Raw genomic sequence first — 250,328 nt, 5'->3', positions numbered from 1 at the left:
GTACGGGAGGGGGGGCAGAAGGAGGCCAATCTGGCTAAAGAGCATCTTATGCTGTGTGGGTGTTCACTGGACGCTCCGCAGTGCTGTGCTGCATCAGACCAAGAGTCCAAAGGTCAGAGTAGTCACAGGAAGTTGACGTGCTGCATGGAGATCCAGACGGACTTACAGGTCCAGACCAGACTGCTGGTCATTCAGGCGGGCATAGCTGGGGAAGCAGTAACAACAAGTAGTTGTGTCCAGGCTGGGGGGGGGGGTGTCTCTCCTCAGTCAGTGGACCATGAAGCACCTGTCCTACAGTCTGTGGACTTGGTTCAGGTGCATGTAACTGTCTGTGAAGGTGTTGCAGGTGGGTCATACGGTGGTCATGAGTTTTAATGAGCCCGACCGGAAGCGGAGGATCTTCTTCTTCAAGTTGCGAGAGGCTTTAATCCTTTCCTGCCCAGCGGCCCCAGCCCCAGCGGCCCCTGACGGCCCCCTTCCCCTGCAGACTGCGCCCGCCCCGCCCCCAGCTCCCCCTCCCCCACTCTCCTCGGTGTCGCTGCCGGTGGTCGTGCTCTCCACGTACTCTTCCTCACTGGACTCGCTGTCTCCGAAGCAGTTTGTGGTGTAGTTAGACCTCTCGTCTTCACTGGTGTCCACGATGGTGGAGTGAAAGAGTGACGCACACTCGGCCGAATACTCGGAGTCACTTCCTGCAGTGTAAGAATATGGACTTGAGGAGGGGGGGCACACTGTGGACCCGCTCACAGGCTCCTTTCTGTGCCGCAGCTGGACCCGCCTGAAGGCCTCCTCATACAGAGCCTCCGGGGGCGCACGCAGCCGGCAGTATTCACTGCGCTTGTACTTTGGTTTGGCAATGACCACGACCTGATCACGTCCATGGTGATGGTGGTGATGGTGGTTTCCATGGTGATAACACTTAAACACACCTGGCCGCATGCTGCCTAGTCCTGACGCCTGTCTGTCCAGGACTCTGCCCTCTGGGATGGAGGCAGGGGGGCGTTTCATCCTGGAGGAGACACTTCTTCTGGACACCCTAATGTGAGTGGAGCTCCCATCCTCCGGCAGGCGGGACTTTTTAGACCTGAGGTGGGATTTAACCCCTCTCTTCCCTGATGAGGGCTCTTTGTTACACGTGTGCTTCACATTCCTGCTGCCACCTATGCAGCCGCTAGTGCAGCGCTGCTGGGTGGAGATAAACCGTCTGTGGACCATGTGACTGCCTCCTCTGTCATCCTGGCTCTGCTTGGAGGACCTCTGGCGGTCCAGCTCCAGCACCACCCTGCAGCTTTCCTCTGCTTGGAGTGACCTGTGGTTGTTCTTGGTCTCCGCTGGGTTGGATGCTTCCAGGTGCAGCTCCTGGTCTGGAGGACAGCATGGCTTGTTGGTGTCCATGGGGGAAGAGTTAGCTTTGGGACTGCTCAGTTCCCTGAAGTCTCTCGGCAGCAGAGCTATGTGAGGAAGAAGCCCTTTGCTCCTCTTCCTCAGGAGACTGTCATTGTACTTGTTTATAGATCCATGAGGAGAGCTGCAGTCACCTCCACCTGGAAAAACATTCTGGATCTCCTGCTCCTCCCCTTTACCCTCCAAAGACCTCTGCCTCTGAGCAGACGGTATGGCAACACCTTCCACTGATGTGCCTCCAGCCGGTGGGGAGGGTTTGAGTTCAGACCCCCTCACTAAACCAGGACCAGGCCCGGACAGCTGCCGAGCACACAGACTGGCCTGCCTCAGTATGCTCTTAGATGGTTCTGTGCTGATACTGGTCCTGGGTCTGCCGGTCCTGACAGGCTGGGCCCTGCGCTGCAGCAGACTGTAGATGTAGCTGTCCAGTCGCTTGTATGAAGTAGTTTGGGTGGAGGACAGGGCCGGCCAGGAGGAGCTCTGAGGAACAACAGAAACAGGAGGAGAGGAGGTTTCTGGTGTTCCCGCCTCATCTCTGCCCTGACCTCCATAACCCTGTAAGAGGGCAGGGCTTTGGACTACCGGGGCGTGCAGCGGGCTTGGGAAGTGGTACGTTTCACTGCCATTCCAAGTCACCAGGTCACAGAGGTACTTGGAGCGGGTATCACTGGAAGCCACCAGAGAGGCAGCATCCACCGTGGGCGGGTAGAGAGCTGAGAGCGAGCGGTGGATCGTCCCCGAGAAAGAGGAGTCATCACAAAGTCCTCCAACAAGTCCGTCACACTCCAAACAGTCGGCCGGACCATCTGAGACAGAGAGAAGTCAACGTGAGTAAGCAGACACAGCTGGACCAGCTGCTGGCTTTCATTATGTCAACAGCTGACAGGAAGTTCTGCCGGGCCGCTGAGTGCAGTAATGACTCTCTGGAAAATTCTTTTCAGCATGAAACATTAACCCTCCACATCCCAAATCCACCGAGTACCACAACAAATGTGGACTTTAAAAAGGGAATTTAAATGTCTTCAGCAGCAGGAGGGACAAAAAACTACAAACAACAGACGGAGCTTTAAGGCCTAACCCTCCCTCGGAGGTGTCCCTGCGGACAGGAGTCTACACAACAGAAGACCAGTGGCATCAAAGAGGGGGAGCACTACACAGACTGGGGGACATACTTGAGGACGGGAGGCGTCCATCGGCGTCGGCTGTTGTGCAAAAACACTCACTGAAGACGGAGTTGGACGAGTTAGAGAGCGAGGCAGACGCAGCGTCACTCAGTTCGTAGAAACCTAACAGGAAGAGGAGGTTAGGAGGGGCTGTGTGATGTCACCAGGCCCACAAACAGAAGCTGAGAGCGAACACTGAACACACTCAGCCGTCATACGCTGAAAGGTCAGGTCAGGTCATTTACAGATTCTATAAACCTTGAAATGATGCATGCATTTCTTCAGCTCTTCACTGTCTGCAGGGTCTGGATCTGTCTAAACTCTCTGAAGCTGTCGGCTCTTTGCATCTTCCAGGGTCTACCTACCTGAGCTCGGTCTGCTGTCCGCCTCTGGCTGGTCATGTGACGGCTCCGTGTCCAGTCGCAGGTCATTGATCTGTCGGTCCAGCTCCTGTAGCTGACTGATGAGTCCGGCGTCCCGCATCCTCAGACAGCTCTGACGGAGACAAAGAGACGTTAAAAACAATGGCAGCCGTTTCATGGAGGCGTCAGGAGATCACAGACAGAAGCTGGACGAGCCGCTGCTCTGACCGGACCAGTTATTGCTGATTATTGATCCCTGATTAAAGGATGAAAGCAACTTTTGTAACAGGACACAGGCTGAGCCGGCCCCTCCCCCTCAGAGGAAAACATGCGGGTTATGCAGGTCATGTGCTGCATTCCTGTGACTGAGCTGCTGCTGCTGAGCCCACCAGAACAGCTGAGCAGCACTCGACAGTGATAACGGATCTGTTGTCAGGTCAGTGAAGCCTTCACAGTCACAAAGTCACACAACCTGTGTGTGTGAGGGCATTTGGAGACACTGAATGTCCTCACAAAGATAGCCATACAAGTGTGTGTGTGTGTGTGTGTGTAGCAGCTGCAGGTCAGGAAGGAGTTGCGTGTTACTCCTGCAGTTGTTTGTCCTGTCAATCAGCTGCCTGCTGCCACACCCACTGCTGAGCCTCTGCAGGAAGTGATGTCACAGTCTGTGGACTCCCACTCATCCAGGTCACAGTCATGTCCTAGAGTTTAAACGAGGCGGCTGGACTCGAGTCCAGGTTGATTTAGACTCTTGGACGTCACAGTTGACACTTTGGGCCCGGACATGTCGGGCTGAAGCGGCCTCTGAACTCTGTCTGAGTCCATGATTGCTCACTCAGCGTGACGTTTGAGGCGTGCAGCTGATCAATGACCCGGGTTCTAACACTCTGTCTGAGCATGGACAGCAGGCTGGTCCACATCACACACTGCTGTGTGGAGACACATTCTAACCCCACCTGGACCTGATAAACCATCAATAATCAGCATCATTGATCATCTAATTGACAAGTTTTGTAGACAGAGTTGAGTCTGCTGAAGCCCCCCGTTTCCATGGTGACCAGGTATTGATTAACATTTTGGATTTAAAACAACCTGCTCTGATGGCCGATCACCATGTTGTCAATGTCTGCCTCCAGGTCCCCCCACATGACCTCTGACCTCAGGTGTGAGGTCATGTGACTGCCAGGACCTACCAGCTGTTTCCTGAGCAGCAGGATGTTCTCCTCCAGGAGCTTCTCCTCTCTGCGCTCCTCTCTGCGTTCCAGCGCGGCCCGGACCAGCACCTCCTGCCGCTGCCGCAGGAGCTCCAGCTCGCTGAGCCCGGACACAGCGGCACCCAGCCGCTCCCGGACAGAGCGGCTCCGCTCCGCCGCATCCCCCGCTCCGTCCCGCCTGGGGGCTCCAGGCAGCAGCATCTCCCCGGCAGACTCTGCGCTGACCTGCGGCATCCCCGTGCTTCAGAGGGATCGGAGCGTCCGGGTCCAGTCACAGAGGGGGTTCTGCTCAGCTCCCGGAATCAACCGGTGGTTTAGCGGCCCCCCCTCAGTCCGTCACGTGAATGTCCCGGAGCCTAACGCCGCGCGTGTCACGGTGAATTCCGCCGAGAAGCTCCGTAAAGAGAGGCAGAGCCGCGGAGCACCCAGCAGCAGCCGCTCCGCCTGACGCTCCGGCCACACTGACGCAGCCTCACGGCGAGCCCGCTGACGTCAGCAGCAAAAAGCACCGGCGCTTCCGGTCACCTCCTTCACAATAAAACGTGCCCAGAGCGTTAAGATCGAGTTGAATGTTCGACAGGTTGAAAATGACCCGGATGGTCTTCGGCTTTTTATCGTGATAAATATATATATATACGGTATGAGCTCATGTTCACATATATATATATATATATATATGTGAACATGAGCTCATACCGTCAGTGAGGTCGACAAACCTCCGTGTGACAGGTCTGAACACGAAGCGCTCACTTGCTCAGGGTCACGTTTTAACCCATCGGCCTCCTCCGGGCTCACACGTGAAGCCGATGTGCTAAAAACTGCAGTTCACCCCGCAGCCGCTAGGGGCGGGCTCCAGTCAGTCCCAGTGCACCTGCAGGCTAAAATGTCTTTACATTAGCAGAAACCAACAGGGGACTCCATGGGAGCTCCGTCCAGCGTCTGCAGTGGTTTGAAGCTCAGTGCTGGGACAGAACGGAGCCCACCGGACTCCTGCAGACAGGAAGAGCTGATTCCAATAAACATTTAATTCTTATTTTGAAAAGAAAACTCCTACAACTTCCTGCCAGATTGTGTCAATGAGTGGGGGCTTGATGCTCCCCCGTCAGACCCGCCCCCTCTCTGAGGTTCCTCAAGTCAGCATAAACCTCATAATGGGAAACAAGGGAAACAACAGGATGGAACTTTTCCACCATGTCATCATTTATTTACCAAAAAGACAAAGAAACATTTGTTCAGTACTAAGTGCCCCCTTCACTGCTTCTACAGGATCTAGGCGAGCTGCAGCAGGTGCTGGTCACCAGAAAACTTGTCAACAAGCACATGGGAGCAGGACTGAGGTTCACGTCTGAACAAAGCGGCACCTGTGGGACAACGTGCTGTGGACGGAGTGGAGGCGTTTGGTCTCAATGCTCACCATCATGAAACGAGCACCTCATACACACTGATGGTTTGGACTTGTTCTGCAGACACAGGACCTGGATACCCTGCAGTCACTGAGTGGACCATGAAGTCCTCTGATACCAGAGTGTTCTAGAGACAAATGTGAGGACATCGACATCAGAATGGCTGAAAAATGAAGAATCAAGGTTGTGGACTGCACTAGTCCAAACCCAGACCTCAACCCAATTTAAATACTGTGGAGGGACATTGTGGTGCGGTTAAAGAACGGACCAAAGGTCCAGGTCTACAACAAAAACTAAACAGAGGGGCTTGATGAAGATTCTCAGTCCTCCAGGTCATCATGCGTAGAGCAGGTTAACCGCATCTGGACTGTAGAGTTTTCTTGAAGCAGCTTCATCAGTTCTAAGCGCTGCTGCTCAGGCTCCGGGTTTCTGTAAAGATAAGATAAGATAAGATAAAACTTTATTAATCCCGAAGGAAATTCTTGTGCCAGAGGTATCAAGTTACATTAAATGCAGTTAAGTACAGAGTATAAGTATAAGTGTCACTATAATCCAAAAAGAGTACAGTACGCAGTATGAGCACAATATATGATACATGGATACAATATGGAGATGTAAGGTGCTAAGTGAACATAATATAGGAATGACAGTGATGCCTGACATGATTATCTAGCGCTTCTCCCTACAGAAAGGGGAGGAGTTATACAGTCTGATGGCCACTGGCAGGAAGGACCTCCTGTGGCGTTCTGTGCTGCTCCTCGTAGTCTCAGTCCACCGCTGAATGTGCTCCTGTAGGACAGCAGTGTGTCGTGCAGGGGGTGAGACGTGTTGTTACGAATACTGAGGAGTACCAGAGCACCAGAAACTATTTTCATTCTTGAAGATGTACAAATAAAACTACAATCAACATGAGGAACCAGCCACTGTGCTCATCGTGCACAGCACAGTGAGGACTGAGACATGTCCCCGGTGGTGAAGGGGCTGAGGACCAAATGTCAGGTGAGAAACTTCAAACTGATCACAGCTGGACCAGAAGCTGTGGAGGAAGAGGCAAGGCTTTACCAGGGACACACAGAACATACCTGTGGACACAGCTCCAGAGCTGCAGGAGAAGAGGAGCAGAGAGGAGGCCAAGCTCCAGAGACGTGAGACAGACACTGGACAGAAGACGGACACTGAAGACAATGAAGATGATGAAGTATTAATAAGAGCTTTTTCTTCCGACCCCCGAGACACGAACAAACAGCCTCCATCAAATCTTTAATGCACACAACTGTGTGTCCAGACCAGGACCAGAACCAGGTCAGACTCACAAACACACAAAACAACAACAACAAGCACTGCCAGAAACCAGACTGAAGACATTTCAGACCAGTCAGCCACACACACACACACACACACACTCTGCGGCTTCATTTAATCTTCCATCTGAGAGCATGGACCCTCACACACACACACACCCTCAGAGAGCCGATCAATCCATTTGATCACTGCACACTGAGCCGTCCTCGTGGCACCATGGAGCCTTCCGCCCGGCCTGTGTGTGTCCGGCGTCTCCTGCTGCTTCACTGAGCACATTTCCTGCTCATCCTCTTATCAGCAGCGCTCTGTCTGTTTTCACTGTGTGTGTGTTCAGTGTGTTATTTTAGGCTGAGTGTGTCTCTGCCTAACTAAACAGCTTCAGTGTGTGCTGGTGTCAGCGCTCTGTGGTTGTCTGTGTCCTGTCCAGTGTCAGTCCTGATGGGGACAGGAGCTTCTCCCTCCATGAGTCCTCACATTTATATCTCTGTGGGGCTCTGCTGCTGCGGCGGATGTGTCCAATCAGAGCAGAGGATGCTGGGAAGTGGCTCCTGGGACTAAAACGCAACAGCACATTTATTTATTTATTCATTTATTTTAACTGGTGTATGAATGTAAATAAAAACAGCTGAGCAGAGGTCAGAGGTCGCAGTCAGAAAACATCAGAGTTGAAGCAGTCTGTGTCTCCAGATGCAGCAAGCTCCATCACCTCCCCCTGGGACGGCAGGTGAACCTCCATCCTCCTGGTTCCTCCCTGCTCCTCCACCTCCTCGGCTGCAGAGACAAACATCATCAGACCCTTTTATCCTCACACACAGTTCTGGGTCAAGTCAACGCAACACAATGGAACCACCATGAAAACACACACTGACGTCCACACACAGACACACACACACCGCTCTCTGACCTTAATGACTCACCGTCACTAACACAGACCAACATCACACCAGCAGCCTGACTGGACAGACACACACACACACACACAGACACACACACACACTCTCTGCTAGGATGTGTGGATAGGTTGTATACACACACTGCCTTGCTTGTTTATCTCCATACATTGATACCATGGTCTGTCTGTCTGTCTGCATTCTTCTTATCTTCATCACAAAAATCACTTTGTGTGTCTGTGTTGACCACTGTGGGCTCGTTGTGTATTATGAGAACACATGTGTAACTTTGTGAGGCTGCACTGAGTCGTTCATATGTGGCGGTGTGGTCGTGGCAGCGCTGTGTGGACCAGCTGAATGTTTACTGTGAGCTGATTTACATCCCAACTCTCTGGAGGACGTTTGGATGTGAAAGGAGGCAGTGTGAGCTGCCGAGGGAGGACGCAGGCGGAGACACTGAGACGCTGTGAGTCTGTCCTTCACACAGCTAACGTTCTGTTCCTAAAAAAGACCGACTGCTGTTCCCCCGCCTCATCACGCAAGCGCCTGAATCAGTGACGACAAAACATAGGACGACAAATACCAACGGTCACACAGCCCCAGACAACATCACCATGTATGGAAACACACACAGACACACAACTGCTGCAGAGCTCCCAGGAAAAAGTGACAGACAGTGGAGACAGGACGCCCTCTACTGGTCACATATTGTAAGTGGTTGTAGTTGCAGGTGTGGCTGTAGTATAGTCACAGTCAGTGTGTCTTGTGTGTCTGTGGTACTTCCTGGTGAAAACAGCCTGAACACACTCAGACACACACACACAGTATGTTTATGACTGTATAATATGAATACTGTTGAGGTTAAAGCTTGGGAGTGTGTGTGTCTCACCTGTCCTGCCATGTGTGTGTGTCGGATCTGCAGGAGACACAGTGTAATGTCAGAATGATCATTTTAACAATTTCCCTGCAGGATTAAAAATCTGAACATATATTGTATCTCTCTATTAGAAATGATGTTTATTTCTGTTAATAGAGATTTATGTTTAGTATGCGGTCTGTATCTGTCTGTCTGTATCTGTCTGTCTGTCTGTCTGTCTGTCTCTGTCTGTCTGTATCTGTCTGTCTCTGTCTGTCTGTATCTGTCTGTCTGTCTGTATCTGTCTGTTTGTCTGTATCTGTCTGTATCTGTCAGTCTGTATCTGTCTGTCTGTCTGTGTCTGTCTGTCTGTCTGTGTCTGTCTGTCTGTATCTGTCTGTCTGTCTGTCTGTCTGTATCTGTCTGTATCTGTCTGTCTGTATCTGTCTGTCTGTCTGTATCTGTCTGTCTGTCTCCCTCTGTCTGTCTGTATCTGTCTGTATCTGTCTGTCTGTATCTGTCTGTATGTCTGTCTGTATCTGTCTGTCTGTCTGTATCTGTCTGTCTGTCTCCCTCTGTCTGTCTGTATCTGTCTGCCTGTCTGTATGTCTGTCTGTCTGTCTGTCTGTCTGTCTGTGTCTGTCTGTCTGTCTCTGTCTGTCTCTGTCTGTATCTGTCTGTATGTCTGCCTGTCTGTCTGTCTGTATCTGTCTGTCTGTCTGTATCTGTCTGTCTGTATCTGTCTGTCTGTCTGTATCTGTCTGTCTGTCTGTATCTGTCTGTATCTGTCTGTCTGTCTGTATCTGTATGTCTGTCTGTCTGTCTGTATCTGTCTGTCTGTCTGTCTGTATCTGTCTGTCTGTCTGTATCTGTCTGTCTGTCTCTCTCTGTCTGTCTGTATCTGTCTGCCTGTCTGTCTGTCTGTCTGTGTCTGTCTGTCTGTCTGTCTGTCTGTATGTATCTGTCTGTCTGTCTGTCTGTCTCTCTCTGTCTGTCTGTCTGTCTCTGTCTGTATCTGTCTGTCTGTCTGTCTGTCTGTCTGTATGTATGTCTGTCTGTATCTGTCTGTCTGTCTGTATGTATCTGTCTGTCTGTCTCTCTCTGTCTGTATCTGTCTGTATGTCTGCCTGTCTGTCTGTATCTGTCTGTCTGTCTCTGTCTGTCTGTCTGTATCTGTCTGTCTGTCTGTATCTGTCTGTCTGTATCTGTCTGTCTGTATCTGTCTGTCTGTATCTGTCTGTCTGTCTGTCTCTCTCTGTCTGTCTGTATCTGTCTGTCTGTATCTGTCTGCCTCTGTCTGTCTGTCTGTCTGTCTGTCTGTATGTATGTCTGTCTGTATCTGTCTGTCTGTCTGTCTGTCTCTGTCTGTATCTGTCTGTCTGTCTGTCTGTATCTGTCTGTCTGTCTGTCTGTATCTGTCTGTCTGTCTGTATCTGTCTGTCTGTATCTGTCTGTCTGTCTGTCTGTCTGTCTGTATCTGTCTGTCTGTCTCTGTCTGTCTGTCTGTATCTGTCTGCCTGTCTGTCTGTCTGTCTGTCTCTCTCTGTCTGTCTGTCTGTCTCTGTCTGTATCTGTCTGTATGTCTGCCTGTCTGTCTGTATCTGTCTGTCTGTCTCTGTCTGTCTGTCTGTATCTGTCTGTCTGTCTGTCTGTCTGTCTGTATGTCTGTCTGTCTCTGTCTGTATCTGTCTGTCTGTCTGTCTGTCTGTCTGTATGTCTGTCTGTCTCTGTCTGTCTGTCTGTATGTCTGTCTCTGTCTGTATCTGTCTGTCTGTCTGTATCTGTCTGTCTGTCTGTATGTCTGTCTGTCTCTGTCTGTCTGTCTGTATGTCTGTCTCTGTCTGTATCTGTCTGTCTGTCTGTATGTCTGTCTCTGTCTGTATCTGTCTGTCTGTCTGTCTCTGTGTCTGTCTGTATCTGTCTGTCTGTCTGTCTGTCTGTGTCTGTCTGTATCTGTCTGTCTGTCTGTATCTGTCTGTCTGTCTGTATCTGTCTGTCTCTGTCTGTCTGTGTACACAGACTGAGTGTGTGAGTGTCAATGGTTCTGTCAGCGATCTGCTACCTGCACATCGACTGATCTGTCCAGGTGACACTGTGGTCTGGAGATGGTCTGGTACCTCCCCCACGCTCACCTCCTTCTCCTCCTCCCTCCCCCAGGAGCCCTGAGGACATTGCAACCCAGATGGTCAAAAAGCCGTGAAACAGATCAATAAATAAACAACATGAACAAATAAGTCTGTGTGAATGCGCAGAAATAGCAGCTCAAGCTTCTGTTCATCCAGCCAATCAGAAAAAAGCACATTAACATGTGTGTGGATCAAAGAGGCTGAACATCCACACTCTAAGCTCCAGGCGTACCTACAATCCTCTGACCGGTCACATTTTGTTCTGCTCTTATTTTACAGGTCCTGTTTTTGGTTCACTCTGGTGCATGCTGTCATGTACTGTGTAATATTTGCAGTGCCTAGGCGTCCATCTTTCCTGTTCATTACTTTAGCTGGCAGTGACACACCGGTTACCACATGCCACATGTCACCTTGTGTGGCTGGACACACATGGAGCTGTGTGTATCCACATAATGTGAGCTCACCTCTGGCCTCCTTTCTCTGAGTGTGGCTCCCTGCTCCACCCTGGTATGAAGGAGGTTGTGACCTTTGACCTGTCCTTCACTTGGGGGGTCAAGGTCCTGCAGGTGGGATAGCACACGACAAAACATTATTCCTGCTGCTGATGCTACAGTGACAGAGGACAGATGTTTGTCAGTGTGTGGGATGAACCTCACCATGTCCTGCAGCTCCTGCAGCGAGCTGGAGAAGCTGCACACCGTCGCCTCCTCTGAGACACAGACACACACAGCAGTCAGCTGACTGAGACTTTCACATGGAACAGTGAGAGGCCTGCTCTGCATTCTGAGCTTGGCATCAAATCTGCATAATTCTGGCTGGAGCTGGTTGCACAGGAATTGGATCAGTGTAAAAATGGGGATGGTGGTGGTGGTACCTGTCATGGCTGCCAGCTGGTTGACACTGATGAGCAGTTCTCCCTCTGAAATCGGTCTCAGTGCGGTTTCGGTTCCTGCTGTCACTGCACTGCTGCTGCTGCTGCTGCTGCTGCTGCTGGTGGAGTCCTCTGAGGAGATGCAGGGGGATGCTGGTCTGGGTTCAGGTGGAGGAGGCGGAGAGGGAGGAGATACAGGGGAGGCCAGAGGAGGCTCCTCCTGTGCTACTGACATCACCCTGCAGGAGACACGAGTGAGTCTTTTTACTCACGTCACATGAAAGAGCTCCATCATCACTGTGTGTCTGTGTGTACATACAGCAGCTGATGGTGTGTGTCTGTGTCTGTGTGTACATACAGCAGCTGATGGTGTGTGTCTGTGTGTACATACAGCAGCTGATGGTGTGTGTCTGTGTGTCTGTGTGTACATACAGCAGCTGATGGTGTGTGTCTGTGTGTGTGTGTGTGTGTACATACAGCAGCTGATGGTGTGTGTCTGTGTGTGTACATACAGCAGCTGATGGTGTGTGTCTGTGTGTGTGTGTGTGTGTGTACATACAGCAGCTGATGGTGTGTCTGTGTGTGTACATACAGCAGCTGATGGTGTGTGTCTGTGTGTGTGTGTGTACATACAGCAGCTGATGGTGTGTGTGTGTGTGTACATACAGCAGCTGATATGTGTGTCTGTGTCTGTGTGTGTGTGTGTACATACAGCAGCTGATGGTGTGTGTCTGTGTGTGTGTCTGTGTGTGTACATACAGCAGCTGATGGTGTGTGTCTGTGTGTGTGTCTGTGTGTACATACAGCAGCTGATGGTGTGTGTCTGTGTGTGTACATACAGCAGCTGATGGTGTGTGTCTGTGTGTGTACATACAGCAGCTGATGGTGTGTGTCTGTGTGTGTACATACAGCAGCTGATGGTGTGTGTCTGTGTCTGTGTGTGTACATACAGCAGCTGATGGTGTGTGTGTGTCTGTGTGTGTACATACAGCAGCTGATGGTGTGTGTCTGTGTGTGTACATACAGCAGCTGATGGTGTGTGTCTGTGTGTGTACATACAGCAGCTGATGGTGTGTGTCTGTGTGTGTACATACAGCAGCTGATGGTGTGTGTCTGTGTGTGTACATACAGCAGCTGATGGTGTGTGTCTGTGTGTGTGTCTGTGTGTGTACATACAGCGGCTGATGGTGTGTGTCTGTGTGTGTACATACAGCGGCTGATGGTGTGTGTCTGTGTGTGTACATACAGCGGCTGATGGTGTGTGTCTGTGTGTGTACATACAGCAGCTGATGGTGTGTGTCTGTGTGCGCCTCTGGTCGCTCCTCCTCTGGTCGCTCCTCCTCCAATGGCAGCTCAGCGTTGTCCCAGTTGTTGGTGGGGGGGGGTTGATGGGGAGCAGGTGGACTTCCTGCAGAGACGGGCTCTGGGCTGGGGGTGGGCGTGGCTACAATATGTGAGGTCACAATTAGCCAGAGATACTATATTACTCTGATTATATAACAGAGAGTTTATGATATTAAGTAATCAGATTACAGCAGTATGCTACAGTAAAGTACACATCAGTAACACACTGTTCTACTCTAACGTAATGCTTAATGCTAACCTGGCATTGTGATTGGCTGTGGCTCCTCGTTCAGTGGGCTGGTTGGTTCAGATGGAGGGGGTGTGATTATTGGTGTGGCCTCTCTGCTGGGAGGAGCTAGGCTGGGGGGCGGGGTGGGTACTGGTGTGGAGACCCGTGTGGCCTGGAACAGAGCCAGCAGTTAGCCAGGTGACACAAGAGGGGGGCCGCAGGCTAAGACTTTACCTCCTGGTTTCTATACCTCTTGATATGCTGCTGGTTCTAGTGCTGCTGGTTCTGGTGCTGCTGGTTCTGGTGCTGCTGGTTCTGCTGCTGCTGGTTCTGGTGCTGCTGGTTCTGGTGCTGCTGGTTCTGGTGCTGCTGGTTCTGCTGCTGCTGGTTCAAGTCCTTCTTCTGGTTCAGTGTCTCGTGTGTCTCTCTGACCGAGCATCAGCGTGATGGTCTCAGTCAGAACCTCGTTAACCAGCTCCCTGATTAACTCAGAGTCCACTGACAGACTGGAGTCCACAAACAGCTGCAGACCTCCACCACCTGCTGCCTCCACTGCACACACAGCATAGTCACAGAGAGAAGGAGGAGCAGGAGCAGAGGAGCGGTGGAGGACAGAGATGAGAAGCTTGTCCACTTACCGATGTCTGAGGTGACGCTGCGCTCCTCGAGCTGCGATTGGTCAGAGGAGTGATTCTGGGCAGGGTCAGGTGGTGGGGGGCGGTGTATGTCTGAGATCATCTGTGCCATGAGCTGCTGCTCCACCCTGAAGGGAAACAGACCGAAGTAGAACAGAGCTACACCAGGTTGTCAGATCCAGCCCAGTCCAGATTCTCACCATTCCACCAGCCGGTTCTCCAGGACGCTCCGCTGGTTGAGACGCAGGACGGGATCCTGGGCGGGAAGGGCACAAGGTGCCTGTGGAGGGAAGAGTGGGCCCTGGTACAGGACAGGAGGAGGAGATGGACCTCCATCCAACTCCACAGCCTCCTCACCCGGCACACTGGTCTCCTCCTGAGGACATAAGACAGAGAGTGATCAGTGCCGTTCACCAGCAGGAGCACCTGGAGACTCCCTGAAGACAACCTGAGGACGAGGAGGACGAGGAGGAGAGAGGAATGTTACCTGGACAACATCAACAGCTGAGAGGACGTCAGTTCCAGGAAGGATGTTCTCTTCCTCCTCCACCCCTTTCTCACTCTCCATGTTGATGATGTCAACAGTGTGGGGAGGAGGTGGAGCAGATGGAGGAGGAGCTGGCATCGGAGCTGGTGGAGTCACTGCTGCTTCATCTGCATCCAGCTGCTGCCTCTGTCAACGCAAAGAGATGTCAGTGCTCTCTCCACCCGAAATCGGTTCTTGCCATTAGTTGCCATGGTTACAGCATCAGACGTGGAGGACAGGTGCAGCTTACCTGTTGCCCAGATGCTCCATCATCCTCTGTAACTGGAGGCACTTCAGGTAGTAAAACCACTTCCTGAAGCAGCCCAGCCCTGGAGGAAGAATCCATCCTGGGAGGACCCAGAGGAATCGCCACAGAAACAGGACGGGTGGTGGTTAAGTGGGCGGGACCACCCGAGCTGAAAAGGTGCTGAGGTGGTCCAGATGAGATGCTGGTCTGAGTCTTACAGGACTTCAGCTTTACACCTGTACACAGACGGACCGATCAGAAGCTCTGATAGTTTGATGACGGACACCACAGCCGAACATTCTCTGACCTTGGACGCTCTCTACAAGTCGGGGGCGGGGCTTCCTGCTCAGGGGCGAGGCAGGTGAGCTGAAGTGAAGGTACGGACTCTTCTTCAGGGTCCGCCTCAGACCTTCGTACGGGGCTCTGCCATACAGGTGGGTCAGGTATGACTCTCCTTCCACCACCACCTGCTTGCTGTCTGTCAGTCTACCGGCCACTCCGTCAGGCTCCGCCTCCTGCAGCTACACAGAGGAAGGACTGCCTGAATGTGACCGATCAGATCCATCAAATCAATCACTGTGTGAGACTCTGGCCTGACCAGTCTGTGCGCAGCTGTAGGTCCTCTGCTCCCTCTCCCTGCCCTCGCCCCGGTTCCTGCTCCTCTGGGCCTGCTCATTGGTTTGCCCCTTCTTATTTGGGTGGAGCTCACCCCAGCTGCGTGTTGTGATGTCACCACAGCGTCCGCGGCGTCCTGTGAGGACATCTCAGCCTGAGAAGGATGGGGAGGACAGTGGTGAGTACACGGCTTACAGTCTATCCAGGTGTGGGGTCAGCTGGAGCTCACCTTGATGTCTCTGGCTAACGTGTTGATCCAGGCGTCCACTGTCTTCTTGATGCGGACCTCCTGAGTGCAGTCCCTGCAGAGGACACGGCACTGACAGTGAATGATGTGAGACTCAGTCTCCAGTGAAGCCAGTTTGTGTTTTAATGTTTTTTTTCCTGGACACATGACTCGTCCTGTCAGGGTGCACACTACAGTTCACCTCTGATAAACAGCACAGTGATCGTAACCCTAAAAATTAATAATTCAATTACCACTGAGTCTTTACTGACTGACCTCGTCAATAAGAGCTGTGTAAGCTAACCATCAACAGGTTTAAAGCAATTTATTACTTAACCAAAAGGTCAGCTTACCCATTAGCCTTACCAACATGTTAGCATAGAAAGAGCCACTCTAAGTGCATTAGCATTAGCTAGGGCTAAAGACTACCTGTTAGTAGCCAGTGCTTCCAGCTGGCAGTGTAGGACCCCTCCGGTCTCAGCTCTCAGCAGAGTCTCCAAATTCTCCTCCAGCAGTTTCTTCTGCCTTCGAACATGGCGGAGAACCTGACCTGCCTCCTCCAACATGGATGGGACCACAGGCCTTCTCTGGACCAGTACAGACTGGGACTGCTGGGTCTGGTTTTGGTGGGACTGGGAGAGGTTTTGTTGAGAGTGGGAATGTTGGAATGGGAAGTGCTTTTGTTGGTGCTGGGTCTGTTGGTTCCTGGTTTGACTTGACTGGTTCTGTTGGTGCTGGGTCTGTTGGTGCCTGGTTTGACTTGACTGGTTCTGTTGGTGCTGGTTCTGTTGGTGCCTGGTTTGACTTGACTGGTTCTGTTGGAGACATTCAGAGACATTCACCCTCAGCACAGACTGTGGGTCTGTGGGCCTGAGCTGTCTCCCAGGTCAACCATGGCCCGTGTTTTGTTGTGTGCTCACCTTCACCTCAGGGTTCATCCCTCCCATCTCCATCAGCAGCTCACTGGCTCTGGTCTCCAGCCTGTCACTGGCACCTCTGAGAATCCGGCCATCCCTGAATCAACCAAAAAACCCCAAAGAGACAGTTGAACAACATGAAACAGGATCCACCTGTGATGTTTATCAGAGCCACTAGAGGTCAGCAGAGTGCTGTGAGACTCTGCACTGGCGGCTCAGAAAACCTGCACACAGCTTTCACTTGGTGACATGATCTGTGCAGGCATCGTTCCACAAGGTATGAATAAAACTGTTCTTAACATCCATCCATCTTCTGAACCCGCTTGTCCTACAGGGTCATGGGGGGGGGGGGGGTCTAAACATTACATCATCAGAAGCCCCTCAACGACAGTCACCCTGTGGGCCACTAAGTGAACTGCAGTCAGCTTCCTGTTGTCTCCAGCTATTAGCAGCAGTTTGTCTGCATTAGCAAGTAAGTCAGCATCACTAAGACCAGTCAGCAGCAGTCCAAGGCTGCAGAGGAAGGTCAGTCTGTGGGGGGGGCAGAGACAGAGAGGGGAGAGAGGGGGGAGAGAGAGAGAGACAGAGAGGGGAGAGAGGGGGGAGAGAGAGAGAGACAGAGAGGGGAGAGAGGGGGTGAGAGAGAGAGGGACAGAGAGGGGAGAGAGGGAGGAGAGAGAGAGAGACAGAGAGGGGAGAGAGGGGGGGAGAGAGAGAGACAGAGAGGGGAGAGAGGGGGGAGAGAGAGAGAGGAGAGAGGGGGGAGAGAGAGAGACAGAGAGGGGAGAGAGGGGGGAGAGAGAGAGAGACAGAGAGGGGAGAGAGGGAGGAGAGAGAGAGAGGAGAGAGGGGGGGAGAGAGAGAGACAGAGAGGGGAGAGAGGGGGGGAGAGAGAGAGAGACAGAGAGGGGAGAGAGGGGGTGAGAGAGAGAGGGACAGAGAGGGGAGAGAGGGAGGAGAGAGAGAGAGGAGAGAGGGGGGAGAGAGAGAGACAGAGAGGGGAGAGAGGGGGTGAGAGAGAGACAGAGAGGGGAGAGAGGGGGGAGAGAAGACAGAGAAAGAGAGAGAGAGACAGAGAGGAAGGAGAGAGGAGGGAGAGAGAGAGAGAGACAGGACAGAGGGGGGGAGAAGACAGAGAAAGAGAGAGAGAGACAGAGAGGAGGAGAGAGAGAGGAGGGAGAGAGAGAGACAGGAGAGACGGGGGGGGGGGGGGGGGGGGGGGGGGGACGGAGAGAGAGGAAAAAGTGTGTGTGTGTTTAGATGATGGGTGTGAATAAAATGGCCGCCATCGTCACCTCCCAGCCAGGTCAGAGTCACAGCTGGATAAATCTCTGGTTGTGTAGTTACTCAGCTGATCTAAACAGAGCAGCTGCCAGACAAATAAGGACACACACCATGTCACACCATCGCTGCTCTCGTCTCATCATTCATCAACGCTCCAGCTAAAGACACGAGGTGGAATCAACCTCCACAACCAATCAGATCTGCAGAATCTGAGCACATCCTGTTCCATGCTTATTGTAAATGCTGGTGTGTGTGTGTAGCTCCTGCTTTGTCATTTAGTAGCTCCTGCAGAGTGTCTGCCGCCACTGTTGCTAAGCAACACCTCAGTGGGTTCCCATGGTGATAGTGAGCAGGTACGTAGATGGAGGAGTGAAGCTTCACAGCCCTGAGAGGAGGGGGTTAAATAAACCTCCTCTCTTCACCTGAGGTCACAAACAGACAACCTGCCACCTCGACTCTCTGTCTTTGTTCCAGTCGCACATTCCTGATACATTGTGTTCAGCTGGGAGGTAACCATGGCAACAGTGGAAGAGGATGTGCAGACAAAAAAAACAGATAAAGCTGCATCACAAACAACAAACACGAATGTTGCACGTGGACAAGCTGAGCTACACATGCATCCGGATGTCAGCTAAGAATCTGGTGTGCCATCTGATTCCAAACACACACATTCAAAAATTACAAGAATGCATGTAGGCACAGGAACTGCTAACAGCCCGACACACTGCAGCGTTTCAGGACTCATTCCTGCCGCCCTGAGGAGAACAGTTGACTGGGAACAGAATCAACTCAGCAGCACCTGACTCCTGCATCACTCCCCAAATAATCCAAATATGGGCGTGGCTGCTTCAGCTCCGCCTCTTTGCCTTCACTTCTGTGTTAAAATGTTACACTGAGGATCAAACTGCCAGCAGCGAAGAGGAGGTGAAGCAGGTCTAAGACTTCACTGCATCACAGATAAATATCTCCCACACAGTGACCAACCAGGACCCAGCAGAGAAGAACCGACGCCTGCTGCAGGACCAGTCAGACGACAGGAGACAAGCGTCACACTGTCTGAGCAGCAGCTTTGGTTTGTGCAGATCTGAGCAACAGCACACCTGGACTCAGTGTGAGTGTGGACAGTGATGTTAAGGTGCCCTTGGCTCAGTGCAGCAGCTTGTTGTGTGCATGCTAATGTGCAGAATCACACTGAAGTGTGAGGACACTGTGTTGGCCTGGATAGGATTGTTCTGTTGGCTGTAGCCTTTAAAGCAGCAGATACTGCTTGATGTTCATTAGTCTTATGCCAACACATCGCATGATTGTTACGCTGCCACATCTCAAGGCCACCAGGGGGAGCTCACACTGCTCATCTCAATATTATCTGGTTACCGTTCAATAAAGGTTTTTTAAACAAGATGACGGGGCTGTTGACATGTCTGTCTGCAAAAATACCAAACGTTTTGAACAGTGTCTTCTACACAGCCACAGAAATCACACAGGAACTACAGCAGGGGGCGCTGGCGACCCTGAGTAACAAGGTACCCTGGAGGTCAAGTGTCAGAGCCGACAGCTTCAGTTCAAACTAATTCCACACAGATAAAACGACACCCGGAGCTAAAGCTCAGCAGAACAACGACAGAACATGAAGTCACTGAGGCACATCACGAATCATCATTTTCATTTCAGGATTCAGAGCCGAGGCCAATAAACAACAAACACGGAGAAGCTGAAGAAAAACAAAGTCTTTATTTTGTAAAAAAAAAAAAAAACCTAAAAAAAAATTCATCATCATCAATAAAAACATACAAAAACAATCTATCTCCATAAAAAATGTAAAAACGCTGTTGTGTATAATGTGATTATGACGTCTGTGAACACATCACATCATTGTCACCTCCACGACAACACAAACACCTACAAACATGTTAAACTGTGCGTCTCCACGGTAACCACCCCATCAGGAAGCCACTCAGAGAATATATTCAGCATTTTCATATTTCAGTCTGTTCAGGATGCAACATTTACAACAAAGCTTACAGTGAAGTTAATCTAACTGTAATGATCAATAACTGTGAGAACCCTCAATAAACATGAGGTTATTGATCCATTAGAGATCAGCTGTGCCTAACCAGTGACTGACAGACTGTTCAGTCATCGCTGTACGCAGACAGTCACATTCTTCACTTTTAATTCTAACCACACACAGTTCATTTCATAGAATCAGCTGATTTGTGACATTTGTTCTTATAAATGACGTCACGCTGAGAATCTCCTCAGAAACATTTCACCGACAAACTAACCCTCAAACACTTCAGCTCACTTTACAATAGACATACTGAGGAGACACTAAGATCATGGTCTGCTTGTTATTAAAGGAAGCTGTTCACTTTGGAATGGAAGACAGCCTGAAGTTACCGACGATCAATGACATCACACGTCTCCTTCATTCTGACCGCGGCCGAATATATATAATGTGAAATCAGAACAAGACACTGATTAACACTGACAGGTGTCAGGTGCCAGGACTTTCTGAAGGAGTGACTCTCGTTACAGTAAAAGGAGTTTATGAAGGAAGATCTTTCATCTTTAGACCTCAGTGAACACGATTCACCTGATCCTGACCTGTGGTTTTTACACAGCAGGACATCAGTTTGAAGAGTTTCAAAATGAAATCACTCACAGCGTCCTCATCCTTAACCCTGTAAAGACAGGCTGCTCCTCATCCTTTGTCTTGACTGTGCTACATTGACACGGGCTGCAGTTACGTTCAGCAGATCCATCCTGATGGGAAATTACTTTGAACATTTGAAGGACTGATCCGGAATTTTAAATGATGGTTATCACTCCTTCACGGTCCAAATATCACCTTAAAAGACTTTTACATGAAAAATGGCTGAAGACGTTAAAAATGATTTCCTATCACACGTTTCACCTTTAAATGTTTTCAAATGTATTCAGTCATAATCTGACAGGACAGAACCAGCAGACCGACTGTTCACATCGTCTTTAGTCTCTTCCTCCTCAGGGGTCTCTCTCCTTTTTTACCTTCACATCTCCAGCCAGGATGGTGGCGATCTCTCCCTGCATGAACGCCCAGGGCACGTTGGAGCCAACCAGTGGGCACTTCTCCCCGCTGGGGCAGTATACCTCCCCTGAAGCGCCCTGGGACTTGATGCTTTCTCTGGAGCAGGGGAAGCAAAATTTGTGATTGGAGACGGAGGGACACTGGACAAAATGTGTGTCCTCCAAGCGTTCATGGCAGATCGTGCAGCACAAGGGCCCACTGTTAGCCATCGGCGAGTCGGGCACATTCTGCGTGTGCACCTGGTCCATACCTCCCGCAGACTGCGACGGCACGGACAAGCCAAGGTCTCCATTGCGGGAGGATAGGCGTCTCTGGCTGGAGAGGGAGGCGGGGGACACCGGACTGCTGCTGTTGTGTCTGGAGGAAGTGGTGGAGTGTACAGAGTCTCTGTCCTTACTGGGAGAGTGCGCATTCCCAATGGTGTCTGCGACTGACATGAGCGCAGTCATCGGCGACTGTCCATTCTGCGAAGGAGTGGCAGACTCTGGGGGTGTGGCATGGCCAGAAGGCAGGTTGAGCGGAGGCCCACTGAAGGAGCCCACAGCCATGGAGAGTTTGAGGGCTTCGGTCTGGCTGTTGATCCACTGCTGCCTCTGCTGCTCCTCCGTCAGCTTCAGGCCACCCTCCCCAGAATCCGGCTCCGGGGACGCTTTCCTCTTCCTCACTCCAGGTTTGGAGCTGCTGTTCCCGCTGCCTAAAGCTGAGGAGCGGCCAGGGGGCAGCAGGGTGGTGGGTAGTAGTGGGTAGCTGCCATCAATATAGGGCTGTGGCAGCATGTCTGCTCCCAGACCCTCCTTAAAAAAGCGCAAAGATTCCGGCAATAAATCCCCTAGCAGACGCCAGTCCCCAGAACCATGCTTCTTCTCATACTCCAGATATTTGAACCCAGAGGACAAACCCCTGCTGAAGTCCTTCATGCAGTCCTGGTACATCTGCTTGGCCACTCCTGACGCGCTGGAGAACACATTCCCGGATCCGCTCGGGTACTCGATGAATATCTTCAGCTCGTAGTCCATGCCGGGTTTAGACACTGCGTCAAAGGCGAACACCCTACCAATCAGCCCGTGGTCCTTCTTGAAGCGGACGTCGAATGGGGTGCAGCTAGACAGAGTGACCAGTGTGTCCCGCACTGTTTTCGGTTTGCTTGTCCACTCCTCCTGCCGGTTCCGGAGGCTCTCGCTCAGCTCGGCCAGAACCTCTGCGTTCCTCTGCTTCTCTTTCAGTTCACGCTCCTGGTCTGTGCTGGACACAGAGGCGGGGCGCTTTCCGCCTGGTTCAGACATCCCCATCTGGCTGGCCGTAGAGCCACTGCCCATATTCTGATGGGGGGCTCTGCCTGCCAGGCCATGTGCAGCCGGTCCATTCAGCAAGGTCTGAGGCAGCAGGTTTGGTGGCACATTCATCTGTCCCGCGGTTGACACAAGCCCTGTGTGACTCCTGCCCCGTGAGTTTGGGCTCTGTCGGTTCAGCTCAGGTGGTCCATCGTCCAGTTTGAACCCGTTGACTCCACCGAGTCCATTGGGCAGCCTGCTGCTGCTGCTGCTAGGCCCACTGTAGTCAAACCGAGCCCGGTTGTCTGTTCCGTGCGAATACCGGTCTAAACCAGGCTGCTGAGACTTTCCTGGTCCGTCTGCCTGATGGTGGTTCAGCTGTCCTGAATCTTTCCCAGTCAGTAACAACACCTGGCTTTTTGCCACCGCTGGTTGTGGAGGTGGTGGCGGAGGTCCACCTGCGGGAGATCTTCCCTCCTGGAAGCCATGTGCCCGCTTCAGGTGTCGGGCGGTCTCAATTACAAACTCAATCCTGTCCGCACCCTCGTAATTGACGCATCCCCGACAAACAGGTTCCGTAAAGTCCCAGATCATGGCCCAGGGCATGCGGGGCAGGTCGCACAGATAACAAGACTGTCTGCGGGATGAGGAGACCTGCGGGGAGGACATCTTCCCCTCTCTGCCTCCTGCACGGAGCTGCTTTCACCAGAGAATTCAGGACGGACGGACAGGCTGCAGTGTCTCCGCTCAGGTTATTGTTCCTCCTCTGCTGCTGCTGCTGATGCTGAAGCTCAGCGTTGTGCTGCAGAGACAGAGGCTGTGAAGGAGGAGGAGGCAGTCTGCGTTTCCCCTGCATACATCACTCCCAGGGAAGCTGAGGAATGCCACGTGGTAGAGTAAGTGACATCACTACCCCTCCTCCTGCAGATTCCAACCACATCATGCCACTTGTTGCCCTCCTCCTCCTCATGAGGAGCAAACAGCAGCTCCAGGTTATCAAATTATATAAATATCATCAATCTATATGTCCTGAAGGACCTAATTAATGTTCTAAAAATGTTTCCTCAGTATTACTCCTGTGAATAACACTGTCATGGTTTAAATAATGAAACACAATAACACACAGTGTGTTGCTGCACAGATTTCTGTGTTGCTAGGCAGTTTTCTCCCACCCCCTTCCCTCCCCCTCTGTGGGTACACTGATGCATCATGGGAAAATGTAAAGTCTATGTTACCAACCAAAACCTTCAGGCAAGGCTTTAGTGTCGGCTGTTTGGATCAGCGCCAGCTGCACACACACACACACACTCTGCTAGAGAGATGCCTGTGTTGCTATGGAAACATGCCTAGCAACTGCACTGCGAGGAGGAAGCTCCTGAATGCATGATGAGCTGCAGCCTTGTTCACCCCCACACTGCTCAGCTCACACTCTCTATGAATGATTATGCAAATTACAGCACACACACAGCAGCGTTCAGTCCAGACCGTCTGCTCCACATCTCCAGCGCTCAGTCTGGATCACATTTAGTCTGATAGGGAACCAATCAGCTACCTCCAGCGCTGAGGCAGGATGTGTCACTTTATGAAATTTTGCCTAATTAAAGGCACGAGCTGAGGTGCTGACTTACAGGACGAGCTTCCTGCTCCCACCTAACCCTGACTATAGGCGGCCTCAGACCCTGCCAACATGGCGGCAGTGACGTCACGGCAGGTTTGATGGAAGGAACGTTACAGCGGGCGGTGTTGTGGTCTGACCTAATGGTGACTATTTTAGCTCTCAGTCCACCTCACCTGCTTTGCTTTGGCCATGGGTCACGGCAGCACGTTTCCATGGCAACTGGACTGGTTTCCATGGTGTTTGCTGAGAAACTCTGCTGCTGGCTGCTTCCTGTCAGAGTAAAAGCATTAGATTAGATTCAAGTTTATGTAATTACACGTGTGCAGGTGCAACGCAACAAAATGCAGTTTGACATCTAACAGGAAGTGCAATAAGTAAATGATACTGCTGAGTTTACCACACACATAATCCGATGGCTGTGCTACAGACATCACACACAGTGGGAAGTACTGTATGAACATACTATACAGATGTATATCCAACATAGGCGGAGACTATGAACGTAATTTACAAATGGATATAAATAAATGTTATATTAACTTATAAATCACCAGTGCAATGGTTCACCACATGATACGCAGTAAGCTACCTACGTTAACAGTGATGTGAGCAGAACTAGTGCAGAAATTCAGTCTAGTGTGTCAGTCAGTATAAGACTTGTGTGAGTAAACACAGAGCAGGTCAGTGGGGCGAGGATTTGTAGCGGTGTGGAGGGCGGCAGAGGTTAACAAGGGGCAGAGTTCAGTAAGGAGACGGCACTGGAGGAAAGGTTGATCCTCAGGCAGACGACAGGAGGGCAAACTGTGTCCATGGTGTCTGTGCACCATGCAGCCAGGTGCTGTACCTCCGCCGTCCATGAAGTGGATCCATGGACGGCCTGCAGCTGTGGGTGAAGAGGTGATAGAGGACTGGGCTCAGCACACTGCCCTGTGGTACACCTGTATGTGTGTGTGTGCAGGGGGGGGGGTCTGTGTTGACTGTAAAAGGTGCTGTGTGAATTGAATTGTGAGCACAGAGTGCAGCACTGTGGAGATTTCATGCTCTGTACTCCTATGGGAAAATTGATGCGGGTCCAGTGTGGGTGGGAAACATGTGATGATGCAGAGAAGAAAGGTTCTTCCCACTGTTACATGTGACGCACACACACGTCTGCTGCACATCATCACAGCAATCTGCAGAGAGAGGGAGGCTGCTGCCACCTGCTGGTTGCAGACATTTAAAACCCTCTCGGCTCCAGGTGTGTTTCTTTGTCCTGCTCCTCCACACAAACCGCACATTCATGGCTACAAACGAGTGACCTCAGTCCGCATGGCGACGAGCGTAGGTGTATCCATAAAGGTATTTTTATTGTTGGTTTTGTTTCTGTGTTTACACCACACCGCCACCGCTTTTCGGGATTAATTGTGTGTATGCTTGCGTTTGTTTACCTGTATGTGTCAGGTGTGTGGCCTGCAGGCGGCCTGGTTGACCTGAAGCTGTGAGGTCAGAGGCTGTGGGGGCGTGGCCTCCTACTGTCTTGAGGTTTGACTCCAGGAGCTGGCTCTGTTTAGATGGAAGGAGAGGAAATGAGCTCCCAGCAGGCAGTGAGGACGCCCCTAATCCACTGAGTGTTTACCTGCAGCTGTAGCTGTCGGCTCTGCAGCGTCTTCATCTGCTGCAGCGCCTGGTTCCACCCTCTGATGACAAGCAGGAAGAAGTTAGATACCAGTGCATGAAATCCTCACAGTGCCGTAGTATGTAAGGTTGTTTTAGCGGGTCCAGCTGCGCGGCTCCATCGGGTGTCCTTTGTGTGTCCAGTTGTTCATGTGTGTTATGTGTGTGTACCTGTCAGCTTCCAGCAGCTTCTGAACTCCGTCTGCCAGCCGAGACACTCGAGCCTCCATGTCTGATGGAGCCTGAACACACACCTGCAAACACAAACAGTTTCCATGGTAACCCTCTGAACTGTGTCAGCCCGTCCTGCTGAGGGGACCGCAGGTTCACCTTGATGACAGCAGCAGCAGCAGGTGTGTTGCTGGTTTCTCCCTGGTGCCCAGAAACCAGTGCTGGCCCTGTCTGGACCAGCGCCACATCAGATGCATCCTGGGAGCTCAGACCAGGAGGGTCCTGGCATTTCACAGAGGCCTGAAGTGGGTCAAACAGTTGTACAGGGACTTCCCTTCTGTGGGGGGCACTGTGGGACCTGAGCACAGAAGCAGGGATGAGACAGGATCTGAATACCAAGGCTGAACTAATCATCTGTGGTAGATTAGTTCACAGCCATCTGGGGACACTGGGTGCTGATTGCTTTTATTATAACATCTATGTACTGTTTATGAAAAACATTTGTGAACCTAACAAGACCAAAGTATGACATTCTGACACTAATGTTGTAAAAGAAATCCCTGCTGATCCCTGAGTGGAACTCTACAGCTCCCTCTGTGTGACGACAGGCTCCAGAGAAGCTCACCGTTGTTTTAGAGCTGCCAGCACGGCTCCTCGACCTCCAGCAGTGAAGCGTGACGTCAGCAGCTCGTGCCCTGAGCGTGCAGATGGAAGCAGAGGTGTGGTCAGCTCACAGTGCAACTCGACCAGCTGAAGACTAGTTCATGAACACTTACAATCAATCTTCTGACAAAAAGAGTCTGTGTAGACACAATCATTTAAACCTTCATACAAACCAACACTTCAGCTGTGTGTAGTTCTAGAGTAAGTGACTTTATAATAAAAGACAAAAGTGTGGCTCTTATATTTTGTTAACTTTTCAAGGCTGAACCATGCAGTGTGGAGGGTCGCTGACACACCAGGCTGTCCCTGGAGAACAGGTTTATTCAACTTGCACTTGCCCGCTAGCTAAGCATCATGTTAACAGTACACGTTGTTAACTGACCACTAGAAAGGGAACAGCTGTAAGACCCAGATCTCAGCCCCACATGTCAGCAGATCTGAAAGCTGCAGCTTGAAGAAAGCGTTCCAGTCTGACTGAAGCCGTCTGCCACAGGAGCCACGCCACAGGAGCCACAGGAGCCACAGGAGGCCACGCCACAGGAGCCACAGGAGGCCACGCCACAGGAGCCACAGGAGGCCACGCCACAGGAGCCACAGGAGCCACAGGAGGCCACGCCACAGGAGCCACAGGAGGCCACGCCACAGGAGCCACACACAGGAGCAGATTACAAGCTGCTTCCAAACATGTCCAACTGACAGGTGGGCCAATACTCCAACTGTAGGCTGATCAGACTTATCAATAAGTCTGATAAGTCTGATCAGCCTCAAAAGTCTGATCAGACTTATCGATAAGCCGCTGAGGCTGATCAGACTTATCGATAAGCCGCTGAGGCTGATCAGACTTATCGATAAGTCTGATAAGTCTGATCAGACTTATCGATAAGCCGCTGAGGCTGATCAGACTTTTGATTCTGTCAGACTATGTGTTTTGTGTGATTCCATCTATCTTGAGGTGACACATTTACATTTAAAGAATAACACTGGCTCAGAACAGAATCAACCTGTTCTCAGGTCAGTGGTAAAGAGCTCTTCATCCTCTGTTCACCTCAGCAGCTCAGTCTAAGGACTTTGTTTGAGTCTAATCCCTGAGGCTGAAACTCTTCCTGTCAGGAGTCCGGATGAAGGATCTCTTACCGGGCTCACAGTCCGCTGCTTCCCGGCGTGGAGGACCGGCTTTCTGTGGCGCCCGCTGCAGCCCATCCCGATGAGGCTGGACCCGGGGAGGGCTGTGCAGCTTCTGGACGGTGATCTGGACCGGCCCGGACCCCTCTTCGGCTCCGTGCCTCTGGACGCGTGTGGAGCGGATTAAAACGTCCCCGGTGTCCGAGCTGCAGGAGGACCGAACCGGACCGGAGGGCTGAGCCATGTTCACCGTGGACATACTCAGGCTTTAAAATAAGTTGTTTTGTTGGCCGTCAGAAAGCCGTTAGCCTGCAGCTAACCTCAGCTAGCCGCTTTTAAAATTCCCGCTCCGCCATCTTGGCTGAAAACAGAGCGAACAAACGTCTAAAACCACAAAAGACCAGAGCAACTGTTGCTGACAACAAACCCTGAACTTCCGCCTCCTCCTCCTCCTCCTCCTCCTCTTCTTCTTCTTCTTCTCCTTCTCCTCCTTCTTCTTCTTCTCCTCCTCCTTCTGGGAGCTGCTGCCCTCTAGTGTTCAGAGTGACGCTGGGCGAACATTAACTCCAGCTCCTGTAGGGGGCGCTCTGGATGAACAGCAGTGCCTGGTCAGGTCCAGTATTGATCATGTATCAGAGCTGAATGTAAACAGCCTGATGTCCTCTGGTCTCTCTGACAGCTGAAGCTGAGTTAGCCCATACACACTAGCATGCTGCTAACGGCTGCTGATTGGTCAGGCAGACAGCACCTCTTTAACCCTTTCTGGTCAGTAAGGTGTGTAACTAGTCTAAACTCTAGTGTGGAGTCTGCTGTAGGCCTGCACTGTGGGGACAGTCCTGCCCTCTCCAGCCCCCTCTGGGTCCCTGTGAAGAGCCTAGAGACAGCTCTGATTGTACATGAGCTGTAGAAATGTAATCTGACTTGACCTGTGGGACAGAAGTTCTCCTGGAAGAGTTCTCTGTGTGTTACCATGACAACAACACCCCCCTGATGGTGGCGACCTCTGACTTCCTGTCATTCTTCACACACTTCCACCAGGATACAGGAAGAGTCCGAGCTGCTTCAACAACAATCAGCCTGTGTGTGTGTCTGTGTGTGTGTGTAACTGAATTTACAGCAAACGCTGCTCTGTGATTGGCTGTTGGGGTTAGAGCCTCCTGGAACCTCCGAACTACCAGGTAAACAAATAACGATGAGATTATAATGAAGACTGTGACAACAACACTTTCTGTCTTTCATCACACAGACTGGACTGTAGAGCTTTCTTCAAGAAGTGTGTGTGTGAGTGTGTGAGAGAGAGTGTGTGTGTGTGTGTGTGTCTGTCTGTGAGTGTGTGTGTGTGTGTCTGTCTGTGAGTGTGTGTGTGTGTGTCTGTGTGAGTGTGACTGTGTGTGAGTGTGTGTGTGTGTGAGTGTGTGTGTGTGAGTGTGTGTGAGTGTGTGTGTGTGAGTGTGTGTGTGTCTGTCTGTGTGTGTGTGTGTGTCTGTCTGTGTGTGTGTGAGAGTGTGTGTGAGAGTGTGTGTGTCTGTCTGTGAGTGTGTGTGAGTGTGTGTGTGTGTGTGAGTGTGTGTGTGAGTGTGTGTGAGTGTGTGTCTGTGTGTGTCTGTGTGAGTGTGTGTGTGTGTGAGTGTGTGTGTGTGTGTGTGAGAGTTCTGGTCCCTGCTGCTCTACAGGAACTCATGCAGCCTCTGTTTAATCCTGAACCTGTAGAATCCAGACTGAGATTTGGAGCCTCCCATGATGACAGCATTTCTCCTGAGGAAAGGAGCGAGCTGTATCAAGACACAACACACTTCCTGTGCTGCAGGCGGAGGAGGTGGAGCTGCGGTGGTGAGGGTGAGGCTGGCCTCAGTCTTTCAGCAGAGCTGCTGAGTGTTGTAGTAGGAGCCGAGGAGACGAGCCACAGACGGTAAGAAAGACGCTGGTAACTTCAGAACTGATCGATTGTGTTTCTGGTTATTGATCAGGTCTTTTTAGAGAGGGACGCAGAATGATTAGTGGCAGATTGGATACTGATGCCTTTAAATCGGATCCATCCGTTCACTCCACCACTTTTTGTTTTGGCAGAGTGATGTCATCACCACAGGGGGCAGGGCTAACAAAGATGCAGGTGCGACCGTGCTGCTGTTGGACTTTCACTTGGTTTGTCCTCTTCCTGCTAAGAAATGTCTCCGCTCAAGTGTCCTCAATGCCACGATACACCCTCCATCGCACCAACGCCACCTTCGCCGAGGCCGTTCAGAGCTGCTCTCCTGGCGTCCTCACCACCATTGCCACTGAACAGGAAGTCAGTGAAATTCTCAAGCTTGTGTCCAATCCAGCACCACTTCAGGGCGAGTCCACCTTCTGGGTTGGGCTGAAGAAGGAGAAGCATACGTGTGTACTGCCTTTGAAGCCCCTGAGAGGGTTCACATGGACGGAGAACGGACATCAGGAGTCACAGGTGAGCCGATGGGCGGAGGAGCCCACCCCCACCTGCACAGCGGTCCGATGTGCAGCCTTGAAGGTGCAGTTTGATGGGGCGATGGTGCCCAGGTGGGGTCTTATTCCTGTCCTGTGCAGAAGGAGGTACCAGTTCATCTGCAAACAGAAGAACGAACAGATGGAAACACTGCCTGAGGATGGGCAGACCATCAAACCTGCGACCCCAGAACCAGAACAGGCAACACCTGAATCCACACCTGTGTTGTTCGAACCATCTGAACCAGCTGCACCTGAAATTAGACCCACAACATCCGAGCCTAGACCAGCTGCACCAGAGCCTGAGCTGGAACCCAACCCTTCAGACTCATGCCAGCATCCCAGCATCCCCAGTGTTCGCTCCCTGACCCTGGACCCTGACAACAGCAGCCAAATCCGGGTGGAGTGCTGGTCCCCCATCTGGCTGGACCTGTTCTGCTCAGGACACCCTGCCACGTGGCGTATGCTGGACGGTTCCCTGGCCAACATCAGTACCATCTGCCAGCAGTGTGAGGCCGGCTTCCAGAAAGATGCGTCTGGACACTGTGTGGACATCGACGAGTGCAGCGGCGCAGGCGGCGCCTCCTGCAGGCACACCTGCCTGAACACCCCGGGCTCCTACAGGTGTGTCTGCTACAATGACACGCTCTGTGAGGACACAGCGACAGCGAGGCCCGATGAGGCTTCGCTGTCGGCCATCTTGATCCCAGTGGTGGTGGCTGTGGCAGCTCTGGTGGTGCTGGTGTTGGTTGTTGCGGTGACGGTGAAGTGCTGTCTGATGAGGCGGTCAAAGAGGCGCGCCGTGGAGACAGCAGAAAGGGTGGCGCTGAAGAGCAAAGACAGCAAAGATTCCTGTGAAACAGCCAATGAAAGGGCCACATGAGGTGAGCTGTGATGTCACCAGTGACATCATACACAACATATGACCTTCAAAAAGACAGTTTCCACCCTGAGCTCGGTCTGACAGGCAGCAGCAAACTGTGTCATTCAGAAAAACACAGCTTCAGTGTCTCGATGTGTTAAAGACTCCAGAACTGAACGTTTATGTCGTATGATTTACAGAAGTGATCAGCATCAGAACTGTCAATGCTGTTTTCAGTGTTTATATCTTCACACTCAGAGTTCAGAGAATGTATTTAAATCAGTCTGAGCTGTTGAATGTAACCGAACAGCTGACTGAGCTGTTGAATCTACAGAAACTGTATTAAAGCTGGAGTTCTTCATTAAAGGCTGAGATGTTTATCAATGGTCATTTTCTCTAAAGTGTGTGGACAAATGTTCACAGTGATGTCTGTTCAGCTGTCCACAGACTTCTGGAGATATTTCATTCAGTCTTGTGGTCAACAGTGTACTTTATAAAGACAGTAAATGCTGAAGTTCTTCAATGTTTAACAGTATTGTGGTTGAATCTAAATCATCTGTCCACTTACCAGAAGGGGCTTCTACAGGAAGTAGTCATTGTGTGTTTACAAACTGGTTTTCCTGTTTCCTGAAGAACTGCAATGTGCAGGCAGGAAATGATCCCCCACCCCGCACCCCACAGGTCATGTGACTGATGAAGCCGCCTGATCCACAGTGACATCACATTATCTGGATCTGCACAGTGCATATCATGGCAGACAGCAAATTCCTGATAAACTCAACAATTACAAACTGAAGAGGAGACTCTGGAATGCAGTGAACACAGACGAGTGAGGACACACCTGTCTCCCTCTGCTTCTCTCTGACACACAGCCTGTCCTCTCCATGTCCTCCACCTGCAGGGAGAATCCGTGTGGAGGTAAGAGCAGAAACCTGCAACTGTAGTGAGCACTGGTTCACTGTTCACACACCAGGGGGCGCCCATTTCACTTAGCCCATCGATTGAAACAGCCAGATTTCTACACTTTGAAATAAAACTTTATTTTACAAACAGTGGGCGTCATCATGTAGCTGCTGTGACGTCACTCAGTGCCTCCAGCAGCTGGAAGTAGTTATACTTGATGTCATACTCCATGTCGTACCAAAAATTCACTGCAAGAAGAAAAACAGACATTTGTTTTGTGCAGCTAGTCGTCATTTTCAGTACTGATGTCTCATTTGGTATTCAAAGGACGACACCCTAAATGTGGTGCGTTCAGGCGTCTGCGACAGTGGCATGGTGCGTTCAGCTGTCTGTGACCGTGACATGTTGCATTCAGGTGTCTGTGACAGTGTCATGGTGCGTTCAGGTGTCTCTAACAGTGGCATGGTGCGTTCAGCTGTCTGTGACCGTGACATGTTGCATTCAGGTGTCTGTGACAGTGTCATGGTGCGTTCAGGTGTCTGTGACAGTGTCATGGTGCGTTCAGGTGTCTGTGACAGTGTCATGGTACGTTCAGGTGTCTCTAACAGTGGCATGGTGCGTTCAGGTGTCTGTTACAGTGTCATGGTGTGTTCAGGAGTCTGACAGTGGCATGGTGTGTTCAGGTGTCTGTGACAGTGTCATGGTGCGTTCAGGTGTCTGTGACAGTGTCATGGTGCGTTCAGGTGTCTGTGACAGTGACATGGTGCGTTCAGGTGTCTGTGACAGTGTCATGGTGCGTTCAGGTGTCTGTGACAGTGTCATGGTGCGTTCAGCTGTCTGTGACAGTGACATGTTGCATTCAGGTGTCTGTGACAGTGGCATGGTGCGTTCAGGTGTCTGTGACAGGTACCTGCGGTGCAGCCATGTGACTGCCGCACATGGTGGAACCACAGGGACGGCAGGAACAGCATCTCTCCGGCCTTTACGGTGCAGCGGAGCGGCCGAGCCTGTTGGTACTGTGGATACCGCTCTAGGTCTGGGTCCAGAGGGTCCAGGGGGATCCATGGCACCTGAGGAAGGGTCAGAGGTCAGCATGCGGTGTTTTAAAGACAGCGCTAAGATTACCCAGCAGACGCTAAACACACCTTCTCTGAATCGCTCAAATCGACAACGTCAAAGTCGCCATCGTCCCGCTGGCGGTAAACAGCTGGCTGGTACCACCCTGACAGAGACCGTTACTGTAGTTACAGGGAGATGCTGAGGATACATTGTGGTTGCTATGGTTACAGACAGTACCATATGGGATGAAGGGTCGGTCCGTGGGCGGCAGGAGGATGAAGTGTTTCTCTCCGGAGACGACACAGTACAGATTCTCATAGTGATCTTTGTGCACTGGAAGTAAACACACAACATTCTGAGCGCACACATGAACACACAGCAGCCATCACATGGAGCACAGCTTACTGGAGGTGACGGCGTTTTGGTCTCCGAGCCAAAAGTTGACAGCGTCTGGTAACTTCCCTAAACACAGAGACGACATTTTCTGTTTCATGAGTCTTGTTCCTTCAACATGACACAGTGTGAAACATGTTTTAATTTCAATAAGCTGCCACGTCTCTGCTGTTATTTACTGTGTGTTCGCTCCAGCTCAACGACAACCCAACCAACATGTCACCAAGTCCTGAGCCCGCCCTGACCGCTCTGGAGCCTGGAAGCCTCAGTCTGTCGCCCTGGTTGCGGTCTCTCTGCTCCGAGGTCTGAGCATGCTCGTTCAGTGAACTCACCCAGTGCGGAACTCATCCAGGGGACGTGAGGCTGCAGGTCGTCGGTGAGCTCAGGCAGCTCCTGCAGCAGGTTGGAGCACTGCTTCTGAATGTAGAAGACTCCTCCCACCTCCACCTGCAACGACGAGCTTCATCAGGCCAGCAGCATGCCTGACACTTGTCTCACAGTCTCACCTGTCTCTGGGGGGGTCTCATGTGTCTCACCTTTCCCTCAATGATGTCCAGCACAGAGGAGAAGCTCATCTGTCGCTCCTCGGGCATCACAAACCGATCACCGCTGACAGCGTCTGCGTAGCCGTTAGGAGTCACTGCTACGCTGATGACCTTTGACCCCACTTTCTCCCTGAAGACAGGACAGCATGTCACATCCTGTGGCTGAGAGGAAGGAGCAGAGTGCAGGCCTGTGTTTATAGGTGGGTCACCTCAGGTACTGGGGAGTCCACCTGGACAGAGCCGGCCAATGGTTGAAGGCGTTGCGGATGATGCAGGGCTTGTTCGGACCAATCCAGTCACGGTAGAACTGCAGCGGGTCAGGTGGTTCATCCAAGTATGGCACAGATTGGCTCAGATACAGATCTGAAAAGTGATCAGTGATCGATGAGGCTGATTAACAGAGTACTTGGTATGCCTCGCTGGCTGCAGCGTGTGCAGCGACCTAACAGCTGGTGTCTGCTCCGGACCATGTTCACGGACTGAGTTACCATGGTGACCCGGTTGAGCTACCTTCTCTTCTACCACTACGACCACAGATGGACCTCTGAGATCGACGCATACTCCTGCAGCAAGCGGGCCATACCAAGTCCGGCAGAACTACTACAGGGGGCATCACATGTCTCCTCACCGCGAGCCTCCACCGAGAACTCCGCCACGCGTCTCCTCACAGACTCCATTTTGTTTCTCCGTCGTCGAACGGATCGATCTAATGACTGATTGATTTATTGGCGTTAATGGCAGATCAATAACTGACATCCATGAGACCGATCACTTCTTCGAAGACGTCGTGCCCCTGTTCGGAACACCGCCATGCCGCCTTGTTTACATCAGGCACGCAGGCGCACAACAAAGGTTCTATGAAACGCATAAGATTAAAGTGAGAGCAGGTTTCCCCCTGCAGGAGGGAGGATGAACTGCAGCTCTGAGCCACCTGCAGCGACTAACAAAAACTACAATTAAATAAACTACCACTACTACTACTACTACTACTACTACTACTACTAATAATAATAATAATAATAATAATAATAAGTAATTATTATTATTATAGAAGAAGAGCTTCAGGGAGTCACCGGCAGCTTTGTCCTCCTGAGCAGCCTCTGAGTATTTGATTGGACACAGCTGTGCAGCCACCTGCAGGTTCAGGTCCTGGTCCCTGGTCACATGGCACTGGACCCATGGATGAGTCAGCGTTGGAGCGTTACTTTGATGACTCCATTGCGAATGTGAGTGCAGACTGTGAGGTGTTCTTTGTGTGAGCTGGAGGCTGTGATGGAGGCTCAGCAAGCAGACAGGTTTCAGTGAAGCCTGGTTGGGTTTGTCGGTCCTTCTGCGGTCGCTTTGTGTCCCTCTCTAGTTGTGTCTGTCTTAATGTGGTTGTTGACAGGATAAAAATAAAACGCCACAGCATCATTTTATCGTAAGAAGCAGATGAAAATCCTGAAAATTAGCCAGTCTGTTTTTTGTGCAGGACGCCAGCTATCTGTTGGGGGAGGGGCTAGATCTCCCAAGCCCCGCCCCCTCCGTGCAGGACAGCTCCTTCCTGCCAGTGAAGTCTGGAGAGAGCGGAGACCTGGGCGATGATCTCGACCTGAGCTTCCTGCCTGATGAGCTGAGTGGTCAGGACGAACCGAGTCATGGTGGGTGGGGGTCTGTGTGTAGGTGCATGAAGACAAACCCACCAACCACTAAAACCACCGCATGTCCCGGGCTGTTTTATTTCAGACAGTCAGACTGCAGTTCTGGATGTTTCTCAGGACAGCGGTGTCGGCTTGGACCACGACTCCCAGGATGCCCCAGCAGCTGAGCCCCACCAGGGGGTGTCCATGACAGGGCTGCTGGGTGCTTCCCCCTTCTGTCCTATGACCCCAATGACCCCGATGACCCCGATGACCCCTGTGACTGAGCGATCAGGAATCATCCCACAGCTGCAGTGAGTCCCTGACAGTCCTGCTCTCACAGAACGCACAGTGCACACGTCCCAGAACAACATGAGCCGCGTAGCTAAGGAACCAGAGGAACCTGAGACCTCCTTGTTTTGTGTGCAGGAACATCGTCTCCACTGTGAACCTGGGCTGTCCCCTGGATCTGAAGTTCATCGCTCTGCAAGCCAGAAATGCAGAGTACAACCCAAAGGTACGGAGACTCCACCTCACCCATCGGTGCAGTTTGTTGTGTGTGAACCTCGTGTGTCGTTTCAGCGCTTTGCAGCCGTCATCATGAGGATTCGCGAGCCACGGACAACAGCTCTGATCTTCAGCTCAGGGAAGATGGTCTGTACGGGAGCCAAGAGGTCAGAGGCTGAGCCACGATGCTCACAGTTCACCTGACGTCATGCTGTGTGTTGACCTCTCTGTGTCTGAGCGTGTGCAGTGAGGAGCAGTCGAGGCTGGCAGCCCGGAAATATGCCCGTGTGGTTCAGAAACTGGGCTTCCCCGCCCGGTTCTTGGACTTTAAGATCCAGAACATGGTAGCCAGCTGTGACGTCTGTTTCCCCATCAGACTGGAGGGACTGGTCCTGACCCACCAGCAGTTCAGCAGGTAACACACACACACACACATTCATTACCCACTAAGGGCATTTGTTTCACATGAGGAAGGTTCTTAGTTTTAGTTCCTTTCATCCTCGAGGGGGCGCTGTTGTTTCCATTGTGCTAAAGTTCCACAAAGTGTAGAACACAATAAAAACAGTCCTGATGTTCTCATCATGGACCCGGTCTGTGGGTGGAGCCTCTGCTCCACCAGGGAGCAGCAGGAAGTAGAAGCTGAGCTGATGTAAACACAGCAGCCGCCACGGCGAGTCTGTCAGCACCGAACCAGACGGGCCAGCTGGACAGAGGCGTCCAGAACTCTGTCTCTGAGACCATGTCTGTGTGAGGACAAAGACCGGACAGAAGACATTTATTCAGGCCGGGGACATCAGAGCGCAGGACGGAGCGGCCGGGGACATCCTGGTGCAGCAGTTTATATTTAAACATTTTCAACCTTTCTAAGAGTCATTACAGATGTTTCTGTTTTAAAATGAGATGATTTAAGTTGAATGCTTCATGTTCCTGTCATGTCAGATGAATGTTAACCCTCCTCTTCCCTGCAGTTATGAACCTGAGTTGTTTCCAGGCCTCATCTACCGGATGGTGAAGCCTCGCATCGTGCTGCTCATCTTTGTGTCCGGGAAGGTCGTGCTGACAGGTAACCACAGGTCATGCTTTGTTAGAGGGGTCGCTGCAGAGAACAACAACGCCTTTAAGAGAAGTCATTTCAAAGTGTGTTGAATTCCAGGAGCTAAAGAACGAGCTGAAATCTACGAAGCGTTTGAGAACATCTATCCGATCCTGAAGGGCTTCAGGAAGCAGTGAGGACTCTGACAGCACTTTCTGTTGAAAACCTGATTTCATATTTACTGCTTTATGTTGTCGTGCAGAGTCAAAGCTCAGAGAATAAAGACGTTTAAACACTGCAGAGCGGAGACCTTTTCTTTAAAGACAGCAGCCACAGTCTGTCAGCACCACAGGGCAGTGAGTCTGGGTCAGTCCTGACTGTGACACCTGTGTGTTCTATATGATATAAGATATAATAATATATATAATAATATAATAAACACAGGAACTCACGGACTCTTCCAGGGACGTCTGCTTTCAGCCCCTGCTGCTCATTTCCGGGTTTGAAGACTTGACCAAAGGCTACAGCTTTGTTTTGTGTCGCTGACTCCGCCCACGCTGCCTACGTCATTACATAAACAAACCCGTCACGTTCAAAGTGAACCGGAAGTGGCGGAGTCGTCTCCTCTTCGAAGCATCAACACAAAAACAAGCAGCTGTCACTCAGACGGAAACATGTCGGCCGATCCACCGAGGACGTAACCGACCGGAGCCCCGCCGGAGCCCCGCCGGAAGCCGCGAGGAGCGCACAGCCCGCCGCTGGATCCCCCGTCTCGGCTGTTAGCATTAGCATAGCTTAGCTCTGCTCTCTGTCCCCTCCATGGCGTCCTCAGCGGGACTCCCGCTGCTCGGCCCGGACCGTGCCGCCTCCTCCTCGGGCTCTCTCCTCGGGAGCAAGCCACCTCTCCGTCCTCATCACCCCCACCCGGCCCACTCCACCCCCGGCTGTGTGATGGTGGAATCCGTGGACGACGCGGAGGGTCTGTACGTGGCGGTGGAGCGGTGCCCCCTGTGCAGCACCTCCCGCCGCAGGCTCATCTGCGCCCGGTGCGTCCAGGCCGGAGACTTCGTGTACTTCGACGGGAGAAACGCAGAACGGTAAGGCTGCAGTGTGTGTGTGTGTGTGTGTGTGTGTGTGTGTGTGTGTGTGTGTGTCCTCTAAGACTTCATTCACAGATGTGGACGTTTTACTTTGACCGTGACGTCTCATAACGTCACATATGTTGTTGTTCTGAACGTGAAGGTTCTGTAGAGCTCGGAGGACCAGCAGCGTCACTAATAATAAAGTCCTTCTGTGAAACACGTCATTATCAGAGGGGGGCCGAGCTGCTGACTCTAGTGTTATATCGGCTAACACCTTTAGCCTGTTAGCTCCCCCTGCTGAGTCAGTGTGTTCACCTGGTTCTGAGTTAGCCGCGCGGCTAGCTGCCTGTTACCGTTGCACAACATGTGAAACCCAAAAATAACTTTTGCACAGCAGGAACTTTGTGGAACAGCAGACATGTACGTGCTGTGCTGTCTGGCGCCGCGCAGTGGACATGAAGTGAACTGCAGTTTGTGAGGGCCCTCAGCAGTTCTGGTGCTTTGTGTGGGTTTGTGACACGCCTGTGGTCCGGTCGGTGTACTGATGAGAGCTTCACCTCTCTGCAGATACTCTGAGAAGATGGAGCGACTGAAGCAGCTGCAGGAGGAGAAGGAGCAGCTGCAGCAGAGGTAACAGCAGCGCGTTCACACGGCAAACCTTCCAGTTTCTGTTAATGCTCTCAGTGTTTGTCCTCCTGTGTCCTCACAGTGTTCTTGCAGCCATGGACAGGAAGCTGCAGGCAGATGAGATTGTGAGTAGAAAACAAAGTGAACAGATGAAGTGTGTGACGGTGAACTGACGAGCTGCTCTCTGTGCTCAGAAATGGAAGATCATGTCCTGTAAGATGAAGATCGAGCAGCTGAAAGAGGCGGTCGCTTGGGGCGACGAAGAGGTGAAGAGTGGTGAGTGTGTCTGTGAAACTCCTCGTCCATTATGGCAGCAGATTATCGGTCCGTTCTCAGCACCTCTGTCTCCTCCTGCGGCTGCAGATAAGGAGCTGCTCCTGCGCTCTCAGGAGGAGGTTCAGCGACTGCAGCGCAGAGCCGGACGCCACCAGGAGAAACGGGACAAGATCGAGCGTCACAACTGGCGTCTGGGCGAGCTGCTGGAGAGACGCAGCCGGGAGCTGCAGAGCAGACTGGGCCAGCTGGCGGCTCAGAGGCGAAAACACATCCTGGAGCTGACCACGCACATCTTCCCCACGCAGGAGGAGAAGCAGGGGAGCAGGTCTGAACTCAGAACCCGGCCTGCAGCCCGGTATCACTGTTAAACACTGCTCACAGTCAGCCCTGTGCACCCAGACCAGGATCACATGATCAGTCAGTGGCAACACAGAGTTTGAAACAATCATGGCTGCAAGCAGAGAACTATAGAGAATAACATGGAAATACAGAAATCAGCAGACCCTTCCTGAGTGTTTGTCATGTGACTGCAGAACACATCAGATTAACGCAAAGATCAAAACCCAAATGAAAGCTAGCGTAGCCGTCATGCTAAAGATAATCAGAGTTCAGCTAGCAGCAGGCACAGAACGAGGCTCCATGACAGACTCCTCGGTGTGTTTCTCAGCTGGAGGTGAGACTCCCACCAGGGTTACAGAAACCGGCCCTGACGCTGAGCCCCTGTCTTTGTCCTTCAGAGATCCTGTGGATGTGGTGGCAGAGTGTGACCCCGTGCTAACCTCCAGCACGGTGAGCGAGCTGGCCGAGGCCCGGAGGACCACCTACCTGTCAGGGCGCTGGATCTGGGACGACCAGAACGGGGAGACGAGCATCAGCATCACAGGACCTCCTGTCGCTCTGCCCAGCAATGGAGACTGCTCTGCCTACTACAGCTGGGTGGAGGAGAAGAGCACCAATCAGGGTCCAGGTGAGGATGGGGGTGGGGGTGGGGAGCTCGCACAGTGGACATAGTAAAGCTGGATCCATACTCCGCGAGACAAAGACATTTTCCCCCCCTGCAGACGTTACGCCCACAAAATGACGTCATTTTTTGTCTCTGACCGCCCGCTGATCCGCACTTTTGTGCACAGGGTCCGGGCCGAACTTTGTCTTTCAAGGCTGTGCGGCAACCATGCTGTGATTGGTCGGAATTTATTGTGGGCGTGATGAAAGTGGAGAAGCGCAAGAGCCTCTCCAGGTATATAGGTAGGTGTATAAACAGCGCTGATTCAACAGATTTAGATAAGACTATACTGGTTTGCATGATGAGCAATAAAAGAAAGAAAGAAAGGCAAGTCAAGGTGATTTGTCACCAATAACTCCAGACAGCCGTTCACACATACCAGATGGTGACTGTTATTACCATTCTATATACTCCTACATACCCGGGCATAACAGGCTCGTTAACAATGTCTGTATATCTTTGCTATTGTTACTTTTAATGTCGCATCTTCACAGCTCATCACCGGACAGTTTGAAGTATCGCAGGCACGTTGGAACACAGTAGATGTGCAAATGTGGTCATAAAGGCACAAACACTGAATCTTTGCTATTGTTACTTTTAATGTCGCATTTTCACAACTCATCGCCGGACATCTCACGCTGTTGCAGGCACCCTCTCTGTATAATGCCCTCTTGCCATGGCACAAGTCCTTGTGGTGTGTTAAAAAACTCAGTAAAGTCTTTCCTTATAGTTTAGTGGGCGGGCCGTATGAGGAGTTCTGCACACACGCGTCTCGTGGAGTATGGTACCTCAGTGCGGAAAAGACCTTTTTTTTGTATCTCTTACCACCCGTGGAGCGCGTTCTCCGCTCTTTGTCTCGCGGAGTATGGATCCAGCTTTATGCAGAGTCGGTGCTTATCTCACCCTGTCTGACCTCTGACCTCCTGCTGCTGCAGAGCTGGACCACATTAACCCGGCTCACACCATCAGCGCCGCCCTCTGCTACGCTACGCAGCTCGTCACCATCCTGTCCCACATCCTGGATGTCAACCTGCCCAAGAAGCTCTGCAACAGGTAGTGCAGGACTGCAGAGCACCCGAACACATGGTGGAGGCCTGTGGTTCTTATTGATAGGAGTAATGATGAGAGCATTATTTGGCAGCATGATGGCACGCAGGTTACACAAATATAAAAACATTTATTTACCTGACAAACATCCAGCTCATCGTGTCGCAGCAGCACCACATCGTTTGTTGATGCTGTTTTGTGTCCTGCAGCGAGTTCTGTGGAGAGAACCTGAGCCGGTACCGCTTCACCAGAGCTCTGAGCAAACTGAACACCAACATCCTTCACCTCTGCTTCTCACAGGTGTGCAGGGCGCACACACACACACACACTCACACACACGTACATACACACGTATACTCACACACACACACACACACACACACGTACATACACACGTATACTCACACACATACACACGCACACACATACATACACACGTATGCATTTTCCCCTTGTGGAACTAATAAAGGTTTCTTAATACTCACACACACACACACAAGCATCCATACACATGTACATACACATTTATACACACGCACACATGTACACATACACATGCACATACACACGTACGCACACACACATGTATACTCACACACACAAGCATCCATACACACACAAGCGTACATGCACACACACACACACACACAAGTACATACACACGTATACACACACACACATGTACACATACACACACACCACACCACAGTGCTCACACGTGTGTTTTCTCTGTTCAGCATGTGGACAGTGAGAAGCTCCACCCTCATCACACCCTGAGGAACATCATGTTTCTAGTCGCCCCCGATAACGACAACCTGGGCAGGTGAGCCACACACACACACGTGAGGAGAAGGAAGCTCGGTGTGAACCTACTGTACCACACACACATGCTAAATGTTGCACCAGCAGCACCCCCTACTGCTCATCTAGAGGTGCTGGTCTGGCTCTGGGTGATTTTGTCTGATTACAAGTCACACCTGGTTTGAAAACAAATCAATAACTTTGATCAGTGCTCAGTGATAATCCACAGGACTGTTGCCCGACATGTTTACACCCTCTAAAGGTTAAAGTGACCTAAGGCCACTTTGAGTGACAGGTGGCTGCTGCTCGTCCTCGTGCTTGGATCAAACTGGACATAGGTGTGACATCCACCTGATGGTTTGTCTGTTCAGGACGGGCCCGTTCGAGGTCAGCGCTGACCTGGAGGAATCCATGGAGTTTGTGGAGCCAGAGGCTGCAGGGCCGGCGGAGGAGAGCGGGGACGAGGCTGTAACGGATGAGGAGACGGACCTGGGGACAGACTGGGAGACGGTGCCCAGTCCACGCTTCTGTGACATACCCTCACAGGTAGAGATGGCCTTACTGTCCTAAAGACAGAAAGTGATGCTCATAAACAGTCCGCTGTAACCTCTCCCCTGTTCCTTTCATGCAGTCCATGGATCTTTCCCAGAGTGCACTGCAGGTGTCTCAGCCTTCAGCCAACACTGGAGGAATGATCTCCTCAGCTGCTGCCTCCGTCACCTCCTGGTTCAGAGCGTACACGGGCCAGCGCTGATCCAGACGTGGACAGGTACCAGCAGATGATCAGACTGAAGACACTTCCTGTCCTGGATGTCCTCACAGCTGCTGCAAAGGGAACTTTCTGCTTTTCATCCTGTTTTCTTTTCGATTGCGCCGAGGAGGATAACGGCACAGACAAACACTGGTTACCATGGTGACGACAAACCCTGTTTACAGCAAATCAGAAACCAGAGACTCCTTAGTTGTGTGTGCGTGTGTTCAAAGCGATGTTGGAGTGAAGTCAGCAGAAACCTTTTTCATTTAAAATAAAATCAGCTTTTCAACTGAACGTGATTTATTTACTCTACACATCAAGTCAAACCTCCTCACATACAGTGTGATGCCAGGTCGATGCTGTGGAGCTGACAGAAAGCACTTATTCACAGTGCTGTTCAACAGCTAGCTAGCTATCCATCCTATCATGTTTTCAAGCTATGGATAAGCTAGCTGTACAATAAAAACAGTGAGCTAACTAACTTAGCGTTCCATTCAGCCTGTTAGCTTGTTGTCAGCTAACAAGCGTCACTGTTTCAGATGATGAGGAAGCTCTGTGATAGTAATGATAATAAAGGTGTTATAAACAGAAGGTCCAGCGATCAGTGAGGTGTTTTTCAGCAGGAGGCGTGCACGTGAGCATGCATGTGACCGACTGAGCAGCTTTGTTATGAGTGTGAGCTGCAGATTAGCATGTTAGCTATGTGTGGTATGCAATCTGATCCCCTTGATGAAAGCAGCGCTGTCAGCGCCCCCTACAGGCTTATCTGTGCATTACATACAGAGCATCAGAGGAACAGCTGTGTCCATGTCCACCTGCACAGGGCAGCCATTTTGTCCTCATTCTAATCAACAACAAACCACACATCATTTGTCCTTGCAGAGGCTGTCAAACATCAACAATCCGTGATGTAAGCACAAGTCACCATCAGGAGGCGCCGCCGAGGGAGGAAACGTGTGCTCCCCGCCCGCAGGATTAGTGTGTCTAAGCTGCTGGCCTGGCTTAGCAGTAGGTTTTGGTTCCAGGATGCGGTCTGCTGTTCTGGTGCTGCTGCTGCTCTGCTGCTCCGTCAGTAAGGGTTGGTCGGAGGCTTCTGTCCCCACACAGGATTACTCTGGGACGGGTACAGGTGTCCCTCCAGGGCTTCCCATCCTCTGGGATGAACTGCGGGGTCTGAAGGACCTGGTCCTGAGCCTGAAGGCGGAGGAGGTGGGGCGCCGCCAGGTGCTGCGGAGCATGGAGAGCCAGCTGCGAGACAGAGAGGTGGAGGCAGAGCAGCAGAGGAGAAGCACGGGCGGAGTGCAGGAGGAGCTGAGGAGGAGGCTGGAGGACCTGGAGGAGCAGAGCACAGGTCAGAACTTTCTCGATCAGATTTCCTGTAGAAGAGCCTCCCTCTGAGCAGCAGCGCCCCCTGCTGCTGGGCTCCATGAAACTAGAGTCTGATTTATGAACTAATCAGCTCCTGGTTCTGCTCCTGGTTCTGCTCCTGGTTCACTCCTGATAAGCTGCTGTGTGCTTTGCCTCTCAGCCCGAGCTGCTGAAGTGTCAGAGCTTCGGTCCAGACAGAACCTAAGCGAGAGCTTGGTGGTGGACCTGAAGAAGAGGAACTCAGGTGAGACAGTGACCAGTAACAAGCTGTAGTTGGATGACTCTGTGGTTAAGTGTGTGTGTGTGTGCAGCTCTGGCGGCGGAGCTTCCATTCCTTCAGACAAGACTGAGGGCCAGCGAAAGCACAGTGGAACAGCTGAGGAGGAAGAGTGCAGGTCATCATCATCAGTGTTCTAACCACATGAATGCAGTGTGTGTGTGTGTGTGTGTGTCCAGTGTGTATCACAGTGTTTCCTACTTCTTAGTGTTGGCAGCTCGACTGTGTAACACTGAGAGTCTGATGGAGGAGCTGAGGAGACAGAGCTCAGGTCAGGTTTTACTGGTCTCTGCTAATGCTAAAGCTAACAGTACAGGTTTAGTGACCTGACAGAATTATGCAACCTGCATCTTTCCCAGAGCTTCCAGCCTCCAACAGTTCACTGATCACGGAGGTGTCGGAGAATCGACTGAAGATTGAAGGTAACAATCAATCACAGCCTTCTGTTGTAATGATCAATATTCACAGGTGACCTTCATTTAGTCAGAGAGTCTGGATTAGTAATGAAGCTGCCGACAGGCCTCAGGACCTTTCTGCTGCTGAAGGTCTCAGAGATGCGAACTCACCTGCTAACACTGATAAAACGAGCCAGGACATTCAGGGTAACACAAATATAACAAGGGGCAAATCAATAAGGAACTGAACCGGGCTGTACCAAGCTGTACCACAGAAGATTGACTGTCTGTTGGAGCCAGCCCCCAGAGGCCGCAGCGGGAACTGCGGTTCTCGGTTCTCAGCGACCAGCCAGGTTCCACCAGGACCTCCAGGACCTTCCTGTCACAGAGAGCAGGACTAAAACCAGACCGAGTTTAGATTAAACCAGATTCAAAGTTCACTTCAAACTATATCATCATGCTAACACTCAGTGAGGCCTGCAGGTACAGACAAGTGACCACAGGGGGCGCTGTAACAAAGAGCTTCAGAGAGGAGGGGAGCAGCTGGTGACGTTCTCAGAATGTTAGCTTACACAAACAGCTGAATGTGTGTGTGTGTGTGTGTGTGTTCAGCACTCCAGGACAAACTGAACACGTCCAGAGACAAACAGCAGCTCAGCCCCATTCTCGGTAAACCAGCCAACTCCAACTGTTTCCAATAACCACTGATTGATCAATATGATTGAATCCATTGATGATCAGACTGGATTATCTGCAGATCAAGTCTCTGAGCTCGGAAACAAACTGGAGTCCAGTCAGCTGCAGCTGGACGAGCTGAGCAGAAGCTCTGCAGGTCAGTCACATGATCAGGGTGGTCACATGATCAGAGGAGGTGTGACAGGTGTGTGCGTGCTCTCTGCAGGTCAGACGGGTCGACTGTTCTCGGTGGAGAATCGACTGAAGGAGGCTGAGCGACAGGTTGAGGAGCTGACGACTGCACGAGCAGGTCAGCCTGACGTACTGATCACTTTAAAGGATCCATCTCGCTCCTGTTGGTGCTGAATCTCTTTTTTCACACCTGATTCCAGCCGAGTCAGCTGAGCTTTCAGCACTGACTGAAAGATTGAATGAAACTGAACGTGGACTGGACGAGCTGCAGACACGAGCTGTAGGTGAGTCCTCAGACAGCGGCTCAGTCCTGATCACATGTTCATGGATCTTTAACCCCGTCAATCACAGCTGGAAACACTGAGCTGGTTGTCAGTAAGCCGTTGATCGTCTCTCCTCCCAGCTGTCAGCAGTTTGTCATCTTGGGAGGACGACCTGTCAGCTGTGAAGAGCCACCTGCTGCAGATGGGCAGCACCAGCACAGGTACTAATATAGACCTAAAGTATGTCTGACCCTGGTACAAATAAAACCAGGTGACACCAAGTCAAGGTGACAACAGGGAGGATCAGGATCAGGTGCAGAGGACCCAGCAGGCCTCCCTGAGGAGCTCCTAGCTAACTGTTAGCTCTCTGTGCAGAGCTGCTGAGCAGACTGAGAGTCAGCCAGAAGCAGCTGGAGGACCTGCAGAGACAGCTCAACCTGACTGACAGCCAGCAGGGCAGACTGAACACAGGTACATCCATCAACACACAGACTGTTAACCCTTTGTTAGACTGACTCTTCAGTCTGAAGGTGCACAGGACCCAGCGGGCCTCCCTGAGGAGCTCCTAGCTAACTGTTAGCTCTCTGTGCAGAGCTGCTGAGCAGACTGAGAGTCAGTGAGAAGCAGCTGGAGGACCTGCAGACAAGAAGCTCAGGTAACTCATGAAGGCTTCAGTCTGATGGATGTTTAAATAAACTCTCTGGCTGCTGATTGGCTGGAGCCAGCAGGAAGAGCCAGTCAGTCAGGACTGAGAACAGGAGGCTGTGTGTGTTTGCAGTGCTTGGAGCAGAGCTGTCGATGGTGACCGTCAGACTGAATGTGACCGAGGAACATCTGGATGAGCTGAGGACACACAACTCAGGTGTTGCCTTTAAGACCATCATGTAAACCCGAGCGCTGCTGCTGCTTCAAATGTTTGACTGCATGTAGTCTTCATGTTTTCAGTCAGAGCTGCAGAGCTGCTGTCTCTTTCAGACACACTGATGGCAGCACAGAGACACACTGCAGGTAACTGACCGTCTGTGCCCAGCCTGCTGTGTGTGAGCTGTGTTCAGTATGTCTATCATCTGTCCTCAGACCTGCAGGACAGACTGACGGCTGCAGTGGAAGAGCTGAAGACCGACAGTGAAGGTGCACACTCTGACCACACTGGGCACACTCAGGTCTCATCATGTTCTGTCTTCTGCAGCTTCAGATCTGAACCTCTGACTCTGTTTTCAGTTCAGTCTGATCAGCTGTCCTCGATGGAATCCAGACTGGCAGATGGACAAGACTCCACTGCAGGTGGACTGATGTTTACCTTTAAGGTCTCCATGGAAACATGTTAGCTGTATGTCTTCGTGAGTGGAATACATACTGTTCTCTGTGCAGAGCTGCTGAGCAGACTGAGAGTCAGCCAGAAGCAGCTGGAGGACCTGCAGAGACAGCTCAACCTGACTGACAGCCTGCAGGGCAGACTGAACACAGGTACATCCATCAACACACAGACTGTTAACCCTTTGTTAGACTGACTCTTCAGTCTGAAGGTGCAGAGGACCCAGCAGGCCTCCTTGAGGAGCTCCTAGCTAACTGTTAGCTCTCTGTGCAGAGCTGCTGAGCAGACTGAGAGTCAATGAGAAGCAGCTGGAGGACCTGCAGACAAGAAGCTCAGGTAACACATGAAGGCTTCAGTCTGATGTTTAATGAGTTAATTTCTGACACACAAACCAAGTGACAGAGAGTCACAGTGACAACAGGGAGGGTCAGTCTGTGAGTGCTGACTGAAAGTGAAGAAGACCCACAAAGGCTCTCTGAGGAACTCCTCCATCAGCTTTGTTGTGTGAGTTACTTAGAAATGAGGCTTTTTGGAGAAGCTGCTGAGACCCTGATCTGATTCATCATCAGCGTAAAACATAACGGTGCTTGTGGGAGTGTCCGCTTTTATCTAACAGACGTTTGTTTCTTCCTCTGATTCCTCTGAATATCTGACGGCTGTTTCAGATCAAACCTCCAATCTGATGAGCCTGCAGAGACAGCTCAACCTGACTGACAGCCAGCAGGGCAGACTGAACACAGGTACATCCATCAACACACAGACTGTTAACCCTTTGTTAGACTGACTCTTCAGTCTGAAGGTGCAGAGGACCCAGCAGGCCTCCTTGAGGAGCTCCTAGCTAACTGTTAGCTCTCTGTGCAGAGCTGCTGAGCAGACTGAGAGTCAGTGAGAAGCAGCTGGAGGACCTGCAGACAGGAAGCTCAGGTAACTCATGAAGGCTTCAGTCTGATGGATGTTTAAATAAACTCTCTGGCTGCTGATTGGCTGGAGCCAGCAGGAAGAGCCAGTCAGTCAGGACTGAGAACAGGAGGCTGTGTGTGTTTGCAGTGCTTGGAGCAGAGCTGTCGATGGTGACCGTCAGACTGAATGTGACCGAGGAACATCTGGATGAGCTGAGGACACACAACTCAGGTGGTGCCTTTAAGACCATCATGTAAACCCGAGCGCTGCTGCTGCTTCAAATGTTTGACTGCATGTAGTCTTCATGTTTTCAGTCAGAGCTGCAGAGCTGCTGTCTCTTTCAGACACACTGATGGCAGCACAGAGACACACTGCAGGTAACTGACCGTCTGTGCCCAGCCTGCTGTGTGTGAGCTGTGTTCAGTATGTCTATCATCTGTCCTCAGACCTGCAGGACAGACTGACGGCTGCAGTGGAAGAGCTGAAGACCGACAGTGAAGGTGCACACTCTGACCACACTGGGCACACTCAGGTCTCATCATGTTCTGTCTTCTGCAGCTTCAGATCTGAACCTCTGACTCTGTTTTCAGTTCAGTCTGATCAGCTGTCCTCGATGGAATCCAGACTGGCAGATGGACAAGACTCCACTGCAGGTGGACTGATGTTTACCTTTAAGGTCTCCATGGAAACATGTTAGCTGTATGTCTTCGTGAGTGGAATACATACTGTTCTCTGTGCAGAGCTGCTGAGCAGACTGAGAGTCAGCCAGAAGCAGCTGGAGGACCTGCAGAGACAGCTCAACCTGACTGACAGCCTGCAGGGCAGACTGAACACAGGTACATCCATCAACACACAGACTGTTAACCCTTTGTTAGACTGACTCTTCAGTCTGAAGGTGCAGAGGACCCAGCAGGCCTCCCTGAGGAGCTCCTAGCTAACTGTTAGCTCTCTGTGCAGAGCTGCTGAGCAGACTGAGAGTCAGTGAGAAGCAGCTGGAGGACCTGCAGACAAGAAGCTCAGGTAACACATGAAGGCTTCAGTCTGATGTTTAATGAGTTAATTTCTGACACACAAACCAAGTGACAGAGAGTCACAGTGACAACAGGGAGGGTCAGTCTGTGAGTGCTGACTGAAAGTGAAGAAGACCCACAAAGGCTCTCTGAGGAACTCCTCCATCAGCTTTGTTGTGTGAGTTACTTAGAAATGAGGCTTTTTGGAGAAGCTGCTGAGACCCTGATCTGATTCATCATCAGCGTAAAACATAACGGTGCTTGTGGGAGTGTCCGCTTTTATCTAACAGACGTTTGTTTCTTCCTCTGATTCCTCTGAATATCTGACGGCTGTTTCAGATCAAACCTCCAATCTGATGAGCCTGCAGAGACAGCTCAACCTGACTGACAGCCTGCAGGGCAGACTGAACACAGGTACATCCATCAACACACAGACTGTTAACCCTTTGTTAGACTGACTCTTCAGTCTGAAGGTGCAGAGGACCCAGCAGGCCTCCTTGAGGAGCTCCTAGCTAACTGTTAGCTCTCTGTGCAGAGCTGCTGAGCAGACTGAGAGTCAGTGAGAAGCAGCTGGAGGACCTGCAGACAGGAAGCTCAGGTAACTCATGAAGGCTTCAGTCTGATGGATGTTTAAATAAACTCTCTGGCTGCTGATTGGCTGGAGCCAGCAGGAAGAGCCAGTCAGAGTCAGGACTGAGAACAGGAGGCTGTGTGTGTTTGCAGTGCTTGGAGCAGAGCTGTCGATGGTGACCGTCAGACTGAATGTGACCGAGGAACATCTGGATGAGCTGAGGACACACAACTCAGGTGGTGCCTTTAAGACCATCATGTAAACCCGAGCGCTGCTGCTGCTGCTTCAAATGTTTGACTGCATGTAGTCTTCATGTTTTCAGTCAGAGCTGCAGAGCTGCTGTCTCTTTCAGACACACTGATGGCAGCACAGAGACACACTGCAGGTAACTGACCGTCTGTGCCCAGCCTGCTGTGTGTGAGCTGTGTTCAGTATGTCTATCATCTGTCCTCAGACCTGCAGGACAGACTGACGGCTGCAGTGGAAGAGCTGAAGACCGACAGTGAAGGTGCACACTCTGACCACACTGGGCACACTCAGGTCTCATCATGTTCTGTCTTCTGCAGCTTCAGATCTGAACCTCTGACTCTGTTTTCAGTTCAGTCTGATCAGCTGTCCTCGATGGAATCCAGACTGGCAGATGGACAAGACTCCACTGCAGGTGGACTGATGTTTACCTTTAAGGTCTCCATGGAAACATGTTAGCTGTATGTCTTCGTGAGTGGAATACATACTGTTCTCTGTGCAGAGCTGCTGAGCAGACTGAGAGTCAGCCAGAAGCAGCTGGAGGACCTGCAGAGACAGCTCAACCTGACTGACAGCCTGCAGGGCAGACTGACAGCTGCAGTGGAAGAGCTCAAGACCGACAGCGGAGGTACATGCTCGGCACACACTCAGGTCTCATTCTTTCTTAGAATTACAAACCGGTTTCTTCCAGATGACCTGAAGGTGGCATTCTCAGCTGGTCTGACCGACTCTGGATCAGTCGGACCATTTGATCAAGAAACAACACTGATCTTCTCCAAAACCATCACCAACATCGGCCGTGCCTACAACCAGACTGCAGGTACCCAGTCACTCCTCCTGCTCTTCCTCAAACCACAAACCTGTTCTTTTAGTACCAACGTTCATTATTCACCACTTTCTGATGGCGCTTGAATAAATCAGAGTTAAAATCCTCCAGAAACAAAGCCAGCAGGGCGCCATGATGGAGTCACTGTGAGCAGCAGTCACATGACCAACACTCAGAGAGTCTCTGTCTGACCTGCAGCTGATCTCTGTCTGAATACCTGAGTGATTCTGCACACACACACACTGACTGCTCTCTGCCTGCAGACAGGATGGAGCTGACCAATGAGAAGACACTGACTGGTCATGTGACAGAGCAGGGTTCAGATGTGACCTCCTTCCACTCACCTTGTTCCTGTTGAGCATCAGTTGTTGGATGGATCAGAAGTTTTTGCTGGACTGTCCCTTTAAGGCTCTGTGTTCTTCCTCAGGTGTGTTCACAGCTCCGGTCAGAGGTGTTTACTTCTTCAGCTTTACAGCTGCAGACTACCTGAAAGGTTACATGGGCCTGTACCTGTACAAGAACAACCAACCAATCATCTTTAACCTGGACCTGAATGACCATGGCGGCTACACCTCCATGTCCAACGCCGTGGCTCTGCAGCTGGAGGAGGGCGACCGGGTCCGCCTTAGTCTGCCGGCTAGCTACCGGCTCTATGACGACTCCCGAAACTTTAGCATCTTCTCCGGCTTCCTGCTGTTCCAGCTCTGACGGGAGCATTCAGAGTCAGGATCAGGATATGAGTGAGACCTCCTCGGGGCGGAGCACAGAGGCTGGACTGACGCTTCCTGTGAGGATGTAAATCACAACAACCTTCAACCAGAATCAGCTCAGTCTGAGCTCATCACACAAGCCTTTCACAGAACTATCATCATAACCTGTCATTTAGCTGTAAATGTTTGTACCTGAGCTGCTGTAACAAGGAACACATGTGTAAGCTGAAGTCTGAAACTTTTATTAAATGTGAGAAAAACTCTGTTTGAAGCCAAAAGTGTGACGGTCATCAAAAGATAATAAATACAAACTGTGTTAGCTCAAAGAACATGTACATCAGAGTGTCTTCAGGAAGCCTCCTATTGCTCTCTACAGCAGTAATCAATAACATGATTGATCCCTCAGAGCTGCCATCTGCTCCTTCTGGGGACGGGAAGGTCACAAAGTGACGAGGGGAAAAAGTCTTTAAAAAAATGACCTCAAAAAATGAGTCAACACTTCGATTCACACGAGGAAGATTGTTGCATAAAAACAAACTCAGAATGGCTTCAGATCCTTCATCAGTGAGGAGGAGGAGGTGCAAACAAAACAAGAGGAGAGGAAGATGACGAAGAGGAGAATGAAATGATCCCTTCAATGGACAGCCTGCAGGAGGAGGAGGAGCAGACATGAAGAGGAGCAGCGTCATGCAGTGTGGTTGAGCCTCCTGTTGACAGCCTGCAGGAGCAGCAGAGAGTACTCCTCCAGCAGAGCCGCCGTCTTCACCTCCCCCGCTCCTCCCAGCATGCTTGGCATGCAGAGTGGCAGGGTGTCCAGCTCTGCCCTCATGGCCTGGAAGGCCTCTGATAGGAGGAGAGACATCTGACGCTGGTCGGAGGCGGAGTCATCAGTGGAGGAGCCGCTCACCTGGAGGAGGAGGAGCACATGAGATCCAGGAACATCGTGATGTCATGCAGAGCAGCAGAACCGACAACAGACACTGGGCGGCACAGACTCACCTTCCTGTACAGGTGTGTGGCTCTTTTAAAGCAACTCTGCAGCTCATTGGTCAGAGCCCTGCAGGTCTCCACACTGATTGGCTGGTCTGGAGAGAGAGAAGCAGCAGGTAAGACCGGGTCCAAAATCACAGGCTCACTTCCTGCGCCCTGTATGAGGTGGTCCACGCAGGGCTCGGTGGAAACCATCTCCCTCCAACATGTTGTGTCGCATAAATAAAACGCGCTGCTCTCTGCCAGCTAAACCAGTGACATCATATCATCAAATACAGGTTTTCTCAGGTGACAACAACTGATGAACAAACCTAACTGCTGGTGGTTCTGTCTGTAGAACATCACCATGCTCCTCATCTCCTCACCGGGCTGCTGCTTACCTTCCACACAGCACATGATGGTACATGACGACTGTTCCTGATGCATTGTGGGACACACTGAGGGCACTACAGAGGGTCTAAACATTCTCACTACACATTCAAAGGGACATGTAGGAAGTAGGGCTGATTTTAGACACAGCCTGTGTGTGTGTGTGTGTGTCTCTGTGTGTGTGTGTGTGTCTCTGTGTGTGTGTGTGTGTCTGTGTGTGTGTGTATCTGTGTGTGTATCTGTGTGTGTGTGTGTATCTGTGTGTGTGTGTGTGTGTCTGTGTGTGTGTGTCTCTGTGTGTGTGTGTCTGTGTGTGTCTGTGTGTGTGTGTGTGTGTGTGAGAGAGACATGGAGAAAGAAAAGACACAAAAAAACAGAGGAGTGAAACATCTCACCCGTTGTGGAGAGGGAAGGAGGGGGAGGAGGAACAGAGCCAGACAGATGACAGGATGAAGGGATGAAGAAGAGGAGGAAGAGGATGAGTCCAAACCTGCGTCGTCTGTCTGCTCTGCACTGCCATCTGCAGGACTCTGAGATTCCTCCTCCTGTTGAGCGGAACTCAGGGGGGGGACAGAGACCGGAGGAGGCCGCACTGACGAGGAGGAAGCAGGCTTGGAGGAAGGAGAGAAGGAGGCGAGGGAGGGCTTGTCAGGGAGTGATCTGCTGCCACCGCTGTGGACTCGGGCCTGGAGGTTGCGAGGAGGGAGGGCCGCCTGGTTGCCATGGTTACCCAGATACGAAGACGAGGAGGAGACGACAACGGGCACCACAGCAGCGTGGGGCGGCGTGGCCAGAGCCGCGTTAGAAGGCACCACAGCGACGATAGGAGGCGGAGTTTCTTTGACCTGAGAGGCGGGGTTTCCCGCTGAGGACAGTGATGTCACTGCAGGGTCCTCACTGGGGTCGTTGAGGCCATCACACATGGACACGGAGCGGGAGATCTTGGCCATGGAGCTGGCAGTGGGGCTCATGTAGGAGCGCAGAGCTGATGGGGTCAGAGAGGAGGAGGAAGACTTCCTTGGCGTGGCAGCAGCTGTTTCCTGCTGGGGGGATCTAGGGGAGGCGGGGCTGGGTTTCTGAAGGGCGGGTCCTGTGGTTGGGGGCCGCCTGGGAGAGGAAGGGAGGGTGGTGGGACGCTGAGGGGGGGGGAGCAGCTGAGGAGGGACCTCTCTGCCAGGACAAGAGGGGTCCCCTGCTGGAAAGACAAACAGGAAGTGTTTAGAGGTTCAGCTGCAGGCGGGTCTACAGTCAGGCTGGAGTGTTACCTGGGTCCGACAGCAGGCTGTGCACAGACTGAGCCTTCCGAAGTCCAGAGGAGGAGCCTAGGTGGGAGGCAGCAGCCCGGGCCGTTGGGCCTAGAGTCCTTCGGGACTCCACTGAGGTTTGGACCTTCTTCCGCAGTGGGGAGGGTCGGTGGGCCTGTTGGGCCGAGGAGGGGTCCTCTTGGGGCTGGATAAGGTCCTGAGACGGCTTGCCCTGATTGGTCCCATTGTGAGGCTGCACTTGGTCCTGAAGTAAGGAGAGCTGGTCCTGGGTCTGTTTCTGGGGTTGGTCCTGGTTCCATGACACCCTCCTGTCTTGGTCTCTGGTCTGGCTCTCATCCATCAGAGGTCGGACCTCAGAGACTAAAGGACGAGCCTTTCCCTCGATGGGGGTCCGAGATAGAAGAGGACACACAGTCCGGCTGAGGAGGACAGCAACGTTTAAACACAGGTGCTGAGCAGCTGGTTCCATTCATCATAATGTTATTGATCATGGGGTTATTGATCATGGGGTTATTGATTATGGGGTTATTGATCATGGAGTTATTGGTCATGGAGTTATTGGTCATGGGGTTATTGATTATGGGGTTATTGGTCATGGGGTTATTGGTCATGGGGTTATTGATCATGGGGTTATTGATCATGGAGTTATTGGTCATGGGGTTATTGGTCATAACGTTATTGGTCATGGAGTTATTGATTATGGGGTTATTGATCATGGGGTTATTGATAGGGATTGATCAGTGAACTGGTGTCTCACCTTCCAACTGAGGTCTGGGACAGAAACCTGGAGGAGATGCTGAGACTCTCGGTGGAGCTGTGAGATGCTCTGCTTGGACTTCCTGCCAACACAAAGTTCACACTTCAGTTAGGTGCAGATTACAGCTTCCAAACTCCACGAGGACAGAGACATCTATTCGTGTCCCCGAGGCGACAAGAACAACAGACCGAACAGCTCTGACAGTTTGACCGATAAAAAAGTTCTGCCTGGACCATGTGTGGAGAACAAGCTGTGAGAGCTTCTCTGTTCTCCTGCAGTAAGGAACAAGCTTCAATCCTCACCACAACACAGAGGGGCAAATGCAGAGTTAATGTGTTGGCTGTTGTGTTACTCATTGTGTCGGCTGTTGTGTTACTCATTGTGTCGGCTGTTGTGTTACTCATTGTGTCGGCTGTTGTGTTACTCATTGTGTCGGCTGTTGTGTTACTCATTGTGTTGCTCGTTGTGACGCTCATTGTGTTGCCGGTCATGTTCCAGTGTGAGACCTGCCGTGTACCTGAGGCAGAGCGGTCTGCCAGTGTCACAAAGTGCTCCTTAAGGAAAGCCTCCTGGTCTGGAGTCTGAGGGACGGGTTGAGACGCTCTGACCTCTGCACTTCCTTGGCCTGCTTCCTCCTCCTCCTCCTCCTCTTCCTCCTCCAGCTCAGAGGAGTTGCCGTCCACACTGTGAGGCTCAGTGGGTTCTGTGGGACACAGAATACAAAGTGAGACTAGGTACAGACAGATCAGGGTCAGCCTTCAGGTCCCCTGTCTCACCGTCTCTGGTGGGTCTGTCTGGACTGGACAGTCTGGAGCTGAATCCCAGGGAGCAGCCGCTGTCTGGACTGGGTTTGTCTTGTCGTCCTCCCACAGCAGCAGGATGCACCTCTGTTACCTGGAACTCACTGAGGGGGCGGGGCACACATCAGAATCAGGTTCAGATGGGGGGGGGTCATGTTAGGACAGGAAGCAGTCTTACCTTTCTGCCAGACTCACTCTGTCCTCCCATTGGTCCGGATACAGCACCTGATCCTCCCTGCCTGAGCTTTGATTGGAAAGCAGGATAAAGTCTGGTCTCTGATTGGTCCTCGCCTCATCATCCCCCTGAAAGGACAGAAACGTGTGTGTGTGTGTCTGTGTAACTCCCTCTCTGTGCTACATAAAGCTGACTGAGTGTGTTCTTACCCAGGCTGTGGTCACCTGCAGGCTCATAGTACTCCCCAGCTCCCGATTGGTCCTGTGAAGCCCCGCCTCCACAGCCTGCCCTCCCCTGGTCGGGCTAACATGAAGTGGGTGTGTCTCCACCTGTAGGAGGATACAGTGATGAATACTACATCCACCTGCTGTCTAAAGCGTGCTCTGTGTCCGTCAGCATGCTGACCTCCTCCTGCTCCGCCTGATGCTCCTCCTGTCTGCCCGGGCAGTATGAGTCCAGGAGTCTCAGATCCAACATGGACTTTACCATCAGGACGCCGTCAGCGCCGCCCGTCCTCCTGGACCACCTGCGGCGAGGGAGTCGACTCTCCGACGCCTCCTGAGAAGTCATAAAGAAAAGCCTGTGATTAACCTGCCTGATGTTTTCAAGTAGACGACGCAGTAACGGTTTGTTTCTGACCTTCCTGCCATCTTTGCTGTGCACATCATCAGGCGCCTCTGAGGGAGACGAGCAGAAAGACGCCATGAATGATGAATCAGCTGCTCCTGATCACAGTCAGCAGCTGAGCTGATCAATGATCAATACAGCAGCAAAGTATCATCAACAGAGGAGCTAACATGTAACCATGGCAACAGACCTGTCTCCTCCTCCAGACTTCCTGCTGTGGGGACATAAGGACAACCAAGCTCCTCTTCCTCCTCTTCCTCTTTGTCACTGTCAGATGACATGGTGACAACACGAGGAGACACCGCCTCCCTGACCGCACGCACGCACAGACACACACACACAGAGACACACACAGACACAGACATACACACACAGACACACACACACACACACACGGACACACACAGACACAGACACACACAGACACAGACACACACAGACACACACAGACACAGACACACCCAGGCACACAGAGACACACACAGACACACACAGACACACACAGACACACACACACAGAGACACAGACACAGAGACACACACACACACACACACAGACACACAGACACACAGACACACACACACACACAGACACACACACACACACAGAGACACACACAGACACACAGAGACACACAGACACACAGAGACACACACAGACACATCATTGTGTTTGTTGTCATTATTGTGGATTCTCAGATTGTTGCTGACACTCACCTGAACTTCACAGCTCTCTGCTGAGGTGCATTCTGGGAGTGTGGAGTGCTGCTGGAGGGCTGGAGTTCAACAAGTCGCTGCCTCATCCTGATGGTCAACTCTGGACTGAGACGCCACACAAAGATGCAGCTGTGCACACACAGACACACACACAGTGTTCAGTGTGGACAATGATGAAGAACATGGCGCTCTGACCTGCAGTGAGGCGTACCTGTCACCTGACGCAGTGATCAGGTGTCTGCAGTCACTGCTGAACTTCACCCCCGTCACAATCTCTGCAACACAAACAGGAGTCAATACACAACAATAACAATAAACACAAACCAACAACACAGTCGGCAGCAGACTGACCGGAGTGTCCGAACATGGTGGCCACACACTCTCCAGAGTAAAGGTCAAAGATGCTGATGTTCTTGTCAGAGCAGGAGGTGGCGATATAGAGCCCTGACGGGTCGATCTGCACCTGGAGGAGGAGCCAGAAATAGGAGGAGGGGCCAGGGGAGGGGCCAGGTGGAGGAGAAGGAGCCAGGGGAGGGGCCAGGAGGAGGAGGAGGGGCCAGTTAACACCTGTCCTGATGGAAACATCACTATAGCAAACAGACGAACCTTGATGAGCGTTCCATCCTCGCCCTGAGAGCCTTTGTACATCTTCTTCTGTTTACCGTTGCTGATGTTAAAGATCCTGAGGGGCAAACAGCCAATCAGACGGGAGCACAGTGATTACTGGTCCATCCAGTGTGTGTGTCTGTGTGTGTATGTTACCTGATGCTGCGGTCCTGACAGCCCACTGCTGCGTACTTCCTGGTGGGTTCGACGTCCATGTCATACAGAGTAGTCTTCCTGACGACATGATGTGTACGAGTGAACTCCAACCCCTCCCCCACCTGAGGAAAAGGATGTGATGTCATCAGCATAAATCCTTTAATCCCACGTCTGTTTCTGCCAGACCTCTCCGAACACGACCAAATCCATTTGATGAAACTCACCTGCTGGGCAGTGCGGAAGTATACGCTCTTGTCAGCTCCACAGCTGATCATCCTGACCTTCCCCTCGTTGGCTGATGGACAGAAGAAGGTCAGAGGTTAAACCCTGACAGTGGTCACAGTTCAGAGGGTTAAAGGTGGTCGGAGTCACTGACCAGCAAATCTGACAGCAGTAATGGAGGACGAGTGTTCATCCAGAGTCTGAACCAGACTATAGTCTCTGCCCGCATCCAGGACGTGGATCAACCGGTCCCGGCTGGCCGTGGCTAATAACTGGAGACCTGAGAGGGGAAGAGACGGTATCCATGACACAAAGTCTGCGTGTGTTTGTGCATTCCTCCCTTTGTGTTCTTGTTTCCTGCTCGACACAAATGTTCTGTTTCTACAGTTAATCTGAGAGAGTGAGACATTTACTGCCTGATCCATGTGTGAGCTCTGCCAGGACCCGAGGACCTTTCTGCCCTGCCAGGACTTTTCTGCCCTGCCCTGCCCTGCCAGGACCTTTCTGCCCTGCCAGGACCTTCCTGCCCTGCCCTGCCCTGCCCTGTAAGGACCTTCCTGCCCTGCCCTGTAAGGACCTTCCTGCCCTGCCAGGACCTTCCTGCCCTGCCAGGACCATTCTGCCCTGCCCTGCCCTGTAAGGACCTTCCTGCCCTGCCAGGACCTTTCTGCGGTGAATACTGGTGGAAGACGGTGTCTGATCTCCTATTGGCTGAGCCACATGTGCCAAACCCATCGCTTCACCCTCAGACGCAGAAGTAAACATTGGAACAGGAATATTTTCTCTGGTCATTTTTCTTTGGTCCTACGAGTTTGATCAGCAGTGTGTGTTTGTTTACGTTGTGTACACATGGTGTGTTTCTTACCTGTATCTGGTTTGGAAAACTCAAGGCAGAGAATCTCAGAGTCATGAGCCTGAACGTTGAGGATCTCCTCCATGCTGCTCAGATCATGGATCCTAAAAACACACACACACAGACACAGACACACACAGACACACAGACACACACAGACACACACACAGACACACACACACACAGACACACACAGACACACACACACACACACACACACACACAGACACACACAGACACACACACACAGACACACACACACACACACACACACAGACACACAGACACACACACACACACAGACACACACACACAGACACACACAGACACACACACACAGACACACACACACACACACAGACACACACACCCAGACACACACACACACAGACACACACACACAGACACACACACACACAGACACACACACACACAGACACACACACACAGACACACACACACAGACACACACACACACAGACACACACACACAGACACACACACACAGACACACACACACACACACACACAGACACACACACACACAGACAGACACACACACACAGACACACCCAGACACACACACACACACACACAGACACACACACACAGACAGACACACACACACACACACAGACACACACAGACACACCCAGACACACACACACACACAGACACACACACACACACAGACACACACACAGCGTCAGTCTGACTGATCCATTCCTTATCACACCCAGCTGGGCCCCTTCACCTCACCTCAGGACTCCCAGCCGGTCACCAGAGGCCAGGTGCTGTCCGTTAGGACTGACTCGCAGGGTCCTAATGCCAGCCCGGCTCTGGTCTGCCTGCTGACCCTCTGACCCTGATGAGCCTGCCTTCTCTGTGTTGCCGACAGCGACGCTGTCAGCGTCCAGGAGGCTGGTTATGTTGTCGTCCACATAAATGACCTTCTGTAGGTCCTGAGCGATCAAAGGTCAGACATTAAAAATGAAGGTATTTTTATAGGAGGCGCTGTTGAGCCCTGAGTCACATAAACACAGGTAGCTGTGTGTGGGTGTGTGTCCTACGTGGCTCAGAATGTTCCTGTGGAGGGCACCGTGTCCCTCGATGTTCCACAGTCGGATGGTGTTGTCTGACGAGCAGGACAGGAAAGAACCTGGGGGTGGACGCACACCGCCTTCTCCCTCTGGGTAAACCTGCAGCACAAAAAGGAGGAGTGATTTCAAGTGTGTGTGTGTGTGTGTGTGTGTTAACACACTCACCTCCAGGCTCCACACACAGGACGAGTGGTAGAGGGCGGAGTAAAGTTTTCCTGCCCTGCGGGGGTCACGGAGATCGCGGACGTCCCACACATAAACACTGTGGTCATTGTAGACACATGACAGCCAGCGGTTGGTGGGATCATAGGTCACCGCCACAGTGTCCGGGTAACGAGACTCCGCCCTGCAGGAGAACAGCTGACTAAGAAAGGGGAAGAGGAGAGTTTGATGTGAAAAATCAACAAACAGAACAGTCTCCATGTGAGGGAGGATGCAGGCTGACGTTTTGGACTACTGGACAGGTGGGTTACCTAGCGTCCACCATGCTGGCAATATCAACACCCAGACAGTGTGGGCGGGGCAGAGTGCACAGGAAGTGCAGGTTTACAGGACTGAAGGCTCGAACCGTTCCATCAGAACAACCACAGAAGATGAAGTCGTCTGTGACCGACAGACAGGTGGCCTGAGACGTCTGAGGACACACAGGTGGACAGAGAGACAGACATCAGGAAGTAGAACCTTTCACCTTCATTCACAAGAACCACCCAGGCTAGGCTAACATGTTAGCACAGGCAGCAGCTACATGCTAACAGCATGCTCTGACGCTGCAGTCATTGAACCTGTGAGATACTGTTACAGTGGAGGTGAGCGATGGTGCGTTCAGGGTCATCTGTGAGGCTGGAGATGTGTGTGTGGGATGATTCATCCAATCAGGTGGAGAACTGACTATGAATGAGAGCAGCATGTGAAACAAACCAATGAGGGTGAGTGGAAGGAAGTGGGCGTGTCTGAACAGTGGCAGCGCTGAGCGCGGGAGGACTGTCATCGGATGAGGGATGAAATGTTAGCGTGTTTACACCCGACAGGTGCGTCCAGGTGAGACGAGGACTTACAGAGGCAGAGTCGACTCTCTGCTCAGGAAGCAGAGGAGGAAGCAGAGGAAGTTCACATTAGAGGCTGAAGGCAGCAGGTTGTAAAGAACAGTCTGTGTGCTGTGTGTTAGCATGATGACGCGGTTAGCTTTGAACACTAGCGTCACGTTACGCTGACCTAGCCAAAGCTAGCTTTGTTCCAGGTTGTTCCAGGTGAAGGTCGGAGTGTCACAGCAGATGGAACTGTTACTCACCCGCAGCTCCACCCACTTGTCCAGGAGCCGGCGGTCATTGAACTCACACAGCAGGCCAGAGGATGTGATGCAGAAGGTGGAGGAGGCCTGCTGGCCCCGCCCACACGCCACATCGCTGAAGAAATTGTTCCTGAGCTCTCCCAGCAGCCCTGAACGCCCCAGCAGGGGCACGGTGGCGTTTACCTGGAGACAAAGACGACCAATCAGTGCATGTTCTCATCAACAGCTGACCAGCATGCGAGCAACGGACGGGCTGCTGTGTAAACCTTGGAGGTCTTGGCGTGGTCCAGGTACCAGAACTTGACGTGTCGGTTGCCAGCAGTGACGAAGTAGGAGCTGTCGTCGGAGAAGGAGACGGCCGTCACTTTGCTTGACACCTTGTTGGCAGCAACAACGACGTTTTTCTGAAGAAGAAACAACACGTCAGCACGTTTCCCGGCAGGCGGCGCCCGATGTGTGCAGCCGGCACCCGACGCGTGCAGCCGGCCGTTACCTTCCAGTTCCACACGTTGACCATCATGTCGTGTTGGTAGCCCACGCTCACAATGTATTTGCCATTTGGGGAAAACGCCACGCAGGAGACTCCATATTTATGCTCCTGTAGCTCAGACACCTGAAGACGCTCCGCCACCTCCCAGACCCGAACCGCCGGCATGTGGCCGCTCTGAGGAGGGAGGACAAACAGCTGTTACCCAGGTGCCACCGCAGCAGCCAACAGCCACAAACACTCACTCACCTCACCGGTGACCACATATTTCCCATCTGGAGAGAACGCCAGCGTGGTGATGGCCTTCCTGAAAACACAGACAACAGGAGGTCAAAGCAAGGCGGAGCAGCGGGGAGGCGCTCTGATCGGCAGGTTTTACCTGGAGCTGTTAAAGATGTGGTACTGTTTGTTCTTACGAGGGTTCAGCAGGACCACGACACACCTGCAGAGACAGGAAGCAGCCAAAGAATCTCACAAAAGCCTCCGCCTGCAGTCACATGACCAGCAAAACCATTAAAGCACACAGTGAAACTGACACCAACACACACACAAACACACACACACAGACATAACAACACACACAGACAAACACAGGGAGCCGCACAAGCTCACACATACTCATACAGGCAATACAATCATCAGGTTATTGATCCATCACATAAATCATCGCAGACCAGAGGCAGACGGTTTGGGCCAAGCACAAAGCCGTTTATGCTAAGCTAAGCTAAGCTAGGCTAAGCTAAGCTAAGCTAGGCTAAGCTAGGCTAAGCTAAGCTAGGCTATGCGTATCCTGACTGCAGTGCGACAGACTTCTTCTTTAATCAGCTGCAGACCCACTCTGAACATTTTACAGATGGATGGACATGTTCATGTAGGTCAGCACGCACACACACAGACACACACAGACAGACACAGACAGACACACACACACACACACACAAACACAGACACACACAGACAGACACACACACAAACACACACACACACACACACACACACACGGGTGTAATGGTTGAACTGATCAGGATTTAGTTTGTCCCTAAAAGGAAGGCAGGTCCTCACAACACCGTAAATCACACGTGTGTGTGTCTGTGTGTGTCTGTGTGTGTGTGTGTGCAGATAAAGACTCTGCTGCTGACTGTTCGTCTGTAAGCTGCTGAATCAGCAGCCAATTATATTCTTCCTCACCGACACACACAGCTGAGCTTCTACATTAGTGAGGACCCACGCTGACCTGACTTCAAAACTCCTCCAGAAATAAAGCACCAGACTCAGTCCAAACATGAAGTCCTGTCCTCCTCAGCAGGACGCCATGATGGAGTCACTGTGAGCAGCAGTCACATGACCAACACTCAGAGAGTCTCTGTCTGACCTGCAGCTTCCTGCAGCTGATCTCTGTCTGAATACCTGAGTGATTCTGCACACACTCTGACACAGGACGGAGTGTGTGTGTCTGTGTGTGTGTGTGTCTATGAACACAACATAACTTTGTGTGTTATATTATTTTCTCCATGTCTCTACACACATGACTACCCCGCCCCTCCCCCACCAGTTGATCCACTGACCCACTTCACTTCACGTCAGCATTTCTTAGCATCAGACTGATGCTGCATCTGAACACAGACTGACCAATCAGCTGCTCCCAGCCTGCAGCTGATTGGTCAGAGTTTGGATTCCAGTTGGGGGGGGGGCACCCTCACACATTCTCTGCCATCCCACCAGATTCATCAACAATATCCACTGAGTGTGTGTGTGTGTGTCCTGACAGCTGACAAAGAGACTGAAGTCCAGGCGCCTGCAGCAGATAACATTCAGTTTCCCCATGTGGGATCAATAAAGTACATCTATCTGTGCCCTGAGCTTTAATGGAGCCCAGCCGAGGACACGTCTGTCCATGGACTGCACAGAGAACTTTCTAGAAGCACCAACACCTTCTGATAAGCTCCTGAAACTCTGACAGCCGCAGAGAGAGCTCTAAAGATCCAGAGGCCTCTGTGAACACCTTACAGACCTCAGCCCACAGCGACCCCTGCAGGACACCTGCAGAAACACTCCACAGGCCTGTGACTCATCAGGAACCATCCCCAGACCAACCCACACAGATCCCACCGTAACCTCCAGGACCCCTCTGAGGAACCCAGCTTTAAAACACAGCTGGAGACCTCAGAGCCTCTCATGATCGGGACCTCTTTCAGGGAAGTCCCTGAGGCCGTGGTACCGCTTCATATTCTGCCTAAACTCAACTATTTGAGTGTTTCTGCCTCACACTGCGCTTCACCTGCTTTCACCAACAGTCATTTCATTGATCCTCAAACAGTTCAAGACCTTTAAGGTCGAACACACTTTTCTGTCTGCACTTCCAGACACTTCCACTTCTTTTCCATTCTCAGCTGGCAGCAGCGGCTCAGTGGTAGAGCAGGGTTGTCCAATAATCGGAAGGTTGGCGGTTCTAGTCATTGTTGTGTGTCCTTGGGCAAGGCACTTTACCCACATCGCCTCCAGTGCATTCACTGTCTGAATGAATCGGTGGTGGTCGGAGAGGCCGTACGCACACCTTAGCAGCCACGTCTCCGCCCCCCTGGGGAGCTGTGGCTACATCTGTAGCTCACCACTGCCACTGTGTGAATGTGGCGTGAATGAATAATGCATCTGTAAACTTAAGGAGTACTAAGGGAGTACAGACGCCCTCCGAACTCTCTGGAACCCTGTCCAGTCAGCAGAGAGCTGAGGCCGAGCGCGGCTGCTGCCACTTTGAACACATGATGCCTTTAATCTGATAATCTGATCAGCTCGTTAGCCTCCACAGCCGAGAGGCGCAGCGACGGTCTGCTGCTGACATTCCAGACTTTAATCTGTTTCTATGTCCAACCAGCTCCTGAGTATAAACACCTCCACCAACACATCGACTCCTTTCAGCCTTTGTTCTTCACCAACACTTCGACAGTGGGCTGTGTTTACGTCGCAGCTTTGACTGGTTAACTCCTTCCTCTCATTTAAACTCTCATAAGAGCTTTGTTAGATGTTCAAGCATCAACCCCTCCACTCATGGGGCTTCAGTGTGTAGGCTGATGTGGATCTAATAACCTCACAGTGTTCATCTGATCCTCACCCAGCAGGATACGCCACGAGTCCAGTCCGGTGGTCGCAGGCCAGCGCTCGGTTTCCTGGAGCTGTGATACCCAGAACCTTCTCCAAGGTTACCTGGAAGGCAAAGGTCAGAGGTCATGTGAGGGGGGGTCTCCTCCATCATTTCAGACATTTGTCACCAACATCATTACACCAACCAATCAGACGGCCGTGTGGCCAGGTCTGCATTCCCATTGGTGGGCTGGATGCTAACTGAGGGACAGACAGGCTGTGTCTTCACTTTTGTCTCAGCTTCTTTCTGATCTGAGACACTGGAGGAGCTCTAGCTGCTACACACAACATCACTGCATGCACACACACACTCACACACACACTTACTTCACAGGCCATGGTGTTTAATTGTCTCCTGAAGTATCTGGACAGCCGGTCCAGCTGTAAAACACACTGAGCTGCTTGGCAGTGTTGAGCTTGCTGCTAAGCTAACAGCACACAGTCTGCCCTGTGTGTGTGTGTGTGTGTGTGTGTGTGTGTGTGCGCCCACATGACTTTCCCTCCCTCTGCACCTCTTCATGTTTTCACTGCTTTTCCCTCTGAGCTGTGAACAGCGTTCAAACTTAAACCCATCCAGATGAATCATGAGCTGTTTGTGTTCACAGACTGACTGCAGACCTGCTGACTCACCCAGTCTGTCCTCTCAGGAGCGTCCCTGGAAAAATACCTCCTGCAAGGCTAACATGCTAACATGCTAACATGTCCTCGACCATGAAAAACCTGTTTACAGTGAAGCTTACATTGTAGGGCTGAACAACTGAATGAAGTCACATGGAAACATGTGGCTGTGATCGCATCACGGCTCCACAGCAGGACTGAATCCTGAATCCTGTCCTGTGTCCACAGCAGGACTGAATCCTGAATCCTGTCCTGTGTCCACAGCAGGACTGAATCCTGAATCCTGTCCTGTGTCCACAGCAGGACTGAATCCTGAATCCTGTCCTGTGTCCACAGCAGGACTGAATCCTGAATCCTGTCCTGTGTCCACAGCAGGACTGAATCCTGTCCTGTGTCCACAGCAGGACAGGATTCAGTCTGGTTTTCATGCACCAAACAGGAGGCTGTCCACTTGTGCACATGCCTTCAGTTTTATGTGTTACAAAGTCAGTAAATACAACACTACAAAATGAGGACACACTTTAAAGAAGACGTGTTTACAGAGTTAGGACATGTCCTCTATGTCAGAACTAAAGGGGATGTCCTTACAACAGCAGTCAAACAGGCAGGATCCATGTGGGACACAAAGCATTGTGGGAGCTGTGCAGACAAACAGATGAGAACCCTGCAGGGACAAACAGACCGGACAGACCTGACTAACAGGAAGTCCTGCAGGAGACGTCCGCCCCGACTGTGTACCTAACCCTGGTTAATGTTAGTGTGAGCAGACGATGTGTTAATGATCTGCACACACAGTTTGACATAGAGTCCGAGGGGACTGACTCACTTCTGGGGTCAGCCTCCAGTGGACACCGGAGGAACTGCCATTTGTGAAACCGAGGCTGCTGATTGGATCAGTCAGCTCAGAGTGGTCAGCAGCATGTTACAATGAACAGGTGTCCTCCAGGGGACAGCTGTGTCTCTGCAGGTATGAGGACATGTGGCAGCTTTAAAGCCTTCTACGGCTCAGGTCAATCAGCCCGCAGACGGACACCACTGCAGTGTGTGCGCGCGCGTACCTTGCCGCTGAGGTCGCGCTTGTGCCGCGCGGCGGCGCTCCGCCTCAGCTTGATGGACGGGGAGCGCAGCAGGTTCTTGATGCGGCTGCGGATCGTTCCGCTTCCATCCGCGGCCATCGCGCCGTTAGCAGCCGGCTAGCTGCGTTTCTCAGCGGCTGCAGCCTTTCTCTGTGGCCCGCTCCTCCACCACCGCCGCAGCTGCTGTCATTCTGTCCGCCCCGGACGGCTCCGCTGTTCCGGTTCTGCTTCTGATTCTGAGCGGTTCCGGCTCGCTGCTGCTCAGCATCTTATTCTTCCGCCGCAGCGAGGAACGGGGAGACGCTGCGGCTCCAACACGACAGGATCGAACTGAGCCGGGCGACGGTCCGACAGCGTCAAGGCCGCATGCGGCAGGGACACCATCACTTCCGGTGGGGCTTTTCAGAATAACATAACCCTCGATCCACGTCCACGAATATTCCTCATAACAAAAACAAAACATGGCAGCTGCTCATTAAAACCTCTCCACCCACACAGCCAGCAGAGGAGCTCCAACCTCACCCACCTGCCTGTTAACAGGAGTTCCGATCAGCCAATCAATCCGTAGTTCCACCCGGACACGTCACGTTTACAGGCAGCACGTGTTTCCTGTTTGTGTTGTTACGACGTGAAGTTTTCAGGTGTCCTCTGATTCTGACGTCAGAATTCCCGCGGTCTCCACTCCATACTTTTATTTTGATGTTGAACGGTCACTTCCGGCGTGGTGCCAGAAGCCCCTCGGTTTGACGCGCACCCAGCGGCAGAAAACAGGAACTGCAGCGTTTCAGATTTTATTTTGACAGGTTAGGCGTCATTAACCCTCACAGCTGATTTATAAGTCAGGCTCTCAGGTCCTACTCAAACTTTTTCTTTTTTACTTTGAACATATACAAAAATACAAATATCAAAAAGAAAAGAGACCCACTGCTTTTACTGTGAAACACCAACACACTTCCTGCTGAACTTCAGATCCTGACATGATGCCAAACTCAGAATAAAGTTGTAACAGTTGGAGCAGAATCACAGATTGTATTTGAAAAACAGAAAAACTACAAGAGTTCTTAGACAAAGCGTTCATTTTCAAATTCCTTCCACATGATGGGTTATCTTGTTATGTTGCTGAACAGTCTGAACAGTTCTGGACTGCATTCCCCTCCAGGATCAGACACGCTTCCTGTACAGGTCCGACTCCTCTTTGTGTTCCACTCGCGGCACTCTGAACACAAAAGATGACATTTGTTTGATTTTCCTGGAAACATGAATGAAATTATTGCAGGTGATCGTCATGTCTCCTGATGGGACGGTTTCACCATGGCGACAGATGACACTACTGTTCCCTCAAATGTTTCAACATTCTGGAACTCCTGAACAACAAAGCAGCTACAGGACGTCGCTGCGGTTACATGTCACTTCCTCCAGTTGGCGATTAAACAGAAAAATATGAGAAAATAAATAATCAGTCATCTGATTGGTCACCAGGAAACTGCAGCAACAGCTGAAACCAATCAGAGCGAGTTCCTGTCTGTCCACATAAGCTGCTGTGACATCATGCGATCATCAGCTGGGGGGGTTTCCTCTCAGACCCAGAGGAACCAGCCTCGGCATCGGTCTCCAGGGTAGGACCCCCTCATTGCTCCGCTCCTCCTCCCCATCTACTGCTGCTCTGTCACTGCCGGTAGGGTTGGCCCTTTTAGCTCCGCCCACCTTCATCTGCAGAAGAGGGGGAGGGGCCAGGACTCCTTCTTTAGAGGTGCTGGTGTGTTCACCCTGCACTCCTGTCTGTGTCGTCTCTGAATGGCAGTTTATCCCCACCCCCTCTGTCTCAGTTGCATCAGTGTAGTGCTGCTTGACCACAGGGGTTTGGGTGTGTCCCTGATCCTCAGCTCCACCCGGTTCAGCCTCAGATGATGGTTTTATTGGTGATGGAGACGCCGCTGTGGTTGGTGGGACACCGGTCTGCTGGCTGAGGAACACGATCTCATTGAGGAGTGACGTCAGGGTCTCATTCTCTGAGTCGCCCCTGGGCTCAGGCCTTGAAGGCCCCACCTCTTTTACCTCTGACATACACCTGGCACCTTGACCCGTCCGCGGCTGGTCCTGGTCTGTGATCCGGTCTGATCCAGCAGCTGGGGCCCAATGAGGGTCTGGAGGCGCTGCTGGCTGAGATTGTGTTTGTTTTGTGTGTTGTTGTGTATTTTCTGGCTGAACCGGGGGCAGCACATTGACGTTTGGGGCTGTCGAGAAAAACATTGATGATCAGCTGATGAACAAAGTGAAATGATTTATCAATAACCTACCGGCTGTTTGACGGGTAACTAACCAGGTTAGTCAGTTAGATTGCATGAGTGATTAGTCAGTTAGCTCACTAGTTAGCAGGTGTACTTCTTACCAGTTACAGGACCTGTGAGATGGATCTGTGTACTGGTCAGACTGGAAATGTTCAGGGTGACTGAGGCCACACCTGCATACAGGAAAGAACGGGTCTTACTTTCAAAATAAAAGCAGAGTGAAGTGAAGAGTACTGGGCAGCAGAGACTGGTTCGAACCTGACATGGGACTGGTCTGCAGCACTGTCTGTCCTGCCAGCAGCGGGCTCAGGGTCAGGACGGGCTGAACTGGCAATGCTCCCCCGACTAGAGACAGAATCTCAGCTGGAACTACCAGAGACGACTGTCCACCTGGACAGAGACAAAAGGAAGACTTCAGCCTGGGTGTAGACGTGTTGTTTTAGAGGACAGCTCGCCGCACAGTCTCAGTCTGACCTTCTACTGAAGGCACAGCTGGATTCTTCCTGCGAGACAGGATGTTAGGAATAGTCCTCAGCTTCTGCCTCACTGCACTGTAGGACACAGCAGGAGGATTCAGGACGGGCTTTGACACCCCATTTGTCTGGACAGGTGTGGGAGTGGGAGGAGCTTTTTGAGGCGACACAGATGATGTCATCAGAATGTGGTCGTCAGCGGCCTTCACCGTCTCATGCTGAAAGTTTGGACAAAAAAGTGTGTTTTTACAGTGTGTGTGTCTACAGTGTGTGTGTCTGCAGTGTGTTTTTACAGTGTGTGTGTCTGCAGTGTGTTTTTACAGTGTGTGTGTCTGCAGTGTGTTTTTACAGTGTGTGTGTCTGCAGTGTGTTTTTACAGTGTGTGTGTGTGTTACAGTGTGTGTGTCTGCAGTGTGTTTTTACAGTGTGTGTTTTTACAGTGTGTGTGGCTGCAGTGTGTTTTTACAGTGTGTATGTTTACAGTGTGTGTGTCTACAGTGTGTTTTTACAGTGTGTGTGTGTGTCTGCAGTGTTTTTACAGTGTGTGTGTCTGCAGTGTGTTTTTACAGTGTGTGTGTTTACAGTGTGTTTTTACAGTGTGTGTGTTTACAGTGTGTTTTTACAGTGTGTGTGTCTGCAGTGTGTTTTTACAGTGTGTGTGTTTACAGTGTCTCTGCAGTGTGTTTTTACAGTGTGTGTCTGCAGTGTGTTTTTACAGTGTGTGTGTCTACAGTGTGTGTGTCTGCAGTGTGTTTTTACAGTGTGTGTGTCTGCAGTGTGTTTTTACAGTGTGTGTGTCTGCAGTGTGTTTTTACAGTGTGTGTTTTTACAGTGTGTGTGGCTGCAGTGTGTTTTTACAGTGTGTATGTTTACAGTGTGTGTGTCTACAGTGTGTTTTTACAGTGTGTGTGTGTGTCTGCAGTGTTTTTACAGTGTGTGTGTCTGCAGTGTGTTTTTACAGTGTGTGTGTTTACAGTGTGTTTTTACAGTGTGTGTGTTTACAGTGTGTCTCTGCAGTGTGTTTTTACAGTGTGTGTCTGCAGTGTGTTTTTACAGTGTGTGTGTTTACAGTGTGTCTCTGCAGTGTGTTTTTACAGTGTGTGTGTTTACAGTGTGTCTCTGCAGTGTGTTTTTACAGTGTGTGTCTGCAGTGTGTTTTTACAGTGTGTGTGTTTACAGTGTGTGTTTACAGTGTGTCTCTGCAGTGTGTTTTTACAGTGTGTGTGTTTACAGTGTGTGTTTTTACAGTGTGTGTGTTTACAGTGTGTGTGTTTACAGTGTGTCTCTGCAGTGTGTTTTTACAGTGTGTCTCTACAGTGTGTTTTTACAGTGTGTGTGTTTACAGTGTGTGTGTCTACAGTGTGTTTTTACAGTGTGTGTGTCTGCAGTGTGTTTTTACAGTGTGTGTGTTTACAGTGTGTCTCTGCAGTGTGTTTTTACAGTGTGTCTCTGCAGTGTGTTTTTACAGTGTGTGTGTTTACAGCGTGACCAGTAGAGTCGTACCTCTTCTGACAGCAGCGCCCCAGCAGTCTCCTTCACTCTGAAAAACATCGGACAACATGTGTGAGTGTTTGTTAATACACACAGAGACCGTTTAAACTTGGCATCATCACACACAGAAGCTGTGACAACATGGAGCCGGAACTTTGTGATGGTCCCTGAATGCATCATATGCACATGACTGAGTTAAAGATACTAAAAAGGGTTTGCACCAACAAGATTCTGCAAAACATTTTTCTGCACATACTGATTCAAGTTGATTTTTATCCTCGTCCCTTCCGGCCTCCTCAGTCGACTGCTCTCCTCCTCCATCTCCGCAGCCACAGCCTGACCCTCATCCTCCACCTGACACACACACAGAGAGGTCTCAGAGGAGGAGCGTTTGTTTCTTAGAATTTATACACTTAGCAGTCAGCACACCCCTCATAAAGATTATTCCATACTCCACGAGAACAGAGAAATTTGTTCTGGTCCCCGAGGTGGCAAGAGCAAGAACAAAGTTCTCCACACTGACACGGGGCTGTTCAGACTCTGATTCTGACCTCGTTATAAGGTAAAATCTGATGTGGCGACGTCACATTCGTGCTTCCTGTGATGACCTTGAGCTCCTCAGATGACCCCCCCGGCTCCTCCTCACTCAGGTCTTCTGTTAGACATCAAAAACACGGTCAGTCAGTCTGACTCCGCCTTCGGTACAAACGAACAAATCGCAGCCTTTATCTGCTCAGACACACTAAGACCTGCAGGGGGAGCCAGAGTGGACAGGTATTCATCCCTTTTCTTTCTCAGTCTGCTCTTCTTCTTCTTTAGGTTTACCTCCATCCTCCTCAGCTCCTGGATCGTTCGCTGCGCCTGGAACAAAATCAACATTTACTTTCACATCTCACACACACACTCACACAAAGCTGCTGCCTCGCCGGCTGGGCCTGACCTTCATCAGCGTGTGAATCTTAGACATCCTGTTCGTCAGCCCCAGCTGCTGCCTCAGACCATCAAATCGTTTCCGCATCTTACCGCGCCGCAGTCGCTCCTTCACGTTGTGATTGTCGCGCTGCAGAAACGGGTTAATCATGATTCACAGAATGTTCTGACTGACTGGCTCCGCCTGTGATGGAGGACTTACTAGATTATTTAGCAGTTGTTCTTCCTCGTCGTCGTCCGATTCTACATCTGAGGAGTTGTCCGTGTCGCTGCTTGACGTCAGCACCACCACATCCCTCTGCAGCGTGTCATCATCCACACAGATGATGTCCAGGTCTACTGGATCACTGGCCAGCTCAGCTGTGGGATTGCTGTTGGGTGCAGGTGTGACCTCTGAAACTGCATGAGGGGGCGGTGGGGGGATGGTCTGGGGTTTCTGTTGGACTAATGCCCCTCCAGGACCGAGCAGCATTGGAGACACCTTCACAGGTTTCACCCCCAGCTCAGCACCCAGACTTGTGGGCAGCTTGACAGAGGCAGCCTTTACTGGGGCTGTGGGGGAGGGCTGGGTGAGGGTGACGGAGCGTGGAGGTGTTAGTACCTTGACTGGGGGCTGGGTGGGGGCTTTTGTACAGGTGACAATGACTGGTTCCTTGCCAGGGGCAGGAGGCAGGATTTTGAAGGTGCAGGTTGTCTTCTGAGGCAGGATCAGGGTGGAGGAGGGGGTCGCTTTGGTTGGAGGTGTTGTTTGTCGTTTAATGACAGAGACAGGTGGAGCCTGAGTAGATACAACAGAGAGGACAGAGGGGGAGGATGGACCTGGGGGGATACAGAGGGGGAGGAGAAGGTCAGACACTCCAACATAAAAAGAAAGAATGAGACTGGGGGGCTAGAACGTACCTCTGCCTGCAGGTGGGTGTGGGTTGACCGATCTCAGCTGGCTGATGGGAATCAGTTGCACCAGTTTTCCATCTGATCTGCGATAATACTGGACACCTGTCGCCATCTGGACTGGCTGCAGGACCATGGGGGAACTGGAGGTGGGGAGGCAGGAAGGGTGGGACAAAACCACAGGAAATGTCCTGTGAGCTCCAAGGACCGCTGTTACCGGAGACACTGAGTCTACAGACAACAACGGAGAGGTTTAGGATAAGAGTCTCTGATGCATGAACCAAGGGCCAGAAAATAGAAGACTCACCCTTAGAGGACAGTGTGGGTGGGGCCGTGGCAGTCATGGAGGCAACGGTGGCATGGAGGCCTGCAGAGAAAGCAGACGAGATGGCCTGAGTAGTTGGTGCTGAACTCTGAGGAGGTTTAGAGGAGAGCGGACAGGGTGAAGGAGAAGCTTGCTTCCCCCTGCTGGAGAGCACCCGGCCAGTCAGGTAGGCTGCCAGGCGGTTAGCTGGGTGGAGTGCCCCCATCTTTCCAAGCTGAATCTTCGCCAGAGGATAGAGCTTCCCATTCACCTGCAGGGAAACATGAGAGTCTCTGTGAGTGTGCTGAAAGCAGCTGAAGTGCAACCACTGCTGTAAAAATACACTTTAACTAAAGCATTAGTAAGAATGACTCCGAGTAACTAATAATTATAAGTAAAAGTAACTGAAGTGGTAAATGTGTATTTTTTGTGGCGTACAAAGAGCTGTGCCTTCTGTCGGATTAGATCAAATTTTATTAATCCTGGAATTCTGTGTTGTGGAGATGAACTGTTGAATGTAAGTGTGAGATCAGTATCAGCAGCAGTTCCACAACCCACTGATCCCACTGGGGAAGACCAGGAAGTGCAGCTCAACGCTGAGAAGACCTACAGTCTCCACCATACACGGTGTCCCTACCTGAATCAGGTCCCCGGTTCCTCCTGGCTGTTTCCTATTGGCCGAGAGAAAGCCGGCCGGGGAGATTCCGGTGAGGAAAGGCAGGGCCATGGTGGTGACCATGGTCTTTCCGCCCCTCTCTGTTCCAGCATTATCCACACAGTCCTCCGCCTCATCAATGTCACTTTCCTCCACCTCCCGCTGCCAATCCTCCGGTGGCTCTGCCTCCTCAGTGGGCTCCTCCCGCCTGTCCTCAGGAGGCCCCGCCTCCTCCGTCCGTTCCTCCAGCTTGTCCTCAGGAGGCCCTGCCTCCTTTGTCCGTTCCTCCTGCCTATACTCTGGTAGCTCCGCCTCCCTGCCCTCCAGCCTTGTGTTTCCAGTCTGAGGCGTCTGCAGAATTCAGTAGGTTTAAATACAGTGAAGACAAACCGACAGGTAAACAGATTCTCATGCTGCCCACCTGTATGCGCTGTGCTGCTGGATCCATCTCACTCTGGATCTCCAGTGCTGCTGGCTTTTCCTGCAGTGTTTTAGGTCTGGAGACACGGACCTTGTACTGGATGCATCGATCTGTACCACTTCCCTCCACAGTCTGACTGATGGGACTGATGAGATACTTCCTGATCCAGAACGGCTGGCCCAGCTGGTCCTGGGCCATCGCCTCACACAGCCTCTTCAGAGCGTGATTCCGGTCCGTATCACTTTCCCACTTACAGTCAGCCCGGATGACAAGACGCTTTGATGGCTTCGGGGTTGGCTCTGCTGCAGGATCAGAGGGAGGAGTCTGGACTGGCTCACCTGCTGAGGGTGCAGGAAAGACGGTCATCAAACAGGGAAGAAAAAAACCCCAGAGCAGAGGGAGGCTGATGTGTTGAAAAGCCCACCTGTTGGAGCTCTGGAGGTCTTAGACTTGATTCCCTGGAGGAGCTTGCGTCTCTGTTTCTGAGGAGTCCGGTCAGCGGGTTTAACCTTCTTGTTGTGCAGCCTCAGTCCTGTGTAAGCTCGGACTCTGGCACAGCTGCTGTGGTTCTCTCTGACCTGGAAGCCATTGAAGACACTAAACTTTAACTACACAGCTCTTACCATGCTCATAAATACTTATTTCAAAATCTTACCTTGGCACGGAACTTGGAGCTGGCTGTGGGGATGTAGACCAACTCTGGATCATAGTCTTTACTGTCCCTCTTCCACAGAGTCCGGATCCGTTCAGCGGGCTGGGAAACACTGTCGGCCTCCTTTAGGACTAGTTCAGCACAGTGACAGAGCAGAGGTTTTTGTTTCATTTATTGGACTAAGGGTAAATGAACTTTGCTTCTGGTCTCTGACTTACTGTATGCCATCTTCATCCTCCTCCTCCTCTTTCTCTTCCTGCTATTCCCATGGTGGGAGGGCGGGCTAGAGTCAGACCCGTCCAGGTTCTTGAGGAGGACCACCTTCTGCTTGAGGCAGCTACAGCCAAACATGCAGGTGGTGCGGCCGCAGTGGCTGGAGCGGAGACAATGGGACAGGCTGGAGCAAATGCAGCCCAGCCTACAGAACTCATTCAAACAGCGAGGTGGCTGTCTCCGGACCAGCTGGATGGGGTCTGTTGGATTCTCCCTCACAAAACCCTGAGAAAGGAAAGGGGGGATAGAAGGAGGGAGTTACTGGGACAGTTTCGCTAGGTGTCAATAAACAATGACTACTTTTAAAACCACAAACATAACTCAGTGTTCACACAGCCAGAACATGTGAGCACAGTCACATGACCAGCATTCAGTATCTGGATGACTCTCACCGTCAGAGTGAAGAGGGACGTCAGGGCAACGACGGCCCGATCCTCAGTGATTCTAGTCCGGTACTGGCCCTCCCACACTGTGGCATCCTCCAGGTCCCTTTGTCTAATCAGTGTCTGGGGCACTGGAGACCTGCAGGTGCCCTCGTGCTGAACACCATCTGGCACCAGCTCAGAGTCTGACTCCAGGGGAGCTAGGTCCTGCATCAGATCCTTTGGGAGGGCTGTGGACCTGGAGAGACTGAGAGTCTGGGAGATGGTCCTGGGTTTGAGTTTCCTTCTGTTGTTGAGGGTTGGGGTTGGTATATGTGCTGCGGCTGATGTGGGATCCGCTGCAGCCTGTTTGGTTTTAGCTTGACTGGGTTCAGAACCCAGAGCAGCTGCATCTTCTGCTCCGGGTTTGTTCTGTTTGTGTCTTTTCTGCTTCCTGTCTGCCTTCCTGCAGGTTTTAGTCTCCTTGAGTCTCTTAGAAGGCGGGACAAACCCAGATATGAGGTCTGAGGTGAGGGAGGTGGTGGTTCGTTTATTCAGAATGTGGTCCAGGGTCCGAACGTAGCTGGTGCTCCGCGTTGGCAGCTCATAGACTGGCGGCTCCACGGGTGGCTGGGAGAAGCTGGCAGCTCGTTCATTAATCACCTTTCCCTCATTTTCCAGATACTCATCCAGCATGTCGCTGCAGAATGCTGACAGGTTCTTCTTCTGCAGGTCTGAGCTGGGACCAGCTGCAGGATGCAACACAAACACCGGCAGTTTTAATTAAATACACTTTGAAGGAAAATGTCACCCATGCACTTATATCCAGTCAGTAGCAACCAAATGTTAACAAAACACATCCGTAGAACCAAGAGCTCTGAATTCAGATCTAACGTCAGCCTGTTCCCTATGTGAGCTTTGAGCCAAGAGTTAAGATGCTGTGAGCTTAGCTTTAGAAGACAGAAGACGGAAACATCAACAGACACAAACCCTGTAAATTACCTTCAGGTCTGCAGGCTGCGGTGGTGGGAGGAGCCTCTGACGGAGAGAATTTCTCTCTCCAGCCTTTAATCTGAGTCACATCTGTAGTTTTCCCTGTCCTGGAAACAAACGCAGCAGAAACATCTGGAAATAAAAGAAAACAGAACTGTTGAGGGCTGACGTCCGTTTCTTGGGCTGAAACACTCTAGTTGTAACTAAATCAGCAGCCAGCTGTAAACATTCTGCAGGTCAAGATGCTCACTCTGAGGTGGCAGCTCCTCCGTCACCAACCCAGGACAGCCTCCAGGAGTGGGGATGGGCAGACGGACTCCCAGGTACTGCAAGTCAATGGCCAGAGTTGGATCCAGCAGGGTCATCTTTAGGCCGACTGTAATCATGAGACGATGGAAGGTTACCTTAGAGTCAGAGGCTAAGTCCTGTTAGCTTCTCAGAATCAGGTGAGACATACCTTCCTGCAGCACAGGGTGAATGACCTGCCTGTGCTTCATCAGCTTTAAGTCTTTCAGCAGAATCCTCTGGAAAGCAGCGATGGTCTCCTCCACACTCTCTGCTGAAGGCTGGATCATGTTTCCATTTGTCTGGTCTACAAAACAACAGAAAACTGTAAAAAACGGACAACACCGAAACCAAGAGATGTTACACTTAGCTTCTAGATCCTAGTCAGCTTTTTTGTCATAATCAGTCTCGGTTCTAATTGGCATTAGGCAGTAGTTCTCATTAGTTTAGAGTTAGGTGACAGGTACTTCCATAATCAGAGTTTGCTTCCAGCTCTGACTGAGGATCACCCAGTGTTAGAGCTTGTAGGTCTAATGGTTAGCTAGCGCTTGTTTAGCTAGCTCCAAGTCAGCTTTGGGACCTATCCCCTTAGACTTACATTTTAATTCTCATCAGGTTAAAATTAGCTTCCTATTTGACCAACTTGGATCAGATGGAACCATTTTTCAGTAAAAAACGATACTCATACTGAGATACTGTTACCGTTATCAGGCGTGCTGTTATCTGGTTGACCTTCCAGAGCCGCCTGAGGCTGAGGGAGCGGCTCCTCAGAGGAATCTGTAACGTGGAGTTTGAGGGCCTCCTGAAACAGGAGTTTGTGATTTAGTCCCCATGTCTCATCATTGTTACTCTCTGCTTCATTCATGAGCTTTAAACAGGACAACTGGACTCATTAGAACTCTTTGCAGCTCTTTAGCTGCCTGAACCCTTAGTCCCATTTAAGGCACATAACACTCCAATAAACCTGAAAATAAAGCTTGTGGTTTACCACCAGGTGTTTGACCCTTTGGTCTGCAAGAACTTTCCCGAAGCTTCTGTGGAGCACTTGTTTACTCGTGGTTCACCTGAAAGGAGCCAGACTCTAAAGCCAGATTTACACTAGAAGCATTACAAAAGCGCTGCGCAATGTCGCACCAGCCACTGTGATACACTGTAATTTGAGTTAATCAGAGGATTCACACAGGACGTGTTGCAGACGTCCAGTCAGGCACCAGAACACCAAAGAGTTTCCGGTAGATTTTCAAAATAAAACATAAAGGACTGTACGTGTGTTGATGGAGGAATCCGAGGTTTCAGTGACTGCTCTGTAACCCGGCCTGATACATGCAGAGAGGACATTACCATCAGGTCAACAGTTGATTACTGCAGGAGTTTGTGAATCTGACGGGAGCTTGTAACATGAAGCATGGATGCACTTAAGGCTGTTCCATACTCCACGAGAACAGAGAACAGAGAACTCGCTCCACGGGTGGTAAGAGTAAAAAAAAAGTTTGTTTCGGCACGGAGGTTCCATACTCCGCGAGATGTGTGTGTGCAGAACTCCTCATACGGCCCTCCTACGCAGCGCACGTCACACACAAAAGGTTGTCAATGCAGTTGTGTTGTAAATTGTGAGCACAGTCGTGGTCACCTGGCCTAACGAGCTGATAATGTTCAGGGAAGAGGACGCACAGCTGACAATAGATAGAAGATCGGTGCAGCTGACTGCAGCAGACCTCTGGTCTGTGTGAGTTTACCACTGTAATGCCGTGATCAATACTGGGATTAGTTTTATCGCCACCTTGTGGACAGACTCTCTCCTCTGTGCGCCGTGTTTCTCCTTCCAGGAGCTGTTTGCCAGCTGCTCATCTAAACTGTCCATCGTCGCTGTGCTTCCTCCTTCTGTCTGTGTGTTCTGCAGCTGAAGAAGCTCTTGCGCTTCTCCACATTCATCACGCCCACAATAAATTCAGACCAATCACAGCATGGTTGACGCACAGCCTTGAGAGAAAAAGTTCTGCCCGGGACATGTGTCCGAGATCGCACAACGGGCAGCCCGAGAGAAAAATGACGTCATTTTGTGGGCGTAACGTCGAGGGGGGGGGGGTGTTCTCTGTTCTCGTGGAGTATGGATCCAGCTTAAGCTTCAAAAACACTTCAGAAATGTGCCTGGTTTCTTTTTACCTTTGATGTGAATGAGATAAATAACTGCTCCTCCACCTCCTCCAGGTTTGGCTGCATACTTCTGTAGGTGGTGTCATCCATCTTCTGATCCACATCCATCTTCCGCCGCCGTGGCTTTTTACGCTTGCAGGCTTTGCTGGCTGGGATTAGCTGTACCTGCTGAGAGACCTCATTTGCTTCTACTGTAGCTGGAGGTGGTAACGCGACAGCTACGTCCGTGTTTGAAAACTCCACGCCCATGCCGAGGTCATCATCAGTGGAGAAAAAATGCACAAGGTCAGCAATTGAAGGTGTGGGTGACAGGCCGTCTCCGTCTAAAGAAGAGAAGGTTGGAGACAGAGACAGCTGAAGGGCAAGGGGTGAAAGTTCTGCTGGAAAAGGCAGGGACTGTTCAGTGTCTTGAAATGAAGGAGGTGGGCCAGGTGGATGTGCTGATGTAGGAGTGTTAAGACTCTGTGGTTCAGGCTGGGGGGGAGTATGGGAAGGCAACAGAGGTTGTGACGTTAAATTAAGATTCTGCAGTGTGGGCTGAAAAGGTGTGTATGAAGTGTCTATGTAAGGCTCAGCAGGAGGTAACACTGTATGCCATTTAAAGACAGATGAGTCTTTGCTGTGCAGGAGGTCTTCAGCATGTTCTGCACCGCTGGCTGCTTCAGAGCGGGAGGAATCAAGTTCTAAAGTCAATGAGGCCGGCAGTGCAGGTAAAGGTTCTGGAGAACTTGCAGGTGATGGAGGTTCAAAACTTAAAGAGGAAATATCTGGGTCAGTGAGCAATGACTTTAAGGTGGCAGAGTCTGAAGGTAGTGTGGAAGACTTGGTTGGTGTTTGTGGGGAGTGTGGGGCAGGTAACACTGTGCTGAGGGGTGGGGACAAACTGCAAGATGCAGCAGAGGTAGAACATTTGGAGAAAAGTGTGAACGTAGATGTTCCAAAGGGAAAAAATGGCCGATCTGACTGTGATAACACTGCTGTTCCCTCTGGGACTGCTGGTTCCCCACTTAAACTTTCAGTAACAGAGGCCATGTGATCATCAGGTCTTGGTACCAATAGATCTGTAGCAGCATCTGGACAGGTTTGATCAGTTTGACCAGTAACATTCAAAAACACTTCATCTGGAGTAAGATTTGCTCTGGAAGGTCCAGAGGCCTGGGTGTCAGGCCCAGCATTGGGATCCTTTAAGGGTGCACTGGTAGTGTGGTCAGAAGGCAGACCCTCTGAGGTGTGCGATTCAGCCAGAGGTTCTGCAGAGGGTGCAGGGGGAGAAGAGCCGGGTTTGCTTTTGCTTTTTTTAAATTTTGAAGAATGCTGCTTCAAAAACAAAGCGAGTGCTGGCAGAGGCAGGCGAACTGGCTGCTTGTGCTGCTTTACCTCTGACGGTGCATCTGGACTATGCTGGTAGTCCTTGGAGGAGTTTGGAGACCCAGCAGCAACAACATCTTTCTGAACATTGTCCTTACAGTTTAGTGGAGTCAAACCATGCCTGCCTGCCTTAGCTTTACTCTTTGTACCAGTTCCACTTCTCCTTGTTTTGACAGAGAGACTCTCTTTGTGAACAGCATCCGGTACTTTGCCATTGAAAGTGACAGTCTTAGTGTTTGTTTGGTCCGTTCTGACAGAACTGCTGTGATTGAGGCCAAGCTGCTCCAGGTTGCATCTCTGCAGTGAAACATGAGCCTCACGAATCAGTTCAGAGAACAACTTCTGAGCTGGAGGCGTACTGCTGGGGAGGGAACCAAACATGAAGATCTCATTATGGTCTCATTTTAAGTCACAATATGTTGCACATTTACACTGATGGCGGCTCTGGTGACCTTGTAGGGAACAAAGTTATAGTTATGGCAACAATGTCAACTGTACACCAACATTAAACAACCTTAGAGCATCTGGCTAATGTTTCTTGCTGCAGTTAAAACTGTTTCTAACAGAACGCAGGTCGAGACTTTGAGTTCTTGTTGTTAAATATCACTAAATGAGACTCCAGTAAAAACCATCCGGAGTAGGTTCTCCTGGCTCAGGAGGTGACGTGATAAATCAATAATATCCCATGACTCGATCAGCAGCCTAAAACCCTGACTCTTTTTCTTCCTTTGTGTTGTCCACAGTTTTACTAACCTCTCTCTGGACTGTTCTGCTCAGAAGGTCCGGTGTCTGAACATAATCTTTGCTGCTTTTACACCTAGTCTCTACAGCAACTACTACTAACCTGGTTTTACTTTGAAATGGAAAAAGTAACCAAAGGAAACTCTTACCGTGAACTCTCCCCGGGATCCATGGTAGCTGATCGGTCTTTGTTTGCACTGACAGTTTTCTCGGGGTCTTCGGGTGCTGAAGGTTTTTCCGCTGACTTTAAGCTTTTAGGTTTATGGTTTGCCAGCAAAGACTTCAAGCTCTGCTTCACAGGACACTGCTCAGTGGTGTCTTTGTTCAGCTCTCTACCTCTACCAGAGCTTCCTTTTAGATTGAGGCCCAACAAACTGGACCCATCTTCTTTCAGGCCTTTAGCAAACGGGTTGTAGTGGACTTTTAGCTGAGAAAACCGTGCGTTCTGGTAAGTAGTAACAGCCATAAACTCAGTCTGGGGAAAAGTAAACGTGAAAACATGGGGGCCATTCAGCTTTATGTCTTTAGCAGCTTTGTCCGTCTGGACCACATGCAGACGCGGTAAGTATCTGTGCATTGGATGCAGAACAGCGTTCCCCTCTTGGTCAGAGATGTTGTTTGTGAGCTTCAGTCTGTAAAAGGACACTGGGCTCTGCATCCAGTGTTGACCTGCTGCTGGAGACTCTGGGTGAGCGAACGGTCGACTCTTTCTATGAGACTCCGCTTTTCCTGCAACTTGCCAGCTCTTGCCTGTCCACTTGTAATGACTGTTGTCTACAGGCTGAATGTCCATGAGCAAAAAGTACTTCCTGGATGGCTGCAGGCCAGAGATGCGAAATCGGCAGTAGGGGAACATCCTGCAGCCTTGTTTCGTCAGAATCATTTCAGTTCTGCATCTGTAGAACTCGTTCCACATGCTGGTGTTGTCCAGTGTCACTCTGATGCCTTTACAGATGGAGTCAGGCGACGGGTTGTCTGACTGAGCGTTAGAACTGGGAGTCTGCTTTAGCCCACCAGTCCTCCCGATGGCCACCTTGGTCGGGTATATGTTGGGTTTATCCTCCTCACTGGTCACAGAGGTGCTTTGCTTCATCCTGCCTTCACTTGCCTTTCCTTTTCTGGAAACGGCTATGCCTGCAGGTGGACGGTCAGGGACAGTTGCCCCTCCCTGATGGGTCACCATGCCTCTCTGCTTCTTTTTAGAAGCCATCAACAGGTCCCACGAGGATCCCACTTTTTATACATCAGCGCGTTTCCTGCAAAACAAGAACCAAAAAATGTCAGCACCAACATGGCTGACACATCCTACTGCTGTTCGTCCGTCTGCTGCTATGTAAAGCATTAGATAGAGAACTTTACTGATCCTCAGGGGACAATTCAGGTATCCAGGAGCAGCATTACAACAGACAACAGAGCATGCATAAAAAGTACAGACATAGGTAACGTGTACAGAATAAACAGAGGAAATAACCCGCATTTCCCTGAGGGACCTTCCCAAAGGGATTAATCAAGTATATTCTATTCTATAAATAAATGGAAATGATAAGGAAGCAGGTGTGACACCTCACAGGTTCGTTTGTTGCATACTCCACAAAAAACAGATGATTTGTTTGTGTTCTCGAGGTGACAAGAACAAAAACAAAGTTCATTTCGGCACTGACTTTTCATACTTCACGAGAAACGGCACACACACCGGTTTTGAAGACGTTTCGCTGCTGAACATCAGCCGAAACAGCCATCTAGGTGAACATGTTTGAAGAGGAGGAGGAGGAGGAAGATGTTGCTACTAGTTGGTATTTTGCTCGATTGCCCAAATATCTGTTTTCATGAATGAGGGATGATAACGAGCTGGTAATGTTCAGAGAGGTGGGCGTGTACCTGCTTGTAGCACGATAACAGACAGTACTGTTTGACCTGTGTGAATTCTGCACACCTGAAGAAGCTTTTCTGCTTCTCCACATTGACCACGCCCACTCTGAAATTCTGACCGATCACACAATAGTTCTTGGACACGACAAACGAAAACAGTTCTGCCCAGAGGACGTGTGGAGAACAAGCTGAGAGCTCTGGGAGCCAGAACCAGTTTCCCTGTTCTCGTGGAGTAAGTAACTTTTAAACTTTATCCTCTTACAAGTCTGCCCAAACAAACTTTTACTTTAAACTGTTTTAAGTAAGGCGTTAGACAAGACGCCCACATGGGACGTTAGTTTGGACACAAACTAGACTGGACAGGTGACAACAGCTTTGCAGGGAGGCTGCATAAAACAAATACCACGGCTGACTAACATACGACTTTCTGCCGTTTGTTATAACCAGACACTTTACTTCCTGCATCTGTGTCACATGCTCTTCTGCTCTGCTCCACCCCATTAGCAGAGGCTGCTGAGTCCATGGATTCCAAGAAGACTTTAGCAGAAATAAACATGTAGCGTTAGCAAACATCCTAGCTAGCTCATTCCTGTAATGCCAAGTATAAATGCTAGCTGTGCAAATACCGCTAATGTCCTAACTAGCCTATAATGTAGCTCATACATTCCTACAGAAACACAGTAAAGTAACTGAGGTTAATATTCACACAAACACTTGAAGTTCTTTGTCCTGCCTACTTAGAGACAGATAAACAGGACAATTTCATGCCATTAGCTTAAATGTTCCAACGTCAGAATGTTGTGGCTCTTTGGTGTTACAGCACGATGTTCAGCTAACAACCTAAATGCTTCTGTTAGCACCAAAGTCCAGGGCAGCTCCAAGTAGCCGAACCTTTGGTCCCACACAACAGCAGACTTGGTCAGAAGAAGCAGGAACTTTCACAGGAGTGGAGCAGCCGCCATTATGTTAGCTACAAAGCCCACTGTTTCAGGTTTAGTGACAGTTCGCCTCGGTGGTTGTTTAGCTAACAGCTTGCTTCCCGGCAGAACCTTCACCTGAGCGGACAGGTGAGCTTTGTGCGTGGGCCCGTGGATCTCAGAACAGCTGCTAGCTAACAGCAGGCCTGACAGTCATGGCTGCCCCCCAGCACCAAACCTCTGCATCCACCTTCTACGGCCACGTGCTGCGGCATCGGCGCGCGCATTACCTTCTCTCTGCCCGAACACACCGACTGGTTCGACGGAGCGACGCTGATCCGAGGGGTTCGGTCCGTTTTGTCGGTCGGACAGCCATCGACACGGTGGATGTTTTCTGAGGGGGAAACAGCATGCGGCGCCTTCTCTGTCACGTCACCGCCCGCCCGTCCTCCCACGGTACTGCGCAGCCTCGGACGCCATCTTGCTGCCGCCACCTTGTTCAAACTCGTGGCGTTCGGCTCGGAGTCCACCGACACCGGGGGATCTGCAGCGTGTGGCTGCAGAAGAAGAGCTGTGGGCGCCTTCGGATGTCCGCGTTTCCCCCTTTGCCTGCCGGGAAGTGAATCGGCTCCGACACGGAGGACGGACGCGCCGGGTTCGGTCACACCGAGGGTCGGCTGCTGTGTCGGTTCTCAGAACCGGACAGAATTTAAACATCGAATCTGATAGAATTCAGTTTCCAGACTGTTCACACAACTGACGGTAAAAGAGGGCAGCGACGGTGAAGGTCGTGTGTGTGTGTGTGTGTGTGTGTGTACTGAATCAGCCGCCATGTTCGGTGTCTGGAAGTGTTCGGCTGACGCCATGTTTTTTCGAGCCGAACAGAGCTAGGGCTCGCGCGCGCTGCTGGTGGAGCTTCACGTTTTGACCTGATCTCGAACCATCTGTGACAGAACGCGTGACGTCGCCAGCTGCTGCGGGATCATTCACGTGAAGAATACACGCACAACGTTCGATCAGTGCTGCGTGTGCGCGCGCTCTGTGTGTGCTTGAGCAGGTAACGTCAGGTTTAGACATCAGCACGGTAACAGATTCATTCCTCACGCAGCCAAAAATAAACACAAAGCGTCACAATGACGTCACCAATTTCCTCTAACCATGAGTGTCCGGTCAGCCGCCTACCTGCTTCAGAGGGGTTTCATCATGAGTGAACAGCCTGGATGTACCAGAGTATGTTGACTACATCTCATTTATGTAGTACAGTCTTTGTGATTCAGTGGTGATTGGTCCCCTTATGTATGAGAGAAGGCTTTGGACCTCCTGTCCCACAGGGGGCAGTCTGGAGAATGTCCAGAATGAGTGGGGGTCTCATGGAGCCCAAACATTCTAATTTTCATTTGCATTTAAATTTTAATGTTTTTTTAAATCTATAACTATCAGTGACATCACCAGGAGCCACTTCCCAGCATCCTCCACTCTGATTGGACACATCCGCCAGCAGCAGCAGCAGAGCCCCTATAGAGATATAAATGTGAGGACTCATGGAGGGAGGAGCTCCTGTCCCCATCAGTCCAATCTGAGCTGACCAATCAGCAGCCGTTAGCAGCATGCTAGTGTTTGATGGGCTAAATCAGCTTCAGCTGTCAGAGAGACCAAAGCACATCAGTCTGTTTACATTCTGGATCTGACCGGTCACTGCTGTTCATTCAGAGCGCCCCCTACAGGAGCTGTGGACAGGTTCGTTAGCAGGAAGTGGACACCTACAGGTTTCATGTCTGAAGGTAAACCCAGCAGTTAGCTTCTTAGCTGACACTAATGTAACAGCCCTCGCTGCATCCTTCCTGCTTCCACAGAGAATTCAGGTTATGAATGTCGGCTGAGGGCAGGAGACAGACACGAACTGTCCAGGATGGAAGTCTGATGATCAATAAGTCTGGATTGGTAGCAGTGATAAAATGCCTGCCATTACCTCTGTGGCTCGACCGGTTTTTATCCCAAGATGTTCCTCTGTCAGTTAAATCAGGTGACATGGGTCTATGGATCTGAGTGATCAATACATTTTGAAAGAATTATCTTCATGTATTTCAAGCACTTGATGTGTGTGTGGGGTGGGATCAGGACACAGAGAAGAGCAGTGAGACTTTATTTGTTGGAGGTCAGAACATCAGCAGGACTCCATCAGACGCACCAGCCTCCACACTGTGACATCATCAATGACATCATCTATGACATCTTATTCAGGTTAATAAAAATGCCCATTTAACTCCTCCAGGGCCCCAGAGGCCCCCTGCTCCAGTGTGCGTTAGGTGTGTGTGTGTGTGTGTCTGTGTGCGCACGCAGGCCAGAGCAGGTCAACATTACACCAACTCATTCTTATATCTAAGAACACCTGCAGGGCTGCAGCTGATCAATCGATTGGCTCTTTCAGACAGTGAGAACCAGTTTACATTAAAACCACGAGTAGCCAATAAAAAAGCAGCTAATCATTGATTAGTCTGAATACTTTGACTCACACTGAGACAGATGCTCAGCTACAGCACATCTAAACATAGAAATTACAATTTAATCTGATCAATAAAAATATAAAGAACCACCCAAAATATGAATGACTATTTGTCTAATCAATAAAAACAGATCAATGTACATATCCAAAAGTATGTGGACAGCTCAATGTTTCAGGCATCAAACCAGACGCTGCAGGGGTTTCTCACAAATCTACCCTAGGAGTATTGATTAGTATCAGAACATCGATCAGTATCAGTCTGTCCAGGAGGAGGCACGGTGAAGTGGTTTCTCAGCTCTTCAAAATAAAAGCAGTTTAAAAGGACACTTGGGTACAAACAGCTCTCAGGCTTATCAATGATCAGTCCATTAGTCCATCTACAGGGAACTTATCAGAAGCTGTTCAAAAATGAATAAAACCTCAGAGGCGACGAGGTGTCTGCGGTTAGTTTGTTTTGTCACAGTGCAACATGTTTAAGAGAAATTACAATAGTTGATCAATAATATCATCTAACAGATCGATAGTGTAACGGATCAATCGTCTAACGGATCATTCGTCTTACAGCTGCGTCTCGTCGCAGCATGTGGTGCCGGTGCAGCGGTGGAGGTCCTGATTGTGTGAAGGAGTCCGTGTGGCTGGCTCCGCCCACCTGCTGCTCCATCAGCAGGCGGCGCTCAGGTCCAATCAGGTGAGGGGAGCACTGTAAGTGGTTAGTTTTTCTCAGACATTAATTACCACATCATCCTCTTCATCCCTGATGTCCTGTAACCTGTCCATTGACTCCCTCCTGCCCCTCGCCGGCCCCTCCCCTGCCGCCTCCTCGGGGCCCCCTGATTGGCTGATGATGTACCTGTAGTCTCCTCCAATGGCGAGCGCAGCCGCAGAGCCCACCATCAGCCAGTCCTTTTCCTCGTCCTCAGCCTGCTGCTGCCACGGGACGCCCCAGCTGCAGGCCACTGCTTCCTCTGGCCCTGCGGCCAGAGCTCCGCCCACTTCTCCAGCCCTGCCCAGCTCCCCCTCGCCCCCTTCCAGATTGACATATAGTAGCGGCTCCTTCTGTGGTGGAGCAGGGGACAGGCTGAGGCACAGCGCCTCCAGCTGGCCGACCAGCTGCTGGAAACTGGGACGACATTTAGGGACGGGACTCCAGCAGCTGTGCATAATCTCATATCTGAAAGACAGGAAGTTAGACATGCATTCACCGCCGCCACTGCCACGAGGCGCCACCACATGACCACTCCCGCGGGCACATGACCACTCCCGCGGGCACATGACCACCCACACAGTGTCCCTGCAGTCTTTGTCCTGTTCAGACTTACATGTCATCTCTGCAGTCTGCGGGCTTTTTTAGTCGCTCTCCTTTAATCAGGAACTCGTAGATCTCGGAGTTTTCCACTCCGGGGTACGGAGTCTGACCTCGAGTCATGATCTCCCACATCGTCACACCAAACGCCCACTAACAACCACACAAACACACACATGAGCCACATTACTGTGGAGCAGCTGGTGCTGACAGGGTGGCTGTAAGATAATTAAAAGATCCAGACCTGTGTGTGTGTGTGTGTGTCTGTGTGTGTGTGTGTGTGTACCACGTCGCTTTGTGTGGTGTAAACATTGTCAGCCAGGCTCTCCAGAGCGATCCACTTGACGGGCAGTTTGGAGACGGAGCCCTGTCGGTAGTAATCTCCGCTGTAGATCTTCTTGGAGAGACCAAAGTCCGCCACACACACCGTCATGTTCTCGTTCAGCCTGAATCACACACAGACACACACACACACCTGTTTAACACTGCAGACAGGGATCTCAGAGGAGCTGTGTGTGACTGGTGGACTGACATGCAGTTGCGGGCGGCGAGGTCTCTGTGGATGATGTTCCTGCTGCTCAGATACTCCATCCCCTGAGAAATGTCCAACATGAACTGGAGCAGCATGTGCACGGACAGGTCCTGAGGAGAGAGGTCAGCTTTACTCATCACACCACACACAGGACCGTTCCACAATGAACACAAAGGAGGCCTTCTTACAAACGGCTGCTCTCCCAGTCTGGACAGTAGCAGGAAGGTGTGCAGGTCTCCGTGCTTCATGAACGGCAGCACCACCATTGGGACTGGTAGCCTCTGTCCAGGACGCCGGTGAAGACTCACTCCTATTGGACAGAACAGCCCGTCAGTCTAACCAGCTGACCTCTGACACCAGGTTAATGTGTGTGTATGTGTGTGTGTCACCAATGAGCTGGATGACGTTGGGATGGTGGAAGTCCTTCATGTAGGCCGCCTCTTTCAGACACTGCTCAATGTCACCTGACGAGGTGATGTCAGCTGCAGGAGGTCACACACACTCATCAATAACATATCAATGTGCAGTGATATAACAACTTAATCTCCCTACAGGGATTAATACACTTCAGATTATTTCAACCTTATGTATAATAACCCTTCTGTGTCTCACACTTCGACTGCTTTCAGGAGGACTACAACTCACATTTCAGCACTTTAACCGCCACCTTTTGGACGGACGAGTCCTCCGTCTTCAGGAAGGCCTCACGCACCGATCCGAACTCACCTGCACAGGTAAATATGGGAACATGTTATTCATCTGTTTCTGATGTGTACCGATGGTCTGACACTGTGAGACTGTGAGCCCTGTGCTTGGTCTGGCAGGCTGCTCAGGTGTTTGATGTTAACACAGTGAGTCAGGTGACCTCCTGACATTCAAAGTGCTGACTTAACACATTGTTGTGTTTTGTACACAGGCAGAGCCACACCACCACTAACCTGCAGGTGCTGCTAGGCTAATGTTAGCCACGTTAGCTCAGGCTCAGTTCCTTTTCATTAAATAACATGAAGGGCAGATTCAGTCACTGTACAGAGTACACCTTCACACACACACAAGTTGTGGGTTAATAAAGTTCAGTGTTTTGCTACAAACACATTCTGATGTAAGACTAATACTGGGCTGACGCTAATGCTAGGCTAAAGCTAGGTCAAGGTAAGAATTTCTTACCTCACGCCATACACATTCATTCAGTGTGTGAAATGCTAGGTTGAAGCTAAGTGAAGTCTGTTTATTGTTGCGTTACCTTTCCCCAGCATGTGTCCCAGCGTCAGCAGCCTCTCTGGGATCAGGACATCCTGCAGTTTGCTCTTCAGCTCGTCATTGATCCCGAGACTGTCCACTGGGAAGAGACACATGAAGAATGTCTGTGAAGGATTAATTAGACAAACTGCTGCACATTCAGCTGTGATAAGAACAGCACTCGGACTCACGGGTGGACTCCTGCAGGTCAGCAGCGTTTCTGCTGAACGACCGAGCAGCTGTGAAGGAGACGGAGCTCTCAGGACAGGGACTCTTGAAGGCTGAGCTGAGGACAGAGACAGCAGCAGCTTACAGAGACAGTCAGAGATGTGCCAGCCTTAACAAGCAGACTTTCCACCTCCTACCCAAACTGCATCTCTTTCCCACGGCGCTGAGCAACAACTGTTAGCAGCAGGCCGAGCACAGTGGCCCCCAGCAAGCCGAGCAGCACGCCAACCCATATGTGGCTCCGCTGGACCTGCAGCTGCACTGAGGGACCAGCAGGGAGGAGACAATCAGCTCATCAGCTCACCAGCAATCAATACATTTATATTAAAGGTTCCATAACCCGAATGAATGATCTGAGGGGTTTTTGCTAATGTGGCTTATGACTAAACTAGTCACTAATCTGTTGACTAGTTAAGGGGGGGGGGTGTTTCTCTGCTCTCGTGGAGTATGGATCCAGCTTTACACTGTTAGCTTGTTGATTTATTGGAACTGCCATTATCCACTCTGGTTAAGCTAAGCTCAGCCAGCTGTGTGCAGCTATGAGTGTTAGCTTCATGATCTAACAGTGTCATCATGACAACAGTCTGATCACAGTGTGATGATGAGCCTACGGTTTCTCACATGCATGACAAACAGAACACACAGACAGCAGCTGCAGTTCACCAAGTGGCCACAGGGGGTCAAACGTAAACACCAGGCATTTCCACAGATGTGTGTACTGGACCTAACACTCCCCCTACCTGCAGCTGGCAGCACCAGCACCGGGGGGCTCCAGGGTCCGCAGCCCACTGAGGTGCAGGCCGACACCTGGAAGGAGGCATTGAAGAAGCGGCCTCCTCCAGACAGCTGGGCCGAGTTGTCTTTGAACAGTAGTGGCTCCTGCAGATGTTGGCACAGAGTTAATCCTCCTCCATGGAGGCTTCAGCTGCTTTCAGCTGTGCATGTCTCACCTGAGCCTCTCCTCCCAAAGTCCACTGCACCTTGTAGGCCAACAGTTTCCCCTGAAGCTCCTCCTCCTGCAGCTTCGCCCAGCTCAAAGACAGCTGCTGCTCTGACAGGTCAAAGGTCAGGTTCCTCGGGGCGGTGTAGGGCACTGTGGGAAGGATCATACAGTCACAGTGACTTACAGTGAAACAACAACGCCCCCTGCTGTCTGGGCGCAGTGTCCGCTGCTGTGTGCCCTGTTGCTGTGGGAGCCGCTTCCTGTCTGCAGGCCCTCAGTCTGAATGTGGGTCACTGTGGTGATCTCAGCCAGCACCCTGAAATCTCAGTGTTGCCAGCGTCCCTGCAGATGGCGCTACAGGCACTGCTGCAGTCCTTTTATGGGGATTAAGGCCACAAACAAAAGCTGATTGTACGGAGAGAACTGGAATCTACTGGACCAGAGCCAGCTGGCCCAACACACACACACAGCCTGCAACCAGCAGCTCCTCTGTTTACTGCTGAAACACTCCGAGGTCCACCTGCTGCTCTAAGTACCAATCAGAGTGAAGTACTGCTGATGATGTCATGATGAACCACTTTCAACTCAACATTTAAAGGTGTCAACAACACTGATCATGTGATTGCACTGCTGCTAACAACAGACCATGTCACTGACCTTCATGATGGCAGCTAGCTTAACATGCTAGTTTAGTCCTTACAACACGCAGCTAACAGAACTGGACAGACAGGAGAATTTAAAGTGCTCATATTTCCCCCTCACAGAGACAACAACACTCTACAGATCTACAGCTAACTGCTATGAGCTAGCCTTTAAAGATGACTTTGTGCTCCTGCTGCTGGTTGGATGGATCCAGTCTAAATGGAGGATGATGGGAAGCGGCTTGTGATTTATCTTAAACTTTTAAAGAAGTAAACACTCTTATTACAAAACTACATCTGTCAGTTGAAAACAGAGAGCTGGCGCCCTGTACCTGACTCAGGCGTGTGGAAATGCAGCCAGGAGGAGAAAGGAGACGCCCCCACCTCGTTCACGCAGGAGACTCTGGCGCTGTAGTTGGAGTGACTCCTCAAACCTGACAGCACCAGGAGGTAAGGTGGAACCTGGACCTCCTTCTGTGGCAGGTCCCACCTCCGAACAGACCGCCTCGACACCTGAGAAGGAGGAGAAGACAGTCTGCAAGCTGCTCACGTGTGTGTGCCCGTGTGTGTGCGTGTTACCTGTACAATGCAGGTGGACAGCTCAGAGTGGCCTGTGAATCCTGGTTTCCATGACAACGTGACATTGTTGTCCACCATGCTCAGGACCTGCATACTGACTGGGGCAGCTGGCAGCACTGAAACCGAGACAGTACTTCATCAAGCCCCACTCCTTGGGGGTCTCCTCCAGTCACAGCTCAGCTCACACCCTGGACTCACCTTTCAGCAGAACAGTTCCAGTCCTGGAGACAGAAATCCCTCTGGTGTTCTTTGCTTCGCAATAAAACTTAACACTGTTGTTCACACCTGCACACACACAGATGAGTTTGTCATAAGACACCTGGTGCATTGTGGGTCATGTAGGCTGTAGCTCTGAGGCTGAAACAGCAGGTTATCAGTTCACTGTATCCTTCCTTTCCCATGATGCACCTGATGAGAGGAGAGGGCTAACCTGACACGTGGAGGATGGAGGGCGATGGTCTGGGATCTCCCTCCTGAACTCCTCCCAGCCACCACAGCACCTCCACGGGCTCAGGGGGGCCCACAGCTGCGCAGGTCAGGTTGAAGGGAGTGTTGGCGAACGTTGCCACATCCCGAGGCTCCTGCACAAAGTGAGGGACGCCTGCAGGAGAAAAGAGGAGGTGCTGAAGGAGCATTACATGTAATCTGCTACAAGGAGAAGAGAAAGAGCAGAAGGGAGACAGGAGGAGACTGTCCAGGAGTCCCAGACAGGTGTGTTCAGGGTTCTCACCTTCCACTGTGATCCAGGCTCTCTCAGAGGAGAACGTCAGACCGTGAAACTCCACCTCACACCAGTACTGACCTGCATCCTGTTGCTGCACCGACCTTACACTGGAACGAGAACACACAACATCAGAACCAGAACAAAAGATAACAGCAGCTCAGCCTCTGTTTACCGCTGAGCTGCTGACCATCAAACAGAAACTCCACCAACAACACGGCCTGCACCACACTTGATGTTTTTAACCATTTAACAACAACTGAGTGGTGATGTGAGCTGCAGTTCCAGCAGTGGCCCCTAGAGGCTGGTTCCCGCAGTGAGTCGTTCCCCACAGACCTACGTGTTAAAACCACACAGCAGCAACAGACATGGTGAGACATGGTGAGACTCTGGCACACACAGACATCCCGGCTCCACCTCCCTCAGACCGAGCGGTAAACAATCAGTAACATGGGTTCATTTAGTAAGAGACCAAACTTCAAGCTGCTGAAGTCGACAGTGATCCTCACAAGAAGACAAGATCAAAGAGGTGTGGTTAGCGGGCAGGATGGATAATAACTAACTTGTCACAGCACTTCTCCAGCTAATATCAATGATATAAACTTCGATTATGTCAGGGATATAATACTGCTCAACGAAATAAAGGGAACACTAAAAGAACACATCCTGGATCTCCATGAGTGGAATACGATGACCTCCCTACAATCCCTGGACATGCTCCTGATGAGGAGGTGGATGTTCTCCTGAGGGGATCTCCTCCAGACCTGGACTAAAGCATAAGTCAGCTCCTGGTGTGTCTCCTGGTGGACCGGCCTGTCTCCTGGTGGACCGGCCTGTCTCCTGGTGGACCGGCCTGTCTCCTGGTACCTCTTCCATGCTCTGGACACTGTGCTGACCTACTTGCCACAGAACTCATTGATGTGCCATCCTGGATGAGCTGCACTACCTGAGCAGCTTCTGTGGTTGTAGACACCGCCTCATGCTCTCCTAATGCTGAGAGCACTGACAAAATGCAGAAGTGATCAAACATCAGGCAGAAAGGATGAGAGCAGAGAACTGGTCTGTGGTCAGCACCTGCAGAACCTCTCCTCTATAGGGCACCTGCTGTCTGTTCCATTTGACCAACAGCAGCTGGAACTGATCCACAGTCAGTGTTGATCCTACCTGGACAGGCTGGGTTCACAGCAGTGGGACTGACTTGGAGTCATCGTGTTGTTGAAGTGTTCCCTTTATGTTCTGAGCAGTGTGTAGATTTATCCAACAATGCTCAGCTACACGGTGACCTGGTGTCAAGTTGTTAGCTAGCTAACCTAGCGACCCAAATCAGCCAGGTGGTAGTGAGAGCATAGCCGCAAGCTAAGGTAGCTGTAACTATAACTTTATACATACATGATTATAATGACAGATCCGTCGACCAAGCCACGGTCTGAACCCAAACATCACACACAGGGTGATTGATTGATTGATCAAACCTGTGTGAGGTCTCCCAGTGCTGTTCTCCCAGCGTGAGAAACACCTGGTCAGTGCTGTACAGCTTCTCGCCATCCTTCATCCAGGTGATGTCCGGCTCAGCCACGCCCTCCACCGCACAGCCCAGCCTCACCTCGTTCCCCTGAGACACCGTCTGATTGGACGGATGCTTGGTGAACACCACACCTACAGGAAGAGGAGTCAGAGTAGGCCAGCAGGTGACGTCACTTCCCACCAACGATGACATCAGTGTGCACAGCAATGAGGTCACTGAAGGTCCACAATACACCTGGACCTCTGACTGACCTCTGTAGGCTTCCGTAGTTTGGATGTATGTGATCAGTGTGTGTGTGTGTCATGACTACCTGACCCTACCTGAACTTACCTGAACCTACCTGACCCTACCTGAACTTACCTGAACCTACCTGACCCTACCTGAACTTACCTGACCCTACCTGAACTTACCTGACCCTACCTGAACTTACCTGAACCTACCTGACCCTACCTGAACTTACCTGAACCTACCTGACCCTACCTGAACCTACCTGACCCTACCTGAACTTACCTGAACCTACCTGACCCTACCTGAACTTACCTGAACCTACCTGACCCTACCTGAACTTACCTGACTGCCTTCAGCCTAAACCTACAAAACAATTGGCGCGTGTCTTCCGGCCGGTCTGTGCTGACTGAGGCTCGTGCTGGTTTGTTTAGGTGACACGAGCCCCGTGATGGAATCTGCATCAACACGAACCAGCCAGCAGCCCGGACCAATGAGGTCTGCGGGTGTTCCTGCTGCTGGCTGGCTGCGGGTCATGAGACACGCCGCGTGTTATCAGCTGTGGACTTTTCACCGCCTGTAGCCTCGTTAGCCTCCCGAGCTAACCGCTGGAATCCGCTCGGTCCCACTCACCGTTCCCGCAGCTCCCCGCCGGGGTCTGCAGCCACAGCACACAAATCCACAGCAGCAGCTTCATGGTCTCATCGTATCCGTCCGAGGCCTTTAAAACCGAACCTCACACGAACCGGGTCAGCTCGGCTCGGCTCGGTCTCCCACTCTGTCACTGCAGCTTCATGTCCCAGCGGACAAACAGGATTTCAAACAGAGCAGAGGGGGGAGGAGGGAGGACCCCGACACAAACAGAAGAAGTGATGAAGAGGAGCACGGCTCTTCACACACACGCGTAAACACAGAGCCGACCGGAAGCACCTTCAAAATAAAGGTTTTGGGTGGTTTTATTTTGAAGGTTTTATGTTCGTGCTTACATGTGTGAGGACTTAGGGCGCATGACCGCCGCCTGCTGGCGTTACAAACAAACAGCACCTCATCAGTTTGTGAACTTTTGTTTATCAGAGTTGTGTTAATGTAGCTGTGCGGGTCAGGTGGTTTCATTCGGTGCTCTGAGGTCCAGACTCTGCAGGTTTGTGTTGGTCCTGCTGAGTTCTGAAGGACCTGAAGGGGACATGATGTTTCTGACCAGGAACACCACACAGAGCGAGTCCAGAACCAAGAGATGTTCTAACAGCAGTTCAGGAACATCAACAAATAAATAAATCAACAGTGTTAAGATGAGTCAACGACAGAAACACAAGGAGGCCGAACTGACAAGTAGCATCTCAGCTAGCTCGGGTTAGCATATCCACAGCTGCAGCTTGGTCATAGTTCAGCTGCTGAAATTCTATTTAAAAAACATTAACGGAAAAAGAGCAGCACCTTACACAAACCTGCTAAATGCTAACTAGCCTAGCGTAGCAGAGCAGCATTGCTGACTGTATTTAAGATGACTGCAGTCCATTCTCTACAAGCTTCAGTATACGTGGTGGTCAATAATCAATAATCAGTTTGGAGGATACTTGGTTTACATGCTAAATAACATTAGACTGTCTTCATTTAAAAGTGGCTGATTAGTTTGATTACTCGAGCAGTAATGTTTCTGTCCATCGCTGACTGACAGAAAACAGCAAAACTTCTTCTTCTGTGGTGTTAAATCCTGTTTGTGTCTCTTCCTGTGTCCACTAGGACGTGTCTGTCTTAGCTGCCAGGCTTTCAGCGGCAGAAGAAGCTGACCCCACCTCCAGGTGGCGTGCCGAGGTCTGGACTCATGAAGGACAGTCTTCAGGTGAACTTCTTCTTGGTGGCGGTAAAGCGCTCCATGTACTGAGGAGGAATAACAGGGACCATTAAGACCAGTAAGACCAGCAGAGAGCTCATGTTCATACACAGGAAGTGGTTCTGACCTTTTCATATCCCTCCAGCTCTCTGAGCTTCTTGACTTCGAACAGGTTTCCCTCCACGGAGAACAGAGACACCTGGGACTCAGTCAGGATGGACACTGGGATGGAGGACAGCTCCAGACAGTTCTCCTCCAGACGAAGGACCTTCAGACGGGGACAACGAGAGACTTCCGCCGACACCACAGAGATCTGGACCGGAAGGAGGGAACCGGGTCACTGCAGCGTACATAAGCACCTGGTCCTGATGACCTGGTTCTGAGTGAGGTTCTGTTGTACCTGTCTTCATAACCTGATTCTAACTGACCTGGTTCTGGTTAAGGTTGATCTCGATGGCTTGCAGCTCAGACACCTCTGCAGGGACACTTTGGATCTTGTTGCGGGACAAGTCCAGCAGGTCTAACTGCCTCAGCGTTCCTAGTCCGGAAGGGAACTCTGAAATCTGGTTCCCCGCCAGGCTGAGGGTCCGCAGGGCTTTGATCTGGCTCAGAGTCGGGGGAAGCTGCTGTATCTGGTTCCCGTTCAGGCTCAGGGTCTCCAGCTTCTTCAACTTGCCAATCTCACTGGGAAGTCCAGCTGAGGACAGAATCACAAGAGTTCACAGGTCAGGGGGGTTCACACGTCACAGTCTGCAGGTCCGGATCAAACACTCACTCAGCCTGTTGGAGTTCAGTGTTAAACTCTTAAGCTGCAGGAAGTTTCCAATGGCGGCAGGAAGAACCTCGATCTTGTTCCCGGACAGGTCCACTGTCCTCAGGTTGGCTGTGAGTCTCTGCAGCTCCTCTGGGAACTGAAACAGACAGGGACATGTCACAGATGGGCCATCGTCACGTCAGTGTCTGAAGTTATGGACGATCATGGTCACAGCAGCTTCAGCCACAGACTCCTGCTGCCCCGCCGCTCTGAGGACTGGTACAGGAAGTCCTTCCTGCCGTCCGCCATCAGTCTATAACTCCTCTGTGACTGTCAGAGCTGAGCTCACTAAGTAAAGCGTCATATCAGCTGCACTTCAAACTCCTCAGTTACATTACCTGTGTCTGTGTATGTGTGTGACTGGACGCCTCACCTCCTGCAGGCCTTTCCCCGTCAGCTGGAACACTCCCGTCTTCTGGGAGGTTTCCAGGTGGGACTTGAGCGCGCTGTTCCCCATCCTCCAGCAGGTACGAGGCGCCCGCCTGTCTGAGCTCACCGTCCTCTACAGCACAGCCCCGCTCATGTCCACACAGGCTGCTGAGTATTAATCAGAGTTAATGAGCTCATGTTTCAGCACGGTCAGAGCTGCCTGATTATTTTCATAAAACATAATAAACATGTGACATCTTTTCATCTTGATCTTACACAGCGTGTAAATAAAAACAGCTCAGTAATTATCTTTGGGGATTTTCATCTTTCATGTGTTTACAGATGGTAAATGTCATCGATTAGCTCCAAACCATGCCTTACTTGGTAAACTTATTAGTTCATTAAACATATTCAATCTTTTTTTAGGCATTTATTAGGTTATTAAGTCGCTATTTTGATATTTAAGACACTAAGGTGTAGAGAAATGAGCTCACAGCTGATACATAATGAAGCAACAGGCGGACGCGGCTAACACCGTTAGCATGTTAGTTACATGCTACAACATGTTAGTTACATGTTACAACATGTTAGTTACATGTTACAACATGTTAGTAACATGTTACAGTGACGATGTAACGTGAAAAATATCGCGGTCCCACTAACAGCAGCTTTAGCTTCATGGAGTCTAATCTTCAACGTAAAGCTCCGTTAGCACAGTGGCGTTAGCCTGTTAGCAGCAGCTTCACCTACAGGAAGAGAGGCAGGTTACGTACTTACGTACAATACACGACGTGCGGCGCCTTTAACCTGAGGCTGTGGTGATTAAAGTCAGATCAAAGGTGTGAAACAAACACGAATTTAAGAAGAAAATGTAAACACCCTGTTACTAATACACGCTGGACGGCTCTCTGACGTCAGCCCCGACAGCCAATGGCAGTAGCCAGGAGCTTACGTCACCCGTGTGGACTCTGCAGAAAACCAACATCCTGCAACAAACGCGGACTGTTGTGTGTCTGGTTTTGTCTTCACACACCTCTCAGGTTATTGTGTTGTTGTACTTCATACTTTATTAGATCGAAGTGACGCTGTCCGCGCGGGAGGCTGCAGTTCTTCTTCTGTCCTGAGGGGGCGCCGATGCAGTGATATGGTTTCGTAGAAGAAGAGCGGAGAGGAAAACAAACCAGAGCGCGCGCGGACTCTTCCACCCACACGGGACAAAGGAACCGTTCAGAACCGTAAGTGATCGAAACGGGCCTTTCCACAATAATACACTTAGTGTGGACTTTTCCCGCGCAGTCTCTGACGTTAAATCCCATCAGAGTGGTTCAGGTTCACGTTGCGTGGGGCTCCGGCTGGACCCGGACTGTTTGTCTTCACTTCGGCCTGTCTGTGTTTCAGATGCACCAGTGGGATCTGTCTCCGTTCACGGTGACTCCAGCCGCCAGACTGCTGTCCAGGTGTGTCTCTGTGGGAGCAGTGTCTCAGGTTAATGTCATCATATTTATGAATGGGCCGCACACGTGCAGGCTGAGGTTTATATGCACTCAGAGCACGCTGAAGGTTTAATGAATAAAGTAATGAAAGTTTAACGGTGTCCACTCAGTCCTGTCTCCTGCTGTCCTCAGGAGGAGTTAGACTCCGCCTCCTCCGGCCCCAGCCCCGCCTTCTCCTGTCACCTGCAAGAGGCTGAACAGCACATCAGGATGCAGCGACAGCTGCACGAGGTTAGAACTGCTGATCACAGTTATTGATTATCATCTTATGCTCAACAAATGTCAAACAACAACATATGTAATGGTCTCTCCCAGCATCAGACACTGGGTGCAGCAGACTTCCTGTAGTTGTAGGACGTCCTCTTCAGTACAGAGATATCTGATCTCTTCATGTCTTCTGTTGGTGCAGCTGCAGCTGCAGTTGGAGCTGCTGAGGGTTGACGAGCTGAGCGCTGACGTCACACACAGTTTCCACCTTGGTGAGTTTGAGCCTGTCCCACCCACTCTGTGCCCCTTTTGATGTTTACTTGAGTTTTGTCAGCCGACAGGAAGGCCTGACAGCGTTAATGAACTGAATGTTCCACAGGAGGCCATCTTTGATCTTAGTCCCCACATTTCTTCTAAAGTTCCTGATTTTTCTTTTTTCTGCAGCTCAGAGGTTACAGGTCCTGCAGAGGTTTGGTGGACATTTGAAGGACATCCTGAGAGACCATAAGAATCTGAGGCAGAGACTGATGAAGCCGCTGGACTGCAGCAGCTTGCCTGTCCAGGCTCACCTGCACAGGTACCAGGCATCTCTATGGCAACCCTCTCTGTGGCAGCGCAGCGGGACGGTGTGTGTCCTAAAGCACTGTGCTGTGTTTCAGGTGTGTTGTGGAATCCACCAAGCTGATGATGGCCTTCATAGAAACTCTGGAGGAGAAGCTGAGCTCCGCCCACATCCGGGACTCTGCCACAGACCGCCTCAAGCTGCTGGTCAGTCACATGACCTAAGTGTAACCAGTAAGCAGACTGACCAGCTCATGAATTAACCGATGTATCCCTCTCTCTGTCAGAGTACCTCCCATGCTCAGCTGCTGGCTCAGGCAGCAGAGATGGAGACTGTGTGCAGTCAGGTGCTGCAGTGGAAGACAGTCGGCAGTGCAGCCGAGTGACCTCTGACCCCTGACCTTCAGTGGAGGGTGGGGTGGACCCTGCACACAAAGCTCAGAGATCAACTAGCCGGTCACCACACCACCTGCACAGCAGCATGAAGTGGTGATGAGTCAGCCATCTTTGAATGAGATGTTTACAGACTCTTTTAAATGAAACACGGTGATAATAAAATCAGATTTTGTAGCAGATGGCTGTCCTCGTTTCCCAGACATTAACCTGAAGCTCCACTTGTTTTTGTGGACTTCAGAGAACACTGATCCTGTTGGCTGATGACAGCTACCCTTGAATTTAACTGTAACATGAGTGTATAATCACAGGAAGCTCCCTGACCACAGGATGGCCTGAGTGTTATCACCTGAAAACTGTTTACTGACCTGGCATCCCAGGTGCTCCATGCCTGCTCAGAAATATTAACAGGTTGGATTTAAAGAAAGATCAGGGAAAATAAAAAGTGAAAAACTGGAATGCAGTGAGCAGTAAATGTAACAGCATTAAATATCATTCAATATGGATATAATGAGTCAGACAGTGTGTTGGACCTGATCTCAGAGGGAGGAGTTCAGGTCGATGGTCACAGGGAGGAGGGACCTCCTGTGGCTCAGAGCTGCATGTTGGAGGGTCAGTCTGATGAAGGTCCTCCTGCTCCTCAGCAGCACGTGGTGGAGAGGATGGAGGCTGTTCTCCAGGATCCCTGCAGCTCAGACAGCATCCTTCTGCCTGACCCTGCTGTCAGGGAGTCCAGCTCCACCCCCACAACACCACCGGCCCTTCTGATGAGTAAAGAATCAATAATGATGAGTGATAAACCACTTGAGATGAATTATGCTTATGTGTGTTGTAGATTATGATTAGAACTGTAAATTATAGTATAGATTAATGAAGATGTGAAGTTATATAGGAGTGATTGGGTTTTTATTTATTGTTCTTCACCCTCTTTCTTCTTCTTCTGTACGTTTTTTGGCGCAGCGTATCTTCAGCATACATTGACTGATTTCAGGTTTTTTTCAAAAAATTATAGTTTTTCAAATATTAAGCATTTTTAACATGGGAGTCTGGAGGAGCCTTCAAAACCACCTTCAACTTTGACAAATCCCAAACAATCCATGAACCAAAATACACACCGCAATTCATTTTATTCACCACTAGATGTCCTACTCGAGCACTGTGTCGTTGAAGCCTCGAGTAATGAACCTGTTTCTTGAATCAGGTGTCGAAGCTTCAACAAAGCCTCGAAAACCCATCACTAGGGACAGAGAGAGCTGATACAGTTCATAAACATTCAGGTTGTCATGGATACAGGCAGGCAGGGCTGTTACCATGGTGACAGGCTGACACACAAGAAGCATACAAAGCAGCCATATTTTCAGACTTTAAGCATTGTATCTGTCGTATTGATCATCCTTCAGCTGTATACTACTTTTCCACATTCAAAGCACACAGCCTGAGCTTCTGATAGTCTGATGGGTTTATTCCAGCCTCAGACCTTTCATATGGTTTATTCACAGGCTGTTCTTTAAGGTCATGACTTCATGACTTCATACTGTTCGTGTCTTTCTCTTTCATATCTTCATAATTTTACAACATTTTCTACTTTTCAAAATAAGAGCTTCATCTTTCTAAATTCTTAACTGTGTTTCAGCAAATTAAATTCAGATTTCAGATTCTCCAGCAATTGATCCTTCACATCAGCATTCAAAGCTTCAGCTGCAGCAATCAAACTTGCATTTTCTTCATGAAATTATTTCCAGTTTAATTAGAATTTGTAGTGAACTTTCAGAATTATTTTGGGTAGAATTGAAGCGCTGGTTGTCACTCCGGGCCAGAAGGTGGCAGCAGTGCGCCTGATGCTGTTCTGTAGAGAAAGAGAAGAAGAAGCCGCTCGTGTTTCCGGTTGAGTCTGCATTAGATGACGTTTCTCTGTCGGAGTTTCGTTGTTGCTGCTGCGCTTTGATCCAACTCACCGACACTCGGTAAGTCTTGAGCTCCTCTCCCCGGTTAACCGTCACTGAGCGCGGTAAAGTCTTTGCTGAACCTTATTCTGTGGCTTCGACGCGCTGACAGGCTCCCAGCTAACGGCTAACGACACGGCCGGATCGGCTAACGGCTAATCCCCCAACTCTGTGTGAACGGCAGCAGCTAGCTGCTAACAGTTAGCATGGAGAAACGCTGTAAACAGCTGACATGTTAGCGCAGCAGAAACTGATTAGACACACGACCAATCAGTCTGATTACCGAAAATAAAAACACCCGTACATACGAGTTCATGTAATGTGTTTATACTAATTAAACTCACAACATCTAACTTTACAGAAACTTGTCTTTAGGTTTAGTCTTCAAAATCCTGATAATATCACTCACATTGAAACATCGGTGTGAGTTTATCCTTATTGCCACCTCCAGGTCAGTCTTCCACAGATGATAGATGGAGTGTTTCTGTGATTAGAAGCCACTGTTGTTATGAAGAGGAGGAGGAGCTGCATGAAGGATCTGACTGAAACATGTCACATGATGAAGCTGCAGTTAAAATGGTCTCATACAGACACCGTGATGTCAGGCAGCAGTGAGACCATTTTAAACCAGTGACACTGTGTTGATGTGAAGGTATCGGTCTGTGTTGGCTGGGTGGATGCCTGTCATGCAGCTCAGAGGTAGAAACCCTCCACCAGAATAAGTCCCAGTCGGTCTGGTGGCCCTTTGTCTGAGAGCATCTGAGATCCACCGTGGTTCTGATTGATCTCTCTTCTGTACAGAACGTGGGTGGCTGCCTCCTTCACCTGTCAGCTGACCCTGATCAGGCTACGTTGGGGGGTTTCCCTCCAAAACACTCACTCACACACACAGTAAGTGATGCAACATGTTGCACTGACTGATGCTGTGACACCATTATTTTCAGTAGTCATCCAAGTGGGTAGTTGATAATCTGATCATTGTCTGTGATTCAAATCTTTGTTTTTTTTCCCTAGGATTAAGTCAGACCGGCATCATGGTGCTCGCCGATCTGGGGAGGAAGATCACCTCTGCACTGAGGTCACTCAGCAATGCCACCATCATCAATGAAGAGGTAACATGTTAACAGCTGCCACAGATGTCTGCAGTTACAGGAGGTTAACCAGGTGTGTCTTTCGCTCAGGTGTTGAATGCCATGTTGAAGGAGGTGTGCGCGGCGCTGCTGGAGGCTGACGTCAACATCAAGCTGGTCAAACAGCTGAGAGAGAACGTCAAGTGAGTCTGATGCCGCTCGGTCCCTAAGCAGCGGTTCTGGTCTAACTCTGAAGCAGCTTTGGTCCAGTTCAGCAGCGACCCTGATGTTTTCTTTTTCGTCCCTGCAGGTCTGCTATTGATCTGGAGGAGATGGCCTCAGGTCTGAACAAGAGGCGGATGATCCAGCATGCCGTCTTCAAGGAGCTCGTCAAGGTCAGACCACCAGGCGGTTTAGGTGTCTTGTGTATGGCTGACATGTTCTTAAACAACATGTCTGAACTCTGTTCCAGCTGGTGGACCCTGGTGTGAAGGCCTGGACTCCGACCAAAGGAAAGAACAATGTCATCATGTTTGTTGGTCTGCAGGGCAGCGGCAAGACAACAACCTGCTCTAAGGTGACTCACACACCTGAGACATATCCCCTGTGCATTAACCCCCTGCTGCCTGGTCTGACTTTGGCTGCTGTGTTCTCTGCAGCTGGCCTATTATTACCAGAGGAAAGGATGGAAGACCTGCCTCATCTGTGCTGACACATTCAGAGCAGGTGAGCCGCGCTTCAGCTGCTTTCATTCACCTCACACATCCTTCTACCTACCTGCTCCCACACTGTGATAACCCTCGGCTTGTCTCTCTCTCAGGTGCCTTCGATCAGCTGAAACAAAATGCAACCAAAGCCAGAATCCCTTTCTACGGCAGGTGAGTCCTCCCACAGGCGGTGGGCAGGTGGCACCCTGCTGTGCTCTGTGTTCTGGTGTCGTCACCTGACTGCTGGCCTGTGTGTTGTTTTTAGTTACACAGAGATGGATCCAGTAGTGATTGCCTCTGAGGGCGTGGAGAAGTTCAAAGCAGAGAACTTTGAGATCATCATTGTGGACACCAGCGGGCGTCACAAACAGGAAGACTCGCTGTTTGAAGAGATGCTGCAGGTGTCCAACGCTGTGGTGAGTACATGAACCTCTGCAGGTCCTTTGTCCTGGACTCAAGTGTGTGAAGTGCAGGGCCAGGGGAGTTAGTGCTGCTTTGCTAATATTCTGCCTCTGTTTCCGTAGCAACCAGACAATATTGTGTACGTGATGGACGCATCGATTGGTCAGGCCTGTGAGTCTCAAGCTAAAGCCTTTAAAGACAAAGTGGATGTAGCGTCTGTGATCGTCACCAAACTGGATGGACATGCCAAAGGAGGAGGAGCTCTGAGCGCGTAAGCAAACATCTTCGACTGCATGGTGACAATGATGATGACAAGATGTTCTACCAGTCTGTGGTGGCTGGTACACTTTTTATGCTGTAGTCTGCTGGGGGGGGAGTACAGCCCGCCTGATACAGCACACGTGCTTTCCTTCTCAAAGGGATTAATAATGTATATTCTATTAATGCATGTTTAACTTCTTCTGCTGATGCCTCCTCTCAGTGTGGCGGCCACCAGAAGTCCCATCATCTTTATTGGTACAGGCGAACACATCGATGACTTTGAGCCATTCAAGACTCAGCCGTTCATCAGCAAACTCCTCGGTAATCACTTGCACTGTTTGCATTGTGCTGGAGACCAGCACACACACACAACCACACTGCACATGTGGTTGAATCGTAGACTTCACTGAGTAACATTCTGTGGAAACCCACAGGGATGGGCGACATCGAGGGCCTGATCGACAGAGTGAACGAGCTGAAGCTTGATGACAATGAGGAGCTGATTGACAAACTGAAACATGGTGAGAACACACATAGACCCACAGAGCATGCAGTGCATTGTGGGTATATTGACTGACATGCAACCTCTGGCCTGCAGGTCAGTTCACCCTCAGAGACATGTACGAGCAGTTCCAGAACATCATGAAGATGGGTCCCTTCGGACAGATCATGGTAAGCTCAGCACCTGAGTCTCAAAAAAACATTTCAGCTGCTGGACTTACAAGGACTGTGTGTGTGTGTGTGTGTCTGTCCAGGGTATGATACCAGGCTTTGGCACAGACTTCATGAGTAAAGGAAATGAACAGGAATCAATGGCCAGACTGAAGAAACTGATGACCATCATGGACAGCATGAATGACCAGGGTAACACACACACACACACACACACACACACATAGAAAGGTATGTTTCAAAGACCAACAGAACCTCCTCTGGTCCCCACAGAGCTGGACAGTAAAGATGGAGCTAAGCTGTTCAGTAAGCAGCCCAACAGGATCCAGAGGGTGGCCCGGGGATCAGGCGTCGCCACCAGGGACGTCCAGGAGCTGCTGACTCAGTACACCAAGTTCGCCCAGATGGTCAAAAAGATGGGAGGCATCAAAGGACTGTTCAAAGGTAACAGGAGAGGACGGGGTGAGGCTGAGGAGGACTGAGCAGGAGTGAAAAGTTCTAATGGTTTTGTGGTTCTTTCAGGAGGAGACATGTCCAAGAACGTGAACCCGTCTCAGATGGCCAAACTGAACCAGCAGATGGCCAAAATGATGGACCCTAGAGTCCTGCACCACATGGGTAAGAGCCGTCACTGCCAGTCCACTGTTCGTCTGTGTGTGTGAATGACCTGTGTACTAATGGGTGCATGTTTCAGGCGGCATGGCGGGACTTCAGTCGATGATGCGTCAGTTTCAGCAGGGCGCTGCTGGCAACATGAAAGGCATGATGGGATTCAACAACATGTGACCGCAGACCAGTCGGCTGCCTTAAAACAAAAGAAACTCTTAAAGCCCCACATCCTGACAGGTGGGGAAGGCCGAGCGTAGCAACCTGTCTGCTGCAGCTTTTCACTGAAAACAAAAAAGATTTGTGCTTTTAGAAAAACACCAGAAGAAGAAACTGAAGGTTTAAAGGAGCAGCGGCACATTTTAGAGGTTCTTCTTCACTGTTTTCTTCAGGAGGAGGAAGGACGGATGTTTTTGGGCCTTGTTAATTTAAATGTGTTCAAGATGTTTGTGTAAACTCAAAACAGAGCAGAGTCAGTCCTGACTGGGTGAGCTCACACCACGTGATGATGATGATGATGATGATGATATTAGTAAATGACAGTATTTTTGTCATTTAATAAACATTTTTATTACAACATGTAAACCTGTTGTGTGTTTATTTCTCTGCCTTTCACAAAGTCAAACATGTATAGATTTATTCTGTGTAAATAAAACAGGAAATTTATTTTTATTGAAACATACAGTCATAGAACAGAAGGCTGGAAGGTTCGGCTGTGTATTTACATTTGTCAGAAACATTTTCCCAGTATAATAAATGTATTGTTATGGGTTTCATAATCATCCCAAATATCACAGCTTCTTTGGTTCAGGAGGAGAGGTTCTGTTTGTTTTTGTTTCATCCTTTGAGAATTGCTGTAGATTGAGATCCTCTTTGATAAATGAAGCTTTAGTCCTTTGACAGAAATGTTCTGAATCATGACATTCACCTCTTAAGTGACATGATCATATTGTTTTCAGTCATATAATCCAAACTTTGAGCAAACATTTCAAAAAGTAAAATATTCCCAGAACTGTCCAATAAATGCATAACAGACCATATCCCCTTCACTAGCCAGGAAAAATAAAAAATACATGATAAATATTTACAGTTCCATAATGAACGGGGACTAATAATCATTATTTATTTGACAGTCGTATTGGAAGCGCCTGAATTTCATCCACTGATATTTGACATGTTTTCAGTAGAAAACAGCGTCAGAGTGAGACCTCGGGCCGTCTGCGACTGTGAGTCAGGAATGTGGTTCCTGATTATCGCTCGGAGTGGGACCTCTGCGTGTTTGGCCCGTCTGTGTCTTGACGTGGCGCCGGCCAGCCACCATATTGTTTTGCTTCGTTGTCAGCGGAGAGCAGCAGCAGCGGCTTCAGGGCGGTGAGTCTCTGGTTTACCTTCCCTCTCGGACTTAGCTGGACCTGGCAGCCGCCCTGCTCCACCTGGGCTCCGTCAGGTCGCCTGTCTGTGCGTCCTGTAGCTGCCACCTGTGTGACATAGCTGACGCGGCTGCCCGGTTAGCCGCTGTTAGCCTTTAGCTGTGACGTTACCTGAACCCTCATCACTCGCTGACGGTAAATGTGTTTATTTGGCGTCTGAGCTTCAGGTGTGATGACGACACTGTTGGTGTTACACAGGTGTCCACTGACGTCACGCTTTAGTCTCGCAGTGGACTCTAAAAACGGGGAGTTCAGTTTAGACGTGTTTACACGGTCAGAGGTTACAGAGCTTCCATACAAACTATCTAATGTTCCCAGGCGAACTCTCAGCTACGGACAGAAGTGAGGAAACGTTTGGGTCATGCTGCACAGAATCCCCGCAGAGGCACACCGAGTATTCACTAACCACGCTGTAGTATCAGTGCTGTAGTATAGTCAGTCAGTGCTGTAGTATAGTCAGCCCTGTTCTATAGTCAGTCAGTGCTGTAGTATAGTCAGCCCTGTTCTATAGTCAGTCAGTGCTGTAGTATAGTCAGTCCGTACTGTAGTATAGTCAGTCAGTGCTGTAGTATAGTCAGTGCTGTAGTATTGTCAATGCTGTAGTATAGTCACTGTGGTGGTATGTTCAGTACTCTGATGCTGCCTCCCCCCTCCAGCCTAAAGCCATCAGTGTGACCCCGCCTCCTGCCTCCCTGCATTGCCATGGCAACCTTCTCAGAGTACATCGCTCAGAACGAGGAGCGTGATGGCGTTCGCTTCAGCTGGAACGTGTGGCCATCCAGCCGGTTGGAGGCGACTCGGATGGTGGTGCCGGTAGCAGCTCTCTTCACCCCCTTGAAAGAGAGAACAGACCTGCCCCCGATCCAGTATGAACCAGTTCTCTGCAGCCGTGCCACCTGCCGTGCTGTCCTCAACCCGCTGTGGTACGTATCACAGCTCTCACCTGCCTGTCTCTTGTCTGTCTCTCTCTCACCTGTCTCTCTGTCTCTCACCTGTCTCTCTGTCTCTCACTCACCTGTCTGTCTCTCTCTCTCGCTCACCTGTCGGCCTCTGTCTTCAGTCAGGTGGACTACAGAGCCAAGCTGTGGGCCTGTAACTTCTGCTACCAGAGGAACCAGGTGATTGCAGTGTGTCCTGCACCTGTCTGACAGGTGGCTCAGAGCAGAGACGCTGACACTCTCCTGTTTTCTGTCTCAGTTTCCTCCGTCCTATGCTGGGATCTCTGAGGTGAACCAACCCGCTGAGCTCCTGCCTCAGTTCTCCACCATCGAGTATGTGGTTCAGGTGAGACTGTCAGGCAGGCACAGGGAGGGGGACGGGTAAGAGCAGGCACACCTGATGTGTGACCCAGTCTGGTCTCTGTCCACAGCGGGGCCCTCAGATGCCGCTGGTCTTCCTGTACGTGGTGGACACCTGCATGGAGGACGAGGACCTGCAGGCTCTCAAGGAGTCTCTGCAGATGTCCCTGTCTCTGCTGCCCCCCACCGCTCTGGTGGGACTCATCACCTTTGGACGTATGGTCCAGGTGCATGAGCTGGGCTGTGAAGGGATCTCCAAGAGCTATGTCTTCAGAGGGACCAAAGACCTGAATGCCAAGCAGCTCCAGGTAGATATCAATGGTGGTGCCTCGAATCTGGGCGAGGGACAGCTAATGGCGGTAATGACTTCTGAATGTATGGTGGTTCCTGCAGGAGATGCTCGGGCTGTCCAAACCGGCAGCCACTCAGGCTCGAGGTTCGCAGCCAACTCAGCAGCCTCTGTCCAACAGGTAAGGTCTGAGTCCACATGAGGTGTGTTACCGTGCTCTGGGCTGTGAATGCAGCCTTCCTCAGTGCGCCTTGTGCTTCAGGTTTCTGCAGCCGGTGCAGAAGATCGACATGAACCTGACCGATCTGCTGGGGGAGCTGCAGCGTGACCCCTGGCCTGTCACCCAGGGCAAGAGGCCACTGAGGTCGTTGGGCGTTGCCATGTCTATTGCTGTGGGCCTGCTGGAGGTGAGGGAGGGTCGGGGTTTAGGGGCACAGGTCAGTACCATGTTGCTGCCATATACAGAATCTGATTAATGTGTTTACCCACAGTGCACCTTCCCCAACACCGGCGCCCGGATCATGACATTCATCGGTGGCCCAGCAACGCAGGGGCCCGGCATGGTGGTGGGAGACGAACTCAAGACCCCCATCAGGTCCTGGCATGACATCGAGAAGGACAACGCCAAGTTCATGAAGAAGGCCACCAAAGTGAGTGAGAGCTGCTCTCACAGTGTGTCAGCAAACCTTAGTGCACTACCACCTTCTATTCAAGTGTGTGTGTGTTGCAGCACTACGAGGCTCTGGCCAACAGAGCGTCCACTAACGGTCACATCATCGACATCTACGCCTGCGCTCTCGACCAGACCGGCCTGCTGGAGATGAAATGCTGCTCAAACCACAGCGGGTACACACACACACACAGTGTACAAATAGTGTCTTTGTGAGGACAGTGATGTCCCCCCTCACCCACCTCTGTCTCCTTCATGGTGGAGTTACAGTGTTTGTCTCCTTCTGTCAGAGGTTACATGGTGATGGCTGACTCCTTCAACACATCACTGTTCAAGCAAACCTTCCAGAGGGTTTTCACCAAAGACGTCCAGGGATCCTTCAAGATGGCTTTTGGTGCGACTCTGGAGGTCAAGGTATGAGTGATGAAACGCTGTGCTCACAGAGGCTCCGCCCCTAGCTCACCTGTGTCACAGGTAGTCCCGGTGTGTTTCTTTTTACAGACCTCCAGAGAGATCAAAGTATCCGGTGCCATCGGCCCCTGTGTGTCCCTGAATGCCAAAGGACCCTGTGTCTCTGAGAACGTATGTGACCGTCCCCACCACACTGCCCCCTGCAGGCAGAGACAGGATCAGTCTGTACTGTCTGTGGCTCCTGTCTTTGCCTGCAGGGGGCAGTGTTTGTGTAGTTCTCTCTCCTGTAGAGGACGCTATAGCACAGTGTGTTTTTTGTGTTGTAGGAAATTGGCACAGGAGGAACTTGTCAGTGGAAGGTCTGTGGTCTGGATCCAAGCACCACACTGGCTCTTTACTTTGAAGTCGTCAACCAGGTGAGCTGTGGTTGGAACAGAATCAGGTGACTGATGTGGATCAGTTTTCCAGGAAGTAAACATCAGCTGTGTCCATTCCTTCCATTAATTATTAATATCATCATTCAGAAGATTGAAGCTAAACCTATGAATGACCTGGATGACTGGGAATCAACATTATTATCATTAACAGTAAAATCAGTGTTCCAGGTCCATGCAGTCCGTACAGTCTGGATCACGCGGTGTCATCAGGTGATGTCAGGACCAGGTCCTACAGTCAGCTGAGTGGGTCATGGTGTTGTTGGAGTTCCTGGTGATGACGGCGGTTGTGTTGCTGTTGTTGTTGTGCTGTTGCGCTTGGTCATGCCCAGGTGTTGGGCGGAACTCTGAGTGTGGGGTTCCAGAAACTTCCCAGGACACCTCTGAATAAACCGGCCCAAAGTTCGACGTACCGCCGCTCTGTACCTGCTGGAGTCACAAAGGAGTCACTGCAATCAGCCTCCACCTGAAACCTACAACTTACTGAGCTCTGCATTCAGAATTGTTTGTTCTACTCACGTCTGCATCATGCAGGTGATCCAGGGGTTGAGGGCGGAGCTGGTCAGAACCAGCCAGGCGGAGAGGGCGGAGGTCACTGCTGGACTCTGCTGTCCACTGAAGGTCTCGTACAGACACACTGAGATGTGGGGCAGCCAGCAGAGCAGCAGACACACTGCAGGCAGACAGGAAACAGGTCAGGACTACTATCTGATGATCAGAACAGGAACTGTCAGGACTTGTTGTCTCTGTGGTGACCTTTGACCTTTCTGTGTTGATGACATCACTGTGAGTCCTGAAGGTTACCATCTTGTTGGATTTCTGGTTGCTGCTCACGCCTACCTTCAAACCCTCGACTTGGCAGCTGTTGGCTAGTTGTGGTAACAACACACCTGCTGTTTGTGTAGTGTACAGGGTGAGGGTGTGTACAGGTGTCATAAAATACAGGAGCTCACCTGAAGTGGTGACCATGACGATGGAGCTCCTCAGATAATTGTTGGCAGGGACGTAGAAGCAGTGCAGCTCGTTGCACATGAACGTTCCTCTTCTGGCCTGCTTCCTCGCCACGTAGACGATATATCCATACAGAGAACACATGGTGACGATCGGCAGCACGATGCCCACCACCATCCACAGCACCACAAAGAGCCTGTTCTCAGGGGTGAAGCTGGGGCAGCAGAGGAACCGAGACTTGCTGTAGCCATAGTTGCCGAAACCTAGGAGCGGGAGGGTGGCGCTCACCAGACAGAACAGCCAGACCAGGAGCAGCAGCGCCTGGCTCCGCCTCACTGTCCAGATGCTGCCATAGCTGAGGGCGAAGCAGATCTCTGTGAACTTGTCGACAGTGGCCCAGGTGAGCGAGTGGATGGAGGAGGTCTGCAGGAGGAGGAAGATGAAGCCGCTACCCTGACAGAAGGCGCCCTCGCTGGGATACACGGTGGGCCAGGACAGGCTGTTGTGGGCTCCAAAGGGAATCGTGGAGAGACTGAGGGCCAAGTCACTGAGGCTGACGCTCAGGGTGAGGCCCAGCGTGTCAGACCGGAGCTCCTTGTTGAGAAGGAGCACCAGCAGGAGGAGGAGGTTCCCACTGATGGAGGCCACGCTCGACACAATCATGAGAGCAGCGTACGAGGTCCTCAGAGTGTCTGTCATCTTTAGATGGGTTCATAGGACAGGGGGGTCGGACATCACTAACAGACCTTAATTTATGTTCAAATGTTTTTTCAGTCAAACTCAGCTGTCTGAGAAACTAATAGTGAGTTCAGGTCCGCTGCAACTGTCCTCCATGTTCTGTGCCTGCTCTGAGTTATAAAGCACAGCGGATCCTGCAGAGTCACCGCTCGGACATGATCAGCAGGATTATCTGAGCTTTGATGAGTCACCACGCTGACTGACCTGTAGTTTAAACGACTGGAACTCACCAGGAGTCTGGACCAGTCCTAGTCCTTCAGAGGGTCCCCTGACCTGGGACCTGTCAGTCCAGAGTGTCCCTCACTGCATCAGTTCATTCATTAGAGGATCTCTGAGTGGTCTGCTGGGCTCTGGAGTCATCGCTGATGTCCTCTGATGTTTGATCAGAACTGATCCGATCAGCTCTGAGTCTGAGCAGGCTGGACTGCAGGAGGCGTGTCCTCACAGCAGGGGAGTCTCCACAAGCTGCGTTACCATGGCACACCTGTCCATCACCTGCTGAGAAGATGATGACACACACACACACACACACACACAGGATATTGCATGTTTAGGTAGTGTTGATTTTACTGTCAGCAGATAGTGTGTGTGTGTGTGTGTGTGTGTGTGTGTAGCCTGATTAGGTTAATAACAGGTGTGCAGGTGTGTAATCATCCTCCTGCTGAACCTCAGACCACAGAGGAGCTCAGGTCAGGTTCATGAAGAAGCCAATCAGGGCGCGGCGTTCATTTGTTGGTCCGTGACTTCAGCAGGATAAACACGAGTCAATCAAACAGCTGCAGCCTCACCTGTGATCAGTGAACACACCTCACTATCAGTCTGTTTCCTGCAGCACAACGCTCCCATCCCTCAGGGCGGCCGCGGGGCGATCCAGTTCGTCACTCAGTACCAGCACTCATCAGGACAGAGGCGGATCCGAGTCACCACCACCGCGAGGAAGTACGGCAGCACACCTGTGCACAGAACTGTCGTTGGTGTCCTTTCATGACTCACATTCATGTCAAACTTCTCTCCAGCTGGGCCGATGCTCAGACGCAGATTCAGAACATCGCAGCGTCCTTCGATCAGGAGGCGGCAGCCATCTTGATGGCAAGGCTGGCGGTGTACCGGGCAGAGACGGAAGAGGGTCCGGATGTCCTCAGATGGCTGGACAGACAGCTGATCAGACTGGTAGGAATGTGATGCTGTGGACGGAGAGGCCGTGGACATCCGAGGTGTTAACTCGTGTGTCTGTGTTTAGTGTCAGAAGTTCGGAGACTACCACAAAGACGACCCCAACTCCTTCAGGTTCTCGGAGACCTTCTCTCTCTATCCTCAGGTGATCCACATCCCATAATGCACCGCGGTACCTCATTCCCATACACTATCTGTAAACACTGAAGTCTCACCTGTGTGTTCCGTCTGCAGTTCATGTTCCACCTGCGGCGCTCGCCGTTCCTGCAGGTCTTCAACAACAGTCCAGACGAAAGCTCATATTACAGACACCAGTTCAACAGACAGGACCTGACCCAGGCGCTCATCATGATCCAACCGGTGCTGTACGCCTACTCTTTCAACGGGCCACCGGAGGTACATACACCCACACACAGAGACACACACCTATACACACACCTGGACAGACACCAGACACAGACACACACCTTATGAAAACCAGAAAGTCAGGGATATTAATTAATTGAATGATCACTGTGTGTTTGTGTGTGTGTGTTACAGCCTGTTCTGCTGGACAGCAGCAGCATCCTTCCAGATCGAATCCTGCTGATGGACACGTTCTTCCAGATCCTCATCTACCACGGAGAGGTACTTGCTGCTACATGTATGACATCACAGCCAATCAGCACGCAGTACGAGGCTGTGTTCACACACACAGATGTTTAATTAGATCACTGTTTATTAGAGCTGTTATTAATCTGTATAAACATAATCAATGTAGTTATAATATGGTGTGTGTGTGGTGTGTGTGTCAGACAGTAGCTCAGTGGAGGAAGGCCGGCTATCAGGACATGCCCGAGTACGAAAACTTCAAACACCTCCTGCAGGCGCCAGTGGATGATGCTCAGGAGCTGCTGCACACGCGCTTCCCCATGCCCAGATACATCGACACGGAGCACGGAGGCAGCCAGGTGGGGGCGCCACACTCACTGTGTACATCCATAAACACACACCTGTTCAGACACACTCGGCTCAGATCAGATTCTGTTTTCAGGCTCGCTTCCTGCTCTCCAAAGTTAACCCCTCCCAGACCCACAACAACATGTATGCCTGGGGACAGGTAAGACCCCCACCTTACTTCTCATTAAACACCCACCAATCAGACATAGGCCTGACATGAGTCATATCCTCTGCAGGAGTCAGGAGCTCCCATTCTGACGGATGACGTCAGCCTGCAGGTCTTTATGGACCACCTGAAGAAACTGGCCGTGTCCAGCGCCGCCTGATCCAACTCCGCCCCACCCCCTCATGTCTCATGAGTTTGTCTGCTGCCTGATTTTTCATGACAACCATTAAACCAACCAAGCTGCCTGTTTAGAATCAGCCAATTCCACGTGTCACATATACAAAATAAAGCAGCACTGGCAGTTTCACAATAAGAGTCTGTGTTTCTGTTCCTGCTGCTCCTGTTGTCTCCTGATCTAACCAATCAGCTTTTGGAACAAGTCCCCATCCCGAGCAAACTGGTGTTGGTGCTGCGGTCTGTTTTCACTTTCAGCAGCATCTTCTGTGCAGCTTGTTTTTGTCTGTTTGAAGGGGAGTCCAACGTCTTCCGTGTGTCTCTGTGAGGACTCTTCTGTCTCTTGGGGTCCAGCAGACACTGTGGAGAGAGAGGGTTCACCGACCCACAGATGGAGGAGTACTTCAGGAGGAGGTTCAGAGAGGAGGAGCAGAAACATTTTTACATATAAAACAAAATTACATTGCCAAAACACATTTACATGTACCGAAACAAATTTACATTTCAGAAAACAAATTAACACGATGCAAAACAACACATTTACAGGTGGCGAAACACTTTTACAAGTTCCAAAAGCTACTGGAAACAGAATGTCCCAACTCCGGGGAACGCTGAAGTGATAATGTGAGTGGACTGTTGGAGTTGTTGTGTTTGGACTTCATGGGGACCCCAGATGGACAGCAATAAAAACCTGTGAGTGAAGATGGATCATTGATTATGTGATGATTTCAACCCTTGATTGTGCAACAGGAGAGCATGCAGAAGGTTTATAAGAATAACTTACTACTCTCTGGGATACGCGGATGGATATGATAAACAACATAGAGTTTGGCTCTTTATCGACATAAAGTACTGTCCTGCTTGGCTGTGGACCAACAAATATTGACCTAAGTGTGATTGCTCACTATTTTCTGTCATCTGTGCGAAACCTCGGTGTCATTCCAATGAGACTGAGGACTCAAACATCCAGAAGACTGAATCCTGGTGGTACATATTCACAAAGGGAGGGTAAGAGGCCCTCATTAGGTTCTTTATTTATATGTAACCTTTGATGTATGCTTAACATTCTTTTTTTATATAATTAGAATTTTATTACAATTTTTGGCATAACAAAAATCAAGAGATACAAAATGAGATACACAACCCTTAAAGGGTAAACATGTGACAAGATTGAAAAACAACAAGCAAATAACAAACACAATACAAACAACTAACCTAAGGGTCACCCAGTGAGAGGATCAAGTTTAGCAGAAAGAGGCTGGTCTTACCACCCTAAAACCCAATAATGATGAATAATGGAGAGGGGGGCATAGAGAGCTGAATAGTCCCGCATATCCTAATAAGACAGGCGTCCCATTTCAGATGGAAACTGTCTGTTCTGTCCAATATTTATATGAGAGGCGTTCCAGGGCAGCCAGTTTGCCTAAATCAGGGGTGTCCAAACTACGGCCTGCGGGCCAACTGCAGCCCGTGGTCGGATTTTCTATGGCCCGCGGCTTCTATCTTAAAATGTGTTCTTTTTGGCCCGCCTGCCAAGAGTGAATCACAGAGTAAATCAAACAAAATCAACAGGAAATTCTTTGTTTTTAACTCATTGTGTAACATTTGCATCATGGTTCTCTGAGCAGAACATTATCCCTCTCTGTATGTTGAAGAAGATTCTCAGTCATCCAGGTCATCATACGTAGAGAAGATTGAAGCAAGGCGTCTGGACTTGTAGAGTTTTCTAGAAGACGTTTCGCTGCTCATCCAAGCAGCTTCATCAGTTCTAACTGTTTGGTGGGGAAACATGGTTTATATGTGGTTACAGACAGTGGGTGGGTCTGGGTAAAACTTTAAAAACAATAGCACTAAATGTGTGTCGTTAGACACACCTGGCCCAGTCAGCCAGAACATCACAGGTAAGTATGGAAACATTTAGTGCTATTGTTTGTAAGTTTTTTAAGTTTTACCCAGACCCACCCACTGAGGTCTGTAACCACATATAAACCATGTTTCCCCACCAAACAGTTAGAACTGATGAAGCTGCTTGGATGAGCAGCGAAACGTCTTCTAGAAAACTCTACAAGTCCAGACGCCTTGCTTCAATCTTCTCTACATCCCTCTCTGTACCTCAATTTATCTTTGACTTCTATTTGTCTGTAACAGAAAGAATTTCTCCCCGGGGATAAATAAAGGAATTCTGATTCGGGTTCTGATTCTGATAGAAGTACTGTCTGAAGAACCTATCCTGGATTCCTGGATTGGTGCAGTAAGTAGCGACTAGCCGGCTAGCTGGAATACGAGTCCACAAACAGCTACTGTGTGTGAACGGAGCTACGTCTGCTGTTTGCAGGACTACCTGATGCCCTAATAAAAATCAAATAGTTCAAACCTAAAGACTACGAAAATAATGTTCATGTCTGCTCTTGTTCTCAGTCGTAAGAAACTATCGGCTTCTACTGGTCAGTGTGGGGAATGACCACAGCTCTGTCTTTATGTATTGTTTATATTAGGGATGGAACGGTTCACTAAATCCACGATTTGGTTCGTATCACGGTTCTGAGGTCACGGTTCGTATCACGGTTCTGAGGTCACGGTTCACATTGTTGAGGTTTTTTCTACTTTAAATACCAGATGAGCCTAAAATACATCCTGATTATCCAACATTCACCATATTTAAGAATCAGTTCAGTGTTTCCATCATTATATCAGGTCATTTCTTTTCTTTTTCATTTCTATATAGCACCAGATCCTAACAGAAGCCATTTAAGAACCTTTCCTATAGAACAGGTCTGCATCTGGTTCTTTATTAAACAAACTCAATAGCTCATGTTATTGATCTTATTTGCACGGCAGCATGACGTGTACACACACAGACACACACAGACACATGCGCAGACAAACACACACAGACACACACCGTCGGACAGAGCGTGTGTTGCTTTGTCCACTGTTGCTCATTACATGCTAGTTGGATAGCCTGAACTCTATGACCACGCTAGGCTAAGCTAAAGGTGCTGATGTCCGTGGTTTTATTTTTATTTTTGCCATTGAAATATATTATTTACATCCCTGTGCTGCTGTGGGTCTGTGGGTCTGTGGGTCTCTGGGTCTGTGAGTCTCTGGGTCTGTGGGTCTCTGGGTCTGTGAGTCTCTGGGTCTGTGGGTCTGTGGGTCTGTGAGTCTGTGGGTCTGTGGGTCTCTGGGTCTCTGGGTCTGTGGGTCTGTGGGTCTCTGGGTCTGTGGGTCTCTGGGTCTCTGGGTCTGTGGGTCTCTGGGTCTGTGAGTCTGTGGGTCTGTGGGTCTCTGGGTCTCTGGGTCTGTGGGTCTGTGGGTCTCTGGGTCTGTGGGTCTCTGGGTCTGTGGGTCTGTGGGTCTGTGGGTCTCTGGGTCTGTGGGTCTCTGGGTCTGTGAGTCTGTGGGTCTGTGGGTCTCTGGGTCTGTGGGTCTGTGGGTCTCTGGGTCTCTGGGTCTGTGAGTCTGTGAGTCTCTGGGTCTGTGGGTCTGTGGGTCTGTGAGTCTGTGAGTTTGTGGGTCTCTGGGTCTGTGGGTCTCTGGGTCTGTGGGTCTCTGGGTCTGTGAGTCTGTGGGTCTGTGGGTCTCTGGGTCTCTGGGTCTGTGGGTCTGTGGGTCTGTGGGTCTCTGGGTCTGTGGGTCTCTGGGTCTCTGGGTCTGTGGGTCTGTGGGTCTCTGGGTCTGTGAGTCTGTGGGTCTGTGGGTCTCTGGTCTCTGGGTCTGTGGGTCTGTGGGTCTGTGGGTCTCTGGGTCTGTGGGTCTGTGGGTCTGTGGGTCTCTGGGTCTGTGAGTCTGTGGGTCTGTGGGTCTCTGGGTCTGTGGGTCTGTGGGTCTCTGGGTCTGTGGGTCTGTGGGTCTGTGAGTCTGTGGGTCTGTGGGTCTCTGGGTCTGTGAGTCTGTGAGTCTCTGGGTCTGTGGGTCTGTGGGTCTGTGAGTCTGTGAGTTTGTGGGTCTCTGGGTCTGTGGGTCTCTGGGTCTGTGAGTCTGTGGGTCTGTGGGTCTGTGGGTCTCTGGGTCTCTGGGTCTCTGGGTCTGTGGGTCTGTGGGTCTGTGGGTCTCTGGGTCTCTGGGTCTGTGGGTCTCTGGGTCTGTGGGTCTGTGGGTCTCTGGGTCTGTGGGTCTGTGGGTCTCTGGGTCTGTGGGTCTCTGGGTCTCTGGGTCTGTGGGTCTCTGGGTCTGTGGGTCTGTGGGTCTCTGGGTCTCTGGGTCTGTGGGTCTCTGGGTCTCTGGGTCTGTGGGTCTCTGGGTCTGTGGGTCTGTGGGTCTCTGGGTCTCTGGGTCTGTGGGTCTGTGGGTCTCTGGGTCTCTGGGTCTGTGGGTCTCTGGGTCTGTGAGTCTCTGGGTCTGTGGGTCTGTGGGTCTGTGAGTCTGTGAGTTTGTGGGTCTCTGGGTCTGTGGGTCTCTGGGTCTGTGGGTCTCTGGGTCTGTGAGTCTGTGGGGTCTGTGGGTCTCTGGGTCTCTGGGTCTGTGGGTCTGTGGGTCTCTGGGTCTGTGAGTCTGTGGGTCTGTGGGTCTCTGGGTCTCTGGGTCTGTGGGTCTGTGGGTCTCTGTGTCTGTGGGTCTCTGGGTCTGTGGGTCTGTGGGTCTGTGGGTCTGTGGGTCTCTGGGTCTGTGAGTCTGTGGGTCTGTGGGTCTCTGGGTCTGTGGGTCTGTGGGTCTCTGGGTCTGTGGGTCTGTGGGTCTGTGAGTCTGTGGGTCTGTGGGTCTCTGGGTCTGTGAGTCTGTGAGTCTCTGGGTCTGTGGGTCTGTGGGTCTGTGAGTCTGTGAGTTTGTGGGTCTCTGGGTCTGTGGGTCTCTGGGTCTGTGGGTCTCTGGGTCTGTGAGTCTGTGGGTCTGTGGGTCTGTGGGTCTGTGGGTCTCTGGGTCTCTGGGTCTGTGGGTCTGTGGGTCTCTGGGTCTGTGGGTCTCTGGGTCTCTGGGTCTGTGGGTCTCTGGGTCTCTGGGTCTGTGGGTCTCTGGGTCTGTGGGTCTGTGGGTCTCTGGGTCTGTGGGTCTGTGGGTCTCTGGGTCTGTGGGTCTCTGGGTCTCTGGGTCTGTGGGTCTCTGGGTCTGTGGGTCTGTGGGTCTCTGGGTCTGTGGGTCTGTGGGTCTCTGGGTCTCTGGGTCTGTGGGTCTCTGGGTCTGTGGGTCTGTGGGTCTGTGGGTCTCTGGGTCTCTGGGTCTGTGGGTCTCTGGGTCTGTGGGTCTGTGGGTCTCTGGGTCTGTGGGTCTCTGGGTCTGTGGGTCTGTGGGTCTCTGGGGTCTGTGGGTCTCTGGTCTGGGTCTGTGGGTCTCTGGGTCTGTGAGTCTGTGGGTCTGTGGGTCTCTGGGTCTGTGGGTCTGTGGGTCTCTGGGTCTGTGGGTCTCTGGGTCTGTGGGTCTGTGGGTCTCTGGGTCTGTGGGTCTCTGGGTCTGTGGGTCTGTGGGTCTCTGGGTCTGTGAGTCTGTGGGTCTGTGGGTCTCTGGGTCTGTGGGTCTGTGGGTCTCTGGGTCTGTGGGTCTCTGGGTCTGTGGGTCTGTGGGTCTCTGGGTCTGTGGGTCTCTGGGTCTGTGGGTCTGTGGGTCTCTGGGTCTGTGAGTCTGTGGGTCTGTGGGTCTCTGGGTCTGTGGGTCTGTGGGTCTCTGGGTCTGTGGGTCTCTGGGTCTGTGGGTCTGTGGGTCTCTGGGTCTGTGGGTCTGTGGGTCTGCTCCGCCTGCAGCTGAACCTGCTGCGTGAAGCTACAGAGTGACCGGCTGTGTTTTGAGGCGGCGGAGGAGCTCATGGCTGCTGCTGGTCGAGGACAGGAGCTGACCGCAGAATGATTTCACGTCAGTCTCCAAACGTCACCAGAGAGAGTCAGTAGTTGGTTTAGATTAAAAAAAGTTTGGAAAGCCGCCAAATGTAGTGAGAGAACCGAACAGAACACGCGCCCAGAACCGAAACACGTGTACCAAACGGTTCGGATTTTTTTCCTGAACCGTCCCACCCCTAGTTTATATGTATAAAAATGAATAGTGTGATTGATGAAGCCAAACAAAAACATCCTGTGTACATTTGACTAAATAAATAAATAAAACACAGTCAGTGTTTAGGAGGTTTTCGGGTTTTCATGTTTAAAGGAACGGTGAGAAGGACAGTAGGTGGCGGTAATGCACCTCAAACGTTGGTTGTCACTCGCCGTTAAACAGAAGAAGAAGAAGTTCTCAGGAAGTGATAAGTTGGCTGCATGTCGGCGCCATTTTGGAGACAACCTGAAGCAGGTGTGGAAGTTCAGCTGCTTGGTCTAATGTACTGCTGGTGTAACGGCAGCTGGCCAGTATCACTGCACGTCACCGCCAGCTCTGGTGTAACATCCACCGACAGATTAGAGAAAGGGCCCTGGTTCGACCAAAGGAGAAGAGAGAAGGCCTGGTTCCACAGAAAGGCCTGGAAGCAGAGGCAGCGGCCTGCTGCTGGGGGCACATGGCGCACAGTGAGGAGCTGCAGCAGGTGCTGTTGGCTTGTTTGAGTTTACAGTGAAGATGAAGACACAAGTTGATGAATGTTGTTTTGTCTTTAGAAGCCAGAGCAGGTGCTTCCACACTGTGAATGGCTGCAGATAATCTGGACTTCATTACAGAGTCGCTGAGATAAAAGGGAAGCATTATTGTCTGTGTTCAACAATAAGTGTTAAATTCAAACGCTTCATAAATATCAGTGTGAAGTCAACGCTTCATAAATATCAGTGTGAAGTCAATGCTTCCAAACTAACAAAGTTTGTCTCCATCTAGTGGTGAACAGGAGAAATGCGCCGCTTCCAGAGACACAGCTGAAAGCAGTGATAATCAGAGCACATGGCGCTCAGGAGCAATGCACAGACTGCAGAGGATCCAGGCTGTCTGAGGACGAGCGCTGTCTGCTTCAGTTTACAGTCAAGGATCATGAAGTGTGTTTTTTTTAAAGTTGAATTTAGTTGTAAATTGTGTCATCACGTCTGATTTTCCCTCTTCAGGCCTTGAAGGCCTTCCTTGGTGCTTTCTGGGAGACGTTGCAGTGGATTGAACTCGACAAGGTGAGTGGATGTTTCCTGGCTGCTTCACTGCTGATGGTAGGACACACCAACCTGAAGACTCTGCTGTTTTTCATCTGCTGTCCTGTGAAGAGGTCCCTGACTGCAGCATGGCCTGCCTGGCAGATAAAGCATGTTCTTTGGCGGATGATTAGCGCTCAGACAAAAGTAGCATCTTGCGAGGAGGAACAGTGGCAACGTCAGGCGTGTTGGCCTGGTCCTCAACTGCGACTACTCATGAGGCCTGCAGCAACATCTGCACCATCAGCGTTTAGTTTTCCTCGTGTTGCCCTCATGTCTGCAGTGTTTTAACTCTGCATTGCAGATCATGTGTTATATTTGTTGTTAAACATGGTCCATCTTGTCCTCCTCAGCTGACGACCACATAACAGCACCAGCGCCTCCAGTGCCTCTGCCTGCACCTGGTCATCCACCAGCCAGGCCCCGCCTGTGGTCTGAGGAGACGTCTTCATGTGCTGCTGTGTCAGGTTATCGGTTTTCTTGTTATCTCTGTATGGCATGGTTTTTTTTTCACCTCATATTTTCTTCCCTCACGCAGGCTACCACTAGTGTAGTGATAAAAATTATATTATTCATTGTATAATTAAATAAATTAACATAGTTGTTGCATTAATACATTAAATAAATGTAGTGTTCTTAGTGGAAAGGTGCGACAAAGAAATTAGGTTAACCTAAATGTTAGGATTATGTCAGTAGACAACTAAAATAGGCTTAATAATAAAATAGATGTTTAAATAGAGCGGCTAGTCAGGGTCGCTAACAATAATAACTATAATATATAGATTTATATTTATAATATAAAATTAGTAGTAGAGCGTTAAGGTAGGATTAAGTAAGATTAAATTAGTGTTTAGTGACGACAGGTGTGTAGGAGGTTGTGGTTGTTGTTTAGGAGGTGTGTGGATGCCGGCATCTGGTTAGTGTTGTTGTTGTTGTTGTGGTGGTTCAGTGTTGTGGGTTTGTTTTTGTGTCTTACCATGTGCTGCTGTGGTATTGGTGGTTATGTGGATTGGGTTTGATTGATGGAGATTTTTTTTGTTGACTGTGAATAGGCAACACCCAAAGGGGTGCCTTGACTAGTTTTGAAGCAATGACATAAAAATGTTGACAGTAAAGGACACGACGTGGACAGAAAATAAGAAAAGAAATGAATCAACTTTGCAGTGAATGGAACAGCTCATGACTCCTTTAAATGGAAGAAGCATTGTGAGGATCTCTGAAGAGTTGAAGACAACAAGAAGAAATGATCAATGCTTTCTGCAACTGCATCAGAACCTGGACAAACCTTCTGGATCATACACTCGGCGTGTGCCACGTCAACATGACGACGAGCAGCGTCACAGAAATGTTCCAATCAATCAGCAATTGTTGTGGAAACTGGAAGTCTATTTCTGAGGAGATGGGGAGACAGGTGTTTAATACGTCTGCAGGACGGGTGCTCCTGAACTGTTGTAGGAGCTTTGGGAGGTGTTGGCTTGGAAATAGGACAATGTAGGGCAGAATAAGCAAACGAATGATAGTGTAGGAGAGGTAGGAGTTAAATTAAACCATTAGGCGTTGTGACAGGAAGCATATAAACTAGAACAGTGTAGGAGAGGAAGGAGTTAAATTAAACCATTAGGTGTTGTGATGGGAAGCATATAAAATAGGACAGTGTAGGGCAGAATAATCAAACACAAGTAATAATAGAGGATGATAGGACTGAGAGAATTTAGCTGTAGTTTTGCTAAACACTTGTCTTTATCTAGCCAAAAATCCAATAAAATGTGAAGTAATTAAGTAGGCGTTTAAAGTCTGTGCTTCGTTACCACGTGCTAGCAGCATAGTAAGAAAAGGACGTCAGGAGAACATGGCCTAGACCTTATTTACTAGTAGATCAAATTTATAATGTATATAACTTTAATGGCTAAGTAGGGTAGGAGAGAGTTAGTAGTTATTATAAGTAACATTAGGGATTCAGACGTTATGTTAGCTGGTAGCTAGTGGTTGTAGGAGCTCTTGGTGCTGGGCATTTGGTTTGTTGTGATGGTTGTAGGTGGGTTGTTGACGATGGGCTAGTTGTCGGTCTTGGGGAGTTGTTTGGTGTAAAATGCCCAGAGTAGTTGTTTGGTGTAGTAATAAATAGGACAGGATACCAGGCAAACTAGTCAAAGCAGTAGTGTAGAGGCTGGAATTAATGGCCCAAACCTGGCGTCCTAAAAGTGAAGTTTATATGTTGCGTATATCACCTTTAATGGTGGCAAAACGAGGTTCGTTAAGTAGCATGTGCGTCATTAGTGTTTTAACAGAGCGTAACAAAAAAAGGTGTTTAGGTTAATTTTGAGAATCTTCATCATCAACAATAAGAGTAGTTAATATAAGTGAGATGGATTAAAGTGTCGGTGTCTAAACCAGGCAGCAAATGAAATGGAATATGTTAAAGGAGAGGTGAAGTGTCAGTGTTCCCTTTAACTGTAAAATATGTCAAGTAGTTGTAGCGTACAAAGGTAAATTCTTAGAACAAACTATGCTTCCTAAAAAAAGGTGTAGCTGTAGAGCGCATAAAGAAAGTCTAATTCAAACTTAGGACGAGCTGGTAGCCGAAAGTGTAGGGTCACTTTTCACTTTGATGTAGGCAGCTAGGTAGCACAGCCACTACGGGTGCTTTTTATCATGGGCTTTTTGGAGGTTCCTGTCTGAGCACTGGAGGGCTTTAACAGAACAGTGGGTGGTTGGAGGAAATATGTGTGCGTTCATGGCTGTTTTCATGTTCACAGAACCGCTGATGTTGTCACCTGGAAGGCCGGATTTCTGCGAGGAAGGTAATGTGTCTGCAACTGTTCTCTACACATGCTTCCAGTGAAGACGCTTGCTTACCACTCTGACTTTATTGTTCCACAGACCTGCTGAGTGGACACCTGGATGTCTGCAAGTGAGGTAATATGTCTGCAACTGAATACATCCTGCCAGTGAAGACACTTACCATGCTGCTGTGTTTTTTTTTGCTTTGCAGGAGCAGAGATTCGTCACCTGGAAGGCCGGATTTCCGCGAGTAAGGTAGTGTGTTTGCAAGTCATCATAACACATGCTTTCTGTGAAGAGGCCTGCTTACCACTGTGTTTTATTATGTTTTTAGCTGCACAGGACCACTGATTCGTCACCTGAGAGGTGGAATTCCTGCGAGTACGGTAGTATATTTGCAACTCATGTTAACACATCCTTCCAGTGAAGACGCTTGCTTACCACTCTGATTTTTGTTGTTCGGCAGAACCGCTGAGTGGACACCTGGATGTCTGCAAGTGAGGTAATATGTCTGCAACCTGTTCACACATCCTGCCAGTGAAGACACTCACCATGCTGCTGTGTTTTTTTTTTGGCTTCGCAGGACCACTGATTTGTCGCCTCGAAGGCTGGATTTCTGCGAGTAAGGTGGTGTGTTTGCAAGTTATGTTAACACGTTCTTTCAGTGAACATTATTCCTTACCACTTTTTTCTTCACAGGACCACCGATTCATCACACTGAAGGGTGGATTTCTGCCGGTGAGGTGATGTGTCTGCAACTCATCGTAGTACATCCTACCCGTGAAGATGGGTGCTGCTGTGTGACTTTAGAAGCCTGGATGTGTAGGTATTAAGTCTGCAAGTCATGGTAATGCATCCTACCTGAGTAATATACTTACAATATTTGCTTTGTGACCATTTTATCCCCTGTAGGCCTTGAAGAAATGCTGAAGGAGTCGGTGGCTTCTGCAGTTCAACCAGGTGCGATGAACTCCGCGTCACAGATTGTCAACAATGGCAATTAACCAAAGGAAGGTTACTGTGTTAATATGGTCTGTCCTCTCCTCCACAGATGAAGAGCACCCCGAAGCATCTGCGCATCATCGCCTCTGCCTGTCAGCGTGGTGTACAGTAATTGTTTTAGTGTTCTCTCTCAGACCGCACCAACAGTCTATTGCAGATGTGGAGGTACTGTAAAACTGTAGGTATTTAACTTGTGTGTTTTTCCGTTTTGTTTTTTTTTTTTTTTTGAAATGTCAAAGGACTCGTTTTAGGTTTGGCCGAACACTCAAACAGTGTTTTGCCCTGTCTCCAGAACCCCGATGGACAGGATTGTTATTGACTCTCTGTGTTGGAAATCTCACCAGGAATTTGGCTCTGGATGGATTCGGCGTGCACCAACGTGCCCTGACTGTTTGACTGACTGAGGGTGTGGGTGGTATTGTGTTGTGCAATGTAGGGTCAAGGTTGTGGATATTGTAGCTTAGATCCTAGAATGCCGGCATGTTGTTAGTTGGAGTTGAGCTTGTGGATTAGTTGATTAGTTTTGTGGTGGTTGAGGTGTGGTTTGGGTGACTTGACTGGGACTGAGAGCACACACAACAACCAAAAAAGGAGCAAGGAATGCCAAATGTGTCGCACAACAGGCACCAAGGATTTCTCAATGTAACCATTGTGTGGAAACTGTGACAGCAGGGAGACATTGTGGACAAATGAAATAAACATACTCAAACACGGTGTTGGAACAGAGCAGCACATGACTGCTAAAGTAAAGAGCAAGATGGAAAACGCAGTTGCAACTACAAACGAGCAATGCTATCAGCAAATGCATCCAAACCCGAATCAAAGCTGTGGACAACTGGGAAATAATTTCAAAACAACAATGAAGGTGTCACAGCAATGTTTCAATCAAGTACTTGCACAAGGGAATTGTGGAAATGCAAGTACGGGTTCTGTGACCAACATGATATTCAAATGTGCTGGGGTGCTGGTTTTTTGGAATCTCAGCACTTTCAGAACGGTCCCTTTATACCAATGATGGGGACCAATGATGCTTGAAAAGGACAAAAATCCTTTTCTGGTCCCACCCCTTGCGTTTTGTGGCGTCATTGCATCGCATGGTCACGTCATTCTAGAAACCTGTGCTTTTTCTCTTTGTTTCTGTTGCTTATCTGTCAGGTACCCACTGCCACCCCAACTCCACCTAACACTGGGGTGGTGGGGGGTGGAGCAAAGACCAGAATCTGAGCTGGGGGACAAAAGTTGACCTGCTTGTTTTTTGTCAATAAATGTGTATTCCTAATTTGCTAACCCTAACCATTTAATCCCGTTTGTCATTGTCATGTTAACCTTGTTTAATAATGGTCTTCTTTACCAGAGGGGTGGTCTTGACCTGGATAGTTTTGGCCAGACTTGCGTCACCACAAACCCAAACGTGCTTTTTGTAATGGATCCGTTTCAGTCAATACAGCCGTGTCCAGAATTTGCCTTTGCAGAAATGAGCGAGATGTGATCGACAATTGGGGCATGCCGTTAACAAGGAATGGTAAGTGGAGCTGGCAAGCGAAGTGTATTTTTAAATGCAGTGTATGTTGAGGTGGTGATTCCTGACACTGACAGTTTGTCTCTTGTCTTCCAGATGGTCCGGTGACGTCACTCGCCGGCCTCGCTGTGTTCCAGCCTGTTACCTTTTGTTTATTTTTATCAATGCCATGTTGTGAAATGACTGAATAAAAGTGATTGATGGAAGTTTTTGTGGTTTGCTCATATTTGTGCGTTTGGAACATCAGAATGTGCTTTGATAAAGACAGATTTGATGTTTAAACGATTGCATGTGTTATACTTTAGTGTGTTTTACACAGGGACTGGAGGATCTGGAGTGGGCGGTTGTGTCCTGCCAAACAGTGCCCTGGTTTCCCCTTAATGTCAAAGCCTTGGTATTGTAGTCAATAAATTGTCCCACACAATGTTGTGTGTTTGTTTACAGTTGAGTGATAAGGTGGCTTTAAAAAGTACAAGCAAGATGTGTCATTAAAGGTTGTACACACAGTTTGAGTGTGTGAATCATGCCATGAAGTTACAGTCATTACATACAATCTGTTGATGAAGATTCTCAGTCATCCAGGTCATCATACGTAGAGAAGATTGAAGCAAGGCGTCTGGACTTGTAGAGTTTTCTAGAAGACGTTTCGCTGCTCATCCAAGCAGCTTCATCAGTTCTAACTGTTTGGTGGGGAAACATGCTCACAGTAAGAACAAAGGGCTGTCAACCAGTCCCCCTCCGGCAGTTTCATAGTTGTTAGCCAGTCGTTAGACACACCTGGCCCAGTCAGCCAGAACATCACAGGTAAGTATGGAAACATTTAGTGCTATTGTTTTTAAGTTTTTTAAGTTTTACCCAGACCCACCCACACAGGTCTGTAACCACATATAAACCATGTTTCCCCACCAAACAGTTAGAACTGATGAAGCTGCTTGGATGAGCAGCGAAACGTCTTCTAGAAAACTCTACAAGTCCAGACGCCTTGCTTCAATCTTCTCTACATACAATCTGTATTTGAAAAAATCTATGCCATTGCTCGTCATAACAGTCATGTCACTGGGTGCAGTCAAGCCACGCTGACGTCTCCAAAATGGTAAATGTTTGAAATGCATTGCGTATTCACCAGTTAATTACATGATGTATTGCCTGCCATAGAAAGCCGAACACTTGGTGAATCCTTTGAAAGATGTTATTCCAAAGAGGTACGACGCTGAAGCTGATTTTGTTTTACTGTGTCCGCAGGCCCGCGTGTCGTCGGATGTTGATGCAGAACTGCAGTCTGGACCTGTGAGACGGCTAGAGTTGTCCTGGCTTCCCGTCAGCAGGAGGGGTTCCGGTAAAGGTTGTTGACGCTATTATTGGTTTTATTGAGGTAATGGCATTAGTGGCATCGATGTAATCATGTAGAATGTTATTTGTGTAGCATGTTGTGCATGAAAAGTTGTCTGAAATTGTTTTAAAGAAACCCAGAGCCTCACCCCCAGATAGAAAGTCCCTTTTATATATGAAGAAACCTTCACACTCTCTTGGTCTCTTGGTCGTCGAGCGCTGTAGGCTGAACCGGCATGCTAGCGTTCTCTGCGGTGTAGAAGATGGAGTGTTTTTGGGTGATGTGAAAGGAAAGTTTTCAGAGTTGTATCAGGGAAGGGGGAGAAAGTGGGGCACAGCAGGGACAGAGTTCAGCTTCCTGACAGCCTGGTGGATGAAGCTGTCCCTCAGTCTGCTGGTCCTGGCCCGGAGGCTGCGCAGTCTCTTTCCTGATGGCAGCAGACTAAAGAAGCGGTGTGAAGGGTGGGTGGGGTCTCCTGTGATGCGGAGAGCCTTTCGGGTGAGACGGCTGTCGTAGAGGTCTTGGAGGGAGGGGAGAGGGACGCCGGTGATCCTCTCAGCTGCTCTCACTATGCGATGAAGCGTCTTCCTGCAAGACATATTGTTGTGCTTTACTTTGCCAGATGAATTGGTTCTTCTCAGTGTAAGGGTGTTGTAGGCTAGTTTGTATGTACTCAGTTTGCCACTGTAGCCTTGCAGGAATGCCGTCATGTGGTAGAAGTACGTCAGATAAGCTGGACACTGCACGTGTTGTGCATGAAAGTAGCATTGATAATTGTACAAATGTTGTTTGTTTGGAGTGTGTATGCTTGTCTGTACAGAGGCATGTAGCAATTATAGGCCAATCCTAATCCAAAGTTCCTAAAGTTAACTTAAGTCTGAGTAGTATTGGGGCTTCTTTGGTGTACTGGTGGAACCAGGGAACAGACTGTAGCCAGAAGCAGGGTCAGTTGCCTCAAAACGCTCTCTTAATGCAGCGTTTCCTTGCAGATGAATGAGTTGAAGCTGTAGGTGTCCTGCATGTGTCCACTTGAGCGTCTGAGCCAGCTCTGGTGAAAATTCTTGGACTTGTCCGATGAGGAAAGGATTCTGGATTAGGAGGAGGAGCAGCTGCCAGAGGCAGAAAGTGTTGAACTTTTTTGTGAAGTTTCCAATCAGCTTGTAGTTTTGGGAAGTGTTCACATTCTCCCTGAAGATTTTCTCTGAAAAGGCCCAGCTTCCTTTTGAAAGAGCGAACACCGACTGCAGCTTTAAATGAAGCTCATTAAGATGTGACGTAATGTCCATCAAAAAGGCAACCATTTTGGTCTTGTGCTCATCGTGCAGATAAAGCGAAAGCTGTGTTGCTCTCTGACTCGAGACCAGTGCATTTCAATCATGAGAGACTCAGCGAACTGAATGAGAAAGATTTATTAAGTACAAAGTTCATTGCCGTCCTAGACCCCATTGTGAAGACCACATCCGGAAAGGGGGAAAACGCAAGAGGAGAGGCTGCTGGATCATAAGATCCCCCCAAAACAGAGACGAGAATTGAGGTCAATACTTACATATCTGGGCTCTAGGTAGAAATCATGTAAAATGAAAGACAATTGTTAAAAAGAATGCATAACGTGACAGCAATCTACGGACTTGATGTCTTGAGAGGGGGAAGGAGAAACAGAGCTTAGCGAGTTAGGGATTAAGCTAGGGACAGCATAGGAAGAGGAGGGTTTAGGAAGTCGAGGAAGGCGTAGAAGAGTTTAGCGAGCGTGAGCTCGAGCTGATGAAAACATGGAGAGAGTTTAGCGAGCATGTGCTCAAGCTAAGGAAGCACGGGAAAGCAGGGAAAAGGGAATTTGTTTAAACAAAGCCCAACGGCTGAGATTGTGTTAAAATGAAGCCTAAAACGAAGCCCACGGGCTGAAATTGTGTTGTTTATACAGCCTAATCAGAAATTAAGCATGGTTCAAGATTTGCACCACCACCAGTAAGTGATGAAAACTTACATAACGGAATCACCCCAATAATATGATTAATAAGCATATCAGCTAGGCCAGAAGGGCCTGAAAGTGAACGAGTGGTGAGATATGACGGAGCGTGCTCGTTGGCAGGAATATCTTAGATATATTGCCTAGTATGAATTAAGCCCGCTGGCATGATGGCATTGATTAAGTGACCTGTCTGAAATAAAACTCGCTGTTGTGAAAGCATAGCTAAATGGCCTTGTAAGATCCGAAGCCCACTGGCTATGAATGCATTGATTTAAGGCCTTGTGTGAATGAAGCCCGCCAGTAGAAGGTGCATTAATATGAGGCCTAGGGAATGCCGTGAGAATGAAGTTAGCAGACATGAATTGACGATACAGCGGTAATAGGTGAAACTCACCAGGGACGGAGTTTTCTGAGATACAAGCACATGTTCGGTGTTTTGGAGAATACAGGAAGCGAAGATCATCGACCAAGTGGTTGCAGAGATGCAGGAGATACCTTGAGCTGACAGAATGAAGCCCGCTGGCTGAGAAGCACGGATAATGCTTTGAATGAAACGAAGCCCACTGGCTGAGAAGCACAGATAATGCTTTGAATGAAACGAAGCCCACTGGCTGACAGTACATTAATTATAAAGCTTGAGGGAAAGCTGAGAGGATAGAGAAAAGGAGGGCATGGAGATAACATACATGATTCGAGCATTACACCACCACCAGTAATATGATGAAAACTCACATAATGATGAAATCACAAAATAATATGATTAACAATTCTACCAGCTAGGCCAGGTGGGCCTGAAGATGAATGTGTAGAGAGAAGATGACTGAGCGTGCCATTAGCAGGAATTCATTGGTTAAATGGCCTTGCGTGAAACAAACCCCAATGGCTATGACAGCATTAGTTATATGGCCTGCATGAAAGCACCTACTGCTGCGATAGCATAGCTAAATGGCCTTGCATGAACCGGAGCCACTGAGTTGCTGCTGAAGTAGTTGCACCTATTCTAAAGGAATGACCCTAATGATGATTAGGGGATAATGGGGATCTGAAGAGAGGTTGTATGAAGTGAGCATAGAACCAGTTCCTAGACAGAGGGAGATTCCTGTGATAACCGAGGGACTTGAGGATCTAAATTGGGGCAACCTGTAAATAACCGCTCATGGATTTAAAAGGACAGAAGGATGAATTAGTGCGGGCTATGACTTCTGAACATGCACCACTGCATTTAGGGTGTAACGGCAGCTGTAGTGGTTAGATGGACTACTAGTTCTGAGAAGGTGACTTCTAGAAGGACTGAACGAATGGGAGGCCTACTCTAAGAAAGCCAAAAGCTAAGCGAAGAGAGATTCCAGGAGAGAATCAACAGAAGGAGAAATACACCTGATCTGGGTTGAAACCAATTAGTGGAGAATTGAAAGGGTTATAGGCCACAGAGATTCTAGAGGAGAGGGAGAAGCCTTCGAATGCCTTTAATAGTATAACTGCAGGTTTGAGAAATAACCTGAAATTGAAATGCATGTGAGCCGACAAGGTTCTGATGTGAGGTAGTATGAACCACCAGGAGCACCCTTATCTGAACTAAATGCATTTCCAATGATGAACCCAAATGAAGCAAGCCCGGCTAAGGGATAGATTGCATGCAGCACCGAAGAGACAGAATTGAGAATTTAAAGGCCGGCATCTAGCGAATCACTGGCCTTGGAGGAAAGAACCCCCCAAAACCCACAGATGGGCTCCATCTGGAACATCGCGTCCTTTGTAGTCAGCAGGGGCTGATGGCTGCGTTCAATCACTTAAAATGCAATTCAATGTGTGAGTAATCCAAGTATTCAGAATACATTACTCAGACTGAGAAATGTAACGTGACGTTACGTAATTTGTAATGTATACACGTAACGTGTAGGGCATGTAATCTGTATTCAGTAACTGAATACATTATTATAATTTTTTTTTAAACTAATATTTATTTTAATAATTAATAATATATAACCGTTTGACCTGTCAAACCATATGAATTTAAACGTAGCAAAATACCCATTAACGACGGCATAGCGAACTCGCTTGTCTAATACATGTAAACACGAGCACATGGCTACTTAATATGCAGACTACGTCATCGTCATGATGGATAGTGGATCGACTCGCGTTATAAATTACGCACGTCAGGTAGTAAGCTCCAAGCAGCTGATCCGAAGATGACTAAACAGGGATTTCTGAGGAGGAAATCATCCAGCATGTGAGCATAGAGGGAACTCTAGCTTCTTTAGCAGGATCTGGCATAGGGCTTTGACGCGAGATTGAAGATGCAGGTACTAATGCAAATGAGACGAACGGTGAAATATATATATTTTAAATCCCAAATGCCGAAAAGATTCCATTGCAACAGGCGAATGGAGGAATCTAAATGGGTCAGAGAAGTCGGCTCTCAGGCCCATGAATAGATAAGTTTAAAGCGCTATCCGCTGGCATAAAGAGGGGACAGAGGTTCGGGCGTAATCAGACTAATTGCTGAAATGGGCCGGAGCGAGGAGCGGACAGATGGAATAAAGCCATTCTGCAGGAGTATTGCGTGTGGCTATGCCGATGGGGCTTGTACGAGAAGACGAGAGCGGAGGGGATTTATACACGGTAGCCCTTCTAGTTCTTTCTGCTCAGAGACTATTGAGTTTTCATATCGTGCTGATTAGATTTTTTTTTTTTTTTTTAACCTGTGAAACTGAGAGGAAATAAAACAGACATGAACCAGAGAGTTGACAAACGCGAAATGAGGATTTGAAACCGTACTGCGCACGGACCTGGGGTGTGTATCCTTGTAGGCGCTACAGATGAGGAGAGGTGACAGCCATTCAAAATATGACGGCCTTGTATATCCGTGGCAGATTGAGAAAAGGTTGAATGCTGAATGCCATGGCGGTAGGCTGAAGCACAGAGGGACACGGAGCAGTGAGCGCCACATGAATTGCCGAGATCATTTGGGACCCCGGCGAACATGGCCAAATTCGGAGTCCAGTCCACAGACCAGGCTAGTAGCCGAATAGTGAGAAAGGGCTGCTTACTGGAAGTGATATTGATAGAATATGTTTCCGGCTATTTAAGATGGGGGTCTCCGGTAAAGAGCTAGATAGTCCATTCTTGGCGTCTCTCCGGGAAAACTGAGCACATACATCCTGAAAGACGCTGAAAGACTAGAACTGCCCGATGGATCAGATCGCTGACAGCCGGGGATCTGCAGATGAGGACGGCTGAGAATTTAGCTAGATGCCACAGATTTATGACGCTGAGGAGATTGCGGGATGAGGTTTACTAAAATATTGTCCCTGCCTGCAGAATTAATGTCATATGTTAGCGGATTGCGAAATGAAGGGCCTACCTATAGGAGGGGCAGGCCCAGCAGACGCCAGAGTGAAGCAGTGGAAGATGGTGGAGGAGAACGGAAGATCAGCGGCTGAGATCAAGTGGCTGGATCGGCAGAGACCGCAGGAGCGGGAGATGTGGACTCTACGACTGCCTTCAGGTGGAGGTCGACTGATTGAAGAAACAAAGACTGGCACTGGCAGTGTTTGGTTGAGCGTGTCGAGGGAATAAGTGGAGTAGCGGCAGCGGGAGAGTGAGAAGCGTTCCTCGTTTAGCCCTGGGAGCAGAGGAGGCTGACTTCTCGCTCCTTTTACCGGCCGCGGGAGCCGGAATTTGGATCTGATGTTGGATTAAGTGAGTTCAGGAGGAGGAATAATGCCAGTTGATTGCAGCGTAGAGCAGCGCAGAATCATTGCCGGGTTCGATCAGAAGACAGCTGGAGAAGAGACGAAGACTTTTAAATTTCGTGCTAAGCTGTGATTGGTCAGGAGAGGGATGGAAAGCGACAGCTGATTGGTGAGGGAGGTGCTTTCTATTAAGCACGTTGGTTACGTATTGTAACCCCAGATTCTATGGCTGTGTCCCAATTCAGGGTCTGCATCCTTCGGAGTGCGCATTTTAAGGCCGCTTACGTCACAAAGCTGCGCGAAGGCTGTCCCAATTCGCCAAAAGTCGAAGGGTCCTTCAAATGCGTCCTCCAAATGCGTCCTCCTTTTGCCTGAATTTGGAGGACGCATCGCTACCATCCTTCGTGGCCTTAAATATCCCACAATGCTTTGCGGACCTACTTTTTGTCCAATAGTACGATGACGGACCAAGCGAGCGGCAGCGGCAGGAGTGCCGAATTCACATTTAAATGTAAGTACAGAGCAGTAGTTCGAGAGTTTTAAAATGCTAGTAGTGATAGTGGCATTAAAAAAATGAGTTTTATATTTACAAACATGACGTCCTGTTGATACGAGGCGCTGTGAAGTAAACGCTTTGATTGAATGTTTCTGGACTGTGTACTGTAGTATAGTATAAAGTATAGTTCACGTGAGGAGCAATATTATCGTTATTATATCAAACGGTCATTCTGCCTGTTGTCATTTTGTTGAAGGAGGAGCAGAGAGAAACAGAAGAAACCTGACAATTGATAACGGAGGAGATGAGACTGGAGAGGGAGGGAGAGAGAGAGAGAGAGAGAGAGAGAGGGAGAGGGGGAGAGAGAGAGAGAGAGAGAGAGAGAGGGGGGGGGGGGGGGGGGGAGGGAGAGAGAGAGAGAGAGAGAGAGAGAGAGAGGGAGAGAGGGGGAGAGCAGAGAAAGAACGGACAGACCTCAGCTCATTGAGAGGATGGTGGACAGCAGTGATTTTATGTTCTGTTATTTAAATGTTACTTATTAAATTAAAGGATGATATTAAATCGTTCTTGTCTCTGTGTTCTTAAACTCTTCTAACCTTGTTACATTATGTGTTTCATCACCTATTTATAATTTAAGTAAACTTTTGAACAACTTCTCAGTGACCACAGTAAATCATTTATTGTGTGTGTGTTGTGTTATGTACAATATTTACAAAGACACAGTTTGAACATTTCTAACTATTTACCAGTGGGCATTATGAAAATGTACAGTTTATTATTTATAAAAATCAGCAGAAAATACTATTCACAAAGAACATATATATAAATGTTTGGCTGAGCAGGAGTCCTTGGTGCTGCTGGACTGGACGATGCCACGATGAAGACCTTGGAGTCCTCTGGCTGTGAGTGGGACATCATCTGGGGGAGGGGGGTGTCTGTCTCCTCTGAACCACATCGTCCATCAGGGTTTGCAGAGCTGACGATCGGCGGCTGCCATGTTACTAAAGATGTTTTTAAAAAGGGCAAAAATAAAAATAATAACTTCAACAGAGCGGCTTCCAACGCAGCTTAAAATATGAAAAGCTATAAAATATGTATCCTCACCCTCCAAAGGTGATGATGGTCAGTACACCTCCTCCAGGACAGACAGCTGGTCCTGCAGGGAGCCCCACTCTCCTCCACCCAGCAGTAATTCTCTGGTGTAGTGACAGACCTGATGCTTAATGACACATTAAAGCAGTGGTTTCAGGGTTATTTGCAGGGTTCTTACACATTTAGCTATTTATTTAAAGTATTAAAATTACAAACAGACCCTGTATCAAGTCTTACAATTGAATCAAATATAAATTACATTTAATCATATTTGTCTATCTACTGGTTATATATCTAGCGTTTGCTCAGTAACCGGTATATTAATTATGATCAATAATATGGTTAAACAGCAGCTTACCGTCACCTCCCCACTGCGCTCTCCCAGCCTGAAGAAAATGAGCCGTCACCGGTTTTGCTGCCGCTGGAGCCGCCTCTCCTCTTCCTCCAACAACAAATAAATATATTAAAATATTCCAAATGTCTAAATCCACACTGTTGTCCCGTTTGTTGTCTAGTCCGTGTTGTGTCGCTGTCGCTGCTTTTGTTTTTCCCGGGGCAAAATTTATGACGTCGCGCCACAATCAGGAAGTGCTTTGAAGGCCAGACCGTCCCATTTACCAACGGTGGAGGATCCTCCGGAGGATCCTCAGGAGGACGCGGCCTCCTGAGACCGCGTAGGCTGCGTCCTCCGAAGGATGCAGACCCTGAATTGGGACACAGCCTATGAGTATAGGCGCAGCCCTTTAAGGCTATCGCTAGTGGGTTTCATCCCTTCGCGCGCATGCGCAGCACCGAAAGATTTAATCACCGCCCACCTATTACGTGGGCCTCACCTCGGTCTCACCTCGAGTATAAATTGGACTGAGACCGGACAATCGGCTCCCAAATAAAAAACGGCTTTTTCTTCAGCCAAAAATAGGAACCAGTGAGGCCCACAGCTTAAAGGGCTGCGCCTATACTCATAGAATCTGGGGTTACAATACGTAACCAACGTTCTATTTCGTATAGGCTTCGCCCTTTAAGGCTATCGCTAGTGGGTTAAAGGCGAAGCAGGATGTAGTCCATGCCTCACTGGGTCCGTACGGTACCACAAGCATAACCACACACCTGCCAGATCACTACACTGAAACAATAACACAGCAGTGTAGTCACACAATCACCATGTGCCAAAAAAACAGAGGGAGGAAGCACAGGGAGAGAGACGTGCCCCACCCGCCAACAGGCCGGGAGGAGGAACACAGCACAGCTCATTCTGACAAAAAACCCAGAACAGCGCGGGTCATGGATAACCCAGAAACATCCCGCAGATAAAAACGCACAAATGAACAGGGGGAGGACCAGGATGCTGCAGAGCAGATATCAGCCACTGTCATCCCTCTGTGCAAAGCCGCAGAGGATGAGATCCCCCTGGTGGAGTGTGCCCTGATCCTGTCTGGAGGGACAGCATCAGATGACAGATATGCCTGTGAGATCGCCTCACACAGCCAGTGTGACAGGCGCTGAGCAGACAAAGGAAGACCCAAAGACTGAACTCTGTAATGCACAAACAGACGCTGCGTGCGGCGCACAGCGGCTGTGCGCGCCACATAACAGGACAACGCGCGCACCGGACAGAGAAGATGAGATGTCCTCTCCTCATCAGAGCTGTGAGGAGGAGGGAAAAAACCATCCAACGTTATCACCCTGGATCTGAAAGAGCTAGTGATGCTCTTAGGTATAAAAGTCGGATTAGGACGCAATACAGCTGAACTGCCACCCCCCTGAATCCTGAGGCAGGTGGGGGCCACAGAGAGGGCAGATAAATCACTGACTCTCTTTGCAGATGTTAAAGCCAACAACAAAGCAGCTTTAAGAGACACAAACTTCAGTGAAACTGTATCCAGGGGCTCAAAGGGCGCCCTGGTTAGTGCGCGTAAAACTAACGCCAAATCCCACTGGGGAGCAAAGGAGCGGGACACAGGCCTGTGTCTCCGCACTCCCTTCAAAAAACGCTTTGTTAAAGGATGGCTAAAAACTGTTCTGTCACCAAAACCCTCATGACAGGCAGACACCGCAGCCGCGTAGGCTTTAATTGTACTAAAAGCCAAGCCTCTGTCCAGCAACCGCTGGAGAAAAGACAACACAAGAGGCAGGGGGCAACTGGTGGGATCCACACTCCTGTCAATGCACCACTGCTGGAAAGCAGACCATTTTGCAGAGTAAGAGGCTCTGGTAGACTCAGCTCTAGCACCCTGGATAGTCCCCACAACCTCGCGGGAGAGACCCAGTCTCTCTAGGCGCTCCCGTTCAGCGGCCAGACCCACAGCCGCTGGCCTATTATGGGATAGCTCCTGATCGCTCCTCCTGCCTGTGAGAGCGCGTCCCCGCGCCAGGGTAGTTCCCACGGACTGCCTGATAACATCTGCTGTAGGCAGGGAAACCACGACGCATTCGTGCGCACTGGCGCCACTAAAATGGCCGACAGCTGCTCCACTCTCACTCTGTCCAGAAACTGAGGGATAAGTGTGACTGGAGGAAACGCATATAGAAGCATCCTGGGCCACGGTCGATGCGCAAAAGCATCCACTCCCAGTGGAGGATTGTCCCGTGCGCTCAGAGAAAACCACAGAGCGCACAGCGCATTCTCGCGTCTGGAAAACAGATCCACTTGCGCTCTTCCGAACCTGCTCCAGATCTGCCCGGCCAGATCGGGATGGAGACTCCAATCCCCGGAACGAGGACCTCCCCTCGACATCACATCCGCTCCTTTGTTCAGTACACCTGGGACGTACACCGCTCTGATAGAGAGAAGGTGTGTGTGCGCCCAGCGCAGCAGCCGTCTGGCTATGTTTAACAACTGGGCGGAGCGCACTCCTCCCTGTCGATTTATGTATGCCGCTGCTGCTCTGTTGTCTGTGTGAATCAGAACATGCTGATTCTGCAGTACATGGGCGAAATGCTGGATCACTTTCCACACGGTGAGAAGCTCCAGCGCGTTTATGTGGAGTGACGGGCGCGCCGGCCACCGTCCTCCCACCACCTGAGACAGACACGTTCCTCCCCATCCTGACAGAGATGCGTCTGTGAACACTGAGATGTGTGACACTGCCCTTCCCAGAGGCACACCTTCCGACAGGACCTGTCGATTCCTCCAATAAGAAAGATCGGGACTTACGGAGGGAGGCACCGACACCATGCGTCTCCGTTGATGTACGGGATCGATGCGCAAACGGATGAACCATCTCTGCAGTCGTCTCATATGAAGCAGTCCCAGAGGAACTACGGCATGACCCGCTGACATCATGCCCAACAGCTGCATGATGGAGAGCGCTGTCACAACGCTGCCAGGTGACACACGATGGAGAAGCGCCGTCAGCGCCTCCACTCTCTGCTGTGAGAGCCGCGCTCTCATCACGGCTGTGTTCAGCTCCACCCCCAGATAAATCACCGTCTGAGCAGGGACTGGGGAACTCTTTTCCCAGTTTATCATAAACCCCAGGTTCGACAGGTGGCTCACTAGCCGCTCTGTGTGTGACGCAGCTTCCTCTCTGGACCGAGCCAGCAGCAGCAGGTCGTCCAGGTAAAACAGCACTCTCATCCCTGACATATGTAGCGGCCGCAGCGCCGCCTCCACACACTTTGAAAAAGTCCGGGGAGCCAGAGAATAGCCGAACGGAAGGCGATTGTACTCGTACTGGATCCCCAGAAAAGAGAAACGCAGGTATCTCCTGTGTTTTGGAACAACGGGGACGTGGAAATACGCGTCTTTTAGGTCTATGGATGTGAGCCAATCTCCCTGACGCACACATTCCAGCACCTGATTCACAGTCAGCATGTGAAACGGTCTTTTCATTATTGATTGGTTGAAGTAAGACAGATCGAGAATGGGCCTCATTCCCCCTGTCTTCTTCGGAACCAGGAAATAACGGGAGTAAAACCCCTGATTTTCCTGTCCCCGCGGAACCCTGGAAATTGCCCGCTTCACCAGCAGCTCTTCCAGTTCCGCCTGGAGAGCCTGACGCTGGCCTGGGGAGGAGAGAACTGTCTCCAGAATGCCGTTGAAGGGCGGAGGTGTTGTGGCGAACTGTAGAGTGTAACCTCTGCTGATCAGCCTGTCCATCCATCTGTCCAGGGAACATACGCGCCGCCACTCTGAGTAACGCTCTGAAAGCGGGCGTACACCTGTCTGACACTCCGCCGCTACTACGGAGACGCCCCTTGTCTGAGCCCCTGCCGCCGTTGCCATGGCAACCCATGGGGGGCTCCGATCGAAAGGGCAAGTCATGTGTCTGTGGGATAGACGCAGCGCACGCTGCCATCCCCGAGAGATGTGGAGCGGCGTCAGAAAAGTCATTTATGTGCCGCTGTGCTGACAGACAGGGCTTATGACACAGAGAGGGAGACTCATCCCCGCTCACTGGTAAGTGAGGAGGAGAGAGACTGTGCAAAGCTGAGAGCGTCTGTGTGTGTGACGGCTCATCAGAGAGAGGCACAGGTGAAGACAGAGAGACGTGCTGCTTGTGTGATATGAGCTCCTGCTGTATCGTAACCGAAAGGTTAGAGACTGCAGGCTCACACTGTGTGGGAGACATGTGTGCGACAGCCTGAGCTGTAGGATTGCTCTCAACAGGATGTACGTGTTTTATTTCAAAACGGGGAGAAACACTCCCAACATCCTTACAAACAATATCACACATATCCCCCCCGCACCGTCACTGTTTCTTGGGCTGCTTCCTGGGAGGCTGCAGAGGAGGGTTAGACCAAGTGCATGCCGGCCGCCGCTGTCTGTTGCCTCGGGGTGCCGTCGCGGGCACCGGGTGAGACGGCGGTGGAGCACTGAAAGAAGCAGGTAGTGGTTGCTGTGGCTGAGACGCAGCCGTCATAGGTACTGGGGGGCGTCTCTGCCTGGGGCGCGGGTCCCGGCGGTCCCGCCAGTGACCAGAGGAGCGCTGGGCTCGAGCAACATGCTTCTTAATTTTCTCTGCGTCCTCAGAAGCTTTCTGCATGTGATCCACCAACACTTGGAGGTGAGGACCGAACAGCCCGTCCGAGCTGATGGGACACTCCAATAACTCCTTCTTCACAGCATCGGGAATGGAGGATGACAGGTGCAGCCACATATTCCTCTGAATCAGCTGTTGCCACACTGCGATCCGGGCCGCGCAGACAGCAGTTGATGCACACAGATTCAGGATGGCGCTGGCAAGGTTGCCGAGCTCCAAGGCTTGCTCAGAAAGGTGATCGGAATCCTCCGTCAGCTTAGTGATAGCAAACGCCAGGAGAGAAATGTTGTTGGCTGCCGCTTTAATCTGAAAAGCACACTGATGAGAACGGTCAGTGAAACGTGCGATCAGCTGATCTCTGCCGGAGGGCAGGGCTGGCCGGCGTCCGCTCAGCACGTTGGCCCTGACTCCAAACAGAGATGTGAGGCTGGGGTCGAGGGGAGGGACGGGAGGAAAACCAGAGGCGGTGAGCCCATCTACCTTGGTGATGGGACAATAGGTAGAGACCGGCGCATTTATTTTCCCAGGTTCTGCCGCTGCCCCCGACAGATACGGCACAATAGCAGGAAAACGTGGCCAGACAGGGTCCCGTCTAGCCGCGTGTACTGAAGCATAACGCCCTCCCATCTCGTCCCGAGGAATTACTTCCTCGGCCGACGGCACCGTCAGGTTCCTGAGCGCTGCCGCACGCTGAATCATTTGAGGAAGATCCCTGACGAGAGCGCCTATTGCCGGCAAGGGAGAAAGGATTAAAGCGGGGACCTCGGGGACTCCCGAGTGAACCCCAGGCATCTCCTTATCATCATCATCCAGCCCCTCCATCCGGAGAGGGGGATCGACCTGAGGAGAATGTGGTGAAGGTGGGGCAGAGTCGTCCGACTCCGACCCTTCTGCAAAAAGAGCAATAGCGTCCTCTAACGGGTAGTCATCTGCCACGGGAAAAGTTGCGTCCGCTGCAGCGGTGAAAGCATCTGCTCTCCGCCGCCTCTCGTCCTCGGGAAGGAGCTTGCAATAGGCGCACGCTGCCAGTGGAGTTAGCGCCAGGCCGGCGTGCTCCGGGCCAAGGCAGGATTCGCAACGGGCATGCAGATCAAAGCTCATGATGAAGCCGATCTGGCACACCGGGCAGATCCTGATGCCATCCGAGGACTTAGCGGACTCTCTTGCTCGTTCTTGCTCGCTATTGCTCGTCATTGCTAGCTCTTAGCTCGCTCTTAGCTTGCTCTTAGCTTGCTCTTAGTGCTGCAGCTTACGCTGAAGAAAAATGGGAGCCGATTGTCCGGTCTCAGTCCAGTTTATACTCGAGGTGAGACCGAGGTGAGGCCCACGTAATAGGTGGGCGGTGATTAAATCTTTCAGTGCTGCGCATGCGCGCGAAGGGATGAAACCCACTAGCGATAGCCTTAAAGGGCGAAGCCTATACGAAATAGAACCTGACTAAGAGAGCGGAAGAGAGGGGGAGCAGAGGAGTGAGGGATAGAGGGAGAAAGATTAGGAAGCGGATAGGGATAAATGGTGAATGATGGGCAATAGAGTCTTCCTGATTGAACTTACGCTGAGAGCTACATTTCCTTTACTCAGCCACCCCACATTGTTGCTCAAGTAGCAGGTCATTGGCATTTGCCTCAACATGTTCCAGGAGTTCTCTCAGGAGGCGATGCTACTCCTTTGGTGTGCTTCAGGTGCTCACAGAGGTCCTTCTTATCTGGACAGACATGGTGAACAGCTGCATCAAGCTGTGCCAGTACATAACCTGCTTATATTTCAGATTTGTGGGTTTCTGTCGAAGCTGCCATTGGAATGTGTAAATGTATGCCTGGTGAGTCTGGATGTGTCATATTGGGCTTGCAGTATCGTCAGCTTGGACTTCAGGGGAAAACACCACGGGTCTCATTTGATGTTACCTTGCTGTTGAGTCACACACAGGTGTGTTGAGCTGCATCCCTACCTCAGAAGCCACAGAGATGGTAGGAAGATGTCTCACACAAGACGGCACACTGAAGGAACGAACCAACGTCATGCCGGACCACAGCCGTGACCTGCCGGACCTCTGCCTGAACAGCACTTGCTTCCAGTACAATGGGATCACCTATGTCTCCAATTGTGGCTAATCTGTACATGGAAGAAGTGGAGAGAAGAGTTCCTGTTGATACCTGGGTCAAAGCCAAGACGCGTGAATCGGAACGGTTCACAGAACACATCAACTCAGTGGACGTCAACATGAAGGTCACAATCTGGATTCAATCTGTCCTTTTTTTCTCCAAACTTTTGCACCTTGAGTCCTGAATGAAAGGCACGCTTGACTTTGTATGTTGGCTCAGGCTTATAAGCTTGGACACAGCTTAGCTATGAACCGTTGCGGATGGAGGGTATCGGTGACGGTCCTCTGGCCAGTTGTCATGTCTGCAGTTTTGCTCATGTTGAAGCAATGTAAAGACATCTTGGAACATCTGTGCAGGTGTTTTGAGTTGAGTGGATGATCAGAATGACGGCTGAAAACAGTGTTTCACAGCCTGCGGTCATGCGCTTTGCTGTTTTGTGGGTTTTTGTTTGTGCAGCATTGCATGTTTTTATAAAAGTGCATTGTGTTGTTTGTCCTGTTCTGTTCTTGCATCCCGATTGTTTGATAATGGTCTATGAGGGGTCACTGTAGTCTAATTTTGTTCAATTCCTCTTTTCGTGGGCTCTATGAGCTGGGAATAATCTATAAGTATATAATACGTTATTGTGTAAAATGTGGCCCTGAGTGTAAAATATGTGGACTGGAATGGACTGTTTTTAACATATATATATATATATATATATATATATATATATATATATATATGTATATATATATATAATATGTGTATGTAAGGGAGTGTTTCTTGTCGCTGTTGGTCAGGGGTTGTGGCTCTGGGTGTGTGAAGTGCTTTGAGACAGTTGAGATTGTGAGACGTGCTGTCGAATTGAAATAGAATTAAACTGAATGTGTTTTTTTATGTAGGCTAAGGAGAAGGAGATGACGGAGCGTCACAGTGGTGTCAGCCTAACAGAAATGGTGGAAATGTAAGCAAGACTGCAGGTATGTTTTTTTTCTGTATGTTGTGTAGTGGGACAGCATTGGAAGTCCTAAAGTTTATGTTTCGTTTTGTTTTTACCGTAGGCCCTGGCCCTGGCCCTTGCCCCGGCCCTGGCCCCAGTGTGAGGACATATCTCATTACACATGCACCATGATGACATCATGTGTGGACACTACCATTCAAAAGTTTGGGGTCACCGAGCCACTTCTAGAGCTTCTCTGATCAGCATTACTCAGCTGTGCTAACATCATCTCACAGCACTGTTCTAATCATCAATTAGCCTTTTTAACACAATCGGCTAACACAATGCACCATTAGCACACACCACAGGTACCCTGTGCTATTATTACACAGACACTGGCACACTGACACACAGACACACACACTGACACACACACTGACACACACACTGACACAGACACACGCAGACACACACAGACACACACACAGACACACGCACACACACACACACACACACACTGACACACACTAAAACACACACCGACACTGTGACTGACTCACAGGGCGGCTGCTGTGGCAGAACCGGTGCTGCTGATTGGCTGAGCAACACCTACATCCAGAGCCTGAACCTGACGAGTCCAGACGTGCTTCCGTGTTCCTGCTTTCACTCGTTTCAGCGCAGCGTCAACTCTTCCTGGTGCTCCGAGCTGCTGAACCTCACTCTGATTGGCCAAGGGAGCGGCACGAGCTCGCTCCTGAGGGGGCGCCGGCGGCTCTAAACCTGCTGTGTTTCATATCGCTGGTGTGATGTGATGTTTTACCCATGATGCTGCTGGGTTTGTGGTTTTCAGGGCTGCAGTCAGACGTTCAGTGATTGGCTGCAGGAGAACTCCCTGACCATCATCGCCATGGACGTCGCCCTGCAGTTACTGCAGGTAGTAACACTGCACTGCCTGCAGAGGGTGCAAACACACCTTTGTCACAGTCTGAGGGTTTTTATGTGTCTTCACTGAGTCACCAGCAGATCACTTTGACGTGTCAGCACTTCCTGTCTGCTTCTGATTGGATGGTTTTGAATCAACATGGCTGCCTGTTTGTGGTTATATGACATAAATATTTATTAAGGGTGAAGAAGAAGGAAGATCAGCGCAGCTCTGTATCTGTTAGTAGATGAGGTACTGAGGTAGGTACTGAGACCAAGCAGCACAAACTGCATTTCCTCCAGTGTCCACTAGACGCTGTCTCATACAGTGAGTCTGGATGGTAACCTTATGTTACTCTAGCTCCATCACACTGAGTGTTTCCGCCTCTCTGCAGGTGGTGCTGTTCGTCATGGCGGAGTATCTGTACCGTGCATTTGGAGAAGGCCGCGCTCTGAAACGGACCGATCTGCTGGCTGGCAGAGACCACGCCCCCACCGATGACCTGGGGGAGCTGAACTACGCCTACAATGACCAGGTTGGAGCTTACATAGACCCCCATCACCTGCCTTATCACCACGATGACCACGGCCAGGTGTATGTGGACCAAGTGCAGAGCTACTAACCTGCTACAAACATTATAGGCTCAGGTTCTGGTTCTGGAAACATGAGCCTCCAACCAGCCTGCGGTCTTATACCCTCTGTTATCCAACAGACACAGCTTCTCAGAATACACACACACATCTTAGAGCAGGCACAAGCACAATCATATTTCACAGTAACATATCATGGATGAGATCATCGGAGTGACATCACATATACGTCTATAGTAAGACATCTATAAACACACCAACACCTGTGTGGAAAACAACGAACGATGGCAAAAACACAGCTAACACTACACAACCAATACTAAAACAACACAACTGGGGAGATGACGTACACAGGCAGGCTAAGTCTATACGTGTGAAGCTTGAAATTTGTAGGAGGAGAGAAATTTGGCAGATGACCCTGGTTGAAGGGCTCTCTCATAGACTCCCATGTTAAAAATGACACAGAAACTGCTTAATATTTGAAAAACTATAGTCTTTTGAAAAAAATAACATTAATTTAGCTTAATGAGGCAGGCAGAGCTGTTGCCATATTTGGCAACCATATGGCATTTGGCTGCATTTGGCAGCCATATTTGTAGTCTTTATCAGACTTTAAGCATTATATCTGTCATATTGATCATCCTTCATCTGTATAGTATTTGGCTACTTCTTTATCAATCGTTACGCATGATATCTGCCATATTCATTGCTATGGAGCTGTTTGCTACATGTCCACATCGCATATACTGTGTTGTAGAGCAACATCTTGTGATTCTGACTGTGTCCATACTTTTTGTCTGAAGGCTTCGGTTTGGACAAAAGCAGCAGTTGTTTAGAGGGTGTTTTTACATCAGAAATGCATTAGGAGGGGGACAGAGAGAGCTGCAGCTAGGGGCAGTTGAGAAACATTCAGGTTGCCATGGATACAGGCAGGCAGGGCTGTTACCATGGTGACAGGCTGACAGGGGTACCTTTGATGACTCAGAGATCAAAGGCATACCAAAGTTATATAAAGGTACACCTTTGTGCAATAAAGGTGTTGGTGGACAGTTTCAAGGAGAGACACAGCAGGAGATTTTGGAGAGTTCGTGGAAACGAACCTGCCTAAAGTGGAAAATAATCAAACTGATTACTGGACTAAACTCGGAGAAGAGAAGGATCAGAGAGGAAGAACGAAACACAGCTGCAGAAGAGGCTAACATCTTTTACACATTTCTTCATACAGTCAGATTCGTGGTGAGTACCAACAGTAGTGAGTGATAAGTGCAACTTCTTCATGTTTATTTAAAGAGAGAGTTGTGCACATTTATGCACATGCCGTGTATGTGTGTAAGTGTGTAAGGGCGAACTCCATTCTGCGTGATAGAGAGACCAGAGAAGTGTAAACCCAGGGACTGTAGAGACGGTAGAGCTCCTGGTGACGTTAAACCAAACTGTTTTGCCTGTAGAGCCAGCTGTTCGGGGAGAGTGCCGGTCTTTTTGCTCATTCATGGTGAAGTGACTGGACCAGAGCAAACCTATTTTCTAACTCGCTGCCATTTCCACATCTTTTACAGGATCAACATGAAATTGCAGACATTTGTAGAGCAAACACTTGTGATGCTCACGGTTTTTAAATTGTTGAGTGTTTTGGTTTGGACACACCAAGCAGTTGTTCAGAGGGTGCAACCCCTATTAAAATACATGGGATCTGCCCTGAGAGGAGTAACAGGAGGCTGACACACCTCTCTCTCCAACATTAATTAGGCTTAATTAGGCAGGCAGAGCGGTTACCATGGTGACAGGCTGTCAAGAAGCATACAAAGCAGCCATATTTGTAGTCTTTATCAGACTTTAAGCATTATATGTGTCATATTGATCATCCTTCAGCTGTATAGTATCACTAGTATTACGGCTACTTCTTTATCAATCATTACACATGATATCTGCCATATTCATCGCTATGGAGCTGTTTGCTACATGCCCACATCAAAATCGTTTAGTCTCCCTAAGCCTCAGCTATTATTCCAAGATCAGACAATTCACCTGCTGTTCAAAGCAATTATCCAGCTGCTGTTCAGGTTAATTCGGCTGCTTTTATGACTGCTTCAGCTTGTGTTCAGAGGAATTCAGCCCTTGTTCTGCCATCCAGCTTCTATTCATATGCATTTAGATGTGTTTTTTCATACTTTTAGAGTTCAAAGCAATCATTCAGATAAGCTTTCAAAGCAATGCTTCAGCTTCTGCAATCAAACTTGCATTTCCTTCAGGAGCCTTTTACAGCAGCGTATCTTCAGCATACATTGACCGATTTCAGCCATTCAGCTATCAAAATGTTCATCTCACAGAGGACATTCCGGGTCAACCTCAAGCTTTTTTCAAAAAACTAGAAGAGTGCATTTCCTGAAGAAAATGCAAGTTTGATTGCTGCAGCTGAAACATGCTTGCTTTGCTTTGCTGGAGAATCATAGCAATTCAGAGCTTTGTATGCCTCTGTGTGTCAGCTTGTCACCACGGTAACCGCTCTGCCTGCCTAATTAAGCCTAATTAATGTTGGAGAGAGGGGTGTGTCAGCCTCCTGTTACTCCTCTCAGGGCAGATCCCATGTATTTTAATGGGGGTTGCACCCTCTGAACAACTGCTTGGTGTGTAGTTTTTTGGCGCAGCGTATCTTCAGCATACATTGACCGATTTCAGCCATTCAACTGTCTCTGTCCCCTTCCTAATGCATCTCCAATGTTTCCCATCCAGGGTGTGTCGTGTCCTCACAGGGTATACCCCGCCTCTCACCCAAAGCTAGCTAGGCTAGGCTCCAGCCCCCCGTGACCCTCCACTGCAGGACAAGCGGGTTAACAGAAGATGGATGGATGGATGTCCAAACTGATGCCTTCAGGCAGAAAACAAGAAGAGAAGCGCGAGAAGAAAGAGCGCCAAGAACGAGAGAAGCACGAGAAGAAAGAGCGCCAAGAACGAGAGAAGCGCGAGAAGAAAGAGCGCCAAGAACGAGAGAAGCACGAGAAGAAAGAGCGCCAAGAACGAGAGAAGCGCGAGAAGAAAGAGCGCCAAGAACGAGAGAAGCGCGAGAAGAAAGAGCGCCAAGAACGAGAGAAGCACGAGAAGAAAGAGCGCCAAGAACGAGAGAAGCACGAGAAGAAAGAGCGCCAAGAACGTGAGAAGCGCGAGAAGAAAGAGCGCCAAGAACGTGAGAAGCGCGAGAAGAAAGAGCGCCAAGAACGAGAGAAGCACGAGAAGAAAGAGCGCAAAGAACGAGAGAAGCGCGAGAAGAAAGAGCGCCAAGAACGTGAGAAGCGCGAGAAGAAAGGACAAACGGTGAAGCAGTTTATTGTGAAATCAGACGGCTTGATCACTGGACTGGAAAAGGCCAACGGGACCGTCCTCACAAACGAAAATGAAAATCTCAGAAAGGCTGCCGAAGAACATGCCCTGTGTTCTTCCAAGTGTGAGGAGCTGGCCAACGAGCTCTGCACTCTGAGAAGTGACCTAGAGAAGGCCAAAAAGACCGTCCAGGAGAAGGACAGTAAGATCAGCCAACTGTCAGAGGACAGGTCCTCCTTACAAGATCAGCTGAAACGTGAGCAGGAATCAAGAGAAAGCACTGAGAAACACCTTGATGAGCTCGAGAAACGTAACAGTGAAATTCAATCAGAGCTGGTTAGTAAGGAGAATGTCATCACTGACCTGTTTGCTGAAAACAATCATGTCTGCAACGAACTGGCCAAGAGCAAGGCCAAGTTCAGACAGTTGGAGGAGGGAGAGCTGGAATTTGAGCAAACGCAGAAAAGTTTACAGCAGTCTCTGACTCTTCAGCAAAAAGAGGCTCTAGAGTTAAGGGTAAAGTGTGACCAGCTCAGAAAAGAAAATGAAAACCTCAGAAAGGCTGCCGAAGAACATGCCCAGTGTTCTTCCAAGTGTGAGGAGCTGGCCAACGAGGTCTGCACTCTGAGGAGTGACCTAGAGAAGGCCAACAAGACCGTCCAGGAGAAGGACAGTAAGATCAGCCAACTGTCAGAGGACAGGTCCTCCTTACAAGATCAGCTGAAATGTGAGCAGGAAGCAAAAGAACCAGAGGAGCTCAAGCAACATGGCAGCGACCTGATTGCTGAGAGCAAGGATCCCTGCAACCAGCTGTCCAAGAGCAGGGACAAGTACAGACCGTTGGACCCCGAACAGCTGGTAGACATCTTTCTGCCAAAATGGGTAAAATTACAGGAACCTCCAAAAAGAGAACGTGTTGCAGAGACACCAGATAAGAGATTGGACTGGCTGTTCCGCATACACGAGCAGGGCACCCTAGACCCGGACAACCTAAGCGACCAGGAATACGCAGACTACCAGCACGGCTGGGACTACAACGAGAGTGTAGACCACCAGGACCAATACAGCCTGGGCAACCCGAAGATTGGGGATAATTGTGGAAAGGAGACAGGCGAAAGACAGACAGGACGAAAGAAGAAAAAGAAGACACACAGAAGATACTGAAGTAGACCTAAGTCTCTGAATTTAACCTGTTTTTTTTTTTCAACAACCACCACTCATGTTCTGTTCTGGTCATTGTGTGTCTGTCATGTCAGTTTATAGCCTCACATTTAGTTTACATTGTTCACCTTGGCTTTTACCACTTTTATGCATGTTTTATCTTGTTTACTGTACTTTTATTATTTTACTTTTAATAAATTTATTTTTTTAATACATGACTGACTCCTGTCTACAGCACTTTGTTCAATGAAAGTTGTTTTTTCAAATGTGCTTTATAAATAAAATTAAAAAACTTGACTTGACCTTGTTTACTTGACCTTATTTTATCTAACAGTGTCCAAGTCCAGTTTGTGGTCCAAGTACATTCCCAAGTAGTAGATACACTGATTAATGGATGGATAACATTTACATGTCAGTGTCAGAGTCTCAAATCTGTGGGGTATTTTATGGTAAACTGAATAGAGTTGGATTTATTGAACATAAACAGACAAATGTATTGCTTGAAATAAATGATTTGCTTGGCTTTGATCATTTGATTTGATTGATTATGTTAATCAGGGATAAAAAATGGTTAGTTTTACTGTTAATTAATCATTAATGTTGCTTTACATGCAGGTTCTCAACTGTAACCTCTAATTTTAATTGATAACAAAATGAGATTTACACATGTATTAATTCATGTTAATTTTTGCTCATTAAGATGTTACATCAATCACTTCTGGTGCATGTGTGCGGGCTTCTATATTATATTTATTCATGTACCAATAACAGAGTAGTTAATTATTCATATCTACTCCACTAGGTGGCAATATAACACCAAAGCTGGTGGAGCTCTGCACCTGCTCCCTTCTCTTTGCAGCCATGCAGCTCCACATTGATGGAGCTTCATCCAGGTCATTTTTGGAGCAGGGCAGCTGGACTTGTTGGAGCTCCTTGAAGAGGTTTTGCTGCTCTGCTCCAAGCAGCTTCATCAGCTCTGCTTTCATCAGAAGCTGCAGAAGCTCCTCATTAACAAGATAAAAGAAAAGAAATGCAGCTACTTAACAGTTTCCTCTCATACACACACACACTATATATACTCTACATATATATGTAAGACAGGTATTTATTTTGGCCACTAGGTGGCAGCCGTGTAACAGTTTACCCAGACTTAGTGAGCCCCCCGGGACACCGTAGTTTGGGCGCAACCCTCCTGAACAAGCGCCTGCTCACGTTCAGTGTCGCTGTTCTACCTTGAAGGTAAGCTGGGTTGTGTGCTCCAGTGATTTTCGTTGGTTTATGAAGCTAAAACCGCCTTTACTCTGTTGTATTTTTGTTACGTACGTAGTTTGGTATCTGGCGGGTCTGAATAGTACGTGATGCCAGTAATGTTTGTTTTATTGGTGGCAGCTGGAGTGGGGTGCGGCCGCTAGCATGTTACTGGCGAGCTGTCGGTGGGTCTGCTAGCAGGCTGTCTATGCAAAGGATGCGGGCAGATATGACTTTATGTTTATGTTTCATCGTTCGTATTTATTTTTGATATATTGTTATATTGTCATCAGAGAGGAAGAACAAAAACACAGCTGCAGAGGAGGCTAACATCTTAGCAACAGAGTTCTTCATGCAGTCAGATTCGTGGTGAGTACCAACAGAGAGGGAGAGAGAGTCGTGCACATTTACGAGCATGCCGTGTGTGTGTGTGTGTGTGTGTGTGTGTGTGTGTGTGTGTGTTGGGGCGAACTCCACTCTGCGTGATCCAATCCATCTTTATTTATAGAGCACTTTTAAAAACAACAAAGGTCAGCCAAAGAGCTGTACACAGCCTATAGAGTGTAGAATAAATTACTAATAAAATAAAATGAAATAATATAAGGTATAAATTTGATAAAGCACAGGAATATACAACAGTACAATAAAAACACCAGTCAGGTGTAAGAGCAATAAAACAAATAAAAGTCAACAACTCAGAGTTAAAAGCCAGAGTAAAAAGATGTGTTTTAAGTGATGACTTAAAAACCATAAAAGAATCCATCTGTCTACGGTGCAAAGGCAATTCGTTCCACAGTTTAGGAGCCGCGACAGAGAAGGAACGGTTCCCCCTGAGTTTTCTCTGGGTTTTTGGGACGACCAAGAGAGACTGGTCAGCTGACCTGAGACAGCGAGCAGGGCAGTAGAGCTGGAGCATGTCAGGCATGAAGGGATTTAAAAACAAATAAGAGAATTTTAAAATCAATGTGAAAATGAATCGGGAGGCAGTGCAATGACTTTGTGATAGAGAGACCAGATGAAGTGTAAACCCAGGGACTGTAGAGGCGGTGGAGCTCTCTGTGACGGTACATTGATGGTTAGACTCAACTTAAAGAAAACGCTGGGAGGAAGCAGTTGTCTACTTAAAGGTACAGTAGATGGTTTTATTTGGCTGATGATCTGTTGTTTGCCATATCTGCGATGGACATGAGGAGAAGGGTTACAGGCTGGAATTAGTAGATCTGATTCCAGAATGGGAAAATAAGCGTTTACTTCTGTATGTAACACAGGTGTTTAACAACCTGTTAAAATCCACCAGTATGCAGGAAATGGCTTCTAGTAAATGAAAAACCTTCTGGGGGACCACCCCCAGACCCCCTTCTGTCCTATAATAATGGTAATCATAATAATAATAATTAGATGCCCCAAGTCACATTTTTAAACTGGAACCCCAGTTTGAAATGATGCGATGGTTTCTGGGGTAACAAACTCAAATGTTTTGAATATAAAATGATGCATCTGGACTTTTGGCTCAGCCTTTATCCGTAAAACACAAACAACTAAGAAGCATATGGAGTATCATTCTTTGTGGAGCCTCAGGTCCAAAGCTTCCAGCTTTTCAATTGAAACTGAACACTGCTGATGACTGTATAATTCTATACAACCAATGGGTTAATAATCACATGCATAATAATCAGCTTTGTAAATGTTTAATTTCAACACATCAAGCTATTGTTGCATTATTACATGAGTCTGTGAAGATGCACTCACTGCATGTCAGTGACACAGCTCCTATCAGATTTTTTCTTATGTTTAGAGTGAGGTTGTTCTCGCTGCTCCTGTCTGTGAGCGCCTGCAGCGCCTCTCTGTGTGCAGACTCGTCACCATTCCTAATCAACCCCACCACTGTTGTGTCGTCTGCTCATGTGATGACCATGCTGGTGTCCTGTGATGGGGTGTAGATCCTTAAAGGTTGAACATATGTAGTTTTTAATTTTCATATTATAATCATGTTGATGAAGATTCTCAGTCATCCAGGTCATCATACGTAGAGCAGAGTAGAGTTTTCTTGAAGACGTTTCTCTGCTCATCCAAGCAGCTTCATCAGTTCTGACTGGTGGTGGGAAACATGGTTTATATGTGGTTGCAGACCTCAGTGGGTGGGTCTGGGTAAAATTTAAATAAACAAACACTTGCTGTGTGTCTGTGCAAACTTCCTGGGAATGGATGGAATCACTGCATTGTATGTGGTAGAAAGATGATGTCTGAAGCCACTGCCTCTGTTAAGGGAAGGTTCTTCCAGCTTCACATAGATGCTTCCTGACTCCTCTTTCAAACCACCTTTCCTCCCTGTCTAAAATGTGGACATTGTTGTCCTCAAAGGAGTGTCCTTTGTCTTTGAGGTGGAGGTGAACAGCTGAGTCTTGTGCTGAGCCATTCTTCTGTGGAGTGGTTGTTTAGTTTCTCCAATGTACAGATCAGAGCATTCCTCACTGCACTGGACTGCATATGTCACATTGCTGTGTTTCTCCCTGGGAGTCTGATCCTTCAGGTGAACCAGTCTCTGTCTCAGTGTTGTCATAGGTTTGAAATGGACCGGGATGTCATGGTTGTTGAAGATCCTGCGGAGTTTCTCTGATACTCCTGACACATATGGAATGGAGATGTTCTTCCTCCGCCTGGTGTCGTCCTTCTTCTTGTTGTTGGGGGGGTCTTGTTTTTGTGGCTTTGATGAGTCCACTTGGGGTAGCCACAGGTCTGCAGGGCCTTCCTGATGTGGTGTTGCTCCTTCTTCTTCCCCTCTGAGCTGGTGGGTACAGTTTGTGCTCTGTGCTGCAGGGTCCTGATGACTCCCAGTTTGTGTTCCAGTGGGTGGTGTGAATCAAACAACAGGTACTGGTCCGTGTGTGTGGGTTTCCTGTACACTTCCACATTGAGGCTCCTGTCCTCCTCAATATGTACTGTGCAGTCCAAGAAGGCCAGATTGTTGTCCCCGGTGTCCCGCGATACAAGTCACCAAACACAGAAGCTAACTCTCTGCACAGCTAACTAGCCGAGTGACAACACTTCAGTCATTATAAACTATCCGCCATTACATTACGGTGCTAACTTGCAAATTAGGTATTTATCTTGACCTGAGCTGCGGCCGGACTTCTACCCAGTTAAAGCTCGCCGTTTATGTTGTTGTCTTCTTCTTCTTCTTCTAGTTTATTGGCAAGTGGCATCCTACCCCGGTGCATTACCACCCATACTATACTGCAGTGTGGGCCTGAGTGGAGAGAGCGAAACAAAACAGCTAAATCCTAAAAACTAAGCCTGTTTAGATAACTTAGCAAATATCTCCAAGGTTTCCCTTTTAGAATAGATGGTATCTGAATTCATTCATGCTGCTTTCCTTAGCTTCCTCCCTCTGGAACTTGTTTCTTTCTGTTGTGTGTGGTGGACATATGCAGAACACATGAGGGACTGTTTCTTCTTCAGTACAATCCTCCAGAGCCCTGATGTATGTTTACCTGTTCGTTTCAGTGTTTGTTTAACCCAGTGTGTCCAAGTCTGAGTCTTTTAATGCATCTTTCTTCTCTCATACTGCCCCCTGCTGGTCTAATTCTGCCTGCTTCCCTTTGAACTGAGTATAAATGTCTTCTTGTTAGTTAGTTACTTAGATAGTTACTTAGATAGTTGAATCAGTGTGATGGTCTGCCTCAGACAGACCGGACCAAAGCAGCAGTACAGCTTCAGGCAGCCTTAAACATAGTGTGTAGAGGCTGACGTGGCCTCAGCACAGGACATGTTTTAGCATAGCTGAGCTGCTGTAATGTTACTGTTGCTGTTAGACGTGCTTTGAGGTAGCTGACACTGTTAGCAGTATTTAAATTGCAATATTAAAATAGTGGAAATGAGTTGAATGTGTTTTTTGTGTAGGTCCTGGAGCAGAAGATGATCCAGCTGAATGAAGTGTAGAGTGAATCAGCAGTGATGCAGGTATGTGCGGTTTGAGTATGTTGTGTAACAGAGTAGAAATGTCGTCCTGAAGTCCCACAGTTAATGTGTCGTTGTTGTGTTTATGCCACAGGCCCTGTGTGTGATGATAACAGAAGCTCGACAGCCAGTGTCAGGACACACAGCAGCTGACCCTCAGGTCATGGTTTGTCAGTGTCAGTGTGTTGTGTTGCTAAATATTTCCCATTCACAAATAGTTTGTGAGGTTAGGTAGTTGTTTAATAAATGTCCAAAGGTCTTAGAAGCTCATGTGATGAGTCATAAAGATTTTGAAGAAGTGTGCAGTTGTCTGTGTGTGTGTGTGGAGAGGGAAGCAGTGAGTCGGGTCACTGTGTGTTCATTACGCATGGAGCCAGATGAATTTTGAATAGACGTAAATATGTTGACAATCAGAGTTTATGTTGCTACTGATTAGATTATGATTTGAATTGTTTTTATGGATAGAATGTACGGATTGTATAGAATGAATGGATGGCTCCTCCCTGGCAATCAGCTCTAAAACACCTGCAGACAGGCGGGGCGAGGTGTGTGCAGGAGGAGGAAGGCAGGAGGAGAGATCCGGTTTTGTTGCCGTGATTTGATTTGATTAGTTCTTATTTTGAATTTCTTTTTTGGTGAGAAAATTATTTTTTTGTCACAAACCTCCTCCAAACAAAGGGCCTAACCACTGGCTGTGACACATGGGATGAAAAGAGTCTCTGGCTAATGTGTTGAGTGGTGTTTGTGTGATGAAGGCCAGCCAGAGGTTTGCAGTGTGAACGAAGGCGGAGATTTCATATGTACAACACAGTCGGCGGGTGGTGAGTGAGTGTAATGTAGCTGTGTAGTTGTAGACATTTGTGTGTCTGCATGTGTCTGCAGGCTGGATTTATGCCGAGCTGCTGTCTGGGCCTGTGACCCATCAGAAGCAGCTGTATAGAAGCTAGGAAGCGTTCCAGTAAGAGGTACCGGAGGAGCTCAGAGAGGTTCCTGGTGAGGGAGGCCCGTCAGCACGTTGCTGCACCTGTGTCATACAGAGCAACATCGGCACCTGGACGCACCGGGTCAGTTCAGACAAGCAACGGGCCAAATGGGTCCATGTCAGTGAATGATACTGTTCATGTTTCAAGTAGAACCAGAGGAGGAAAGAGAAACATTGTGATGTGGAGTTGTGTAGTGTTGTTGTGACGGGTCCTGTTGGAGTGGGACCAGTGATCCTGTTTGTTGGTGATGACACGTTGTGATGTGTTATAAACTGATAGTGTTTGGTTGGTTTGACAGGAGCTGAGGCTGCTGCCTGTCAACCAGAGCGACAGGCATGTGCGGATGCAGGTGTTGTGTAACTGTTGTGTGTGTGTGTAGTTTATGTGATTAATGAGACGGTGTTGTGTGTTGTCTTTGACGTTGTGTTTTGTTCCTGAAGGTCCTACGAGGTGTTTCCTGTCGGTGTGGTAAATGGGCTGTTAGAGAGCAGCGGGTCATGCTGTGATGTGTCTGTGTGCGGTCATGTAGTTGAGAAGGTTGTGGCATGTGTTCATTTTGTGTGTGTGTTTTCTGCGGGTGTGTGCTGAGCTGCAGCAGGGTGCTGTGAGTGAGCAGAGTGTACCAGTGTTAACAGGTATGTTTTTGTATATATATATATATATATATATATATATAATATATTGTATTGTTATTTAATGGAATATATACAAAGGTGAACAGAGGCACTTCCAGCAGCCATCACTCCTGTGTTGTAATTAGGTTTGGGCGATATTGGCCAAAGAATGAGTCACGATTATTTATGGCATTTAGCTGATAATGATTACACATCAGTGATTATTTAAGGTTAAAAAAATGTCTGTGCAAACAGACCTGCTAACCTGTGGCTGGAATACGTCCCACACTAGTGCATGTTTTCACTCATACTGTAGAACAGCAGCAGAAAAAACAAACAAACTGGACAATTTCACATGTAACTGTGTGTTTGTGCAAATCAACCTGCGTTACGTTAGGTTGGTTGTAAGGAGCATAATACTAAACATGTCGCGGATTCTCGGCCGAGTGGAATTCTTTCCAATATCTGCTGGAGGAGGCCTCGCTGTAGCTGGCGTTGTGACCTCGTCACGCTTTCTTCGCCTTTCTTCGTGCTCCAGCTTATGGTGACAGACGTTGAGCCTCTTGTAATGAGATGTGTAGCATTGGAGATCAGATATTTCCCCCTCTGTGCAACACAGGAGGAAGATGTAGCATCCTCTTTGTCAAATCTTCTTTGTTCATATTCAAATTCAAATGGCCTGCAGACTTTAAAACAGTTTATGTGGGTTGTCTGATTCACATCTGTCCTATAAATACTGCTGGGGGAGTTTCCTAAGAACAACATTTTGGTGCATTTGTCTCTTCTTCTTTTTAAAGAATTCCATGTTTTTTCTCTATATTTGGCTTCATCAGTGCCCTCTGGTGGCCGCGTGTTGGTATTGTCAAATAGCTGCAAGTATCAGAATTCCTTTATTTATCCCTGAGGGGAAATTCTTTTTTGTTACAGACAAAGAAATCAAAGATAAATTGAAGTTTGAAATAGAAATATATAATAATCTAAATACCTAGACAGCATTTAAATCCCTGAGTTGTATCTAAAGAAGAAGACACATATTTACTACTGTATAAAAACCTTTACATAGTAAAGAGCAGGACATGAATGTACCAGTATGAATGTACAGTGTCTGAGTGACTGTCACAGTTCAGAGTTCAGTAGTTTGATTGACAGGCAGGAATGACTTCCTGTGTCTCTCAGTGGTGCATCGTGGGAGTCGGAGTCTGCTGCTGAACGAGCTCCTGTAGCTGGTCAGCACAGTGTGGAGCGGGTGAGAGGGACAGTCCAGTATAGTCTTTATTTTGGACCACGTCCTCCTCTGGCACACCTCTGTCAGAGAGTCCAGGTCCTGTCCTACAACATGGCCTTATGTGATAGACGTGTGTGCCGCGTCTCCTTGGAGACTCTGAGACCAGTTTAATGTTTACAGACAATGAGGAAGTGAACTCTGATCGCAGGCGTTTGCAGTGTCGGTCCTCTGAGGGTCAGACGGAGGGACCTGAACGGACCGTGGTCTGCTGCCTGTGGAGATGAAGGTGGAGGAGAAGCTGGAGGTGAAGGTGGAGCTGCTGAAGTTCTGCTTGGCAGTCTTTAACACCGTGTTTCTGGTGAGTCCATCTTCACATCCTTCAATAAGCTCAGAGGCCTTTTTCATCCAGGAGGTCTGAGAAAAGATTCCTCTGGATTAATCAGTCAGAGTCCTTCTGATCATCACGGATACATTTTCAATGTGTTCTTTTTCTGTTTCTTTTCGTTTGTTTTGAATTGCTGATGTCAGCTGGTTTATTTAGTAGTTTCCTCTTTGAAGCCAACAGTAGGAATAGATGTTCACTTTAACAGTAAAGCACAGTCTGAACAGTGATGATGCTCAGAGCCTTGTCTTGACCTTTGACCTCTGTAGTTTGTGGGTCTGAGTGCGGCCGGCTGTGCGATCTGGATCCTGTTCGACAGAGGAAGCTTCCTGAACTCCCTCCCCTCCGGTAAAGACTGCAGCTTTAAAGGATCAGCCCAACATTTACAAAGAGGATGCTGCTTTAGCCTAGCTTAGCACAAAGACTGTAAACAAGGGGGAACTGTTAGCATAGCTCAATGACACTGTGTGTGTGTGTCTGTCTGTCTCTGTGTGTGTGTCTCTGTCTCTGTGTCTCTGTTTGTGCAGAGGAGGTGCAGGTGGTGTCCGTGGGCCTGCTGGTGATCGGTGGTGTTGGCGGTCAGCGTGGCTGGATGTGTGGCAGCGACCTGTGAGATCAGGTTCCTGCTGCTGACGGTGAGTCAGCGTAACGTCTGATGCTGCATTCAGGTCACGTGGGAAAATGCTGCGACCACATCCAGGGCTCAGTCAGGTGTTTTTTACCTGTGTCCCTCGGCTGATGTGTGGTGGGTTTCTTGAAAGAACACTGTGAGAAATAAAATCCAGTTTTGTTTCTTAGTGCTGCCCCCTGCTGGTACCCTGTGCTATTATTACACAGACACTGGCACACACTGACACACAGACACACACACTGACACACATATACACACACACTGACACACACACAGACACACACACACACACACTGACACACACACACACTGACACACACTAAAACACACACCGACACTGTGACTGACTCACAGGGCGGCTGCTGTGGCAGAACCGGTGCTGCTGATTGGCTGAGCAACACCTACATCCAGAGCCTGAACCTGACGAGTCCAGACGTGCTTCCGTGTTCCTGCTTTCACTCGTTTCAGCGCAGCGTCAACTCTTCCTGGTGCTCCGAGCTGCTGAACCTCACTCTGATTGGCCAAGGGAGCGGCACGAGCTCGCTCCTGAGGGGGCGCCGGCGGCTCTAAACCTGCTGTGTTTCATATCGCTGGTGTGATGTGATGTTTTACCCATGATGCTGCTGGGTTTGTGGTTTTCAGGGCTGCAGTCAGACGTTCAGTGATTGGCTGCAGGAGAACTCCCTGACCATCATCGCCATGGACGTCGCCCTGCAGTTACTGCAGGTAGTAACACTGCACTGCCTGCAGAGGGTGCAAACACACCTTTGTCACAGTCTGAGGGTTTTTATGTGTCTTCACTGAGTCACCAGCAGATCACTTTGACGTGTCAGCACTTCCTGTCTGCTTCTGATTGGATGGTTTTGAATCAACATGGCTGCCTGTTTGTGGTTATATGACATAAATATTTATTAAGGGTGAAGAAGAAGGAAGATCAGCGCAGCTCTGTATCTGTTAGTAGATGAGGTACTGAGGTAGGTACTGAGACCAAGCAGCACAAACTGCATTTCCTCCAGTGTCCACTAGAGGCTGTCTCATACAGTGAGTCTGGATGGTAACCTTATGTTACTCTAGCTCCATCACACTGAGTGTTTCCGCCTCTCTGCAGGTGGTGCTGTTCGTCATGGCGGTGTATCTGTACCGTGCATTTGGAGAAGGCCGCGCTCTGAAACGGACCGATCTGCTGGCTGGCAGAGACCACGCCCCCACCGATGACCTGGGGGATCTGAACTACGCCTACAATGACCAGGTTGGAGCTTACATAGACCCCCATCACCTGCCTTATCACCACGATGACCACGGCCAGGTGTATGTGGACCAAGTGCAGAGCTACTAACCTGCTACAAACATTATAGGCTCAGGTTCTGGTTCTGGAAACATGAGCCTCCAACCAGCCTGCGGTCTTATACCCTCTGTTATCCAACAGACACAGCTTCTCAGAATACACACACACATCTTAGAGCAGGCACAGGCACAATCATATTTCACAGTAACATATCATGGATGAGATCATCGGAGTGACATCACATATATGTCCATAGTAAGACATCTATAAACACACCAACACCTGTGTGGAAAACAACGAACGATGGCAAAAACACAGCTAACACTACACAACCAATACTAAAACAACACAACTGGGGAGATGACGTACACAGGCAGGCTAAGTCTATACGTGTGAAGCTTGAAATTTGTAGGAGGAGAGAAATTTGGCAGATGACCCTGGTTGAAGGGCTCTCTCATAGACTCCCATGTTAAAAATGACACAGAAACTGCTTAATATTTGAAAAACTATAGTCTTTTGAAAAAAATAACATTAATTTAGCTTAATGAGGCAGGCAGAGCTGTTACCATATTTGGCAACCATATGGCATTTGGCTGCATTTGGCAGCCATATTTGTAGTCTTTATCAGACTTTAAGCATTATATCTGTCATATTGATCATCCTTCATCTGTATAGTATTCGGCTGCTTCTTTATCAATCGTTACGCATGATATCTGCCATATTCATTGCTATGGAGCTGTTTGCTACATGTCCACATCGCATATACTGTGTTGTAGAGCAACATCTTGTGATTCTGGCTGTGTCCATACTTTTTGTCTGAAGGCTTCGGTTTGGACAAAAGCAACAGTTGTTTAGAGGGTGTTTTTACATCAGAAATGCATTAGGAGGGGGACAGAGAGAGCTGCAGTTAGGGGCAGTTGAGAAACATTCAGGTTGCCATGGATATAGGCAGGCAGGGCTGTTACCGTGGTGACAGGCTGACAGGGGTACCTTTGATGACTCAGAGATCAAAGGCATACCAAAGTTATATAAAGGTACACCTTTGTGCAATAAAGGTGTTGGTGGACAGTTTCAAGGAGAGACACAGCAGGAGATTTTGGAGAGTTCGTGGAAACGAACCTGCCTAAAGTGCAAAGGAAAATAATCAAACTGATTACTGGACTAAACTCGGAGAAGAGAAGGATCAGAGAGGAAGAACGAAACACAGCTGCAGAGGAGGCTAACATCTTTTACACATTTCTTCATACAGTCAGATTCGTGGTGAGTACCAACAGTAGTGAGTGATAAGTGCAACTTCTTCATGTTTATTTAAAGAGAGAGAGCCGTGTATGTGTGTAAGTGTGTAAGGGCGAACTCCATTCTGCGTGATAGAGAGACCAGAGAAGTGTAAACCCAGGGACTGTAGAGACGGTAGAGCTCCTGGTGACGTTAAACCAAACTGTTTTGCCTGTAGAGCCAGCTGTTCGGGGAGAGTGCCGGTCTTTTTGCTCATTCATGGTGAAGTGACTGGACCAGAGCAAACCTATTTTCTAACTCGCTGCCATTTCCACATCTTTTACAGGATCAACATGAAATTGCAGACATTTGTAGAGCAAACACTTGTGATGCTCACGGTTTTTAAATTGTGGAGTGTTTTGGTTTGGACACACCAAGCAGTTGTTCAGAGGGTGCAACCCCTATTAAAATACATGGGATCTGCCCTGAGAGGAGTAACAGGAGGCTGACACACCTCTCTCTCCAACATTAATTAGGCTTAATTAGGCAGGCAGAGCGGTTACCATGGTGACAGGCTGTCAAGAAGCATACAAAGCAGCCATATTTGTAGTCTTTATCAGACTTTAAGCATTATATGTGTCATATTGATCATCCTTCAGCTGTATAGTATCACTAGTATTACGGCTACTTCTTTATCAATCATTACACATGATATCTGCCATATTCATCGCTATGGAGCTGTTTGCTACATGCCCACATCAAAATCGTTTAGTCTCCCTAAGCCTCAGCTATTATTCCAAGATCAGACAATTCACCTGCTGTTCAAAGCAATTATCCAGCTGCTGTTCATGTTAATTCGGCTGCTTTTATGACTGCTTCAGCTTGTGTTCAGAGGAATTCAGCCCTTGTTCTGCCATCCAGCTTCTATTCATATGCATTTAGATGTGTTTTTTCATACTTTTAGAGTTCAAAGCAATCATTCAGATAAGCTTTCAAAGCAATGCTTCAGCTTCTGCAATCAAACTTGCATTTCCTTCAGGAGCCTTTTACAGCAGCGTATCTTCAGCATACATTGACCGATTTCAGCCATTCAGCTATCAAAATGTTCATCTCACAGAGGACATTCCGGGTCAACCTCAAGCTTTTTTCAAAAAACTAGAAGAGTGCATTTCCTGAAGAAAATGCAAGTTTGATTGCTGCAGCTGAAACATGCTTGCTTTGCTTTGCTGGAGAATCATAGCAATTCAGAGCTTTGTATGCCTCTGTGTGTCAGCTTGTCACCACGGTAACCGCTCTGCCTGCCTAATTAAGCCTAATTAATGTTGGAGAGAGGGGTGTGTCAGCCTCCTGTTACTCCTCTCAGGGCAGATCCCATGTATTTTAATGGGGGTTGCACCCTCTGAACAACTGCTTGGTGTGTAGTTTTTTGGCGCAGCGTATCTTCAGCATACATTGACCGATTTCAGCCATTCAACTGTCTCTGTCCCCTTCCTAATGCATCTCCAATGTTTCCCATCCAGGGTGTGTCGTGTCCTCACAGGGTATACCCCGCCTCTCACCCAAAGCTAGCTAGGCTAGGCTCCAGCCCCCCGTGACCCTCCACTGCAGGACAAGCGGGTTAACAGAAGATGGATGGATGGATGTCCAAACTGATGCCTTCAGGCAGAAAACAAGAAGAGAAGCGCGAGAAGAAAGAGCGCCAAGAACGAGAGAAGCACGAGAAGAAAGAGCGCCAAGAACGAGAGAAGCGCGAGAAGAAAGAGCGCCAAGAACGAGAGAAGCACGAGAAGAACGAGCGCCAAGAATGTCAGAAGCACGAGAAGAAAGAGCGCCAAGAACGTGAGAAGCACGAGAAGAAAGAGCGCCAAGAATGTCAGAAGCACGAGAAGAAAGAGCGCCAAGAACGTGAGAAGCGCGAGAAGAAAGAGCGCCAAGAACGTGAGAAGCGCGAGAAGAAAGAGCGCCAAGAACGAGAGAAGCACGAGAAGAAAGAGCGCAAAGAACGAGAGAAGCGCGAGAAGAAAGAGCGCCAAGAACGTGAGAAGCGCGAGAAGAAAGGACAAACGGTGAAGCAGTTTATTGTGAAATCAGACGGCTTGATCACTGGACTGGAAAAGGCCAACGGGACCGTCCTCACAAACGAAAATGAAAATCTCAGAAAGGCTGCCGAAGAACATGCCCTGTGTTCTTCCAAGTGTGAGGAGCTGGCCAACGAGCTCTGCACTCTGAGAAGTGACCTAGAGAAGGCCAAAAAGACCGTCCAGGAGAAGGACAGTAAGATCAGCCAACTGTCAGAGGACAGGTCCTCCTTACAAGATCAGCTGAAACGTGAGCAGGAATCAAGAGAAAGCACTGAGAAACACCTTGATGAGCTCAAGAAACGTAACAGTGAAATTCAATCAGAGCTGGTTAGTAAGGAGAATGTCATCACTGACCTGTTTGCTGAAAACAATCATGTCTGCAACGAACTGGCCAAGAGCAAGGCCAAGTTCAGACAGTTGGAGGAGGGAGAGCTGGAATTTGAGCAAACGCAGAAAAGTTTACAGCAGTCTCTGACTCTTCAGCAAAAAGAGGCTCTAGAGTTAAGGGTAAAGTGTGACCAGCTCAGAAAAGAAAATGAAAACCTCAGAAAGGCTGCCGAAGAACATGCCCAGTGTTCTTCCAAGTGTGAGGAGCTGGCCAACGAGGTCTGCACTCTGAGGAGTGACCTAGAGAAGGCCAACAAGACCGTCCAGGAGAAGGACAGTAAGATCAGCCAACTGTCAGAGGACAGGTCCTCCTTACAAGATCAGCTGAAATGTGAGCAGGAAGCAAAAGAACCAGAGGAGCTCAAGCAACATGGCAGCGACCTGATTGCTGAGAGCAAGGATCCCTGCAACCAGCTGTCCAAGAGCAGGGACAAGTACAGACCGTTGGACCCCGAACAGCTGGTAGACATCTTTCTGCCAAAATGGGTAAAATTACAGGAACCTCCAAAAAGAGAACGTGTTGCAGAGACACCAGATAAGAGATTGGACTGGCTGTTCCGCATACACGAGCAGGGCACCCTAGACCCGGACAACCTAAGCGACCAGGAATACGCAGACTACCAGCACGGCTGGGACTACAACGAGAGTGTAGACCACCAGGACCAATACAGCCTGGGCAACCCGAAGATTGGGGATAATTGTGGAAAGGAGACAGGCGAAAGACAGACAGGACGAAAGAAGAAAAAGAAGACACACAGAAGATACTGAAGTAGACCTAAGTCTCTGAATTTAACCTGTTTTTTTTTTCAACAACCACCACTCATGTTCTGTTCTGGTCATTGTGTGTCTGTCATGTCAGTTTATAGCCTCACATTTAGTTTACATTGTTCACCTTGGCTTTTACCACTTTTATGCATGTTTTATCTTGTTTACTGTACTTTTATTATTTTACTTTTAATAAATTTAATTTTTTAATACATGACTGACTCCTGTCTACAGCACTTTGTTCAATGAAAGTTGTTTTTTCAAATGTGCTTTATAAATAAAATTAAAAAACTTGACTTGACCTTGTTTACTTGACCTTATTTTATCTAACAGTGTCCAAGTCCAGTTTGTGGTCCAAGTACATTCCCAAGTAGTAGATACACTGATTAATGGATGGATAACATTTACATGTCAGTGTCAGAGTCTCAAATCTGTGGGGTATTTTATGGTAAACTGAATAGAGTTGGATTTATTGAACATAAACAGACAAATGTATTGCTTGAAATAAATGATTTGCTTGGCTTTGATCATTTGATTTGATTGATTATGTTAATCAGGGATAAAAAATGGTTAGTTTTACTGTTAATTAATCATTAATGTTGCTTTACATGCAGGTTCTCAACTGTAACCTCTAATTTTAATTGATAACAAAATGAGATTTACACATGTATTAATTCATGTTAATTTTTGCTCATTAAGATGTTACATCAATCACTTCTGGTGCATGTGTGCGGGCTTCTATATTATATTTATTCATGTACCAATAACAGAGTAGTTAATTATTCATATCTACTCCACTAGGTGGCAATATAACACCAAAGCTGGTGGAGCTCTGCACCTGCTCCCTTCTCTTTGCAGCCATGCAGCTCCACATTGATGGAGCTTCATCCAGGTCATTTTTGGAGCAGGGCAGCTGGACTTGTTGGAGCTCCTTGAAGAGGTTTTGCTGCTCTGCTCCAAGCAGCTTCATCAGCTCTGCTTTCATCAGAAGCTGCAGAAGCTCCTCATTAACAAGATAAAAGAAAAGAAATGCAGCTACTTAACAGTTTCCTCTCATACACACACACACTATATATACTCTACATATATATGTATATATGTAAGGCAGGTGTTTATTTTGGCCACTAGGTGGCAGCCGTGTAACAGTTTACCCAGACTTAGTGAGCCCCCCGGGACACCGTAGTTTGGGCGCAACCCTCCTGAACAAGCGCCTGCTCACGTTCAGTGTCGCTGTTCTACCTTGAAGGTAAGCTGGGTTGTGTGCTCCAGTGATTTTCGTTGGTTTATGAAGCTAAAACCGCCTTTACTCTGTTGTATTTTTGTTAAGTACGTAGTTTGGTATCTGGCGGGTCTGAATAGTACGTGATGCCAGTAATGTTTGTTTTATTGGTGGCAGCTGGAGTGGGGTGCGGCCGCTAGCATGTTACTGGCGAGCTGTCGGTGGGTCTGCTAGCAGGCTGTCTATGCAAAGGATGCGGGCAGATATGACTTTATGTTTATGTTTCATCGTTCGTATTTATTTTTGATATATTGTTATATTGTCATCAGAGAGGAAGAACAAAAACACAGCTGCAGAGGAGGCTAACATCTTAGCAACAGAGTTCTTCATGAAGTCAGATTCGTGGTGAGTACCAACAGAGAGAGAGAGAGAGTCGTGCACATTTACGAGCATGCCGTGTGTGTGTGTGTGTGTGTGTGTGTGTGTGTGTGTGTGTGTGTGTGTGTGTGTGTGTGTGTATTGGGGCGAACTCCACTCTGCGTGATCCAATCCATCTTTATTTATAGAGCACTTTTAAAAACAACAAAGGTCAGCCAAAGAGCTGTACACAGCCTATCAAGTGTAGAATAAATTACTAATAAAATAAAATGAAATAATATAAGGTATAAATTTGATAAAGCACAGGAATATACAACAGTACAATAAAAACACCAGTCAGGTGTAAGAGCAATAAAACAAATAAAAGTCAACAACTCAGAGTTAAAAGCCAGAGTAAAAAGATGTGTTTTAAGTGATGACTTAAAAACCATAAAAGAATCCATCTGTCTACGGTGCAAAGGCAATTCGTTCCACAGTTTAGGAGCCGCGACAGAGAAGGAACGGTTCCCCCTGAGTTTTCTCTGGGTTTTTGGGACGACCAAGAGAGACTGGTCAGCTGACCTGAGACAGCGAGCAGGGCAGTAGAGCTGGAGCATGTCAGGCATGAAGGGATTTAAAAACAAATAAGAGAATTTTAAAATCAATGTGAAAATGAATCGGGAGGCAGTGCAATGACTTTGTGATAGAGAGACCAGATGAAGTGTAAACCCAGGGACTGTAGAGACGGTGGAGCTCTCTGTGACGGTACATTGATGGTTAGACTCAACTTAAAGAAAACGCTGGGAGGAAGCAGTTGTCTACTTAAAGGTACAGTAGATGGTTTTATTTGGCTGATGATCTGTTGTTTGCCATATCTGCGATGGACATGAGGAGAAGGGTTACAGGCTGGAATTAGTAGATCTGATTCCAGAATGGGAAAATAAGCGTTTACTTCTGTATGTAACACAGGTGTTTAACAACCTGTTAAAATCCACCAGTATGCAGGAAATGGCTTCTAGTAAATGAAAAACTTTCTGGGGGACCACCCCCAGACCCCCTTCTGTCCTATAATAATGGTAATCATAATAATAATAATTAGATGCCCCAAGTCACATTTTTAAACTGGAACCCCAGTTTGAAATGATGCGATGGTTTCTGGGGTAACAGGTAGGGAACTCAAATGTTTTGAATATAAAATGATGCATCTGGACTTTTGGCTCAGCCTTTATCCGTAAAACACAAACAACTAAGAAGCATATGGAGTATCATTCTTTGTGGAGCCTCAGGTCCAAAGCTTCCAGCTTTTCAATTGAAACTGAACACTGCTGATGACTGTATAATTCTATACAACCAATGGGTTAATAATCACATGCATAATAATCAGCTTTGTAAATGTTTAATTTCAACACATCAAGCTATTGTTGCATTATTACATGAGTCTGTGAAGATGCACTCACTGCATGTCAGTGACACAGCTCCTATCAGATTTTTTCTTATGTTTGGAGTGAGGTTGTTCTCGCTGCTCCTGTCTGTGAGCGCCTGCAGCGCCTCTCTGTGTGCAGACTCGTCACCATTCCTAATCAACCCCACCACTGTTGTGTCGTCTGCTCATGTGATGACCATGCTGGTGTCCTGTGATGGGGTGTAGATCCTTAAAGGTTGAACATATGTAGTTTTTAATTTTCATATTATAATCATGTTGATGAAGATTCTCAGTCATCCAGGTCATCATACGTAGAGCAGAGTAGAGTTTTCTTGAAGACGTTCCTCTGCTCATCCAAGCAGCTTCATCAGTTCTGACTGGTGGTGGGAAACATGGTTTATATGTGGTTGCAGACCTCAGTGGGTGGGTCTGGGTAAAATTTAAATAAACAAACACTTGCTGTGTGTCTGTGCAAACTTCCTGGGAATGGATGGAATCACTGCATTGTATGTGGTAGAAAGATGATGTCTGAAGCCACTGCCTCTGTTAAGGGAAGGTTCTTCCAGCTTCACATAGATGCTTCCTGACTCCTCTTTCAAACCACCTTTCCTCCCTGTCTAAAATGTGGACATTGTTGTCCTCAAAGGAGTGTCCTTTGTCTTTGAGGTGGAGGTGAACAGCTGAGTCTTGTGCTGAGCCATTCTTCTGTGGAGTGGTTGTTTAGTTTCTCCAATGTACAGATCAGAGCATTCCTCACTGCACTGGACTGCATATATCACATTGCTGTGTTTCTCCCTGGGAGTCTGATCCTTCAGGTGAACCAGTCTCTGTCTCAGTGTTGTCATAGGTTTGAAATGGACCGGGATGTGATGGTTGTTGAAGATCCTGCGGAGTTTCTCTGATACTCCTGACACATATGGAATGGAGATGTTCTTCCTCCGCCTGGTGTCGTCCTTCTTCTTGTTGTTGGGGGGTCTTGTTTTTGTGGCTTTGATGAGTGCCCACTTCGGGTAGCCACAGGTCTGCAGGGCCTTCCTGATGTGGTGTTGCTCCTTCTTCTTCCCCTCTGAGCTGGTGGGTACAGTTTGTGCTCTGTGCTGCAGGGTCCTGATGACTCCCAGTTTGTGTTCCAGTGGGTGGTGTGAATCAAACAACAGGTACTGGTCCGTGTGTGTGGGTTTCCTGTACACTTCCACATTGAGGCTCCTGTCCTCCTCAATATGTACTGTGCAGTCCAAGAAGGCCAGATTGTTGTCCCCGGTGTCCCGCGATACAAGTCACCAAACACAGAAGCTAACTCTCTGCACAGCTAACTAGCCGAGTGACAACACTTCAGTCATTATAAACTATCCGCCATTACATTACGGTGCTAACTTGCAAATTAGGTATTTATCTTGACCTGAGCTGCGGCCGGACTTCTACCCAGTTTGCTCGCCGTTTATGTTGTTGTCTTCTTCTTCTTCTTCTAGTTTATTGGCAAGTGGCATCCTACCCCGGTGCATTACCACCCATACTATACTGCAGTGTGGGCCTGAGTGGAGAGAGCGAAACAAAACAGCTAAATCCTAAAAACTAAGCCTGTTTAGATAACTTAGCAAATATCTCCAAGGTTTCCCTTTTAGAATAGATGGTATCTGAATTCATTCATGCTGCTTTCCTTAGCTTCCTCCCTCTGGAACTTGTTTCTTTCTGTTGTGTGTGGTGGACATATGCAGAACACATGAGGGACTGTTTCTTCTTCAGTACAATCCTCCAGAGCCCTGATGTATGTTTACCTGTTCGTTTCAGTGTTTGTTTAACCCAGTGTGTCCAAGTCTGAGTCTTTTAATGCATCTTTCTTCTCTCATACTGCCCCCTGCTGGTCTAATTCTGCCTGCTTCCCTTTGAACTGAGTATAAATGTCTTCTTGTTAGTTAGTTACTTAGATAGTTACTTAGATAGTTGAACCAGTGTGATGGTCTGCCTCAGACAGACCGGACCAAAGCAGCAGTACAGCTTCAGGCAGCCTTAAACATAGTGTGTAGAGGCTGACGTGGCCTCAGCACAGGACATGTTTTAGCATAGCTGAGCTGCTGTAATGTTACTGTTGCTGTTAGACGTGCTTTGAGGTAGCTGACACTGTTAGCAGTATTTAAATTGCAATATTAAAATAGTGGAAATGAGTTGAATGTGTTTTTTGTGTAGGTCCTGGAGCAGAAGATGATCCAGCTGAATGAAGTGTAGAGTGAATCAGCAGTGATGCAGGTATGTGCGGTTTGAGTATGTTGTGTAACAGAGTAGAAATGTCGTCCTGAAGTCCCACAGTTAATGTGTTGTTGTTGTTGTGTTTATGCCACAGGCCCTGTGTGTGATGGTAACAGAAGCTCGACAGCCAGTGTCAGGACACACAGCAGCTGACCCTCAGGTCATGGTTTGTCAGTGTCAGTGTGTTGTGTTGCTAAATATTTCCCATTCACAAATAGTTTGTGAGGTTAGGTAGTTGTTTAATAAATGTCCAAAGGTCTTAGAAGCTCATGTGATGAGTCATAAAGAATTTGAAGAAGTGTGCAGTTGTCTGTGTGTGTGTGTGTGGAGAGGGAAGCAGTGAGTCGGGTCACTGTGTGTTCATTACGCATGGAGCCAGATGAATTTTGAATAGACGTAAATATGTTGACAATCAGAGTTTATGTTGCTACTGATTAGATTATGATTTGAATTGTTTTTATGGATAGAATGTACGGATTGTATAGAATGAATGGATGGCTCCTCCCTGGCAATCAGCTCTAAAACACCTGCAGACAGGCGGGGCGAGGTGTGTGCAGGAGGAGGAAGGCAGGAGGAGAGATCCGGTTTTGTTGCCGTGATTTGATTTGATTAGTTCTTATTAGGGCCCGAGCACCGAATGGTGCAAGAGCCCTATTGAAACCCTTAGGATTATTATTTTATTTAATTTTATTTTTTATTTTTTATTTTTTTTTCCCCCCTCCGAGATCGCATTTTTGGAGGCCTTAACATGCCCAAAAACTCACCAAACTTGGTAGAAAAATTTATTCGCCCGAAAAATTTTGAAATTTGCTGACTTTTGAAATGCACATATAAAAATGGCTCTATAGCGCCCCCAACGCGTAGCCCCTCTGGCCGGTTTGACACAGGATTATGAAAATTGGCACACATATGTATCACCTCAAGATGCACAAAAAAGTCTCTTGGACCCCCCCTCCAAACCCAACAGGAAGTCCGCCATTTGAAGGTTTGTGGCCATTTTTGGCGATGTGTGACCCTGCTGCCAAACTTTTCACGCCTCGCATACTTCATCGGATTGAGCTGTTACAAAGGAACTCGCTGTGTTTTATGCAGTACTACCCATATACTTAATGCAATGTGGGCAAAATCTTACTGTACTGCTATGGACCCGAGTCTGAACAGATATATATGCTAATAGGATGATACGGTCATAGCGCCACCTACTGGTAGCAGGAAAGTTTGGTTGTAAACATGTGTTTGTTGTATATTTGTGGAAATGAGAGGAGGAGAGCATAGGACAGGAGAGTATAGGAGACGAGAGCATAGGAGAGAAGACTGCGATGACCCCGCGGATCGCAAGGTGCGCGAGGGCCCGCAATGCTGCTTGCAGCTTTAATTTTGAATTTCTTTTTTGGTGAGAAAATTATTTTTTTGTCACAAACCTCCTCCAAACAAAGGGCCTAACCACTGGCTGTGACACATGGGATGAAAAGAGTCTCTGGCTAATGTGTTGAGTGGTGTTTGTGTGATGAAGGCCAGCCAGAGGTTTGCAGTGTGAAAGAAGGCGGAGATTTCATATGTACAACACAGTCGGCGGGTGGTGAGTGAGTGTAATGTAGCTGTGTAGTTGTAGACATTTGTGTGTCTGCATGTGTCTGCAGGCTGGATTTATGCCGAGCTGCTGTCTGGGCCTGTGACCCATCAGAAGCAGCTGTATAGAAGCTAGGAAGCGTTCCAGTAAGAGGTACCGGAGGAGCTCAGAGAGGTTCCTGGTGAGGGAGGCCCGTCAGCACGTTGCTGCACCTGTGTCATACAGAGCAACATCGGCACCTGGACGCACCGGGTCAGTTCAGACAAGCAACGGGCCAAATGGGTCCATGTCAGTGAATGATACTGTTCATATTTCAAGTAGAACCAGAGGACGAAAGAGAAACATTGTGATGTGGAGTTGTGTAGTGTTGTTGTGACGGGTCCTGTTGGAGTGGGACCAGTGATCCTGTTTGTTGGTGATGACACGTTGTGATGTGTTATAAACTGATAGTGTTTGGTTGGTTTGACAGGAGCTGAGGCTGCTGCCTGTCAACCAGAGCGACAGGCATGTGCGGATGCAGGTGTTGTGTAACTGTTGTGTGTGTGTGTAGTTTATGTGATTAATGAGACGGTGTTGTGTGTTGTCTTTGACGTTGTGTTTTGTTCCTGAAGGTCCTACGAGGTGTTTCCTGTCGGTGTGGTAAATGGGCTGTTAGAGAGCAGCGGGTCATGCTGTGATGTGTCTGTGTGCGGTCATGTAGTTGAGAAGGTTGTGGCATGTGTTCATTTTGTGTGTGTGTTTTCTGCGGGTGTGTGCTGAGCTGCAGCAGGGTGCTGTGAGTGAGCAGAGTGTACCAGTGTTAACAGGTATGTTTTTGTATATATATATATATATATATATATATATATATAATATATTGTATTGTTATTTAATGGAATATATACAAAGGTGAACAGAGGCACTTCCAGCAGCCATCACTCCTGTGTTGTAATTAGGTTTGGGCGATATTGGCCAAAGAATGAGTCACGATTATTTATGGCATTTAGCTGATAATGATTACACATCAGTGATTATTTAAGGTTAAAAAAATGTCTGTGCAAACAGACCTGCTAACCTGTGGCTGGAATACGTCCCACACTAGTGCATGTTTTCACTCATACTGTAGAACAGCAGCAGAAAAAACAAACAAACTGGACAATTTCACATGTAACTGTGTGTTTGTGCAAATCAACCTGCGTTACGTTAGGTTGGTTGTAAGGAGCATAATACTAAACATGTCGCGGATTCTCGGCCGAGTGGAATTCTTTCCAATATCTGCTGGAGGAGGCCTCGCTGTAGCTGGCGTTGTGACCTCGTCACGCTCTCTTCGCCTTTCTTCGTGCTCCAGCTTATGGTGACAGACGTTGAGCCTCTGTTAGAATGTCCTGCTCTGCGTCATTTAACTGAACACCACCGCCTTCTGCCATTATTGTGATTTATTATTGTGGGCTTACATGTGTTAAAAAGGCTAATTGATGATTAGAACAGTGCTGTGAGATGATGTTAGCACAGCTGAGTAATGCTGATCAGAGAAGCTCTAGAAGTGGCTCGGTGACCCCAAACTTTTGAATGGTAGTGTCCACACATGATGTCATCATGGTGCATGTGTAATGAGATGTGTAGCATTGGAGATCAGATATTTCCCCCTCTGTGCAACACAGGAGGAAGATGTAGCATCCTCTTTGTCAAATCTTCTTTGTTCATATTCAAATTCAAATGGCCTGCAGACTTTAAAACAGTTTATGTGGGTTGTCTGATTCACATCTGTCCTATAAATACTGCTGGGAGAGTTTCCTAAGAACAACATTTTGGTGCATTTGTCTCTTCTTCTTTTTAAAGAATTCCATGTTTTTTCTCTATATTTGGCTTCATCAGTGCCCTCTGGTGGCCGCGTGTTGGTATTGTCAAATAGCTGCAAGTATCAGAATTCCTTTATTTATCCCTGAGGGGAAATTCTTTTTTGTTACAGACAAAGAAATCAAAGATAAATTGAAGTTTGAAATAGAAATATATAATAATCTAAATACCTAGACAGCATTTAAATCCCTGAGTTGTATCTAAAGAAGAAGACACATATTTACTACTGTATAAAAACCTTTACATAGTAAAGAGCAGGACATGAATGTACCAGTATGAATGTACAGTGTCTGAGTGACTGTCACAGTTCAGAGTTCAGTAGTTTGATTGACAGGCAGGAATGACTTCCTGTGTCTCTCAGTGGTGCATCGTGGGAGTCGGAGTCTGCTGCTGAACGAGCTCCTGTAGCTGGTCAGCACAGTGTGGAGCGGGTGAGAGGGACAGTCCAGTATAGTCTTTATTTTGGACCACGTCCTCCTCTGGCACACCTCTGTCAGAGAGTCCAGGTCCTGTCCTACAACATGGCCTTATGTGATAGACGTGTGTGCCGCGTCTCCTTGGAGACTCTGAGACCAGTTTAATGTTTACAGACAATGAGGAAGTGAACTCTGATCGCAGGCGTTTGCAGTGTCGGTCCTCTGAAGGTCAGACGGAGGGACCTGAACGGACCGTGGTCTGCTGCCTGTGGAGATGAAGGTGGAGGAGAAGCTGGAGGTGAAGGTGGAGCTGCTGAAGTTCTGCTTGGCAGTCTTTAACACCGTGTTTCTGGTGAGTCCATCTTCACATCCTTCAATAAGCTCAGAGGCCTTTTTCATCCAGGAGGTCTGAGAAAAGATTCCTCTGGATTAATCAGTCAGAGTCCTTCTGATCATCACGGATACATTTTCAATGTGTTCTTTTTCTGTTTCTTTTCGTTTGTTTTGAATTGCTGATGTCAGCTGGTTTATTTAGTAGTTTCCTCTTTGAAGCCAACAGTAGGAATAGGTGTTCACTTTAACAGTAAAGCACAGTCTGAACAGTGATGATGCTCAGAGCCTTGTCTTGACCTTTGACCTCTGTAGTTTGTGGGTCTGAGTGCGGCCGGCTGTGCGATCTGGATCCTGTTCGACAGAGGAAACTTCCTGAACTCCCTCCCCTTCGGTAAAGACTGCAGCTTTAAAGGATCAGCCCAACATTTACAAAGAGGACGCTGCTTTAGCCTAGCTTAGCACAAAGACTGTAAACAAGGGGGAACTGTTAGCATAGCTCAATGACACTGTGTGTGTGTGTCTGTCTGTCTCTGTGTGTGTGTCTCTGTCTCTGTGTCTCTGTTTGTGCAGAGGAGCTGCAGGTGGTGTCCGTGGGCCTGCTGGTGATCGGTGGTGTTGGCGGTCAGCGTGGCAGCGACCTGTGAGATCAGGTTCCTACTGCTGACGGTGAGTCAGCGTAACGTCTGATGCTGCATTCAGGTCACGTGGGAAAATGCTGCGACCACATCCAGGGCTCAGTCAGGTGTTTTTTACCTGTGTCCCTCGGCTGATGTGTGGTGGGTTTCCCCCCCCCAGGTGCTGCTGATTGGCTGAGCAACACCTACATCCAGAGCCTGAACCTGACGAGTCCAGACGTGCTTCCGTGTTCCTGCTTTCACTCGTTTCAGCGCAGCGTCAACTCTTCCTGGTGCTCCGAGCTGCTGAACCTCACTCTGATTGGCCAAGGGAGCGGCACGAGCTCGCTCCTGAGGGGGCGCCGGCGGCTCTAAACCTGCTGTGTTTCATATCGCTGGTGTGATGTGATGTTTTACCCATGATGCTGCTGGGTTTGTGGTTTTCAGGGCTGCAGTCAGACGTTCAGTGATTGGCTGCAGGAGAACTCCCTGACCATCATCGCCATGGACGTCGCCCTGCAGTTACTGCAGGTAGTAACACTGCACTGCCTGCAGAGGGTGCAAACACACCTTTGTCACAGTCTGAGGGTTTTTATGTGTCTTCACTGAGTCACCAGCAGATCACTTTGACGTGTCAGCACTTCCTGTCTGCTTCTGATTGGATGGTTTTGAATCAACATGGCTGCCTGTTTGTGGTTATATGACATAAATATTTATTAAGGGTGAAGAAGAAGGAAGATCAGCACAGCTCTGTATCTGTTAGTAGATGAGGTACTGAGGTAGGTACTGAGACCAAGCAGCACAAACTGCATTTCCTCCAGTGTCCACTAGAGGCTGTCTCATACAGTGAGTCTGGATGGTAACCTTATGTTACTCTAGCTCCATCACACTGAGTGTTTCCGCCTCTCTGCAGGTGGCGCTGTTCGTCATGGCGGTGTATCTGTACCGTGCATTTGGAGAAGGCCGCGCTCTGAAACGGACCAATCTGCTGGCTGGCAGAGACCACGCCCCCACCGATGACCTGGGGGATCTGAACTACGCCTACAATGACCAGGTTGGAGCTTACATAGACCCCCATCACCTGCCTTATCACCACAATGACCACGGCCAGGTGTATGTGGACCAAGTGCAGAGCTACTAACCTGCTACAAACATTATAGGCTCAGGTTCTGGTTCTGGAAACATGAGCCTCCAACCAGCCTGCGGTCTTATACCCTCTGTTATCCAACAGACACAGCTTCTCAGAATACACACACACATCTTAGAGCAGGCACAGGCACAATCATATTTCACAGTAACATATCATGGATGAGATCATCGGAGTGACATCACATATACGTCTATAGTAAGACATCTATAAACACACCAACACCTGTGTGGAAAACAACGAACGATGGCAAAAACACAGCTAACACTACACAACCAATACTAAAACAACACAACTGGGGAGATGACGTACACAGGCAGGCTAAGTCTATACGTGTGAAGCTTGAAATTTGTAGGAGGAGAGAAATTTGGAAGATGACGCTGGTTGACGGGCTATCTCATAGACTCCCGTGTTAAAAATGACACAGAAACTGCTTAATATTTGAAAAACTATAGTCTTTTGAAAAAAATAACATTAATTTAGCTTAATGAGGCAGGCAGAGCTGTTACCATATTTGGCAACCATATGGCATTTGGCAGCCATATTTGTAGTCTTTATCAGACTTTAAGCATTATATCTGTCATATTGATCATCCTTCAGCTGTATAGTATTTGGCTGCTTCTTTATCAATCGTTACGCATGATATCTGCCATATTCATTGCTATGGAGCTGTTTGCTACATGTCCACATCGCATATACTGTGTTGTAGAGCAACATCTTGTGTTTCTGGCTGTGTCCATACTTTTTGTCTGAAGGCTTCGGTTTGGACAAAAGCAGCAGTTGTTTAGAGGGTGTTTTTACATCAGAAATGCATTAGGAGGGGGACAGAGAGAGCTGCAGTTAGGGGCAGTTGAGAAACATTCAGGTTGCCATGGATACAGGCAGGCAGGGCTGTTACCGTGGTGACAGGCTGACAGGGGTACCTTTGATGACTCAGAGATCAAAGGCATACCAAAGTTATATAAAGGTACACCTTTGTGCAATAAAGGTGTTGGTGGACAGTTTCAAGGAGAGACACAGCAGGAGATTTTGGAGAGTTCGTGGAAACGAACCTGCCTAAAGTGGAAAATAATCAAACTGATTACTGGACTAAACTCGGAGAAGAGAAGGATCAGAGAGGAAGAACGAAACACAGCTGCAGAGGAGGCTAACATCTTTTACACATTTCTTCATACAGTCAGATTCGTGGTGAGTACCAACAGTAGTGAGTGATAAGTGCAACTTCTTCATGTTTATTTAAAGAGAGAGTTGTGCGCATTTATGCACATGCCGTGTGTGTGTGTAAGTGTGTAAGGGCGAACTCCATTCTGCGTGATAGAGAGACCAGAGAAGTGTAAACCCAGGGACTGTAGAGACGGTAGAGCTCCTGGTGACGTTAAACCAAACTGTTTTGCCTGTAGAGCCAGCTGTTCGGGGAGCGTGCCGGTCTTTTTGCTCATTCATGGTGAAGTGACTGGACCAGAGCAAACCTATTTTCTAACTCGCTGCCATTTCCACATCTTTTACAGGATCAACATGAAATTGCAGACATTTGTAGAGCAAACACTTGTGATGCTCACGGTTTTTAAATTGTTGAGTGTTTTGGTTTGGACACACCAAGCAGTTGTTCAGAGGGTGCAACCCCTATTAAAATACATGGGATCTGCCCTGAGAGGAGTAACAGGAGGCTGACACACCTCTCTCTCCAACATTAATTAGGCTTAATTAGGCAGGCAGAGCGGTTACCATGGTGACAGGCTGTCAAGAAGCATACAAAGCAGCCATATTTGTAGTCTTTATCAGACTTTAAGCATTATATGTGTCATATTGATCATCCTTCAGCTGTATAGTATCACTAGTATTACGGCTACTTCTTTATCAATCATTACACATGATATCTGCCATATTCATCGCTATGGAGCTGTTTGCTACATGCCCACATCAAAATCGTTTAGTCTCCCTAAGCCTCAGCTATTATTCCAAGATCAGACAATTCACCTGCTGTTCAAAGCAATTATCCAGCTGCTGTTCAGGTTAATTCGGCTGCTTTTATGACTGCTTCAGCTTGTGTTCAGAGGAATTCAGCCCTTGTTCTGCCATCCAGCTTCTATTCATATGCATTTAGATGTGTTTTTTCATACTTTTAGAGTTCAAAGCAATCATTCAGATAAGCTTTCAAAGCAATGCTTCAGCTTCTGCAATCAAACTTGCATTTCCTTCAGGAGCCTTTTACAGCAGCGTATCTTCAGCATACATTGACCGATTTCAGCCATTCAGCTATCAAAATGTTCATCTCACAGAGGACATTCCGGGTCAACCTCAAGCTTTTTTCAAAAAACTAGAAGAGTGCATTTCCTGAAGAAAATGCAAGTTTGATTGCTGCAGCTGAAACATGCTTGCTTTGCTTTGCTGGAGAATCATAGCAATTCAGAGCTTTGTATGCCTCTGTGTGTCAGCTTGTCACCACGGTAACCGCTCTGCCTGCCTAATTAAGCCTAATTAATGTTGGAGAGAGGGGTGTGTCAGCCTCCTGTTACTCCTCTCAGGGCAGATCCCATGTATTTTAATGGGGGTTGCACCCTCTGAACAACTGCTTGGTGTGTAGTTTTTTGGCGCAGCGTATCTTCAGCATACATTGACCGATTTCAGCCATTCAACTGTCTCTGTCCCCTTCCTAATGCATCTCCAATGTTTCCCATCCAGGGTGTGTCGTGTCCTCACAGGGTATACCCCGCCTCTCACCCAAAGCTAGCTAGGCTAGGCTCCAGCCCCCCGTGACCCTCCACTGCAGGACAAGCGGGTTAACAGAAGATGGATGGATGGATGTCCAAACTGATGCCTTCAGGCAGAAAACAAGAAGAGAAGCGCGAGAAGAAAGAGCGCCAAGAACGAGAGAAGCGCGAGAAGAAAGAGCGCCAAGAACGAGAGAAGCGCGAGAAGAAAGAGCGCCAAGAACGAGAGAAGCACGAGAAGAACGAGCGCCAAGAATGTCAGAAGCACGAGAAGAAAGAGCGCCAAGAACGAGAGAAGCACGAGAAGAAAGAGCGCCAAGAACGAGAGAAGCACGAGAAGAAAGAGCGCAAAGAACGAGAGAAGCGCGAGAAGAAAGAGCGCAAAGAACGAGAGAAGCGCGAGAAGAAAGGACAAACGGTGAAGCAGTTTATTGTGAAATCAGACGGCTTGATCACTGGACTGGAAAAGGCCAACGGGACCGTCCTCACAAACGAAAATGAAAATCTCAGAAAGGCTGCCGAAGAACATGCCCTGTGTTCTTCCAAGTGTGAGGAGCTGGCCAACGAGCTCTGCACTCTGAGAAGTGACCTAGAGAAGGCCAAAAAGACCGTCCAGGAGAAGGACGGTAAGATCAGCCAACTGTCAGAGGACAGGTCCTCCTTACAAGATCAGCTGAAACGTGAGCAGGAATCAAGAGAAAGCACTGAGAAACACCTTGATGAGCTCGAGAAACGTAACAGTGAAATTCAATCAGAGCTGGTTAGTAAGGAGAATGTCATCACTGACCTGTTTGCTGAAAACAATCATGTCTGCAACGAACTGGCCAAGAGCAAGGCCAAGTTCAGACAGTTGGAGGAGGGAGAGCTGGAATTTGAGCAAACGCAGAAAAGTTTACAGCAGTCTCTGACTCTTCAGCAAAAAGAGGCTCTAGAGTTAAGGGTAAAGTGTGACCAGCTCAGAAAAGAAAATGAAAACCTCAGAAAGGCTGCCGAAGAACATGCCCAGTGTTCTTCCAAGTGTGAGGAGCTGGCCAACGAGGTCTGCACTCTGAGGAGTGACCTACAGAAGGCCAACAAGACCGTCCAGGAGAAGGACAGTAAGATCAGCCAACTGTCAGAGGACAGGTCCTTCTTACAAGATCAGCTGAAATGTGAGCAGGAAGCAAAAGAACCAGAGGAGCTCAAGCAACATGGCAGCGACCTGATTGCTGAGAGCAAGGATCCCTGCAACCAGCTGTCCAAGAGCAGGGACAAGTACAGACCGTTGGACCCCGAACAGCTGGTAGACATCTTTCTGCCAAAATGGGTAAAATTACAGGAACCTCCAAAAAGAGAACGTGTTGCAGAGACACCAGATAAGAGATTGGACTGGCTGTTCCGCATACACGAGCAGGGCACCCTAGACCAGGACAACCTAAGCGACCAGGAATACGCAGACTACCAGCACGGCTGGGACTACAACGAGAGTGTAGACCACCAGGACCAATACAGCCTGGGCAACCCGAAGATTGGGGATAATTGTGGAAAGGAGACAGGCGAAAGACAGACAGGACGAAAGAAGAAAAAGAAGACACACAGAAGATACTGAAGTAGACCTAAGTCTCTGAATTTAACCTGTTTTTTTTTTCAACAACCACCACTCATGTTCTGTTCTGGTCATTGTGTGTCTGTCATGTCAGTTTATAGCCTCACATTTAGTTTACATTGTTCACCTTGGCTTTTACCACTTTTATGCATGTTTTATCTTGTTTACTGTACTTTTATTATTTTACTTTTAATAAATTTATTTTTTAATACATGACTGACTCCTGTCTACAGCACTTTGTTCAATGAAAGTTGTTTTTTCAAATGTGCTTTATAAATAAAATTAAAAAACTTGACTTGACCTTGTTTACTTGACCTTATTTTATCTAACAGTGTCCAAGTCCAGTTTGTGGTCCAAGTACATTCCCAAGTAGTAGATACACTGATTAATGGATGGATAACATTTACATGTCAGTGTCAGAGTCTCAAATCTGTGGGGTATTTTATGGTAAACTGAATAGAGTTGGATTTATTGAACATAAACAGACAAATGTATTGCTTGAAATAAATGATTTGCTTGGCTTTGATCATTTGATTTGATTGATTATGTTAATCAGGGATAAAAAATGGTTAGTTTTACTGTTAATTAATCATTAATGTTGCTTTACATGCAGGTTCTCAACTGTGACCTCTAATTTTAATTGATAACAAAATGAGATTTACACATGTATTAATTCATGTTAATTTTTGCTCATTAAGATGTTACATCAATCACTTCTGGTGCATGTGTGCGGGCTTCTATATTATATTTATTCATGTACCAATAACAGAGTAGTTAATTATTCATATCTACTCCACTAGGTGGCAATATAACACCAAAGCTGGTGGAGCTCTGCACCTGCTCCCTTCTCTTTGCAGCCATGCAGCTCCACATTGATGGAGCTTCATCCAGGTCATTTTTGGAGCAGGGCAGCTGGACTTGTTGGAGCTCCTTGAAGAGGTTTTGCTGCTCTGCTCCAAGCAGCTTCATCAGCTCTGCTTTCATCAGAAGCTGCAGAAGCTCCTCATTAACAAGATAAAAGAAAAGAAATGCAGCTATTTAACAGTTTCCTCTCATACACACACACACTATATATACTCTACATATATATGTATATATGTAAGGCAGGTATTTATTTTGGCCACTAGGTGGCAGCCGTGTAACAGTTTACCCAGACTTAGTGAGCCCCCCGGGACACCGTAGTTTGGGCGCAACCCTCCTGAACAAGCGCCTGCTCACGCTCACGTTCTCCCTCTTCTTTTCTGGATTCTTCCAGAATCCAGCCCAGTCACAGTGTCGGAGCTGTCCAGCATCTTGGCCTTCTGAAGGCTGCTCACACTGCCGGGGCTGTCCAGCATCCAGGGCGGAGGGTGAATTAGAGTGCGGCTGTCCGTCAAGGACGCAGCTGCATTTAGAGAGGCAGAAGTTGTCTTTGGTGAGGGACGGTAAGCTGGCTGCCGAGCTGTTGCGCCCGGAGGGTTTTTCTGGGGTACCTGTAGCGCACTGGGATTTAATAATTTTTTTATTTTATTTTTTTTTCGTGCCCCTGGTACTGTGCTGGAGCTCCAGGAGGGAGAGTGTGACGGCCGAAGGGCCTAATACTTGTTGTGTGATTGTTCCACTATGGTTGCAGGTTTCCATCAGGGTGGCGCTGTGTTGATTGATCCTGCACTGCAGTCTCTTCTCTTCTCCTGCATTCACCACCTGCCAAATTGGGGGGGCCGTCCAATCGGTTGTGGTAAGGTGAATTTTGCTGTCTTAAGACAATTTTTGTCATGCGTCCTTTTTCCAGTTTACTGTCGGCGTTGCAGGTCCAGTGTAGCGAATTTGGTTGATTGCAGCGGTTAATGCTCTAGGAGACACGCAGGGTTTATTGTGCTGGGGGCCGCAGAGAGGTCAGATAAATCACTGACTCTCTTTGCAGACGTTAAAGCCAGAGAACTAATCAGTTTTAAGACACAAACTTCAGTGAAACTGTATCCAGAGGCTCAAAGGGCGCCCTGGTTAGTGCGCGTAAAACTAACGCCAAATCCCACTGAGGAGCATTTCTTATTGGCGCCCTTCTGGTCACTAGTGACAGGAGGAAACGCATATAGAAGCATCCGGGGCCACGGCCGGTGCGCAAAGAAATCCACTCCCAGCGGAGGATTGTCCAGAGCGCCCACAGAAAACCACAGAGCGCACAGCGCATTCTCGCGTCTGGCAAACAGAATATTTCTACAGAATATTTATTCCAAAAATAAACAGGAAACAACTGCGCGAGTTCAAACCTGCCAGCTTCCCTCTCATCGCTGTCAGAGTCACAGCCACACACGTGGCCGGCTGGCTGATCGGCAATAATTATTATTGTTGTTCAGAAATTATGCCGGCTTTCACAAAAGCTCGGACAACAGTCACTGCAGAAACATGAGTCCACGCATCATCCACAATCCATTCACATATGCTGGCGTATCGCGCGCGGCGCTCCCGCCCAGTAAAGCTGTGCTCGCTGTCTGCCATCCATCGCTCCCACGCCGCTCGCAACTTAACTTTGAACGCCCTGTTTACGCCGATGTCCAGCGGTTGGAGTTCTTTGTTAACACTCCCGGGACTACGGCAAGCACTGAATTCATCAGCTTCGCTTGGTTTTTTTACACCGGCGGTAAGACGGGCGCTCGCGCGCCCATGTCTTCCAGCCCAGTCACAGTGTCGGAGCTGTCCAGCATCTTGGCCTTCTGAAGGCTGCTCACACTGCCGGGGCTGTCCAGCATCCAGGGCGGAGGGTGAATTAGAGTGCGGCTGTCCGTCAAGGACGCAGCTGCATTTAGAGAGGCAGAAGTTGTCTTTGGTGAGGGACGGTAAGCTGGCTGCCGAGCTGTTGCGCCCGGAGGGTTTTTCTGGGGTACCTGTAGCGCACTGGGATTTAATAATTTTTTTATTTTATTTTTTTTTCGTGCCCCTGGTACTGTGCTGGAGCTCCAGGAGGGAGAGTGTGACGGCCGAAGGGCCTAATACTTGTTGTGTGATTGTTCCACTATGGTTGCAGGTTTCCATCAGGGTGGCGCTGTGTTGATTGATCCTGCACTGCAGTCTCTTCTCTTCTCCTGCATTCACCACCTGCCAAATTGGGGGGGCCGTCCAATCGGTTGTGGTAAGGTGAATTTTGCTGTCTTAAGACAATTTTTGTCATGCGTCCTTTTTCCAGTTTACTGTCGGCGTTGCAGGTCCAGTGTAGCGAATTTGGTTGATTGCAGCGGTTAATGCTCTAGGAGACACGCAGGGTTTATTGTGCTGGGGGCCGCAGAGAGGTCAGATAAATCACTGACTCTCTTTGCAGACGTTAAAGCCAGAGAACAAATCAGTTTTAAGACACAAACTTCAGTGAAACTGTATCCAGAGGCTCAAAGGGCGCCCTGGTTAGTGCGCGTAAAACTAACGCCAAATCCCACTGAGGAGCATTTCTTATTGGCGCCCTTCTGGTCACTAGTGACAGGAGGAAACGCATATAGAAGCATCCGGGGCCACGGCCGGTGCGCAAAGAAATCCACTCCCAGCGGAGGATTGTCCAGAGCGCCCAGAGAAAACCACAGAGCGCACAGCGCATTCTCGCGTCTGGCAAACAGAATATTTCTACAGAATATTTATTACAAAAATAAACAGGAAACAACTGCGCGAGTTCAAACCTGCCAGCTTCCCTCTCATCACTGTCAGAGTCACAGCCACACACGTGGCCGGCTGGCTGATCGGCAATCATTATTATTGTTGTTCAGAAATTATGCCGGCTTTCACAAAAGCTCGGACAACAGTCACTGCAGAAACATGAGTCCACGCATCATCCACAATCCATTCACATATGCTGGCGTAACGCGCGCGGAGCTCCCTCCCAGTAAAGCTGTGCTCGCTGTCTGCCATCCATCGCTCCCACGCCGCTCGCAACTTAACTTTGAACGCCCTGTTTACGCCGATGTCCAGCGGTTGGAGTTCTTTGTTAACACTCCCGGGACTACGGCAAGCACTGAATTCATCAGCTTCGCTTGGTTTTTTTACACCGGCGGTAAGACGGGCGCTCGCGCGCCCATGTCTTCCAGCCCAGTCACAGTGTCGGAGCTGTCCAGCATCTTGGCCTTCTGAAGGCTGCTCACACTGCCGGGGCTGTCCAGCATCCAGGGCGGAGGGTGAATTAGAGTGCGGCTGTCCGTCAAGGACGCAGCTGCATTTAGAGAGGCAGAAGTTGTCTTTGGTGAGGGACGGTAAGCTGGCTGCCGAGCTGTTGCGCCCGGAGGGTTTTTCTGGGGTACCTGTAGCGCACTGGGATTTAATAATTTTTTTATTTTATTTTTTTTTCGTGCCCCTGGTACTGTGCTGGAGCTCCAGGAGGGAGAGTGTGACGGCCACAGGGCCTAATGCTTGTTGTGTGTTTGTTCCACTATGGTTGCAGGTTTCCATCAGAGTGGCGCTGTGTTGATTGATCCTGCACTGCAGCCTCTTCTCTTCTCCTGCATTCACCACCTGCCAAATTGGAGGGGCCGTCCAATCGGTTGTGGTAAGGTGTATTTTGCTGTCTTAAGACAATTTTTGTCATGCGTCCTTTTTCCAGTTTACTGTCGGCGTTGCAGGTCCAGTGTAGGGAATTTGGTTGATTGCAGCGGTTAATGCTCTAGGAGCATATGGGATGCTACAGTGCCTTTTTCAGAAGATCAGACATGGAGGCCGAGCACGGCCTGCAGGGTCAGACTAATGAGAAGTTACTTTGTAGTCACAGTCAGTCTGTGTGGCCCAAAATAATAGTAAATGGACCGATATAATAATAACTTAGATCTACGTTGGTCGGTCACATGATCCATGACGTTCCCTCTCTGCCCTGACGTCGTGCCCTGTAGCTGAGCACTGCTAAGCTGCTAGAGATGGTCGGCCACTGCTGGTGGCGACACCGAGGGAGTAAACTACTGGTCCGGTGAGCAGGTTCTGACACCAGACACCAGAGCCTGGAAACCCCTAGTGACAGACAATAGACAATAGTTTGTTCCCATGAGAGCGTAAATGTGTAGCTAAGTGTGTCTCGGTAAACTCCTAAAGCCACCATCCTGTCATGTACCCACTCAATGAAAGCTTCCCCGCCTCCATGTTAAGGATCTGTACAAGGTATGAGCTGCCATTGTTAGTGGCTTCTAACTTTTGGCTGGCTTCTGGTTTTGGTCAAATACGGAGCATTCATCCCCCTTGAGCCTCCACCACTTTCTCTCTTCCCTCCCCTGCACCCCTGCCCTGATACATACCACTCCAGAGTTCATACTATAGAATCGACTGCTTTGTAGAAACACACTGAACCGCTCGGCAACAGTTTGCTGCCCTGAAAACAACTTTTTCATGGACTGCTGTTTGTGGCATGGAGCCTCATGTGCAGGTGAAACGTCACTTTGAATTTAAAAAGGCTGTTAATAAGACTAACAGTGAGTAGGCTTGGGGAGTTTAGACCATTTGGACAATGTCATGTGGAGAACGTTTGCCTTGCTCTGTTGTAGGTGTCACTTCCAGAAAAGAAGCAGGAAATACACAGGGTAAGTCACATTTATCTGAACTATGTTGATGTGTGTGTGTGTGTGTGCACAAATCTTTGCACATCAACATATGCTCCGTGTCCAGTGCAGCTGTTGTGGTGACGCTGCTGTCTACATGAACTTTATGAAAAGCCACCGTGTTTTGTTCGTGTGGATTATTGTTTTGTGAAATGTCGACCAAGTCTATGTGAAGTCTTTGTTTGACTTCAGTCCCAATTAAACTGCCCAGAGATGGGGAGTCCCCGTGTCTTTCCTCTTCTAGGAAAGACTTCTCCTCTGCCATTTTGTCTTTTTGCAGGACAGTGTAGTTGGCCTGGTCCGGGTTGCTTTGCATTGCAAACTTCGTTTACCAGCTCTGCACATTTGTCAAACCAGTGTCTTAGTTCAACATTGTAAGAGAAGACTGGAAGCCAAGCCAAGAAAGCGCCCAAGAGTCAGAGAGAACTGCTTAAGTAGGCATTTTAATTTTTGAAGGCCTCAGGTTTAGGCAGTTTTGTGTCTGAGAGAGTGGCTCAGAGAGTTGGCTGGGCCAAGGAAGGACCTGAAGGACCTGGGTTTAATTCTTGCATTTTTTATTTTGTGAACAGTCAAAGTGAAGAGTGAAAAGTGAGTGGAGAAAATGTGCATACATCTGAAAGAATGGCTCAGAGGGTTAAGTGAGTGGTGTGTTGTTCTGTGGGACTGGGTTCAGTTCCAGTTCCTTTTTTCTAGTGAAACACTCCAAGTAAAGAGTGAAAGGTTCACTGAGGGGAGGTCCAAATGCCTGAGTGTCTCAGGTGGTTAAGGGAGTGCTTTAAGAGCCAGGTTTGATTCCTATGAAATTGCTGTAGTGGCACTGTAACGCAACCACAGAAAAATCATAAGACTGTACTGTAGAACCTAGTGACTAGCCGGCTAGCTGGAATACGAGTCCACAAACAGCTGCTGTGTGTGAATGGAGCTACGTCGTACACTGACACTGCTACTATTTGCAGCACTAGCTGATCTGCTAATGTAAAGCAAAGAGGTCAAACTTAAAGACTACAAAAATAATGTTCATGTCTGCTCTTGTTCTCAGTCATTAGCCAGAAACTGTGGGCTTCTACTGGTCATTTATATATTGTTTATATGTAAATTAATTGTGTGATTGATGAAGCCAAACAAAAACAACATCCTGTGGACATTTGACTAAATAAATATATATATAAAAACACAGTTAGTGTTTAGGAGGTTTTTTGGGTTTTCATGTTTAAAGGATCGGTGAGAGGGACAGTAGGTGGCGGTAATGCACCTCAAACATTGGTTGTCACTCTCCATTAAACAGAAGAAGAAGAAGTTCTCAGGAAGTGATAAGTTGGCAGCACATTGGCGCCATTTTGGAGACAACCTGAAGCAGGTGTGGAAGTTCAGCTGCTTGGTCTGATGTACTGGTGGTGTAACATCCACCGAAAGATTAGAGAAAGGGCCCTGGTTCGACTGAAGGAGAAGAGAGAAGGCCTGGTTCCACAGAAAGGCCTGGAAGCAGAGGCAGCGGCCTGCTGCTGGCGGGCACATGGCGCACAGCGAGGAGCTGCAGCAGGTGCTGTTGGCTTGTTTGAGTTTACAGTGAAGATGAAGACACAAGTTGATGAATGTTGTTTTGTCTTTAGAAGCCAGAGCAGGTGCTTCCACCCTGTGAATGGCTGCAGATCATCTGGACTTCATTACAGAGTCGCTGAGATAAAAGGGAAGCATTATTGTCTGTGTTCAACAATAAGTGTTACATTCAAACGCTTCATAAATATCATTGTGAAGTTAATGCTTGTCTCCATGTAGTGGTGAACAGGAGACAGTTGAAGACACACAGCTGAAAGCAGTGATAATCAGAGCACATGGCGCTCAGGAACAATGCACAGACTGCAGAGGATCCAGGCTCTGAGGACGGGCGCTGCCTGCTTGTGAATTTACAATGAAGTCATGAAGTGTTTTTTTTAAAGTTGAATTTAGTTGTAAATTGTGTCATCACGTCTGATTTTCCCTCTTCAGGCCTTGAAGGCCTTCCTTGGTGCTTTCTGGGAGACGTTGCAGTGGATTGAACTCAACAAGGTGAGTGGATGTTTCCTGGCTGCTTCACTGCTGATGGTAGGACACACCAACCTGAAGACTCTGCTCGGACTCGGCCTGCTCCTCAACTGCGAGTACTTCCATCAGCGTTTGGTTTTACTCGTGTTGCCCTCATGTCTGCAGTGTTTTAACTCTGCATTGCAGATCATGTGTTATATTTGTTGTTAAACATGGTCCATCTTGTCCTCCTCAGCTGACGACCACATCACAGCACCAGCGTCTCCAGTGCCTCTGCCTGCACCTGGTCATCCACCAGCCAGGCCCCGCCTGTGGTCTGAGGAGACGTCTTCATGTCCCGCTGTGTCAGGTCATCGGTTTTCTTGTTATTTCTGTATGGCATGGTTTTTTTCACCTCATATTTTCTCCCCTCACGCAGGCAGTAGTGTAGTGATAAAAATTATATTATTCATAGTCTAATTAAATAAATTAACATAGATACATAAACTAAGATACATAGATAAATAAGACTACATAGATAAATAAATCAAAAGTAGTGTTCGTAGTGGAAAGGTGCGACAAAGAAATTAGGTTAACCTAAATTATTATGTCAGTAGACGACTAAAATAGGCTCAATAAAAATATAAAATAGATGTTTAAATAGAGTCAGGGTCCCTAACTATAATAACTATAATATATAGATTTATATATAATATAAAATTAGTATTGGAGCGTTAAGGTAGGATTAAGTAAGATTAAATTAGTGTTTAGGGATGACAGGTGTGTAGGAGGTTGTTGTTTAGGGGGTGTGTGGATGCCGGCATCTGGTTAGTGTTGTTGTTGTTGTGGTGGTTCTGTGTTGTGGGTTTGTTGTGTTTTACCATGTGTTACTGTGGTTTTTGGTGGATTGGATTGGTTTGATGGATTGGATTTGATTGGTGGTTTTTTTTGTTGACTGTGAATGGTCAACACCCAAAGGGGGAATGAATAGTGTGATGCTACAACACTAGCAGCCTTGACCAGTTTTGAAACGCTGAAATGAAAATGGTGACAGCAAAGCACACGTGACAAATGAATCCACGTGGACAGAAAATCAAAAGAATTGGATCAACTTTGCATTGAACGGAACAGCTCATGACTCCTTAAAGGAAGAAGCATTGTGGGGATCTCTGAAGAGTTGAAGACGAGAAGAAAAAATGATCCACGCTTTCAGCAACTGCATCAGAACCTGGACAAACCTTCTGGATCAAACACTCAGCGTGTGCCATGTCAACATGATGACGAGCAGCGTCACAGCAATGTTCCAATCAATCAGCAATTGTTGTGGAAACTTGAAGTCCATTTCTGAGGAGATGGGGAGACAGGCGTTTAATACGTCTGCAGGACGGGTGCTCCTGAACTGATGTAGGAGCTTTGGGAGGCGTTAGCTTGGAAATAGGACAATGTAGGGCAGAATAAGCAAACGAATGACAGTGTAGGAGAGACTAAATTAAACCATTAGGCGTTGTGACAGGAAGCATATAAAATAGGACAATGTAGGAGAGGTAGGAGTTAAATTAAACCATTAGGCGGTTGTGACAGGAAGCATATAAAATAGGACAATGTAGGAGAGGTAGGAGTTAAATTTAACCATTAGGCGCTGTGACAGGAAGCATATAAAATAGGACAAACATTCGTCGTTATCTAGCCAAAAATCCAATAATGTTGTGTAATGATGTGATTAAGTAGGCGTTTAAAGTCTGCGCTTCGTTACCACGTGCTAGCAGCATAGTAAGAAAAGGACGTCAGGAAAACATGGCCTAGACCTTATTTAATAGTAGATCAAATTTATAATATATATAACTTTAATGGCTAAGTAGGGTAGGAGAGAGTTAGTAGTTATTATAAGTAACATTAGGGATGCAGACGTTATGTTAGCTGGTAGCTAGTATTGTAGGAGCTCTTGGTGCTGGGCATTTGGTTTGTTGTGATGGTTGTAGGTGGGTTGTTGACGATGGGCTAGTTGTTGGTCTTGTGGAGTTGTTTGGTGTAAAATGCCCAGAGTAGTTGTTTAGTGTAATAAATAGGACAGGATTCCAGGCAAACTAGTCAAAGCGGTAGTGTAGAGGCTAGAATTAATGGCCCAAACCTGGCGTCTTGAAAGTGAAGTTTAGATGTTGCGTATATCACCTTATATGGTGGCAAAACGAGTTCGTTAAGTAGCACGTGCGTCATTAGTGTTTTAACAGAGCGTAAGAAAAATAGTCCTTTAGGTTAATTTGGAGAATCTTCATCAACAGCAAGAGTAGTTAATAGAAGTGAGACAGATTAAAGTGTCGGTGTCTAAACTAGGCAGCAAATGAAATAGAATATGAAGTGTCAGTGTTCCCTTTAACTGTAAATATGTCAAGTAGTTGTAGCGTACAAAAGTAAATTCTTAGAACAAACTATGCTTCCTAAAAAAAGGTGTGGCCTTGGAGCGCGCAAAGAAAGTCGAATTCAAACTTAGGACGAGCCGGTAGCCGAAAGCGTAGGGTCACTTTTCACTTTGATGTAGGCAGCTAGGTAGCCTAGCCACTATGGGTGCTTTTTATCATGGGCTTTTTGGTTGTTGGAGGAAATATGAGTGCGTTCATGGCTGTTTTGTTCTTCACAGAACCGCTGATGTCACCTGCAAGGCCAGATTTCTGCAGGGAAGGTAATGTGTCTGCAACTGTTCTCTACACATGCTAGTGAGCATGCCTGTGAAGATGCTTGCTTACCACTCTGACTTTATTGTTCCACAGAACCGCTGAGTGGACACCTGGATGTCTGCAAGTGAGGTAATATGTCCGCAACTTGTTAACACATCCTGCCAGTGAAGACACTTACCATGCTGCTGTGACTCTTTTTCTTTGCAGGAGCAGAGATTCGTCACCCGGAAGGCCGGATTTCTGGGATTAAGGTAGTGTGTTTGCAAGTCATCATAACACATCCTTCCAGTGAAGATGCTTGCTTACCACTGTGTTTTATTATGTTTTTAGCTGCACAGGACCACTGATTCGTCACCTGAGAGGTGGAATTCCTGCGAGTACGGTAGTATATTTGCAACTCATGTTAACACATCTTTCCAGCGAAGACGCTTGCTTACCAGTCTGATTTTTGTTGTTCGGCAGAACCGCCGAGCGGACACCCGGATGTCTGCAAGTGAGGTAATATGTCCGCAACTTGTTAACACATCCTGCCAGTGAAGACACTCACCATGCTGCTGTGATGTTTTTATTTTTTGCTTCACAGGACCACCGATTTGTCGCCTCGAAGGCTGGATTTCTGCAGTAAGGTAGCGTGTTTGCTAGTCATCTTAACACGTCCTTTCAGTGAACATTATTCCTTAGCACTTTTTTTCTTCACAGGACCACTGATTCATCACACCGAAGGGTGGATTTCTGCCGGTGAGGTGATGTGTCTGCAACTCATCGTAGTACATCAGTGTGAAGATGGGTGCAATACTGCTGTTTGACTTTAGAAGCCTGGATGTGTAGGTATTCAGTCTGCAAGTCATGGTAACGCATCCTACCCCAGCAGCTTACTTACAGTATTTGCTTTGTGACCGCTTTGTCCCCGTAGGCCTCGAAGAAATGCTGAAGGACTCGGTGGCCTCTGCAGTTCAACCAGGTGCGATGATTGTCACCAATGGCAATTAACCAAAGGAAGGTTACTGTGTTAATATGGTCTGTCCTCTCCTCCGCAGATGAAGAGCACCTTGAAGCATCTGCGCGTCGTCGCCTCTGCCTGTCAGCGTGGTGTACAGTAATTGCTTTAGTGTTCTCTCTCAGACCGCACCAACAGTCTATTGCAGATGTGGAGGTAATGTAAAACCTTGTGAAACTGTAGGTATTTAACTTGTGTTTTTCTGGTGTTTTTTTTTAAATGCAGAAATTGTTTTGAAATGTCAGAAGACTTGTTTTAGGTTTGGCGAACACTCAAGTAGAGCGTTTTGCCCTGTCTCCGGAACCCCAATGGACAGGATTTCAAATGACTCTCCGAGTTGGAAATCTCACCAAGACTTTGGCTCCGGATGGATTCGGCGTGCACCAACGTGCCCTGACTGTTTGACTGACTGAGGGTCTGGGTGGTATTGTGTTGTGCAATGTAGGGTCAAGGTTGTGGATGTTGTAGCTTAGATCCTAGAATGCCGGCATGTTGTTAGTTGGAGTTGAGCTTGTGGATTAGTCGATTAGTTTTGTGGGGGTTGAGGTGTGGTTTGGGTGACTTGACCGGGACTAAGAGCACACACAACAACCAAAAAAGGAGCAAGGAACGCCAAATGTGTCGCACAACAGGCACCAAGGATTTCTCAATGTAACATATGCATGGAAACGGTTACAGCAAGGAGACATTGTGAACAAATGAAATACAAACATACTCGGTGTTGGAACAGAGCAGCACATGACTGCTAAAGTAAAGAGCAAGGATGGAAAAACGCACAGTCGCAACAACAAATGAGCAATGCTATCAGCAAACACATTCAAACCCGGATCAAAGCTGTGGACAACTGGGAAATCAATCAGTGGCATTTCAAACCAACAATGTCACTGCAATGTTTTAATCAAGTACTTGCACAAGGGAATTGTGGAAATGCAAGTATGGGTTCTGTGACCAACATGATATTCAAATGTGCTGGGGTGCTGGTTTTTTTGGAATTTCAGCACTTTCAGAATGGTCCCTTTATACCAATGATGGGGGAAATGTGGGAAATGAATGAATAATGAATAATGTGTGTCATGGTGTGGCAAATTGCTGCTGGGTTGTCAACAAAGGTTTTGTGCTGCCTTTCACCTGGACAGGTGAGAGGTGGGGTCAGTGCTTGAAAAGGACAAAGATCCTTTTCTGGTCCCACCCCTTGCGTTTTGTGGTGGCATTGCATCGCATGGTCACGTCATTCCAGAAACCTGTGCTTTTTCTCTCCGTTTCTGTTGCTTATCTGTCAGGTACCCACTGCCACCCCAACTCCACCTAACACTGTGGTGGTGGGGGGTGGAGCAAAGGCCAGAATCTGAGCTGGGGGACAAAAGTTGACCTGCTTGTTTTTTTTGTCAATAAATATGTATTCCACATTTCCACAGCGTGTACTGGAAGTGTCCTAACCCCTAACCCTAACCCTTTAATCCTGTTTGTCATTGTCATGTTAACCTTGTTTAATAATGGTCTTCTGTACCGGAGGGGTGGTCTTGACCTGGACAGTTTTGGCCAGACTTGCGTCACCACAAACCCAAACATGCTTTTTGTAATGGATCCATTTCAGTCAATACAGCCGTGTCCAGAATTTGCCTTTGCAGAAATGAGCACGACACGTTCGACAATCGGGGCGCGCCGTTGACGAGGAACGGTAAGTGGAGCTTGCAAGCGAAGTGTATTTTGAAATGCAGTGTGCGTTTGAGTTGGCGATTCACTGACATGTTTGTCTCTTGTCTTCCAGATGGTCCGGTGACGTCACTCCCCGGCATCGCTGCGTTCCGGCCTGCGACCTTTTGTTTATTTTTGTCAATGCCATGTTGTGAAATGACTGAATAAAAGTTGTTGATGGAAGTTTTTGTGGTTTGCTCATATTTGTGAGTTTGGAACATTGGAATGTGTTTTGATAAAGACAGATTTGAAGTTTACACAATTGCAGGTGTTATATTTTTGTGTGTTTTACACAGGGACTGGAGGATCTGGAGTGGGCGGTTGTGTCCTGCCAAACAGTGCCCTGGTTTCCCCTTAATGTCAAAGCCTTGGTATTGTAGTCGATAAATTGTCCCACACAATGTTGTGCGTTTGTTTACAGTTGAGTGAGTGACATTGTTGTGATAAGGTGGCTTTAAAACGTACAAGCAAGATGTGTCATTAGAGGTTGAACGCACGTTTTGAGTGTGTGAATCATGCCATGAAGTTACAGTCATTACATAAAATCTGCATTTGAAAAAAAATCTGTGCCATTGCTCGTCGTAACAGTCATGCCAGCGGGTGCGGTCCAGCCACGCTGACGTCTCCAAAATGCTAAATGTTTGAAATGCATTGTGTGTTCATCAGTTAAATACATGATGTATTGCCTGCCATGGAAAGCCAAACACTTGATGAATCCTTTGACAGATGTTATTCCAAAGAGGTACGACGGCGAAGCTGATTTTGTTTCACTGTGTCCACAGGCCCGCGTGTCGTCAGATGTCGATGCAGAACCGCAGTCTGGACCTGTGAGACGGCTAGAGTTGTCCTGTCTTCCCGTCAGCAGGAGGGGTTCTGGTAAAGGTTGTTGACATTATTATTGGTTTTATTGAGGTAATGGCATTAGTGGCATCGATGTAATCGTGTAAAATGTTATTTGTGTAGCATGTTGTGCGTGAAAAGTTGTTTTAAAGAAACCCAGAGCCTCACCCCCAGATAGAAAGTCCCTTTTAATGTGAAGAAACCCTCACACTCTTGGTCGTCGAGCACTGTAGGCCGAACCGGCATGCTAGCGTGCTCTGCAGTGTAGAAGATGGAGTGTTTTTGGGTGATGTGAAAGGAAAGTTTTCAGATTTGTATCTTGTGCAAGACATGTTGTTGTGCTTTACTTTGCCAGATTAATTAGTTGTGTAAGGGTGTTGTAGGCTAGTTTGTATGTACTCAGATAGCCACTGTAGCCTCGCAGGAATGCCGTCATGTGGTAGAAGTATGTCAGATAAGTTGGACACTGCAAGTTTTGTGCATGAAAGTAGCATTGATAATTGTATGAATGTTGTTTGTTTTTTGTATGCTCGTCTGCACAGAGGCATGTAGCAATTACAGGCCGATTTGACCTGATGTTTAAATTGCGTTAGACTGAAGATGAACATTGTGCCAAAAAGAGCCTGACCAAAAAAGTTGCAATCCAAAGTCCAAAAATAAAAAAAAAAAAAAAAATCCAAATCTAAAGTTAACTTGAGTTTGAGTAGTATTGGGGCTACTTTGGTGTACTGGTGGAACCAGGGAACAGACTACGGCCAGAAGCAGGGTCAGTTGCCTCAAAATGCTGTCTTAATGCAGCATTTCCTTGCAGATGAATGATCGAAGCTGTAGGTGTCCTGCATGAGTCAGCTCTTGTGAAAATTCGTGGACTTGTCCGATGAGGAAAGGATTCTGGATTAGGAGGAGGAGCTGCTGCCAGTGGCAGAAAGTGTTGAACTTTTTGGTGAAGTTTCCAATCAGCTTGTAGTTTTGTGATGTGCTCACATTCTCCCTGAAGACTTTAGGAGGTCCAGCCTCCTCTTGAAAGAGCGAACACCGACTGCAGCTTTAAATGAAGCTCATTATGACGTGATGTGACGTAACGTCCGTCAAAAAGGCAGCCATTTTGGTCTTGTGCTCATCGTGCAGATAAAGCGAAAGCTGTGTTGCTCTCTGACTCGGGACCAGTGCATTTCCTTTACTCAGCCACCTCACATTGTTGCTCAAGTAGCAGGTCATTGGCATTTGCCTCAACATGTTCCAGGAGTTCTCTCAGGAGGCGATGCTACTCCTTCATCCGGGGTATAGCCCCCTCCCTTTTCCAGTGGGGTTACCCCAGCAGGTGCTCACAGAGGTCCTTCTTATCTGGACAGACGTGGCGAACAGCTGCATCAAGCTGGGCCAGTACAGAACCTGCTCATATTTCAGATTTGTGGGTTTCTGTCGAAGCTGCCATTGGAATGTGTAAATGTATGCCCGGTGAGTCTGGCTGTGTCATATTGGGCTTGCAGTATCGTCAGCTCGGACTTCAGGGGAAAACACCACGGGTTTCATTTGACACCTGTAACTAACAAGGATGCAAAATAAAGAATCACACAGTGACCTGCATCCCTACCTCAGAAGCCAAAGAGATGGCACACTGAAGGAAAGAACCAACCTCATGTTGCGACCTGCCGGACCTCTGCCCGAACAGGCACTTGCTTCCAGTACAATGGGATCACCTGTCTCCATTTGTGGCTAATCTGTACATAGAAGAAGTGGAGAGAAGAGTTCCTGTTGATACCTGGGTTAAAGATCCATGAATCGGAACGGTTCACAGAACACATCAACTCAGTGGACATCAACATGAAGGTCACAATCTGGCTCTCTTGAAGGAAATTCTGCAGATGCTTTGCTTTAATCTTCAATCTCTTGCTTTAATCTCAAGTCAAGTCAAGTCAGCTTTATTGTCAACTCTGCTATATGTGCTGAACATACAGAGAATCGAAATTGCGTTACTCTTCACTCCGCAACATATAACATGTAACTAAAAACTAAAGATAAATATAAAGTGTAAAAAAATGTACCTACAATGAGGCACACACAAAATACAAGGCACATAATGAAGGCACAATGCAGCAAGAGTGCAAAAGATGTATAGTGCAAGTCAGTGCAGTTGGCATAATATAAACAGGAATGGTTTAACTTATAACAGCTTATTGAGACTGGTATGAGAGTGCAAAAGATGCAATGGTGCAAGTCAGTGCAGTTGGCATAATGTAACAGTCCAGGAATAGTTTAAGTTATAGCAGCTTATATGAGACTGGTGTGACATGACAGGGTAAAAAGTGACTGGTGCACAGAGTTCCTTTGGTAAAGTGGCTGGTACAAAGAGTTCCTATCTTGGGTGGTGGTAGGGGTGAGGGGATGGTGGTAGGGGGTGGGGGGTGGTGTCAGGGAAGGGGGAGAAAGTGGGGCACAGCAGGGAGAGAGTTCAGCTTCCTGACAGCCTGGTGGATGAAGCTGTCCCTCAGTCTGCTGGTCCTGGCCCGGAGGCTGCGCAGTCTCTTTCCTGATGGCAGCAGACTGAAGAAGCGGTGTGAAGGGTGGGTGGGGTCTCCTGTGATGCGGAGGGCCTTTCGGGTGAGACGGCTGTCGTAGAGGTCTTGGAGGGAGGGGAGAGGGACGCCGGTGATCCTCTCAGCTGCTCTCACTATGCGATGAAGCGTCTTCCTGCAGGTGGCGGTGCAGGCTCCGTACCACACAGTGATGCAGCTGGACAGGATGCTCTCAACAGCCCCTCTGTAGAAGGTGCACAGGATGGAGGGAGGGGCTCTGGCTCTTTTGAGCTTGCGGAGGAAGTAGAGGCGCTGCTGTGCCTTCTTGGTCAGGGATGCAGTGTTGTTAGTCCAGGAGAGGTCCTCAGTGATGTGCACACCCAGGAACTTGGTGCTGCTCACCTGCTCCACAGCAGCACCGTCGATGGTCAGAGGGGTGTGCTGACTCTGTGCTCTCCTGTAGTCCACAACCATCTCCTTTGTCTTCTCCACATTCAGGGAGAGGCTGTGGTCTCTGCACCACCCGGCCAGAAGGTGCACCTCATTCCTGTAGTATGTTTCATCTCCACCGGAGATGAGACCCACCACAGTTGTGTCGTCCGCAAACTTCACAAAGATGTTGGTGTTGTGTGTTGGCGTGCAGTCATGGGTCAGCAGAGTGAAGAGGAGGGGGCTCAGCACACATCCTTGGGGAGCCCCGGTGTTCATTGTGATGGTGCTGGATGTGTTTCTGCCGACCCGCACTGTCTGAGGTCTCCCGGTGAGGAAGTCCAGCAGCCAGTTGCACAGCAAGGAGTTCAGCCCGAGCTGGTCCAGTTTGTTGATGAGCTGCTGTGGGATGATGGTGTTGAATGCTGAGCTGAAGTCTATGAACAGCATTCGAACGTATGAGTCTTTATTTTCCAGGTGGGTGAGGGCTGTGTGGAGTGCTGTGGAAACAGCATCACTGGTTGACCGGTTGGGCCGATATGCAAACTGGAAGGGGTCCAGAGAGGGAGGAAGGGCCGTCTTGATGTGTTTCATGACTAACCGTTCAAAGCACTTCATGATGATGGGTGTGAGTGCTACTGGACGGTAGTCATTGAAGCAGGCGGGGGTGGACTTCTTCGGCACAGGGATGATCGTGGTGGCTTTGAAGCAGGTGGGGACAACAGCCTGGCTCAGTGAGATGTTGAAGATGTCTGTGAACACCTCAGCGAGCTCCTCAGCACAGTCTCTGAGCACACGGCCAGGTATGTTGTCAGGACCGGGAGCTTTGCGTGCGTTGATCTGGCTGAGAGATGTCTTCACGCTGGCTCGGGACAGGGAAAATACCTGGTCAGTGGGAGAGGATGTGATCTTTTGTGCAGGAGTGCTGTTGAGTGCTTCAAAGCGTCCGAAGAAGTCATTCAGCTGGTTCAGCAGAGAGGTGTCGCTGTCACAGGTCTGTGGTGGGGGCTTGTAGTCTGTGATGGTCTGTATCCCCCGCCACAGGCTCCGGGTGTCCCTGCTGTCGCTGAAGTGGTGGGCAACCCTCCTGGAGTACTGTCTCTTCGCCTTCCTGATGCCACGGGACAGGTCGGCTCTGGCTAACTTTAGGCTGGTGTCGTCGCCTCTTCTGAAGGCAGCGTTCCTGGCCCTCAGCAGCCTGTAGACCTCCCCTGTCAGCCATGGTTTCTGACTGGCTCGAATGCTGACAGTCCTGGTTTCAGTTACATCATCAATGCATTTGGTGATGTAAGCAGTGACAGTCTCTGAGTACTCCTGGAGGTCAGTGCAGTTGTTGTGGGTTGCAGCCTGCTTAAACACATCCCAGTCTGTTGTGCTGAAACAGTCCTGTAAAGCTCCTGTGGCTCCCTCCGGCCACACTCTCACTTCTTTTCGGACCGGTTTGGCAACTTTTACCAGTGGTCTGTATGCTGGCATTAGCATAACAGTGATGTGATCAGAAGCTCCGAGGTGGGGGAGGGGGAGGGCTTTGTACGCGCCTCTCTGGGTGGTGTAAACATTGTCCAGTGTGTTGTTGCCACGAGTTGGAAAGTCTATGTGTTTGTGAAGTTTTGGAAACACAGTCTTGGGGTCTGCATGGTTGAAATCACCCGCCAGGATGAGAAAAGCATCCGGGTGGGCTGTCTGCTGCTCACTGACCTGCAGGTAGAGCTCATTCAGTGCGTCGCTCCTGTTGTTGTTGCTGGAGCTCGGCGGGATGTACGCAGCTACAAGCAGTATAGCTGTAAACTCCCGTGGCAGGTAAAACGGCCGGCACTTAATAATAATAAGCTCCGCAAGTGGCGAGCAGTGTTTTGAGACCACAGCAGCGTCCCGACACCAAGAGTCATTGATGTAAACACAGAGCCCGCCGCCGCGGGTCTTACCTCCTTCAACCAAGGCTCTGTCCGCTCTGAAACACGCTAGGCGGTCGAGCTGAATGGCGGAGTCCGGGATGCTGTCGTTCAGCCATGTTTCCGTAAACACAAACACACAACACTCCCTTATAGTCCTCTGTGTGGCGCGAAGTAGCCGGATATAGTCCATTTTGTTGTCCAAAGAGCGTACGTTGGCCAGTACGATGCTAGGGATGGCCGGCTTATGTGGGTTAGCCGCTAGCCTGGTCCGTATCCCTCCGCGCTTGCCCCTCTTCTGCTTCCTTTCACACCGTCTGTGGCGCTTCCACTGCGGGCGAGATGGTGTTGCAGGGGCCGGTAGAGGTGCCGGCAGGCGGAGTAGTCCACAGTCCCGTAGCTCTTCAGCGATTGCAGGGTCTAACTCAACATTTACAGTTCTGCTGATGTTAAAAAGTAGCTCACGGCTGTATGTGCGCCTCCTGACATACAAACACGGCGATGACTTGCTATAAGTCTGCGGCACGTGTAACATAGAACACGAAAACAATGAAGAATCGGGAGAGAGAGAAGCCGCCGCACGTGTCTGCGCCGCCATCTTGGATCACTAAACTTAATATCTGGCCCTTTTTCCTCCAAACCTTTGGACCTTGAGTCCTGAATGAAAGGCACGCTTGACTTTGTATGTTGGCTCAGGCTTATGAGCGGCCTTTGTTTGTCGATTTGTTTATTTATCGATTTATTTATGTATTAATTTATTTCAGGGACAGTGCATATTAAATAACAAATGTATAAATATGCCAGAGTTAGACAAAGGGCTATTTTCCATTTGTTGGTGAAACCCGAGGATCTGAACAGCTCATTTAAGTGGATCAAATGCGGATCTCTGCCTGAATATTATTAAGTGACATTAAACGATATGCTTGGACACAGCGCTCCTTAGCTATGAACTGTTGCATATGGAGGGAGTCAGTGACGGTCCTCTCATGTCTGCAGCGTTGCTCATATTGAATCAATGTAATGAACATCTGTGCCGGTGTTTCGAGTTGAGTGGATGATTAGTGTGTTTCACAGCCTGCGGTCGTCATGTGGATTTTGTTTTGTGCAGTGTTGCATGTTTTTTAGCAGCACGTAGTCTGTGTCCTGTTTCGTTCTTGCATCCTGATTGGTTGATAATGGTCTATGAGGGATCACTGTAGTCTAATTTTGTTCAATTCCTCTTTTCGTGGGCTCTGTGAGCTGGGAGTAATCTACAAGTATATACTAAAAGTAAGTTATTGTGTAAATGTGTCCCTGAGTGTATAATATGTGGAATGGAATGGACTGTTTTTGACACATATGTAAGGGAGTGTTTCTTGTCGCTGTAGCTGAGGGGTTGAGGCTCTGGGTGTGTGAAGTGCTTTGAGACGGTTGAGATTGTGAGACGTGCTGTTGAATTGAAACAGAATTGAACTGAATGTGTTTTTTATGTAGGCTAAGGAGAAGGAGATGACGGAGATGAACAGAAATGGTGGAAATGTAAGCAAGACCGCAGGTATGTGTTTTTTCTGTATGTTGTGTAGTCGGACAGATTTGGAAGTTCTAAAGTTTATGTCTTGTTGTGTTTATGCCGTAGTCCCTGGTCCTCGCCCGGCCCTAGCCCTGGTCCTGGCCCGGCCCTAGCCCTGGCCCCGGTCCTGGCCCCGGCCCCGGTGTGAGGAGCCACAGCAGCTGTCGATCAGGTGATGGTTTGTCCTGGTGTGAGTGTTGTGTTTCCAGTTAGCGCTCAGTAGTTAGAGATTTTGATTGTACATCAGTGTCGTTACTTTGAACCACTGTGTCCTCCGAGCGGGTCAGTACTACTTCCTCGTGTGCAGACATAGTCCATATTTTTCCAGGTCAACTTCAGAATCAGAATCAGAAATACTTCATTGATCCCAGGGGGAAATTGCTTTTATTCCAGGTGCTCCATGTATACTCAAAAAGACAGGTTAGAAATATAAATAAGGTAAAGTAATAAGCGTAAGATAAAAATAAAACCTAATAAATTCTAAACATTAATAAACATTCAAGTAAAATCCTGGCAAGTGAAGACTGAAGTCATATATAGTACTTGTACTGTGTGCAGTAAAATCTTGTCTAAATAAATCCAATATGGATAAGATTACAAGACAGTGTTAGATCTGATCTCAGAGGGAGGAGTTGTACAGTTTGATGGCCACAGGAAGGAAGGACCTCCTGTGGCGCTCAGTGGTGCATTTGGGAGGGATCAGTCTGGCACTGAACGTACTCCTGCACTTCAGCAGCATGTGGTGGAGAGGATGGAAGCTGTTCTCCAGGATCCCTGCAGCTCAGACAGCATCCTTCTGTCTGACACTGCACCCTTCTGATCAGTTTATTGAGAGGCGGCACAGAGGCGGCTCTGGCCCTTCTTCTGTGTTGTTAGTCCAGTCCAGTTTATTGTCCAACACCACTCCCAGGTATTTGTAATCCTCCACAATGTCCACACTCTGTCCACCGATGGAAACTGGAGCCGCGAGTGTCTTGGTCCTCCTCAGGTCCACAACCAGCTCCCTTGTCTTTGCCACATGGAGCAGCAGATGGTTCTGCTCGCACCATGTAACAAAGCTGTCAACCACAGTCCTGTACTCAGACTCTCCACCTTTGCTGATACATCCCACTACTGTGTGGTAGCTGAAGTCAGAGGTGTAGAGCGTGAAGAGGAAGGGAGACAGGACTGTCCCTTGTGGGGCCCCAGTGCTGCTGACCACTGTATCAGACAAACACCGCTGCATCTGCACATACTGTGGTCTACCAGTTCAGTGAGTAATGTTAGAACAGAACGAGTCAGTATATAGAACGCCTCGAATTGCAGAGGGTTGCAAAAGCTTAAAAAGGTAAAGCAGGTGATGCAGAGGTTGAAGTCTATAAATTCCAAAATTGTCTATCTTCAGGAAACTCACCTGGCATCAGGTCAGGAAATAAGGGTTAGGAGGAGGTGGCAAGGCAATGTTCTATCAGCCCCTTTTAACTCTCAAGCAAGAGGCGTTATGATTCTTATTCATAAATCAGTCCCATTGAATATTGATAAGATAATAGCAGATAGGGCAGGTAGATATTTAATAGTTCAAGCCAAACTTCTGACGGAACCTCTTGTGTTGGTAAATATTTACGCCCCAAATAATGACGACCCAGATTTTTTCAGCAGTCTGTTTTTTAACCTTTCGTCTCTCTATGGTCAGTATATAATTGCAGGTGATTTTAATTGTACTTTGGACCCATCTAAAGATAGATCCACAAAATTAGACAGATCTCATAGTAAGAGTAGAGGGATTTTACATCAGTTTATTCAAACTCTAAATTTAAGAGATATACTTTATCTTATTCATGTTTTTCTAATTCATACAAATCATACTCCCGAATTGACTTTTTTTTAGTCTCTGCCAGTCTTAATTCTAAAATTAAAGATTGTAATTACGATAGCATTTTATATAGCATTTTTACCAAAATGGAGATTGCAGCAGAAATGGCTTTTAGATCCAGATTTTATTTCCTTTCTTGAAGATCAGATCGACTTGTTTTTCTCGGTTAACCAGTTTGAAACTTGTGCAAGTACAAGATGGGAAGCATTTAAGGCTTACATTAGGGGTCAGATAATCTCTTTTACAAGTTCAAAAACTAAAAGATGGAAACAAAAATGACTTTTATTAGAGTCTAGACTTAGAATTCTGGAACCACAGTATTATCAAAATCCCTGTCCTAAATTGCATCAAGGAATACTGATTTTGAGAGCGCAGTATAATGAAATGTCAGCCATAAAAGCAACTGGGGATCTTCTAAAACTTAAACAAAGCTTCTTTGACCAAGGGGAAAAATGTGGTAAAATTTTGGCACGGCGCATAAAAAAGCTTCAAACAGAAAGATCTATAACGAGTCTCAACTCTGATAATGGTGAAAGTATAACAGATCCTATTCTAATTAACTCAGCTTTTAGAAACTATTATGAAAATCTGTATAATTCTGAGAGTGATTTAGAGTCTATGGAACCAAATACATTCCTAAGTAATTATATTTTTCCACGAATTTCAGAGAAGGACAGAAATAGTTTGGATAAGGAGATAACTTTAGCAGATATAGCAGAAGCTATAAAAAGTATGAAAACTGGAAAGGCAGCAGGACCTGATGGTCTGCCGATTGATTTTTACAAGAAATTTTGCTCGAAGTTACAGGTCCCTCTCCTTGAAATGTTTCTTGAGTCCTATCAGAAGCAGATTCTCCCGCCCTCCTTAAGAGGTGCCTTTTAAATTCAGATTTAAAAATTCTATGTAAAATATTGGCAAAAAGGCTGGAGGTTATCCTTCCAAAAATTATTCATGAGGATCAGAACGGCTTTATTGTAGGTCGACAAGGATTCCACAATGTTAGGCGAGTATTAAATGTCTTGCAGTCTCAGAAAGAAGAAATGGACACAGCTTTGCTTTCCCTCGATGCTGAAAAGGCATTTGATCGTGTGGAATGGGGTTTTCTGTTTGATGCTCTTAGTTGTTTTGGGTTTGGAGAAAAATTTTGCAATTGGGTGAAGATCTTATATAATGATCCATACGCAGAGGTAATTACCAATAACAACCTTTCTAAACCAATTAAGGTAAATCGAGGGTGTAGACAGGGATGTCCACTTTCACCATTTCATCTGGTATACAATTAGGACAGTTGGACCAAAGGATAGCTCTTTATGCAGATGATGTCATTCTTTTCCTTAAAAATCTGGACAAATCTATCCCAGCTCTTATGGAGCTTATTAAAAATTTTGGAAGGGTTTCTGGTTACAAAGTGAATAATCAAAAATCTTCAATACTGCTAATGAATTCAAACGATAGAGCTAACCCCCCAACTCAAACTCGTCAATTCAAAACTGTTAATTGTTTCACTTATTTGGGAATACAGATCACTTCCCTGTTGGGAGATATTGTGCAGGGTAATTACACACCTCTTGTAGAATCTGTAAGCCAAGCTCTTAATAATTGGGTATCGCTCCCTATCTCTCCAATGGGTAGAGTGAATATAATCAAAATGAATACCCTCCCTAAGTTTCTCTATCTCTTTCAGAATGTCCCCTTGCCTCCTCCTCCTGATTTTTTCTCTAAAATGAATAGACTGCTCAATGACTTCATTTGGAGGAATGATAGAGGAGGGCTACAGTGCCCAAACTTAAAATGGTACTACTGGGCAGCGCAAGCTAGGACCCTTTGTTTTTATTTTTCCTCTCATAACCCACCAGCTTGGATGAATATGGAAACACGAAATTTGGGGATTGGAATGCCTGCATTTTTGTACTCTAACAATCCAAAAAATCTTAGAAAAGCTACATCAAACCCAATACTGAAAAGTATGGTTTCAGTTTGGTCGGAGATACAAAAATATCTGAAGAATACATCAGTCCTGTCCCAGTTATCTGCACTGGAGGAAGTATTAATTGAGGACCCCCTTTTTTTTATGGTTTGTTAATGGCAGAGTCATCTGAATCCTCAGTAGCTAAACTTAATGCCTGGAAGGCTGACCTACAAGAAGAAATCTCAGTTGAACAGTGGAATTTAGCTTGTATAAAAGCTCAGAGGCAAACATTAAACACACGCTTAAAATTATTGCAATATAAATGGCTGATGAGAGTTTATTTGACTCCTGCAAGATTAAGTAAATTTAATCCAAATGTTTTAGACTTGTGTGTCAAATGCAGGGCAGAGAAAGGCACATTGTTGCAAATCCTACAAATCAATATTGAACTAGAACCTAAATTTTTTATCTTAGGCATTCCTCCCAAGAGATATAAGGTAAAACCTAGAGAGCAAATGTTTATTGATATATGTTTGTTACAAGCAAAAAAGGTTATTGCTTTAAGCTGGAAAAATATTGATCGGCCAAAAGTTGGGAGATGGCTCAAAGAGATGTGTCTGTGTTTGCCTTTAGAGAAGATTACGTACACTCTTTTTTAAATTTAATTTTTATTTTCTTTTAATACGTTAAACACAGTGTATACAGAGCGTGCCCAGAACAGACATAGAACAACAAATAGGTCAGTCATCAGTCCGGTAAGAAACTAACATTCAGGATTCGCCTACAGCACATTCCCACAGAAGATCATTCACGGGCTACATACAATACAGGCAGAAAATAAATGATTAATTGTTTAAATACTGTGTGTATTTCCTCCAGTATTTTTCACATCTTTCGGCAGCACCCCTCAGGGAAAGGGTCATCCTTTCCATAACATAGATTTCCTGCACTACCGCCCTCCATTCCACCACCGTTGGAGGTTCCTCGCTCAACCATCTCCTGGTTATAGATTTTTTACCGCTCACTAATAATATCCGCAATAAATATGTATCCCGTTTTTTTAGTCCTGTCGGCAGATTACCTAGGTAGGTGGTGCTAAAATTGAAAGTGAGCGTCAGTCCAATTATTGATCTAATTTCTGTCATCACCTCTGTCCAGAACAAGGCTATAGCAGGGCACTCCCAAAAAATGTGAAAATGACCAGCTGACATATTACCACATTTTCTCCAACATTGACCGTGTTCAGGACATTTGGTTCTTTGTCCTTTCAATTTGGGTGTTATGAAAACCTTACAGTATTTTTCCAGGCAAACTCTCTCCAAAGATCCGAATTAGTAGTTATAGATTGTGTTTTACAAATATTTAACCAGTCCTCCTCGGTAAGTGTTATATTAGATTCCCTTTCCCATCTAGATTTAATGTAGGTTGTGGAGAGACCTCTATTTAGTTGCAGTGATGAGTAAATCCTGGAAATTATTTTCTTATTGTTATTACCCTTATATGCATCAACAAATATCTTTATCAGAGTCATGCCCACCTCTCCAGATGCTTTAATAGTTTTGTTAAAATGATTCCTCAGTTGCAGGTATCTAAAAAAATCTTGTTTCTCCAAATGAAAGATATCTTGAAACCGTTGAAAACAGTCCAGGCATTCTTTAGATGAGATAGTACAGTAGGAGGTGATACCCTTAGTAATCCAATGTTTAAACCTGTTGTCCAAATTTGCTGGGGTAAATTCTGTATCATAAGCAATCCACCGTAATATTCGTACGTTTCTTTCAAAGTTCTCATTTTTAAATTGTTTATACCAGATGTTTAATGGAACATTGATCCACGTATTAAACTTTTCCGATTGTTTTCTCTGTAGCTTATTATCTCCCAAGAAAGCTTGGAGAGGTATCGTAGTCTGATTCTGTTCTAGGTCCTTCCATTTAGCTTCATACGTTGGGTCACACCAATACACCAAAGAGCGTAATTGTGCTACCCTGTAATAGTCTACCAGGCAGGGTAAAGCCCTTCCCCCTTTATCTTTAGGAAGCTGTAATGTCTGGAATCTAATCCTGGGTTTTTGTTTTCCCCAAATAAAGGTGGATATCATTTTATTCCAATTATTGAATTGTTTAGGGGGTATTTCAACTGGAAGTGATTGAAAGAGGAAAAGCAGCTTTGGTAATATGTTCATTTTCACTATCTCTATTCGATTGCACATACTCATAGGTAGTAATGACCAACGATTTAGGTCCATTTTGATATTGCTGGTTATAGGATTGTAGTTAATATTGTAAATGGATGAAAGATCTTTGGGAATATGGACCCCTAAGTATTTGATTGCCTTACCGTTCCATTTAAAATTACATATCCCAGTTCTGTTACCCTGTGGTTTATATTTAAAGGCAAGTGTCTGGGTTTTATTTAAATTCAACTTATATCCAGAGTATGATCCAAAATCTTGGAGAAGGGATATTAATTTAGGCAGGCTTATATTCGGTTCTGTAAGAGCCAACAGGATATCGTCCGCATATAAACAAATCTTATGCTGCACATCTCCAACCTGTACACCGGATATCTCATTGGTTTCCCCGATTGCCTGAGCCAATGGCTCAATAAACATGGCGAAAAGTGTGGGGCTAAGGGGACACTCCTGTCTGCATCCCCTCTCAAGGAAAACTGGCTGCGACAGGTTTCCATTTATTTTGATTCTGCCTGAGGGGGAGCAGTAGAGAGACCTTATACAACCAATAACTTGGTCATTAAAACCAAAACGTTTAAGGGTCAAGTACAGATAGTCCCATCGGACTGAGTCAAAAGCTTTTTCCGCATCAAGGCTGATAATCACTGATTCAACATTGTTACTGTTTATATGATCAACTAGGTAGAGAGCCCGTTTCACATTGTCCTGGATCTGCCTTGGTCTGTGTCTATAAGGTCTGGGATTATATCTTCCAATCGTTTAGCTAGTATCGATGCAAATAATCTATAATCAATATTTAAAACAGATATAGGTCTATAGGAACTACAGTTTGTCTTATCTCTACCCTGCTTGGGGATTATTGAGATTACCGCTTGTCTCCATGACATAGGGGGAACTCCCCCCTTTAGTACATAGTTGAAACTTCCTTTTAGCATCGGTATTATTATTTCCCTAAACTTTTTATACCATTCAGATGGGTAGCCATCAGCACCTGGCATTTTATTTGATTTCAGTCTTGATATAGCTTTATTTATTTCTGCATCTGTTATCTCTCGAGTTATTATTTTGTTCTGTTCCGTTCCTATAGATGGTAGGTCTAAGCTAGTCAGGAATTTGGACACATCACTTATACCAGCTGCTTCAGGCTGTGCATATAAATTAGTATAATATGTCTCAAATGATTTTTGAATATCCTCTAATTTATGACATGTTTCATTTGTCAGGGGATCTTTCACTTTGTGTATATATCTCTCTGCCTGTTGTTTACGTATCCTCCATGCTAGAAGTCTTTTAGATTTGGGACCATTTTCATAAAAGTTCTGTTTAATTAACTTAGCCCTTCCTGCTATCTGACTTTCATAAATATTATTTAGGGCTTGTTTTGTATGTAGAATCTGTTGTAGGACCACAGAGTCATTGCTTTCCATATGTTTACTCTCTAAGGATTTTAACTTTTCAGCCAGTTCTTTAATTTGTTTATCTTTTTCCTTTTTCTTCTGAGCAGACCATCCTATAAGTTTACCCCTAAGAACTGCTTTAGCAGCATCCCAAAGTGTACTTGGAGAGATAATATAATCTTTTATTTCTTTCTCTATATATTTCTGAAAATGCGGGTCATTCAAAAGATTTGTATTAAGTCTCCACAAAGTTTCTTTAGGTTTGTTGTCTAAGTGTAATACCAAGTAAACCCCTGCGTGATCAGAAATGTCCCTCACTCCTATATCACAGTTTATTATTCTGTGTCTATCTAAGTTGAACATAAAAAAATAATCAATTCTTGAGTACACTGAATGGGGATGAGAAAAGAAAGTAAAATACTTATCATGAGGGTGGAGATCTCTCCATATGTCGATCATGCCAAATTCTTTAAGCAGTCTTTTAACATATATTGCCTCAGATCTCATCTGTTTTATCTTATTTGAAGAATCCATGGTTGGGCACAGTTGAATGTTCCAGTCTCCTCCACATATTAACACCCCCGAGGTTTCTGCCGATATTAAATTAAAGACTTTCTCAATCAACTGTTTATTAGTTCCCGGAGGCCTATAAACATTCAGTAGGGTGACTTCTTTTTGGTCAATAAAGCCCTTAACTAGTACATAGCGTCCCTCCTTATCATTAATTTGAGAAGAGAACATAAAATTTATTCTGTTTGAAACCAAGATTGCAACTCCTCTTTTATTCCCTCTTTCAAATGATGAATAATATGTGTTTTTAAAACCCATTTTCCTCAACTTATCATGTTTGGTTTTTGAAAGATGCGTTTCTTGCAAAAAAATTATATCCTGTCTCTCTTTTTTCATTTTAGCAATCATTTTACTTCTCTTTATAGGGTTCAAAGTGATAACTTTGTAGGTTTGATAACTCATTTCAACTAACAAAGAGAGAAAACATCTGAGTATTCAAACTGACTAGATGACCTGAACAAACTTCTGTCTTATGAACCAAGACAAAACTGAACATGTAACTACACACTTTACACTCAATTGACTTCCACTCATGAAGTATGAACTCAACTTCAAGATTTGGTGGGGAAACCCTTAACGATGAAGGGGCCCCATCCCGTGCACGCTGATATCTCTAAATAGTGTTGTCTAATTTCAGAGCAGTGCACATCAGAGTTACACATAGTTCCCCCGCTCCACGGTCAGTTAAAATGTTTCAAGATTATGATAGGATAAATCGCATTGTCTCTGAATGTCCATGTTTACAGATCTGTTTATTGGCGCCTTTCAGCCCACGATGTTATTAAGACGTTTCTTTCACCAATCTCTTACATGTAACACAGCCTCTCTATTTACTACCTGACAGCCCTGTAGCATTCATGTCCCGCTGAAACGTCTTTAACTTCTCTTGGATTTGTCTCTGGCGGTCTAGGTCTAGAGCTGTCCAATGTAAATCCCCTCTTCTTAAGGTCATCCATTGCCTCCATTGCACTGTTGTAGAAGATGGAGCCGGTGTCAAACAGCACTTTGAGCTTTGCAGGATACAGCGTTTGAAAACGCAGCCCGTTCTCTTTTAACACCTTTCTGATGTCGGCATAGGCTCTCCTCTTTTTTAATATCTCGGTTGGGTAGTCTTGTTCAAAGAATACTCTTTTCCCCTCAAAACGCAACTCCCTCTTCTTCCAGGCAGATCGGAGAACCGTTTCTTTCATTTTATATTCCTGAAAGTAGATTATCACAGACCTTGGGCTGGATCCCTGTGGTGGCCGCGGTCCGAGGGATCTGTGACAGCGCTGTATCCCGAGTCCGGCCTCGGGGAGAGCCAGCTCCGAGTTAATGAACTTCTCAACAAAGTCCTGTATATTCTCACCTTCAGACCCCTCAGGAATCCCATGAATACGTAAGTTGTTCCTCCGGGATCGAGCTTCAAGGTCCGTAAGCTGGGTTTGAATGTTTTGCTGGACTTCCAGGGTGTGTGAAAGCAGCTCGTTAATGTCAACACTTTGTTCTTCCATATCCGCCACTCGTTGTTCCGTCTCTCCAACTCTTTCTGTTATTTCTTGCAGATCTTTGCCGATAGCACTTAGTTTCCGGTTGATATCCTCTCTAAAATCCGTCAGCTCCTTCTTCAGTACTCCAATGGTTTCAAAGTATTCCCTCTTCATGTCGGAGCGGACTGCTTTTATCTCTGTGATAATGTTAGCTTGGATAGCATCCATATCATCGTGTTTAGCTAAATTGCTAGTAGCTTCATGGCCGTCTTCGCCTTCTGACAATGAATTATCGTTGATATTCTGGTCCTGTTGCGATTTTCCTTTTGTCTTTCTTTTTCTGCCCCCTTCCATGCTTCTGACAGGTTATTTTGACACACAACACTGATATTTCAGGAGGGAGAAACAAGACCTAGCAGGAGCTCCTGATTTATGCTGCCGTTGTCTTCAGCTTCATACCGGAAGTCCTCCGATTACGTACACTCTTAAAGATCAACAGAAAAAGTTTCAAAGTATATGGGGTCCTTTTTTGAACTTTCTTAAAATCAAAGATTTGTCACATATGCTGTCTGAATCTGGAGAGAACTAGATTTGTCTTACTATTCTGGTTTGGTGAATTCTTGCAGAATGTACCCCGGGAGTTTCACATCCCGTTCATGGTCGTCACCACCGTGGTGCGGTACCTGCTCTGCCGGACGCCGTGAGGCATCATTGCGACGATGGCCACCTTTGGCCAGCCCGGGCTCATCGGTCCCGTTGCCAGCGTCATCCCATCAATTGTTGCCAAGACCATCAACCCCCTCATCTATATCCTGATGAACAAACAGGTGAGTTGGTGACGTGCCTGTGGTCAGGGGTCAGGGGTTAAAGCGCAGAGGTCTGCAGTGTGAACGAAGGCGGAGATTTCATATGTAAAACAAAGTCGGCGATTGGTGAGTGAGCGTAGCGTAGCTGTGTACTTGTAGTCCTTTGTGTGTCTGCATGTGTCTGCAGGCTGGATTTATGGTGAGCAGCTGCTTTTGTGACCCATCAGAAGCAGCTGTATACGAGCTAGGAAGCGTTCCAGTAAGAGGTACCAGAGGAGCTCAGAGAGGTTCTGGTGAGGGAGGCCCGTCAGCACGTCGCTGCACCTGCGTCACAGAGAGAACATGTGCACCTGGACGCACCGGGTCAGTTCAGACAAGCGACGGGCCAAACGGGTCCATGTCAGCGAATGATAGTGTTGATGTTTCAAGTAGAACCAGAGGAGAAAAGAGAAACATTGTGATGTAGAGTTGTGTAGTGTTGTCGTTGTGACGGCCCCTGTCGGAGTGGGACCAGTGATCCCGTTTGTTGGCGATGACACGTTGTGATGCGTTATAAACGAGGGATGTCCCGATCGGGTTTTTTTGCCTTTGAGTCCGAGTCCGAGTCGTTTGATTTTGAGTACGTGCTGATACCGAGTCCCGATCCGATACTTTCAAGATTCTCTATAAAGGCGGTAAATAGGATTTCAGACACGCAGCAGCTCATCGAGACCTCGCACCAAAAGCAACGATTTTGCTGGGCGATTAATTGCCAAGAGAAATTATTGCGATAATCGATAATATTGTCGTTTTGAGACTATGTTCAACTAATACAATGGTAACGACATATAATGCAAGTACACCCTTTAAAGATCAATAAACTTTAATTTCTAAAGAACATTTAACACTGGAAAGGCCCCAATCATCAACATTATTATTATTTTAATAATATTAATATTATTATTATGAGTAGTGGTAGGCGTATTACCATGGCTTATCTGAGCATAGTCGATGGAGTTAAGTCAAACCAACTAGCACGTCATGAGCAACAGAGCCAAACAACACGCACTCTCTGGGAGTGGGCTGACCTGTAAGCACATGTGCTTGTGTGCGCACGCGTTTGCGTTTGCATGTGTGTATGCGCATCAGGCCGCTGCAGACAGCTGCAGTGAAACAAACGCCACCATGTAGACAGAAACACATAGAGACTGACAGCAGAGCTGGCACAAGAGGACTGGGCAAGAGGACTAGACTGGGGGGCGCTGAAGCGACTGCTGCCAGTGAGAAGGCAGAGAACTTGACTCGTATAACGCTGACTCTCTCTGAGAGCAGGTTCTATACATGAGCATGTTTAGTGTCGCGGTGAATTGTGGCAAAGTGTTGAAACGGTGTTGTGCAGCTTCACAGCTCTCTGTGTCGCTGTAACGAGACAGAGGTCTGCACAATGAGTTAAAAAATAAGATCTACCTGTTGATTTGACACATTTTAAGACAGAAGCCGCGGGCCATATAAAGTCCGACGGCCTTTATACGCTACGACGCACCGGAGAGAGAGAGAGAGAGAGAGAGAGAGAGAGAGAGAGAGAGAGGAAAACAAACCAGCATGCAAATGTCATTTATCGCGGCCGAAAAACGGTAACAAAAAAGGTAATATCCGATTCCGATCGAGTCTGAAATCACGTAATCGGGCCCGATTTGCGATCACGTGATCGGATCGGGACATCCCTATTATAAACTGAGTGTGTTTGGTTGGTTTGACAGGAGCTGAGGCTGAAGCCTGTTAAGCAGAGCGACAGGCATGTGCGGATGCAGGTGCTGTGTAAGTGTCGTGTGTGTGTAGTTTATGTTATTAACCAGACGGTGTTGTGTGTTTTTTGTGACGTTGTGTTTTGTTCCTGAAGGTCCTGCGAGGTGTTTCCTGTCGGTGTGGTAAATGTGTGTGTGTCATGTAGGTGAGAAGGTTGAGACGGTGGCATGTGTTGATTGTGTGGTGTGTTTTTTCTGCAGGCGTGTGCTGAGCTGCAGCAGGGTGAGCTGTGAGTGAGCAGCTGTAGTGTACCGGTGTCAGTAGGTATGTGTTTGTATGTATATATATATATATATATATATAATATATTGTATTATTATTGAGTGGAATATCTAAACAGGTGTACAGAGGCACTTTTCCAGCAGCCATCACTCCTGTGTTGTAATCAGGGTCGATTGATATTGGCAAAAAAATGAATCTGGATTATTTATGGCATTTAGCCGATAATGATGAATTGATGACAGTGGCCCTGACGTGTTTTTGACTCTAAATCTCCACATGGTTGTAAAATGATCCTGACAAATCATCAGTCAAGTGCCTTCATTGTAACAGGTGAAAGTAGTGATTAGGCAGCAAGCAGCCATGTTTGAAATATGTATTGATAAGAGATGCACAAAGTGCTTCAAAGTAATAATGAAGCAAACATTTCAAGTAAGTTTGTCCTTCAGATGTTGTTATGTTAAGGTCACAGAGCAGAGCATAGTAACATTCAAATGAAACGGGACAAATAAGTTCAGAGAGTTCAGTTGCAATTAACATGGACATGCAGGATGTAGATATGCATGTATAAATAGATATGTGTATATGTATGTATATATATATATATGTATGTATATATGCATGCATGCATATATATATGTATATGCATGCAGTGGTGTTTGTTGCTTTGAAGTAGCTGTTGCCCAAGCACATGTAATTGAGTGGAATGTGTGTTGTGTAGGTCAAGGAGAAGAGTGTGATGAAGCTTCTGAGTGATGTCATAATGCAGGTGTGTGTTGTGTCTGTGAGCATGAGTGTGTTGTCAGAGATGAGTTTGTGTAAGCAGATAGATGTGTAGTCCTGAAGTGTTAAAGTTTATGTCTTTGTGTGGTAGGCCCGGGTTGTTATGGTAACAGAAGTGTGACAGCCAGCGTCAGCAGCTGTAGCAGCCGTGGGTCAGGTAAGGGATTGTCATGTTGTGGTCAGTCCAGTTGTGACGTGTTATGTAATGTGTGTACTTGTGTTTGTGTGTACATTTGTGCAGATGTAGGAGTGAAGAGGTTGATCATGTTGATCTCTTATCTTCAGCACTGGACCTCGCCTGGGTTGTGTTTGTCATCAATGTAAGCGTTGTGTTTGTCGCTGCTGAATAACCGTGTTGTTAATGAGCGTGTTGTCGGTTTGTTGGGTGTTGGGATGTGGGCGGGGGAGCAGCAGGTTAGACCACGCCTCCTGGAGCGTTGGGAACGAGAGGGCGGTCGCTTACCTGAGGACACGTGTGTTATGTGTGTTCAGTAGTGTAAGTGTGTGGGTGACATGAAGTGTGCTGTTGCAGGTGTGTTTGAACTTGTGCGCGTTGTGTTTCAGAGGTCCTGCTGTGGTCGTTTGTGTCGGAGTGTGGAACGTGCCGGGGGTGTGAGCGTGTGTGGCAGCTGAAGATGAGTGGAGTTAGTGTTATTTGTATTTGTAATCCATGTCGGCAGCGTTTGTGTAACGGCAGTGTTTACGTAGTGATGTGTAATATGTGTAAGCGGTGACAGCGGTCGATGTGTTTGTGTGTTTGTGTTTGCAGGCGGCCAGAGGGGCGAGTCCACGGAAGTGTGGTGCGATGTCATCGGAGACTGTGTGTTGTGTCTTTATTGTCAGGATGTCCACATTCCTCCATCAACAGTCTGCAGCTGACCCAGAACGCAGCAGCTAGAGTTCTGACAGGAAGCAGCCAAAGGGATCATATGTCTCCTGTCGTAGCGTCTCTTCACTGGCTCCCAGTGGACTGAAGAATACACCTGAAGATCCTTGTTGTAACGTACAAGGCTCTTCATGGACTTGGTCCATTGTATGTGCAGGAGCTGATTGTACCATATGTTCCTAATAGGACACTCAGATCTCTGAGTGCAGGTTTACTAGTAGTTCCTAGGATTCATAGAAGTAGAATGGGAGGACGAGCTTTCAGCTATCAGGCACCGCTATTATGGAACCGGTTACCAATGTGGGTCCGAGAGGCAGACACTGCCTCCACCTTTAAGACTAGACTTAAAACTTTTCTGTTTAGTAAGGCGTACAGTTAGCCTTAGACCTAGTGTGTAGCACAGCTATGCTGCTCTAGGCCTACGTTGTCGGGGGGCACAAACATGATCCACTGAGCAGTTTCCCCCTCACACTCTGACCTCTCCTCTACTCTCCGTAGTCTGGCTCACACTGGGTAATATCATCTCATAATGTGTGTTCACTGTCTTCCTGTAGTTCTGTGCCTCGCTCGCTCTCTCTCTCTCTCTCTCTCTCTCCTTCATCCTCTCCCTCCTTCATCCTCTCCCCCCTCTCTCTCTCTCCCTCCTTCATCCCCTCTTTCTCTCTCTCTCTCTCTCTCTCTCTCTCTCCTTCCTTCATCCTCTCCCCCCTCTCTCTCTCTCCCTCCTTCATCCCCTCTTTCTCTCTCTCTCTCTCTCTCTCTCATCCTCTCCCTCCTTCATCCTCTCCCCCCTCTCTCTCTCTCCCCTCCTTCATCCCCTCTTTCTCTCTCTCTCTCTCTCTCTCTCTCCTTCCTTCATCCTCTCCCCCCTCTCTCTCTCCCTCCTTCATCCCCTCTTTCTCTCTCTCTCTCTCTCTCTCTCTCTCTCTCTCCTTCATCCTCTCCCTCCTTCATCCTCTCCCCCCTCTCTCTCTCTCCCTCCTTCATCCCCTCTTTCTTTCTCTCCCTCCCTCCCTCCCTCCCTCTCCCCTTCATCCTCTCTGACTGGCAGCAGGACTGGTCCCCCTTCAGCTGACGGGTCTTCCTCTTAAAGGGAGTGTTTCCTTGCCACAGTGCTGTTAGGGGGGTGAGACAACGTGTGATTGTAATATTTGCTGTATAAATAAAGTGAATTGAATTGGATTGTAATGAATAAAGGAACCCTCCTCCTGTTGTTGTATGTTGGCTGTGCAGCCATAGTGTTTGTAAAGTGTTGTGTAGATGCTGTACTGTGTAATGTAAGTGTCACCTAGGTGTTGTTTTGACTGTATTGTATTCTTGCCTGTTCCTGTGAGCCGTGCACGGACAGTGTTGTAATTGTGTTGTAATTGTGTTGTGTGCCCTGGCTGATGCGCTAATAAAGGTTGCGGTCGGTCTTTGAAGCAGTTGTCGGTGTGCGTTTGTCCAGCTGTTGGTGATGTCACAACGTGTTGTCCCGCAGGTGAAGGACAAGTGGAGCCTGTGTACCGGTTCTGTTGTCGGCACAGTGGCTGCGGAGGTGAAGCTGCTTGTGTGGTAGTAGTCGAGCGTCAGTTCGATTCCCGGTTGGGGCTACCCGCAAAGTGCGGCTCATGTTGGTTGGGAGGCTGTGCGACAATGCTGCGTACCCGAATGTTGGCCGGAATGCTGCGTCTCCCTGGTGTTGTCTCGGATCAAGTACTTGTCATTAGTACTTGTAAACCGCCTCGCCTCGCAGAGCAGAGACGAGACGAATCACGAGACTCGAGACGCTCGAGACTCCTGGAGACTCACCAACGCCAACGACTTAGACTTTGACTTTGAATTGGAATTGGAGGCGGAGGCGGGCTGGCTGGCCCGGGAGGCGCCGGCCAAAAAAAGACTAAGTCCAACAATCACGCACTTTGTTTTTTCTCAAAGTAAAACAAACATACAGCTGCTTAATTACTCAGACTCAAACAGACTTTATTAGACTAAGTCACACAAACATTACACATATCAAGCTAACACTTAACATGACACTGGGACACACATGGCTTAAATAAAACACAAACATTCAATTCACTTTCATTATTGTTTTATTATTATACAGCGCATATTACTCAGCTTAAGGTCCAGTCCTGCTGCTAGTCAGAGAGGATGAAGGAGAGAGAGAGAGGAGCAAACATGCAGCAAGACAAAACAGTGATTATATTGTAATGATATCTATATATCATCAGTCCATAAGTAGCAAAGATGAGCAGCAGGGGCTGATGAAGTCAATGAGCATGTATACACACATACATTTTCTAATACACACAGACACCACCTGTAAAGGCACTACACTGTACACATGTTTCAACAACAACAACAACAACAACAACAACAACAAACCTGTGGTGGTGCTGACTGCTAACATGTTGTCTACACAATCACACACATACAACTCCTCCCTAGTCACTGTTGTGTGTTCTTGGGCAAGACACTTCACCCTAGCCTGTGGCACGCCTTGCTACTCATTGTATGACACTGCTAAAGACACTAAACTATTTCCCTCTGGGATTAATACAGTATCAAAAATAAAATACATAAATACATTCTACACAGCTCTCTAAAGCTGGATCCATACTCCGCGCAACGCGTGTGTACTCCTCATACGGCCCGCCCACTAAACTATAAGGAAAGACTTTACTGAATTTTTTAACACACCACAAGGACTTGTGCCATGGCAAGACGGCATTATACAGAGAGGGGGCCTGCAACAGCGTGAGATGTCCAGCAATGAGCTGTGAAGATGCAACATTAAAAGTAACAATAGCAAAGATATACAGACATTGTTAACGAGCCTGTTATGCCCGGGTATGTAGGAGTATATAGAATGGTAATAACAGTCACCATCTGGTATGTGTGAATGGCTGTCTGGAGTTGTTGGTGACAAATCACCCTGACTTGCCTTTCTTTCTTTCTTTCTTTCTTTCTTTCATTCATTGCTCATCATGCAAAACCAGTATGGTCTTATCTAAATCTGTTGTATCAGCGCTGTTTATACACCTACCTATATACCTGGAGAGGCTCTTGCACTTCTCCACTTCATCACGCCCACAATAAATTCCGACCAATCACAGCATGGTTGCCGCACAGCCTTGAAAGACAAAGTTCGGCCCGGACCCTGTGCACAGGAGTGCGGATCGGCAGGCGGTCAGAGACAAAAAATGACGTCATTTTGTGGGCGTAACGTCTGCAGGGGGGAGAAATGTCTTTGTCTCGCGGAGTATGGATCCAGCTTAACAACACACTTCCTAACCAGCACACGCTCAAGTGACACATGCAGACAGCACAGCACAGCACACACACACACACACACACACACACACACACTCTCACCCAGACTCTACACATACACACAAGTAGCCTGGCTTCATCTGCTCGCACTGTCCTCTACGCTATGCTTTCACCTCCCCGTGTCAGCACCTCCTCCTGACCTCTGCCGTGCTCCTCCTGGCCCCTCCTCTCCTCCTCAACGGGCGTGACCTCGGATCCATCCGCTGTGCTCTCTGGACATCCCCACCGTGACGCCCCTTCTGTCACCTGAAGGCACCAAAGACACACATAGATAAAGACACATCGACAAAGACACATCGACAAAGACACGTCGACAGGACGCACGTCTTTCGCCGCATCTCTGCCACGCTCGCAAACACGCTGACCTGACCTGCACACAGGCACACCAGCTGAAACTCAAAGTGACACCATCCATCGATAATCCTGGCACAGAGGCAGGCCGCCGCTCTCTCGTCTCATACCCTCTCGCAGGTAAGACGCAAAGACGGTGGACACTGTCGGGGTGAGCTTATGGACTACAATGTCGGGTTGGGAGTCCCAACATTGGCCAGGCACTCCGGAAGATTTAACATAAGGGTTGTGGTCCAGGCCAGTAATTGCGTGCAGCTCCAATCTCTTTGTATATGGAAATACCCACTGAGCAAGATCCGCCCGCCTGAGGTGGTTTTAGCTTTTTTAGGTGCCCAATTTGTGTGCTGCCACCCCAATCCACAAACATAGACGCCATACTGTCTCCACAACACATTATGTCCCCCGCAGTTGATTACTGCACACAAATCAAAGATAAAAGAGAACTCGGAACCCTTATAGTAGTCTAACTCTATACCTCCCCGTTTCTCACACATGCATCTCCTCCTGTCCCTGGCACTCTCCTCACCCTGCGTGTGCTGGGCCCTGGATTTGACTTACCATTGGATCCTGGAAAACTAACAAAATAATTATGTACACACAAAAATAAAGTCAAAGATACACTAACTACAGACATGAAAACACAAGCTCCCAACACCCTCCAGGTAACAGGACCTCAAACCTCTGCTCCTGAAACTTTAGACCTTCCTTTCGACAGCTGACCTTACTGATGACTGTGGTTCGTCTCCTGGTGGGGTGATGCGCTTAACTTCGCCTATCACCCTTAGTTGGAGTGATGCGCTTAACTTCGCCTATCACTCTTAGTCCCACGCTGATCCTGATGATTGCTCATGTATGTGTATTCACCGTCTCATCCTCTTCAACCAAGTAGGGTAGACTACCTACTGGTCACACTCCTGGTTTCAGGGGATTATTCTGCCCCTTTTATTTTATCCTCCTCCTGCTCCTTCTAATGTCGCTCAGCGTTCTCCCTGGTTCTGTAGCTGGGGTGCACTGGCTCCAGTGATACCAGGTGTCTCCTTTGCCTTTCGGCCGCACCGCGTGGGAGGTGCGCTCCACCACCTGGTAAGGACCTGTCCACCTTGGCTCCGACCACTTTCTCGTTATCACCGTCATCTCTCCTTTCTCCTTTAATACAAATACTAGCACCAAAGCTTTAAATTCATTATATTATGGTTTATATTAATACCATACTGCATACTTCTTCAGTCTCAGCCGGCCAGCTGGTCCAGGAAACTGTCGACCTGTAAGAAGCTCATAGGGTGTACATTATATGGCGTGATTAACAGAACATCAATACAATAGACAATACTTGAACCCATATAAATTTGGTCTGTGCACAGATTTTAGCCAATTTTTGTTTTAGGTTGTAGTTTCATCCTTTCCACTTTTCCCTGTGACTGTGGGTGATACACTGCACCATACCTATGTTTTAGGCCTAAAGTCTGCTCCACCTTTTCCAGGTCTACTCTTAAAATGAGATCCATTCTGGGAATCCATGCTGTGGAATGTAATAGTTAATCAAACAGTTTATTGTCCGGTTTAAAACTCAAATACATTAATACTTGTCTCACCCTCTTTTTTCTGAAACAGAACACCATTCACAACTCCACCTGTTTCAGAAACATCAAGATATAAAGGAACTAAGTGATCTAGGAGAACCAGATCATTATGGAAGTTGAGACAATGAAAGAGACAAGAGTACAGGAGGCACAAAACCTACATCAGTAAATGATGAAGACCAGATGTTATGTGGTAGTGTGGCTAACATCTCCTGAGCCTTGTAGTGAAAGTCTCTTTCCCAGTGGCCAGGTTTTCCACAATAGAAGCAGTCACCTCCACTCAAACCGCTGTATCCACCCTTTCCATGCCCCCCTCCCCTACGGCCACCCTCTTTTCCCCTCCAGTTACCTCCTCTATGATATTGACCCCACCCACCTTGATAGTGGGGGCGGGTGACCCAAGATGGGGTTAAATACATAATACATATCAGGATTTCCCACAACTAGGGACTGTGGCTGAGGTGGGGGAGCAGGCTGAGGCTGAACCACCCTCTGTGATGCAGGGGTGTATTTCTTCATTTTCCTCTGATATGCTGCTTCCTTTCTAGCTTGAGCTAACTGCAGCCTTTTCATCTCCATGGTCTCTGTGTCTGTGTGTAGATTCATATGGTGTACAACATGTCTCTCCCAAGCAATAGAGTCACTTCCTGGTAAATCAGGGTCATTTTTCTGGGCCTGCTGAAGCAACAAGGGGAAGCCCCTCCTCTGTTACCAGTGCTGCTGGGCACCAGGTTGACTACAGTTCACTCCTGTCTGTCTGTCTGTTACTCGCCCCCTCCCATCAGGGACAGTCATGATGGGGTACATCCCAGGAAGTGGGGTCTGAGGCGAAGCAGAAGCTACAGCAGAGGCAGGTGAATAGGCAGGCGGTATCTCCGCCCCCTGAGTTCCCTCGCTCTCTACTTCCTGTTTAATGTCAGTGGTACTACCAGACTCCTTACAATCATCATCTATGCAGCACAGATATGCCTGATATAGAATCTTACGTCTCTCATCAGCCTGCACTGCCTCCTTCAACTCAACTGTCTCTAACACTAATAATCTAATAATCTCCTCCTCTCTCTCTCTAGTTTAACTCTATTCTCCACTGTTGCAATCACACTTTTTAGTGGCTTTTTATCATCTCCTTTCACTCCCTGTCCTGTCATTGCTGTACACACTGCTGCTTCCATCTTACTCATTACATCTTACTCATCTGTTCATCAATTGTCTTCCACGTAGACATGATTACCACTCACCAAATCCTTCTTGCGTACCTGCTGTATGTTAAAAATGTACCTTCTATATGTGCCTTCTTCTATCCCTCACTGTGACTCTGGCAACAGAGTCACACACCTTCACTTAAACACACTTTCACACATACATGTCACTCATTCAACTTACAACAAACACTGTACAAACTCACTTCTCTGCCAGCGCAGAATCAGTTTCAAACACAACAATTCTCCGACAGCGCGGAGTACATAAAACAACCACGACAAGACAAGACAACAAATCACCGGTTTATCTTTTCCTTAACAATACAGCGCTTTCTCAATTTACCTAGTGTTATGGCGTTCATGTTCTTTAACTTTTGCCTTTAAAACAGGGCTCCGCTTCCTTGACTCACACACGTTCCAGAAATGACAAACTGAAGCTCGGCTCAATCCATTGTTTTATTTGGCTTCAATTTGATTCCACAAAATTAAATAAAATTTACCGTGTCGATGCCCCATCCTCCACAATGTCTTTCCCCGAGCAAACAAAGGATCTGTTCCGCCCTCCTCACCTGGTGATAAAACAGCTGATCCTAATTTGACGTCACTTTGCCAATTACTAGACTTCATTTTATCGATATGGAAAACGTAAATAAAGAACATAAAGAAATGGCTCTAACACCTAGGCCTATATTTGAAACTTATTGCCAATGTTTTAAAACATTTTAAACTTATTGCCAATCAATCGTTATTTTTGCCAATCCGCTTTTGTTCTGGTTACGCCCAATCTTTACATCAAGTTTTTCACTTTTTCATTCATTTAACACACTTTGATTCTATTACTGCCAATCCATTCTTTCTTTTCAGGGGTCATCAAATTCCCTCGGGCTCTCAACCGAGCTTATCTATGCTCGCGTCCAAACATAGTGGGGGATGCCACTCCCAATGACATAACGCTCATTCACGTTATTGTATTAACCCTTTTTTTATTCTTTTTATTTTTAATTGGTTAATATCTCTCTCAGTGTCACTTTTCCTTTTTCTCTTTTACTTAGTTTGTAAGGAAGGAGTGGATAAATTCTGGTCTCAAAATTATAATTTATTAAACAATGAGGCAAATTCTGAGTCGCAGAGCTCTGGGTTGTTGCACACACAGAACCAAACAAGAACAACACAAGAACAGGACAACCAACAAGAACAAACAACCACACAGCAACAACGAACAATGCAACAACAACTGGACATGGGATTCACACATTGATATACCCCATGGGCGTTCCTGCCTGCCGGCCCACAGGGGCATCTACCGCCCCCCTGCAGACCCTGGTTCATACAGCAACTAGACCATTAGTGTTTACTGCCAAATAAGGTAAAACTTCAATTCCTCAAATCTCATAGGTTGTGAGTCCAATCTGGGGGTGACCATAAAACTGGGTACTCAGGAGAAAAACACATTCCTTTAGAATCTGGCTTTTATCAGGTCAAAGGTGCTGCTGTCCTTAGTCTAAATTTATGACCATCTCGTACCAACCGGAGCTCTCTCCAGAGAGCAGAAAAACAACTGATCTCATCTGCCACAGCCTGAACTGCAGAAAACAACGTTATATGACATACTATGAAATTACTTATTAACCTTTTGTATACATTCAGTATCCGCAAATTACTTTGATTTTCTATAAAATTTCCTAACACATAAACACTTATGAAAATCACATTATTACGCGATAAACACATATAAACATGAATACTTATATATCTGAACACACTGCATGTTAACACCATGCAGAATAAATTCTTTCACCCAACAACACCTAGAGTTACACGTAAGCAACACAGACAACACATCCACGTCAACACTAAAGCTGGATCCGTACTCCGCCAGAACACACAACTCGCTCCTCGCTGCCAGCGTCGCTCCCACAAAATGACCCCGCCCGTTGTGCAGCGCTCTCAGACACGTGGTCCAGGCAGAACTTTTTCTCAGTGCTGTGCAGCGACCGTGCTGTGATTGGTCAGAATTTATTGTGGCCGTGAACATTAGCATTAGACTGTGCTCGCAGTTTGTCAGCCTTTTATCTGTGACGTGCCCTGTGTAGGAGTCGTATGAGGAGTTCTGCACACACGCCTCTCGCGCGCTATGGTACCTCCGTGCCGGAACGGTATGGAACGGCAGTAACCGTTCGACTGTCTCGCTCACGTCGCGGCCGGCCCCCTCCCCCTTTCCCGCCAAAAGCTGTGGGGAGCAGAGACTCCTTCGCACAAGTCAGAACAATGACAAACCTACAAACCGTTACAGGCCTTACGCTGTTTGGTCGACCACAGGGGCGTACGAGCTCGCCTTCCCGACAACACGCCTCCTTCTTGAAGTTAAGCTTCCGGCGCGGCCTCGCGGTAGCAGCCAGCCAGAGAAGCTCCGCACACCGCGGGTGTATTAAGTTGTTTTTCGTAATTTATTCCTACTCTACACACTCTACTTCGTACTAAATCGAAGTATAAGCGGTCAGGCACTGCAATAATGCGTCTTTTTCGGACTTTCTTCGTGGTCTTCGTCGCTTTTGGAGCACTTTTATCATGCCGCGTCTCGGCCGTGACGGAAACACGCCAGGGCTCCATTGTTTACACCAGGGATCAGCTGATGAGTCTCCAGCACAGCGGGATGTATGGCCAGCGACACGAAATCCCCAAAGAACTAAGAAGGAAACAACGTGGAAGCAGAGGGGGCAAAAGAAGACAGCTGAGGAAAAGAAGATACAAGCCGTATCTTCCTTCTATCGTCATGGGTAATGTTAGATCACTGGGTAATAAGATGGAAGAGTTAACATCTCTCACAAAGAGCGAGTGTGTGTTTCGTGAGGCGTCTGTAATGTGCTTTACAGAGACGTGGCTGCACGCAAACATACCGGACTCTACCGTGAGTTTAGCCGGCTTGCAGTTGGTACGGGCGGACAGGAACTGCACCGAGAGCGGCAGGAAGAAAGGAGGGGGACTGGCGCTCTACGTGAACAACCGGTGGTGCAGCCCGGGACACGTTACGGTAAAGGAGCGTGTGTGCAGCCCGGACATTGAACTGCTAGCGGTGAGTCTACGTCCGTATTATTTGCCCAGAGAGTTCTCTCACGCCATTGTACTCGTTGTTTACATTGCTCCCTCGGCTGAGGCGTCGCGGGCTACTGACGTCATCGGCTCTGTGACCGCGAGGCTTCAGACCCAGCACACTAATGCCTTCATAGCGATTTCTGGCGATTTTAACCATGTTAATCTGAAATCAACTCTGCCCACTTTCAAGCAGTTTGTGGACTGTAAAACAAGAGAAAATAAAACTCTAGATTTACTGTATGCTAATGTTAAAGAGGCATACAGCTCCATAGCTCTCCCTCCCTTGGGCAGATCAGACCATAGCCTAGTCCACCTCAAACCCCAGTATATACCAGCAGTACAGCGGCAGCCGGTGACCACCAAAACTGTACGGAGGTGGACACCGGAAGCCCTGGAGACCCTGCAGGGGTGTTTTGAGGTGACTGACTGGGATGTGTTCTGTGACACCCACGGTGAGGATGTAGACACACTCACAGACTGTATCACAGAATATGTTAATTTTTGCACAGATTCTCTAATCCCCACCAGGTCAATACGCTGCTTTCCAAACAATAAACCATGGGTGACAAAGGACATCAAGGCATCACTCAACAGAAAGAAGACAGCCTTCTTGAGTGGAGACAGAGAGGAGATGAGGAGGGCCCAGGCAGAGGTGAGGGAGAAGATTGGAGAGGGCAAGGAGAGCTACAGGAGGAAGCTGGAGAGCCAACTTGCCCGGAACAACTTGAGGGAGGTATGGAGTGGTATATGGAGTGGTATGCGAACCATCACCGGCCACAATAGGATCTCCGACCAGCTGATGGATGGAGATCTGCAGGAGGCCAACCAGCTGAACCTGTTTTTCAACAGGTTTGATAGTCCACTCCCTGACCACCCTCCCCCTCCCTGTGATGCACCATTAACACCTGTCGATAACAACAATGTACCTCCTCCTCCTCCCCCTCCCCCTAACCACACTAACCAGTCTCACCTCCCCATCAATAACATCACCCTGCCCCCCTTACCCCACCTCCCATTAACAACCCCCCACCCTCCCCCATCAGATCTCTCTCTCTGCTCTTCTGTGTCCACAGTTACCATCACCACAGAAGATGTGAGGAGGGAGTTCAGTCGCCTACGACCGGGAAAAGCTGCAGGACCGGACGGACTCAGCCCCAGAGTACTCAGGGACTGCGCCACACAGCTGTGTGGGGTCTTCCAGCACATCTTCTCCCTGAGTCTGAGCCTGATGACTGTCCCTGCCCTGTGGAAGACAACATGCCTTGTTCCTGTGCCCAAGACCAAACATCCGAGCACACACAGCGACTACAGACCAGTTGCTCTGACTTCACATGTGATGAAGTCTCTGGAGAGGCTGGTCCTGAAACACCTGCGTGCTGTTGTGGAACCATCGCTGGACCCCCTGCAGTTTGCTTACCAGCCCCGTATTGGAGTGGAGGACGCCATCATCTACCTGCTGCACAGAGCACACACCTACTTGGAGGAGGCAGGTAACACTGTTAGAATCATGTTCTTTGATTTTTCCAGTGCGTTTAACACCGTGCAGCCTGCCCTTTTGAATAGGAAGCTCCTGGACATGCAGGTAGAGACCCCACTGGTCACCTGGATCACTAACTATCTTACAGGTCGACCACAATTTGTGAGGCTGAGGAACACCGTCTCGGACACGATAGTGAGCAGCACGGGGGCACCCCAGGGCACGGTACTGTCTCCATTCCTGTTCACACTCTATACATCGGACTTCAGACACTGCTCACAGTCCTGCCACCTGCAGAAGTTCTCGGATGACTCTGCCATTGTGGGCTGTACCAGCAGAGGTCGGGAGGCGGAGTATATGAGTGTGGTGGACAGCTTTGTGGAGTGGTGCGGACAGAACCGCCTGCAGCTGAATGTCACAAAGACAAGAGAGCTGGTGGTGGACTTCAGGAAGCACCAGACACTCCCTAACCCGGTCAGCATCAAGGGTACCAACGTGGACATTGTGGACAGCTACAAATACCTGGGTGTCCACATTGACCACAAACTGGACTGGTCCACAAACGCAGAGGCAATATACAGGAAGGGACAGAGTCGCCTGTATCTACTGAGGAGACTCGGGTCCTTTAACGTCTGCCAGACCATGCTGCAGATGTTTTACCACTCGGTGGTCTCCAGCGTCATCTTCTACGCTGTAGTGTGCTGGGGCAGCAGGATGAAGACGGCCGACACCAACAGACTCAACAAGCTCATTAGGAAGGCTGGCTCGGTACTGGGAGTGGAGCTGGAGTCTGTGGTGGAGGTGACGGAGAGGAGGATACTGAGGAAACTCCTCAGTATTCGTAACAACACGTCTCACCCCCTGCACGACACACTGCTGTCCTACAGGAGCACATTCAGCGGTAGACTGAGACTACCGAGGAGCAGCACAGAACGCCACAGGAGGTCCTTCCTGCCAGTGGCCATCAGACTGTATAACTCCTCCCCTTTCTGTAGGGAGACGCGCTAGATAATCATGTCAGGCATCACTGTCATTCCCTCCACTGGTCTATATTTATGTTTACTTAGCACCTTACATCTCCATATTGTATCCATGTATCATATATTGTGCTCATACTGCGTACTGTACTCTTATTTTGGATTATAGTGACACTTATACTCTTATACTCTGTACTTAACTGCATTTAATGTAACTTGATACCTCTGGCACAAGAATTTCCTTCGGGATTAATAAAGTTTTATCTTATCTTATCTTATCTTATCTTATCTTCACGCAGCAGCTCATCGCAAAAGGCACGCACTCAAAGGAGGCCTGCCCACAGCACACACACTAACAACACACAAACCTGCTGCTACTGTCGTCGTCTACGCTCCGCATGGACGCCGCTGTCTGTCTGCTATCTTACAGGACTCTCAGCTCAAAAGCCCACACCGTGACCTTTCACTATCACACGGACACATACGTACCCGACGACACAATCCGTACAGTGCAGCTACAACCGTCACACACATCGACAACACATCAAAGACATCAGCTGCAACACAACCTGGCTGCACCGCCTATGAGCGTGCTCAACAACACGTGGCAAAGCACATGCACCACACACACCAAGCTACAACCTCGTCATGTTTCAAGCTCCAGCAGCATCGCTGCGCAACTACCGCTACATGCCAGCCAAAACTGAATGCGCTTGTTATGTCGCTTTGACTCAACGCGGCTCAACTCGGCACCTGTGCGAGCCACCGCTGGTACGACACACGCTATGCCGCCAACGCCGACGACACCCAAAGTGACCCTCCTCGTTCACCGTCGATGACCTCGCCGCCTACAGGATGTTCGACACGTGCGCCCTGCTAAACAACGCTCTCCCGCGCTCTCTTGCACTCTGACGTCCCCTCTTCTGTCATCCTCTCATCCTCCGTCCTCCTCATGTTACAAATGTCAGTGACAGACACACACATATACACAGTGCATGCTTCACAATTATCAAAATGTTTACCATCCTTCTTCAATTGGACTTCAACAACACTCATCTATCAAACTGCGCTGTCATCAAACAACATCTAGGACAACCTGGGTCAAAGGGTCACGCCACCGTCTCCGATGGAGGACGTTCGAGTCCGCTGCTAATACACATCGCGTCTCGGTACGCTTCAAGCCCAGCTCCACACTGACACAAAAACTGCTCCGCACCGAGGACAACCGCAGCATTTAAACAAGTGTTGGTAACTTGGCGTCTCTCTCCCTACATTTGGCGGCTTTTCAAACCTTTTTTTTAATCTAAAGCTACTGGTGACTCTCTGGTGACGTTCGGAGACTGACGTGAAATCGTTCTGCGGTCAGCTACTGTCCTCGACAAGCGGCGGCCGTGAGCTCCTCCCCCGCCTCAAAACACTCACAGCAGGTCAGTCTCTCTGTAGCTTCACGCAGCAGGTTCAGCTGCAGGCGGAGAGGAGACCCACAGCGCTCTGCGTCCGACCGTGCGCAAAGCTGCCGCTGGTCCCTTCGTGGCTCACGGAGCGGGATGTTATAGCATATTTCAATGGCAAAAATCAAATAAAAACACAGACGTCAGTAACGTTAGCTTAGCCTAGTGTATTCCTAGAGTTCGGTGTGTGTGTTTGTCTGTGCGTGTGTCTGTGTGTGTTCGCGCATCGGGCCTCTGTGTGCAGACAGCAGCGCAGACAGAAATGACGTGCTGCAAATAAGATAAATAACATGAGCTGTTCAGTTTGTTTAATAAAGAACCAGGTGTAGACCTGTTCTATAGGAAAATCTTAAATGGCTTCTGTTATGATCTGGAGCTATATAGAAATTAAAAAGAAATGAAATGACCTGACCTGATGTAATGATGGAAACACTGAGCTGATGCTTAAATATGTTGAATGTTGGATAAACAGGCTGTAGAACCGAACCGAACCGAAAACCGTGACCTCAGAACCGTGATACGAACCGAACCGTGGATTTAGGCCCCGTTCACACTGGAGAAAGTCGTTCCGGCTACAGTAGGATTGAGCCCAGACAGCCTTTAAGCTGGATGCGTTCAGACCTATTTTCAAATCTGGCTAGCACACACTTGTGTCCGCACTCAATCCGGCGATGCGCATGCATCGTGCAGATTTTTGTTCCGTGTCGCGGCCCGTGAACCGGAAGTAGCGTGTCGCTAGCCGGATTCGCTAGCCACATTTGTGTTCGCACCTGAGCCACATTTGAGCCGATCCGGCTAGATCCGCCTCTCGTGGGTGGGTCTAGCCGGATTGAAATCAAACTGGATGCTTTACGCTCAGAAAAAAAACATCTGGATAGGCCCAAATCCCGCTCCCGGGGTATTAGTGAACCGTTCCACCCCTACTTCCTAGCAGGCTTCGCTCCCATTCGAACCCCGACGACGACCCGCCGACTAGTCCTGCGCATCTCCCTCTCGCACCTGGAGAATAAAGACTCCTACATCAGGATGCTCCGCATTCAAGACCCCTCAGACTACTCCCGGTCCTCTGTGACTGACAGGCCTCAGTCTGTCAGGATGGGAAACAGGACTTCGGCCGGTATCGTAACAAACGTTGGCACGCCGCAAGGCTGTGTCCTCGGTCCCATCCTCTACACCCTGTTCGCCCATGAGTGCGTGGCCTCCCGCACAGACAACATCATCCTGAAGTTTGCAGGCGACCGTCTTGAATCTTGAACATATGTAACATACAACAATACTAATCGTAACGCTACATCAAACTTGTGTGGTGCTTTTTAGGACACTCAAAGACAATACGCACCCTGCAGGGTTCCCCTTCACCCAACAGATCCACTATACATGTACTCACATCTGTGCACTGCCTTCTGCTTTTCTTCAGCCACCGCTGCTGCCTCCTGATGTCAGAGGTCCTCCTGAGCCCCGCCGGGCTCATCGTGTCCTCTTCTTGCCTCCTCGTGTCTCCTGCTGTTCCGCTGCTGTGACAAACGCACAAAGACGTGTGATCGGAAACCGATATGAACCGCTGTCTGAGCTGACTGTAAACACACGCTGCAGTCGATAAAAACAAGAAGCAAAGAATACAACGTGCGGCGCAAGTGGACCGCTCCCCCAGGTCAGGTTCTACATGCGGGTGCAGTTAATACCAAGAGGGGCCAATCGGAGCTGTTCCAAAAATCTGGAAGCACAAACACACATTCAGCCACCTGCTCCTCCACCCAAATTATGTGTCATGAGGAAGGAAAAGAAAGCCACAGACACCCACAATCTGTCTCAGACCACACACAGGACAAAGGTTGCAGTAGATTACATTTAGCGCTCCCGAATGTTACGTCTTTGGCAGCCAAATGATTTGGAATTCGTGGCTTTATACAAAGGCGTTTTAGGTGACGCTTGGTTGTAACCCTAACCCTAACCTGTGCGCTGTTCACCCGCACTTTTGTACCGTCGCCAACCCTGCCCACGGCTCCTGTTGACGACCTTGTAAGCGCTTTCGCTTGCAACCTTGGAGACGTGCCGCACTGGTTAAAACTCAAACCAAAATCTGCACACGCACACAGAAGACAGAGGGCGAAAAACTATGCTCCGATCCTAAAACCATCCTATTTCTCCGACAGGAGCGACAATGCTCACACATTGTTCTCTCTTATAGACACGCTGACAAACACAGGCTACGTTCAAGCTGCAGGCTAAAGTGACCCAAATCCGATTTTTTGGCACGAATGTGACCTGTATCTGAACAGCTCCGTTCTGATGGATTTCTGATGCTCTTTTTGTTACATTAGTGTAACTTCTCTTTACAATCAGCAACCGATTAGTTCGGCAGTTTCGCTTTAAAACAAACAATATGAATCGTCTGTGGAAGCTATAAAAAAACATCGGCCGATCCTCCGAGGCGCCCCTGTGCAGAGTATTGGCTGGTTGTCGCTCTCTTCCTGCCCTGCGTGCACCAGAGACTGGTTGGGAGGCGTGGCTTCGGGGTGAGCTCCGACACAAAGGGGCGTGTGTTTACTTTCCAAAACTGGCTGACTCTCGCTGAGTTTTCAAATTCGCCTACCCTACCTTTAACACAACCAACAGGCACCAAAGTTCACCACAACAACCTCTGCAAACACAGTCAGTCAAACACATAGGGCCTGGCAAAGACACTCCGCTATGAGCCGACACCTCGACACACACTCAAAGGACGAGTACTGACACGTACAAACCTCCCACACAACATAAGACACACCACAATCGACACGCACTCTGCACACCTGCTACTACTCCTATATCCATATGGACGCCTCTGTCTGCTATCTTGCAGGACTCTCACCTGACACTAGGGGTGGGCGATACGGCAAAAATGTTATGTCACGATTCTTTAATCATAAAATCACAATCTCGATTTTAATCACAATTTGTTTTTACATTGACATTGAAGTAACTCCTAAAGTTCAATGTGATTTAGAACAAATGATCAAACTTTAATGGAATCATATCTAAGGACAAACAGAGCTGCTGCTGTCACCTCTGTCCACCGTTTACTAGAGTCCTCATGGAGCCTCTTCATCAAATGCCTGCGTTATTGTTTTGGTGACGTCATCGGCTGTTGCCTCTGTCTGCATCTGATGTACACACACGGCCCTCCCACTACACACACACACGCGCCCGCCCGTTCTAGTAGATCGCCCATTCGTTCAAATCCTTCATGATCATTTATCGTCAAATCGCACACCCCTACCTGAAACCCACAATCGATCCCAAAACACAATGTTCACATACAAGCGCATACTCGACAACTCAATAAATGCACAACAGCCACAACTCACACTGCAGCTACAACTACCAAACACACATCGACAACACAACATCATTACCCAGCACCACCTAATAATAATAATAATAATAATAATAATAATAATAATAATAATAATAATAATGCATTGGTCTTATATTGCGCTTTTCTGCTCTGTTGGGCAGGCACTCAAAGCGCTTACATTGAGATGCATTATTCTTTCACACCACATTCGCACAGTGGCAGTGGTGAGCTACCAGTGGTAGCCGCAGCTCCAGGGGGAGACTGACGGAGACGTGGCTGCCAAGGTGCGCCTACGGCCTCTCCGACCACCGCCGATTCATTCGTACGCATTCATGCACCAGTGAGTGCACTGGAGGCAATGCGGGTAAAGTGCCTTGCCCGAGGACACGCAACGATGACTAGGGAGGAGCTGGGGTCGAACCGCCGACCTTCCGGTTATTGGACAACCCTGCTCTACCACTGAGCCACTGCTGCCCTAATACCTAATGCCCTTATGAGCATGCTCTAAAACACCAAATGCAGAAATCACACACCAACTACACAAATGCACTTCTTATGTTACCGGCACGTGCACGAGCCACCGCTAGTAACGCAACAAATACTATGACACCAACATCTATGACGCTCAAAGCAACCGTCCTCATTCACCAACAACCACATCAGCAGCTACACATGGTGAACACATGCCGCCTATTAAACGACACACACGACAGATCAGACTTACTCAGCAGTTCACCTTCACCTCAAACACAGCGCTCATTCCTTTAAGGTATGCTCACATTCACACCACACATGGTTTGAAAGACATGAGACTGCTGATGTCCACGTATACAGGTCTTTTGGAAGGAGGTTTCCACCATCATTTCAAAGTCGCTCGGTTTTTCCACTACAACACGTGTGTCTCTACCTGTTGGGATGAGCGCAGCAGACACATACCTATTGAAGGTTTTCATGGCTGCCAGTAAAAAAAAAGCCTGTCCTGCTGCTGACCACTGTGTTCATATTGTGAACCAAATACACTCACAGAAGGAAACTGGAGAGAAACGATGCAGAAAGTGTGTTCAGCTCTCTTCTCATACTGTATTACATGTCTCACTTCCCAAACTCTTAAAAAAATTTAACCCCCCTCGACCTCTGTTTTAGTTCCACTTGTATTGTTGTCTCTCTATGTTCCCACCGACAAAAATGACCAAAATAAAACGTTTTTAAAAAAAGAACATAAAAGTAAAATGAGTCTGTTCTGTTCTGTTGTTCTGTTAATAACACATTTAAAAAACCTCCTTCCTCATGTCCTGTCACCGTTACTGCTGTCATGCATGACGTCACGCACACTACAGACAGTAGGCACTTCTGCACATGCTCAATAAAGGCCTGCAGCCTGGAACAGTGGCTTCATGCTGGAGACACGATGCAGTTCATCTAGATCAGAGTGATTACAGTGACGACACAGTGACGACACAGCCACGGGCTCAGGCCACCTGCTCCATAAATCACTTCATCATCACACAGGAGAGCATCCGTCAGTCAGACACTCTGCGCAGGCGCAGCGTCAACATTTTTTGCACTCATTCTTTCACAACGACGAAATTTACAGCGCTATGACAGCTGCTGCATCTGTAACATCTGTATGAAAGCACGAGCCGATTCAAATCCATCACACCTCAGGAGAAGCGGTACCGACCCGACCCACTCCACGTGTTTCCACCACAATGTTTACATCCTACTGTACAGACTACTGTGGCCACGTGGTTCTGACTGACAGCTCGCAGAACACACGTCTCATCACTGCACCCCCACAAGCACAACACGCACTGTCCGACCCAAACAACCCCTTTGTGGATCCACTACTCACCGAGCCCGGCTGGAAAGCTGGTCCTCTGGACCGACCCCCGGCGCGTCTCCTGCCGTTTTCTCCACACTCTGGTTCTGTGGAGTCCAGCACGAACACAACACGCTCTGCTCCGTATCACGCCGTGGATCCGTTCCTTAGCGGGCCGTTGTTTGTGGACCCGGCGGATCCAGTTAGCCGCATAGCTGCTAATGTTAGCTCCCGGTAGCCTGCAAAGCTACAGCGTCCAGGCTAGCTTCTACAGGCGGCACCGCCAGCGTCAGCGCCGAGTCCCCCGTGGAGAAGCACATGTCTCCCACAGTGGACTGTGTCCCGCGCGGCTCCGGGTCCGTCCACAGCGCGTGTTATTGTCCGTTAGCTCCGGAGCGTCCAGCATGCGCGTGCAGCAGCGGCGCGGCGTGTGACAACAACAGTCACGTGGTCTACGGGTAGTCATTCGGACCAAACCGGCCTCCGAGCGCAGACCTGTATCATCTGGCTTCGGAACATCCGCTCACTGAGGCCTCGTCCACACGACGCGGCCGTTCGGAACCAGAACATCTGAACCCGGCTCCCTTGATATCACGGACAAACCACGACCACACGTTTCTGTGTTTACACGAGATTCTTCTGAAACGATGACGACATAGCTCCACCTCTCCCGTAACACGCATGCGCTCACTCCGACCACAACAACAATGGCGACCTACGGTGGTCCTACTTCTTCCTCGTCTTATTTTACTGCAGCTGGCGCCGCAACGTTGCGTTACTGCCCCCTGCTGGATTCGTTAGCCTACATTGTTTATACTCTGTGTTTCTCAGCGTCTTCACTGTAACTTCTCTGTCCTCCAGTCAACACTGCTGTTTGACCTTTATCTATAACAGAAGAGTTACAGTTCAGGATGAATACAGTGCAAAAACATGAATGGTCCGATTGAACGTTGTTGTAAAGAATCAGAATCAGAACCAGAAATGCTTTATTGATCCCAGGGGGAAAGTGCTTTCATTCCAGGTGCTCCGTGTATACTCAAAAAAAACAGGTTGGAAATATAAAATAAGGTAAAGTAGTAAGAGTAAAATAAAACCTAATAAATTCTAGACATTAATAAACATTCAAGTAAACTCCAGGAAGTGAAGACTGAAGTCATGTATAATACAACTAACACTGTGTGCAGTGAAATCTTGTCTACAATAAATCCAATATGCAAATAATTACAAGACAGTGTGTTAGATCTGACCTCAGAGGGAGGAGTTCAGTTTGATGGTCACAGATGTTAAAGGACCGGAGCCTCCTCAGAACACACAGGTGGCTCTGGCTCAGGGTTAGATATAGGTTTGATTTTGAATATTTGATCCGTGGTATGATTTTTCAAACAGGTTGTTGTGTAGAATTCACCAAAGCCCAACAACGCAAATATCTTCCTTTTTTCCTGGAAAACTCCGTTATGTCTTCGTTGTCCTCCCAGCTGCCGCTCGGTTCTGCTTCTCATCCATCTGCAGCGGCGGACGTGGAAGGCTTCTGGTTCTAAAATCAACTTAATGAATCTGCAGTTTGACTTCAAGTCCACACAGATCACAGCACTAAAACAGAACGACTTTGCTGTCAGCCATGTGACGTGTTCCACTTTGTCTTTGATTTTGGGCTCGTTTCAGCAGTGTGCCGCAGAGGTCTGAGAGTTCTGATTAGAAGTTCTTTCTAAATCCCCCACAGATCAGCCTTGAAGCTTTTCATCGAGCTCTTTCTCTTTGCTCACACCTGCTGAATGAGACACATGCTCATTTACTTTGGACTTGTAATAGAATAATTTAGAGTTTATCCAACACAACAAACAGCCTAGCTTAGCACTAACGCTGGAAGGAGAGATACTGTTTGCTCAGCCTGGCTGGAAGCACAAATACAGGAAGTAGCACAATGACTGCAAGCAGGGAGAAACTGATGAGGCCCCGTTCACACTGGAGGAAGTTCATCCAGCAGATCACCGTGCAGGCTGCTGATGGAGGCTTCTATACACACAGCAGCCCTGCTGACTCTCAGTCTTCCGCTCTGATTGGACTGAGGGCGGAGTAGAGCCTGTGCTGACTCACTGCACCGCCTGCTGGTTCGGTGTGTTATTACATGGTTACCATGGTGCTCCTGTTCACCTTTAAATCAGCTGTGGGGGTGTTTTTCTGTTGACAGGAAAGTCCGGACTCTCGCTTTCAGTTAGAGGAAAAACACTGCAGCGGTTTCAGTGCACAGGACGGAGGCCTCTGAGACTGAACCGCCAGGCGGAGGGGGGGTTTACAGCAGGAGGAAGAGTGACACCGAAAACAGGATTTGAAAGGACCGCCTGCTTTCACTGACAGACCTCACAGGCTCCCTGCAGGTCACAAGAGCAGCCCCCTGGTGGCCGAGGCCCAGTATGACAGAGGACATTTGGCATGATTTTAAACACTGTCAATAGACGCCATGTGCAGTCTGTGTTCAGAGAGTTTTCTAGAGCTGCAGCTGATGATTGTTTCATTATTGATTGATTGCCTGTGATTAATCAATCAGTGTATTCTGACATTTGATGGACAAACAGTGGACAACGTCCTGAAAAGCTTCAAACTTCCGTTCATTGATCGTTGTTGCAGCTTTAGAGCAGATGATGAGGATGTAGATGATCACTCTGTGTGTCTGTGATGACCTCATCGCCCTTCATCAGACTTTACAAATAGGCGGGATGGGATGCAGAAACATGGAGGATACAGCAGAAGCATGTCCTGACTGGCTGTCCACATACATTTGACCATATTTACTGTGTGTCAGGACTGAATGTTCTGGACGTGTTCTGCTTATGTGTGTTCGGTGTCAGGACTGAACATCATGTTTCTGCACTGCTGAATAGTTTTTTTGTGTTGTTGTTTTTATCAAACCAACGTGGCCTTTATAGATAACTGGGAAACTTTCTGGGGGAAACCTGGCCTTATTAGGAGAGACGGCATCCATCCCACCCAGGGTGGTGCAGCTCTGATTTCTAGAAACATAGCCAAGTTTATTAGACCAACCTGTCAACCCAGGGTCGAGGCCAGGAGGCAGAGTCGCTGTCCTACACACCTCTCTGCTGCTTCTGGAGGACTGCCGCCCTCAGTTAGAAACACATTAAATACAACTACACATAGAAACACTAAGCTTAATAATGTTATAGAAGTGGTGACGGTCACACGTCCTCCCACAGTTCATCAAGCACACAAGTTAAGATATATTAATCATAATAACCTCATAAAAATACACACTAACACACACAAACACATAGAACAAGGTAACAGAACACTCAGGTGTGGATTGTTTAACATACGATCCCTACACTCTAAGTCGCTCTTAGTTAATGATCTAATTATTGATCATCACACTGATATACTTTGTCTCACTGAGACTTGGTTACAGGGTGAAGAATATGTTGCTTTAAATGAATCAACTCCGTCTTGTTATATTAACTGTCATGTTCCTAGAGTTACAGGCCGCGGAGGAGGAGTGGCAGCAATCTACCGCTCCAGTCTTCAGATGAATCCTAAACTTAAGTCTACTCATACTTCTTTTGAGAGTCTCACTCTCAGCCTGTCTCACGGAAGCTGGAAGAAGTCAGAATTTGTTTTACTCGTCGTAGTGTATCGTCCACCTGCTGCTGCTTATTCAGAGTTCCTGCTGGAGTTTTCAGACTTCTTATCAAGTTTAGTGCTTAGCACAGATAAAGTCATCATAGTGGGTGACTTTAACATTCATATGGACGTCGACTCCGACAGTCTGAAGATTGCCTTCAACTCACTCTTGGATTCAGTTGGGTTCTCTCAGTTAGTAAATGAACCCACACACTGCCACAGTCACACCCTCGACCTGGTTCTCACCTACGGCCTGGAAGCGGAGAACCTGCTAGTGTGGTCTCAAAATCCTGTTCTTTCAGATCACTCATTAATAACCTTTGACTTCTCTCTTTCAGACCTACCAGCACCAAGGAAAAGGTCTACTACAGCAGATGTCTGTCTGAAGATGCCGTAAAGCAGTTTAGGACAGCAATCCTACCAGTAATCCCCACAGTCCCAAGTACTGACGGGGGTACCAACTTAAATGTTACTCCTGCAGAGCTGGACCGCTTTGTCAACAACACTGCAGACACACTACACTCAGTCTTAAACAGGATTGCTCCACTGAAGAAGAAGAAAACTACAAACCATCTCCTTTTCTCTCCTTAGTCTGGCTCACACTGGTCTCAAGACCTGGATGATGACCTGCAGTCCGGCCCGTGAAGTCTCTCTTGCTCTACGTTGTCGGGTGGCACAAACACGATCCTCTGAGCACCCTCTGACCTCTCCTCCACTCTCCTTAGTCTGGATCATACTGGGTAATATCGTCTCATAATCTGTGTTTACTGTCTTCCTTGTAGTTCTGTGCCTCGCTCTCGCTCTCTCTCTTTGCAGGTCTCAAGACCTGCATGCTGACCTGCAGTCTGGTCCCTGATCTCTCCTGTGCTCATCGACTTCACTAGCCCCTGCTGCTCATCCTTGCTATCAAATTACTATTCCTACTTATGGACTGACGATATATAGATATCCATTGCAATATAATCACTGTTTCATCTTGCTGTCATGTTTGCTCTGTACTGTATCATGTTTGTATCATGTTTGCTCCTCTCTCTCTCTCTCTCTCTCTCTCTTTCTCCTTCATCCTCTCTCTCCTCTCTCTCCCTCATCCTCTCTGACTAGCAGCAGGACTGGTTCCCCCTTAAGTTGACGGGTCCTGCTCAAGGTTTCTTCTTCTTAAAGTCCAGACGCCTTGCTTCAATCTTCTCTACGTATGATGACCTGGATGACTGAGAATCTTCATCAACATGTTGCCAATCACTTTGGGAAGGACACCCTACGATTGGTGAGGGAACATGAAAAGACCTCTAGGAAACTGGCAGACTACAGGAACCACCTACGCTTCAGCCTCAGATGCAGACAGGAAAAGTTAACCCCGAACAGCCTACGACTCGGATCCACTGTCAAGGGCCACAGAGCAGACACCATCCTGCAGAAAGCCCAGAACCAACTCCTCAACGAAAGGATCAGACAGATCAACTTCACCATAGACACTCTCATGGTCACCACGGAGCAGACAAGATCACAGCTTGCCACCCTCCTACCCAGCGAAGTCATGGATGAAGTCACCAAACTGACTGAAAAAGTCCAGACGGCACAGCACACCAGGGGTAAGGAACGACAAAAACGCAAATTCCATAAATTGAAAACTGTTCTCTCTGTTAAAAATACAGCTAACCTTCACACATGGAGGAGGGAAGACCACTCACTGCCACAGCAGGACACCCAGGACAAATGGGTAAAGAACCTTTCAGACAGACAACTGAGCCAGCCGGAAAAAGACGTGTTGGCCAAAGGACTCAACTTTGCCATCTCGCCAGAGCAGATTCCAGTGGTGGACCTCATCACAGCCACAGAGTCAGCCATCAAGAACAACAACCTGACAGACACAGAAGCTGAGCAACTCCGCTTGAAGGTCACAGCCACACTCTCCACTGCTAAAGCACCGCCATCCAACCTCTCCAGTGATGAAAGGAAGGCCCTGATTGCACTACAAAAGGACCGGGACATCACCATCTTATCAGCAGACAAAGGAAGATGCACAGTGGTGCTTAACACACAGGACTACCACGCCAAAGTGACAGAACTCCTCAGTGACACAGCCACATATGAGACACTGAAGAGGGACCCCACCGGAAACTACAAGAAGAAACTAGTCAGCTACCTACAAAAACTGGAGAAGGACCAAATCCTCAACCGCAAGCTCTATTTTCGACTGTATCCAGGGGAAGCCACTCCACGCCTGTATGGACTCCCCAAGATACACAAGGAAGGAGTCCCCCTCAGACCCATCGTCAGCAGCACAAACTCAGTCACATACAACGTGGCTAAGCACTTGGCTGAACTCCTGACACCACTGGTAGGTGACACACCACATCACATTCACAACTCGCAGGACTTTGTGAACAAGGTGAAGATCCAAATGGACCCAGATGACACCATGGTCTCATTTGATGTCACCTCCTTGTTCACCTGCATCCCTACATCAGAAGCCACAGAGATGGTAAGGACTTGCCTCACACAAGACAGCGCACTCAAGGAGAGAACCAACCTAACGCCAGACCACATCTGTGACCTGCTGGACCTCTGCCTGACCACCACTTATTTCCAGTACAATGGGAACTTTTACAGACAGAAGCACGGCTGTGCGATGGGATCACCTGTGTCTCCTATTGTGGCCAACCTCTACATGGAAGAAGTGGAGAGAAGAGCCCTGAGTTCCTATCCTGGAACCACCCCCACCCACTGGTTTAGATATGTGGATGACACCTGGGTCAAAATCAAGACTAACGAAGTGGAACGGTTCACAGAACATCAACGCAGTGGATAATAACATCAAGTTCACTCGCGAGGACACCAAGGACAACAATCTGGCCTTCTTGGACTGCACAGTACATATTGAGGAGGACAGGAGCCTCAATGTGGAAGTGTACAGGAAACCCACACACGGACCAGTACCTGTTGTTTGATTCACACCACCCACTGGAACACAAACTGGGAGTCATCAGGACCCTGCAACACAGAGCACAAACTGTACCCACCAGCTCAGAGGGGAAGAAGAAGGAGCAACACCACATCAGCAAGGCCCTGCAAACATGTGGCTACCCAAAGCGGGCACTCATCAAAGCCACAAAAACAAGACCCCCCAACAACAAGAAGAAGGACAACACCAGGCGGAGAAAGAACATCTCCATTCCATATGTGTCAGGAGTATCAGAGAAACTCCGCAGGATCTTCAACAACCATGACATCCCGGTCCATTTCAAACCTATGACAACACTGAGACAGAGACTGGTTCACCCGAAGGATAAGATTCCCAGGGAGAAACACAGCAATGTGATATATGCAGTCCAGTGCAGTGAGGAATGCTCTGATCTGTACATTGGAGAAACTAAACAACCACTCCACAGAAGAATGGCTCAGCACAGGAGAGCCACCTCTTCAGGACAAGACTCAGCTGTTCACCTCCACCTCAAAGACAAAGGACACAAACCAGAAGAGGCTAGCTCCGTGGTACAACTCAAACATCCGATCACTGAAACGGATTACACGTAGGATGGAGAGGATGTGGCAGTCCTCTAAATCAGATGACTCCCGGAGGATCTGGAGAGACAGTCTGCTGACGTATAAGAAGGCCCTTCGCAAAGCTAGGACAGCCTACTATTCGTCACTAATAGAAGAAAACAAGAACAACCCGCGCTTTCTCTTTAACGCCGTGGCCAGGCTGACAAAGAGCCACAGCTCTGTGGAGCCTCGCATTCCTGCAGCTCTTAGTAGTGAAGACTTCATGAGCTTCTTCACTGATAAAATCACCACTATTAGAGGACAAATCAACCACAATCTCTCTATGACGGCTGAGGATACACCGCCACTTCTGGAAACGGATCCTGATCTAACCCTGGACTGCTTCGTGCCCATCGGCCTCCCTGAGCTGACCACCAGCATCAGCAAGTCTAAACCTACTACCTGTCTTCTGGATCCGATCCCTTCACGGCTCCTCAAAGATGCTATTCCTCTGATCGGAGAGTCTATATTAGGACAGATCAACTTGTCTCTGGAAACAGGATATGTACCGCAGGCTTTTAAAACTGCTGTGATCATTCCGATACTTAAAAAACCTTCACTGGACCCGGACGTCCTAGGAAACTACAGATCGATCTCCAACCTCACCTTTATCTCTACTACTCGAAAGAGCTGTTGTAAGTCAGCTAAACGACCACCTGCGTAGGAACAGTCTGTTCGATGCTTTCCAGTCTGGATTCAGAGCCCATCACAGCACAGAAACAGCACTGCTTAAAGTCACCAATGACCTCCTCATGGCATCGGACCGGGGTCTCGTCTCTGTACTCGTTCTACTGGATCTCAGTGCTGCCTTCGACACCGTAGATCATCGCATCCTGCTACGCAGATTGGAACACGAGATCAGGATTACATGAACAGCACTGCGCTGGTTTAAATCATATTTATCTGACAGATTTCATTTTGTTCACACTAACGATGTGTCTTCCACAGGTACAAGGGTTAACCACGGTGTTCCACAGGGTTCTGTGCTCGGACCGATCCTGTTCACCCTCTACATGCTCCCTCTAGGAAACATCATCCAGAAGCACGGCATAAACTTTCTTTGTTATGCTGATGATACTCTCCAAGACCGCTTTCTTTCACCTGCGTAATATTACTAAGATCAGGAGCATCCTCTCTCAGAGTGATGCTGAAAAGCTCATCCATGCTTTTGTCACTTCAAGACTGGACTACTGCAACTCTTTATTGTCAGGATGTCCACATTACTCCATCAACAGTCTGCAGCTGATCCAGAACGCAGCAGCTAGAGTTCTGACAGGAAGCAGCCAAAGGGATCACATCTCTCCTGTTCTAGCGTCTCTTCACTGGCTCCCAGTGGACTCAAGAATACACTTCAAGATCCTTCTTCTAACCTACAAGGCTCTTCATGGACTTGCTCCATTGTATCTGCAGGACCTGATTGTACCATATGTTCCTAATAGGACACTCAGATCTCTGAGTGCAGGTTTACTAGTAGTTCCTAGGATTCATAGAAGTAGAATGGGAGGACGAGCTTTCAGCTATCAGGCACCGCTATTATGGAACCGGTTACCAATGTGGGTCCGAGAGGCAGACACTGCCTCCACCTTTAAGACTAGACTTAAAACTTTTCTGTTTAGTAAGGCGTACAGTTAGCCTTAGACCTAGTGTGTAGCACAGCTATGCTGCTCTAGGCCTACGCTGTCGGGGGGCACAAACATGATCCACTGAGCAGTTTCCCTCTCACCCTCTAACCTCTCCTTTTCTCTCCTTAGTCTGGCTCACACTGGTCTCAAGACCTGGATGATGACCTGCAGTCCGGCCCGTGAAGTCTCTCTTGCTCTACGTTGTCGGGTGGCACAAACACGATCCTCTGAGCACCCTCTGACCTCTCCTCCACTCTCCTTAGTCTGGATCATACTGGGTAATATCGTCTCATAATCTGTGTTTACTGTCTTCCTTGTAGTTCTGTGCCTCGCTCTCGCTCTCTCTCTTTGCAGGTCTCAAGACCTGCATGCTGACCTGCAGTCTGGTCCCTGATCTCTCCTGTGCTCATCGACTTCACTAGCCCCTGCTGCTCATCCTTGCTATCAAATTACTATTCCTACTTATGGACTGACGATATATAGATATCCATTGCAATATAATCACTGTTTCATCTTGCTGTCATGTTTGCTCTGTACTGTATCATGTTTGTATCATGTTTGCTCCTCTCTCTCTCTCTCTCTCTCTCTCTTTCTCCTTCATCCTCTCTCTCCTCTCTCTCCCTCATCCTCTCTGACTAGCAGCAGGACTGGTTCCCCCTTAAGTTGACGGGTCCTGCTCAAGGTTTCTTCTTCTTAAAGTCCAGACGCCTTGCTTCAATCTTCTCTACGTATGATGACCTGGATGACTGAGAATCTTCATCAACATGTTGCCAATCACTTTGGGAAGGACACCCTACGATTGGTGAGGGAACATGAAAAGACCTCTAGGAAACTGGCAGACTACAGGAACCACCTACGCTTCAGCCTCAGATGCAGACAGGAAAAGTTAACCCCGAACAGCCTACGACTCGGATCCACTGTCAAGGGCCACAGAGCAGACACCATCCTGCAGAAAGCCCAGAACCAACTCCTCAACGAAAGGATCAGACAGATCAACTTCACCATAGACACTCTCATGGTCACCACGGAGCAGACAAGATCACAGCTTGCCACCCTCCTACCCAGCGAAGTCATGGATGAAGTCACCAAACTGACTGAAAAAGTCCAGACGGCACAGCACACCAGGGGTAAGGAACGACAAAAACGCAAATTCCATAAATTGAAAACTGTTCTCTCTGTTAAAAATACAGCTAACCTTCACACATGGAGGAGGGAAGACCACTCACTGCCACAGCAGGACACCCAGGACAAATGGGTAAAGAACCTTTCAGACAGACAACTGAGCCAGCCGGAAAAAGACGTGTTGGCCAAAGGACTCAACTTTGCCATCTCGCCAGAGCAGATTCCAGTGGTGGACCTCATCACAGCCACAGAGTCAGCCATCAAGAACAACAACCTGACAGACACAGAAGCTGAGCAACTCCGCTTGAAGGTCACAGCCACACTCTCCACTGCTAAAGCACCGCCATCCAACCTCTCCAGTGATGAAAGGAAGGCCCTGATTGCACTACAAAAGGACCGGGACATCACCATCTTATCAGCAGACAAAGGAAGATGCACAGTGGTGCTTAACACACAGGACTACCACGCCAAAGTGACAGAACTCCTCAGTGACACAGCCACATATGAGACACTGAAGAGGGACCCCACCGGAAACTACAAGAAGAAACTAGTCAGCTACCTACAAAAACTGGAGAAGGACCAAATCCTCAACCGCAAGCTCTATTTTCGACTGTATCCAGGGGAAGCCACTCCACGCCTGTATGGACTCCCCAAGATACACAAGGAAGGAGTCCCCCTCAGACCCATCGTCAGCAGCACAAACTCAGTCACATACAACGTGGCTAAGCACTTGGCTGAACTCCTGACACCACTGGTAGGTGACACACCACATCACATTCACAACTCGCAGGACTTTGTGAACAAGGTGAAGATCCAAATGGACCCAGATGACACCATGGTCTCATTTGATGTCACCTCCTTGTTCACCTGCATCCCTACATCAGAAGCCACAGAGATGGTAAGGACTTGCCTCACACAAGACAGCGCACTCAAGGAGAGAACCAACCTAACGCCAGACCACATCTGTGACCTGCTGGACCTCTGCCTGACCACCACTTATTTCCAGTACAATGGGAACTTTTACAGACAGAAGCACGGCTGTGCGATGGGATCACCTGTGTCTCCTATTGTGGCCAACCTCTACATGGAAGAAGTGGAGAGAAGAGCCCTGAGTTCCTATCCTGGAACCACCCCCACCCACTGGTTTAGATATGTGGATGACACCTGGGTCAAAATCAAGACTAACGAAGTGGAACGGTTCACAGAACATCAACGCAGTGGATAATAACATCAAGTTCACTCGCGAGGACACCAAGGACAACAATCTGGCCTTCTTGGACTGCACAGTACATATTGAGGAGGACAGGAGCCTCAATGTGGAAGTGTACAGGAAACCCACACACGGACCAGTACCTGTTGTTTGATTCACACCACCCACTGGAACACAAACTGGGAGTCATCAGGACCCTGCAACACAGAGCACAAACTGTACCCACCAGCTCAGAGGGGAAGAAGAAGGAGCAACACCACATCAGCAAGGCCCTGCAAACATGTGGCTACCCAAAGTGGGCACTCATCAAAGCCACAAAAACAAGACCCCCCAACAACAAGAAGAAGGACAACACCAGGCGGAGAAAGAACATCTCCATTCCATATGTGTCAGGAGTATCAGAGAAACTCCGCAGGATCTTCAACAACCATGACATCCCGGTCCATTTCAAACCTATGACAACACTGAGACAGAGACTGGTTCACCCGAAGGATAAGATTCCCAGGGAGAAACAGCAATGTGATATATGCAGTCCAGTGCAGTGAGGAATGCTCTGATCTGTACATTGGAGAAACTAAACAACCACTCCACAGAAGAATGGCTCAGCACAGGAGAGCCACCTCTTCAGGACAAGACTCAGCTGTTCACCTCCACCTCAAAGACAAAGGACACTCCTTTGAGGACAACAACGTTCACATTTTAGACAGGGAGGAAAGGTGGTATGAAAGAGGAGTTAAGGAAGCCATCTATGTTAAGCTGGAAAAACCTTCCCTTAACAGAGGTGGTGGCCTCAGACATCATCTTTCTACCACATACAATGCAGTGATTCCATCCATTCCCAGGAAGTTTGCACATACTCACAGTAAGAACAAAGGGCTGTCAATCAGTCCCCCTCCGGCAGTTTCATAGTCGTTAGCCAGTCGTTAGACACACCTGGCCCAGTCAGCCAGAACATCACAGGTAAGTATGGAAACATTTAGTGCTATTGTTTGTTGATACTCTCCTGTCCTATGCTCTCCTCTCCTCTCATTTGCAGAGATGTACAACAAACACATGTTTACAACCATACTTTCCTGCTACCAGTAGGTGGCGCTATGACCGTATCATCCTAATAGCATATATATCTGTTCAGACTCGGGTCCATAGCAGTGCTGTAAGATTTTGTCCACATCGCATAAAGTATATGGGTAGTACTGCATTAAACACAGCGAGTTCCTTTGTAATGGCGAATGGTCAACTTTGAGGCCACGCCCCTGCCACATGGTAATACTTTTGAAAGAGTGTTGGAATGCGTCTATTCCCTATAGTGTCCTGAGTGGACACAGTCAATTTCAGCTCAATTGCATTAAGTATGCGAGGCGTGAAAAGTTTTATAGCAGGGTCAGAAATCGCCAAAAATTACAAAAAAAATCAAAATGGTGGACTTCCTGTTGGGTGTGGAGGGGGGGGGGTCCAAGAGACATTTTTGTGCGTCTTGGAGTGATACACATGTGTGCTAATTTTCATGATCCTGTGTCAAACTGGCCAGCGGGGCTACGCGTTAGGGCAAAAAATACAGGGAGTTCCTTTGTAATGGCGAATGGTCAACTTTGAGGCCACGCCCCGGCCACACCGTCAGACTTTTGTAAGAGTTTTGGAATGCGTCTATTCCCTATGGTGTCCTGAGTGGACACAGTGAGTTTCAGCTTGATTGGATGAAGTATGCGAGGCATGAAAAGTTTTGTAGCAGGGTCACAAATTGCCACAAATTAACAGAAATTTCAAAATGGCAGACTTCCTGTTGGGTTTGGAGGGGGGGTCCAAGAGACTTTTTTGTGCATCTTGGGGTGATAGACATGTGTGCCAATTTTCATGAGCCTCCCCAAAACAGGCCACAGGGGCAGGCAGAAAAACCTATGAACACACAACATTTTGTGTAGCCAGTAGGTGGCACTCTGTCAAAGCCTCAACATTGTTGTATAGATGTGTTTAGGGTCAGACTCTGATCATACATGTGACATTTCGTACAGATCGGACAGAAAAGTTATAGTGACTTCCTGTTTCCTCTGAAATGGTCAAACTTTGAGGCCACGCCCCGGCCACACCGTCAGACTTTTGTAAGAGTTTTGGAATGCGTCTATTCCCTATGGTGTCCTGAGTGGACACGGTGACTTTCAGCTCAATCCGATGAAGTATGCGAGGCGTGAAAAGTTTTGCAGCAAAGTGCGGGGAGTGAAAACTGGAAAATGGTGCAGTTTTTTCAAAATGGCAGACTTCCTGTGCGTGTTAGAGTATCCCTCCAAGAGACTTTTTTTCTTGTCTAGAGGTGATACATATGCATACCAATTTTCATGTCTGTAGGTGAAACGGGGAAGCAGATCTCATTCCAGGGGGTGCTGCTGAGCCATGTGGCCACACCCACATATGACGATGAGGTGATGTGAAAAGGTGCACAGGGGCTGATGTCATGATAGAGTAAATGGCAGGTAGGATGAACAAAGCAAGAAACACAGAAGCTTTCTCTATGGTGGCAAAGGGTCACCTTTGTGGCGATGCCCCGCCCACACGGTGTAACATCGAGCTGCATTTTTGATAACTTTTGCTCAGCCATGTCTTCAGAACCAGTTGACAAAATCTCAGGTCCGTCAGAGTATTTCCCTAGGAGGAGTTCATTCAACTACGATGTGTGGAAAATGGATAATCAGCCTGAACACAATCCATACCACCAGTAGGTGGCGCTATGAGAGTTTCTGGTCATTAGCATATCAATCTGTTTAGAATGACAGGCTCTGCATGCCTGATTTTTTTATCCACATAGGATGAAGCATGTGGAAGACACAGCCACAAACACATCCATTTCGTGTGCGTTGGCGAAGGGTCAACTTCGTGGTGGCGCCACGGCCAGACCGTGTGAGGAAGTGCTGCGTTTTTGATAACTTTTGGTCCCTGACCCCTTAAGGGCGAGTGCACCAATTTTCAGCTGTATCAAGCAATTCCAGTAGGAGGAGTTCGCAAAACTGCGGGGTGTGCAAATTGGAAAATGGCGTGGTTTTTTCAAAATGGCGGACTTCCTGTACATCGTGGAATTTTCGTCCAAGAGGCTTTTTTTTTTGTCACGAGGTGATACATCAGTGTACCGAGTCTGAAGTCTGTAGCACTTGCGGTGAATATTTTCACACTTTAGGGGGCGCTGCAGAGTCATGCGGCCACGCCCCCCAATGACAACAGTGTCAAGTTGCGATTTTCGTCAGGGGACAATTTTGTGCCAAATTTGGTGAGTTTTTGAGCACGTTCAGGGGTCAAAATCGCGATACCGGTGCCGGAACCAGAGTCAAGTATAATAATAATTAAAGCTGCAAGCAGCGATGATCGGGCCCTTGCACTCCGCGTGACCGCCCCCTCCCCGTCACGCCGTCCCTTCCCTCCTCTGCTCCCCCCACGAGCTGGTGGGAAAAAGCCAGCAGACAGAAGCAGAGATGTGTCAGTACAACAAATCTCTCAATATATGTAAAAATTGTTAGTGTGCAGTAACCTCCTCTTTACAGTAGGTGGCGCTGTCCACAGATGTCCAGTCGGGGTCGGGTCTGTATCACATGTAAAAAATTAGAGGATTTTAGGAGCATCCGTGGTGGAGTTATATCAGTTGAAGTACCGTATGTGTCCACTGGGTGGAGCCAGACACCATGAGAATAGTGGAGACCCGTCTGTGCATCAAACCTCAAAAAACATTTGATTCATACATGAAAAATGTCCAGAAGCAGTTACTTCCGGTTTCCTGTAGGTGGCGCTGTGCAGGTGACTCATGAGCATGCAGACGTGTGGGGGGACGGACCGTTAAAACATGAAAAAAATTTGAGGACGCTAGGACGATGCACGGCGAAGTTATAAGCAGTTGATGTTTCATGGCGAAGGTTCAACAGTCGCCACCGCCACGGGCAGCATGATACAGGAATCCACACAGTTGTCTCTGTGGGAGTTCAAATCTGTGATCCTCATTTGGCTGTGTAATGACAGGGAAGGATTTAACAGAGTGCATGTCAGTGAAGAACATGGCACTTACTGTTTCCACCACAAGGGAGCGCCATAGATCATGATGACATAGAGACATTCAGGGAGGGGCTCTGACCACGTGCAGAAAGTTTGAAGCCGTTTGGAGCAAGTATGTAGGAGAGAGAGCTGTTCGTGTATGAATGGCGAAGTGACGCCACAGCGGCCACGCCCTTTAACTTAGAGAAAAGCTTTTGATAACTTTTGATCAGCATGGTCTCTAGGTGACAGCGACCGAATATGAAGTCAATCGGTCGAAATCCCTAGGAGGAGTTCGTCCGCATACCAAAGGTGGAAATCGCTGAAATTTGACCGCCTAAATCAAAATGGCTGACTTCCTGTGTGGTCTAGATCAATGGTGCAAGAGACTTTTACGTGCGCCTGGACGTGTTCTGTGTGTGTGTCGATTTTTGTCTTCCTACTCCAAAAAAAACCCCTATGGAGAGGAGTATTTTAAAAATTCAAGGGGGCGCCATTGAGCCATTTTGCCCCGCCCACTTTCGAGACCCCCATCAGTTGCTAGTACATGCCCCCGAGAATGTGTGTATGAATTTACATGATCATAGAAGGTCGTTAAGGTCATTAAATACTCAAACGTAATCTCACGCCGAAGGATCGACAGTTGGCGCCTGCCACACGGACACCATTGCACGCAGCTTCACGGCCTTCATAGTGTAGCTTCACCAACTAGTTGGGAAGGTTCTAGAGGTGAAATGAAGTTGATGCTGTCAACTATGTAGGAGCAGTACACGTCAGAGTAAAAAGAGGCCATTTCCTGTTACCAGCAGGGGGCGCCACGAGTAAGTAAGGGTTTCAACATATGGAGGTGTTCAGGGCAGAGCCCTCGTCATGCTCATAAAGTTTGAAGACGTTTGGATAAAGTATGCAGGCGTGAGAGCCGTTCAAAGTTACATGGCGAAATCATGAATCGTCGCCAGACTTTGGCGAGCCACAGAGGCCACGCCCTGTAAGTTAGAGAAAAGCTTTTGATAACTTTTGATCAGCAGGTCCTTTAGGTCAGTGGTCCCCAACCACCGGGCCGGGGACCGGTACCGGTCCGTGGGTCATTTGGTACCGGGCCGCACAGAAAGACTGAGCAAAACATATATTATTCATTATCTGAGTCTGACAGCTGTTTCATTTATAAATCGATCAGATTCATCCGCCTGTGCCTTTAAGCACCTGCCCAGACGCTTGTCTCGGTCACGGGATACGGAACCCCAAAATTAAGCCCACAAGCAGCAAAAATAAATAAAAAACAAACGTCTTTGGAGAGCTTCTTCGGAAAGGGGAAAAGGCCTAACGAGGAGACAGAAGAAGAGGAGCCTACCCCTTCAAAGAAAAAGAAACCCGCATTTAAAATACTATATCAGGAGTCCTATTTAAAATACGGATTTATTGCAACAGGTGATTCTCACACACCAAGTCCGCTCTGAGTGATGTGGCGACAGACTCGCAAATGAGGCAACGAAGCCTTCAAAACTGCGAGACCGAGCACCCTGCATTAAAAGACGAGCCATGGAAGAAAACATGAACAAGAACGACTGAAGCAATTAATGACGGCCAAAACAAAATTACGGAGTGGACTGGACATAAGAAACACACTTCGGGTGTCGTGTCTCCCATTATCCCCAGATGGGACCGCCTCATTGCTGGGAAAGCTCAAAGGCTCCCACTAATTAAGCATAAGAGTAAGAGTCTGTTTATGCACTTTGTTTTTTGTTTTTTTTTTTGTTTTTTTCTGTGCCGGTCCGTGAAAGTATTGTTTTACATGATACCGGTCCGTGGTGCAAAAAAGGTTGGGGACCGCTGCTTTAGGTGACCTCCAGCAAATTTCAGGTCAATCGGGCTACAGCTCTAGGAGGAGTTCGCTCACATACCAATGGTGTAAATCGCCAAAATCGCCATTTTCCATCCAAGATGGCGGACTTCCTGTTGGGTTAAGGTCATGGTGTCAAGAGACTTTTTGGTGCGTCTTGGTATGATAAACATGTGTACCGATTTTCGTGCACCTACTCCAAACTAAGCCAAATGCGAGGGGTGTTTTGAAAATTTCAAGGGGGCGCTGTAGAGCCATTTTGCCCCGCCCCTTTGCAGCGACCACAAAATATCAAATTTTTCGCCACCCCTGATGAGTGTGCAAAGTTTCGTGAGTTTTCGTGCATGGCAAAGGGGTGAAAAATGCAGTTAAACAGGCAGGCAAATAATAAGAATAATTAAAGCTGCAAGCAGCGATGATCGGGCCCTCGCACTCCGCGCAACCGCCCCCTCCCCGTCACGCCGTCCCTTCCCTGCCCCGCTCCCCTACGAGCTGCGGCGATTTTGCCAGCGGTGGGAAAAAAGCGGCAGACAGAGGCAGAGACATGTCAGAGGAACAAATCTGTCAATATATGTAAAAAAAATTTAATACGCAGTAACCTCCTGTTTACAGTAGGTGGCGCTGTTCACAGATGTCCGCACATGGTCGGGGTCGGGTCTGTATCACATGTAAAAGATTTGAGGATTTTAGGAGCATCCGTGGTGGAGTTGTAACAGCTGCAGTACCTTATGTGTCCACTGGGTGGAGCCTGACACCGTGAGAATAGTGGAGACCTGTCTGTGCATCAAACCTCAAAAAACATTTGATTCATACATGAAAAATGTCCAGAAGCAGTTACTTCCGGTTTCCTGTAGGTGGCGCTGTGCAGGTGACTCATGAGCATGCAGACGTGTGGGGGGACGGACCGTTAGGACATGAAAAAAATTTGAGGACGCTAGGACGATGCACGGCGAAGTTATAAGCAGTTGATGTTTCATGGCGAAGGTTCAACAGTCGCCACCGCCACGGGCAGCATGATACAGGAATCCACACAGTTGTCTCTGTGGGAGTTCAAATCTGTGATCCTCATTTGGCTGTGTAATGACAGGGAAGGATTTAACAGAGTGCATGTCAGTGAAGAACATGGCACTTACTGTTTCCACCACAAGGGAGCGCCATAGATCATGATGACATAGAGACGTTCAGGGAGGGGCTCTGACCACGTGCAGAAAGTTTGAAGCCGTTTGGAGCAAGTATGTAGGAGAGAGAGCTGTTCGTGTATGAATGGCGAAGTGACGCCACAGCGGCCACGCCCTTTAACTTAGAGAAAAGCTTTTGATAACTTTTGATCAGCATGGTCTCTAGGTGACAGCGACCGAATATGAAGTCAATCGGTCGAAATCCCTAGGAGGAGTTCGTCCGCATACCAAAGGTGGAAATCGCTGAAATTTGACCGCCTAAATCAAAATGGCTGACTTCCTGTGTGGTCTAGATCAATGGTGCAAGAGACTTTTACGTGCGCCTGGACGTGTTCTGTGTGTGTGTCGATTTTTGTCTTCCTACTCCAAAAAAACCCCTATGGAGAGGAGTATTTTAAAAATTCAAGGGGGCGCCATTGAGCCATTTTGCCCCGCCCACTTTCGAGACCCCCATCAGTTGCTAGTACATGCCCCCGAGAATGTGTGTATGAATTTACATGATCATAGAAGGTCGTTAAGGTCATTAAATACTCAAACGTAATCTCACGGCGAAGGATCGACAGTTGGCGCCCGCCACACGGACACCATTGCACGCAGCTTCACGGCCTTCATAGTGTAGCTTCACCAACTAGTTGGGAAGGTTCTAGAGGTGAAATGAAGTTGATGCTGTCAACTATGTAGGAGCAGTACACGTCAGAGTAAAAAGAGGCCATTTCCTGTTACCAGCAGGGGGCGCCACGAGTAAGTAAGGGTTTCAACATATGGAGGTGTTCAGGGCGGAGCCCTCGTCATGCTCA

The 250,328-nt window shown here is 48.4% G+C and overlaps 14 protein-coding genes and 5 long non-coding RNA genes across 34 annotated transcripts in view; 10 read left to right on the top strand and 9 right to left on the bottom strand.

Moving 5' to 3' along the window:
• LOC114427883 (dapper homolog 1-like) overlaps positions 1-4,619 on the bottom strand; it is a 5,863-nt gene extending 1,244 nt beyond the window's left edge. Inside the window, exons 1-4 of one of the 2 annotated variants that reach the window (XM_028396106.1) lie at positions 4,123-4,619; positions 2,933-3,062; positions 2,577-2,690; positions 1-2,210 (exon numbers count right to left, since the gene is read on the bottom strand). The exon at positions 1-2,210 is cut by the window's left edge and continues 1,244 nt beyond it. In XM_028396106.1, the coding sequence (XP_028251907.1) occupies positions 352-2,210; positions 2,577-2,690; positions 2,933-3,062; positions 4,123-4,377 (2,358 nt within the window). In that variant the 5' untranslated portion in view covers positions 4,378-4,619 and the 3' untranslated portion in view covers positions 1-351. The remainder of the gene's footprint in view (positions 2,211-2,576; positions 2,691-2,932; positions 3,063-4,122) is intronic. The other variant, XM_028396107.1, reaches the window with a different exon arrangement.
• Positions 4,620-7,452: 2,833 nt separating this feature from the next.
• LOC114427879 (protein TALPID3-like) lies at positions 7,453-27,645 on the bottom strand. Its single transcript, XM_028396100.1, has 25 exons — positions 27,195-27,645; positions 26,023-26,092; positions 25,557-25,755; positions 25,398-25,480; positions 25,189-25,249; positions 25,001-25,115; positions 23,747-23,843; positions 16,334-16,427; positions 15,843-16,228; positions 15,417-15,489; positions 15,171-15,341; positions 14,880-15,093; positions 14,576-14,808; positions 14,287-14,472; positions 14,000-14,175; positions 13,803-13,927; positions 13,415-13,716; positions 13,195-13,336; positions 12,873-13,035; positions 11,595-11,830; positions 11,377-11,429; positions 11,185-11,280; positions 10,657-10,756; positions 8,628-8,654; positions 7,453-7,619 (listed from the first exon to the last, which is right to left on the bottom strand). Exons 1-25 carry the CDS (start codon positions 27,439-27,441, stop codon positions 7,498-7,500), a joined length of 3,771 nt encoding a protein of 1,256 aa, XP_028251901.1. The 5' UTR covers positions 27,442-27,645; the 3' UTR covers positions 7,453-7,497.
• On the bottom strand, positions 20,621-22,715 carry LOC114427885 (interferon regulatory factor 2-binding protein-like). Its single transcript, XM_028396111.1, has one exon. It carries the CDS (start codon positions 22,622-22,624, stop codon positions 20,621-20,623), a length of 2,004 nt encoding a protein of 667 aa, XP_028251912.1. The 5' UTR covers positions 22,625-22,715.
• Positions 27,646-28,261: 616 nt separating the features above from the next.
• On the top strand, positions 28,262-30,882 carry LOC114427892 (complement component C1q receptor-like). The gene is made up of 3 exons (XM_028396117.1): positions 28,262-28,360; positions 28,893-29,091; positions 29,250-30,882. The coding sequence occupies exon 3, from the start codon at positions 29,254-29,256 to the stop codon at positions 30,523-30,525; it is 1,272 nt and encodes a 423-aa protein (XP_028251918.1). The 5' UTR covers positions 28,262-28,360; positions 28,893-29,091; positions 29,250-29,253; the 3' UTR covers positions 30,526-30,882.
• A 641-nt stretch (positions 30,883-31,523) lies between these two features.
• On the bottom strand, positions 31,524-34,431 carry LOC114427894 (bifunctional peptidase and (3S)-lysyl hydroxylase Jmjd7-like). The gene is made up of 9 exons (XM_028396119.1): positions 34,033-34,431; positions 33,614-33,767; positions 33,396-33,534; positions 33,192-33,306; positions 32,872-32,928; positions 32,704-32,799; positions 32,553-32,629; positions 32,318-32,477; positions 31,524-31,655 (listed from the first exon to the last, which is right to left on the bottom strand). Exons 1-9 carry the CDS (start codon positions 34,079-34,081, stop codon positions 31,567-31,569), a joined length of 936 nt encoding a protein of 311 aa, XP_028251920.1. The 5' UTR covers positions 34,082-34,431; the 3' UTR covers positions 31,524-31,566.
• A 151-nt stretch (positions 34,432-34,582) lies between these two features.
• On the top strand, positions 34,583-36,957 carry tbpl2 (TATA box binding protein like 2). The gene is made up of 8 exons (XM_028395964.1): positions 34,583-34,643; positions 34,856-35,044; positions 35,130-35,337; positions 35,453-35,540; positions 35,606-35,697; positions 35,778-35,945; positions 36,499-36,593; positions 36,684-36,957. Exons 1-8 carry the CDS (start codon positions 34,583-34,585, stop codon positions 36,758-36,760), a joined length of 978 nt encoding a protein of 325 aa, XP_028251765.1. The 3' UTR covers positions 36,761-36,957.
• A 175-nt stretch (positions 36,958-37,132) lies between these two features.
• On the top strand, positions 37,133-42,442 carry LOC114427889 (beclin 1-associated autophagy-related key regulator-like). The gene is made up of 11 exons (XM_028396115.1): positions 37,133-37,660; positions 38,213-38,275; positions 38,355-38,397; positions 38,467-38,548; positions 38,636-38,873; positions 39,286-39,515; positions 40,487-40,604; positions 40,808-40,898; positions 41,336-41,421; positions 41,771-41,945; positions 42,031-42,442. The coding sequence occupies exons 1-11, from the start codon at positions 37,383-37,385 to the stop codon at positions 42,151-42,153; spliced, it is 1,527 nt and encodes a 508-aa protein (XP_028251916.1). The 5' UTR covers positions 37,133-37,382; the 3' UTR covers positions 42,154-42,442.
• Positions 42,443-51,189: 8,747 nt separating this feature from the next.
• On the bottom strand, positions 51,190-66,661 carry LOC114427876 (mitogen-activated protein kinase-binding protein 1-like). Of its 3 annotated transcripts, none has more exons than XM_028396096.1 (31): positions 66,128-66,661; positions 64,423-64,514; positions 61,693-61,755; positions 61,563-61,620; positions 61,320-61,490; positions 61,093-61,230; positions 60,827-61,009; positions 60,012-60,172; positions 59,704-59,902; positions 59,509-59,637; positions 59,198-59,400; positions 58,451-58,542; positions 57,740-57,865; positions 57,588-57,658; positions 57,364-57,485; positions 57,208-57,283; positions 56,953-57,064; positions 56,813-56,876; positions 56,602-56,730; positions 56,075-56,193; positions 55,897-55,934; positions 55,663-55,815; positions 55,467-55,586; positions 55,261-55,385; positions 55,059-55,186; positions 54,800-54,985; positions 54,283-54,364; positions 53,526-53,944; positions 52,751-53,455; positions 51,901-51,986; positions 51,190-51,808 (listed from the first exon to the last, which is right to left on the bottom strand). In XM_028396096.1, exons 1-31 carry the CDS (start codon positions 66,242-66,244, stop codon positions 51,587-51,589), a joined length of 4,689 nt encoding a protein of 1,562 aa, XP_028251897.1. In that variant the 5' UTR covers positions 66,245-66,661; the 3' UTR covers positions 51,190-51,586. The 3 variants fall into 3 exon arrangements, with proteins under 3 accessions (XP_028251897.1, XP_028251898.1, XP_028251899.1); XM_028396097.1 differs by having other exon boundaries at positions 52,751-53,452; XM_028396098.1 differs by lacking the exon at positions 66,128-66,661 and adding an exon at positions 64,779-64,854.
• A 262-nt stretch (positions 66,662-66,923) lies between these two features.
• Positions 66,924-84,454, bottom strand: LOC114427874 (MAX gene-associated protein-like). Of its 6 annotated transcripts, none has more exons than XM_028396089.1 (25): positions 84,395-84,454; positions 80,576-81,682; positions 78,327-80,046; positions 76,866-76,965; positions 76,336-76,470; positions 76,129-76,254; positions 75,888-76,010; positions 74,916-75,634; positions 74,469-74,748; positions 74,254-74,381; positions 74,023-74,176; positions 73,599-73,939; positions 73,160-73,528; positions 72,526-72,793; positions 72,228-72,449; positions 71,530-72,146; positions 71,338-71,457; positions 71,147-71,258; positions 70,949-71,052; positions 70,654-70,751; positions 70,410-70,446; positions 68,908-69,124; positions 68,692-68,823; positions 68,535-68,606; positions 66,924-68,379 (listed from the first exon to the last, which is right to left on the bottom strand). In XM_028396089.1, the coding sequence occupies exons 2-25, from the start codon at positions 81,634-81,636 to the stop codon at positions 67,703-67,705; spliced, it is 7,932 nt and encodes a 2,643-aa protein (XP_028251890.1). In that variant the 5' UTR covers positions 81,637-81,682; positions 84,395-84,454; the 3' UTR covers positions 66,924-67,702. The 6 variants fall into 6 exon arrangements, with proteins under 6 accessions (XP_028251890.1, XP_028251887.1, XP_028251893.1 ...); XM_028396086.1 differs by lacking the exon at positions 84,395-84,454 and adding an exon at positions 83,503-83,653; XM_028396092.1 differs by lacking the exon at positions 84,395-84,454 and adding an exon at positions 83,503-83,653 and having other exon boundaries at positions 70,949-71,049.
• An 887-nt stretch (positions 84,455-85,341) lies between these two features.
• Positions 85,342-94,558, bottom strand: LOC114427881 (tyrosine-protein kinase receptor TYRO3-like). The gene is made up of 19 exons (XM_028396103.1): positions 94,285-94,558; positions 93,374-93,557; positions 91,911-92,011; positions 91,611-91,781; positions 91,379-91,465; positions 91,181-91,296; positions 90,934-91,114; positions 89,968-90,110; positions 89,758-89,896; positions 89,155-89,278; positions 88,981-89,075; positions 88,794-88,889; positions 88,196-88,276; positions 87,940-88,032; positions 87,739-87,860; positions 87,551-87,660; positions 87,305-87,464; positions 87,035-87,171; positions 85,342-86,886 (listed from the first exon to the last, which is right to left on the bottom strand). Exons 1-19 carry the CDS (start codon positions 94,346-94,348, stop codon positions 86,436-86,438), a joined length of 2,655 nt encoding a protein of 884 aa, XP_028251904.1. The 5' UTR covers positions 94,349-94,558; the 3' UTR covers positions 85,342-86,435.
• LOC114427906 (uncharacterized) lies at positions 87,769-88,934 on the top strand. The gene is made up of 3 exons (XR_003669482.1): positions 87,769-87,910; positions 88,180-88,284; positions 88,804-88,934. It is a non-coding gene; the product is annotated as an uncharacterized LOC114427906 (long non-coding RNA).
• A 47-nt stretch (positions 94,559-94,605) lies between the features above and the next one.
• LOC114427901 (leucine-rich repeat-containing protein 57-like) lies at positions 94,606-97,713 on the bottom strand. Of its 6 annotated transcripts, none has more exons than XM_028396140.1 (6): positions 97,439-97,713; positions 96,670-96,830; positions 96,258-96,393; positions 95,911-96,179; positions 95,610-95,795; positions 94,606-95,529 (listed from the first exon to the last, which is right to left on the bottom strand). In XM_028396140.1, the coding sequence occupies exons 2-6, from the start codon at positions 96,751-96,753 to the stop codon at positions 95,488-95,490; spliced, it is 717 nt and encodes a 238-aa protein (XP_028251941.1). In that variant the 5' UTR covers positions 96,754-96,830; positions 97,439-97,713; the 3' UTR covers positions 94,606-95,487. The 6 variants fall into 6 exon arrangements, with proteins under 6 accessions (XP_028251941.1, XP_028251942.1, XP_028251940.1 ...); XM_028396141.1 differs by having other exon boundaries at positions 97,447-97,713; XM_028396139.1 differs by having other exon boundaries at positions 97,443-97,712.
• Positions 97,581-99,816, top strand: LOC114427904 (HAUS augmin-like complex subunit 2). Its single transcript, XM_028396144.1, has 7 exons — positions 97,581-97,900; positions 98,064-98,150; positions 98,291-98,389; positions 98,568-98,637; positions 98,810-98,942; positions 99,025-99,133; positions 99,214-99,816. The coding sequence occupies exons 2-7, from the start codon at positions 98,064-98,066 to the stop codon at positions 99,310-99,312; spliced, it is 597 nt and encodes a 198-aa protein (XP_028251945.1). The 5' UTR covers positions 97,581-97,900; the 3' UTR covers positions 99,313-99,816.
• Positions 99,817-101,145: 1,329 nt separating this feature from the next.
• Positions 101,146-105,565, top strand: LOC114427730 (signal recognition particle 54 kDa protein). Its single transcript, XM_028395939.1, has 17 exons — positions 101,146-101,283; positions 102,064-102,153; positions 102,277-102,374; positions 102,444-102,535; positions 102,643-102,727; positions 102,805-102,909; positions 102,992-103,058; positions 103,153-103,210; positions 103,305-103,455; positions 103,564-103,712; positions 103,923-104,023; positions 104,137-104,223; positions 104,301-104,374; positions 104,458-104,566; positions 104,648-104,818; positions 104,897-104,992; positions 105,069-105,565. Exons 3-17 carry the CDS (start codon positions 102,297-102,299, stop codon positions 105,158-105,160), a joined length of 1,515 nt encoding a protein of 504 aa, XP_028251740.1. The 5' UTR covers positions 101,146-101,283; positions 102,064-102,153; positions 102,277-102,296; the 3' UTR covers positions 105,161-105,565.
• Positions 105,566-106,248: 683 nt separating this feature from the next.
• Positions 106,249-113,789, top strand: LOC114427344 (protein transport protein Sec23A). 2 transcript variants are annotated; one of them, XM_028395358.1, is made up of 20 exons: positions 106,249-106,351; positions 107,067-107,333; positions 107,471-107,528; positions 107,608-107,694; positions 107,780-108,016; positions 108,102-108,178; positions 108,260-108,404; positions 108,489-108,647; positions 108,728-108,843; positions 108,958-109,081; positions 109,169-109,249; positions 109,405-109,494; positions 112,034-112,140; positions 112,218-112,371; positions 112,442-112,519; positions 112,609-112,770; positions 112,915-113,001; positions 113,169-113,324; positions 113,408-113,473; positions 113,550-113,789. In XM_028395358.1, exons 2-20 carry the CDS (start codon positions 107,113-107,115, stop codon positions 113,637-113,639), a joined length of 2,295 nt encoding a protein of 764 aa, XP_028251159.1. In that variant the 5' UTR covers positions 106,249-106,351; positions 107,067-107,112; the 3' UTR covers positions 113,640-113,789. The 2 variants fall into 2 exon arrangements, with proteins under 2 accessions (XP_028251159.1, XP_028251161.1); XM_028395360.1 differs by lacking the exon at positions 106,249-106,351 and adding an exon at positions 106,358-106,545.
• A 6,215-nt stretch (positions 113,790-120,004) lies between these two features.
• On the top strand, positions 120,005-124,632 carry LOC114427490 (uncharacterized). 2 transcript variants are annotated; one of them, XR_003669464.1, is made up of 12 exons: positions 120,005-120,098; positions 120,169-120,534; positions 120,601-120,660; positions 121,032-123,479; positions 123,559-123,594; positions 123,671-123,714; positions 123,794-123,840; positions 123,926-123,961; positions 124,043-124,081; positions 124,159-124,281; positions 124,372-124,419; positions 124,511-124,632. It is a non-coding gene; the product is annotated as an uncharacterized LOC114427490 (long non-coding RNA). The 2 variants fall into 2 exon arrangements; XR_003669465.1 differs by having other exon boundaries at positions 124,043-124,086.
• A 43,898-nt stretch (positions 124,633-168,530) lies between these two features.
• Positions 168,531-173,079, top strand: LOC114427655 (uncharacterized). The gene is made up of 4 exons (XR_003669473.1): positions 168,531-168,575; positions 168,670-168,735; positions 172,600-172,749; positions 173,043-173,079. It is a non-coding gene; the product is annotated as an uncharacterized LOC114427655 (long non-coding RNA).
• A 10,154-nt stretch (positions 173,080-183,233) lies between these two features.
• Positions 183,234-186,086, top strand: LOC114427797 (uncharacterized). The gene is made up of 4 exons (XR_003669479.1): positions 183,234-183,288; positions 184,268-184,303; positions 185,607-185,861; positions 185,932-186,086. It is a non-coding gene; the product is annotated as an uncharacterized LOC114427797 (long non-coding RNA).
• Positions 186,087-215,919: 29,833 nt separating this feature from the next.
• On the bottom strand, positions 215,920-232,030 carry LOC114427413 (uncharacterized). Its single transcript, XR_003669458.1, has 3 exons — positions 231,415-232,030; positions 227,613-227,739; positions 215,920-216,343 (listed from the first exon to the last, which is right to left on the bottom strand). It is a non-coding gene; the product is annotated as an uncharacterized LOC114427413 (long non-coding RNA).
• Positions 232,031-250,328: the final 18,298 nt, after the last annotated feature.

Source organism: Parambassis ranga, chromosome 22 (genome assembly GCF_900634625.1).
Source record: "Parambassis ranga chromosome 22, fParRan2.1, whole genome shotgun sequence".
NCBI classification, from domain to species: Eukaryota; Metazoa; Chordata; class Actinopteri; family Ambassidae; genus Parambassis; species Parambassis ranga.
This window is presented reverse-complemented; position numbering and strand designations above follow the sequence as displayed.

Excerpts from the sequence above, each read along its gene's own strand:
- LOC114427901 (XM_028396140.1), bottom strand. The coding sequence starts at position 96,753 with ATGGGGAACAGCGCGCTCAAGTCCCACCTGGAAACCTCCCAGAAGACG. Across the intron at positions 95,796-95,910 it reads TCAACCTTAACCAGAACCAG|ATCTCTGTGGTGTCGGCGGA; the intron begins GTCAGTTAGAAT and ends CTTCCGGTCCAG. Across the intron at positions 95,530-95,609 it reads AGCTGGAGGGATATGAAAAG|TACATGGAGCGCTTTACCGC; the intron begins GTCAGAACCACT and ends ATTCCTCCTCAG.
- LOC114427904 (XM_028396144.1), top strand. The coding sequence starts at position 98,064 with ATGCACCAGTGGGATCTGTCTCCGTTCACGGTGACTCCAGCCGCCAGA. Across the intron at positions 98,943-99,024 it reads GTCCAGGCTCACCTGCACAG|GTGTGTTGTGGAATCCACCA; the intron begins GTACCAGGCATC and ends GCTGTGTTTCAG. Across the intron at positions 99,134-99,213 it reads CAGACCGCCTCAAGCTGCTG|AGTACCTCCCATGCTCAGCT; the intron begins GTCAGTCACATG and ends TCTCTCTGTCAG.
- LOC114427889 (XM_028396115.1), top strand. The coding sequence starts at position 37,383 with ATGGCGTCCTCAGCGGGACTCCCGCTGCTCGGCCCGGACCGTGCCGCC. Across the intron at positions 38,276-38,354 it reads AAGGAGCAGCTGCAGCAGAG|TGTTCTTGCAGCCATGGACA; the intron begins GTAACAGCAGCG and ends GTGTCCTCACAG. Across the intron at positions 38,398-38,466 it reads AGCTGCAGGCAGATGAGATT|AAATGGAAGATCATGTCCTG; the intron begins GTGAGTAGAAAA and ends CTCTGTGCTCAG.
- LOC114427894 (XM_028396119.1), bottom strand. The coding sequence starts at position 34,081 with ATGGAGTCTGTGAGGAGACGCGTGGCGGAGTTCTCGGTGGAGGCTCGC. Across the intron at positions 33,535-33,613 it reads TGGACTCCCCAGTACCTGAG|GGAGAAAGTGGGGTCAAAGG; the intron begins GTGACCCACCTA and ends TCCTGTCTTCAG. Across the intron at positions 33,307-33,395 it reads TGGACATCATTGAGGGAAAG|GTGGAGGTGGGAGGAGTCTT; the intron begins GTGAGACACATG and ends TCGTCGTTGCAG.
- LOC114427879 (XM_028396100.1), bottom strand. The coding sequence starts at position 27,441 with ATGTCCACGGTGAACATGGCTCAGCCCTCCGGTCCGGTTCGGTCCTCC. Across the intron at positions 25,116-25,188 it reads GCCGACAGCTACAGCTGCAG|AGCCAGCTCCTGGAGTCAAA; the intron begins GTAAACACTCAG and ends CCATCTAAACAG. Across the intron at positions 15,490-15,842 it reads GAAGCACTGGCTACTAACAG|GGACTGCACTCAGGAGGTCC; the intron begins GTAGTCTTTAGC and ends TGTCCTCTGCAG.
- LOC114427876 (XM_028396096.1), bottom strand. The coding sequence starts at position 66,244 with ATGGCCGCGGATGGAAGCGGAACGATCCGCAGCCGCATCAAGAACCTG. Across the intron at positions 59,903-60,011 it reads GCCAGCATGGTGGACGCTAG|TCAGCTGTTCTCCTGCAGGG; the intron begins GTAACCCACCTG and ends CCCCTTTCTTAG. Across the intron at positions 57,866-58,450 it reads GTTTTCCAAACCAGATACAG|GTCTCCAGTTATTAGCCACG; the intron begins GTAAGAAACACA and ends TTCCCCTCTCAG.
- tbpl2 (XM_028395964.1), top strand. The coding sequence starts at position 34,583 with ATGGATGAGTCAGCGTTGGAGCGTTACTTTGATGACTCCATTGCGAAT. Across the intron at positions 34,644-34,855 it reads TGCGAATGTGAGTGCAGACT|CCAGTCTGTTTTTTGTGCAG; the intron begins GTGAGGTGTTCT and ends CCTGAAAATTAG. Across the intron at positions 36,594-36,683 it reads CGGGAAGGTCGTGCTGACAG|GAGCTAAAGAACGAGCTGAA; the intron begins GTAACCACAGGT and ends GTTGAATTCCAG.
- LOC114427344 (XM_028395358.1), top strand. The coding sequence starts at position 107,113 with ATGGCAACCTTCTCAGAGTACATCGCTCAGAACGAGGAGCGTGATGGC. Across the intron at positions 108,648-108,727 it reads TCATGAAGAAGGCCACCAAA|CACTACGAGGCTCTGGCCAA; the intron begins GTGAGTGAGAGC and ends TGTGTGTTGCAG. Across the intron at positions 113,002-113,168 it reads TCCTCATCTACCACGGAGAG|ACAGTAGCTCAGTGGAGGAA; the intron begins GTACTTGCTGCT and ends TGTGTGTGTCAG.
- LOC114427874 (XM_028396089.1), bottom strand. The coding sequence starts at position 81,636 with ATGGCTTCTAAAAAGAAGCAGAGAGGCATGGTGACCCATCAGGGAGGG. Across the intron at positions 72,794-73,159 it reads GAACCGGGGACCTGATTCAG|GTGAATGGGAAGCTCTATCC; the intron begins GTAGGGACACCG and ends GTTTCCCTGCAG. Across the intron at positions 70,752-70,948 it reads AGATTTTACCTTATAACGAG|GTGGAGGATGAGGGTCAGGC; the intron begins GTCAGAATCAGA and ends TGTGTGTGTCAG.
- LOC114427730 (XM_028395939.1), top strand. The coding sequence starts at position 102,297 with ATGGTGCTCGCCGATCTGGGGAGGAAGATCACCTCTGCACTGAGGTCA. Across the intron at positions 104,375-104,457 it reads GTCCCTTCGGACAGATCATG|GGTATGATACCAGGCTTTGG; the intron begins GTAAGCTCAGCA and ends GTGTCTGTCCAG. Across the intron at positions 104,567-104,647 it reads GGACAGCATGAATGACCAGG|AGCTGGACAGTAAAGATGGA; the intron begins GTAACACACACA and ends TGGTCCCCACAG.
- LOC114427892 (XM_028396117.1), top strand. The coding sequence starts at position 29,254 with ATGTCATCACCACAGGGGGCAGGGCTAACAAAGATGCAGGTGCGACCG.
- LOC114427881 (XM_028396103.1), bottom strand. The coding sequence starts at position 94,348 with ATGAAGCTGCTGCTGTGGATTTGTGTGCTGTGGCTGCAGACCCCGGCG. Across the intron at positions 91,466-91,610 it reads CTCCATCCTCCACGTGTCAG|GTGTGAACAACAGTGTTAAG; the intron begins GTTAGCCCTCTC and ends GTGTGTGTGCAG. Across the intron at positions 86,887-87,034 it reads GCAGACTGCAGAGATGACAT|ATATGAGATTATGCACAGCT; the intron begins GTAAGTCTGAAC and ends CCTGTCTTTCAG.
- LOC114427885 (XM_028396111.1), bottom strand. The coding sequence starts at position 22,624 with ATGTCCTCCCCGCAGGTCTCCTCATCCCGCAGACAGTCTTGTTATCTG.